This window comes from Lichenostomus cassidix, chromosome 1Aa (genome assembly GCF_008360975.1).
Source record: "Lichenostomus cassidix isolate B80296 chromosome 1Aa, HeHo_3.0, whole genome shotgun sequence".
NCBI lineage: Eukaryota > Metazoa > Chordata > Aves > Passeriformes > Meliphagidae > Lichenostomus > Lichenostomus cassidix.
In genome coordinates this window covers 833,233-1,077,025 of record NC_139480.1, presented here as the reverse complement: position 1 = coordinate 1,077,025, position 243,793 = coordinate 833,233, and the positions used below count along the sequence as shown (strand labels likewise).

At 50.2% G+C, this 243,793-nt stretch overlaps 12 protein-coding genes and 3 long non-coding RNA genes across 28 annotated transcripts in view; 6 read left to right on the top strand and 9 right to left on the bottom strand.

The window, feature by feature from the left end:
• Positions 1 to 1,583: 1,583 nt before the first annotated feature.
• On the bottom strand, positions 1,584 to 61,054 carry NRF1 (nuclear respiratory factor 1). 8 transcript variants are annotated; one of them, XM_085081387.1, is made up of 13 exons: positions 60,884 to 61,052; positions 43,682 to 43,913; positions 41,549 to 41,663; positions 39,547 to 39,673; positions 38,431 to 38,571; positions 34,037 to 34,195; positions 32,910 to 33,104; positions 30,774 to 30,875; positions 28,392 to 28,549; positions 27,550 to 27,674; positions 23,262 to 23,411; positions 13,461 to 13,517; positions 1,584 to 3,459 (listed from the first exon to the last, which is right to left on the bottom strand). In XM_085081387.1, exons 2-13 carry the CDS (start codon positions 43,902 to 43,904, stop codon positions 3,296 to 3,298), a joined length of 1,716 nt encoding a protein of 571 aa, XP_084937513.1. In that variant the 5' UTR covers positions 43,905 to 43,913; positions 60,884 to 61,052; the 3' UTR covers positions 1,584 to 3,295. The 8 variants fall into 8 exon arrangements, with proteins under 8 accessions (XP_084937513.1, XP_084937531.1, XP_084937547.1 ...); XM_085081370.1 differs by lacking the exon at positions 1,584 to 3,459 and adding an exon at positions 12,534 to 13,110 and having other exon boundaries at positions 60,884 to 61,054; XM_085081379.1 differs by lacking the exon at positions 1,584 to 3,459 and adding an exon at positions 12,534 to 13,092 and having other exon boundaries at positions 60,884 to 61,054.
• Positions 61,055 to 61,218: 164 nt separating this feature from the next.
• On the top strand, positions 61,219 to 63,814 carry LOC146443024 (uncharacterized). The gene is made up of 3 exons (XR_014856309.1): positions 61,219 to 61,331; positions 62,287 to 62,517; positions 63,624 to 63,814. It is a non-coding gene; the product is annotated as an uncharacterized LOC146443024 (long non-coding RNA).
• Positions 63,815 to 71,598: 7,784 nt separating this feature from the next.
• On the bottom strand, positions 71,599 to 74,131 carry SMKR1 (small lysine rich protein 1). Its single transcript, XM_085081460.1, has 3 exons — positions 73,976 to 74,131; positions 73,320 to 73,378; positions 71,599 to 71,870 (listed from the first exon to the last, which is right to left on the bottom strand). The coding sequence occupies exons 2-3, from the start codon at positions 73,320 to 73,322 to the stop codon at positions 71,673 to 71,675; spliced, it is 201 nt and encodes a 66-aa protein (XP_084937586.1). The 5' UTR covers positions 73,323 to 73,378; positions 73,976 to 74,131; the 3' UTR covers positions 71,599 to 71,672.
• A 4,024-nt stretch (positions 74,132 to 78,155) lies between these two features.
• On the bottom strand, positions 78,156 to 98,171 carry STRIP2 (striatin interacting protein 2). Of its 2 annotated transcripts, XM_085081348.1 has the most exons (21): positions 97,990 to 98,171; positions 96,454 to 96,523; positions 95,439 to 95,513; positions 95,221 to 95,355; positions 94,851 to 94,971; positions 94,235 to 94,303; positions 94,047 to 94,153; positions 93,803 to 93,930; positions 93,339 to 93,536; positions 91,969 to 92,192; positions 90,626 to 90,691; positions 89,834 to 89,897; positions 89,232 to 89,303; positions 89,046 to 89,120; positions 88,372 to 88,469; positions 87,768 to 87,894; positions 85,897 to 85,997; positions 84,422 to 84,488; positions 81,121 to 81,225; positions 80,230 to 80,434; positions 78,156 to 79,592 (listed from the first exon to the last, which is right to left on the bottom strand). In XM_085081348.1, the coding sequence occupies exons 1-21, from the start codon at positions 98,131 to 98,133 to the stop codon at positions 79,342 to 79,344; spliced, it is 2,502 nt and encodes an 833-aa protein (XP_084937474.1). In that variant the 5' UTR covers positions 98,134 to 98,171; the 3' UTR covers positions 78,156 to 79,341. The 2 variants fall into 2 exon arrangements, with proteins under 2 accessions (XP_084937474.1, XP_084937479.1); XM_085081353.1 differs by lacking the exon at positions 94,851 to 94,971 and having other exon boundaries at positions 97,990 to 98,057.
• A 1,025-nt stretch (positions 98,172 to 99,196) lies between these two features.
• AHCYL2 (adenosylhomocysteinase like 2) lies at positions 99,197 to 169,182 on the bottom strand. Of its 3 annotated transcripts, none has more exons than XM_085081315.1 (17): positions 168,715 to 169,182; positions 124,883 to 124,991; positions 119,426 to 119,569; positions 118,703 to 118,803; positions 117,450 to 117,552; positions 116,369 to 116,463; positions 114,339 to 114,445; positions 113,050 to 113,166; positions 110,335 to 110,398; positions 108,271 to 108,359; positions 106,335 to 106,405; positions 105,461 to 105,555; positions 104,379 to 104,477; positions 103,780 to 103,848; positions 103,621 to 103,699; positions 102,638 to 102,758; positions 99,197 to 101,768 (listed from the first exon to the last, which is right to left on the bottom strand). In XM_085081315.1, exons 1-17 carry the CDS (start codon positions 169,096 to 169,098, stop codon positions 101,762 to 101,764), a joined length of 1,854 nt encoding a protein of 617 aa, XP_084937441.1. In that variant the 5' UTR covers positions 169,099 to 169,182; the 3' UTR covers positions 99,197 to 101,761. The 3 variants fall into 3 exon arrangements, with proteins under 3 accessions (XP_084937441.1, XP_084937460.1, XP_084937451.1); XM_085081334.1 differs by lacking the exon at positions 168,715 to 169,182 and adding an exon at positions 133,963 to 134,019; XM_085081325.1 differs by lacking the exon at positions 168,715 to 169,182 and adding an exon at positions 129,219 to 129,369.
• A 5,902-nt stretch (positions 169,183 to 175,084) lies between these two features.
• Positions 175,085 to 183,426, bottom strand: SMO (smoothened, frizzled class receptor). Its single transcript, XM_085081218.1, has 13 exons — positions 183,039 to 183,426; positions 181,256 to 181,461; positions 180,535 to 180,744; positions 180,288 to 180,460; positions 179,909 to 180,128; positions 179,699 to 179,822; positions 179,530 to 179,622; positions 179,222 to 179,330; positions 178,195 to 178,380; positions 177,638 to 177,786; positions 177,418 to 177,552; positions 176,302 to 176,859; positions 175,085 to 176,256 (listed from the first exon to the last, which is right to left on the bottom strand). Exons 1-12 carry the CDS (start codon positions 183,286 to 183,288, stop codon positions 176,342 to 176,344), a joined length of 2,373 nt encoding a protein of 790 aa, XP_084937344.1. The 5' UTR covers positions 183,289 to 183,426; the 3' UTR covers positions 175,085 to 176,256; positions 176,302 to 176,341.
• Positions 183,427 to 183,777: 351 nt separating this feature from the next.
• LOC146443019 (uncharacterized) lies at positions 183,778 to 184,958 on the top strand. The gene is made up of 2 exons (XR_014856300.1): positions 183,778 to 183,950; positions 184,447 to 184,958. It is a non-coding gene; the product is annotated as an uncharacterized LOC146443019 (long non-coding RNA).
• Positions 184,959 to 186,074: 1,116 nt separating this feature from the next.
• Positions 186,075 to 191,173, bottom strand: TSPAN33 (tetraspanin 33). 2 transcript variants are annotated; one of them, XM_085081242.1, is made up of 9 exons: positions 190,944 to 191,173; positions 189,560 to 189,617; positions 189,336 to 189,463; positions 189,163 to 189,237; positions 188,978 to 189,073; positions 188,502 to 188,630; positions 187,618 to 187,779; positions 186,433 to 187,003; positions 186,075 to 186,272 (listed from the first exon to the last, which is right to left on the bottom strand). In XM_085081242.1, exons 1-8 carry the CDS (start codon positions 191,046 to 191,048, stop codon positions 186,902 to 186,904), a joined length of 855 nt encoding a protein of 284 aa, XP_084937368.1. In that variant the 5' UTR covers positions 191,049 to 191,173; the 3' UTR covers positions 186,075 to 186,272; positions 186,433 to 186,901. The 2 variants fall into 2 exon arrangements, with proteins under 2 accessions (XP_084937368.1, XP_084937357.1); XM_085081231.1 differs by having other exon boundaries at positions 186,075 to 186,187.
• A 108-nt stretch (positions 191,174 to 191,281) lies between these two features.
• LOC146443016 (uncharacterized) lies at positions 191,282 to 197,017 on the top strand. 2 transcript variants are annotated; one of them, XR_014856298.1, is made up of 3 exons: positions 191,282 to 191,427; positions 192,000 to 192,155; positions 196,843 to 197,017. It is a non-coding gene; the product is annotated as an uncharacterized LOC146443016 (long non-coding RNA). The 2 variants fall into 2 exon arrangements; XR_014856299.1 differs by lacking the exon at positions 196,843 to 197,017 and adding an exon at positions 192,351 to 192,409 and having other exon boundaries at positions 192,000 to 192,182.
• On the bottom strand, positions 193,479 to 196,625 carry LOC146443017 (uncharacterized). Its single transcript, XM_085081258.1, has 5 exons — positions 196,592 to 196,625; positions 195,873 to 195,962; positions 195,107 to 195,481; positions 194,462 to 194,587; positions 193,479 to 193,781 (listed from the first exon to the last, which is right to left on the bottom strand). The coding sequence occupies exons 2-5, from the start codon at positions 195,928 to 195,930 to the stop codon at positions 193,693 to 193,695; spliced, it is 648 nt and encodes a 215-aa protein (XP_084937384.1). The 5' UTR covers positions 195,931 to 195,962; positions 196,592 to 196,625; the 3' UTR covers positions 193,479 to 193,692.
• Positions 197,018 to 198,192: 1,175 nt separating the features above from the next.
• Positions 198,193 to 201,206, top strand: LOC146443015 (acrosin-like). Its single transcript, XM_085081139.1, has 5 exons — positions 198,193 to 198,494; positions 198,642 to 198,905; positions 199,140 to 199,405; positions 200,029 to 200,174; positions 200,572 to 201,206. Exons 1-5 carry the CDS (start codon positions 198,424 to 198,426, stop codon positions 200,929 to 200,931), a joined length of 1,107 nt encoding a protein of 368 aa, XP_084937265.1. The 5' UTR covers positions 198,193 to 198,423; the 3' UTR covers positions 200,932 to 201,206.
• A 149-nt stretch (positions 201,207 to 201,355) lies between these two features.
• LOC146443013 (arylsulfatase A-like) lies at positions 201,356 to 212,916 on the bottom strand. Of its 2 annotated transcripts, XR_014856276.1 has the most exons (9): positions 212,617 to 212,916; positions 211,075 to 211,315; positions 210,213 to 210,431; positions 209,135 to 209,304; positions 207,954 to 208,078; positions 207,320 to 207,447; positions 206,373 to 206,475; positions 205,683 to 206,277; positions 201,356 to 201,468 (listed from the first exon to the last, which is right to left on the bottom strand). XR_014856276.1 is itself a non-coding variant. In XM_085081126.1 (8 exons), the coding sequence occupies exons 1-8, from the start codon at positions 212,856 to 212,858 to the stop codon at positions 205,955 to 205,957; spliced, it is 1,551 nt and encodes a 516-aa protein (XP_084937252.1). In that variant the 5' UTR covers positions 212,859 to 212,916; the 3' UTR covers positions 204,852 to 205,954. The 2 variants fall into 2 exon arrangements, 1 of the variants encoding a protein (XP_084937252.1); XM_085081126.1 differs by lacking the exon at positions 201,356 to 201,468 and having other exon boundaries at positions 204,852 to 206,277.
• Positions 201,411 to 204,764, top strand: LOC146443014 (acrosin-like). Its single transcript, XM_085081150.1, has 6 exons — positions 201,411 to 201,766; positions 201,923 to 202,150; positions 202,607 to 202,872; positions 203,508 to 203,653; positions 204,094 to 204,272; positions 204,411 to 204,764. The coding sequence occupies exons 1-6, from the start codon at positions 201,696 to 201,698 to the stop codon at positions 204,574 to 204,576; spliced, it is 1,056 nt and encodes a 351-aa protein (XP_084937276.1). The 5' UTR covers positions 201,411 to 201,695; the 3' UTR covers positions 204,577 to 204,764.
• A 717-nt stretch (positions 212,917 to 213,633) lies between the features above and the next one.
• Positions 213,634 to 217,211, bottom strand: LOC146443012 (acrosin-like). The gene is made up of 5 exons (XM_085081115.1): positions 216,947 to 217,211; positions 216,544 to 216,801; positions 215,437 to 215,702; positions 214,598 to 214,743; positions 213,634 to 214,172 (listed from the first exon to the last, which is right to left on the bottom strand). The coding sequence occupies exons 1-5, from the start codon at positions 217,015 to 217,017 to the stop codon at positions 213,801 to 213,803; spliced, it is 1,113 nt and encodes a 370-aa protein (XP_084937241.1). The 5' UTR covers positions 217,018 to 217,211; the 3' UTR covers positions 213,634 to 213,800.
• An 8,587-nt stretch (positions 217,212 to 225,798) lies between these two features.
• Positions 225,799 to 243,793, top strand: part of LOC146443011 (SH3 and multiple ankyrin repeat domains protein 3-like) — a 43,020-nt gene continuing 25,025 nt past the window's right edge. Inside the window, exons 1-2 of the mRNA XM_085079948.1 lie at positions 225,799 to 226,059; positions 232,769 to 232,817. The gene's annotated coding sequence lies outside the window, so the exon portion shown is untranslated. The remainder of the gene's footprint in view (positions 226,060 to 232,768; positions 232,818 to 243,793) is intronic.

Here is a 243,793-nt window from a genome sequence, read left to right as displayed (position 1 = left end):
CCATCCATCCCCTGCCCCATTCCCGCTCTGTCCATCCCACTCCTTTCTCCAGCTCACCCATGGGCTCTGCCCTGCAGGGGGAGGGGCACTGGGTGTATCAGGGGTGGAGCATCCCCAAGCCACACCCACCAGGCCACACCCCCAGGAGCTCCACCCTCCCCACCAGGCTCCGCCCCCGAAGTGGCTGTGGTGCCACCAGGACCGAGATTCCCGCGGGATCAGCTCCCGATGGGGAGCACCCCAAAACCTTCCCCCCACCCTGCTCCTTCCCAGCCGCAGCAGCCAGGCTCGTCCCGGCCACCCACCTGCGGTTTTGGGGTCAAACCCTGCGATTTGGGGCCACACCTGGCAGTTCAGGGCCCTCCCTGGGCAGAGCTGGGACGGGAGGTGGGGAATAGAGTCCAAAAATCCACACAAAAATCCCCCCAGTGCCTGGGGGACCTCCTGGAGTGCCCAGAGTGGGGGAGAGAGCAGCTCCAGGCCCACCAATCTCTCCCAGTTCAAACTGGAGGTCACTGGTGGAGGGATTGACCAGCTCCAGTCCCCCCAGTCTCTGCCATTTCAAACTGGGAACATCTCCAGCCTCACCAGTCTCTCCCAGCTCAAACTGGAAGCAGCTCCAGCTCCACCAGCCTGTCTCAGTACAAACTGAAAGCAGCTCCAGTCTCTCCCAGTTCAAAATGGAGGCTGCTGGTGCAGGGATTGAGCAGCTCCAGCCTCACCAGTCTCTCTCCCAGTTCAAACTGGGAACATCTCCAGCCCCACCAGTCTCTCCCAGTTCAAACTGGAAGCAGCTCCAGTCTCTCCCAGTTCAAACTGGTGCTCGGGGCTCCAGGAGCTGCCCCAGCAGGAGGCCCCGACCTGCTTATTAAAGGCCGATTAACGAAGATTAAAACCTCCCAGCAGCGTCTGCCAGGCCGAGCTGCCTCCCCCGGCCCTGCTGCCGGATCTGAGGCCCCTTTGGGGCACCCAGCCTGGCCCTGGGATGTCCTGGGATCCCCAGGGGTCCCCAAACCCCCAGGTCACCCTAGCAGCACCTTGGATGGCTGAGGATCTCCTCCAGCTTGGCAGGAACACCCCAGAGCATCCAGGGGGAAAAATCACCCCTATTCCTCCTCTCCTCCCTTCTCTTAGTCCTTCCAGCCTCCCCTGCTCTCCCTCTCCCCCCAGGAGGCACCAGGAGCTCACCGGATTCAGCACCCATCATTGCAATAAAGCTGCTGAAAACCCATCCCTGCGTTTCCTGGCTCATCCTTGGGTTTGCATTCCCCAAAAAAAGGGTGTGAAGGGGCTGAGAATGGAGGAATTCAACCCAAAAGCAGCTCAGCCCCTGGGTGGGGATCCTGGCAGGATGATGCAGCAATCCCAAGGTTTCCATCCTGTCCCAGGTTGATGCTGGGAGAGGGAAATGAGATGAATTGCACAAAAAAGGGATTGAGCCCCAAAACCATCGTGGTGATGCTCAGCTGCTCCTCTCCAGCCCCAGAGGGTGGAACCAAACCCCAAAACACACGAAGGGAGGGATGGGAAACATCCCCAAAATGCCCCCAAATCCCCCAAAACAGGAGAGCTGGACAGGCAGGTAGACACATTTGTAACAATTTATTGAATGAGGCAATAATAGACACTGGGAAAACAAGGGGGGGGTCCATGCTCTGCTATTTTCCTGGTTTTTGTATTTTTTTTTTGGGGGGGGGAAGAACCTCTGGGACTAAAAGAACCTCATTTCATCGCCAAAGAAACACTGACTTGAAAAGCCACCGACATCTTCACAACGACGATAAAAAAATAATCATTAAAAACCAAAAAGAAATTCCGTAAATCGGAGAACCAGGACTGTTTCTATGGAAAGATCTCCCTCCCCTCGGAAAAAAAGGACTGAAGAACTGTATACAAAGAACATTTGATAGGTTTGTTTTTTGTTTTGTTTTGTTCTTTTTTCCCCCCATATAAAACAAGTAAATACAAGAATCTGAAAACTCCCTCGATGTGGAGAACTTGAACAGCCACTTGGAAAAAAATCATAATAAAAAAACCCCCCAAAAAACAAACCCAAAAATGAAATCCCACGGGAAGTGCTTGGGGGGGTTGGTTGGGCACGAGGGTTTGGCCCGTGGGGGTGCTGAGTAAAATCTGTCCCCCAAAAAACCCCCAAATAAAGGCTTTTTTAACCCTCCTGGGAAGGATTTTGGGATTAAAAACCGTGCTGGGAGAAGCACAGGGCAGGACCAGGGGTGGGGTGGAGGGTGAGGATCCCCCAAAGGGAAGAGTCTCGCTCGAATCCCCCATTCCAGCAGAGCTTTTCCTGTGGGGTCAGAGGGGAATTGGGGAGGCACAGGGAGCTGGGTGAGCCCCTTTGGCAAAGGGAAATCCTGGGAATCGGGGAGACACAGCCAGAGCCCCTTTGGAGGAGCTTCCCTCCAGCCTGGAGCCACGAAACCGGGGAAAAAATAATAATAATAACAACAACAACGACAATAATAATAATAATAAAGGAGAAAAAAAAAACCCAAACCCAACAAACCCCAAGGATCCAAAATGGCAGGTAGGTTTCGAGAGCAGAGAAAGAGGAACGAATCTCCAGTGTGCACCAAGGGAGCCGAGCGAGGCGAGCAGATCCCGCGGCTCCTGGAAGAGCATCATCCCTTCGGGAGGGAGAGTGGCCACCCCCCTGCAGTCACACATGCATTTCTATTTTTTTTTTTAATATATTTTTTTGTTTTATTCCCAGGAGAGGAGTCTTTTTTTTGTTTTTTTCCAAACTGGTTTTTTTTTTTTTCTTTCTTTTTCTTGCGGTTTTTTTTTTTGTTTGTTTTTCTTTCCGGGGTGGGTTTTTTCGGAATACAAAAGTCCTTATTAAAATCTTTGATACCTAATTTGCTGCCGAGGGTGTCCGTGGTGCCCCCAGGCCTCCTCCTGCTCGATCCCACGCTGGGGGGGCAAACGGGGCAAGAAAAGGGTTGCTTTATTTTTATTTTCTTTTCAACCTCCTCGGAATCAAAGAGTCCCATCACAATTTGGCTTCTCGGTCCTCCGAGAGCAGAGTGGCGCTAAAAAAATGCACTTTACACATATCCTCCGCTAGGATTTTTGTTTTGTTTCGTTTTTCTATTTTATCCGTTTAAAAAAAAAAAAAAGGAGAAAAAAAATGGAAAAAAAAAATAAAATAAAAAGGTCAACAAAACCTTTCGTTCCCAAAGCTGGGAGACTCAATGCCACCTGATTGCATCTCTGGAGAGGTGTAAAAAAACGAAGTCGCCCGAGATAGACGAGGAGAATGGCCGCGGTGTCGCCGTCACTGATCCAAGGTCACCACCTCCACCGCCTGCCCGTCCATGGTGACCGCCGTGTCCGCTATCCTCGTGGTCACCGGCGCCATCGCCACCTGCACGGGGCCATTGCCTTGGGCCAGGCTGGTCACCACCGTCTGGTACATGCTCACCGGGATCTGCACAAGCCCTGGGGACACAGAGGGACAGCGGTGGCGTTGGCAGGGAAGGATGAGGTTGGATCTCCAGGGGTTTGGGGGTTGTGTTGGTGCTGCTCTGGGGTGGTTGGAGTTCTCCCGCCTGGGGAGTCCTCAGTGCTGTAGGGGTGGGGAGATGTTGGGGTGAAACCAGAGGAGACCCCGGAGCTGCTGCAGGGCTGGAAACACTCTGGAGGCAGGCTGGGAGAGCTGGGAATGTTCCCTGGAGAAGGGAAGGATGCAGGGAGAGCTCAGAGCTCCTGCCAGGGCCTGAAGGAGCTCCAGGAGAGCTGCAGAGGGACTGGGGACAAGGCATGGAGGGACAGGACACAGGGAATGGCTTCCCACTGCCAGAGGGCAGGGATGGATGGGATCTTGGGAATTAGGAATTCCTGGCTGGGATGGAATTCCCAGAGAAGCTGTGGCTGCCCCTGGATCCCTGGGATGGCCAAGGCCAGGCTGGCCATTGGGGCTTGGAGCAGCCTGGGACAGTGGGAGGTGTCCCTGCCATGGCTGGGGTGACACTGGATGGGCTTTAATGTCCCTTCCAACCCAAACCAGTCCACGATTCTATCTGTGGAAAATCAGCAATCAGGAAGGACAGTGCCCCTGGCCTGGCTGTGGCCATGCTGGAATAATCATCCGTGGCTTGGTGGCCTCACTGTGCTGGATGTGACCTCCATGAGCTGATGGGATGGGATGGGATGGGATGGGATAATGGGATGGGATGATCCCATTGCTGTGCATCCATGAGCTGTGGCACAACCATGATCCCACACAATTCCCACCCTCCAGCTCCCTCTCCACCCCAGCCAGGTCCTTCTCCCCTCACCCCCACACATGGAAGGCACAGTGTGGGACCAACACACCCTGGCTGAGCCAAACTCACTCCTGTTTCTCACACTTGTGACATATAAAGCAGAGAAAGGAAAGCAAATCCCCCTCCTCAGCCCTTCCCCAGCCGTGCATGGGTCTGGCAGAGCAGAAGCACCTTTTCCAAGGGTGGCTCAGCTGCAGGAAGGGATCAGATGCCTCCAGGCTGAGGCTGGAGCTGGCAGAGCTTTGAGCTGGGAGGAAAGCTGTGATGACAAACACGGTGAGTCCCGGTGAGCCCAGGAACACAAACCAAGGTGACAACGAAACAATGAGGCCCCTGAGGGTTACTGTGATGGAAATGGTGAAAAGAGGTGGAAAAAACAGCAAGGAGCACTCAACAGTGCTGGGCAGGGGATGGGAATGGCAAATCCTGCAGGCTGGGAAGAGAAACTCCATCATCCTACTGCAGTATTGTCCCTGTGCCCACCTGCACCTGCGGCTTGGCCAAGTGGGATTTGGACAAGTGAGACAATTTAGGCATTTCAGAATCTACCCACACCTCTTTTGGGGAAAAAACCCAGCTTTTTGAGGTCACCAAATCCTTCCAGCAGCAGCATGGGATGGATGGTCAGCCCTGCCATGACACCAGGTTCCCCAGCTGGGCTTTCCCAAAAAAGCAGCGCAATCCCTTGAGGAGCAGGGAGCAGAGCTCTGCCCCGCCAAGGACACTCGTTGGGTAACGCGAGGAAGCTCCGTGTCCTCGCATAACTCCGTGTGCAGACAGGAAAGCTTAGGAGTTAATCGTGCTGACCAGGTGGGTGACCCTGGCATGCTCTGCACTCCCCCTGCATTCCTCCCTTTGGGGTCCCAGGGCTCTCTGTGGGGTGGGAAGTGCCCTGACCCCCCAGCCAGAGGGGTTATGGCCACATTCCCCAAGCCCAGCCATGGAATTGGTTCCCTGGTTGGTTGTTCAGCACTGCCTGCAACGAATGGTGCGGTCAGGAGGAGGTTTTAAGGTTTTCTGGTTGCTGTGGGCAATAATTTCGGAATTTCAGGCAACAAGTTGCTGAAATGAGAGCTCAGGCTCAGCCCTCCTGAGGAAAATCTCCTGCCAGACCCTCAGGAGCACCCAGCACATCCCAGTTTAAGCAGGACCTGGAGATCTGGCCTGGGATGCACCTCAAATCCCTGCTGCAGACCAACAAGCCAACTAAGCCCTTTGGGTTACTTGGGTTGTTAACCCAGAGGAGATCAAAGGACACATGGACAACCCAAGGAGCAGAGTCACCACCACCCCACGGACCTCAGACCACACCACCTTCAACCCACAACCCCTCCACGCTGCCCAAACGTTCCAAACCAGGCGCTGGCGAGCCCTGAACGCCCAGCTGGGATGTTTGGGAAGGATGAATCAATTCCCACAAGGTTTGGCCACCTCTGGGAAGAGCAAGGAAGTGTCCGTGAGAGACGGCGCCGCGCCGATCTCTTTCTGCATGGGATTAACGCAAATCGCCTCAGCAGATGACGTGGCAGCCCTTCCTGCCAGGGGTGGCAACGAACCCGGGCAGGAGAGGGCTGGAAAGTCTGCTGTGCATTAGAGCAGAGCTGATCGCCCTTGGGAGAGAGACGATTAAAGCACTGAGATGCTGTAATCAGGTCTGGGATTGGCCCCGCGCTGCATCTGCTCAGACCTGCGCCCTGATTAGCCCTAATCTAGCTGGCATATGTTAATCTAAAGCATGGATTTCAGACCTTTTCAATTGTATTAGAAACAGGAAATCCATTAGACAAAAAAAAAAAAAAAGAAAAAGAAACCAAACCCAAATGAACTTCTTGAGTCTTTGGGAAATGCATTTCTGTGAAGAAAGTGGAGCCAAGCCAGGGAGTGGTGAGAGGAATGGGGCAGGAGGGGATAGAAATGGGATCCCACTGGATCCTCTGGCTGTTCAGAGCAGCTCCTGCCTGGGGAGGAACAGCAGCAGAGGTGATGGATCATTCACAGAGCAGCACAAACCACAGCCTCAGGCTCCCAGGGAGACACAGCCTCTGCTTGCCCGCCCTGAAGCCACCCAAAAATCCCTTCTGGAAGGAGCAGTGGGGCCTCCTGAGAGTCACCCATTCCTGGCCACCAACGTCACCACCTCCCATCCTCAGGAGGGGTGAGGAACCAGCTCCAGCTCCAGGTCCTGCCTCTCCCTCACCTGCCACATCCTAGAGAATGACCTTTTTTTGGGGAGGATCAGCTGCCTTCGGAAGGAAGGAGGGTCTGGCATGGCTGGTGACAGCCAGGGGGGAATGGGGAGGACACAAGGGTGGTGAAGGGAGGAGAACCCCAGAAGGCTTCTTTTTGTAGCCTTTTTGGAGTCTTCTGGAGAACCCAGAAGACCCAGAAGGGGTCGAGATGGCCACCATGAATCACAGGATTAGAGTCAGTCAACTCCAAAACGGCTGCAGTTGGAGTCCAGTGCTGGGTCAGACAATATCTGCAGCTGGAGTCCAGTGCTGGGTCAGACAATATCTGCAGTTGGAGTCCAGTGCTGGGTCAGACAATATCTGCAGCTGCATTTCAGCTGGGGCCTGTGATGGGCCAGAGGAGATGATGGAACTCCTGCTGCTTCAGCAGGTAGGAGGTTTCAGCTGATGGAAGAACAAGGGCAAAGGTCAGGATTGAGACTGGGCTCATTGATTGAGACCAGAGGGACAAAGGATTCAGAGGCAAAAAGTCACGCGATGTCTGCTAAAATCTCACCTGGCACAGAGTGTAAGAACATAAAAACACCTGTATTGATCCTAAATTGCAGGTGATTCCAAACTGAGAACACCTGTATTGATCCTAAATTGCAGGTGACTCCATTGAATCACCACAAAGGGCTCTAGGGAGGAAGGTTGGGATGATTTGGTGCCCAAATTGGTGTCAAGGATCAGAAGTGTCTCAGACACCCAGGACTGTGGGATGTTCAGGGAACTGGGGTCACCTGTGCCAGTTCCTGCCTTGCTTTAACACCTCCCCAGCCTGGAGATCACAGCAATGGGAATGTCTGGCATGTTCTCCTTAGCAGCAGTGGGAATTTGCAGCTGGTTTTGCAAGCCAGGGGTAGAAAGGTCTTGGCTGACACCAAGACAGAGTTGTCTCAGCAGCCTGGATGGACAATATGGATATTCAGTGTAGCATCCTGAAATACCCATCTTCACATGAAATTCCCAAAGCCACATGGAATGGCTGGGAGGAAGGGAATAGTGTGTGATTTCACTGCCAGTCACTCGTGGAGTGACAGAGGGATGTCCTCTTGGCTCCTCCACTGAACGACTTGGCCTGACCTTCTACATCACAGGAAGGAATGGCAGAACCTCACATGAAACCTTTTCCACTCAGAGCTCAACCAAGAACCCAAAACCAAAGTCCTGGAGGGTGAGAAGGCAGGAATCAGCCCCACTCTTGACCAGACAACAGCAACCACTGCCACCACGCTGGACATCAACACAAGAACTGAAAAGGCATCTTCCTTCAAAAAGGGAAAAATCCTCTTCTTTGGTAGATCAAAGACAACAACTAGGAATGATCAGAGAGCTGATCTGCTGCCAAGGCAGAATCCCATGGGAACATGGAAGGGCTGGGAGTGAGCTAGAGGCAAGTGGAGAAGCATTCCTGGCTCCTGCATCAGGGAGCAACGCTCAGCCTGAGCCAGGATCACCCCAACAGGAGGGGAAGGAGAAATGGTGCAAACCTCAACACAAACCTTCAAACCTTCAATCAAACATTCCCTCGTGTATGAGGAAAGAATCCAAGAGTGGAGCCATTCCCTGAGGGGAGTTTGTGCCTCTCCAGGCTGTGACATCACAAGAAATGCTGCTCTGGCCATGGAGGGGCAGGGACAGATCTGGAGTCGTGAAGCTGAAGGGAATTATTGCTCTGGGGAAGTCTTTTATGGGACAAAATGGAAAACGCACAAGGATTTCAGTGATCACCTCTGAGCCCCTGAGAGAGCACAGGACATTGCCTGGTTTTCGGCAAGGCAACATCTAAAAAGAGTGGAATTTTCCTCTGGACTTCCTTGGCTGTTGACATCCAACTCATTCAGAGGACTTTGTTTCCATCACCTCTGAGGGGAAACCAGAACAAACCATGCTGAGCACCATCCTGCTGGAGATTTTCATGGGAGATACTCCTGCAGCTTCTCCCTCCCCTCCTCCAGAGGCACAGGCTGAGGAATCCAGCTGGAATTTCCGTGCTCAGGAATGCAGCACAGAGCCTTAGCACCCAGGGCAGCAGATACCATCTCATCACTACACTCCTCTCAGAGCCAAGGGCGACTTTTGAGGACGCGATGGAAGAATTCTCATCGATGATTCAAAACGAGCAGATTTTAATGCATGGAAATCGAGCAGGGAAATGAAAAACAAAATAAAAATCAAGCCAGAGGATCTCCAAAAAATGAAATGTTTGCCCGTGGTGAGCAGCACAACGAAAGGGCAACGCCTTGGTCTGCATTCCCAGGTGTGAATACATCAAGGCTGATGCAGGTAAGTTGGGAATAATCATCTTTCCTGGTTGTCTTTTTCCCAGGGGGACACAGTAAGATACAAGCCTGAAGTGCAGCATGGAAACTGCACTAAAGAGGTGGGGAAAAAACCCCAAAAACCAGCTAAACACAAGGTGGGTGAAGCTCTGAAGCAAAGTCTCCATCACTGGAGGTCTTCTGGAGGAGGTGAGACTGAAGCTGTCTTGGCTGGTCCTACAGAAAGGGGGTTGGTCCTACAGAAAGGGAGTTGGTCCTACAGAAAGGGGGTTGGTCCTACAGAAAGGGGTTGGTCCTACAGAATCCTGGAGCAAAGACCATCCCTGTCCACACCAACTGCACTGCTGGAGACCACCTGGAGTGTTCCTGTTGACACTGCTCTGCACAAACATTAAAATGTCCTGCAAAAATTGATTTTTATTAGATTTTCCCTTTGACTGGGAACCTGGTTTGCCAAGATTTTCGGAAAATATCCTCCTGACCACCTCAGGCAATGGGCACAAGGGTGTATTTTCAGGAAGATAAACCAGCTCTCTAACGAGTTCCAATGGCAGCAGCCAAAATGAGAGCTCTCAAAGTCACCTGTCACCCTGAGAAATCCTAAACTCCCAAACCAAACGTGTCCCTCAAGGCTCGAGGTGCTGACATGACACCATGGCAGGGATTTCACCCAAAGCCAGCCTCTGAAAAAAGCATGTCAGGAATCCCTCCACACTCAGCAGTGACAGAGGAGCAGAAGACATCTCTCAACACACAGAATTTCAGATAAGATGAATCTTTGAAAGCTCAGCTCCCCTTCTCACACCTCCTCGACTGCAAGAGCATCAATGATCAACTCAAATTAGACGTTAAAATGGTAATTGGAAGGATTTTTCCCATCAGAAACGGCTCAGTGCCCAATCTCTGGAGTGTCCAAGGCCAGGTTGGATGGGGTTTGAAGCATCCTGGGACAGTGGAAGGTGTGGGTGGAACTAGATGATCTTTGGTCCCTTCCAAGCCAGTCTGGATTCTGTAATTTTGACAACTCACAAAATGCCCACACAGTGATTTAATCTCCAAGAACTTTCCAGGCTCACAGATCCTCTGTGCAAATAAAAAGATTTTTCCCACCAAATATAATTCACAAAAAGCTGCAGTCCTCATTCAAGATCCTCCATCATCTGTCTTTTCAAGAGCTGCTCTGGTCAAAACCCCAGTAAAGAACAATTTTAAAAGGCCCCTGAAGCTTTGAGAGCAAAGTTGAGTCAATCAAGTCACATCACAGCCTTGACTTTTCCTAAGAATGAAAGGGAAATGCAGGAGACAAAACAAGATCCAAGTTCCCATCAACATGGGATGCAGCCCTGGAGTCACTGCCTCCTTCCCTGTGTCCACCACATCTCCAGGTCACATCTCCGTCTCTCAGACTGTCCCTAGGTGTCACCTACCTGCTCAAAATTGTCAGTGACTGGCTCTGTCCTGAGCTTTTCAAGGAATGCCTGGAGGTGGCACTGGGCTGGTGACAAAGTGGGGATTGGGCACAGCCTGGACTCGATGTTCCTGCAGGGCTTTTCCACCCTCACTGATCCAGTGGGTGATGCTTTGGCTCCTCTGGATCTCCTGCAATGAGTTTTCCTGCTCTGCTCCTCCAGGGCAACAGGAGCTGCTGTCTCAGTGGCCCATAAAGCCATGGGATGATCCCAGACCGCCAGCCTGACACCACCAGAACAGGACTGGTCAGGATGCAACACCACATTCACCTGGCTCCTGCTTCCTCCCACTCATTTGGCTTCACCAAGGGCTGCTGGATGTTGGTATTTTGCATCAAGGTATTGTTTTAAACCCCAAATTTGGATGTTTGGGTTTTATTTATCTCCAAATCTCGGCTGGAGACCAACCTTCCTTCCCTAGCTGGGACCACCAGCATTTTTAGGATTTTCCTGTCTTCTTCCTCCCTATGAGGAGAGAAGGGTCACAGCTTGGCCAAGATCTGAAACATCTTCTACTTTATCTCCCTTATTTCTCTCAGATGTTTTGGGGGCTTTGAGTTTTTCGGGATTGTTTTGGATGTTTAGGGATTTTTAGGAGTTCATTGTAAGTCGCCATACTTTGAGACAAAAACCACAGGGGTGAGATTCGTGATCTACAAGAATTATCTCCTCTGGAGTCTCAGCATTTCCACAGAAAGAGGAAGATCCCAGTGAGCCAACCTGATGCCCAGACTCTCCTGGCACAGCAAAGTGGTGACAGACGTGTTCTTCACTGGTGACACCAGTGCCATGGATCTCTGTCTCTGCAGCCCCTTCCTGACACACCACAACTCTTCCACCTGCAGCAAGGAGGTTTTCCCAGGTTTTCTGTTTCATCCTCATTTTGATGGAAAAAACTCCCAAAGAAAGGGTGCTTGGGAAAGAAGCAAAGCAGCAGTTTGGTCTCCTGGGGGTGGATTGGCTCCACACCTTCCACCTTGTCTTACCTGAGGCTGCCTGTCCCTCCCTCTCCCCTCTGTGGGGCGAATTTAGAGCTGGAGAACAGGTCTTGGACATCACCTGAGGAGGAATTAAACTGTGCAGGCCTTGGGGCAGAATTAAGATGTGCCCATATGCAAACTCAGGCCCTGGGCATCACCTGAGGCAGAATTAAACTGCAGCAACTCAAACTCAGGCCCTGGGCATTACCTGAGGAGGAATTAAGCTGTGCCCATATTCAAACTCAGGCCTTGGGCATTACCTGAGGAGGAATTAAGCTGTTACTGCTCAAACTCAGGCCCTGGGCATCACCTGGGGCAGAATTTAGCTGTGCCCATATTCAGACTCAGGCCCTGGGCACCACCTGAGGCAGAATTAAACTGTGTCTGCTCAAACTCAGGCCCTGGGCATCACCTGGGGCAGAATTAAGATGTGTCTGCTCAAACTCAGGCCCTGGGCATCACCTGGGGCAGAATTAAGATGTGCCCATATGCAAACTCAGGCCCTGGGCATCACCTGAGGAGGAATTAAGCTGTTACTGCTCAAACTCAGGCCCTGGGCATTACCTGAGGCAGAATTCAGCTCTGCAGGCCCTGGGCATCACCTGGGGCAGAATTCAGATGTGCCCATATGCAAACTCAGGCCCTGGGCATCACCTGAGGCAGAATTAAACTGTGTCTGCTCTAACTCAGGCCTTGGGCATCACCTGAGGAAGAATTAAGCTGTGTCTGCTCAAACTCAGGCCCTGGGCATCACCAGAGGCACAATTAAGCTGTGCCAGCTCAAGCTCAGTCCTCCCCTAGACCTCTCCACCACTGCTGGGTCTTCAGAGTGTGGCACCTTAAACTGGAGTCGATTTGGCACTCAGGAGAGGTGACAAACACAGGCAATGTGTTCACCTGTGGAAAGGAAGTTTTTTGCTGGACTCCAGGGCTGGAAGCTTAGAGAATAACCTGCCTAAGCCTCTGTGATGAGCTGGCCTTGGCGGGGACACACCTGAGCAGATTAGGAGTCTATCGTGGTCAATCATCTCCACACGAAGCACAGATAAAAATAGAGAAAGTCCTGCAACCCCTAAGGTCTGCTGCAGCTGGGCTTTGCTTTCCCCACGATCTGCTGGGTGTTAACACAAAACTTGGGGTGATCTGTGCCAAGTCCCTGGGAAAGCAGGGACAGGAATCACCTGAGGATGAATGAATCTGTTCCTCTTCTCAGAAATAGATGTTAAACCCATGAATGAGATTCTGAACAATCACCTAAAAACGATTCCTGTTATATTTTGCTGTAAATACTTTGCTGACTGCCCTGTTATGCTTTTAACATCCCCAGAGGAAGAATTGAGACCAATTCTTATCCTTTTTAAACAGCTTTTAGTGTCCTGGATTTTCTACAGGGTTTTATTAAAGGCTACTGTGAGAAGCAAGGCAGGGCACCACCTAGAGTTGCTAAAAAACTTTATTACCTGAATGATAAAAGTCCATTTTAAAATAAAATCATTTGAATTGAACTATTACTATTTATTCAAAGCACTGAAACATCCCATACTCTAACGAGGTAGATAAACACTCGGCAGAGTTTCTGCAGGAACAACACTCTGGACATCACTGCCCATCAGAAACAGTGTGGACAGTGTGGACAGGGGCAGCCAAAGGCAGGTGTGACTGTGGTCCAGGAGCTGGCAGGAGCACCAGAGAATCACAGATACTGGGCTCTACCTCCCCTCCTGTGGTGACCCTCACTGCCCATCCTAGTTCTTCCCTGAGGTTCCTTGTCCAGCTCCTCAGGGCTGCTGCGTGGTCCAAGGGTATTTGTGGGGTTCTCTCTTCTCTGGTTTGCTGCTTTAGCTCTGCAACGGGCGAGTGACCTTGAAAAAGCCAAACTTCACAAATCCAGAAGTCACAGCATCCCCACAACCCCCTCTGTCACCACGGGGCTGCTGCTGAGGGTTGTTAAAATCAAAAAAAAAATCCAAACTTCTGTCCTCACTGATTCTTTACTTAAACCATGATTAGGAGAGAGCTTGGCTTGTGTCAGGCTGAAAGGACAGCACATCCCAAAGGCATTTTACCCCAAATGGTGTCCAGGCACAAAACCCACACAGACACAGCCCCTTTAACCCCGAGAAACACCAAGAGTGACCTAAAGGTACAAACGTGCAAAAAAAGACCAGCTAAATCCCAGCATTCCAAACTACCACCACAAAAATCCACTCACCTGATGAACTCTCTGCCAGGCTCCACTTGCAACCTGAATAGTCTGCTGCTAGGATCCCTGACAATGAAATGCAAGTGTAAAAGGCTGGGGAAAGGGCAAATGCTACAGTTGGGGAGGGGGGGATGGATGTATTCATAGGAAATACATCCTTTGGTTTACTGGGTGAATGCAAACATTCAGTGCCCACATAGGAGGAGGAAATTCAGTGACCACAAACGAGTAGCACCCCGATATGAGGCAGAGAAATTAAATATTTCTAAAATTCCATACAGAACACTGTGTGTGTAAATGGGCACAATGAATTGCTAAGAATTAGAGGGAAGAATAAGACGCTGCCAGATAGTTCACAAATATTCAGATGAATGGCTCAACTGGCCCAGAGAGGCTCAGGAGCAGTGAAATCCATCACGGAGAAGCTCAGCCCACCTCCACTAAAGCTCTCCACAACTCCAGCACAGAGGGATGAGAGGCAAACGGATTTCTCTGCATCCCAAGAGCACTTTGGCTGGGAAGGCCATGAAATCTAGGCACTCCTTGGAGTTCCATGTGTTTTCCAGGCTACAGGGGCTGGCTGAGCCCAGCTGGGTTGGTGCCGATGGATCACATGCAAGCAGAGCCACAGGCACATCCTACAGAGCCTCCAGCACATGGAGACATAAAGCAGCCATTGTGCTGGCAGAAAGGCCAGCTGTAACCAGATAGGCCCTGGCTCCATCTAAAAGCCATTTTCCCAGCATTTTGCTGCCTTTTTCCCCAGGAGCCTCCCTGCTACAACAGGGTGCACATTCACGGCGGGTCCAAGGCATGGCTTCTCCCCCCTGTGCCCCATGGGTGCCTCTTTGCCAGGGAATATTGTGCTCTTAACCCAACTGCAGTGACATGAACACCCCAACGGAGCTTTTGGAAGAGGATAACGCCTTGGGAAGGTGTTTAAAGCTTTGCCTGGATGTGGGAAGCTGCAGCTGGGGCGATGTGCTGGAGCCTCACTTTGCTCTAGGTCCTGTCCAGCTACCAGGAGGTAAGTTTGTCATTTTTCCTTGTGGGGGGAAAAGGGCTGGATATGCACCTAAAGGCTCCTTTTTTCTCTTTTCCTCAAAGCACACTCTCCAAATCCAGCTCTGACAGCATCCCTGCTCCAAACCAGCTCATCCCCTGCTGCAGCAATGCCACGTGTCTCGTGCTTTGGTGTCCCCAGCCTGTCTTTTACAGGACAAGGGACACCTTTGGCACAGCTTCCCCCCAGCTAGGACCCGACCCATCCTCAGCCAGGTAAGCAATAAATCATAGCAATAAATCACAAATAAATCCACGGCTCAGATGTGTTACATTTCATGTGAAGAGCATGTTTTTACAGTCCACATTCCTTTTTTTCCCATACTCTGCTGTCTCCCGCTGCCCCAGCTGCTGGGTTCCCACCTCTCTCTCCCCACAGTACTTATCCTTGGAATGCTGCTGCCTCTGGCAGATTCCTCCCCTTTAAACTCTGCACATGTGGTGCTAAAAACAGAAAGTTTGGACTCTGGCCTGGCGACTGAAGGCACAGAACATTTGTGCCCAAACTGCAGGCTGGAGGGTTGGATGTCCCTTTGCCCACCAAGAGAAGGCAACGATGGGTGCAGGGAGAGGGATGAGTTTGTTTGCCCTAAACAGCTGTTTTCCAGCTGTTTTGTCCCCGTGGGTCTCACCCTGGGTGTGCAAGGTGGAGATTTGTGATGAGAATTGAGAGAATTGAGCCTCTCCTGTCCCTTCCCAGGGCAGGATGGAAGAAACTGGAAAATGGGAAAGCTGTGGTGGTGGCTGGAGAATTCCTGGGAATGGTTCTGGGATGGTTCAGGCCAGAGTCCCGTGGCTCTGGCTCAGACCACAGGACCACAAGTTAGAAAGCACAACTCCAGTTGGAGAAACCCTAAAACCCAGCCAAGTCCAAGTCTTGTTAATTTTTCTCTCAACTTCAAACCTCTTAGTAGGTAATTCCTTTTTGGAAGTGCGACTCAGACATCTTTTTTCGCAAGGAAAATGTACCAGGAACCTCTGAGAAGGACATCATAACTCATCCACGGGTCAGAGCAACAGGAAAAACCAGGGAGCAAACCCACTGGTGGCTGTGATCGACCAGAAACCCCCCTGGCTGCTGATCCCTGCGACTTCAAAGGAGCTCAACATCCCCTATTGACTCCAGCAATAAAACTCCACTTCCATTAGCTCCATGTCCACCACTTAAACGCAGCAGCCCCAATTTACACACCAATTAGAGCCCCCTAATGCTCGGCAGTACAAAGCTTTGGGGTTTTTTTGGTTTTTTTTTCCCCGATTGGAAGAGGTGGAAGGGAAGAGATCAGGCGGCTCAGGGGAACAGCAGAGAGCCTTTCACTGCAGGGCTCGTGTTCAAATCCATCCTAGGCCAGAGGAACAGATGGTCCTTCCCCAGGGCTGGGGCTTACATGGAACAGGGGATTGGCTCAGGCCACTGGTGGACAATTTATTGCAGCCACCAACACCTTGCTGGTGGTTTCTGCTCGATAAACCCACGGCTGTGAAGCCTCCCTGATCCAAGATCCTCATCCCTGGAGGGAGCTGAGGGGAATTGCTGCCTGTGTGGTGCAGGAACTTGGATTTTGGGCTGAACCCACCTGCTTTAGCTGTCATCAGCTCCTCGGACCTGTCAGCACCACAACACACTCACTGAATTTCCTCTGGGAGGTTTAAAATCGTGGGGAAAACCAAGGTGAGGAATTCAGGGATCTGTGGCAACAAGGAGGCAAACCCACAGGGAAAGGGAGTTTGCTGCAATCTGGAAGCTGGAGATGGGAACTATAATAAAAATAATACCATGATTAATTTCAAACCAATTCCAAGCTAGTGCTCCCTCAGTCTTTCAATGTCTTCTCCAGAGAATTTAAGAGGCAAAAAGTCCATCAGGTATCCCAAGAGCAGAAGAGAAGTGTTACCCAGAGAGGAATTTGTACAACTGAGAGGGAATAAATTATGCCAAAAGATACGGAGGGTGGGAAGAAAAAGTCAGATTCAGGCTTAAGAATGGCTTGGAAAAGATTCAGGGGAAACCACTTGAGGAGAAACGGCTTTTTAAAAAAAAATTCTTGGAACCTGTTCTGCAGCTCCAGGAGGAGTCCCAGGAGGAATCCTGGAAGGGTGTGCTGCTGAGCTGGCTTGGCTCCAGAGATATCCAGTGGTGCTGGGCTGGTGCAGCCTGTGCCACCCTGCTGCCTGCTGGGCCAGCCTGGGCAGGGAAAATAGGGCGATTCCCTGGAATCTTCCTGCACAGCTGTCCCCCCTGCGGATTACTGCTGTCACATGAGCTGCTTTACAGCAAAGCCAAGCTGTCTCCATGAGCTGAGAAGGTCACTGGGAGACAGGGCCCTGCAGGGACAGACACATCACCCTCCTGTGCCACTGCCATTGGCTTCTCAAAGGGACACCAGGCAGTGGGAAAAGCATTCCTGATGCTCAGGGGAAAAGGGAAGATGGTTTTACCTTCAAGGCAAAAAAGCTTCCAAAATCTAACAGCTGGATATCAAGGAAGAGGAAAGAGTTTTGCTTGGAAAAGCAAAAATCTGAAAGTGCTTGGAGTCCAGAGCTCACTGGACTCTCCCAGTGCAAGGGACAGGAGGGACATCCCAGTGCCTCGTGCTGGCCATTGGCCAAGCTCCAATCCTAGTGCTGGAAGTCCTTACAGTGACAAATTCCCTTCTCTTCCTCCTGTGCCACCAGTGTTTCGGACAAGGCCACCCAGCTGTCACCAGCCAAGGGATGCCAAGCTGGAGCTGCACCTCCTCAGGCTCTTGTGCAAGCTGCTGATGCCTCAAATAACACCAGTCAATGGCAGAGCAGGAAATGTCCTCTTCAACCCCAAAATCTGACAGCTGGACATCGAGGAAAGAGTTTTGCTTGGAAAAGCAAAAATCTGAAAGTGCACTGCAGCCACTTGGGAAAATTCATTAAAAGCTCCCATTTTCCTCACTCTGCCAGGGCAGGGCTGGTGCACAAGGAAAACCTTTCTGCTCACAGAGGCTGCAGGACAGGGCTCTTTACTATACCCCAGAGGCACAAGACAGATGGGGTTGTGCTTTTAGGCTTTAAAATCAGCCCCTGCTCCGGAGATCCAGTGAAGAGGATAAATCCAGGCATGGAGTGATCCTCTGGAAAAAAGGAACAGAGAAACTCAGGAGCTCAGACCCTGCTGAGGAAGCAGCTGAGGCTCTTTGGAAAGAGGGGCTGAGCACTTTTTAAGGCCAAGAAAACCAACAGCCACCTCGAGTTTGGAGATGTCCATCCAGGAGGTGGGAATGCACATTCCAAAGAGGAGCAGGGAGCGAGGGAGAGCAGAACACACAAGTCGCCTGCAGGGAGGAAACTTTGGTCTCAAACAAAAGACCACCAGCAAACCTTAGAGCACAGAGCAGCCCCGAGCTGCAGGCAGGGCATTTCTCCTTCCCCAGGGCTGCCTGGCAGGGGGGAGAGCTCACAAAGCCCATCTCATTTCCTAAGATGCCTCCCACAGCAGCGACAGCTTGCTGGGATTTCAGCCAGCTTCCCATTTGGATCAGGTTGCACCCTACACCCTCTGACAGCCATTAAGGGCCTGCAGCTCACCAGTGCCCTCGGGTCAGACCAGCCTCCATCCATCCCAAACCCAGGATGTTTTCTGCAGCTCTGCAGGGCGCAGGGAGGCCTGAGCCAGCCCAGCCCAGCCCAGAGCCACCAAGGCACCTGCAGGGAGGGCAGGAGATGTGCCCTGCTGGCATGGAGCAGCAGATTGTGCTGTGGGGCTGCAGGGATTAGGAAGGTCCTCTCCATCTGCCCTGATTCAGGATAATCACAGCCTGCTCCTCCCCCAGCTCCTTGGGCTAGTGGCCCAGCACAGGTGGACACAGCAGTGACATCCCCAGCCTTGCCTGGGCAGGCCATTGTCCCATCCCAACGCCGATGGGGATGAGGGGACACTGCTCCCCTAGGCAGGAGGCCTTGCAAGCCAAAATCTGCACTGGAGGATTCCCCAGCTGCTCCACAGCTGCAGGAACCACTGGCCATCCTCACCCCCAGGCAGCCGGGGGCAGCTGGGATCAGCTGGACAAACTGCCCTGAACTCCACAAACTCTGCTGCGCTCTGGGAAGCAGCTCAGGGGATGGAGAACTGGGACTTTTCCTTTGGGGTTACCTGGGGGACCAGGAATCCTGCCAGGACCTTTTCTTTGGGGTTATCTGGAGGTGCAGGGTGAGCAGAGGTCCTGCCAGGACCTCTCCTTTGGGGTTACCTGAGGGAGCAGGATGAGCAGAGATCCTGCCAGGACCTTTCCTTTGGGGTTACCTGGAGGTGCAGGGTGAGCAGAGATCCTGCCGGGACCTTTCCCTGGAGGAGCAGGGTGAGCAGAGATCCTGCCAGCAGCACAAAGCTGTCCTGGGCTGTCTGGGGTTCAGCTGGAAGGTCATCCACAGGTTGCCTCAAAAAGCTGAGGTGGAGCTGCCAGGCACTCCAGAGAGTTTGGAATAAGTTGTTACCACAGGCAGAATTCCACACGGGAATTTTATCCTGGGAGTGCTGAGAAAGGAGCAGCAAGGCAGAGGTTGGTTTGATTTGGGCTTAATCAGTGTCCACCCAGTTCCACACTTGTGGGTTTGAACCCTCAGCTCCACACCAAGCAGAAATGGAAAAAGGCTGTTTTCCCCAGGCTGGAGTTGCCTGTGGCTCTTCCAGGAGCACCACAACCCTGTCTGGACTCCCTGAAGAAGCTCTGCTGGTCGAGCTCTGCCTGCCAAGCCTCTGATCCAGGTTAGGTTAGGCATAGAGGAGGAGGGCTGGAAAAAGGACTCAGCAGCATCTCTGATGGGTCAGGAGAGATGCAGGACTGGGCAGAGATGGATTTCTGACCCCACCTGGGCCCTTTTCCCTGAGACAAGAGCTGTAAATCAAACAACAGCAGACTGGAGGTGTGCAGTTTGTCAGGAGAGCAATTCCCTATCCCAGCCTGGAGCTGAAACACCAATCCCTGAGGGCAGCAGTAGTGAGATCTGTTTGCAGACATTCCTCATCAACACCTCCATCCTTCCCATCCCAACTCCTGCACTGGAAATGCTGGCAAGCAAGGAATTGTTTGTCTGTCCAGCTCTGCTTCCAGACATATCTAGGAAAAGATGCCAAGTGCTGCCCTTCCTTTCCTGCCTGGATTCCACCACATCTCTTTTAGACAGAAGTTTGTCTGAGGATTAAAATTCCCATCTATTGCAGACACCCCAAAAAACCAGCTGTGACCAGTGAGCCACACACCCTGACACCCCCAGACACCCAGAGGGACAGCAAAGCTCAGGACGTGGCTCTCAAGGCCAAGTTGTTGGGGATTTGATCACCATAAACTGAGAAAAAACAGCTGGAATTAATGTGAATGCTGGTGGTAAAGTCAAATGAAAATTTTGTCTCATTAGATCACAGAACTATGGAATGGTTTGGGTTGGAAGGAACCTTTCAAGGTCATCCAGTGCCACCCCAGCCGTGGCAGGGACACCTTCCACTGTCCCAGTTTGCTCCAAGCCCTGTCCAGCCTGGCCTTGGACATCCCAGGGATCCAGGGGCAGCCACAGCTTCTCTGGGAATTCCATCCCAGCCAGGAATTCCTAATTCCCAAGATCCCATCCATCCCTGCCCTCTGGCAGTGGGAAGCCATTCCCTGTGTCCTGTCCCTCCATGCCTTGTCCCCAGTCCCTCTGCAGCTCTCCTGGAGCTCCTTCAGGCCCTGGCAGGAGCTCTGAGCTCTCCCTGGAGCTTTGATTTCTTGAAGACAGAATAAAGCAAGATGCAGGGAATACAAATACATCACTCCACCTGCCAAAAGGCCTCTTTCCAGCACCCATCCTGCACTGAGCAGTTCCTGCTGAAGCCACCTTGATTACTGAGGGGCAGTGAGATGAAGGTGCAGAAGCTTGGACAAACATCACAGAAATCCACCAAACAAACAGGCTTCAAACCTAACCTAAACTCACACCAAATCCCAGCCCAGCATCACATCCATGCAGAGTTCCCAGCCAGGCTGACTCATTCCTGGTTTGGGATGAAGAGTCACCATATAAATAGTTGTAAAACAACTCGGGTCCCTCAAATAGGAAACTTCCCAACATGACAGCTCAGAAGACAAATCAATCATCAATCAGCAGATCATCTGAATTTTCCAAGGGAAATTCAGGATCAGCAGAAAAAACTTCAGCTTCCTGTTAGGATGGCAAAGATGGGAACTGCTTTAGGTAGTCAGAGCTGCTTTAAATTCTTGCCCCAGCCATCAGGCAGCTCCTCTTTCAAAATTTATGGAGAAAAAGAAATCCTGCCCAGCCTGGAGTCGCTACCAGTGCTGCTCCCTTCCCTCTTCCAGCCCAGAACAAAAGGGAACATATTGCAGCTATGCCGAGAGAGGAGGGCTGCTGTCTACTCCTTTAAATGTAATGTTAATGCCTTGTAATCAGCTTTAATTTTTAAACAGACCCAGCCCTCCTGTCCATTTCCCCTAATTCAGGACACGTGGAAGGTAAATGGCCTGTGCTTAAACCGGGCCAGCCTGGGCTGTGACAGCTGGAGAGCCTGGAAGGCTCAACTGCCTGATCACAGGAATGGATGTCAAAACTCACCAGGGGAGGGGAAACGGGGAGGGCAGGGGAGGTGCTGGAGATGCTGTGAGGTCAGGGAGAAGCCAGCAGATAAGGCCAGACAGGCACAGCTCGTTTGTGGGGTGGAAACTTGCTGGGATCAGCAGGAGAAATGGGAGAAGGGATGGAACTTTCCAAGAAAGCCTGGCAGTGCTCTCTCCCCCAGGGAAGTGGTTCCCTTTTGGGGTGTTGCTGTTATGGACACCCTGAGGAGGAACAGCCAGGGGGTTTTAGGGCCACTCAGCAGGGACTGAGCCACCCCTGGTGCCTCCCCAGGGAATTGCCTCCTCACTCTGTGATCTCAGAGCTCAGGTTTGGAGCTGAAGGGCAGCCTGGAGACTTCCTGGGAGATTTGGGCACAAAACAGAGGCACAAAACCACCCCGGAGGCTCCTTGTGCTCCTCTGGCACTGTTGTATTGAGAAGAGGAGAGAGGTCTGGGGAGCATCTGAGTGCTCAACACATAAAAATATTGTTCCCTGAGAATCACAGAATGGTTTGGGTGGGAAGGGAACTTAAAGATTCAACCTCACTGCCCTGGCAGGGACACCTTCCACTGTCCCAGGCTGCTCCAAGCCCTGTCCAGCCTGGCCTTGGACACTGCCAGGAATCCAGGGGCAGCCACAGCTTCTCTGGGAATTCCATCCCAGCCAGGAATTCCTTCCCAAGATCCCATCCATCCCTGCCCTCTGGCAGTGGGAAGCCATGTAAGCCCCATTCCCATAAATCCCCATTCCACACTGGAAAGTTCCTGTAAGCTCTCCCCAGAGCCTTCTCTTCTGCAGGCTAAATAAAGACGATAAAATAAGGTTTCCCTGCCCCAAAAGCCACACTGTCCCCAGAAATGACCGCTCTGTGTCCCCATCAAGGGACTTATCAAGGAATCCCAAAGGGATTGGGATCCCACACCTGCAGGCTGGGCTGTGCAAGGCTGGTTCCACCCCACAGCTGCCAGGGGACCCAAGGAAGCTCTGCCCATGGCTGTGGGACAAGAGGCACTATTTTTAGCCCCAGTTGGTGGGCAGACAAATCCTAATCATCATCAGCAGCCGCCTCGTCATCAGTGCCAGGCTGTCAGAGCAAAGCCGCCGGTGGCAGTGACAGCCCCGCGTCACCGCCGGGATTAGCGCCGGCAAACTCCACCGGGGTGGCTTTAAAGGGCAGGGCAAGGTGTGCCAGGAGGGCAGGAGTGTCCCTGCTGCCAGGGGTTGATGGAAACAGCAGCACTGAGGGGAACAGGGAGGGTTTGGGATCTTGGAATAGTGGGAGTGAGCTGGCTGCTGGCGCTGGAGTGGGGTTGTGTCACACGGTGCCAGCAGAGCAGTCCTGGTGACACCAGGGGAGGACAGGGAATGGTGTGGCACAGGGATGCAGCCAGGAACCTCTCTTTATGGGAAGTGAGTGTGCTTGGAATCTTGGAATCATCTAGGTTGGAAAACCCTTCCCAGATTGAGTCAAACCATTCCTAGCAGTGCCAAGGCCACCATTGCCCCATGTCCCCAAGTGCCAGAATTATGGAATCATTGAGGTTGGAAAACTCTTCCCAGATTGAGTCCAACCATTCCTAGCAGTGCCAAGGCCACCACTGCCACATGTCCCCAAGTGCTGAAATCATTAAGGTTGAAAAACTCTTCCCAGATTAAGTCACACCATTCCTAGCAGTGCCAAGGCCACCACTGCCCCATGTCCCCAAGTGCCACATCCACAGGGCTCTGATGTCCCTGCAGGGATGGGGACTCCACCCCTGCCCTGCTCCAACACCTGACATTCCTCCTTCCAGTGAGGAATTTTTTCCTAATATCCTAAACCTCCCTGATGCAATTTGAGGTAATTTCCTCTCATCCTATCACTTGTTTCCTGGGAGAACAGACCCAGACTTGACACAGATTTAGCTCCCTTTAACTGAGGCTTATGCCAAGGTTGTTCCACTCTGAGTCCAACAGCTCCATTGCTGGTAATTATTCATTCATACACAGCAATTTGGCCTCTAGGAAACACCTCTCCCTGTTCCTGGAGCTGCTCAGCAAACCCAGGAATTCACTCTCCTGCTCTCCTTGCTGGCTGCCTTTAGCACCTGTTCTACCTCTCCTCTGAAACACACCTGCAAAAATGATTTTCCTCACCTTTCCTCCTTCAGACTGGCATTACATCCTACCTGTTTCAGGGAAAACCTTCATAAAAAAATTCTGCTCCCACCAGGGAGGCCCTACAAAAAGCTTGACTCTTTCCTTCCTGTCCTCCTGGATGCAAACATGCTGATCTGCACTTTGCCAAGCTGCTAGCGACTCATTTGGCTCCATCTTCCCTAAAAAGGAGATCCAACAGGAAAAACATAAAATACTGCTTTTAAAGAGTGACATTTGCAGCCTCTAAGCCTCCCCCTGAAATTTAGAATTGATTTTTCTCCTGTGAAAAAGCCACCAGGTCCCAGTGGCTCGGTGGTGAACCTCCTTATCCCGAGGGATCCCAAACCTGTGCTGGGTTTTCCTGGCATATCCATCCTTGTTTGCACTCTCTGGGAAACACACAGAGGACAGGGAACAGGATCCCACTGCTGCCTTTCCCTCCTGGATGTGTTTCCAACTGCAAGCAGCCCTCAGAGAGGCAGCAGCCATGCATTCCCATCTCCCATCTGTGGGGCCAAGGGAGGGGACAGCTTCCCACCTGTTGGTTTCATGGGGGAAGCTCAGCAGCCTCGCCCAGAACTGAAGCTTTTCCAGCATTTAAACCTCTCCCCACACTGAAATCACCACCTGGAGCAGCAATTCCGTGTGGCACCGTCACCCCAAATGCTGCTGGGGCCTCGTTTATCCTGTGCTAACTCACAGGAGATGCTCCTGCTCTGACGCCTCCTTCCCGGTGCTGGCGAAAGCAGGGAGTCTGCTAATCCCCCCTGCCCACGTCACATCCTAATGCTCTCCCCGGGCTTCCAGCACAAATCCTGGCTCACCCAGCCCTCAGCATGGCCCTCTTGGGCTGGATGGAGAGGTGGGATGGGAGTTTTGGGGGATGGAGAAGGGCAGGACTCGGTGGAGGCTCCTCTCAGTGCCACCTTTGTGCTGCCAGGAGCATCTCCAGCAGGAAAAGGTGCTGTGGGGGCAGGAAAAGGGCAGCCAAGGGGGACAGGCAGGATTCACTGGATCTGTGAAACAAATTCCCTGGCTATGGTTTGATCCCACATCCTCCACTGCCACTTCCTTCCCAGCTCTTGCTGTGCCTCCTGGGTTGAATCCCAGCCGGAGCTTGGAGCGTTCCACTCCTCTCACCTTCCAAACTGCCCTGGGTTTGTGACAGCCCTGGGTTTGTGACAACCCTGATGTCCTTAGCCCTTCCTGGGGTAGGGAGCTGCTCTGCCCTCCCTGGGCAGCTCCACACAGGCAGGAGCCTCATCAATATTTCAGGATGCAGCCGGGAAGCCCTGGCAGCTTGCAGAGCCCCCACGGATCAATGGCAAACAAAAGGATGAGGATTCTCCAGCACTGCTCCTCCCAATGCTCACTGAGTCTCCCTCACTCCAAAGCTCCACTTTTCTCTCACTCCAGAGCTCAGAGCTTCCTTTCCCAGCAATTCCAGGGATTGGTGCTGCCACAATCCCCTCCATATTCATTTAATGCCAACCACTCAGGAACAAAACCATCTGAGCCTCCAGGCGTGGGGTCAGCAGTTCCCACATCCCAGATGCTCCAGAGGGGCAGGAAAACCATAATGCACTTAGGTGGTTTGACACTGCATGGGAGCAGGAGATCTTGTTTCCTTCAGCTGGAAATGTAGCAGATCACAAGATTATCCACAGCCTTTTCGTGGTTCAGCCACGTTCCTGGGCTCCCTGCAAGATATCCAGCCCTAGATTCCTACATATCCATGAGCATGCAGAAGTTTCTTCTTTTTGGACATCTTGGTTATCTTGTATTATTATTATTATTATTACTATTATTATCATCATCATTATTGTTATTATTATTGAGGTAATTCCCGAGAAGTGATGGGAAAAATGCAATAGTGAGATAGAAACAAAAAATAATAATAGAAGAGAGTAATTGCACTTAATGGCTAAAAGCAGGAATAAAACACCTTGCCTGATCTCAAGGAATTTTCAAAGAAATCATGGAGTGGTTTGGGGTTGGAAGTGAGCTAAAGATCATCCCATTCCACCCCAGCAATGGGCAGGAACACCTTCCACAATCCCAGGTTGCCCCAAACCCATCCAGCCTGGCCTTGGACACTCCCAGGGATGGGGAGGTGTCAATCTACTGTCCTTCCACCTATCAATAAGATGGGCATAAATTCCCATCCTTCCCTTCCAAATATGATTTTTCCTCAGAAAAGTCCTGCAGAAAGATAAGAACATTCCCAGAGAGAAGCATTTCTTTGGAATATCAGCAAATTAAGACCTTACATGCAACAGCAAGCAGGGGGAATTTGCTGGTTAAGACCATTCTGGCTCTGACAGTCATTTTCCCCCTGTTCTTCCTGCCCCAAATCCCTCCCAACTCCACCTCCTCCAGACAGAAGGGCACAGAGTGGTTTGTTCCTCTGCATCCCTCAAATGGTGTCCAGGAGGAAACTCCACTCCCACCCCGGGCAGGGAGATAAATCCTGCCGGCAGTGCCAGCGCTGGAAATCCATCTGCTCTCCATCCCCAGACACAGACAGCAGCAATGGATACCAACATCTCCTCCATCCCTCGGGGAGATATATTAGCTGGTTACGTAAGGAAACCAGCAGCACGGAGCTTCCAAGGACTACAAAGCCCTTCCCTCCCCTTAATACCACCGGAGATTAGAGCAAATCGAAGGAGAGTGGAGAGCAGGCGAGGGGCTGTGGGTGAGGTTTTGCTCCCAGGAAAATGCTGCAGTCTCTCCCCTTAATGCACTCTAAATCCCATCTGATTTCCAGCTCGGCTGCTAGGAAAAAAAAAAAGAAAAAAGAAAAAAAAAAAAGAGGAAAAAAATAGCCCAGCCTGCATTAAAATGATATCAGTGCTGGGAGAGCGAGGTGGAGCGACTCGGGGAGGGTGTGGAGAAGCATCCAGAGGAATCCAAACTGTGCAAGCATTTTGGGAGCAGAGCAAGAGGAGCCAGGGGTGCAGATCTGCTTCTCCAAATCTGATTAGTCGCTGGTTTCGAGCATCCAGGGTCAGATCCTGCCTCTGGATCAGATCCTCTGATAAACACGCAGCACTTATCGCCCTCGCGCCAGGCTGCTGCAGAATAAACACAATCCTGCTCTTCCCTCGCTGCCAGCTGCATTCCCAGCCCCGAGCACAGGGATTTCCCTTCATCTCTGCTCCCTCTTCAGGCTGGCTGACTCCACAGCACAGAACCCAACCAGCTCCCAGCCTAATTCCTCTTCCCTCCACTGCAAACTGAACGCTGATGTTCCGAGCAGAGCGCGTTCCTGGCTGGAGGAGGATTTTCATGGATTTTCATGGAAGTCCCACCTGAGCAGGTTTGTGTTTCACGTGCAAAGGGACAGCTCTGCCACCCAACCACACCTGCCTGGCCCCCCTTGGATAACTCATGTCCAAGCAGCCCCACCCTCTGGGTGACGTTTCTTTACAATTTTACCTTTTGCACTCTTTTCTGGCTGATTTGGACACACCTCCTTCCACTCCATCCAGAGAACCACTGGGTTCCTTGGATAAAGCCACAATAACCACTCTGAGCTTGGGAATTATCCCAGAGTCAGCCTGGAGAAGACCTTGAGATCACCAAATCCAACCTGTGACCCAACACCACAGCAGTAAAGGTCACATCCAGGTGTTCCCTGAACACCTCTGGGGGCAGGCAGAAGCACAGAGCAACTGGAGGCAGTGGATGAACCCCAACCAGGCACATTTGCACATTCTGCTCATCTCTTGAACCAATTTCTAGGCATTTACAGTTTTATTTCTGATTTGAAGAGCTGCAAAAGTCACCAGAAGAGACATCACAGGTGTGTTTACAGGGAAACCCTGGAACCAAGGGATTGGCTGTGGTGGGAGGATGGGAAATGAAGCAGGAGGAAAATGACCTGAGGCTGACTCAGGAGCAGCCACCAAACATAGAAAAAAAGCCTTGAGAAGGGGAGGAAATGAGGAATAAAATGCTGGTTAGTTAAGGAGTTTTGGAGATGAGTTTCTCATGGCACCAACTAATTGCATTAATTGATCAAGGCTGTGCTGTGCACTGCATGACACAGTGTGGAGCAGCTTTCCCAAAAAAACTAAGAATAAAGAACCAACTGGCAGAGGAGGGAAAAGCAGAGCCACCAACACCACAGGGAGCAAACAGGACCTTAATGCTCCCAATCCATCCTGAGATCATAACTCACAACTGCTCAGTGACCCCTGAGGTCACCATTCTACCACCAAGACTCTGACATGTCAATAAAAGAGAGGAAAAGGCCATTTTTAAGAGCCTAAACAAAAAAAACCCCAAATAAAAGCTTGGCAGAGGCCTTACCATTGGCATCCTGGACTCCAGTGAGCGCCCCAACTGCTGCTGCAGTCTCCCCAGACAGGACAATTTGGCCTCCTCCTTGCAGGGTGGCCTCGGCCAGCGTGGCTACAGCGTGGGCAGCAGCTTCACTGAGGGAGTGCAGAGGGGAGAGAAGGGTTAGGAACACCAAATAATTCTGTTTTAACCAGGAAATACACATCAAGAGATCAATCCGGAGCAGAGGGATTCGAATTCGGCCTGAATCCATTTAAAATCATATTTATGTGGAGCAGAAAATCCACACTGGAGGAGGAATGGATGGGGAGAAGTTGCTCCCACTGGATTTTTTCAGCTTGCTGATCCCTCAGAACATCCCTGTGTTCTTCCTTTCACTCAGGACTTCACTAAAACTTTGGGATAATTGAAGTATTTGTGTTGCAATGGCAGTGAAAGTTCTAGGGGTGGATTGTGTGCAGTTTGTCCTTTTGTGTTGTGTTGGAATATTTAGCATAGGAAACTTTTTCTTTTGTTTATTAAAGTTGTTTTTGGTCTGTGTTAAGATTGTATGTTGAACGTTGATTTTAGTGATTTTAGTCTTTTGCTTTTGTGTTGATTTTAGTCTTTTGCTACAGAAAGATTGGGGAAAAACATCCAAAACCAGGGGCCTGTGGGGGAGATGCTGATTCTGAAAAGAGCAGCAATCAGGAATTGTCCTGCAGGTTTCTCTGAACAGAGCAGGAATCAGGAATTATCCTGCAGACACAGGAATTCACTAAGGAAAACCTCTCTCAGAGCTGCACAGAGTGAACTCTGCCCCATTAGAAGGAACCCCAGGAAGGAGCTGCCAGGCCCAGCTGTGCCAGTACCTGTTGAGTGCCATGGTGACAGTGGCTCCCTGCTGCATCTCCTGTGACGCTGCCACCGCCGCCTCGGCTAGCGAAGCCACCGCCTGCGTGGCCTCGGAGGCCTGCGTCGTCTGGATGGTCATCTCCCCGCCCTGTAGCGTCGCCCAGTTCTGCTCCACCTGCCAGGGAAACACGGGGAGAGGCTGTGGGATCAGGCAGCATCCCCTCGAGGGGTGGCTGCTTCCCAAAAAGGAGGAGGTGGAGCATTTCGGGAGGTTTTTGCAGAGTTTTGCACTCTGAGAGAGCAGGAGAAGGGAGGGAGGTTGGGATCCACCTGAGGATGTGGTTGGACACTGGAATACTCTATAAGCCATGAGGCTGATGTTCCACAAAGAGCCATTAAAAGTCCTCAAAAATCCAGAGATCCTTGTCCAGCCAGATCCTCAACAAAACAGAGCTGTGTTGTTGTTGTTGTTGCACTTGGATCACTGCCTGCCAGCCTGGGAAGTTCATTAATTAGCTGTGTTTAATGGCATAAATTAAACACAGCAAGCTCTACCTTCCAGGAAAAACTTCCTCCCAGGGAGGCTGGCAGAGCTGCCCAGGGAGGCTGTGGATTCTCCTTGTCTGGAGACATCCTAAAGTTTCCTTCCAACCCTAACCGTTCTGGAATTCTGCAGTGCTGGAGGTCCAGCAAGGATCACATCCCCCAGGGAAATGGGCTGTTTTCCTCACTGTTTCTATTTGCACCTTTGCACTGACATTTTTGGGGATTGGTCCATGATCCCATCCAGGATTTATCTGGACAGCAATCAGATGGGATTGAGCCACATTGCTTTATAAAAGGTGATGGTGGCTGGAGGAGTTAATACATCCAAGGTATTTAAAATTCCCTAACTCCAGACCTTCCCATAGATAATTTTCCTATCACCTAAAGTTCACCCAGTTGCTCATTTTTCCCCATATTTTCATTTGGGATTTCACAGCTCATAAGGTAATGAGTGCATGGCCACAAAATCCACCTGGATGAGAACTAAAAACACACTTTGGGACCAAAAAAAGTGGAGGATCTGCTGGCAAATCCTACTGGCTGCTTCACAAAACGAAGATCTCCCTCCACCCCACATCCCTGTTCTCATCCCATTTCAGGCCACTCAGCAACTTCTGAGAGACACAAACAAAAATGCTGTGAAGGTGATGAAAAAAAATCTCAATTTTTAGGGATGGAGAAGGTTAAAAAGTCCATAAAAGCAGAGTTGGCTCAAGGCAATGGACAAGAAGAGGGTTAATCCCAACACAGGATGGAGAGGGAGGGAAAACTTGTGGTGCTCTCACTGCAACTGTGGATTTCCAGCCTTATTTGTGCCTTTGAAAGGTTTCCTTCAGCTCTCAGGCAATAAAACTGGTTCTTGAAAACCCTCAGAGCAGCTGCAAAGCACCTCAAGGTCACTCCAGGCTGTTTCACTGCAGGCTGAGCTGGGAGCTCTGGTGGCCACCAAAGCTGTTCTGTGCTGCCACCTCTCGCCGTGACACGCCAGCCAGCAAAGGGACAGCAAGGGACCTGCAGCCTCATTTAAACGTGGGGTTGAAGTCGAGAGGGTGAAAAAAAAAATCTTCATAATCTTTAGGGAATGTTTCTTAAGCCCATGGAAAAATTATATTATTTTGTAGCATTGTCTTATATTGTATTGTATTGTATTATATTGTATTATAATGTATATATTGTAATATACTATGTATTGTTTGATTTTAAAAATGCAGGAAAATAAATATTTGCAAGTTTAAACATTCGAATTTAGGAAATGCCAAACACACAAATGGCAAACAAAAATACAAAATAATTATCTATAGGAGATATATCTATCTATCTATCTAGATATAGATATAGATAACATAGATGTAGATAGATACAGATATAGATATAGATATAGATAGATATAGATATAATTTTTAAAAAGTATGAAATTCAGACCTAAGGTTTCCTCTATAATTGTGTCTGTAGAGTCCTGAGTTGAAATAACAGCAGCTCAGCAAGTTTGAGCATTAGGATTTAGGAAATGCCAAACATACAAATGGCAAACAAAAATACAAAATAAATTATCTATAGGAGATATATCTATATATGAAGAGAGAGAGAGATAGAGAGATAGATATAGATAGATAGATACATACTAGATATTTTAAAAAGTATGAAATTCAGACCTAAGGTTTCCCCTATAATTGTGTTTGCAGAGTCCTGAGTTGAAACAACAACAGCTCAGCACTTTCTACATAAAATTATAGCCTCATGCTCTGTGTTACCCCTGAACTCTGCAGGCTGGCTGCTCCCTGGCACCAGTGAGATATTTCTGGAAGCTCAGCCAGCCCATGCAGGTTCCCCACGAAGCTCAGGCAGCTCCTCACCTCTCCATCAGCCACTGCAGAATAATTGACTTGTGCGACGGTGACTGTGGTGGGCAGCTCGGAGGCGTCGGCCAGCGTGGCCACCGTGGCACCTGTACCAACCTGGGGGACAAGGGAACAGCTGTTACTGCAGGGAAACGTCCTCATGGCTCAGGAAAAGAGGGTCTTGTGTGCTTGGAGATAGAAAAGCAAGGGAAAAAGAATAAGGGGTTAAAAAATGCAGGATTTTAGTGAGGGTGGGGAGATGCTGGAATAGGCTGGGCAGAGAGGGTGTGGATGGCTCGTGGCTGGGAGTGTCCAAGGTCAGGGTGGACAGGGCTGGGAGCAGCCTGGGATGGTGTGTGGTGTTAAACAAAGATCTCCACAATGGTGTGGAGAAGACATTTTATTGCAAAAATCCACAGTTCTTAAACTGTGAGTTTGTTATAAGTTTCCATCCTTGTGAGGCACAACAAATGTGCTAAACCAACACCACTGACCACCAAAGGAACAGCATCAGGTGTGACCAACCACGAGCACTTACTGGATCTAATAACCCTTTTGCAATTCTGTAACTTGTTTGTCACCTCTAGTTTAGCTGAGTCACTCCCAGAATGCTTTCCTAGTTAGCCAAACTAACAGAAGTGAGTAAGGACTCTACAAGGGCAGCAAAGCCCTCCCTTTGCAAGGCATTTCTGCTCCACAGCCATGGTGGAAGGTGTCCCTGCCATGGCAGGAGGTGACCTTTAAGGTCCATTCCAAGCCCTCCACATCCCATGGTTCTGTGATTTATTGTCATGGAAAACACAGAGCTGTCTCGAGGGGCTGAGGGAGGAAATCCTGAGCTGGAGCCATGTTTATCCATGGAAGCTTCCAGACTGGGAGCAAGTTTTGCACATCCCTCATGCTGTCTCTGTGTCCCTGAAGTCCTCCCTGTTCTCCCAGCCTGAGGAAGAGCAGCAGTGGGATCAAGGTGGAGCCAACTCCCTTCTCTGACAAGGTGGGAATCACTGAAAATCCACCAGCAGCCCTGGCTCAGAATTCCCTGCACACCTTCCTGGATTTCCATTCCCTGGATCTCATCTCCAGGCACCTGGCAAACATCAGCTCACCTCAATACCCCTTTGGAAATCACCTTTTTCCCCGTTTAACAGCTGGGGAAGGACAAAGGCAGGAGATGGGCAGCTTTGTCTCTAAGGAGAATTAAATATAAATGCCAGGAAGTCAATGGGATCTCAGGTGTCCAGAGCCTGAAAAGACAGCAGTGAAAGGGAAAATGTATGGACAGCTGAGCAAAGAACCAGCCTGGCAAGTCTGCTGGGCCTTGCTGGGGGGACAGAAAGCTGTAGCAAGCACTGAAAAAACTTCTTTTGGGGAAAAAAACCCTAAATCCAAACCAAACTCATACAATACAGTTTTTATCTTCATTTTGACTGAGATTTCACTAAAAATGTGATGCTCAAGAGGGACAAAGTGCTGGGCCTGGTTAGGAATGACCACCAGTGGTAATTTGGAGGCACAAGGGAAACTGAAATTCAAACCCCACTTGCACAAGGAGTTTGTGGGAAATTTCAAGAGAAAACCTAATTTTTTTTTACATCTTGAGCTGCCAGAATCTGCCTTCCCACACAGGGAACACAGGGAAAATAGCAGCAACACCGAGCCAAAAACAGTGTAAGAGGAATTCTTGTTCCATGAGGAGAAATATGTACTTGGTGTTTGTAATAAATACAATACACTTCAGGTGTATAATGATGACCAGGGGCACAGAAATACCTGATCTGTTGATTTAACTCCATTTCATGCCACTGAAGGAAGGCAGTTCCACCACCTCCCCTCCCACTGCCAGCACAGTTGTGTGGTGACACCAGGGACTGGATTTGTTGTTGCAGGTTCATCCAACTCAGGTCAGATCCCTGAATTATTTGACCACATTGCAGAAATCTTTGTACTGGAGAATGAAGGATGGGAGTGGGGAATAGAGAGGATGAGGATGAGGATGAGGATGAGGATGAGGATGGATCTTTGTGTGGGAGAGCTGACCCGACAAAGGCAAAATTCTCGAAGCACAAGTTTAGCTCCCGAAATCAATTTCCTTAAACCACCTCCCTGAGGCAGACTGTGCTGGAAATGGCAAACCCAGAGGGTTCCTCTCACCTGGATGAGGGACACGGTGCCGTCGGGGTTGCTGAAGGTTTGTACCACGGTCTGGGAGGGCACCAGGTGGGCGATGCTGTGCGTGGTCGTGGTCTGCGGGGTCTGCTGGTCCTCGAAGGCGTAGAGCAGATCCTCGCGGCCGTGCTGCTTGTAGCAGTTCTTGACGATGGTCCGCAGGGCCTGGGTCCAGGACACCTTGCAGAGGGAGGGGACAAGGGACAGTCAGCCCAGGGAAGTTTTCTGAGCCAGCACAGCGCTGGGATTTGTGTGTTTATCATTACTGGGGTTTATCAGGGGGTTTGCAACAATTTGCAAATGAACAACTCCTGTTTTTCATCTCCCTCTCGTCATCCCCTCCTTTCCCCAAGGAATTGGCCCTGGAGAGCCACCTGATGCAGTGAAGATGTCTCTGCTCACTGCAGGGACATCTTCAAAAGGCCCTTCCAACCCAAACCATTCTGTGTGCCCAAGGAGACTCACACTGATCATGGTTTGGAGGCACAGGGGAAACTGAAATTCAAATCTCACTTGCACAGTGCTGGGATTTGTGTGTTTATCATTACTGGGGCTTATCGGGGGGGTTTGCAACAATTCACGAATGAATGACCCCAATGTTTAATCTCCCTCTCCTCATCCCCTCTCCTTTCCCCAAGGAAATGACCCTGGAGAGCCACCTGATGCAGTGAAGATGTCCCTGCTCACTGCAGGGGTTGGGTGAGATGACCTTTAAAAGGCCCTTCCAACCCAAATATTCTGTGAGTCCAAGTAGACTCACAGTGATCATGGTTTGGAGGCACAAGGGAAACTGAAATTCAAATCCCACTCGCACAAGGAGTTTGTAGGAAGTTTCAAGAGAAAACCTGATTTTTTTGACATCCTGAGCTGCCAGAATCTGCCTTCCCACACAGGGAACACAGCAGCAGCACCGAGCCGTGGTGAAGTAGATAGTGATTCGGGAAATCACCCAAATTTCCTTCAAGGACAAAGCTCCCTGCTGCTCAGGAGGGGACAGCGACCCTTCCCTCCTTCACAAAGCCACAACACAGACTTTCTTCCATCCCTCAAAGGAAAAAGCACTCCCCACCCCCTGTTTGCTCCATCTGGGGGCAGACAGGGCAGACACTGACCCGCTGCTTCTGCTCCTCCGTGCGGACGTCGCTGCGGACGTTGGCCCACGGAATGTCCTCAGGCCACCAGATGGGCTTGCAGCTCTCCTTGCCCCAGCCTGGCTTCCCACGACCCGTGGAATATTTCAGCATCTCGGGGATGAAGGCTCTCAGCTGTGCCTGGAACAAGCAGAGGGTTGAGAGGTTTTTAGGAATTGAGGTCTCGGGGAGTTTTGAGGTGTTTTGTACAGAATGGTTGTGTTTCAATTCCATCCTGTCGGAGTCAGCAGCTGGAAGAGGCCTGAAGGCACAAGGAATTCTCTGTCTCCACCAGAAATATCTCACTCAGGGTCTGATCTGGAGTTAAACCTTTGGCAAATTCCCCTCTCTGCTCCAATCCACAGCAAGAAACAGAGGAGGGAATGAAGCACAGGACATAAGAAAGGTGTCTACAAATGACCTTCCCAACCTCAGTGCCTAAAGGTCCTGGCAAGGTGTAGAACAAACATTCTCCCTGTTCCCACTTTTTGTGGGAGTTTACAATGGACAGTAGTTTGCCATCCTCTCCAAAAACTCAGCTTGGCAGCACTTGGAAGAGCAGAAAAAGAATGAAATCAGCCCATTACAACACTAAGGCACAAACACAGATTGTATTGACACCTCGTGGTTCAAACACTGCCATGAAGAGAATGAGCCAACCTGAAATGGAAAAACTAACTAAAGAAATCAGAAAAAAACATTAAAAAACCCCACAATGTCCTCACAGTGACAGGAACTCAGGCATGAGGTGATGGAGCTTTTACAGAGATGCTGCAAGGGGATGGAGCTTCAGTCAATGCTAGAATGTGGAAACAACAATGTCCCACTTCTCCAGCCCTGTGCTGCCAAAATAAATACAGAACTCACACAGGGCTTTGTGACAAGATTGGGTTTTGTACCAGGGAATCCTTGGAGCATCAGGAAAGGCTGGTTCAGCTGCAGAACTGCATTTAGGAATAGCTCCCTGCACCCCTTCAGAGCTTTGAGAGGAAATCGTTTCATAAAATCACAGAGTTGTTTTGGTTGGAAAAGACCTTGGAGTCCAACCATTCCCAGCACTGCTAAGGCCACCACTGCCAATGTCCCCAAGTGCCACATCCACAGGGCTTTGAAATCCCAACAGGGATGGGGACTCAATGCCATTCCAGGGCTGGACAGCTTTTTCCAGGAAGGAATTTTCCCAATATCCAAACCAACCATTCCCTGAGGCTGTTCCCTCTCCTGCTGTCCCTGTTCCCTGGAGCACAGCCTGACCCCCCGGCTGTCCCCTCCTGTCAGCAGCTCTGCAGAGCCACAAGGTCCCCCTGATCCTCTTTGCTCCAGGCTCAGCTCCTTTCCCAGCTCCCTCACAAACTCTCCATTCCCTTCTCCTTGTCCTCCAGCTTCCCCAGCTCTGTTCCCTGCTCTGGACACAGTCTGGATGTTGCACTCCAAGCTGTACATCAACCCATTTCAAGCTGCCTTTTCCACATTCCACATGGAATATGCACTAAATCACTTTTTTCCCCAGCTTGTCCACAATCCACCTTCCCCTGCAGGCCCAACATTCCCCTGACACACTCCAGGTTCCCATTTATTCCAACAAACCTGGGAACAGCAGGTTTTTTGAGCTACCCGGTACAAAAACAGTTAAAAGCTCCTTCCCTGAAGTGCCACCAGCAAGGTGCTCCTTGTTTCCAGCTGGATTAATTACTGTTCCATGGCAGTTGAGGGCTCAAGCTACTCAAGGTACTTGTTAAGGAGGGTTTGTGTTTAATCCACAGGGGAGACAATCAGCAGCGCTGGCAGGAGAGAGGACTTGGCTAATTAGTGCCTAACGAGGCTGGGGCTCTGACACAGGTTGTGTCCCCTAAAGTCCCCACATCCCTCAGGGCTCAGGTGGGAACATCCACCTGCAGGAGCCAAGGTTCTGCTGGCACCAGCCAGGAGCCACCCAAAAATCAAACATCTGCTGGCAAAATGCTGTGCCACACTCCAGTCTGTGCCACTGGCAGCCTGGGAAGGGCTCAGGTAACCAACAGGATGGAGGATTTGGGAGAAGCTGTGAGAATTGTTTCTTTGCCACCCTCTTGCACAGGTTTTCAATTTTAACATCAGGTTCAAGGGTTAGCAGCACTGGGCTAATCCCAATCCCAGTGCTAATCCCAATCCCAAAGCACAGCCAGCTGTATTCCAGCTGCTCTCCAGTGCTGGGAACAACAAGGAAAGTGGTTTCTAGAACAGAGCAAAAGCTGTGGCTGGGAATTTTCTCCCCTCCCCACAGCTCAGCCTCAGGATCTCTGGGAAAAGCAAAGTCCAGTCCATGCAGGACCTCAGCTACACCTGGAAGTGGAAGAGGGAAAGACAGAACTGCACAATTCATTCTGAATCCATCCTTGCTGCACTTCCCACTGCTAGGAAACCATAAAACCATGCAGGTTATAGCTCAGCTGCCCAGGAGGTGATTCCAGCAAGGATTCTCCCTCTGCCACAGGCCAAGGAGCAGCTGGGAGAGCAGAAATGCAGCTGTCAGGAGCTGAACAGTGATTTTTGAGAGGTCCAGAATAACTTTTGTTGGCTCCTACAAGCAGATTATAAACCATGGGGGCAATCTGAGGTTTTTAAAAAGTGAGATTAAAGGACAAAGCAGCAGTTCAGAAACCAGTGACCTCAGTGGGAGCTGACTGAAGCACTGAACTCAGCTTGGTTAAACTCAGATTACCCAATTTCACTCCTCAATCACATCAATGAGATACTAAGAACAAGTTTAGGGGCAAACTCAGCTGTCACCAAAACCGAAAAAGCACCAAGATTTCCCTCTGTGAAGGCTGTGGGGTGAAATATCCACTGCAACTCAGGTTTTCCTGCCAGCCCAGGTGGGTGACACCCTCCATTCCCGAGGTCACAGAAACATCTTTGCCCAGGCAACTAAAGGCTTTATTTCCCCCAAGACCACTGGGGAAGCAGAGCAATTAAAAGGAGAGTTATTTTCACCTCCTCGCTGGTGACACCTCCACACCTGCCTGCTGGCACCTGCTGGAAGCAAAGGCCTCATTTTCCCAGTCCCTGCCATCCTAATTATATTTATATTTACTTTTATTTCAGTTTTCTGCAGGGTTTTGTGCAGCTCAGTTGCAAAAAAAGCTCTTTTTTTTTTTTTTTTGCTAGCAAACACAAATAATTATACTGGCAGCTCTGGGAATCAAGATTCCCACAATAAATGATGGAAGCTCTCTGCACAGCTCAGGAGAAACCTTTCCAAAAAGCTCTTTTGAGCCACCTCACTGTGCTGGAAGGATGAGAGCCATTCCTAAAAAGATCCTTGTTTCACCACAAAGCAGCAGGAGAGGATTTGAAATGAGAAGTTCTACATCAGCACTTTGGGCTGGCTGAGCAAAGGCCCTGCAGGACAGGGAGGAGAAAAACATTTCCACTGTTAGTGATACACAACAAAAGCTGCCAGCGAGCAGCTCCTGCAGGTGCCACCTTCCAGAGGAATTTAAAAATCCAAAATTAAGTTTTGCCTGTTTGTCCAGGATTAGGGAAATTATCTGTGCCAGCCAAGGTAAAGTAAACTTAATAAAGTTTTATTATTAGTGTGAGTTTGTCTGATTCCCCTTGGAATGGAAATGGTGTTTTTGAGCAGGGTGTGAGCTCTGCAGAGCACAGAGAAATCTGCACATCTCTGCCCTGCTCCAACAGCTCTGTGTGCTGCCCTTTCCATCTCACTACTCCCTCAGAAAAAATTGCCTTTGATCATTTGAAATTCGTTGTGGTGCATCAGGCTTGGTGCATCCAGAGCCACTCCTGGTGAATTCAGGCTCTGCATCCCTGGGGAAGGAGATTTCCCTACAGATGGAGCTTCCCTGGGGAATCCTCTCCCCTTTCTCCTGGCAGTGAGGTCAGCAAGGGGCTGACAAGGAGAGAAAGGGAATCTCCCACATGCCCAGGGCAGCTGATTCTCTGTCTCCACCAGAAATACCTCACTCAGGGTCTGATCTGGAGTTAAACCCTTGGCAAACTCCTCCCTGCTCCAATCCACAGCAAGAAACAGAGGAGGGAATGAAGCACAGGACACAAGGAAGGTGGCCACGAGTGACCTTCCCACCCTCAGTGCCCAAAGATGGTGGCAAGGTGTGGAACAACCACTTTCCCTGTTCCCACTTTGAGGGAGGTGACAAAACCAGCTCTCAGGGGAATTCTCCCAGCAGCCTGAGCTCTCCTGACCAACATTTCCACTGCTTCACAGAGGAAATGAGATAACAAAGCTCCACACCCAACCATGAGCTGAGCTGTCACAGGGGACAGAGGAGCTCAGAGCATCCCCTGGAGATGCAGCCACACAAAAACAACAGGATGGCACTGTGACACCCCTCTGGTTCCCTGCTGCTGCTCACCTGGGTCATCTTGTCCACGGAGACGGGGATGCCATCGATGGTGAGGGGTGGCAGCTCCGAGTTGACCTCCTGAGGGGCCGGAGCGTGCTCGGCCAGCGCCGACTCCAGGTCCTCCAGGATGGTGCTCTTGTACTTGCGCACCTGTGGGGAGTTGTTAGGCTCAGGTAAACAAGGTGAGGAGCAGCAGGAGAGGAGCAGGGGGCAGGGACAGCCACCTTCCCCCAGGGGCTGCAGAGCAGGAGGAGCAAACAGGGGCACAGCTGGCTGGGAATACCCAGAGGTGCTGAGGGCTTGGCGGGAGGAAGAGGTGCTGATGAAATTTGGAGTAATGCTGGCAAGGGAGGGATTTGGGGGGTGGAAGGAAAAGTTGTTTTCAGGGGGAGGGTCTGGAAGAACTGAGAGCAGAGCTGAGCTCAAATGTGTCATTGTTTGGGGTTGTCAGGCTGGAGCAAAGGGGATCAGGGGCTTGTGGCTCTGCACAGCTGCTGACAGGAGGGGACAGCTAGGGGGTCAGGCTGTGCTCCAGGGAACAGGGACAGCAGGAGAGGGAACAGCCTCAGGCTGGGCAGGGGAGGGGCAGGGTGGATATTGAGGAAATTCCTTCATGGAATGGTGGTCAGGCATTGGCAGGAGCTGCCCAGGGAGGTTTGGAGTCCTCATCCCTGGAGGTATCCAGGGAATTCCTGGATGTGGCACTCAGTGCTCTGGGCTGGGGACAAGGTGGGCATTGGGCACAGCTTGGACTGGATGGTTCTGGAGGTCTTTTCCAACCTCAGGGATCCTGGGATTCTGTGATCACTGCCTGCTCCCTCTGATTTTTACTCCAGGATATTCACCCCTGGTGAGATGTGCCAGGCAGCCATCCTTGCAGAGAAGAGAGGACCCCAGTGCCACCCTCACATCATGGAATCACAGAAACACCAAGGGTGGAAAAGACCTCTTGAAATCACTGACTCCAACCAGGCCCAGCACCCTAATCCATAAAACAAACTCTGATCTCCAGGGTTTAAACCACAACCTCCAAACCCCTGTCAAGCTTCCAAAACTGCCTTGAACAGAATGAATTCTGCAGAGAAGGTGAGGAATTCCTTACCTAACCCTCCTAGGGACACCTACCACGTTCTCCAAGGGTGCAGCACCGAAGACTTTGAAGACAGGGTTGGGTTTGGAGGGTGAGATGCACAGCACGATGGCCTGCTGCCCCACCCGGGTGGTGTACTCATCCAGCGTGGCCCGGAGCTTCCTGCAACAGGGCAAACAGGGAATCAGCTGAAAGCCCTGCAGAAACACAACCCCTGCCATTGGCAGCTCCCTTGCTCAGAGCACAAAGCAGGTGAGAAATGGAGCCCCAGCTGCTCAGCTGGGCCACAGATTGAGTTTATTCCTCCGCTCTGCAGGCCTGCTGTGCTCCCTGCGGTCACCCAGCGGCTCAAATGTCAATTATTCTCCTCTCTCTCCTTTTTCCCTTGATGTAAAAAGAGAAATCAGCAGAGCAGCGAAGCTGGGGCAGCAAGAGTCTGCACATGCACTGTGTGCTAGCAACACAAAACTCGTGTTTTGTTGGAGCACTTGAATGATTCATCAAAAGAGGTCTGCAGACAGAGGTTATTTCACATCCAGATCATGGCAGTGCAGTTCTCCAGCACCAAAGTCCCACTCAGAGCAGATCTGTAGGAATTCAAGCTACAGGATAGGCAAGAACTGGAAATATTGCAGCAGCTCAGCACAGGAAACTCAGGTATCCCAACACCTCCCTTTGGAAGGATCTCTCTGTGGGATGAAAATGTTCCATTGGATATTTTCTGCCTCTTGCTCACTTCTGAGCAGTGCAAGAGTCAGAAATGGTGGCAGAAAAAGCAAGAGAGAAGCAGCATTTCCCTCAGAAAAGCTGAGCACACCATGAGGTGACAGCTCAGTCCCTGTCCTGGTCATCTCAGAACCTGCTGTTGCCAGAAAGCACCACTAGCTATGCAAAAATCCCAGAATCAGGACTCTGAACTTCCCACCCGATTCCCAGTGGTGTGAAAATCAAACACAAACATGTGTTCAACTGATTGGAATGGAAAAAAAAAAGTATTGTCATTATCTTAATGTAGTAAAATGAAATAGTTGTGTGAAGGGAGAAGAAATAATTCCTTCACTGAGAGGTTTCTTTAAAAATATATTGTTATATATAAATAATATATAAATATTATTATTCAATATATATTTATGTATATATTGAAGGGAGAAAAGAATTTGCTCTTCAGAAATGTAACAAACACAGCTGAGCCAGCAGAGCTGGGGGAAGGAGGGAAACCCAGAATGGAGAATTTTACTCCCTGTAAAAGGCAGGGAGTTCACTCCCAAGGAATATCATTTAACAATAACTCTGCCCAATAATTTAACATTAGCTGCCCAGCGAAATCCCAAACAGCACCAAAAGCAAAACCTGCTTTGTTCCAAACCCTAGTGAACAGAAAGCCAATATTTAAGGCAATATTTCTAACGTTTCCAGAGCATGGAACTGCAGGATGTCCCCAGGCTGTGTGTCCCTTTGCAGTGCTGCTCGGAGGCCATCAGGTGGGCAAACAGCCTCAGAGCACCTGGAATGCAACACCTGCAGGGCTCTGCAGCTCTGCTGCCTCCACAGGGACTTTCCAAAGCCAGGAGAAGTGTTTCAACTCAGACAGGAACCTCCACCTTAATTATTCTTCCTAAACCTGTGCTCTGAAGGCTGGGTCAGTCTGCAGCGTGGAGCCTGTCTGCTGGCAAAGGAAATTTGGATATGCACACACTGAATTTATGCCCAGAACTGTTTGATCATGGAGAAAAGATGTTTTTTCAGGAGGGAAATAAATCCTTTGCAGAGGTGGGATATGGATGGAGCCCCAGATTCCATTAAATATCCTGCTAGTGACCAGCTGGGGTTAAAAGAGAGCAGCAGATCCACCAGAACGTCACTGCTGGTGATCACAAAATCACCTCAAAGATGAGCAGAACTCCAATTCAACCCTTTTACACAAACTAAAACCCAACTCTCGGGTTCCAGGAAAACTCCCAAAAACTCCCTGAGCTGGGCAGCACTCGGTGTGACCACAGGTGGCACCTGAGGTGACAAGGACAGGTGAGTGCTCACCTGAGCAAACGTGTCTGCTGCCTCTTGCGGATGGACGGGTTGGACTCAAAAACGTGGGGTCGCTTCCTTTTCTTCCCTGTCGCCACAGCAGCAGCTGCTGCCATCCCCACAGGGCCTGGAAATCAAAGCACAGAGGGTCAGCAGGTGGCCAGGAAGGATGTGGTCATGGTGTCCCCCCCCCAGGCAGGGCTGGGTGACAAGGGTGTCCCCAGGTGACACAAATTCCTCCCTGAGCTCTGCTTGCCAGCACTGGGGGTGTAGTGAAAAGCTCCATCCCCCAAACTGGTAAATTCCAGCTCAGTCCCAGGTGGAAATTACATATTTCAGCCTAAAGTTTTCCTTACGATCACTGAATTCTGTATTTTATCTTCCAAACACACTGGAAAACTCCAAAAAAAGCCAAGACTTCCAATAAGTGCCTGAGCTGAGGAGATGCTGAGGGCTGGGAAATCAGGGACAGCAGCAGAAATCCTGCTTGGACAACTCAGCATCAGGAGTCTGAGGCTTTCCCGAGGGATTAAAGAGCTGTTCTGATGGGAAAGACATGGAAAATCCAGAGCTCCCAGCACTGTCCTACCAGAGCTTTCTGGAGACCACCCAGGTCTGAAAATCCTGTGTGCTAGAAGGGAAGGGGAAAGAAAAAATCCTGCAGGATGGGAGGATGGAAAATTCAGGAGCAAAGGATGCTCAGGGGTGGTGGAGTTTCACAGGTTTGGTCCATCAAACACTTCACTCATCTGGTAAAGTCTGATCTGGAATCGAATTACTCCTCCCAGTGCTTATTTATTACTCCATTTTTTTATCAGTGTAGACCCACTACAGGGCAAATCTGGAGGAGGATTCACTGGGAGGAATCTGTGATTCTGAAATACTTTTCCAGGCCGGATATGTCAGGATCTTTTGCAGATCTCCCTGGGAAAGGCCTGACACGTGAGCTCTCCCTGACTCAGCAGGGCCATGCCACACTCCTGGGTTATTTTTGCTGTTGTCTCTCACAGAATTACAGAATCACAGAATTACAGAATTACAGAATCACAGAATTACAGAATCACAGGGCTGGAAAAAACCTCCAAGATCACCAAGTCCAACCCATGCCCTAACACCATCTCAACTAAACCATGGCACTGAGTGCCACATCCAATCATTTTTTAAACACATGCAGGGATGGTGACTCCACCACCTCCCCAGGCAGAAAAATCCAAAACTTTATCACTCTTCCAGTAAAAAACCTTTTCCTAGTATCCATGTGGGGCCCGAAATAATTTTGCTCTTTGACATATTGGGTATTTTAATTTCATTATTTGAGGCATATTCCATTTCCATTTATCAAACCAGATCCTGCACCTAAAAAAAAGTCCTTTTCTGATTTCCCTTCTGCAATTAGTCTGAAGAAAGAGGTCAGGGCCTTAACAATTATTTGAGTGGTAATAAATGTATATGTGGAAAACAAACCACCCTTTAACACAAAAATGCCAGAAGGCTTTTTTAGCATTCCCAGCTTTGCTTTGGGGTTTTGGGCAGTGCAAAGCAAGAGCTTGTTGGTTGATTTGAGTTGAGTGGGAGGCCTTTCCTCATAGCTTGCCAATGAGGTGTATTTGTACAAAGCAGCAATTCCCACAGAAATTTCCACAGAAATGATGTGGGATTTGAGTGTCTGGCAGAGCTCATGGAGAGGAATTTGGGGATGGGATGAGATAATGGAATGGGATGGGATGGGTACTGGTGATGCAGAGGTGACCCATGATGACAGGGAGTGCTGGTCATGGGGATGGAATGGGATTGGATTGGCTGGAATGGAATGGGATGGGATGGGATATGGGATGGGATATGGGATGGGATGATGGGATGGGATGGGATAAAGGGATGGGATAATGGGATGGGATGGGATAATGGGATGGGATAATGGGATGGGATGGGATGGGATAAAGGGATGATGGGATGGGATGATGGCATGGCATGGCATGGCATGTCATAATGGGATGGGATAAAGGGATGACATGGCATGGCATGGCATGTCATAATGGGATGGGATAAAGGGATGGCATGGCATGGCATGGCATGGCATGGCATGGCATGGCATGGCATGGCATGGCATGGAGCAGGAGGAGTGGAGCAGCCCCGGAGTGGCTTTACCTGCAGCTGCCAGGTGAGCAGTGACCTCATCAGCAGCCGTGGAGTTGAGGATGTCAGAGTCATCGTAAGAAGTGTCCTCAGGGGAGGAGGGAGAGTCCTCATCAGCACTCAGCATGCTGTGCTCTGTGTAGGTGGCCACGTGGACCTGCTGCACCTGCTGGGCCACGGCGTGGGCCTCGATGGTAGCCATGTGCTCTGCCTGGCTCACTCCGTGTTCTTCCATCAAGAGTCACTGCACAGGGGATAAAAACAGCCTGTGAGGGAGAGGGACAGAGATCACCTCCCCTGGGGACAGGGGATGGCTGTGATGGGGAAATGACAACTCCAGCAGGAGAAAGGAGTTATTGAACGTGAAGTTGAGCAGTTTGGAAAAGGCTGTATTCACACAGCACCCAGACACTGTTATCTGTGCTGGAGGAACAGTCCCTGAGGATCACACAACCCTGAGATCACCCTCATGTGTGTCCCTCATCTGTGAACTCAAAGCAAGTCACTGGGAATTGTTTCTGCAGCTTCAAGATCCAGGTTTAAGGGAAGAGGCCTGAGGGTGACACAACATCTCTGACCTCAGTAGCTCAGGACAAGGGAGGATGTCAGTAAAGGATCCCTGAGGTTGGAAAAGTCCTCCAAGACCACCCAAGCTGTGCCCAGTGTCCACCTTGTCCCCAGCCCAGAGCACTGAGTGGAATTCCAGGAATTCCCTGGACACCTCCAGGGATGAGGACTCCAAACCTCCCTGGGTATTTCCAAGGCCTGACCTCCATGTCCAGGAAGGAATTCCTAATTATCCACCCCAAACCTCCCCTGCCCAGCCTGAGGCTGTTCCCTCTCCTGCTGTCCCTGTTCCCTGGAGCACAGCCTGACCCCCTGGCTGTCCCCTCCTGTCACAGCTCTGCAGAGCCACAAGGTCCCCCTGATCCCCTTTGCTCCAGGCTCAGCTCCTTTCCCAGCTCCCTCTGGAGTTTTCCATTCCCTTCCCAGCTCCATTCCCTTCCCTGGACACTCTCCAGGGCTCTCCTGTCAGGAGGAGCCCAGAACTGGACTCAGAGCCCAGAAATAGGCAAAACCATTGCAAGCCAAGCGCAAACATCACCGAAAGCTGATTTATTAAAGGCATCCAGTGGTAAAGCACTGAGCAAAGCAGCAGCTTACAGAGTCAGCAGGGGCCTGAACCACACACTGAGAACACAAATCTGTGCAGAAGGACCAGCACGGGAGGTACAGGGATATTTTCAGTCTCTTGCCTGCCCTACGTTTGTGGAACAGAAACAGCACATCCCTGAGATATTTTCAAGTATCTCAGAAAAAAATCTCAAAAATCATCTCAAAAAAATATCTCAAAAATCAGAACCTCAGCCCTCAAAAAGAGATTCCCCAAAGGGAATCTGTTCCTGCTCTGGGCAAACAGGAGGAGCAGCAAGAGGTGAGCAGCTGCAGGGAACAAGAAAATAAACAAAAAACAATCCTGACCTTGTAAGTACAGCCATGGAATTCCAGCAGATCATGGAATGCCATGGAGGGGCCAGTGAGACACAGGAACCCAAACCACCTGGGCAAGAGGGTTATTCTGACCAAACAAAAAGGAGGATTTTTGGGTAGGGGTTGCTCTCTTCTCCCAAGCCACAGGACAGGAGGAAATGAGGTCAAGGTGTGCCAGGGAGGTTTAGATGGGATATTGGGGAACATTTCTCCTCCAAAAGGATTGTCAGAGGACCAGGCTGCCCGGGGAAGTGCTGGAGTCACCATCCCTGGAGGGATTTCACAGACCTTGGGGCCATAGTTCAGTGGTGAGATTGGAATATCCTATCCAGGAATATTCTATCTGGAGGGACTCAAGCCTGAGGGACAGTTTGTGACACTGTCACAACCTGCTGAGGCTACAGCTAAAGCCAAACCAGCTGCAGACTCCCAGGGCTCCCTAAAAGGCTGCTGGAGCCCGAGGTTGCTGCTGTCCAGCCCTGTTTACAACTTGGGTTGTAATATTAGAAGCACCCAAAAATAGCAGGAGTTCAGACAGTGCCAGGGAGGAAGGGACTGAGAGGTGATTGAAGCAAACTAAAAATTTCTGGTGGAGGAACCATCAGCCCTAACCTCCTTCCAAGAAACTTATTTTGCCATCACCAGAGAAAAATGGGTGGAAAAAAAACATTTCAAGCAAATCCTTCATGGACCAGCTTAACAGATTTCCTAAGCCACCATGCTTTTCCTGAAAGGGAAAAGTGCTTTTCTCAGTGGAGCAATGCAGCTTTAGGTATTTCTATTAAAATCTAAAAATCCATGGAAAAACGTGATCAGAATGTAAGATGAACTTTAAAGTCCACCAGGAGACAAGAGCCAAGACAACAGATATTTCCAATGCCATTCCCTCTGGAAGGAATCATTCCACTCAAAGGCAGTCAACACCTAATGCCACCAACGCTGAAACCTTGGGAAGTCATTCCCACATTCAAATTATTCCTAAAGGATTCCTGACACAAGCCAGGCTGGCAGCTGAAGGTGTCACCAGGTTGGTGCCCCAGTGATGCATCCCAAGGGTGGGACTTGCATTGAGCAGGGATCCAGGCACAGGGGGTGAAAGGAAAGCTCTTCCAGCTTTAGAGATAAGCACTCATCACTCCAGAAAAGGAGTGTTGATTCCTGTTTTTTTTCCAAAACCAGACCAGTTTCAGGAGCAGGGAAAGCCTAATGGTGCAACATCAGCAAAGACATTTCCTGGGAGTCATGGCTTAGTCCATGTCTGGATGACAACCAGAAATATTTTTAAAATCAATTAAAATGCTTATTAAAAATAAGAACATAAAGTCCCTCTCATCACACCGTGCAGTTGCTTCATGAGTGTGTCAGGATTCCTCTGATGTCCTGTCAGCTCTGCTGACACCAAATACAGGAGGAAATGGCAGAGCTGCACCACTCAAACCACCAGAAAACAACAGGAATTGGTCTTAAATTGGTCCTAAATAAACCCCTAAATTCTGCACTGAATTTAAACCCACGTGGGCTGAAAGGAAGGTCTCTGTGGTGTGAATGGAACAAGTCATAACTCAAGCCATAAAAAATCCATGAGGATCATCCCACCACAGGCACCATTGCTTTGAATGGGTGCTTAAAACTGAGCCCAAAATTAAATGTCCACACTGGAAAAAAACTCATGAGGAACAGCAGCATGATGTAAAAACTCCCTTACACAGACAGGCCTGGAATTATTTCAAACCTTTAGGCCACTGAAGAGTTTTTGCTTCAGATACTGCAGGAGACACAACTCTGAGACAGACTGAACCTGGAGATGAGCATTTATCCTCTGGAATTGTAAATCATGAGGCCATTTTTACCAACTCAGCCAACACCTCATTAATTTGAAACCCTGTTCAGATCAGCAATAAATAAAGGAATGGCTGAGTCTTGCTTCTTTGGTGGTTTAAATAATTTTAAAAAGAAGCAAAGTATGAATTCTATGGGATTTTGAGAGAGCTGCTTGCTCTGTCCTCTCCTGAGCTTGCACAGCTCACTCCAGCCATGTGTGGTTGGATCCCTCCTAGGATCCAACCATGAAAAGGACCTTGAGGAATGCAGGGGCAAAGTTTTGTGTGAAAGAGGGAAGATTTAGGTCAGACATAAGGAAGAAATTCTTCCCTGTTGCCCAGAGAAGCTGTGGCTGCCCCTGGATCCTTGGCAGTGTCCAAGGCCAGGTTGGACAGAGCTTGGAGCAGCCTGGGACAGTGGAATTTGTCCCTGGATGGACTTTGAGGTCACTTCCCACCCAAACCATTCCATCATTCCATGATTCCACCCTTCTGGAATGGGGTGGAAACAATTAACAACATCCAAAACACCAAATACAAGGATCTCATGTTCAAATCGATCAATCAAGTTGATTTTCTCACTACACTTGTTTCTTTGTTAATCATCCTGATTGTCAGAATTCTCCCTTCAGATTTTCATATCAAGAGTGACTTATTAAGGGTGGAAAACCATACAGGAAAAGTTCAATATTCTGTATAGAATCAATTTGAAAATGCCATACTTGTTTCCATCAACGTGGAAACAAGTACAACATTTTTAAATTAAAATGCAAGAATTAGCAAATCCCCAATGGCAAAAGGAGAGATCAGCTCTCACACAGCCTGCTCAGGGTGCACAACCTTTCCTGACCAAAGGTTTTGGGAAGAAGGCAATCCCATCCCAGCAGTGAAGCTGACTTTACGGATGCCCCAAGCTCAAGCAGCAGCTCTGTTGGGAGTTGGGAATCCCACAGGAGTGAAAGAAAGGACTAAGGAAAACAGAAAACTTCCTCAGAATTCTCTTTACAAGTGATCAGTGTCCCCAATCAGTTTAACAGACTCACTAATGAGGTCAGGGGACTGTCCCTGTTCTCACCTCAGGCTGGTCAGACATGGACCTTCTCCTCTTCCCAAGGATGAGACTCAGGAGAAAAGCTGCCACACTCCAAAGGCTTTAAACCACTGAAAAGATGGAGCAGCTGAGGTTGGAAAAGCTCTCTAGGATCATCCAGTCCAATTGTTGTCCCCTGCACTGCCAAGGTCACCACTGAAGCCACCACCTGGTGATGGAGCCACCAAAGCACACAGAGCAGGACACAGGTGGAACCTCACAGCCTGCAACACTCTCTGGAAGATTAAGGCTTCTCCCACCATTTTCCCCAAAATCATGGTTTGTACTCGGCAAAAAAAACCCCCCAAAACTTCACACTTCTTCAAAAAGTGTGAAGAAAGGGAGAGATAAGTTGTGGTTGCTCAGTTGGCTCAGGGGATATCAGATGCTCCCAGGATTTAAATTTACTTTGGTTTAATTCACTTTGTTTTTTTTTAAATTAAGTAATTCAAAGGACTTCTTTGAGAGGTCAATCCTACCCACCGACTCTCAGGAATAATCCCTCTGGTTTGTTTCCTCATTTCTTTCAGAGGAAATGAAAACACTGCTGGTTTTTCCAGCCATTTTCTGTTTGATCTCTGTGCTGCAGTGAGTACCAATTCCTTACTGACAGCCCTGCTCCACACAGGAACTCAGCACGGAGCACTCTGGCTGGCAATCTCAGAGAAGAAAAAGAAAATCTGGTTCATTATTCAGGCTCTTTCCCCTCCTCACAGCTTCACTTCAAGGAAATCCTGCTCTGAGCGTTTTCCAGAAAACCTGCAACACCTCCTGCCTTTCTCCCACTCTCGTGAAGCTGACAGCATCTGGAGTTTAATATTCCCTTAATGGATCCAAGCCTCTGCCAGAAAGAAATCGTTTGTTTTGCATTAAACAACATCACACCAACACTTCTCCAGAGCACCAACACTGCTCCAGGAGGTGCTGCAGAGTTCATCTCCTTCCCCACCAGCAGCTCCATGGTGTTCACCTCTCCATGGTGTCCAACAGGAAATCATCCTCTAAATCAGGTTTTGGTCATTGTTTGCCTTTCTCTCTCCCCTCATTTTGGGGGAAGCTGTGGGGATTCCTCACTAAATGCTGGTTTTTCCTGCTCCCCTCATTTTGGGGAAGCTGTGGGGATTCCTCAGTGAATGCTGCTTTTTCCTGCTCCACTCATTTTGGGGAAGCTGTGGGGATTCCTCACTAAATGCTGGTTTTTCCCTTTCCCCTCATTTTGGGAAGCTGTGGGGATTCCTCACCAAATGCTGTTTTTTCCTGCTCCCCTCATTTAGGGGAAGCTGTGGGGTTTCCTCACTAAATGCTGTTTTTTCCCTTTCCCCTCATTTTGGGGAAGCTGTGGGGATTCCTCACTAAATGCTATTTTTCCCTTTCCCCTCATTTTGGGGGAAGCTGTGGGGATTCCTCACCAAATGCAGCTTCATCTGCACCCCTCGGCCACAGAGCAAGGCTGGAGGAGCTTCCTGGTTTCCCAGCTCACCAAGATGCTGCTGGTGGCACCCAGGACTTCAAACACCATCCCACTGAGCTCCTTCCACACTCCCAGGAGGGTAAGGAAGACCACATTTCCCCAGTTAATTTTCAAAACTCCCATTTGCAACAACTCATCCTCACCCCTGCCGCAGCACCGCTGGCATCTCGTGATGGGGAGGAACCAAAAACCCCTTTGATGATCTGGGCTGTCATGATGGGAAGGAGATTTTGCACTCAACTGGGTCACACTTCATGGATTGAATCAGATTAAAAAGCACTTCCTCTGCACTTAGCGCTCAGGAATGTGTTATTTAAAAAGCTGCTCCAAACTTCCGGCTGCGCCTCTCGATAAATTCCGATTTCCCTGCAGAGACAGCCTGGGATAATTGGTAAGTGAAAACTGATCTTAGCAAGAAATCAATCATTGGCCATTTCCTAACGAAATCAAACCCTGTCGGAGTGGAATTATACCTCTGGAATTGTCCAGTCCTGCTTCTTGTGTTCTGGCACAAGACCTTCTGCGCAGTTTATCACCTGCAGTTTATCACCCTGATTTATCAGCAGCAGATTTCTGGTGCAGCAGATTTTGATGGTTACAACACCCATGAAGAGCCAACCATATTTGGGAACAATGGAAATGCAAATCCAGGGATGGCATTCCAGGATTTTCACCATGATTTCTCACTGAAACCACTGGTCCTCCCCAGTAGGTGATTCCAGATTCCCAACCACAGAGATGGAGCTCTTTCCGTGATTTCCACACTGCACTGGCATCACTCACTGGGTAAATATTACTCATTAATTTGTATTTAGGGTGAATTTGATACCTCTCCTGTATAAAACTGTGCCTGGAGGGAATTACCAGTGCAGGTTTGATAAGCAAACAACACCATTCACCAGGATAAGCTCGATTATTATCTCAGTTACTACCACAACTCATTCAAAATGCACATTTAAGTCCCCAAAAATCCTATTTTCCACAGAAAAAAAAATCCTCCCTTATTCATAAAGAGAATTTTGAGGCCCATATCTCAACCTGATAAAAAAACAGCTTTTTTTTTCCAGTGAAACACCTGCCCTCTGGAAGCTGTGCAAGGTTTTGGATGGGAATGACTTTTCCAGGACTGGAGCCATCAGCACAACTGATATCAGGAACAAAGTGAGATAAGACACTCCTCTGCTATCAGGATGGAAGTTAAAATCTCATTTTGCCCGAGAGGAACAACAGCAGCCAGCTCTCGTTCCACAGCGTCCTCCTGTGGCATAACATTAGTGAAATGATCCTTTTAATTAGGATGGGGAAAAAAACCAAACCCCAACTCTCCCGGTGTCAACGTGAAAAGCCAAAAAAATCAAATGGATTCTAACAAACAAAACCAAAATTCTTCCTATGAACGCGCTCTCTTTGTCACAATCTCACATCAAAGAGCAAAGAAATCCCCCTGCGGGAAAAAAACTCACATGTGGCAGGTCTGGAAAAGAAACAAATGGGATTTCACAGGTATTTATTAGAATAAAACCTCCTATTTGCTGCTGAGAGCTGCCGCAGGGTGATGTGAGAGGACACATCACGGACAATGGGATTTGCAACGGGTCCTTTTCACAGCTTAATTTCACATTTTTAGCACCAAATACCAGCAGGAAGGCACGGGGTGAACACAAGGATGAGGTGGATTCTTGAGTCCTGTTGAAGACTCTCCTCAAACTCTGGCACCAAAAAAAAATATCCCAGTGGAATCAATAATATCCCAGTGGAACCAATAATATCCTGGGGGAACCAATAATATCCAAGTGGCATCAATAATATCCCAGAGGAATCAATAATATCCCAATGGAATAAATAATATCCCAGTGGAATCAATAATATCCCAGTGGAATCAATAATATCCCAGTGGAATCAATAATATCCCAGTGGAATCAATAATATCCAAGTGGAATCAATAATATCCCAGTGGAATCAATAATATCCCAGTGGAACCAATAATATCCTGGGGGAACCAATAATATCCAAGTGGAACCAATAATATCCCAGTGGAATCAATAATATCCCAGTGGGATCAATAATATCCCAGTGGAATCAATAATATCCCAATGAAATAAATAATATCCCAGTGGAATCAATAATATCCCAGTGGAATCACTAATATCCAAGTGGAATAAATAATATCCCAGTGGAATCAATAATATCCCAATGGAATAAATAATATCCCAGTGGAACCAATAATATCCAAGTGGGATCAATAATATCCCAGTGGGATCAATAATATCCCAGTGGGATCAATAATATCCCAGTGGGATCAATAATATTCAAGTGTATTCCCAGTGGAATCAATAATATCCCAATGAAATAAATAATATCCCAGTGGAATCAATAATATCCCAGTGGAATCAATAATATCCCAGTGGAATCACTAATATTCAAGTGGAATCACTAATATCCAAGTGGAATCAATAATATCCCAGTGGAATCTTCCCCAGGAAGACCCCAAGGAACAAAGGGCACATTTAGATTCTGACACCCACGGGAAGGACAAGCAGAACATCAGCTGAGTGTAACCCAAAGCTGGCAGTGAAACCTCAGCCCAGAACCCAAACCACGGGATGGAATTCTCATTTAGCATTCCCGTGTTTCCCTCGGGCTCTGCAGGTTCCACAGGAAGCATTTGGGGTGATTCTCCCCTGCCAGTATCCACCAGTAACACCCAGGCCAGAATTCTAAAATTCTGTCTAGAATTCTAAAGTTCTTTCTAGAATTCTTCTCTAAAATTGCTTTGCAGGATGTGTTTAGGATACAGAGCACATGATAAATGCATTCTCCGAGGTAACTCTCTGTCACCTTACACATTCTTGCATTTTATTGAAAGAACCACACAGGAATCCCAATTTTAACCTATTTTCCTCAGACCTGCAGAACCCAGGAGTCATTTTAACAGCGCAGAGCGAGTTACTCATCATTAGTCAATTCAGCTTTTTTAATTAACAGGCAGAAGAGGTCTTTTAAGAATTCCTAACTAACCCAATGAGCAGAACTGCTGCTGGCTGACAGCACGCCTGGCCTGGTGGGATTACTGCTGGAAAAGACGGAGCACAACCCTCCCTGGCTGCTTGAAGGTGCAAATGTTCCCAGTTTTAATCCTCTTTTCTGGAGGGAGAGGATTAGTGGTTCTGCTGGACAGAACGGGAAAGGAGAATGGGAGTTGCACAGAAAGGTTTCAGGGTGATGGGAGACGCTGTGGCTTCGTCCCCACGAGGCTCTGGGTATGAATTGTCACCACATGTCCTGCATGGATGAGCTCTGCCCAGGCTCAGCTACATCATGGAATATCCTCAATTGGAAAGGATCCACAGGGATCATGGATCCAGCTCTGGCCAGGCACAGACATCCCAAATCCCACAGGGATCATGGATCCACCTCTGGCCATGCACAGACACCCCAAATCCCACAGGGATCATGGATCCAGCTCTAGCCCTGCACAGACACCCCAAATCCCACAGGGATCATGGATCTACCTCTGGTCCTGCACAGACATCCCAAATCCCACAGGGATCATGGATCCACCTCTGGCCAGGCACAGACATCCCAAATCCCACAGGGATCATGGATCTACCTCTGGTCCTGCACAGACATCCCAAATCCCACAGGGATCATGGATCTACCTCTGGTCCTGCACAGACATCCCAAATCCCACAGGGATCATGGATCCACCTCTGGCCAGGCACAGACATCCCAAATCCCACCCTGTGCACCCCTGGCAGTGCTGTCCAAACTCTCCTGGAGCTCTGGAGCTGTGCCCATTGCCTGGGGAGCCTGGGCAGTGGCTGACACCCTCTGGGGGAAGAACCTTTCCCTGATATCCAATCTGGCCCTCCCTGACACACTTTCACACCATTCCCTCGGATCTCCCTGCTCACACCGAGCAGAGATCAGAGCTGATTCCCTCCTCAGGAAGCTGCAGCCCTCACTGACTCTCCCCTCAATCTCCTCCAGGATAAAAAACCCAAAGCCCCTCATCTGCTCCTCCTGTGGTCCTCCAGCCCTCTCCTCATCCCTGTGACACTCCTTTGGACACTCTCTAACAGCTTTGCACCTTTTTTTGTATTGTGGTGCCCAAAATCATGATGGATCACCTCAAGGACTTGGTCCTCACATGGCATTAACTCGACAAGATCAGCACATGATAAAAACACACAATGCAGTCCTAACCACACCTAATTATCAAACTTCCACCCAAAACGGCAGTCTAGCCACCCCTTCTTGATGCTCAAGTGGTTCAAGAATGCATCTGCTGGACTGCCCTGCAAAGATGCACTTGAGGAGGAAAAATTCCCAAGAAAAATCCACTGGGAGCTAATGAGCATAAAGATATGGAGCTGCTGGAGAGAGGAAGCCTCAGAGCTGCTGCAGGGCTGGAGCTGCTCTGGAGCCAGGCTGGGAGAGCTGGGAATGTTGCCCTGGAGAAGGGAAGGATGCAGGGAGAGCTCAGAGCTCCTGCCAGGCCTGAAGGAGCTCCAGGAGAGCTGCAGAGGGACTGGGGACAAGGCATGGAGGGACAGGACACAGGGAATGGCTTCCCACTGCCAGAGGGCAGGGATGGATGGGATCTTGGGAATTAGGAATTCCTGGCTGGGATGGAATTCCCAGAGAAGCTGTGGCTGCCCCTGGATCCCTGGGATGGCCAAGGCCAGGCTGGACAGGGCTTGGAGCAGCCTGGGATAGAGAAGGTGTTCCTGCTCATGGCATGAGATGAGCTTTAAGGTCCTGCCAACCCAAAGCATTCCACAATTCCATGCTGATTCGATGGGAATCATCAAGGGAAACTGTCACCTGTGCAATTGAAATTGTCACCTGTGCAAACAGCACACCAGGCACGTGAGGAAATCCAGTGTCACACTCTCAGCTACACATTCCACACCACAAAAATTTGCATTTTCTGGAGGAAAATAAAGTGCATTTCCAGCCAAGCTACACCAAAGAGATCTGCCTGCGAGTCTTGCAGGTCTAAAGCACCTCCAGGCTGGGTTTAAATGCAGCTTCCCACATTTCCCTCTCCACACTGACCCAGCCTGTTGAGCAGGGTGCTCTCCGTGTCCCTCCCTGTCCCCAACTGCCTCCCACACGGGCAGAGTGGACACTGCAAACTCACTGAACCCAAAACTGAGCCCTCCTGGAATTCCTGGGAATTCCAGCCCTGACCCACCTGGGCTCGAGTGGGGCTTTTCCTGCTCCCAGCATGGCATGCAAATCCTGCGGGAATTCCAGGTTTTTCCAGCTCCTGCAACAGCCCCGCCCTTGAAACGCTGAGAACGGACTGTGAATTTTTATTTGCTGCTACATTTTGTACTTCAGATGTCTTTCACATCTCTCCACCACCACCTCCATCTACACATGCTTCTGATTAGCAGGGCTGAAATATTCCAACCATTCCCAGGGAAATTCACCGTTCCCTTCTGGAGCAAGAGACCAAATTTACTGATTTACCTCCAAATCACTGGGAATGCTCATGATGCAGAATTGATAACCTGAAAATAATAACCCAACTTTCAACCCAAATGCACAATTGATAACCTGAAAATCACCCAACTTTCAACCCAAATGCAGAATTGATAACCTGAAAAGAATAGCCCAACTTTCAACCCAAATGCAGCATTGGTAAGTCTGAAAATAATAACCCAACTTTCAACCCAAATGCAGCATTGGTAAGTCTGAAAATAATAACCCAACTTTCAACCCAAATGCAGAATTGATAAGCCTGAAAACAACCCAACTTTCAACCCAAATGCAGAATTGATAACCTGAAAAGAATAGCCCAACTTTCAACCCAAATGCAGAATTGATAAGCCTGAAAATAACACAACTTTCAACCAAAATGCAGAATTTGTAAGCCTGAAAATAACACAACTTTCAACCCAAATACAGAATTTGTAAGCCTGAAAATAACCCAACTTTCAACCCAAATACAGAATTGATAAGCCCAAAAATAACCCAACTTTCAACCCAAAGCAGCCACGAGAAGAGCTTTGAATTCCTCAGCTCCTTCTAGAGAAGGAAGGGAGCAGCACAATTTAAATCCCTTCTCCTTCCCAAGGGAAATGGGGAGTTAAAGGATTTTCCTGGTGCCCAAGGAAGAGGCTGCAGGAGCAGCAGGAGGCTCGAATGGCTGCCACCAAAAATAAACTTCTTCATTTACACAGCATTTCTCAGCATGAATAAAACATGGCCACTCTGGGCTGTGGTCTTGCAAGTATTTTTTGACTTCCCCAGACTACGGGGAAGTTTTTCAAGGCTGGAAGTCATCCCTGTTTGATTCCTTTAATTAGATGGTTATGTAATAAACAGGGGGAGGGACTTGGTTACTTCTGGCTTACTTGGTCACACTCACTACAAGCAAACGTGGTCTGATAGTGAAAATATCCTTCCATGGGTTTTTTCCTCGTGGATTTGAGGTCAGATGAATTCTGTAGGGCTGAAAAAGTTGGGTTTGCCTTTGAGTTGCTGCCAGTCTGTAGGATCTGAGCAAGCCATTCATTATTGATAGGCAGCACAGGTAAAATAATTCACACATCTGCCCTGCAGGGGCTGAGAGTTGCCAACATCCAACAAAAACAGTGCTCTAGAGCAAGGAGACACCTGCTGCCATCCTCCAGCACAAAACCAGGCTCTGCTCCCCAGCAAAAGCAGCACAGTCCCTGAGAAAAGGTGGGAAAAAAGGAATGAAAAGAGGCAATGGACTTCCAAATCCTACTGAGATGGAAAACACCTTCCATCTTCAGCAAACTAAGGGGTTTTGTGCAGCTACATCTTTTTTCCAGAAAAAAAAAACCAAAATGGAATTTCACTGAACACACCTTCCATCCTCAGCATCCTAAAGGTTTTTGTGCAGCTAAATCTTTTTTCCAGGAGGAAAAAAAGCCAAGATGGAATTTCACTGAACACACCTTCTATTCTCAGCATCCTAAAGATTTTTGTACATCTACATCGTTTTTCCAGGAGTCAAAAAACAAGATGGAATTTCATTGAACACACCTTCCATCCTCAGCATCCTAGAGGGTTTTTGTGCAGCTACATCTTTTTTCCAGGAGGAAAAAAAACCAAGATGGAATCTCATTGAACACACCTTCCATCCTAAGGGTTTTTGTGCAACATCTTTTTTCCAGGAAAAAAACCAAGATGGAATTTCATTGAACACACCTCCCATCCTCAGCATCCTAAAGGTTTTTGTGCATCTAAATCTTTTTTCCAAGATGAAAAAAAACCAAGATGGAATTTCATTGACACCAAAATGTCACCGTACATCAGGATGAGCTGTGAGCTCCACCAAACACAGCCTGCAGCTCCCTGGGATCCATCTGGCAAGGGAAGGGATTCCCTCTTGGACTTCTCCTCAGAGTCTGGCAAGGAACTCATCCACAACAAACCCAGAGCGGCCTCAGAGTGCTCCCCATGAAACTGGAACACAGCCTGAGCTCCAAAAAAAGCAGGAGCACAGCCTTGATTCCTCAGGCAGCCTCTCAGTGCCTCTCAGCTCCTCAAACCCACTGGTTTCTGGGAAAAATGAAAAGCAACAGGACCAAAATTGGGGAAAGCACAAATATTGAACCCCATTGCAATTGCAGTGGATACAGAATGAAGCTGAATTTCCCCTGATGGGAAAAGTCCTGGATGGTTCAGGTTTAGCCTGGACAGGTAAAAGGTTCCTCCACCCCTGATACAAAGCCCTGCACAACCCTTAAAACCTTTCCCACACTCCATTACAGCCTTTAGGAAGTGGTGAGAATTTCTGGTGAAGGCTTCATTTTCAGGAGATAAAAGACACCAGGGATGTTCAGAGTTTTTAATCTGAAATAGCTGGAAACCAGAGGGGGTTTGCCAGCATTTATCTACCTGGTTTGGATTCGAGGGCAAAGCGAGCTGATGAAGAGATTCACAAGAGCAGACAAATTCATTCACTAAAATAAGTGATAAATGGATTGGGGCAGTGCAAGTAAAATCCCCACTGTGCAGCAGAAGTTCTTTTAAACCCCCCCAAAAAAAGCAGTTTGAAATGATTTTATTAAATATCTCAAGCACTGGGTGATGGGTAACACAAAATATCTGAGCTGTGTTGGTTTTGTGTTTTTTTCCCATGGATCAACTTCAGAAGTGGCACAAGGAAGATAAAGTCCAAGGCTGAATTTCACAGAACTGCCTGCACTGAAAATCATCAACACAACCCCACCATTCCTACTGACAGCACAAAGTGTTCCTCTGTGGGGAAGTCTGGATTAAATTCCCTTGGTAAAAGGGATACAGGAGCACGGCAGAGCTCCCTGTGCCCTGCTGCCCTCCTGGAGGACACTTTCCTAGATCAGAGGAGGGCAATGCGTAAAAAATAGTGAATTCCCAAAGCCTTCCAGAGACAGAGACTGAGTGGAAATCTCCCTCCTTTGGAAAAGCAATGGAAATATTCCCAGAGCTTGTGCATGAGGCAGATGACCAGTTTAGAAGGGAGATGGACACAAACACTCCCAGTGCTCCCAGTCTGGGCTCCTGCAATCTCCTGGGGTTCCTTGCTTTCCCTTCCAAGGTTGAAATATTAATAATTCCAGTCCTGAGCTTGCCAGCAGTGAAACTGCCCGTTTTAAGGCTGAGGAAAGGTGATTCAGGCTCCTGAGTCACACAGAAGTTGTGAAATCCCAACATGTGAAGAATTCCTCAGGCCAGAACACCTGTGGACATCAGAGCAGCTGGCCAGGGAATTCCAGACAACTGACAGGAAAAACCCCACCGTGGTCAGCCTCTCTCAGGAGCAAAGTGGCTCTTGCTCATGGAATCATTGAATTAAAGTTGGAAAGAAAACCCCCAAGACCATCGAGTTCAACCATCAGCTCAGCACCACTCATTCACAGCCTCAAGTGCCACAGCCAGAAACTTTGAGAAATTTTGAGAAATTCCAGGGATGGGAACTCAGCCACTTCCCTGGGGAGTCTCCAGAGATGAATCCCACAAGTTTTCCCGTGTGTTTTCCTGATGGAGCCACACAGAGGAGCAACCTCCAGCCCTCACCAAGAATTCTCACTGGCAGAGCTGGGTTTTCCAGGATGGTTTAATTTATCTCTGGAATGGGATGTTTGCTGTCCTGGCCAAGCTACCTCCATCACATCACACACTTTCTAAATCCTAAAGATCTCCAAGAGCTCAACAAAACCCACAGGAGATGAAGCTGAGAGCTCCCAGCTCGCTGTTTTTATGGCTTGTGAACAAGAGGTCATGGCAAAACCTCACAAAAATGATGTGAGGCTGCTGGAAAACAACTGGGATGCAATAAAACGCCAAGAAAACCACCTGAGATACTCCAAAAAAACCCCCAAACACATGCAGAAAGTACAGAGGAATATGAGAGGATTTGACTGAACACCACACTGTAACACTTCATGGAGTCATGGAATGGTTTGGGTTGGAAGGGACTTTAAATCCCATTCCATTCCCACCCCCTGGGAACATCTCCCACTATCCCAGGCTGCCCCAAGCCCTGTCCATCCTGGCCTTGGACACTTCCAGGGATGGATTTGAAAGATTAAAACCCTGTGGCTACAATCCTCAGCCTTCCACAGGTGCCATCACCATCCACTTCCTCTTTCAACCTCAACGAGAAAAAAAACAATTTAAAAAAAAAAATCACCGCTTCCAGTTTTACCACCAGCACGAAAATTTCAGTTAAGATGAACAATTCTATCATCTATTTCCACAATATTTGGGCACTACAAGTTCAGTGTGAGAGGGTTTTAAAAGGAGCAACTGTGGTGTGGATGAAGCAGAGAATGAAGCAAAGTGAGGATGAACACGAGTTCACACTGGGAATCCTCTCAGGATGTGGGAAGAGGATCTAAAACTGTGCCTGGAGAGCAGCAAGGCTTAGAGACAAAACCACAACAGCCAGGCCCTGCCTAAGGTAAAAATCCCAAATTCTGCAAGTAACAGTTGAGTGGAGAAAAAAAAAAAATTAAAAGTACAAAGCAGAGTTCCCAAAGTTGAGAGAAAACATCTCCCCACGCCATGAAAATCATCTGCAGCTGGAGACTCAGCAACCTCAAATGTAGGAAGAGTCTTGAGGTGAATTATTTCTGTCCCTTAATTATTATTTACACTCAAAAGGTCCTGAGCACCTCAGTCACAGCGAGGTCTGTCCCCAGCAAGATGTTTTAAAACCCTTTTTAGGTATATTAATATATACCCAACTACACCCCTTTTAATAGGCAATTTACACCCTTTTTTTGGGTATATTAATGGGGGGAGGTGAGTGATTAACACGTTTCAACTCAATCCCCACCTCCTGTACACTGGGAGGAAATAGATATGTGCAAATTGTGAGGAAAAATAAAGAGGAGGAGGAAAGGGGGATAGAAATGGGTGATGAAGGGGAAAAAAGGGGGGAAAATTGAGAATGAAGGGGAAAAAAAGGGGGAAAAAGGAGAATGAAGGGGAGCTTCAGAGGGCTTTTTCAACCTAATCTGTTCTGTGATTCTGAGGGAAAAAGGATGTGAAGGGGAAAAAAGGGGGGAAAATTGAGAATGAAGATGAGCTTCATTAACGGTCTCAGAGATCTTTTTCAACCTAATGTGTTCTGTGATTCTGGGGAAAAAAGAGTGATGTGAGGGGAAAAAAACAGGGGGTGAAGGAAAAAAAAACCCACCAGGGATAAAGTGGGAATGTAGAGGAACTTCATAAAGGGTGGGCTCAGTTATCTCTGAGGCCTTCTCCAACCTAATTGATTTTGGGTGGGTGGGAAGGGGGGTGAAGGGAAAAAAAATGGGGGTGAAAGGAAAAAAAAGAGAGGGTGAAGGGGGAAAAAAAGAGGGAGTGAAGAGGAAAAAAATGAGGGTGAAGGCAAAAAAGAGGGGGTGAGGGGGGAAGAGAAAGGAGGTGAAGCAAAAAAAGGGGGTGAGGGAAAAAAAGGGGGGTGAGGGGAAAAAAAAGGGGGGTGAAGGGAAAAAAAAAAAGGAAGGCTAAAGGAGAAAAAACAAGGCGGTGTGAGGGCTAAAAGCACGAAAGCAGGGACCCGAGAAGAGCAGGAAAAGGCGAAGCGCGAAGCCCCGCCGCTGCCCGCGGCCCAAGTTCCCGGGGCCGGGCCGGGCCGGGCCGAGCTCCGCCGCTGCCGGGCCGCCCCGCTCCCGCCGCCCCGAGCCGTGCCCCGGCCCGCTGCCCCCCGGCCCCGCCGCGCCCCCGGGCCGCCCTGCCCCGCGCTGCCCGCGCTCCGAGCGGCCGGGCGGTCGGGCCGCCGGGGGAGCGGGTGCGGGCGGCGGGGGCCCCGCGTTGGTGCGGCTGCGCCGGGGCTGGAGGAGATTGCGCGGTAGGACGCTCACCTCAGAGCGGCTGCGCTGCGGCGGGCCCGCGCCGCGGGGCCGCGGCGGGCGGAGGGCGGGCGGCGGGCGGGGGGAGAGCGGGGCGGCGGCGCGGGTCGCCCTCGGCCGCCGCGGTGGCGAGCGCGGGAGGCGGGGACCGGCGGCGGCGGCGGCGGCGGAGGAGGCCGGGGACAGCGAGAGGGGGGGAGCGGGACGTATGGCGTCATAGCGCCGCGCCGCCGCCATCTTGGGGAGGGCGAGGGAGGCGGCGGCGGCCATGTTGGGGAGGGCGCGGGGGGCGCGCGGAGGGGGCTGAGGGGCGGCGCCATGTTGGGACGGTCGTGACCTTTCCCGCCTCAGGCAGCTGAGGGGCGGCGCCATGTTGGGAAGGTCGCGGCTGTTCCCTGAGGGCTGAGGGGCCTCGAGCATCGCAAAAACACGATTTGAGGGGGAAATCGAGGGAAAAGAGGTGTAAAATAGATTTTTGGGACTGTTTTTTGGTAGGAAAAGCCAGTTTAAAATGGAACTTGCGGGAAATCGGTTTACAACGGGAATTGCGGAAAAATCGGTTTAAAATAGATTTTTTTGGCCATTTTTTGGTGGGAGAATCCAGTTTAAAATGGAAGTTGCGGGAAATCGGTTGGAAACGGGAATTGCGGAAAAATCGGTTTAAAATAGATTTTATTTTTGTTGGGAAAATCCAGTTTGCAATGGAAATTCAGGGGAAATGCATGTTTAATAGAAATGTTGAAAAAATCTGTTTAAAATAGACCTTTTATATTTTTGCCAATTTTTGTGGGGGAAAACTAGTTTAAAATATATTTTTCTCTTTTTTTTCTTTTTTTTTTTGGCAGAAAAAAATCAATTTTAAAATTGAAATAGTGGGGAAAATCCAGTCCAAAATGGAAATGTTTACTTTTTAAAAATCCAGTTTAAAATATAAATATTTTCCTTTCCCCCCCCCCATTTTTGCGAGAAAATAAAATTTTTACCTTTTTGTGTCCATAAAATCTAGTTTGAAATTAATTTTTTTCCTGTGTTGTTGTGAAAAAAAAATCCAGTTTAAATCATGTTATTCCCCATTTTTTGGGGGGGAAATCCAGTTAAAAAATGGAATTTTTTTCCCCATTTTTTATGGTAAAATCCAGTTAAAAATGAAGTTGTTTCCATTTTATGTGTAATTCACAGTTCACCCCTTACTGTCCCAGGGTGGTCAGTGGGACTTTATGATATTAAAGCTCTTTTCCAATGCAAACAATTGCATGCTTTAGGGAGCTGAAAAATAAAGGAGAACGATTTAAAACACAGAGGGGGAAAGAGGAAAGGGAACTAACCAAAATGGGTGTAAATCTGTGGGGTTTTTCAGTCTTGAGGTGGAACTTGATGTCTTATGCACTGAACCTGTTGGATTTGTTTTTCCTTAGGAATAACATGGGAAACAAAACAGGAACAGGCATGAGAAGAATTCCCAGAAGCTGGAGAAGAACAGCCAGAAAAGCAAAATATTTTCAGGGATCTCCCTTCATGGAGAGACCATTTGTATTTATTCCATGCTCTGAGCTGGATGTTTGGCAGGTCAAAAATTCTTTAAATCAACCACCTGGCATATCCTGGCATCTCCACAGGAGGAAGGTCCTGGAGAAAGGTGGATTGAGGTGAGAGAAATCCCCCAGGGGGAGGATGTGACAGTTCTGGAAGGGCCTTGTGACACTGGGGTTGGAGGTTTGGAGAGCAGGTTGGACCAAGCAGGGCTCAGGAATGCTGCAGGTGGAGCTGCTCCTGCCCTGGGGAGCAGGATGGGTGTTGGGATGTCCTGCAGTCCCATCCAGCTGCAGATTTCCAGGGCCACATGATGGGTTTGGGATGGGCTGATCCAACCATGGGATTGTCAAAGTGCCCAGCATCCCTTGGTCAGTGGCTGTTGAGTGCTGGCACATGTGGATTTTTGGGTTTTTCCCCTCCTCTGTGAAGAGCAGAGGGCACCCAGCAGCAAAGAACAGCGTGAAAATTCATTTGGGATGGACTGGAAAAGATCCAGAGAGGCATCACTTCCCAGTGGGAGCAAAATAACCCTTTCTCTTTGGAAAACTGAGCACCAGCATGCAATCCCTGGGTTCTCCTGGAGATCCTGGGCCATAATCCTATGTGAAAAGGTTGGGAAAACACCCATTGGGAGTGAAAATGTGCAGAAGGAATGTGCAAATGTGGCCAGCAGAAGCAAAGGAGGAAACCCTGCAAACCCATGGGAATGCTGTGGTCAGGAAATGCCCAGTTCAGTGTCCAGGGAAAGACAGGGGGGGAGCAATGATGCACTGAAGGGAAAGGTTTAAATGTCCACATCCTGGGGTCAGGGAAGGGAAAATCACAGACAAATTACACAATCATGGAATGGGTTTGCTTGGAGAGGAATTTAAGGATTATGTAGTTCCAAATGTCTACCACAGGCAGGGACACCTTCCACTACCTCAGGGTGCTCCAAGCCCCATCCAGCCTGGCCTTGGACACTTCCAGGAATCCAAGGGCTGCTCTGGGAATTCTATCCTGGGGCTTCCCCACCCTCCCAGCCAGGAATTCCTTCCCAGAATCCCATCTATCCCTGTCCTCTGGCAGTGGGAAGCCATTCCCTATGTCCTGGCACTCCAAGCCCTAATCGAAAATCCCCCTCTTGCAGACCCCATAAAATTACAGTTCTACAAACTTCTCCTTACTCAATATATTTGGGTTGTTTCCCTGATTGTCAGAACCTTTGTCTCTGTTTCAGGTTCAGTGTCATCTCTGAACAAGAGTTCCCAGTGTGGCTTCTCTGGGTTAGGATGTCATAACTCCAACAGCAGAGTTTACCCTTTTTGATTATTCTTTGACCTCACCCCCAGAACCAGCTCACACTTGAGTCTGCACCAGTTAAAACCCCAACTAAGGAAGCAATCAGGTAGTGAACAGTTAATTTTAATTCATATCTGTTTTCTTGGGCTGTAATACATGATTTTAGGGCTTTGCTGCCTGTGTTGAAGCTCTGGTCTGGATGCTCCAAGGCTGTCCCAAAAGCCCCTTGTTTGGTGTGTGATTTTACAGCAAAATGAAGTCAGAATGTGCAGCAACACATTCAGTGATGTGACTTGGGGACAGGAACTTGGAGTTCCCATTCTGCAGCACCAATGACCAAGAGCACTGTGGGTTTTGGGTTTGCCTTTCCCTAACAAGTCATTAATTATTTCTGTTCTGCCAGTTCCCAGAGTATCTGGAAATTACAGACAGCAGTGCTGGACTCAACATTCCCTGCAGCTAAGCATGCAAAAAGCAGCGGATTTTATGGCAAAGGCAATTAATGGGGAGACAAAGATCAGACTAAGGAAGGGAGAAGTGAGGTGGGAGCTTGCTGGCAAGGAAGGCTGTCCCCTCCCATCCCCACATGTCACCTGGAGCTTGTTTTCACATCGGGGAGGACTTTTCCAGTCGGTTTTTAGGACAGGGGTTGCCTGACTCAGTGGTGCAGGAACACCTGATAATCCCTGTCCCCAAGTGTGGGACAGAGCTGGCAGGGCTCTGCCCAGCCTGGGAGCCCCAGGGTGACACCTCCTCACACCAGCCGAGTTTGAAATGTCATCCTCACACAGCTGCAGCACACGGAGCTCCCAAACACCATGCTGCTGCAGTGACTTCCACACGGGGCTACAATTCCACTCTCTGGGAGATACAGCTTCGTGTCCAGCCCGCTTTTCTTAGGGAAACAAACGCCCTGAGCAGGTGCTGAGCACTGATTACCCCGAGCTGGATGTCTGGGATGTGTTGTCCCCGCGATGTTGCCGCGGCCGGGGGAGTGTCTGCTCTCCTTGACCGTGGTTATTGTCAGCAGGAGCAGGGCTGAGCTCCCCCTGGGCGGGAGTGATAAGCCCGAGGCGACAGCGCTTCCTCCCCGCGGAGCCCTGCGGCTCTGCTCCACTCCCCCGCCTCGGAGACACCGCCGGGCTGCGGGCAGGAGGTGTTTCTGGGCTCTGAGGTGCCCCAGAGGCACAGGCAATGTGGTTTCCCTTCAGACACAGAGAATATCCCACGCAGTTTTACCCTTGCCGTCCAATGCACCAAAGTCACAGTTTTTGCAGTTTTTCTCACATGCCGTTCTGTGGCCTTTAGCCCAAATTCCTGAAGACTAAGCCGTGGCCATGCTGGTTTCCCACGTGAAGAACTTACATTTCTGTAGCCATGCTAAATTTTAATTTGTTTTCTCAGCAAAATCTTCTGTATCAGAGAGCGGGATTGATCTCACTGGTGTTCCTGTACCTAAACAAGACACCCAGGGCTGCTCTAAGCCCCTGCACACATTTAATCAGAGGAAACCCATAGGAATTCACATTTAATCAGAGGAATTCCCATCCCATATCTAGGAATCTAGATAACTAGTCCAGGCATTGATGCAGGCATTTAGATTTAGGGAAGATCAACCCCGTGAGTCCCGGTTTAGCAACATGTGAGGAGGAAAACTGCAGGTTGGAGGTGTTAATTGTCACCTTGTGCTGGTGAAACAGGAGGAGTGGGGAGAAGGGAGGAAAGCAACAAGAATAACAGGTTTAAAATATGTGACAATGTTAAAGGGTGTAAGGAATGCACTTTTTACCCTAAAGAGCTGAAAGGAAGGGATTTTAGGGGAACAGGGAGATAAGAAGCCTCACTTTATGGCAGATCAGTGAAAGGCAGCAGTGAGCTGTGGGTTCAGGTGAGCTCAGGGCCAGCACAGCTCCACCATGTGCAGGTATGGGGACAGTCCTGGAGCCACCTGAGGGCTGAAGGACCCTGGGACACTCCAGGGGACACTGGGGAGCTACCAGCCTGAAATCCCACAAACAACTCCTTCCATCTCCTCTCCTGAGGAAACTTGCAGTGCCAGGTTGGGCAGAACTTTTAAGACTTGCTGAAGCATTCCGTGAGACCTCAGCTGTGGTTCTAGGGGAGAAAAGCAAAATACCAGCTGCCAGTAGAAGAGTTTGAAATGTTTCCTACTCTGCTGTCTGCTTTTCTGGTGATGGCAACAGAAATTGTGCAAAGCACGTGAGTAAGACAGTGGAAAAGGATGAGGGATTGATGAAAGTGGTTGGATTTCTAAGAAAACAGAGCTACTCCTGGGAGAGTCCCCAAAGGACAGGCTATAATTATCAGGTATTTCCCCAAATATTGTATCAATTTTCAGGAAGTCCTTCCTGGATAAAATATCTCAGGAGGCAAAACAACAGGTGGCAGAAGCTTCCAAGGCCCCATCTCGGGCTGTGTCATTTGAGAGGAGTGTGACACCATGCCAAGCCCGATGGGTACAAATGGAACAAGACCAAGAGCTTGGTGCTTAGAAAGCTCCAGGACATCCCACCAGAAGACACCTGTTTCTCTGGGTCTTCACTGTCCTAGTGGCTGGATAAAATCTGCAGACAACCCAATCAAACCCTGCAGACAGGAAATCATTATCCTCAGCAGGCCACTCCCCCTCTCTGGTGAAAATAATTCCATTTTATGCATGCAAAGCACTCCCAGTTACTCCTCCCCAACCATCTCCAGTGAGGGATCCCTTAAAGCCAGGATGGGAGACTCCCAGCACCATCAGCAGTGCAAGGCAGGGTGAGATAATCCACATTTAAAGCCTCTTTCAGGTGTGTTGACCATATCAGCACTGGGAAAACTCTGGGAAACCCCAACTACAATAATTACTGTCACTTAATTGCTTCACTGATAGAACTTTACCTCGAACATTGGTGTTGTAAGTTCTGACTTTGCATCACACAGAAAACTCTTATTTCAAGCTGATTATCTCCATACTTCCCAGATCAGGCACTTCCTGTTAAATGATGTGGGAAAAGCACCCCCAAGAGTTGTATGACCTACTTGAATCACCCTGAGAGAGGAAAAAAATAACAACTCTGAAGTAAAATGCAATTTTCAGCTTGTACTAAACAGCTCTAAGTATTTTTGCTTTCTTCAATAATCCATGTGCTCCTGTCTCCCTGCTAACATTTCCTTTAGGACTGCAGGAGCACTTGGCCTATCCTTGCCATATCAGCTATTCCAACAACATTCCAACATTCAGCAGTAAATGCAGGTGAACTTTTAAATATTTAGGTCAAGAATTTCCACCAAAGAGCAAAATGCTCCCTTCGTGGCACATGACTGTGGCCATTCCTAGGAATCCACTGCAGACATGTGTTGCATTAAATGTTTTCCTCATTTTTCTTACACATTTCTCTCTTTTAGCACCATTTACAGCTAGAAGACAAATCCTGACACTAAGCCAGGCTTTTGCATAAAGAAGATTTCACACTTGGTTTACTTTAGCTTAGTTGTGAGCATATCAGAATTTAACAGTAAATTCAAAAACTCCTTTTTGTTGTTTCTCCTGAAATCATGTGGCAATAACCTAGAAGGAGCACAGTAATTTTAAAGGCCTCTATTTCATTTTAAAATAATTAAATTATACAGTGGATACCACACCAGGATATAACAAACACCCCAGGATTTAACCTGGGAGACATTGGTACCTGCAGGTCTCCTGGTATCTGCATAGCAACTCTTAGGTTCTAAGATTTCATTCCTTCTGCTCCTTTGTATGACAATTACAAAAGCAAAAGAGAGAAAAAAATATATTGAAAGCTTGGAAGAAAGAGCCTTATAAAAAGACAGTAAAATTGGGGTTTTTCTGTTCAGCAGCAGGACAGTGAAAAATGAGCAAAGGAGAGAGGAGTTAACCCACTGAAAACTATTTTATTTCCTTCTGCTGCCACTATTTAGTGCCAACATTTAAAAAGCTTCTTGCAAGGAAGTTTTTCTTTAAAATTTCTCTATAGGAAGCCTCTTTGTTATGGAGATACCATTTCTGAGGAAAAGAGTCCTCAGCTATCCTGGAGCTGGGAAGTAACAGCCAGGGCAGCTCTTCACAGGAAAACTGCGACAAAAGGATCCTTTTTTGAGCCTTTGCTCCTCCTCGAGCCTTTCTGACACATCCAGAGATCTACTGTGCTTTTCCTTAGCTGAAATAACATGGAAGGAGAAGCCAGGAGATCCAGAAACACTGGCTGAAGGGAAGGGAAAAAACAAGAAGCTGCTCACAGACAGCTTGGAACACCCTAATTCCAAATGTGGTGAATAATATCTTTTATTAAACCTCACGTATTTATATATATCTGCACCACTCACATCACACCAGAGTCCTGTGACTCTCCCCACCCACAAACACACACATCAACATCTCCTGTATTTTTAACAGCAGGGCTTTGGCACACAGCTTCCTGCAGGAAATGTTAACCAACAGTTGCAGCAGAGCACAGGAAACCCCAACAGCACGAAAATTTAACTCCCTGCAAGACCTGACACATATAACACCACGAAGTTCCCTGTGCCAGAAAAAAGGGCATCTCCAGCTTGCAGCTTCCCCTCACGAAATTCTTTGTGCATTTGGGCAGAGCAGGATTTATTCATCAGAAGCTCAGTTTAAATCCTGCACCCCCAGCAGGCAGAAAAGCCCATCAGAGAATGAAAGTCTTGCAGGTTGGGAGAAAGCAGAAATAGCTGCAGCTGTCACCCTGTAAAGGGACTCGCTGTAAAGTCACATCCACGGGAGCCACAGGCTGTCCCTCACAAGTCATGGCACAGCCTGCAGCACTTTTGAGCAAATGGAGCCATTTGAAGCCCAAACTTTCCTTTAGAGATGTCTCTTAGTCTTTATTAACCACCAGGAAGCCAGAATGACATGCAAAATTCAGCTGAGAGGTAAAAAAGAAAAAAGGGGGAAAAAAAAAAAGTGTTTCATTTTTCAGTTTGGGATGTTGGGAGGGTTTTTTTCATCTGGTGTCAAAAAAATGAATGGCAACTTTTCAGATCCATCAGAAAGCCTCTGCTTTGTCCTTTGCACTTCACTGGTCACCATCTGCTGTGTTCAGTTGCATCACGCTGAAATCAGATTTTTTCGTTAAAGGGAGAACATATAATAATATTTCACTCTTTATTCCAGCAGTTTTTGGATACTGGAGCTTTGTAGTCTTGAAAGCTGCAATTTACCACAGATGTAAAAACGGCCTTGCTCACTTTAACCATCCCTAACCACATCAAGCAGTTCCTACTTCAGTGCTCAGAAACATCTGTCCCTAAACGCTCTGTCTAGTAAATATATCACACAAAAATCTAATCGTTTGGGGGTTTAATTAATCTTTTTAGCTCGAGATGCTCAATGCAGAGGTTGCAAGATCTCTCTTGCTTCAGAAGGCTGATCCTTGGGGGAAATAGCTGCGAGTTGCTGTGACCAGAGACTTCCTGGTGGGTGGTGGGGAAGAGAGAAGGCGAGCGAGCAGCGAGGAGGAGACGAGGAGATGTAGATGCACAACTCAGAACGAGCTGGTGCTGCAAACCGCAGCCCTGAGTCATCAGAGTGTGCCAAGTGCAGGCTAATTAGCAGGGAAACAGGAAATTCGCCCTAGGTGGCCATCCTGAGGAGATGGGTTAGTGGTGAACCTGGTGCTGGGTTGCTGGTGGGACTTGGTGATCTTTTCCAAATGGGAGCTTTTCCACCCTCAACGATTCTGGGATTATTTTCTTGGCATGTTGTGTGAGACTGAAATGGTTCATGCCTTAGATATTGCTAAAACCATCAAAGGGCTTCTGCCCACTGTTGCAAACTGCAAAGGATCTGCTGTCCATCTGTGACCACCAGAGCCCAGCCCTCCCCAAACAGCCACACTAACTGGAATTTTGAACCTGGGATAAGATAAAGGGGATATATTTGTCCAATTATCCCAGGTGTGGGGAGAAGAATGGATCCGCAGGGGTATTGGGGTGCTGATGGCTCAAACATTGAGGGGAAGCTGCCGATGTGTGAAGTACCTGCCCAGCTGGGGAGGGCGAGCACAGCCCAGCTTTGGCTACAGGCTGATAAGGGATCCCTCATCAGGTCTGAATAGGGTACTGTCGCTTTGTCCTTGCTCAAGGGAGCTGAGCTGGGATAATTCGGGAATATCGGGACATTCACACCTGGCCTGAGGGTGTTCACCTGTGCCATAATGGGCTGTGATGGACCTAACTGTGCTGACATAAAAATCAGCTGCAACATCTTAGAAAGTGTTAAAAGAGTCCCAAAGTGTCCCCTGACTCACAACATTCCATCATCCAGGGTGATACTCCCTGCTCCAGGGGAGGAAAACCTGGGCATTCCCACCTGAACCTGAGTGAATATAATCTATAATATATAGTATATTAATATTATATTATAAATATATAATAGTGTCATATAATAACGTTAATATTATATCATATATCATATATATATAATAAACCCAAGACATTTTGTGTTCCATGCATTTCCCCTGCCCCTTCTTTGGGATTTGCCCTCATCACTTGATAGATCCCCCCTGTGACTGTCACTTCGACCAACAGACACTGAGATTGCAACAACCAGGTCTCATCACGAGAGAGATGAGTGGTGAGATCTTTCTCCTCATATTCTTTCCCTCTTTTTTCCCTCACACATTTTCTTAAGTAATATTTTTATGCTTATATATTGTCACATTACTATAGAAAATAACAGCTAGAATGGCTATATAGCTGTTTTCCCCTGCAACCAAATTGCTCTAAAATAAACTCTACATATTTTAAAATTTTCAAACACCAGTTACACCTGGGGCCTTCTAGAAGGGGTTATACCACAAAGAGATGAAACAAATCCAGTGGAATTTGCACAGTAGGGTACATAGTGACAGCAGCTGGCTGACAAGCAATGCCATCAGTTATGATTTTCCCTGGTTAAAACCTCCTCATAGAGGGAAAGTTTGAGGCTGGAGAAACAGCACGAGGCTTTACAGGCCTTTATCAGATTGGGTTGATCATGCTGTAATTAACTCTTACCTGTAACATAAAGATACCTGGGAGTTGGAGGGGTGGAAGGACCTGGGAGAGATGCACAGATGGTCCTTCATGATTTACCCATGGCTCTGTCAAACACCCGTGCAGGAAGCAAAAGGGCTCTGAACTGTGACACTGAGCTTGTGGGCTCCAGCCAGGATGTCCAAGCTGAGAATGATCCCAGAAAGTGACAGCCTGGGGGTGGAGGTTCAGCATCACCTCTGCTGGGTGTCACAGAATCACTGACAAGACTTCAGTCAGATTCCCAGAACCATCAGGGATGGAAAAACCCTCCGAGATCATCCAGTCCAAGCTGTGCCCAATGCCCACCTTGTCCCCTTGAGTGGAATTCCAGGACTTCCCTGGACACCTGCAGGGATGAGGACTCCAAACCTCCCTGGGCAGCTCCAAGGCCTTGACCACCTTTTCCATGAGGAAATTCCTGCTGCTGTCCACCCTGCCCCTCCCCTGGCCAGCCTGAGGCTGTTCCCTCTCCTGCTGTCCCTGTTCCCTGGAGCACAGCCTGACCCCCCGGCTGTCCCCTCCTGGCAGCAGCTGTGCAGAGCCACAAGGTCCCTCTGATCCCCTTTGCTCCAGGCTCAGCTCCTTTCCAGCTCCCTCAGCCTCTCCTCATGACTGACTGTCACTCTGGCCATGGGTTCCACTTGCTGAGCTCAAGGAGGTTTCAGGGACTCATCCCATCCATAAGAATGGCAGTGATGGGAGTAAATCCAAGCCCAGCACAGCCCTCCCAAGGCACAACACTCACAGCACACAGACCCAGCTGAAATGACAATGGCACAGTGTCCCCTGCATTTGTCACTCTGAGCTCGAGCTGGAATAAAAGTGTCTTTGTTCGGACACAGCAGTGATTAAGGAAAATATTTGAGCTGAGCACAGCAGAGCTCAGAGCAAGTTTAATCACAGAAGAGCCTTCACCAGGAAGTTAGGTTTTCCCTTTTTTCCCCTTCTTTTTGAGAGAGCCAGGCCAGGGATAACCCCGGAATTCCAGGAAGGCAGCGGCGTTGTGAGAGATGTAGTAAGCACTGAGCATGACAGCTGGGTCGAAGAGATCCACTTTGGCTTTCTTCTTTCCACGCTTTTTGGAGCCTTTGCCGCCCTTGGGTTTGGTTTCTTTGTCTGCCTGCAGAGAGAAAATGACCACAAACCCACTCAGTTTTGGGCCTTTATGCTCTCACTTCCGGGTAGAGGATCCCAGGCTGAGAGACTGAGAGCTGGGAATGTTGCCCTGGAGAAGGGAAGGATGCAGGGAGAGCTCAGAGCTCCTGCCAGGGCCTGAAGGAGCTCCAGGAGAGCTGCAGAGGGACTGGGGACAAGGCATGGAGGGACAGGACACAGGGAATGGCTTCCCACTGCCAGAGGGCAGGGATGGATGGGATCTTGGGAATTAGGAATTGCTGGCTGGGATGGAATTCCCAGAGAAGCTGTGGCTGCCCCTGGATCCCTGGGATGGCCAAGGCCAGGCTGGACAGGGCTTGGAGCAACCCGGGATAGTGGGAGGTGTCCCTGCCATGGCAGGGGTGGCACTGGATGGGATTTAAGGTCCTTCCAGCCCAAACCATTCCAGGATTCCATGATCCCAAGACATCCCAGAGCAGTTGTTCTGTTCCATCTTTGTCCTGGCTCACAGCATTAGCTCAGAGCCTCTCACCCAGACCCCAGGATTTGGGTGATTTTATGAAAGACTCACAAGAATTAACACACTTTCACCAAATCTCTGTGTCCTCTGGAGAATCTTTAAAGCCATCAGACTGAGCTAATGTGTCTCCCTATGATTCTATCTGGCTAAAAAAGGTTTGTGCACAATGGAAGTCAAACATTCTTTTCCATTGATTTTTTTTTTAATGAATGCATTAGGATGCAATCCTGAAGTAACTTGGGCTGTGTTCATTTGCACTCAGTGCAAAAGACACAAACATTTGTGCTCTGAGGTGGGAGAACAGAGTAAAGGGCACAATCCTCAGAATCAGCCAGGACCATGGTGTGAGAGAATATCAACAGGTAAAGAAATATTTTTAAAAAATCAAATTATCTACACAAAACACACAGACCCTCTAATAGAAGGAAAAAAGAAGAATGTAAGCTGCAGTTGATGGCAGAGTTTTTGCAGACTGAAACCACTTGACCTCAGACAGAGGTTGGAGATGTTGACAAACATCTTTCACAGACCTTAATTGGACAGAATTTGTGGAATATTTCACATATGCCCACTCCTCAGGGAAATGCTTATGTCAGATTTTGCAGCCAGTCACCTGAGTCCCATTCCTTGTTTGCTCAGGGTCTCTGGTGGATTTTGTAAGCACCTGTAGGTTCCTGGTCAGAATTCAGCCTGTAGCTGATCTTTCAAAATATAAAAGATGCTCAGAGGCTTTATATGCGATGTACAAAATTTTACAGCCTGCAGCCAAGAACAAAAAAGGCTAAAAATCAGAATTAGGTTTATACTTGCACACAAAATTAATTTGGGCAGGTCAGTTTTGTCCTGCAGCTGTGGGAAGGAACCTTTCAGATATGAACTCATTTTCCTTAAAAAAGTGGTATCAACATTTCTGAAGGATTAAAGGTGTTTTACCATTGCTGAGTGTTTTTGCTGAGCATCTGGGACTCCACATTAAGCCCTGGAGACTGACCCTGCAAGAGAAAATCCCATGGTGAGTTACACAGAGTAAAGCACCTGTTTTATTCCCACTAAAGTTTATTTAAAAAATAGTTAGCCCTTTGCAAAAACAGGTCGAGGTGGGCAATTCCCAAAAGCTGACAGTCACCTGTGAAATCATCTGCTAATTGTCAAGTTGCAGGACTCACAGCTTTTCAGCAAAGCCGTTGAGATTCACAATCACAGAATCGTGGAAAAGACCTCCAAGACCAAGTCCAACTGTTCCCCAGCACTGCCAAGGCCACCCCTGTCCCATGTCCCCAAGTGCCACATCCACAGGGCTCTGAAATCCCTGCAGGGATGGGGACTCCACCCCTGCCCTGGGCAGCTGTGCCAGGGCTGGACAACCCTTTTGTGGAAGGAATTTGCTCGATGTGCAGTCTGAACCTCTGGCACAAGCTGAGCCTGTTTCCTCCTGTTCTGTCCCTTGTTCCCTGTGAGCAAAGCCCGAGCCCCACTTGGCTGCACGCTCCTGTCAGGGAATTATGGTGAACAAGATCCTTCCTGAGCCTCTCTTTCTCCCCCGGCTGCCCCAGGCCCACCCGCCCCGTGTAGGAATGGCAGAATCTCACCTTCCTGTCCTCACATCAAGGCGACTCTGAAGCAGCACCGGCCCCGCTTCCCCCGCAGGGCCGCCATGGCCTTCCCCTCAGCGTCGTGTTGTCATAGCAACATATTGGAGCGTGGCCTAATGCTGACTGACAGCTCCACAACCAATCAGCTGCTGATCTACCCGCCCATCGCCCAATCATCTGCTGGGGGCGGGGTCCGGGCGCTCTTCCCGCCGCTGATGTTGTCACGGGGAAAAGGGCGGGAAAAGCTGTGAGGGGAGTGAGTGAGGGGAGTGGTGAGGGGAGTGAGTGAGTGAGTGAGTGAGTGAGTGAGTGAGTGAGTGAGTGAGTGAGTGAGTGAGTGAGTGAGTGAGTGAGTGAGTGAGTGAGTGAGTGAGTGGAGCGGGTGAGGGGAGTGGGTGAGAGGAGTGAGGGGAGTGAGGAGAGTGAGGGGAGTGGTGAGGGGAGAGTGAAGGGAGGGAGGGAGTGAGGGGAGGAGTGAGGGGAGTAGTGAGGGGAGTGAGTGAGGGGAGTGTGAGGGGAGTAGTGAGGGGAGTGAGGAGAGTGAGTGGGGGGAGTAGTGAGGGGAGTGAGTGAGGGGAGGAGTGAGGGGAGCTGCCGCCGCCATCCCCGACCTTGCACCACCCACAGCCAAAATTCCCAGGGAAATGCCACAAGGAAGCGAAAAAAACCCCCACCACGACAATTTCAAGGGGAGCAAGAGGGGAGGAAGTCATGCTTTCCAAAGGTCTTGGAAAGATTGGCGTTTGGTGGACTATTACTGGAATATTACTGGAATATACGTAATATTCACTGGAATATTATTGCTGCATGACACGGGGGAGTCTCTGTTTAAACACCTGGTTCAGCCTCCTTCACCACAGAAATATTTAAAAAACAATCTCTGCTTTGCCTTCTTTGAGAGCCACAGCTCCGGACAGCAGACACTGAAAATTATGTGTAATGGAGGTTGGGTATTTCCAATAAATCCCCATAAACTGAGGTCTGATACAGGAAAGCGATGGAGGCAGAGGGCTCTGAGGGAGGGACAGGGAACTGAAGAGTTTATTTTTTTCCCTGCACCTTGTTTAGACACAACAGTTTTATCCAGAGGTAGTCATGCTTCTAAAGGCTGGGAGATTTTTAATATTGGGAGAAAATACAGGAGAGGTGTCTCTCCTGCATCCCTCAGCAGCAGATTTTCACTTGTGAAGAGCTAATTAAAAAAAAAAATATATATATATATATATATAAAGGCACAAGTGAAAAATGTCAGTAGGAGCTGAATTCCCTCATAGAAAGAAAAAATACTTCGTAATTGTAGTATTGCCAAACTCCAACAAGCACATCAGTGAGTCTGGGAAGATCATGGGTTTATTTTTGCCTTGAACATTAACCTCTCTAAATGTGGTCTCTGGTGCATGAACCCATAGGATACATTTAGTCACGTTTTAAATCATAGAAACCCAAAATTTAGGTTGTAAATATCCTTAAATATGCCACACTGTGCCATGGTGCTCCAAGCCTTGTCCAGCCTGGCCTTGGGCACTGCCAGGGATGGCAACCTGTGCTTCCCCATCTTCACCATAAATAATTCCTCAACAAACTTATTTTCTTCTTCCCAAACAGGGAGAGACTTGGTAGTGTAGCTCAGGAAGAAGGTCTGCGATTTTGGGGTAAAATTCTCTGAACGAGCCTTGGATAATGAAAGAAAAAAAGGAAAAAAATTGATTTTTTACTGTGTTCAGGGGAATTTTGTGTCACTTGTATTAGCGAACAACATGGCATAAAAGAAACAATCATAATTACACTAATTTATTGTTAGTGTATTACATTAGTGTATTTTATATTAATGTAATTATTAGTGTAACTATTACATTACATATATAACAATGTATAAATTATATATAAATATTATTATAATATATATTATATAGTATATAGTATATAGTATATAGTATATATATATATTATATAGTATATAGTATATAGTATGTATATAGTATATATATTTACATTTATATTTTTATTTATATTTTATATAAATTATTTATATATAATATATTTATATTTTTATGTATTTGTTTATATTTTATATATAATTATATATAAATAGATATAATATATAAATTATATATATATAAATATATATTATATTTATATTTTAGAATATATGAATATATATATATAATTAGTGTAACTATTATATCAGTGTAATTTATTATTAGGAGTTTATTATCTCCTTCTAGCAAAAACAACTGTTAGCAGACTGCATTATAATCACTGAGGCACAAAGGGAAGCACAGCAGTGAGGAGCACTGAAACACCCAATCAAGGAGACAAAAACCAGCCTGTGCAGTCAAGTGTTGTGTTTTGTGATGTGTTTGGACCTGGCTGCAGAACAAGCTGCTGTTTACACATGCCAGGCTTTGATAAATAATTAAGGGAAGTTTCTCAAACTCCAGACTGTAACAAGCCTGACCTCATCCCGTCACTGCTGTAGGCACAAGGGGATAAATACAGAGCCAGCCAGGACTGTGTTGTTATTTTTATGGAAATATTCACAGAAGAAAAAGGAGGTATATATCTATATTTAACACTTCCAAACTGAATGGATAAAGGCTAAATCCTTCTTTTTTTTTTTTTTGTGCTTCAGCTGTGGTGTCCATAGAATCACTCTCTCCTTTCACATCTCTGGAAGGAGCTTTGTATCTTTGTAGCCTTTTATCCTTCACTGAAATTTGCATTAAATTCACACTACAAAAGCACAAAAGTTGCTTAGAGAACACTGAGAAATTAATAACTCAATTTTATGCGATTAATATCCCTCAAAACCAGGAGGAAGCGACAAGAAAACAAGAATTTGTGCTGAGGTTCTGAAGAAATTGACTTCTCCCCAGCAAAACTTTCAGCAACCACCTGTAGGGCAAAAAAAAAAGTTCTTTATGCACCCATGACAACAGGAACTGGAGACACTGGAGGGTTCCTGGAACCAACAGTCCTGTTGGGGTGAGATAACAGATGTTCCTCCAGCTGTGCAGGAACCACCCAAAATTTTGTTCTGAAACTGCCTTGCTAAACATATAAAATGATTATTTCCTTAGTTGCTGTCTCCCAGCTCCTTTGAGAATTTTTTAAGGAGGACAAGATCCTCATTGTGAAGCAAAGAAGTTTGAAACTGCTGCTTGCTTGCCCTGATGGGACATCAATATTTCAGTTAAAAGGTGTAGCCTTTCCCTAAGTCACTCTTTTATGCAGAGGTTCAGGTTTTCTGGGGAGATCTCTCCCTAGGAAGCACAAAATCTGGTGGTGGTGTGAATAAATTATATTTTAAAGTAAGTTCATACCATATTCCACCACACAGACATCCAGGTAAGATTTTGTGTATTTAATCTCTTTCAGTGAAAATAAGAAGCAATGAAAAGCCATAGAAACCTTATACAAAGCACAATTTAAATATAAAATGTAGAAGAATGGACATTGGGTATGTTCTGGTTATTTTTTTTCCCAATACATTGTGGGGGAAAAAAGACACTTTGGGGGAAAAATATTTGAGCCAAGTTTCAGATTTTTTAGTAATTAATTCAATTTTTGCCTTGAAGGTTCAACACCTTCAGGACCTTAGTTTATTAAACCCAAAAGGTGGGAATTTGGTAGGAAAATATGATCAGAGAGAAAATCCTTGAGTTTCCAGCTACTCCTGGGCTCTGGACACCAGCATGTGCTGAAAATAATTTTATTTACACTGTGTTTCTACTACTAAAATATTTAACAGACCCTTTGTCATCTGTTGTCTTTAGCTGGGGTTTATTATTTCATTTGTGTTTATTTAATCTGTAGTTTAATTGCTCCCAGGAGGCTGTAGGGAATGTATTTTAGAAAGGGAATTAAATGAGGAGCTGTGGAGCTGTCCCAGGTCTGGAATCTCTAAAAGTTTGGATTTCGTGCCTTACTGCTTGGAAAGCCCTTATTTATTTTTAAATAACTTTTTCCTTTTTAACAAGTACAGACAGCCCATAATTCTGATTTTTTAAAAGTTTTTTTAAAGTATTTTTTATTTTTTAAAATTTCTATGGATTCATAGGAATGGAACATCCAAAATGGGTCAGGCTGAGAGAGAATGGAGATAGGCAGGTGTGTTTTTGTCCTTAAAAAATAATTGAAAAAGCAGCATTTAAATTAAGACACGGGAAGAAAAAGCTTAAATAAAGAGATGGTTTATTTTGAACAAAAGCGTATTTTAAAAAGGGTTTGAAGGGTTTAATGCCATTTCCATGAACAAGGCCTTGGACAAACCCCATGAAGGAAATTCCCAGGTGGATGAATTCTTTAAGCAATAAGCACAAATCCTGCCATAACAAACACTTGTGGATATTTAGGGCTCCCCCTAAATATCAATATATTAACACACAATGCTTTGACAAATGCCATCCTCATGCAATGCAGCTTTACCCAAGTGTAGTGTTTATTGTTAAATTTAAATATTAATTTAAGTTAATAAATTTATAGAAAGTTTACAGCTCAATATCCTGTTCATTCTGAAAGTTCTGCACCACAGAATTCACTCTTTCCCTCATGAATTGTCAACCAAAGCACCTTCCCTCCCCACTCCAAGACCTGGCACAAACATTCCCCTAGACAGCCAAAAATCTGGGTAAAAATTAGGTTATTTAACGTGGTGTTTGCTGTCTCCTCAGGGCTGGAAGGGCTAAGGAGGATCTGGTATCCTGATGACACTCAGGGGGAGAGAAATGGAGAAATGGTGGAGAAATGGAGAAGTGGTGGAGAAAACCTCCACATCTCTAAACACTGCACAGCACAGGGATGGATTTACTCCACTAAAGGTGGTGAGCAAAGCTGGAGGAAAGCAGAGGTGAGAAGGTAAGGGATTGGTGTCCAGGGGAACATGGAAAACCTGTCACTGGTGCCACCGAGGCTCTGTGAGCCCTGAGGTGACAGCAGCAGCAGTGCCAACCCAGGGACAGCAGGGAATGATGTCTCCAGCCCATGTGTACTCCTGGTGGGCAGCTGGGCATGGCAGGGTGGTGTTTGAAGCACATCTGTGCCAGAGCTGAACATATCCAACCAATTCAGCACTGGGGAGGGATGGAATTCCAGCTGGGAATTCCAGAGAATTCACACCTGTGAGCCAAGCTGAGAGACAGACCTCTGAGCTCTGAAATCTGCTCCATGGCCTCTGCTGATACTTCATGGCCTCCAAGAAGTCACAGGAAAGGGATGACCTCCAAAAAGAGGTGTCTGGTAGGCACAGAGAGACTCGCTCTCTTTGGAAAGATTTAATTTTTTTTCCCCAGCTGTGCTTAAAACCCCCCAGCTCCAAACCCAACCTGCTCTCCCCAGCAGCGGGGCAGGTGGAGGTGTGGCCATCACTGGCAGTGCAGCAGCTCCTCCCAACGAATGGGCTGCGAGAACACCTCCCGCTCCAGCCAGAGCTCGTAGGAGTAGTGGAAGTCCTCGGGGAGCTCCAGGCGCTGCCCCAGCACGCTCTGCAGGCAGTTGTCCACCGGGGCGAACTCCGAGTCCTGCGGCTTGTCGTACCTGCGGCTGTTGAAAGCCTCGATGTTTGCCCTCAGGGTGCATTCCTCAGCCTGGAAATCCCACGGCCTCGCGTCGATATCTGCAGCAAAGGGAAAACAACATCATGATACTATGGAAAACATAACTCTGGAGAGGTTGGAGCAAAAGAATTAACCAGAATGAACTACCCAGAGTCACTCCTAATTATTATTATTCCTAACCAAATCCCATTATGTATGAATTCATTTTAATTTAAGATGCTCTACTGAAATGCAGTTATTCCTGCTTTAAGGACTCTTTAGCCCCTACTTTTTTCACAAAGACCCCACCACCTTTACTGAAAATCTCCATTGGTGACTGAAGTAGAGATTGAGATTTAAAATATTTAAAACCTGGTGGTGTTTTCACGAGCTCCTAACCCAAAAAATTTTAAAATTTGGACAAATATACTTATGAAGAATATTGAAAAGCTGCACTAGCCACTGTATTTTAAGCATGTGGTATCACATGAAAAAAATCCCAATATTTTCAAAGTTGGCCTCCATGACCTCTAAATCTGATAGCGCAGAACGGTGCCTTAAAACTTCTGAAAAAATCCCCAACGGTGACAACAATTTCAGAAGTCTCAGGACAAAGACCTCTAAACAAACCAATATATTTAGACCTAGCTAAAGCCCTCCAAATAAACTCAGCCCAGCTGGTTGTGATGGCAGAGGGGAGATGCCAGCAGGACTCACCGTTGCCGTAAGCCCAGTCGTCGTTCATGCGGTGCCGCACCTTCTGGTAGATGGCAGACATGGTCTTCATGTTGCTCTTCCTCCACTGGCGCCCCAGGTACTTGGTCTGGATCTTCAGCAGCTTGAGCACGTAGAGCTGCATCATGGCCTGCTTCACCTTCAGGGCTCTCTTCAGGATCGGGGCTGATTTGAACACGACCAGCATCTGCCGGGAAAGCAGCAGCAATTCATGCAGAGGGTGTAGGGAAGCCACACAAACATTGTCTGTGCTGCTCTGGGCACCAAAGCCTGGGCCATGGCACACCAAAATCCCCCAGGAGCTTCAGGTAGGGGAGGGTCTTCCCATCAGGTTTATGGAGAACAGGCTGAACAGACTTTAATACACCTTTTAAGGGGTGGATTGAGTCCTTTGCAGACCCCTCTGCAGTGACAGGAGAGGGGAGATGGGGACTGGGGAGGATTTGAAAAGCCTTTCCCACAAGAGGATGGGTGAATCCTCCACCCCACTGCCCCACCCACTCCTGATTTACACCAGGTGGGGACAGCAGTGACCCCACAAGTCCCTCCTGGGGGGACAGCAGTGCTGCACTCATCCTGATCTCCTTTGAATAACCCAAGGAGGTACACTATGAGTGTTCAACAAAACCAACACCTGCTGCATGGGGCTTGAGGGTGATAGAAATTGTGGTATTTGCAGGGGGAAAAGCATTTCTGCATTTTAGGCTCAGTCCATGACAGAAAAAGGAAGATGATGAAGAGCAGAAGCTCTGACACAGCCACAGGAAAGCCTCAGCACGAGGCTGGGCTGAAGCTGTTGTGCAGAGCAAGGGACATCTCCAGGTGCAGTGCTGGCAGCCCGTGGTGGTGCCAGGAGGAGGGGACATCCCTTACCATTGTCCTCGAGTGTTTCCACTTGGTCAGCTTGTTGAGGATCCTCAGCAAGTTAATGCAGGAGAACAAATTCCTCCAGCAGAACTGGTTGTTGTCTCCAGCTTCCTGCAGGTGGAGAAGGAGAAGTGTAACCCTGACCACAGCATTCAACAGCATCCCACAAAGATGTCCTTGGGCAGAAATCTTTATTTTTATTGTCTGCACAAGTCTTGTTTCTGAGGGAGGGTGAGCAGCAGAGCTGCCTCCTCGCTTTGGTTATCATCACGGGATTCTGGGGAAAGCCATTCTGAAACACTCAGATTTCAATTTGCATTTAGGTTTAGAGTAAGAGCTAATAATGTGAGAAATCGTCATGGGAAATATATTTTGTGGTAGATTTGTATTCCTTGTTTTACAGCCAGAGAGTGAATTGCAGCCTGGTGATCACCACTGCTCAGAGAACAAGGTTTGTCAAATATAAAAATTAATTCATGCTTAGAGCACATTTAACAGACCAGGACAAGGAAATCACACATCAACATCAAACAGCAACATTTGCATCAAGATTTGTATTTTCTGTAACAAAAATTCCCTCCAGCTTCAGTGCTGCTGAGACCTTGTTTTAAATGTTAGGTAACTGTAAAAACCCCCAGCGCCAGCTTGTGTAAATATTGCTTGTGGCACATCTGAGCAGCAATTCCACCTCCACAGTGACTTGCTCCATGTTTGAACAACTCCAAGCACAGGAGAAATGTCCCACAAAAAAACTGTTTGGGGATTAGTGCCAAACAAGAGCTGCTGAACTTATAAACCATTCACAAACAGCCACAGCCTTCAAAACTTGGGGCAAAAAATGGACCCACGTGCACAATCCAGGCTCTGGATATCCCCAGGAGAAGTTTGGGGGAGTCCCTTCTATCAGAGGGGCTTTTTTATCAGCTTTGAAAGCAGATTTACCCACAAAATTCTCACCAGCACACTCCCTTTGCTTTTAAAAGCGAGTGCCAAACAGAATCAAGGAATCACTGAGGTTGGAAAAGACCTTCAAGACCATCAAGTCCAAGCTGATCCTCACCTTGTCCCCAGCCCAGAGCCCTGAGTGCCACATCCAGGAATTCCCTGGACACCTCCAGGGATGGGAACTCCAAACCTCCCTGGGCAGCTCCTGCCAGGGCCTGAGAGGCATCCAGAGCATGGATGTCATCAGAATGTCACCAGAATGTCACTAAAGTGTTTGTGGATGCTGCCTGGTGCTTTGGGGTCCCAAACTGCAGTGCCCCTGCAGTGTCACATCATGCCCAGACCTAACCTGCAAATAACCAAATTATTAACCAAATAATTTTCCCAAAAGATCCCAGTGGAATTAATAACCATTTTTTAGGCTGATGGATTTATTTGTCACCAATCTGATGGTGTCTCTACAGCTTCAGGCAGGGGAGGGTCTTTCCATCAGATTTATGGAGAACAGGTTAGACAGACTTTGAGGGGTGGATTAAACCCTCTGCAGACCCCTCTGCAGTGACAGGAGAGGGGAGATGGGGATTGGGGAGGATTTGAAGAGCCTTTCCCACAGCAGGATGGCTGAATCCCCCACCCCACTCCTGATTTACACCAGGTGGGGACAGCAGTGACCCCACAAGTCCCTCTTTGGGAGAGAGCAGTACTGCACTCATCCTGATCTCCTTGGAATAACCCAAACACACATCACTGTGCTCAACCCACTGAGAGCAGAATCATCTGTTACATCCTCCAAGAAATGTGTTACTCTGGGCTGTTAAAATCACTCATCAGAGTGGCAAAAAAAAGCTAAAACAACCCATGAAATGCTGGCTGAAGAAATATAAATACCTCTTTTTATGGGTATTTATGCACAAACAGACACCTCAAGTACCAGAGTGTGTCTAATTCCTGTTAAATCCTTAATTCCACAGGTATCCTGCCAAAATTGAACCCTTGTGGTAAAATTCAAGTTGCTTTCTGTATTTTTCAATTAAATTCCTCTCCTGTGAGGATAATATCCGTGTCTGCTGGAGGAGAGCCAAAGGTGCTGTCAGTGAATGTGACAGCTCTCAAACTGGGGACCTGAGCCTACTGGGAATATTTTCTCTAAAAAAGTCCAGTTTTCTCCTACAGCCTGAAAGCTTATTGTGAGCATTAGCAGGAGCCACGGAGCCCTCAGTGATGTGTCACTAGATGTCCCCATCGGTCCAGGATAGATGGAGCAGGCAGGGCTGGCCGGGGACACCCAGCCTTCGGCAGCCCACGGACCTGGGGAAAGAAAACCTTTCTCTTCGATGATTTTCACCTTCCACACCTAAGGAAAACGACACAGGGCTAAGATTGCAGCAGGCAGGCACCATGAGATCCTCCCTGCCCAGAGCAGGCTTGCTCAGGCTCCTTCTTAATGATTTAGGGTTTCCATTCCCTGTCCATTATGCCTTACTAATCCCAAAGCTTTTCCCTGTCCAAGTCCAACTTACTCTGCACTTAATTATTGCAGTTCTGAACGTGCCAGCATTAATATCTCATCTGCAGTCTGTGTATTTACCCAGCCCATCCTGCTGGCTGGACTCTGGAATACTTAAGGCTCCTCTCTGTAGGGATTTTGGTTCATTCCTTAATCTCTGGTATCTCATAAAACAGGAGTGCTCAGAGCAGTTCAGACCTGGGAGGCAGCAGCCTCTGGGCAAATCCTCTTTCAAAGCAGGAGAGTTTTGTCTTGATAGAACAAGAGGGAACAGCCTCAGGCTGTGCCAGGGGAGGCTCAGGGTGGATATCAGCAGGAATTTCCTCCTGGAAAGGGTGGTCAGGCCTTGGAACTGCCCAGGGAGGTTTGGAGTTCCCACCCCTGGAGGTGTCCAAGGAATTCCTGGATGTGGCACTCTGGGCTGGGGACAAAGCAGTGTTTGATCAAAGGCTGGACTTGATGATCCTGGAGGTCTTTTCCAACCTCAGTGATCCTGGGATTCTGTGATTCTGTTTTCTGACAGGAAAAACCCTAAACCCAACTATTTTTATGGGATGCCCAATGCCAGCAGTGCCTCTTCCCCACAGTTGACAGTGACTCTATTCTCTGAAAGGAGAAACCCTAAACCCAACGATTTTTTTGGGATGCTCAATGCCAGCAGTGCCTCTTCCCCACAGCTGAAAGTGACTCAGAACAGTGATGGGAGGAACTTGCAAGTCTGGAGGGGAAAAAAGGTCTAATTTTGGAATGGTTTGGGGCACAGAAAGAGAAGACAGAGAAAAGAAAACCCCAATCCTTCCTCAGCCTGTCCCTTAGAGCCATACTGGCCACAAGGAGCCTCGGTGTGCTGCTTACCAGGCTTTCTGCTGTGAGCTCAGGCAGATCACAGACTGTGCAATGTGGATAATCCAGGACAGAGATGCTGCAGAAAACAGGAAAGAAGAGACTCCTTAGGAACCCATTAACCCCAGAGCAATTTTCTAAGATGATCTATGTGATTACGCCCAGAAATCTGCAATTTTTTTTCCTTCCCTGTGCCTGGGAATTGCAACAAGTAATTTGTGGGGAGCAATGCCATCTCCAGCACGTGAAGCAGCAGCGCCAGCGGGTCTCCCTCTGGCATTTCTGACAGCACAGACAGCATCCAAATGGGATCCCAGCCTCAGCCCTGCCTCATTTAATGGAGCTCATCGATGCCTCTCGGCTCCAAAGCTCAACCCTGAGTGCATCAGTAAGGACTCGAAGGGTTTGGATCCATTAAGACAGGAGAGATGAGTTATTCATATGCATATTTAAAAAGGGGGGGGAAGTAAACAAAATAGATCTGAGGTTAAAGTGGAGGCATCTGATGGCCAGCAAGGAAATTCATAGTGAGTGAAAATTCAGAGTATCAGGTCTTTTGAAGGCCTCCAGGCCTATGGACTTTGTAAAAGTAGTCAATTAAAAATACTCAAAATAGGAATTTATAACTCCTTGGATAGAGCATCCAGCTGCACATCCCACCTCACCCACAGGTGCATATCCTGCCTGTGACACCTCCATCCCAGAGCAGAGGAGGGAGCTGAGTGCTCCTGGGATACATTTCCTCCTCACTTAAAGCACAGGACAGCAAATGGAAATATTTATAGCAAGAAAACCAACATATTACTTCCTATTTTTCCATGTGTGCCTCCTCACACAGACACAGCCATACCGTGCAGGAGACAGACCAGCCTACACACACAGCTGAGGAGCAACAAAAAGAGCATCAAAAAGGAAAAAAAAAAAGGGATCCTTTTAGCATTCCAACATCCCTGTGGAGCTCCTCTCCAAACAGGGGAATCCTGCCCTGGTGAGCTGTGAAAACCTTGTGCTCTCTCAGTTCTTGATCCTTGGTGGCCCAGCCTACTCAAAACAGGACTGGTGCCATTCTCAAATCAGCAGTAAAGGCAAGGAAAACTATGGAAAACCTAAATAAGTCAGGAAAGCTGAGTTATAGCTGTAAAAATGTGGGAAAGACCTGGACAATCCTATCCACCTGGCCTTGTTGAAGCTGTGGCTCTCAAGTGCTCAGGGTCACTAGATTGCTCTCCAGGAGTCCATGTAAAGATGAAAACTATTTTATTTTAAAGATGAAGCCTGTTTCATTTTAGTAGCATTTCAGTAGAAATGGTGGAAACCCACCATTCAGTCATCCTCATCATGCCAGAGGGATTTTCTCCCTCCAGCACATTCCTGTAGTGGAGAGAACACCCCAAAGCCATGTGAGGGACTGGGGGTCACTGATCCCACCCAGGACACCAGGGTTCCTCCCTGCCCCATCACCTCTCTGCCCCCACAGGTGGCTTTACCTGTTTTTGGCAGTGATGTACGACATGATGTTCTGGTTGAAGAACTTGAGGATCAGTGGGATGCAGTTGGCAAACACCAAGTGCTGGGAAACGTACTCAAACTGGGGGAGAGAAGAGAAATGGGTCAGCATTGGTTGGGACAACTAGGAGCTTTGAGAAACCTTCTCCAGCCTAAAGAAAAACCCTCCTCATGGGTTGCTCCAGACACCTCACAGACCATTTTCTCCCTGCAGAAGGAAATTATTTCTCCCTCCTTTGCTGGGTGAGGTCTGTGTTGTGCACAGCAGATGGAAAATTCCATTTGCCATGGAGAGGACACACAACTTTATGGCAGTACTTCAGGAATAACTGCACCTTATGGCCACAGTGTGGCTTTTCAAAATTCAATCTGTGGCAAAACAGTGGATGGGGAAGAGGGAAGAAGAAGTTGTAGATGGTAGATGAGAAAATGCAATAATTCCTATTGCTCTCACACACTAATCCCACCTCCCCTTGAAATTTTGACTGAAATAATATCCTTATTTTTGACTGAAATAATATCCTTATTTTCCTACTTGCTTTTAATTTCTCTCTCCCTCAAAGCATTACATGGTCTTCAGGGTCCTTTCCAACCCAAACCATTCTGTCATCCAATAACACACCAAACCCCTCCTGCCCTCTAAAGATAAAAACAGCAGCAAAACCCTCTCCTACCCCATCCTGCCCTTCCTAACCTAGGATAAATATACATCAACACCTCCAGTCTGAGAGGGAAGGAACAGCTTGTCCTCATCTCAGCCTGGTGCCAGCTGGTGACATTGGCACACCATGGATGGCACAACACCACGGATGACACAGCACCGCCGGGATGTGCCGCTGAGCAATCGACCCTTCCATCCCAAACCAGCCTGTGACTCAGTGATTCCCTCATTTCTGACCTGATGGAGTTTTCGTGGTGCTCCCCGAGACCATCTTTGTCACCCAAAATAAAAAAATCACCCAAATCAGACAGGAAAAAGCAGAATCAGGGCGGTGAAACCCCAGAGCTTTCTCCAGGCTTAGTGCCAACGCCCCTTCTTGGGGGAAGAAAGGAGAGGAGCCACTTTGAAGTGAGAAAAACTAGCAAAGGGACGTGGTGGGGAACCCAGAACAAATGTAGGATTGTAAAAATGTGGGAGTTGGTTTCATTTTATCCAATCCAACACGTGGATTTATATTTATCCTCAGTTAAATATCAGTGGATTTGGTAGCACAGAGGGATTTGTAGTGCGTTGAAAGCTTTAGCAGAAAAAATTAGAAACTGCTAATTGTTTGACTTGCAGAATGGGTAGAGAACTGGGCCACAGCTCATATTAGTCCTTTTTTTTAACCAAGGAAAGCCCTGGAGTGGGTGAAGTTTGATTAGTGCCGTGCAGATGGAACAAAAATCACATTGGGAACAAAAATTAGATTGCTTCTATGACCCAGATCTCCTGCCTCTGTTGAAACTGGAGCCCCAAGAACCTCATCCTGCCAAAACCAGATGAGGTGACCTCGTGAGGTCCTTCCCAGCTCTATTTTGGCTCCTTGGAGGTGACAGAGAGCACAGGAGAGTCTTGCCTAACCCCCTTCCTCTTGCCCCTTCTGCCAGGGAGGCTCCTGCTGTCTCCTGAATTTATTTCCACAAGTCTGAAAGCTCCTTCCATGTGATTAGAAATGATGTTGTCCAAGCACAGCAGGGTTATCCCAACCTGAGTGACACTGTCCAAATCCTGGAGCTATGGAAAGATAATCCAGATCTCCTCATGGAAACCCTTCCTGGAAGTATTTTAGAACAGGGTTTATCAGGACACAGCACCTTCAAACCCCTTGGCAATGGGATTCTTCCCAATCCTCCCCTCCTCTAGGCTCACCTGGTAGATGTGGTTCAGTTTGAAGTGCTTGAGGAGCAGCAGCAGCAGGGCTGAGATGCTCTTCACGATGATCTCCTTGTGTCTGTTCACGTCGATCCCCAGCTTCATGCTCTGCAGGACAGTGACTCTGGCATGGAGGGAAAAACAGCCTCGTGGGGCTAACAGTCCCTTAGGGAGGCCTAGGGGACTGTGGAGCTCATGATCATCTGGATGAGCTTCACGAAATCAAGGACTTTTGCTTCCCCCTGCCACTCCCATTTCCATCCTGGTGATGCCAAAATGTGTTAAAAAAGGAGAAAAAAATGCAGATTGCACTCCACCAGGAATCCTGATGGAGCAGTAGGAAGGACACCTCCTATGTGCTGACATATCTTTATTATTTGGGACAATTAGCAGGATTTTATCATTGGTGTCACTTAGCTCGGAGTGGCTGCTGACTGTACTCAAATCATCGCAATCCTGAAAAAGTGACTTCCTTGGCTTTGACAGCTCTGCCCTGGTGGCAACAGTCATTTATCCAAACAGATACCCCAAATCTGGAGCCCCCCAAACCTGTCAGCTCTCCTGCTTGGCCCAAGGCTTGGCCACCTGGTGAGGGACTTACGGCATCTCTTCGGGCAACACATCCGCCAGGATGTTGATGGAGTCGGTCTTGGCCTTGGAGGTGGGAGCAGCAGCTAGGAGGATCTTCAGCAAAGCGATCTGCAGGAGAGGGCAGGTGTGGGGGAAATGATCCCAGAAAAGGAAATTCCTTCCTTCTCCTTTGTTTGCTGAAACTGGACAACTCCAAGCCAACTCTGCAGGGTTTCACCAGACCACACTCAACCTCTCCTTTTGCCCCTGGACAGACAGGACAGGTGTGGGGAGCTCAGCAGCTCTGTTTGATCCTTCAGGCATCACATGTGCCTGAGCTCTGCTAGTGTGGATAAAATAACACAAGGAACACCTGGAGTTTAAATCTCTGTTTCTCTCTGCCTACAGAGTCCATGTGAGTTTTGAGCTGCCACCAATGGGAATGACTTTGCTCCTTGCTCCCAATCCTCTGCACACATCCTCCTTTCCATCCCATAACCTGTCTCCAACCATTTGGCCACATTCCTGGGTATCCCTTGCTCCTCAAATCCCTCCTCTTGGACTGTACCTTCCCCCTAACTCTACTCTGGCTTCTCACCATTCGAGTCCTGAGCACACCTCAGCCATCCTGAGCTCTGCAGCTCCCAGACTGGCACCATTCCCTACTCAAAAGCTCTTCCTCCCTTTTAGGAGAAATGATTTTACCATGTACTGGGGGAGGTTGTACAGCATTGCTCGATACAACACCTCACAAGGGGTTTCTTGGACCTCCTCTTCCCCCTAGAGCAGAGAAACATTAGAAATAAGGGAAAACAAAGTAAAGAATGCATGGATTTACCTGACACCTTGGAAACCTCTCTGTCTGATGGGGCACAGCCACTTCCCTCTTACCAGAGACATGGGGCACTTCTCCAGCTCCTCCTCGTTCTTGATCTGGACGTCTGAGATGGAAACATACTTGTGCTGCCAAAACACAGACAGAGCAGAGCAATGTCACAGCTGAGGGAGGAAACAGAGCCACTGATGGTCACAGTCACTGACTGCAGCAATATTTGAGTGAGGGGTGCAGGTCACAGCAGATACCAGGAGAACTCATCCTTCTGGGACATCCCTCTGTCCCTGACGTCCCTCACACCTCCTGCCTTCCATTGCTTCCACCTACTCCTTCTAGGAGCTCTCTGTGAGTCACCAGAGAGGGACAATCACCTCCAAACCCAACTCTCAAAACCTTCAAAACATGTGCCAAACCCTCACCAGGAAGCAGGAATGCTATATCTTGGGTAAAAGGAAAGTAAAAATGCTGGAGAGCCTAGTTGAGGTTTTTAATTTTTGGCCCCAATTCCTACGGGAAGCTCCAAAAGCTTTTCCAACTAACAACTAACAACTTCTAACTAACAACCAGCTAACTAACTAACCAACTAACTTCTCACTCCCTCCAGTAACAGTGAGGTTGGCCATGAGGGTCCACGTGGTGGATATCCCCACCATCTCACCTGCTTCAGGGTCTTCACACTCTCATGGATTGGCCGTGGGAGTCCTATCAGGGTCTCGGTGTCCCTGGGGAGGAGGGAAGCAGGTAAGTACAAGGCTGGGGGGGAGATCTGTGTTCAAGCAGGGAAAAGAGGGAGCTTGGAGTCTGCTGGATGCATCCCAGATGGGTCAGGAATTGGGAGAGGTGCTGGTGTGAGCTGCTGCCCTCCCACCTCCTCCCCATAGTGCCTGCATGGGAGAGGAGAGATATGGGGGTGAGGAGTTGGGTTGAAATCAGATTGAATCAGAACTGGGATAAAAGAGTTGGGGTGAAATCAGATGGATCAGAACTGGGATAAAAGAGTTGGGGTGAAATCAGATTGGATCAGAACTGGGGTGAAATTAGATGAAACAATAATTGGGCCAGTCAGAGCCCAGCATTGTACCTAAAAATGAGTGTACCCCACTGGGACTGTCCCAGGATGACTCTGCACCCACAGCTTGATTTATTCTCCAGCTGGGTAATTTGCTGTGGATACCAAACTGTCTCAGCTCCTCTCACATTAAACCAGTTCCTGGCTTGGGCCAAGGGTCACTTATTCTGGGCTAGGTCTGATTTTTAATAGAAAGAGGTCCTTGGGGACCAGTGTCTCCAGGAACGGGTTTTTCTAGCAGTGCTTTCGTTGCTGCAGCCCCAGAGAACCCAGCACTGCATCATCCTGAGCATGGGAAAACCTGAGCTTCATGGACACCTCCCACCACTCAAACCCCACTGGTGGAAGCCACAGGGCAGATTTTGTGGATAAAACACTCACTGGCCCAGCGTGAATCCGATGAATTTGTTCCTGCTCGCCTCCAGGAAATGCTCGATGTCTTTCTGTCTGATGGAGCAGCAGAGAGACAAAAACGAGGAGAAGGTTGGAAAACAGCCACATTCAAGATCTCAGACTGATTTCTAGAGATCTCAACAGCAGTGGGCAAAAGCCACCTTTGCCCTCACTGGCTGGGAGCAAAGTGAACCAAAACCATTTGTATTTGCTGCGCGATTCCATGGGAACTCCACGGGAGAGGAGTTTTCTACAAGCAGCACCTTTTTCTCCACCTCCTGTGCTCCTCTCACGCATCTCCAAGGAGCATCTGCTCACTCTGAGAGAACAAATGTCATCTCCACAGTCTGTCAGAGCACACGCTGCTCCGAGAGCAAGCTGACGTCTTGTCCACCTTGGGCATCTTTTGTGGGAACTGCTCAGGATCTCTGCACCACAAGCAGGACATAATCCACGAGCCAAGGCTCTCAGGGACAGAAAGAAATCCAGCTGGATTTCCAGCCAGCAGCCAAGGAAAACAACAGCCATTGGATTTCAAAGCTGAGGGCATTAAGTGAGCACCACACGTGGAGATCCACGTGGGAAAGCAATTCCTGCTGTGTCCCTGTGAGGAATGCTCTGGGCAGACACTTAACCCTGTCACTGCTCCTACCCCAAAAAAATCTATTTGCTCCTGTGTTTTAAAGATACTGGATTCAATGCAGGCTTGGGATAAACAGCAAAAAACCTCACATGGATCAGAGGGAAAGGGGCAGAGGTTTTCATCCTCTTTTCCTCGCATTCCCTCATTCCATGTGCAGATAACTGGTTTTAGGAAGGAAAGGCACCAACTCCTTCCTGCTTAGATGTTTTTCTCCACCACTCAAGAAGGCTTCACCTGGCCACACAGGGGTTCTGCTCACCAAACAATGTGACATTAACCAGTTCCCAGGATGATTAGCCAAGGACTTTGTGCTGCCCAGATCCATTGGGATCTAGTTGGGAAAGCTGACCCTGTGCCCACAGAGCTCCAGCACAGCCTCCTTCCCAGTACAATTGGGATGTCCAAAACTGGACTTATTGGAAATTCCAAAACTGGAATTTACTTATTGGCCAGTAAATTGGATTGCCAGCTTACTGGCTTGGACTGGGTTTAGCTGAGCTCCTCCCCAGGATTTACAAACCAAATGTGGCCAATCCAGAAACGACCAACTCTGACAGAAGGAGAAGTGGAGTCACTTCAGTTCAACTTGCCAGAGGCCAAAAAACTTCTCAGTACTTCCCAAAAAACTGCAATGAACTCCAGGACAGGTGGGGCTGGGGAGGATGGCAGTGACAGCAGGTGGCTTTACCTGACTTTGGGGGCCCAGGGGAGCCCCTTGGGGAAGGACACCCTCTCGATGGGCAGGCGCTGAGCTGGCATGGCAGGGATGATGGTGTCCCTCTCCATCAGGTCCAGCTCCCCCTCGATCCCACTGTCCACCTCATCGTTCTCCTCTTCATCCACTCCTCCTTCATCATTCTTGAAGGGATCTCTCTCGTTGTAGATGTCCAAGCTGTCTTGCTTCATCAGGGGCTGCAGCACAAGGGGATGGAAAAATTCGAGTCACTTGAAGGATTTGATTTCCCTCCCAGATCTCTCCATCCCGAAAGGATCAAGCTCCCAGGTGCTCCTCAGGTAAGGATTTCCCTCCTAGCTGTTTTCACCACAGCCTAGACAAGGAATAACTCCTCCTGTACCTCTAACCTCACTGCTCTAGGAGGTGTGACCTCATTTTCCAGCTTAACTTTTGGAGTTTCCATCCAACATCCCCTCCTTAGCAAAAGGCATTTTCATCCTCAGACTAACGCAGCAGCTCCAAGAGAGGAGCTAAAAAAAGCATTTGTTGTGGGCAGTTTGCTGCCTGGTGCTTATCAGCCCTTTGCCATAAGGTCAGGATGTCCTCTGGCTTCCTCTGGATCAAACACGGGGCTGAGCTGCTGCAGCTGAAATTGGTGGATGAAAAACTGGATGTGCTCTGACCTTGTGTGCTGAGAGCCCTGAAACCCCTCAAGTCCTGGGCTGATCCCCCAGTGTGGGCAGCAGGGGAGGGGGAATTCTGTCCCCCTTAGGTGAGTCCCAACTGCAGAGCTGCCCCAGCCCTGGGGAACAACAGCAGCAGCACCTGGAGCTGCTGGAGTAAATTCAGAGGAATCCATGGAACCCCTCTGGAGGCAGGATGGGAGAGCTGGGAATGTTCCCCTGGAGAAGGGAAGGATGCAGGGAGAGCTCAGAGCTCCTGCCAGGGCCTAAAGGAGCTCCAGGAGAGCTGCAGAGGGACTGGGGACAAGGCATGGAGGGACAGGACACAGGGAATGGCTTCCCACTGCCAGAGGGCAGGGATGGATGGGATCTTGGGAAGGAATTCCTGGCTGGGCTGGAATTCCCAGAGCAGCTGTGGATCCCTGGCAGTGTCCCAAGCCAGGCTGGACAGGGCTTGGAGCACCCTGGGACAATGAAAGGTGTCATTTGGAACTGAATGTTCTTTAAGGTCCCTTCCAACCCAAATCATTCTGAGTGTAAAACTGCACAACACAGGAGCACTTTGGGGTGAGGGGGAAAGGGAACCACAACTATGAGCACTCCTGGCTCTTTGTGCTGCTGCCTGCTGGAAAACCACCCTGGCCTGGGAGGACTGGGCTGGAAAACCAGCCTGGCCTGGGAGGATGCTTTCACTCTCACCCTGCGGCTGCGGTGGCCTCGCTTCTGCTGCTGCTGCTGCTGCTGCTGCTCCACGAGCTCGATGGCGTAGGTGGGCGGCGAGGCTGCGCGCATCCCCCGCACCACCTGGATGCTGTCCTCGGGCAGAGGGGGCAGCCCCAGCTCCTCCCGCCGCCGCACCTTCAGGGCCTGCAGCGCCTCGAAGCCACCCAGCGTGAACTGGGGACACACAGAGAGGGGACACGGCATGGAGAACACAGCCAGCAAATGGAGAGCTGAGGGTGAAGGCACCACGGCGCTGGTTCCTCCTCCAGATTTCTCCCCAATCCCACCCTCATCCCTGAAAAAACCGTTTGCCTTGTGTCAGCTCTGGTGTTGTCCTAAATAACCCCATTAGGCTTGGGCTGAATGGTGGGGAATATCCAGGCTGCAGCAGCACCATCCCGGAATAAAGGGTTCTGGAGAAAGGAAGGGCTTGCACTCACCAGGAGCACCTTCCAGAGCAGGAGCAGCACCTTCTTCATGGGGAAGTGTGGAGCGTGGCCGCTGCAGAACTTGGTCACCATGGTGAAGAGCAGCAGAGCAAAGGGCTCCTCGGAGTGCACAGGGAAACCTGGCAGGGAAGGGACCAGGAGTGGGGTCAGAGCTGATCCCCCAACCCTGAGGTGTCCCTGCTGCTCCAGCGTGACAAAGGGACCTGGAGAGGGCACTATGAACTCTGAGGCTCACTCAGCTCCATCCTGAAGGTCTCCCGGCAGGTTCTCCACTCGGGGGGATCTGTCTCCTGCTCCACACGGATGTTCTCCACCATCAGGTACATGACACTGAGCAGGACCCTGCCGGGACAGCGGGGTGGGCAGTGAGGTCACTCTGTCCCCAGAGGTCACCCCACACCCTCTGCCAGCACCGAGGGCTACCTGAGCTCCGTGCTGTCGGCCAGGGAGATGGCTGGCTTCCTCAGGGCGCTGCTGCAGGCCTGGCTGTTCCTGCAGGGAAGGGCAGGAGCTCAGTGCCAGGACCCTCAGACCCACCCCGGCGCACCAGGGGATGGATGGGGCCTGGCTGAGGATGAGGAGAGAGAAGATGAAGAGGAGAAGGAGGAGGATGAGGAGAAAGAAAATGAAGATGAGATGGAGGAGGAGACAAAGAGAAAGAAGATGAAGAGGAGAAAGATGAGGAGAAAGAAGATGAAGGGCAGGAGGGTGATAAAGATGAGAAAGAAGATCAAGAGGAGGAGTATGAGGAGAAAGAAGATTAAGAGGACAAGAGTGAGAGGATGAGGATAAAGAGGAGGTAGAAGAGAAAGGGGAGGAGGATGGAAGAAGAGGGTGAGGAAAGTGGGGAGGAAGAAGAGGAGAGTGAGTAGAATGGAAGAAGAAGGGGAGAAAGCAGATCACAGAATCACAGAATTCAAGATTTTGGAGAAGATCTCCAAAATCATCGAGCCCAAGAAGAGGAGGGGGGAGAAGAAAGAATGAGGTGACAAGGAGGACAAGGCAGGTGAGGTGAGTGAGAGCAGTGTGTTCCTCTCACTCAATCTCCATGTTGAGGAGCTCCAGGAAGGCAGAGAAGGTTCCCAGCTGGTACAGCAGGAAGCTGTTGTGCCGAGCCCAGTGCAGGACATCACCTTCGTTATCACAGTCCCCAAAGACACCTGGAGAGACCCCAGAGAGAAACACTGGTGAGGAAAGTTCTGCCTTGAACCCCTGGAGTCCACAGAACCATCCTGGAGAGACCCCAGAGAGAAACACTGGTGAGGGAAGATCTGCTTTGAACCCCTGGAGTCCATGAGACCATCCCAAGAAGGACCTTCACTGCACCAACCCAGCCCAACCCCAGAAGGTTTCTCCCAAGCCCCCATGGCAGCAGATCCACAGCTGGACACGAGGGACGTGATCCTTACCCTGTGCCAGGTAGAGGATGGCCCGAGCCACTCGGAGCCTCTTGTCCCTGTTGACCACCTCCAGCCCATCCAGCAGGCGCATCACGTAGGCTTTCTGCTGAGCCACGTCCAGCTCCAGCCACCTCCTGCCCGGCACTGCAAAAGGGACACAACCCCCAGCTGGTGCTTCCTGGAGCTCCTGCTCTTGTCCCGAGCCCAGGGTATCCCAGAGCTGCTACCTTGAGTGTGAAAATCCTCCTCGAAGCATCTCCTGTTGTGGCTCAGCTCGTGCTCCTCGGTGTAGCTGTAGAGCTCTGATGGAGACAGGGATCAGTGGGACATGGAGGGGCTTCACCCTCCTCCTCAGTCCCAAATTCCTTGGGGAGCATCCCTGTGTGCCCAGGGAGATATGGGGCAGAACTAAAGTGATCCCTGAGATCTTCTGCAGTTCTGAGGGCATCTTGGGGCCTCTCAAAGCCACCAAATTCATCATCTTCATTCCCCTGTCCTGGCTGGGCTGTTCCCACACTCCTGCTCGAGCTGCATTTGCAATTCCATTGGGGTTTTTTTAGGGGGTCATTTTAAATCTCACTTAAAGCAGATTGGGAATGCAGGAACATGCAGGCAAGACCTACACTGATCCTCCACCCAACAGCTCAGACATTTTGAGTCCTAATAGAAGCTGGACTTGGAGGGAAACTGTTGCACCTAAGGATTCTGTTCCCATGGAATCCCTACATGTCCCCATAGAATTCCTACAGTGCTGAGCAGCACCACGGAGAGCTGAGATGATCCTGCAGGGAAGGAGGAAAGATCCCTTGCAGAGGAAATGTGCTTTTGCCAGGCCAGCTCGTGCAGCTGAGCCACCGAGCTAAAAATAATCCCTTTTTCTCCGGACAGGGAGGTTACGGGGCAGAGGCAGCCGGAGCCGCTGCACAGCGGGAAGATAGGGGACAAGGACATAACATACCCGCGGTGATAAAGGGTGACACTTCCAGCCTGGGCCGTGTCACCGGACACTCCGCCCTCCTCCCACCGCCGGCACGGTGCCCGCGGTAATTGGGAGCGCGGGGTAATCCCCGTGTCCCCACGCGTCCCTTCGGCTCGTCCCCAGGGCGTGAGTGGCTCTCTAATAATAAACCCCGCTCGCTCCATTGCCGCAGGGATGACACCACTCCATATCCATCCCCCATCCCGCCGGGATTTTAATTTTCCACCTACGAACAGCAGCCCAGAGCCCCAAAACTGCCTCACCTGCCAGCTCAGCGCCGTGCCCGTCGGCATCCCCGTACTCAAACTCCAGGCTGGGGCAATCCACGGAGCCCTGCGGAGAGCGGGATGGGCTCAGGAGGGGGCCGGCAAGCCCCGGGGATATTTCGGGATGCGGGATGGCTGCCAGCGCTCGCAGCCTTTGCGCCAAAGCTCCTCCAGCCGCCGGAGCAGCGACTGGCGCTGGAGCGGGGAGTCCGTGCGAGGCCACTTAAAATACACTGGAAATGCGGGAGCAGCGCGTAAAAATAGCATTTCTCAAATCCCAGGGAAAGCAGAGGCAGCACGCAAAACGCCGGTGAATATTTGAGGCGTTTCACGCCCTAAAAACCAACCCCGGGGCCGGATCAAAGGGAGAGTCCCCCGGAGGATGCTGCAGCTCCGAGCTGAGCATCGCGGATCTGACAGCTCCCGGGGCCGAGCTTTGCCTTTCTGAAGGCCGCCGTGTGCATCTCCCCCTCCTCCCCTGCGGATGAGGAACTGGAGCATGAAACTTCGCCGGAGGATTCCGGCGGGGCGGCGGGCGGGCAGCCGCAGCCAGACGACCCAAAGGCCGGCCCCGCGCCGCCCTGCCCCGGGAAAGGGAACACACGAATGGCTAATCAACTCAATTAACATAATTTCCCATCCCGAGGCTCGGCATCCCTCCTCGGCAGCCGGGCTGGAAGCGAGGAGCATCTTCGCGATTAATATTGATGACCCGGGAGGATCGCGGCTCCGGGCTGAGCCCGACTTTCCGAAACGCTGGTTTCTCACCCAATTTCTGCAGCCCGGCCGGCGGGGCTGCTCGGCGAGCTAAAGCCGGGGAGGAATTCGGCGGAGCGCGTGCAGCCCTAATCCTCTTTGAGAGGCCGAACAGGGGAGCAAAGCCAACCCCAAATTCATGAGGTGGGGGCACGACTCGGAAACTACCCCCAGGGGTAGTTTTTTGGGGTCAGGAAGCTCTCAACCCGCAGCTTCCTGGTGGGAAATTGAAGCCTTCCCGTCCTTTCCTAACGGGGTGCCGCGGTGGCTTTGCGGTGTTTGGGGACATCGGATCCCGCTGGGATCCTGGTGACCTGATCCCTGTCCTGCTTTCCCAGCCCGGCACTGGGGGATTCGGTGTTCCCTCGTGTCCCGCGTTAACTGGGGCAGGAGGGGACTGCGGCACCGCACCTGGTGAGGGGGGTGGCTGAGCGGGACCCTGCAGAATGTGGGGGAGCCCAGGACCCTGGTGAGTCCCCAAAACGCTGCTGGGGGCTCTGGGATTGGGGTCGGGAGGTACCAGTGCCGGGTTTAGCCAGGACCCCAAAACTCCGCCGCGGGATCTGTGAGTGGAGCAGGGACATTCCAGTGCCTGGGGGAGCCCCCTGGGGACTCCCCCTTCCTGGGCACCCCGCAGCACCCTGGGGTGGGAAGCGCCCCGAGACCGGCAGCTCCCCCAGCTCCGGATAAGGTTGTTCCGCAGGAACACCAACCCGGGACAGGGACCCCCCACCCATAGAGGTCCCGTCAGGGTGCCGCCACCGCTCTCTGCCTTACCTCGGACTCCTTCCGCTGGCTCCTGAAGAGCTCCCGGCCCTTGGGCTGTGTCTGTGGCTGTGTCTGTGGCTGTGGCTGTCCCTGTCCCTGTCCCGGCCGGGCCCTGCCCGGGGCCGAAGCTCCGCCGCCTCCCGCCGCCTCCATCCCGCGCCGCGCCGCGCCGAGCACGTGGGAACCGAGACTCGCCCCGCCCCCGACCCGCCCCCTGAGCTCCCATTGGCTCGCTGAGCAGCGGGGCGTGGCCCCGTGACACACCCCCGCATCGCCATTGGTCCGAGGCGGGGAGGGGCGGGGCCAGGGGTAACGGGGGAGGCCGGGGGTCCCTCGGGATGGGGATTGGGAACGGGGACACGGGGAGGGGATGGGATTGAGGGGGTTATGGGGTGTCCTGGGGTGCTGGGAGTGCGGGATGGCGGGATGGGGGAATAAGGGGTGTCCTGGGGCGCTGGGAACAGGGAATGGCGGGATGAGGGTTATGGGGTGTCCCTGGGGTGATGGGAACAGGGAACGCTGGGGTGTCATGGGGTGCTGGGAACAGGGAACGCTGGGGTGTCCTGGCGCTGCCACCATCAGCAGTGTCCCCGGAGCGCTGAGCGCGGGCAGCAGGGCAGGCGCTGGTGCTGCCAGAGGTGCCCATGGGGTGACATGGAGGTGGCCATGGAGGGGCCAGGGGACGCCTGGGGGGCTGCAGGTCCCCAGAATGCCCCGCTGAGTGGAGCTGCCCAAACCCCGTTGTCCCCATTTTGGTCCCGAGCAGCTCCCAGACACCTGTACAGCAGTGGGAGGAGCAGATTCCCATTCCCCCTCCCAACATGGGGGAGCAGCTGTTTTGGGGTGGGACATCCCGGCTGCTCCATCCCGGTGCCACTCGTGTCCCTCACCCCTTCACAGCCACCGGGAAACCGGAAACCCCAAGGGCTGCGGTCGGAATTCCTCCCGGCAGCGAGAGGAGATAACGGGATCGCTCCGGCAAAGCTTCCCCAAGGGCACCGCGGGAGCCAAAACAGCTCCGGCTGCCCCAGGGACACAGCCTGGCTCGATAATTCCCCGCTGGGACTATGGGGACACGAGGGGAGCTCGAGGCCACCGCTTTGGGGACAATGCTCCCACCCCATCCCCATCCCAGAGCCCTCCTTGTCCCCAAATCCTTGTCCCCAAATCCTCGTCCCCAAATCCCCGCCTGACCCCAAGGACGCTCAGGAGAAGCTGAGTTTTCCAATGTTTTATTCGTGTTTTGAGATTACAGAGTCTTTATTGCTGATCTAATACAATCACTCAGACATTAATATTTAAAACATCCTTTTGAAATGTTACGGTTGCGACGTTTTCGTTTCCTCGCTGCTGATGGGTTTTGTCTCATTATCTCTAAAGTTCAGAGCAGAATTCATTTCCTTTATACGATTTTGCTGGTGTTACCTAAAATCTCCTTTTTCCTAAGTCTTGAAAAATGTGTTACATTAAAGAAAAAAACCAAAAAAAAAAAGATAAAAGAAACCAAACCCCATTACACGTTTAATTTAGAGATGATCATAAGATATGATTCCAGGTTGATTAGGGAAAAAAAGCCAAGCGAGCCAAAAAGCTTTTACAGGAGAAGCAGAACATGGAGAAGAGCTTTAAAAATCGAGGTGGGGAAAGCCAGTTGGGATTTTAGTATTAATATATATATTTTTTTTCCCCTCCTATCTACCTGGAAGTTAAAAAGGGTTTAAAAGTGGGCAGGGAGGGACCCAGGGCTGAGCAGAGCAGCACAAGCGATGGCTTTGGGGCAGAAGGGCTTTCCCAGGGGGGAAGTGGCTGCAGTGGGGTTGGGATTGCTGCTCTTCCCAAAGCTGCTCTGCCCCACAAAGCTGCATCCCACCCGGGCCAGGAGCAGATCCTGTGCTTGGCTCTCTGGAGAGCAGCAGGAACTCGGGGAGAAACACCTGGGTGGGATGTTGCAAACAGCTCAGGGCACTCTTCCCATAAAATCTCAGGCTGTGGGTAAAATTAAGGAGCAGAGATCATTTCGAGTCTGCGGTTGGCGATCAGTTGGCAGGGAAGCTTCTCAAGGCCTGAAGGGCTCCTCAGAGCCTTCTCCAAGCCCTGACACCTTCCCAAGGCTTCCTCAAGGTCTCCTCAAGGTTTTCCTTCCAGGTTTTGAGAGATTTCAAAGACAAACTCGGAACAAACTGGCACATGGGAACATTTTCTCCGAAGGCGAGCGGCTCGTGGTTGACCTGACTGGGAATCCCTCGAGAGCCGTGGGAAGGACTCAGCCACTGAGGCTGCAATTCCATTTCCCTTCCTTGTGCGTGAATGAGCTGCCAAAGAGTTCTGGGTGATGGCAGAGGAGCCCAGGAGGGCAGAACACAGATCTGCAGCCCACGGGAGGCTCGGGAAGCGAAGCAGGAGCACAACAAAGGTGTTCCTGCTGTGCTCAGGGGCTGGGCAGGTTCATTTTAGAAGGATCACGTTCTCCACGTGAGGATGAAAGCGACTCCGGTGAGACACCAAGACTTGGGGATTCACCTTGGTCAGGGTCACGCTGTCCTGTGCCCAGCTGGGACATCCTGGGATCAAACTCGGGCAGATTTATTCTCCATCACCTCTGACACATCGAGATCCGAGGTGACCGCAGGGTTTTAGTGACACTGAGCTCCTCCCTCACACAGAATCCGTGGGGTCGCTCCTCGTACATTCCACAGGGGGATTTCTGGATTCACCCACATCTGACCAGAAAACAAAACTCCAAACGTTTCCAGTGAGGACCGAAATTCAGCTGGAGAAGGACCTGGGTCCTCCCAGCCGGGATGGCCGGCGAGCTCCGCTTGGCTTGGGAAGAGCTGCCGGCGCGTGAGCAGCATGGGCGGCGAGGCCCTTGGGAACATGGCTTTGGTTCATCCATGGAGGTTGGTTGGCACTCGGAACAAAAGCAGCAGGAAAACACCGCGGGACTGCGGCCGAGGTGGTGGCGCTGGGCTGAGGCTCCTCGGGGCTGTGGTTGAGGCTCCTGGGGCTCTGCTCCCCAGGGCTCCACGGGGCTCAGCTCCATGGGGCTCAGCTCCACGGGGCTCTGCTCCACAGGGCTCTGCTCCTTGGAGCTCTGCTCCACGGGGCTCTGCTCCACGGGGCTCAGCTCCTCGGGGCTTGGCTCCTCGGGGCTCCTCAGAGCTCAGCTCCTCAGGGCTCTGCTCCTCAGAGCTCTCCCTCGGAGCTCTCCCTTGGAGCTCTCCCAGCAGCTCCTGGCAGGGCTAAGGCGAGGCTCCCAGCTGGGCACTTCTGCAGCACACAGAGAGTGTGGAATCTTCTCCAGCCAGATTCCCCAGGGGCTCCCGGCTGGGTTGCCACATCGAGGTTTTTGGCTTCGCTGTCCAACAGCTGGAGAGGTTTCCCGGCTGCCAGGAAATCACAGAGGAACCCAAAAGCGACTCCCGGGGTGATCAGGGATAAGGGATATTCCACAGCTCGATTCCAGCAGCTTCCTCCTTCCAGCCTTCCCCGTCCTCCCAGCCCCGCGAAAGAACGAACCCAGAGAGAGAAATGAAAGGAACGGAAAGAGAAAAATCCACCGTCTCCCAGTCCCGCGGCAGGACGAACACCAGTGGCGGAGGCCACATGAACAGTATTCTAATTTAATAAATAAATAACCTAAAAACACACGGTCGACTATGGCAGCAAGCCCGGCTCTAGCGTGGGAAGCTTGCGCGGTTTCATCCTGTACAGTAGTTGAGAAAAGACTCGGGTGGTTGTTGCTGTTCCTCGCGAGTTCTCAGGACGCAGCGGCAGGAACTCAGTATCTGGAAAAGAGGGGAAGGTGGGATTGGTGAGAGGGGAAGCTGTCCTTCCCTGAGAGGGGATTTTGGGAGGGGGAACTGAGGAAGGGATATGGTCCTCGCTGCCTCCGAGGTGACCACAGGAGGTTTGAGGGTTGTGGCTCCTCCTCAGTGCAGGGAATTCCTGTGACCCTCAGTGGATCCCAAACTCTCCAAACCTCGCTCCCCACACAGCTGGGCAGCACCAGACACTGAAATCAGGCTAGAGAGCTGAGCCAGAGGGAATTCCTGCACAGCCATGGGGAAACACCAGGAGTTTGCAGGGGAAAAAAAAAGCTCAGGATGTGGGAAAACCCAGTAATCCCCAAAGTGGGAGTGCTGTGGTGCAGCACTGCTCTCTGCCTGCCAAGAAAATCCCTTTTCCTCCACAAAAAGGATCTGGGGAAACCCTCCCAACACACTGATCCACATTTGTGCAAAGCCATCTCATTTCCATGGTGGAAATCCATGGCAGTGCTGGCTGAGAAATGTGGGAAGGGAAGGGATCCAAGGGGTCCTACTGAAAATCATTATTATTTTGGGGGATCTGCCCAGCCCGTGCTCAGGAAGGAGCTGTGAGAGCAGCCCAGGGCTGAGGCTGCTCTGTGCCACCTCATCCTCTGTCAAACTTTAAAAATAAAGCCACCACCGAGCTGGTGGCACCGCTGTGGCATCTGCCATGTCTGGGTGACAGCTGCTGCCACACACCGAGGGCTCCTGTCCTGCCAAACGCTGCTGTCACAGCTCCAACCACGCCGAACCCTCCTGCTCTGCAGTGGGAACTGCAGAATGTTCCCTGTGGGGTCAAACCCTGTCCCCTGTGTCCCCTGTGTCCCCTGTGTCCCCAGGGGCACCTGTAGTAGTTGGGTTTGAAGGGTCCATTCTTGTTGAGCCCCAGGTACTTGGCCTGCTCGTCCGTCAGCTCCGTCAGGTGTGCGTCGAAGGTGGGCAGGTGCAGGCTGGCCACGTACTCGTCTGGGGGACAGGAGGACAGGGCTCCTTAGGACAGCCAGGATGGCAGAACGAGTCCCCAAGGGCTGGGCCAGGAGCCACCCGACAGCTCCGGCAGGTGACACCTCACGCCGAGGGGTGACAAGCCACCCCTGCCTCAAAAACCCCAATTCCCACCCAAAAACCCGTTCTGCGGCCTAAGGGTGGTTGGTGTGGCTGTGTTGTGTCCCCAGGGTGGAGCTCTGCTGGGTGGGATGGAGCTGCTGTGTCCCCAGGGTGGAGCTCTGCTGGGTGGGATAGAGCTGCTGTGTCCCCATGGTGGAGCTCTGCTGGGTGGGATAGAGCTGCTGTGTCCCCAGGGTGGAGCTCTGCTGGGTGGGATGGAGCAGCTGTGTCCCCAGGGTGGAGCTCTGCTGGGTGGGATGGAGCAGCTCCACTGCAGAATTCCCGGGGGACAATCCCTGCACTGGGATGTGTCCCAGAGCCAGGGAAGGAGCTGCTGGGGGACCCTGAGCCTGGCCTGGTGTCACCTCCCGGCTGTGAAAGTGCCACTTCCCGGCTGTGACAGTGCCCCCTCCCGGCTGTGACAGTGACATAGTCTGGTCCACTGTCACCTCCTGGCTGTGACAGTGCCACCTCCAGGCTGTGAAAGTGCCACAGCCCAGCCCAGTGCCACCTTCCGGCTGTGAAAGTGACATAGTCTGGCCCAGTGTCACCCCCCAGCTGTGACAGTGCCACAGCCCTGCCCTGTCGCCCCTCCCAGCAGTGACAGGGACACAGCCCAGCTGTGACAGTGCCCCCTCCCGGCTGTGCCAGTGCCACAGCCCGGTGTCCCCTCCCGGCTGTCCCCTCCCAAGCCCCAGGGAAGGCAGCTGCAGGCTGTTACCCATTTTTTTCGGCAGCAAATACACGTCCTGCTTGTAGCGTCCCTCGGGAGCGTTGTAGAGCTCGATCAGAGCCAGCGCCTGCGGGGACACTCGGGTCAGTCTGTCCCCGCTGTCCCCCGGAGCACAGCCTGCCCTCCTCCAGCCCCAGCCCTGCTCACCTGCGTGGTGGCAGTGATGGACAGGACGAAGGTGGGGACAGTGGAGCAGCTCAGGTTCAGCAGGCGGCCCTGGGAAGCAAAATGTGGTGTTTGTGACCCTGCAGGAGGCACAGGAACCAGAAGGTGTCCCAGCTGAGGTGACACATTCTTTGTCACCTGCACTGACCCCAGGGTGCTGGCTGCCCTGAGGAAGTGAAAATCTCCCTGTGGGAAATGCCCCGCAGTGGGATAAATTAAAATATGGGAGCTTTTCTTCATCCCAGGATCTCAGGGGGACCTTGTGGCTCTGCACAGGGAGGGGACAGGAGGGGACAGCCAGGGGGTCAGGCTGTGCTCCAGGGAACAGGGACAGGAGAAGAGGGAACAGCCTCAGGCTGGATTTTGGGAAATTCCTTCATGGAAAAGGTGGTCAGGCACTGGCAGTGTTGGAATTCCCATCCTTATTGGGATTTCACAGTCCTGTGGATGTGGCACTTGGGGACATTGGCAGTGGTGGGAATGGCTGGGCTTTTCCACCTGAAATCATTCCATGATTCCATGATTCCATGATTCCATGGCCCATTCCATGATTCCATGGCACAATTCCATGATTCCCTCACCTCTGCCAGCAGCACAATCCTCTTCCCGTCCGGCCAGATGACATGATCCACCTGGGATCTCACCCTCTCCCACGTCAGCTCGGGTGTGCGCAGGCTGGCCTGGGAACGGGATAAAATGGGATAAAACAGGATCAAAATGGGATAAAAATGAGATAAAAATGGGATAAAACACCATCACCCCAAACACCATCACCTCAAACACTGTCACCCCTAAACATCATTATCCCAAACATCATCACCGTAAAACATCATCCTCCCAAACACTGTCACCCCAAAACTCCATCACCCTAAAACATCATCCCAAACACCATCACCCCAAACAGCATCACCCCTAAACACCATCACCCCAAAACTCCATCACCCCAAAACACCATCACCCCAAACCATCATCACCCTAAAACATCATCAACCCAAACACCATCATCCCAAAACATCAACCCAAACACCATCACCCCAAACCATCATCACCCCAATCACCTCACAGCATCATCACCTCAAAATGCCATAACACCATTATCCCAAAGCACCATCACCCCAAAAGATCATTGCCATAAAACACCATCACCCTAAAACACCATCGCTCCAAATACCAGCACCCTAAAATATCATCACCATAAAAAACCATACTGCAAAACACCATCACCCCAAACATGTCACCCCAAACACCACCACCCTAAAACACCATCACCCCAAATACTGTCACCCCAAACACATCACCCCAAACACCATCACCCTAAAACACCATCACCCCAAATACTGTCACCCTAAAACATCATCACCCCAAACACCACTGCCATAAAACACCCTTACTGCAAAACACCACCACCCCAAACCATCACCCTAAACCATCATCACCCCAAAACACCATGACCATAAAACATCATCACCCCAAACCATCATCCCCGTGAAAAATCAGTACCACAAAGCACCATCACCCCAAACATGTCACCCTAAATATCATCACCCCAAAAGGCCAACATTGTAAAACATAATCACCCTAAATATCATCACCCCAAACCAATCACCCCAAACCCCATCACCCCAAACCAATCACCCCAAATCCCGTCCCCAGCCCCGCTCACCACGTCGATCTCGGTGTTGGAGTGTCCCATGTTGCAGACGATGCAGCTGTTCTTCATCCTGTCCAGATGTTCCCTGGTCACCACGTTCTTGTTCCCTGCAGGGAAAAATCCCATAAATCCCAAATCCCCCATAGATCCCAAATCCCTCATGAACCCCATAAATCCCCAAATTCCCATAAACCCCAAACCCCCCATAAACCCCAAATCCCCCATTAACCTCAAACCTCCCATTAACCCCAAATCCCCCATAAACCCCAAACCCTCCAAAACCCCAAATCCCCCATAGATCCCAAATCCCCCATAGACCCCAAATCCCCACAAGCCCCAACTCCCCATTAACCCCAAATCCCTCATAAACCCCAAATCCCCATAAATCCCATTAACCCCAAACCCCCACTGACCCCAAATCCCCCATAGATCCCAAATCCCCATTAACCCCAACCCCCATAAATCCCCATAAACCCCAAATCCCCATAAATCTCCCATAAACCCCAAATCCCCCATAGACCCCAAACCCCCATAAGCCTAAATCCCATTAACCCCAAATCCCCCATAAGTCCCCATTAACCCCAAATCCCCCATAGATCCCAAATCCCCATTAACCCCAAATCCCCATAAATCCCAAACCTCCCATTAACCCCAAATCCCTTATAAACCCCAAATCCCCTATTAACCCCAAAGCCCCATTAACCCCAAATCCCTTATAAACCCCAAATCCCCTATTAACTCCAAAGCCCCATTAACCCCAAATCCCTTATAAACCCCAAATCCCCCATAGATCCCCCATAAATCCCAAATCCCCCACAGACCCCAAATCCCCCACCAAGGGGCTGATTTGGGGCAGATTTTGGGGTGAATCCCTCCTGCCCCATACCTGTGCAGGTGATCACAATGTCCACCTGCCTGATGACCTCGTTGAGCTTCACCAGCCGAAATCCATCCATGCTGAGAGGGAAAACAGGGAAAAGTCACCCCAAAATCCCAACCTGAACTCCCCAAACCCCAAAAATCAGGACACTGGGAAATTCTGGAGGATTTGGGATGATTGGGAGGAGAAGTGAGAAGAGATTTTGGGGTTTTTATCTGCAAACCCCAATTCTCCACCCGATTTTTGGGTTTTTTTTTCAAGCTGTTCCTCCTGCCAGGAACATCCAGGAGTTGTGGATTCACCTGTGGGATTTGGATCACCCCAAAAAAACACCCCAAAAACCCCACTGATCCCAAAATCCACATTTCCCCAGCCAGGTGAGCTCAGGGATAACCAGGACAGAAGTTTTTTTGGGATTTGTCACCAATCCTCCCCAGAATTCCTTCCTGTGTTTCTCCCAAGCTGCAAAATCCTCGTTACTATAAAAAAAAATCCTTTTTTTTTTCTGCTGAATGTCCCAATTTCCTGATTTTTTCCCCCAATTCTCCTGAGAGGAGCCACGTGCAGCAGCTGCCTCGTGCAGAGCTGGGAAAAGGATAAAATTCCTAAAATTCCCAGGGAAAAACCCAAACCCCCTGGTTTTCCTGGGAAAAAAAATCCCAAATTCCTTGGTTTCCCCAGGGAAAAAACCCAAATCCTGTCGTTTTTCCCAGGAAAAAATCCTAAATCCCGTGATTTTCCCAGAAAAAACCCCCAAATCCTGTGATTTTCCCAGAAAAAAACCTAAGTCCCTCAGTTTTTCTGGGAAAAAACCCAAATCCTGTCATTTTCCCAGGAAAAAATCCTAAATCCCGTGGTTTTCCCAGGAAAAAAAACCCCAAATCCCCTGGTTTTCTCAGGAAAAAACCCAAACCCCTTTTTTTCCCAGGAAAAAATCCCAAATCCCCTGGTTTTCCCAGGAAGGAAAGATCACCACTGAGGGGTTCTGGCTGTGGTTTTCCTGGGAAAAATCCCAAATCCCTCTGTTTTCCTGGGAAAAAACCCAAACCCCCTTTTTTTCCCAGGAAAAAACCACAATTCCCCTGTTTTTCCCAGGAAAAAACCCCAAATTTATCCGGTTTCCTCAGGAAAAAACCCCATTTCCCTGATTTACTCATGAAAAAACCCCAAATCCCATGGTATTCCTGGAAAAAAACCCCCAATTTCCCTGGTTTTTCCCAGGAAAAAACCCCAAATTTGCCCGGTTTTCTCAGGAAAAAAATCCAAATCCCATGGTTTTCCCAGGAAAAAATCCAAATTTCCCCAGTTTTCGCAGGAACAAAAACCCATTTCCCTGGTTTTCCCAGGAAGAAACCCCAAATCCACTGGTTTTCCCAGGGAAGAAACCCAAATCCTGTGGTTTCCCAGGAAAAAAACCCAAATTCCCTGGTTTTCCTGGGGAAAAAACCCCAAATCTTGTGGTTTTCCTGGGAAAAAACCTGAATTCCCTGCTTTTCCCAGGAAAAAACACCCCAAAACCCCTGCTTTTCCCAGAAACAACCCTCAGTTTCCCCAGTTTTCCCAGGAACAAAAACCAATTTGCCTGGTTTTCTCAGGAAAAACCCCCAAATTTCCCTGATTTTCTCAGGAAAAACCCCCGAATTTCCCTGATTTTCTCAGGAAAAAAACCCAATTTCCCCATTTTTTTCAGGAAAAAACCCCAAATCCCATGTTTTTCCCATAAAAACCCCAATTTCCCTGGTTTTTCTCAGGAAAAAACCCCAAATTTCCCTGATTTTCTCAGGAAAAAACCCCAATTTCCCCGTTTTTTTCAGGAAAAAAACCCCAAATCCCATGTTTTTTCCCATAAAAAACCCCCAAATCCCATGTTTTTCCCACAAAAAACCCCAAATCCCATGTTTTTCCCACAAAAAACCCCAAATTCCCTGGCTGCTGAGCTCACCAGGCCTGCAGGGCGCAGATGGGGTCGATCTCAGTGACATACACGATGGAGCCCATGGCCTTGAGAGCAGCACAGCAGCCTTTGCCCACCTGGGAAAATTGGGAATTGCAGTGGGAATTTGGGAATGGAGAGGCAGAGTTTGGGATGGGAGTTTGGGGTGGAAGGAATTGGAGGGCTGGAGGGTGGGATTCCTGGGATTGGAGTGAAAATTGCATTCCTGGAGCTCAGAATTCCCAGATTTGGAGCAGAAATTCCATTCCTGGAGCACAGAATTCCTGGGATTGGAGCAACCTGAGACTTGGATCAGAGAGACACTAAAATCCCCAAAATTTGGACATGGATTAAATGGGTAAAATTCCACTCCTGGAGTATGGAATTCCCAGGTTTGGAGCAACTTGAGGCACTAAAAACCCCAAAGTTTGGACATGGATTAAACGGAATAAATTGCATTCCTGGAATATGGAATTCCTGGGATTGGAGCAACTTGAGGCACTAAAATCCCCAAAATTTGGATGTGGATTAAATGGGTTAAATTCCATTCCTGGAGTATGGAATTCCCAGGTTTGGAGCAACCTGAGGCACTAAAACCACCAAAATTTGGACATGGAATAAATGGGTTAAATTACATTCCTGCAGCATGGAATTCCCAGGTTTGGAGCAAAAATTCCATTCCTGGAGCACAAAATTCCCAGGTTTGGAGCAAGCTGAGACTTGGATCAGAGAGACACTAAACCACTAAAATTTGGACATGGATTAAATGGAATAAATTCCATTCCTGGAGCTCAGAATTCCCAGATTTGGAGCAAAAATTCCATTCCTGGAATATGGAATTCCCACATTTGGAGCAACCTGAGGCATTAAAAACCCCAAAGTTTGGACATAGATTTCATGGATTAAATTCCCTTTCTGCAATATGGAATTCCTGGGATTGGAGCAATATGAGACACTAAAAACCCCAAAATTTGGACATGGATTAAATGGGTTAAATTCCACTCCTGGAGTATGGAATTCCCAGGTTTGGAGCAACCTGAGGCACTAAAAACACCAAAATTTGGACATGGAATAAATGGATTAAATTCCATTCCTGCAGCATGGAATTCCCAGATTTGGAGCAAAAAATTCCATTCCTGAAGCACAAAATTCCCAGGTTTGGAGCAACCTGAGACTTGGATCAGAGAGACACTAAAAACCCCAAAATTTGGACATGGAATAAATGGATTAAATTCCATTCCTGGAGCACAGAATTCCCAGGTTTGGAGCAAAAATTCCATTCCTGGAGTATGGAATTCCCAGATTTGGAGCAACCTGAGGCACTAAAATCCCCAAGGTTTGGGATTAAATGGATTATATGGGTTAAATTCCATTCCTGGAGTATGGAATTCCCAGGTTTGGACATGGATTAAAGGGAATAAATTCCATTCCTGGAGCTCAGAATTCCCAGGTTTGGAGCAACCTGAGACTTGGATCAGAGAGACACTAAAAATCCCAACATTTGGACATGGAATAAATGGATTAAATTCCATTCCTGGAGCACAAAATTCCCAGATTTGGAGAAGAAATTCCATTCCTGGAATATGGAATTCCCAAATTTGGAGCAACCTGAGGCACTAAAACCACCAAAATTTGGACATGGAATAAATGGGTTAAATTGCATTCCTGGAGCTCAGAATTCCCAGGTTTGGATATGGATTAAATGGAATAAATTCCATTCCTGGAGTAAAATTCCAGGATTGGAGCAAAAATTCCATCCCTGGAGTATGGAATTCTCAGGTTATTGGATAAAATATTAAATTAAAGATCATAATAAAGATAACAATAAATTATAAATTACAATAAATTATTATAAATTTACAATAATTTATAGATAATAAAGATAATGACAAATCAATATCTGGAGATGTCAATATTCAGGTATTTAAGATATTCTGAATATTTGATTTTTTAAATTTTTTTTTTTTTAGGATTCATCTTTGGCATCTCTTTTACCACAAAGAGGAGAATAAATTGATTTAATAATAAAGTGGAATTCCCAGTGGGAAAAATGGGGAAATTCTTCCTCCTTACCTCCCCATAGCCACAAACCACCACCTGCTTCCCTCCAAACATCATGTCTGTTGTCCTCTTCAGGCTGAAGAAAAATGGGGAAAAAATCACAATTAAAGATCAGAATTAACTCCTGGATTAATTAATTAATTAATGATCCTGCTCCCCTGACACCCACGGGAATTCCAAAGGCAGGGAAGACCCAAAAAATGCCTAAAATCTGATTTTTTTTTCCTTTTTTAAGGATGGAGGTGATTTTGTTAATTAATTTAGTTATTAATTAATTAATGATTCTGCACCCCTGACCACCCACAGAAATTCCAGGGGCAGGAAAGACCCAAAAACCACCTAAAATCTGATTTTTTTTTTCCTTTTTTAAGGATGGAGGTTATTTCCTTCTTCCAGCAAAGAGGAATTTGTTTTGGGAGTCTTTTTAAATTCAATTTTAATTCATTTATTTTGGGTTTGAGACTCCAAAAACACTAAAAATCCTCTCCAAGTCTATTTTTTTTCCTGATTTTTTTGCTGCCAACTCCAAACTCCCCCCAGAGAGACCCCAGGAGCAGCAGGGAATTGGGAATTCCTTGCCAAACCCCACAAATTCAGCTCCCCCTGGATCCCTCCTCCTTTCTCCTGTCCTACATTCCAGGTTATTTTTAGCTCTGCAATAAATAGGTTAGCAGTGCAGGGAAGGTGAAATTCCCTGTTTTCCCAAGGAATTCATCTCAAACAGCTCTGCCTGCATCTCCCTCAGTTCTGCCTGCAATTCCTGGCATTAGCCAATCCTGGTTTTTTCCGTGGAATCCCAGGGTGGTTTGGGTTGGGAAGGACCTTCAATCCCTTTTTATCCCATCTTATCCCATTTTATCCCATTTTATCCCATTTTATCCCATTATTCCATGGGACTAATGGAATTGGGTTTCTCCCATTCAGGGACAATTCCATTTTATCCCATATCCCATATCCCATATCCCACATCCCAATTCCCACATCCCACATCCCACATCCCAATTCTCAATTCCCAATTCCCATATCCCATATCCCATATCCCAATTCCCATATCCTAATTCCCACATCCCACATCCCATATCCTTTCCCACAAGGCTTTGGTCACTTCCAGGGATGGATCAGCCTCGGTTTCTTTGGGAATTCTGTTCCCATGTTTCACCCCCTTGCTTTTCCCATCATTTTCCCCTCTGCACATCCCAAATCCCACATTCCCTGTGGGAATTCCCTCTCCCCATTCCCTATGGAAATTCCCTGTTCCCTGTGGGAATTCCCTCTTCCCATTCCCTATGGGAATTTCTCCCCCATTCCCTGTGGGAATTCCTCTCCACCATTCCCAGGGTGAATTCCCTGCCCCATCTTAGTGGGAATTCCTCCTCCATTCCTGTGGGAATTCTTTCCCACCATTCCTTGTGGAAATTCCCTCTCCCCATTTCTATGGGAATTTCTCCCCAATCATTCCCTATGGGAATTCCTTCCTCATTCCCAGTGGGAATTCCTCCTCCCATTCCTGTGGGAATTCTCTGCCCCATTCCTGTGGGAATTCCTCCCCCATTCCCTGTCAGAATTCCCTCTCCCCTTTCCCTATGGAAATTCTTCCACCATTCCCTGTGGGAATTCTCTGCCCCATTCCTGTGGGAATTCCATTCCCAGTGAAAATTCTCTCACCCATTCTTGTGGGAATTCCCTCTCCCCATTCCCTACGGAAATTCCCTCTCCCCATTCCTATGGAATTCCTCCCCTGCTTTCCCTATGGGAATTCCCTCTCCATGTTCCCTGTGGGAATTCCTCCCCCATTCTGTATGGTAATTCCTTCCACCATTCCCTGTGGGAATTCCTCCTGCATTTCTATGGGAATTCCTCCCCCCATTCCCTATGGGAATTCCCTCCCCACTTTCCCTATGGGAATTCTCCCTCCACCATTCCCAGTGGGAATTCCTCCACCATTTCTATGGGAATTCCTCCCCCATTCACTGTGGAAATTCCCTTTCCCCATCCCTGTGAGAATTCTCCCACCAGTCCTTGTGGAAATTCCCTCTCCCCATTTCTATGGGAATTCCTCCCCATCATTCCCTACGTGAATTCCTTCCTCATTCCCTGTGGGAATTCTCTGCCTCATTCCCTGTGGGAATTCCTCCTCCCATTCCTGTGGGAATTCCCTCTCCTCTTCCCTATGGAAATTCCTCCCCCATTTCCTACGAAAATTCCCTCTCCCCCATTCCCTGTGGGAATTCCTCCCCATCTTTCCCTATGGAAATTCCCTCTCCCCATTCCAAACCCCCCTGTGGGAATTCCTCCCCATCATTCCCTATGGAAATTCCCTCTCCCCATTCCTATGGAATTCCTCCCCTGCGTTCCCCATGGGAATTCCCTCTCCATGTTCCCTATGGGAATTCCTCCCTCATTCCCTATGGGAATTCCCTTTCCATGCTCCCTGTGGGAATTCCCCCCCTGCTTTCCCTATGGGAATTCCCTCTCCATGTTCCCTGTGAGAATTCTTCTCCCATTCCCTGTGGGAATTCCCCCCCTTCTTTCCCTGTGGGAATTCCATCTCCACCATTCCCTATGGGAATTCCTCCCCCATCATTCCCTGTAGGAATTCATCTCCCCTTCCCTGTGGGGATTTCTCCCCCATTCCTATAGAAATTCCTCCCCCATTCCCTATGGGAATTCCCTCCCCCCATTCCCATGGGAATTCCTTCTCCATATTCCCGTGGAATTCCCACTCACCCATCCAGGATGGACTCCCGGCAGCAGTAGAGGTTGTCAAACTTCTGTTTGGTGACAGAGTCGTTGACGTTCATGGCAGGAACACAGAGCTTGCCAGCCTTGGAGAGCTGGTACAGCCTGGGGGAATGGGGATGGGTTAGCCATGGGAATGGGATTATCCATGGGAATGGGATTATCCATGGGAAATCATTCCCTAGGATTGGGAATCATCAGGATGGGGCTGGGAAGGGCTGGGAAAATCCCATTCCATGGGCAGCAACACTTCCCATTATCCTGGGATGCTCCAAACCCCATCCAAGGACACTCCAGGGATCCAGGGGCAGCCACAGCTTCTCTGGGAATTCCATCCCAGCCAGGAATTCCTAATTCCCAAGATCCCATCCATCCCTGCCCTCTGGCACTGGGAAGCCATTCCCTGTGTCCTGTCCCTCCATGCCTTGTCCCCAGTCCCTCTGCAGCTCTCCTGGAGCTCCTTCAGGCCCTGGCAGGAGCTCTGAGCTCTCCCTGGGTATTTCTCCTCTCCCTGCTCTGTGGCTCCAGGGCACTAGAAATTCATTTAAACTCACTGGAATTTGAAATCACTAAACTCACTGAAATTTAAACTCACTAAAATTTAAAACCACTAAAATCACTAAAATTTAAAATCACTAAACTCATTAGAATTTAAAAATCACTAAAATTTAAAATCACTAAAATCACTGAAGTTTAAAATCATTAAAAGTCAAAATCACTAAAATCACTAAAACTTAAACTCACTAGAATCACTGAAATTTAAACTTGCTAACATTTAAAATCACTAGACTCAGTGAAACTGAAAATCACTAAAATTGAAAATCACTAAAATTTAAAATTGAAAATCACTAAAATTCAAAATCACTAAAATAACTAAAATTCAAAATCACTAAAATAACTAAAATTTAAAATCACTAAAATCACTAAAATTTAAAATCACTAAAATTTAAAATCACTAAACTCACTAAAATCACTAAACTCACTAAAATTGAAAATCACTAAACTCACTGAAATTTAAAATCACTAAAATCACCAAAATTTAAACTCACTAAAAATTTAAACTCACTAAAATTTAAAACCACTACAAATCCATTTCAACACCTCACTGTGGCTGCAAAGAGAATCTGAAAATCCCATTTTTTGCCGCAATTCTCAGGAAAAAGCAGAGCTCAGGCGTTGGAGGTTCAACCTTGAGCCTCCCGAATTTTTATCCCAAATTTTTATCCCAAATTTTTGTCCCGAATTTCTCCATTCCAGGCTGGCTAAGATCCCATTACCTGTGCACTCCAGTCACGCTCTCCTCCACGATCCCCTTGATCTTCTTGAACATGTTGGGATATTTCTTGTAGATCCAGTGGGTGAGATCTCCTCCGTCATCCAAAATCTGCAATGAAAACAGCCACAGGGTCACTGCTGGAATAAAAATGTTGGAGGTGGGAGAGGAGAGAAACTGGCTGGAAAATTGTCCTGGGAATCGCAGAATTCCTGGGAAAAGAGATGTTCAGGAGGTTGTCTGGTTTTGAGTGGATGGAAAGTTCTGGAATGGCAGCCAAGGAAGGGGCTGAGCTCAGAGGGATGTGCAGGATGGATGATGGATGGATGGATGGATGATGGATGATGGATGGATGGATGGATGATGGATGGATGGATGGATGGATGGATGGATGATGATGGATGGATGATGGATGGATGGATGATGGATGGATGGATGGATGGATGGATGGATGATGGATGGATGATGGATGGATGATGGATGGATGGATGGATGGATGGATGGATGATGATGGATGGATGATGGATGGATGGATGGATGGATGATGGATGGATGATGGATGGATGGATGGATGATGATGGATGATGGATGGATGGATGGATGATGATGGATGATGGATGGATGATGGATGGATGGATGATGGATGGATGATGGATGGATGGATGGATGATGGATGGATGATGGATGGATGGATGGATGATGATGGATGATGGATGGATGATGGATGATGGATGGATGATGGATGGATGATGGATGGATGATGGATGATGGATGGATGGAGGATGAGGATGATGTGGATATGGATGATGGATATGGAAATATGATTGATGGATGGATGATGGATGATGATGATGATGGATGGATGGATGGATGATGATGATGGATGGATGATGATGGATGATGGATGGATGGAGGATGGATGGATGGATGATGAATGGATGGATGATGGATGGATGATGGATGATGGATGATGATGGATGATGATGGATGATGGATGATGATGGATGATGGATGGATGATGGATGGATGGATGGATGATGATGGATGGATGGATGATATGATGGATGATGGATGGATGATGGATGATGGATGGATGATGATGGATGATGATGATGGAGATGGATGGATGATGAGGATGGATATGGATGGATGATGGATGGATGGATGGATGATGGATGGATGGATGGATGATGGATGATGGATGATGGATGGATGATGGATGATGGATGATGGATGGAGATGGATGGATGATGGATGGATGATGGATGATGGATGGATGGATGGATGATGGATGGATGGATGATGGATGGATGATGGATGATGGATGATGGATGGATGATGGATGGATGGATGATGGATGGATGGATGATGGATGGATGATGGATGGATGGATGATGATGGATGGATGATGGATGATGGATGGATGGATGATGGATGGATGGATGATGGATGATGGATGGATGATAGATGGATGATGGATGATGGATGGATGGATGGATGGATGATGGATGATGGATGGATGGATGGATGGATGGATGATGGATGGATGGATGATGGATGGATGATGGATGATGGATGATGAATGGATGATGGATGGATGGATGGATGATGGATGGATGATGGATGGATGATGGATGATGGATGATGGATGGATGGATGATGGATGATGGATGGATGATGGATGGATGGATGGATGGATGGATGATGGATGGATGATAGATGGATGGATGATGGATGGATGATGGATGATGGATGGTGGATGATGGATGATGGATGATGGATGGATGGATGGATGATGGATGGATGATGGATGGATGGATGGTGGATGATGGATGATGGATGGATTTGGGAAATCAGGAAAAATCCCTTTTCCAGCACTTTGGCACTGAGTTTTCACTGCTAAGCCAGGCTTAAGGAATGAGAAAAATCCCCAGCAGCACTAAACCTCCTCCTCCTCCTCTTTTCCAGGTGTTTTCCAGCTGTTTCCAGGTGTTTCCAGGTGTTTTCCAGCTGTTTTCCAGCTGTTTCACTCACCATGTTGGGCTGCCAGCCCTCCACGTTGACGCAGCGATCGATGCACCACCAGAAATCATCCTCGGATTCTCCTTTCCAGGCAAACACTGGGAATCCTGGAGAGACAGGGAGAGGGAAATTCATCCTTGGGATTAAAAAAATCCCTTGGGATCAGGTTTGGGATGGAATTTTTGGGATGTATCTCCAAAAAAAAATTGGGAGAATCTTGAAGAAAATAAGCATCTAAATTGGTTTTATCTTCCCTCATTTCTTCCTCTCGCCCAGGAAAAGAGTTTAAGAGATTGCTGTGGCTCTCAATAATCAGATTTATTTGGAGAAATCCAGATTTCCCTGTGGATTGGATGTCCTACTTGCCTGTCAGGCAGTTTGGAGTCTAATTTATTAATTAGTGGGTTAATTTATTTAATGTATTCTGATTGGGAGGAATTATTGCTCTGCTTCAGTGAGCAACACCTGGAGGGTTCAGCTTGGTTTGGGTTTCCCAGAGTTTGGGGACAAAGCTGTGGCTTCAGCCAGGTGAATTCCCAGATTTAATCAGGTGAAATCCCTGGATTTATCCAGGTAAAATCCCTGGATTTATCCAGGTGAAATCTTGGCATTAGCCAGGTAAAATCCTTGGCTTTACTCAAGAAAATCCCTTGGTATCACCCTGGTAAAATCCCTGGATTTATCCCCATAAAATCCCTAAAAAAATGGCAATAAAACCCCATAAAATCCCTAAAAGTAACAAAAAAAATTCAAAATATCCCTAAAAATCCCAATAAAATAAAAAAAATATCCCAATAAAATCCCTTAAAATCCCAATAACATCCCTTAAAAATCCCAATAAAATTCCTTAAAAATCCCAATAAAATAAAAAAAATCCCAACAAAATCCCTAAAAAATCCCAATAAAATCCCTAAGAAATCCCAATTAAAAAAAAAAAAAATCCCAATAAAACCCCCCAAAAAATCTCTAAAAAAATCCCTAAAAAATCCCTTAAAAATCCCAAAAAATCCCAAAAAATCCCAATAAAATCCCAAAAAAATCCCCAAAAATCCCCATAAAATCCAGGAGGGAAGCAGAGGCAGAATTCCCCTACCACTCTCCGCCAGGGCAGCAGCAACCTCGTTGAGGGTGGAGTAGATGTTGCAGGCAGCCCAGCGGCACTGAGCGCCCAGCGCGCCCAGCGTCTCCATCAGCACCTGGGTGGGACAAAAACGGGGAAAAATCAACCCAGAGCAATGCAAAAATTGGGGTTTATTGGGGGTTTTGGGGGAGAAAGGGTTTGGGGTGTCTGCAGCTGGGTTTGAGCTTTTGGTGGGAATCCAAAATTGGGTTTAAGCTTCTGGAAGGTCTCTGAAGTTGGGTTTAAGTGGGAAATGAGCAGTGGGAATTCCCTGTTTTAGGGGAATAAACAGTGGGAATTGCCTGTTTTAGGGGATCAGCAGCAGGAATTCCCTGAGGTTATGATCAATGAGAATTCCCTGTTTTATGGGATCAGCAGTGGGAATTCCCTGTTTTATGGGATCAGCAATGAGAATTCTCTGTTTCATGGGATCACTAACGGGAATTCCCTGTTTTAGGGGATGAGCAGTGGGAATTGCCTGTTTTAGGGGATCACTAATGGGAATTCTCTGTTTTGGGGACCAGCAATGGGAATTCCCTGTTTTAGGGGAATAAACAGTGGGAATTCCCTGTTTTAGGGGAATAAACAGTGGGAATTCCCTGTTTTAGGGATCAGCAATGGGAATTCCCTGTTTTAGAGGTTATGATCAATGAGAATTCCCTGTTTTAGGGGATCAGCAGTGGGAATTCCCTGTTTTATGGGATCAGCAGTGGGAATTGCCTGCTTTAGGGGATCAGTAATGAGAATTCCCTGTTTCATGGGATCACTAACAGGAATTCCCTGTTTTAGGGGATCAGCAGTGGGAATTCCCTGTTTTAGGGGATCAGCAGTGGGAATTCCCTGTTTTAGGGGAATAAACAGTGGGAATTCCCTGTTTTATGGGATCAGCAATGAGAATTCCCTGTTTTAGGGGAATAAACAGTGGGAATTCCCTGTTTTATGGAGAATAAACAGTGGGAATTCCCTGTTTTATGGGATGAACAGTGGGAATTCCCTGTTTTAGGGAATCAGCAATGAGAATTCCCTGTTTTATGGGATCAGCAGTGGGAATTCTCTGTTTTAGGGATCACCAGTGGGAATTCCCTGTTCTATGGGATCACCAGTGGAAATTCCCTGTTTTAGGGGAATAAACAGTGGGAATTCCCTGTTTTATGGGATCAACAGTGGGAATTCCCTGTTTTAGGGGATCAGCAGTGGGAATTTGGGATTTGGGATCACCCTCTTACAGCAGTCTGGGCTGTGATGTGTGTGCAGCCCACGATTTTGGCTCCAGCCAGAGGTTTCTCTCCCTGAGCTCTCTTCCTCAAAGCCATCAGCGCCGGCATTTCTGTGGGAAAAATGGGAAAAAATGGGAAAAAAAGTCAAAAGGACCCAAAATCCCTCTGGATTTTTCCCTATTTTGGTTAAATTTCTACCTCCAGGTGATGCTGGAGGGAAATCTAATTCAGGGTGAGGGTTTGGGATTTGCTGTTCTGCTTCACCTCTTTAATTTCCCTCCAACACCTAAACCCTGCCTGGCCTTTGCTGGGGGTTTTTGGAGATAATAAAACAAAACCAAAATTGTCAGATTTGTGTTTAATAAATTTGGTCTTATCCAGGTAAAATCCCTAGTTTTACCCAAGTAAAATCCTTGTCCTTATTTAGGTAAAATCCCTGGTTTTCCCCAGGTGAAATCCCTGGACTTACTCAGGTAAAATCCTTGGCCATAAGGATTTTAAATGATAAAAAAAAAGATAAAAACCCCATAAGATAAAAACCCTAAAATGGATTTTACCTTTCCTACTGACTCAGCCCAACAATTCTGACTGCAGAGCACTTCTAACCCCACAAAATCCCACCCAAACTCCCCCACCCTACAGAAAAGGCTGTCAGCAAACCCCAAGCCTCAGCAGAGCAGGATTTGGGATAACCAAACCCCCCCAGAACCAGGATAAGTTTCCCACACCGACCTTGCTCGGCGATCTCGATCTCACGGCGCCCAAACTCAGCCTGTTTGATGTTCTTCACGCAGAAATCGCTGCTGCCCTTGGAGTTCTTCTGCTGCTTGTCCCGCGGGGAAGTCTCATCGTCCGAGCTGTCCGTGTAGGAGGCAGCTGGGGGGAGAGGGAAACATGGGGGGAATGATCCCTAAAGGGATTTAGGATGGGGGGAATGGGGTGATCCATGGGGATATCCCATATCCGTCCAGCCTCAGCTGGGATTTCTCCTCCTTCTCCTTCTCCTTCTCCTTCTCCTTCTCCTTCTCCTTCTCCTTCTCCTTCTCCTTCTCCTTCTCCTCCCTCTCCCTCTCCTTCTCCTCTCCAGCTGGATTCATTTTGGGATGGTGTGGCATCCCAAAATCCCCAAATTCCCGGAGACAGGAGGTCAGGATGGGGTGAAATATTCCCAAAAATAATTTAGGATCCTTCCCCTTCTCCTTCCCCTTCTCCTTCTCCTCCTCCTCTTTCTCCTTCTCCTCATGGTTTTCCCAGCTGGATTCATTTTGGGATGGTGTGGCATCCCAAAATCCCCAAATTCCCAGGGACAGGAGGTCAGGGATGGGGGAAAATATTCCCCAAAATAATTTAGGATGGGAGGAGTGTGGTGTTCCCCGGGAATGTCTCAGCTCCTTCCAGCCTCAGCTGGGATTTGTCCTTCTCCTCGTGGTTTTCCCAGCTGGATTCATTTTGGGATGGTGTGGCATCCCAAACTCCCCAAATTCCCCAACTTGCCTGTGACATGAGGTCAGGGATGGGGGAAAATATTCCCCAAAATAATTTAGGATAGGAGGAATGTGGTGATCCATGGGAACATCTCAGCTCCTTCCAGCCTCAGCTGGGATTTCTCCTTCTCCTCGTGGTTTTCCCAGCTGGATTCATTTTGGGATGGTGTGGCATCCCAAATTCCCCAAATTCCCCACCCTTCTCTCTCTCTCTCTCTCTGCTTGGTTGCAAAAGAAGATTAACTCCAGCTGGGTTGGCAGCCTGGCTGAGGTTACCTGTTGGCACCCAAAAGTCTAAAACCATAAACCATAATTCATGTTGTGGAATGAAGATGATGAGAATGAGGCAGCAGGAAGGCTGGGAGGTTCCTACCTAGCTCATCCATCCTCACCAGCACTCCCAGAGAGCTGCAGCTTTCCAGAGCCTCGAGTGAGGATGGATTCCAACTTCTCCTTCATTTATTCCAAGTCAATTAACCCCTCTCTGCCCTGAAGAGCTCTGGTGACATTTCCACCCCAAAAACCCCAAAAAAACGAGTTAAACCTCCACCCCAGCCCAGCCACAGCTTTGTGTTCCCACAGGACCCAACAGCTCCACATTTCCCTGCTGACTGGAGGGATTTCAGTGATTCCAAGGAGAAAAGCTCAGCCTGGATGCCGTGGGGTGCCAGGCTGGCCTGATCTGCTTAGGCAGTAGGGAATTAGCATTGCTGGAATTTTTCTCTGTGCCCAGCTGGGTGAGAGAAGAGAGGAGAGGGAAGTTTCAGGGAAGTTTCAGGGAAGTTTCCTATAAAACCTTCCCAAACAGCACCAGGATGAAGGCTGTGAATCCCAGATATTCCAGATATTCCTGTCCTAATCCCACCCAGAATGTGCCTGGGGTGGGTAATGCACAAGTCATCCAGGCTGGAATGACCTGAAAAGTGGTGTAGAAACAATGGATTTCCCCAGGGAGGAAAAATATGTGATTTTAAATGAAGTGGAACAACTCCACTCGTGGCAAATCTGGGCAAGAGACTCGGAATTCTGGTTTGAAGAGAGGGATCAGCATGGCTGGTGTTGTCATTCCTTGGATTTTTTGGCAAGAGAGCCAAAAGTTTTCAGGTTCCACAGTCTCTGCTGGTTTGTCATGGAATGGTTTGGATTGAAAAGGACCTCAGAGCTCATCCAGTGCCATGGCAGGGACACCTCCCACTGTCCCAGGCTGCTCCAAGCCCTGTCCAGCCTGGCCTTGGCCATTCCAGGGATGCAGGGGCAGCCACAGCTTCTCTGGGAATTCCAGCCCAGCCCTTCCCCACCCTCATTTTTCTGTAATTCCTTCCAGTGTCTTGGAAGATGCTGCTCCACATCACAGCTTCACTGATGCACCAAACCCTGGGATCTGCTGTCATCTATCATGGATCATCCATCCATCACCTATCCATCATCCATCATCATCCATCCATCATCCATCCATCCATCATCCATCCATCATCCATCCATCCATCCATCCATCCATCCATCATCCATCACCCATCCATCATCCATCATCCATCCATCATCCATCATCCATCCATCCATCCATCCATCCATCCATCCATCCATCATCCATCACCCATCCATCATCCATCATCCATCCATCATCCATCCATCATCCATCATCATCCATCCATCCATCATCCATCATCCATCATCCATCATCCATCCATCATCCATCCAACATCCATCCATCATCCATCCAACATCCATCCATCATCCATCCATCATCCATCCATCCATCATCCATCATCCATCATCCATCATCCATCATCCATCATCCATCCAACATCCATCCATCATCCATCATCCATCCATCATCCATCATCCATCCATCATCCATCATCCATCATCCATCATCCATCCATCATCCATCATCCATCATCCATCCATCATCCATCCATCATCCATCATCCATCATCAATCATCCATCCATCATCCATCCATCATCCATCCATCATCCATCCATCCATCATCCATCATCCATCCATCCATCCATCATCCATCATCCATCCATCATCCATCCATCATCCATCATCCATCCATCATCCATCATCCATCCATCCATCATCCATCCATCCATCATCCATCCATCATCCATCATCCATCATCCATCCATCATCCATCCATCCATCATCCATCCATCCATCATCCATCCATCCATCATCCATCCATCCATCCATCCATCATCCATCATCCATCCATCATCCATCCATCCATCATCCATCCATCCATCATCCATCCATCCATCCATCATCCATCATCCATCCATCATCCATCCATCCATCATCCATCCATCATCCATCATCCATCCATCATCCATCATCCATCATCCATCTGTTGTTTGTCCTGCAGCTGTTGGGGGAACTGAACTCTTCCACCAGCACTGCCAGCCCGGCACCATCCATTAACAGGGATATAACCATTCTACAATTAATTGCAGAATTAATAATTAATTGCAATTTCTGATGCTTTAGCAGGAGATGTTAAGTGGAAGCAGAGGAGGAGAATTCCTCGAAGTTGCTCCAAGTCCTTCCAGCTGTCACTCGGGAGCGAACACGGTGACATCAGCCAGGCTCAGCAGACTCAGAGTCTGCCAGAACTGTCACAAAATGTCCCCAGGTGCTCAGGGATCGGATGGAATTGTGGATTCCAAACTGCGCCCAGGCCGACATCCCTCTGGAGAGAACATGGCATGAGCATTCCTCAGTTTCTCCTGACATCCCTCTGGAGAGAACACGGCATGAGCATTCCTCAATTTCTCCTGATGTCCTTCTGGAGAGAACATGGCATGAGCATTCCTCAATTTCTCCTGACATCCCTCTGCAGAGAACATGGCATGAGCATTCCTCAATTTCTCCCAAACACCTTTTCCATGGGAATGCAGTCAGAGCCAGCAGGATGGGTCACCCAGGTTGTCCCCAACCTTTGCGGGGTTCCTTCCCCTCTGGAAGAGGCTTTGGAGGTTCTGAAGGAAGCAGCAAACCAGGAGCAGGGAGTGGAGATGAGGAACAGTCGGATTTTCCATGAAAACCAGGATGAGACCACGGGATTGGGAGTGTCCAGGATTGGATCAGAACCTCCAGAGTGACCAGAGTGACCAGACAAACACAGCTCAGCCACCTCTGCTTCTCCAAACCTGCTGGAAAAGGGGAAAGGCTCCTCACAGCCTGCTCCTGTCCAGCTCATCCCTGACATCCTCGGAATCGCGGGAATGGAGGAGAAACACCAAGGAGGGTTCCCAGTGAGGAGCATTTCTGGCTATTTTCCATCTCCAGCTCCTCCTGATGGCTCATGGCTGATGGAGCTTCCCGAGGTTCTCCACACTGGACAGAGCTGGGTGAGGCTTGGAGCTCCATGGACTCATGGAGGTGTCCTTGACTACGGCAGGGTTGGAATGAGATGAGCTTCAAGGTCCCTGAAACCACCTGGATTCTCCTCAAACACACCCTGATCTGCCCAAATATCAAAAAAACACATCCAGAGGGATTCCAGCAGGACAAACCATTCCAAGGATCAACCATTCCAAGGATAAACTCTTCCAAGAGATTCCAGCAGGACAAACCTTTCCAAGGATAAACCATTCCAAGGACAAACCATCCCAAGGAATCCCCTTTCCAAGAGATTCCAGCAGGACAAACCATTCCAAGGATAAACCCTTCCAGAAGATTCCAGCAGGACAAACCATCCAAAGAGATTCCAGCAGGACAAACCATTCCAAGGATAAACCATTCCAGAAGATTCCAGCAGGGCAAACCATTCCAAGGACAAACCATCCCAAGAGATTCCAGCAGGACAAACCCTTCCAAGAGCCCTTCAAGGCTCCAATCTCACCTGCAAAGAACCTCCAGTGGATCCACATGGATTTGTGCAGAACAGGAGGGAAGATGATGCTCAAATAAATGATGAATAAAACATGGAAACACCATTTTTCCTGAGCTTGGTGATGCCTAGGATTTCAGTTTCTGTATTTTTCATGTTTCTGTAGTTTTAGTGTGTGATTTGGATTCCACATAAAGTGCTAAAACTTCTGCCCCCAGCATTTTTAGACAAAACAATTCCTCTAAGTTGGAATCCAAGGAAACTTTGTTGCCTCAGAGCCCCAAAATATGAAAACAGTGAACTGAGGTGAGCAAACTTGGAGTAATTAACATCATCAGCTGAAGGTGTAATTGGAGGATTAAACCTCGATATGTTAATGGACAGAATTTATAAAATATGAAAAACTCGTGACTTGTTGTCCATTTTGGGTGAAGCCTCTTGAGGGGGCTCTGTCTGCCCTGAATGCACCACTAATTAATTCAATTAATTTAGCTGCTTTTTATTCTCCTAATTTTGTCTAACCTCTGTTTTAGGTTATCCTGTTCGGGCATCACTGGGAGGAAAAGGAAGGTGAAGAAGCAAAGGAAGGAAAGGTTGTAAGGAAGGAATCAGAAGTGTGAAAAACACCAGAATAATTTAATTTTCCATCCAACCTAGATGTACCTGAATGCCTTCAATTAATTTAACTTTTTATTCTCCTAACTTTGTCTAACCTCTGTTTTAGGTTATCCTGTTCAGGCATCACTGGGAGGAAAAGGAAGAGAAGAAGAAAAGGTTGTAAGGAGGATCAGAAGTGTGAAAAACACCGGAATAATTTAATTTTCCATCCAACCACACACGACAACGAGGAACAAAACCACCAACCCACCTGAGCTGTAGCTGTCGGTGGAGGACTGCGAGATGGAGCGCGACAGCGAGCGCCGGCCGATCTTGGTGGGGCGTTTGTTGAACTCCTGCTTCTGGTCGGCAAACTGGATCTGTGGGAGGAAATCAGGGATTCAGAAAGGTGTAGAAAACCCAAAGGATTCACCCCAAACCCAAAGCCTCGAGCAGAGACTGTCACCATCCTGGTTGTGGTTATCCAGACCAAAATTCCTGGATGTATTATTTTACCGTTATGTTAAATTTTGTTGAATTTCAGTCCTTCCAGCAAAGATTAGAGATGTCACTAGGATTTTGGGATGCTTGGAGAACACAAGATTTTAAAAGCACACAAATCCCAAAATGAAGGATAAGCCATTAACCCGAAGCGATTAATCCCAGTGGGATTTCCCAGTAACTTCCCAGTATTTTGTAACACCAATATTATGTAACACCAATATTTTGTAACACCAATATTTTTTAACACCAATATTTTGGGGTGTTTTGCTCCATGGAGAACCCCAATCCCATTTCCATGCAGATTCCAGACTCCAGGAAGGAGTCCTGAGCAGCACAAGACTCAGCCCTGACTGAAATATTTCAGTCAGCAGAGCTGATCTGCTCGTAAGGATGCAAAGACAGAAGAAATAAGCAAATTTTCGCAGTTTTAACAGGAAAATGACATTGAAGGTTGGTATTTAAGGAGGAATCTCTAAGGTTTGTTGGATCCTTTTGGTTGACAACAGTAAGAGGGACAAATAATGAGGATTTCCTTACTCCCTAAATCCGAATTTTGGTTTCACCAAAACCCATTCCAACCCATCCATGGCAGGGACATCTTTTCCTATCCCAGGGTTCTCCAGCCTGGCCTTGGACATCCCAGGGATCCAGGGGCAGCCACAGCTTCTCTGGGAATTCCAGCCCAGCCAGGAATTCATCCCCAAGATCCAACCTAAACCCACTTACAATTTCCTTTATGTGGCTATTGGGCCACAATTGAGAATTCAGGAGAACAGATTTAAAGGTTTTAGGTAATATTTCATTCGTGAGCCAACCCTTGACATTCCTGCTATTCCTGTGAAATCTCAGGGGAATTGGAATCACAAATTGCTGGGACTTGGAGCATTACTTGACTCCCTCTGGTGCAACAGGGTTAAATATTGACATCTCCAGACCACTCAGAGCCATTAATTGAGGCTGTTAACGAACCCCTGCGGGTATCTCAGACGTTCTGTGTTTTTCCAAGAAGCCTTTTAACCAGGAAGGGTTGGATCGAGTTCTGGGAGCTCCAATTGGAGCTCAGGGGTTAAAGGGGTGATGGTACAGAGATGGAGCCCTGGATTTTGGGGCAGGAAGTGAAGGAAAAGGGATAATTTGGAGTTTTCTGTGACCCCAGTCTGTGCTGAGAATGGGAATGAGCAGGTCATGGGCCTGGGAGGAGCTGGGAGAGGAGGGAAGGAAGTGGGAGAGAAGGGAAGGAAATGGGAAATATCTGGGAGAGGAAGGAAGAAGTGGGAGAGGAGGGAAAGATCTGCAAGTGGAGGGAAGGAACTGGGAGAGGAGTGAAAGATCTGGGAAAGTGAAGGAATTGGGAGAGGGAAGGATCTGGGAAGAAGAAGGAAGGATTGGGGAGAAGAGGGAAGGAACTGGGAGAGGAGGGGAAGGATCTGGGAGAGGACAGAAGGATCTGGGAGGGAAGGAAGGAGGGAAAGAGAGATGAGGGAAGAATCTCAGAGGGAAGGATCTGGGAGAGGAGGGAACAAATTGTGAGAGGAGGGAAGGAACTGGGAGGGAGGGAAGGAGGGAAGAACTGGGAGAGGAGGGAAAGATCTCAGAGAGGGAAAGATCTGGGAAAGGAGGAAAGGATCTGGGAAAGAAAAAACTGGGAGAGGAGGGAAGAACTGGGAAAGGAGGGAAGGATCTGGGAGAGGGAAAGATCTGGGAGAGGAGGGAAGGAATTGGGAGAGGAAAGAAGGATCTGGGAGAGAAATATTTGGGAAAGATCTGGGAGAGGAGAGAAAGATCTGGGAAAGGAGGGAAGGATGTGGGAAAGAAAAAACTGGGAGAGGAGGGAAGGATCTGGGAAAGAAGGGAAGGAACTGGGAAATATCTGGGAGAGGAGAGAAAGATCTGGGAGAGGAGGGAAGAACTGGGAAAGGAGAGAAGTATCTGGGAAAGATCTAGGAGAGGTGGAAAGGAACTGGGAGAGGAGGGAAGGAACTGGGAAAGATCTGGGAGAGGAGGAAAAGATCTGGGAGAGTAGGGAAGGAACTGGGAGAGGAAAAGATTTGGGAGAGGAGAGAAGGAACTGGGAAAGATCTGGGAGGGAAAGATCTGGGAGAAGAGGAAAGGAACTGGGAGAGGAGGGAAGGAACTGGGAGGGAGGGAAGGAAGGAAGAACTGGGAGAGGAGGGAAAGATCTGGGAAAGATGTGGGAGAGGAGGGAAAGATCTGAGAGTTCAGGGAAGGGCCCAGGAGAGGATTTTCAGCAGCACCTGGGAGGTTTTTTCCCCACTAATCTCAACCCAAACAACAGAACAGCAGATCAGGAACTCTCCTGGGAGAGGAAAATCCACACCAACCAAGCTGCTGTTCTACCCAAAGCCGGGCTGGATTAACGCCCTGATCCCGGCGGGAAGGAGCTTTGCACACACCAGGGTTTCTATTCTCCCCTAAGAAGCTGCTGGCCTGAAATAACTTCATTTTTTCTCCCTTTTTTCTTCATTTAATTCAAAACAAATCCCTTCACGGCTGAGCAGCTCCGTGAAAGGAGCAGTTCTCGGTGTGAGGCGGCGCTGGAGTGGCAGGAATTCCAACACAGGGGGAATAATTTGGGTTAAATTTCCATTTTCCTTTCCCACATCATCTCCTCAAGGACGTGGAGCACAAAGAATTTCACAGGACGCAGTGATATTGATAATTCTGAGCTCTCAGGGCATTTCCACATCCAAAACCAAGAACAAAGAAGTCCTGAACTAAATCAGAATTAGAACCAGACTTTAAATAAACCCTAGAAGGTTTAAACCCTTTAAACATCACCACGAGTTGGGTTCACTGCTGGTTGGTGTTGACCAAAGTCCTTTGGCTCAATCCTTTGAGGAACACAGAGAGTGGAGAAAAAGGGAATTTCACAGAACCCAGGAATGGTTTGGGATGGAAGGGAAAAACCCAAAACCCATCCCATCCCAAACCCCAAATTCCCCCAATCCCTGCCTGACCCACACCAGCAGCATTCCAGCTGTAGGAAAGATGGGAATGTTGAGGATGGGGATGGAAAGAGAGGTTTGGCTCCTTCAGCTCCCACCAAAACACCTCTGGAATCCACAGCCAGCCCTGCCCAGCCCCAAGGAGAGGCTGGGAAACCTCAGAAAGCTGCATTTCCTTGGATTTAGGAGCTCAGTTCCCGGCGGGAACAAATTATTCCGGCTGGAAAACTTCACCTGCAGGGCACAAGGGGTTAATGAGAGCTAAATGCAAGTGTGTGCTAATTACATGGCTAATGAGCCACGGCTCATTCCAACCTGGGGCTTCTATCACAAAGAGCCACCCTAACCTACTTCTCCATGGAAAAAAGTCTCTTTATCCATGTTTTTTTCCTGGAAAACTTCCCTGAGCCAACACCACAAACTCCTCTGTCGCTGTGCTGCAAAGAACAATTCCAGAGAGATTTTCTTTCCAGAGAAATTTGTGTTTGCCTCGACATTTCATCATTCCCAACCTGCTCCCGAGAGAAGGAAGAGAAGGTCTCCAGAAATTGGGATTTTTCACAATCCAGGAATTACTGATTGGGTGGAAACAGCAAGGAAAGGAGGAAGAAAAAAGTGGGAAGAGAGAAACGAACATGTTTTTGAGTAGAAAATCCACAATGAGGGTCCTAAAGAGTGATCTATCACAAAGAGCCACCCTAACCTACTTCTCCATGGGAAAAAAGTCTCCAAGTTATCCAAGGTTTTTTCCCGGAAAACTTCCCTGAGCCAACACCACCAACTCCTCTGTCACTGTGCTGTGAAGAACAATTCCAGAGAGATTTTTTTTTCCAGAGAAATTTGTGTTTGCCTCGACATTTCATCATTCACAACCTGCTCCCGAGAGAAGGAAGAGAAACTCTCCAGAAATTGGGATTTTTCACAATCCAGGAATTGCTGACTGGGTGGAAACAGCAAGGAACAGAGGAAGAAAAAAGAGGGAAGAGAGAAACAAAGTTGTTTTCGGGATTTTTCACAATCCAGGGATAAGTGATTGGGTGGAAACAGCAAGGAAAGGAGGAATAAAAAAGAGAAGAGAGGAAAGAACACTTTTTTGAGTAGAAAACCCACGATTTGGGTCCTAAGGAACGCCCTCACCTGGGCTTTCACCCCCGAGTCGCCGTTGACGTTGTACTTCTTCTTGTTGGGCATGGTGGGCACGGCTGGTGCCTCTGGAGCTGGGAATGTCCCCAGAGCTGGGAATGTCCCAGGAGATGGGAATGTCCCAGGAGCAGGGAATGTCCCCAGAGCTGGGAATGTCCCCAGAGCTGGGAATGTCCCCGGAGCTGGGAATGTCCCCGGAGCCGGGAATGTCCCAGGAGATGGGAATGTCCCCAGAGCTGGGAATGTCCCAGGAGATGGGAATGCCTCTGGAGCTGGGAATGTCCCCAGAGCTGGGAATGTCCCCAGAGCAGGGAATGTCCCCAGAGCCGGGAATGTCCCCAGAGCCAGGAATGCCACCCCATTTATACGGAGCTGCCAGCCCCATCCCGCTCTGCCCGCTCTGGTTTCACCGGAGGCGGAGAAAGCGAGAGAGAGAGGGAGGGAGGGAGAGAACCAGTTGGGTTTCCAGCCTCCTGTTTCATTATTTATTTTGTTTTGCTGGTTTTTGGCAGGGCAGCAGGCCGGGGTTTAATGAGGCGTCCCGGCAAACAAGCCGTGCCTGTGTTCTGTGTGGAATTCCGTGTGGAATTCCGTGTGGAATTCCGGAGCTCTCCGCGGCAGTTTTGAACGTGGCCCGGCTGGTGTGTGCATAACAATGGCAGGTTTATGTAACCACAACATCTCCCTGCTCGCTGTAATTAACTTGCTAATTAAGCTCTTTTAACTCGGGTTCCCCTCCCCACCCCTGCTCTCTCTTTTCCCCCAATGTCAGATGATTGAGGCTCATTAGAAGGAAATTAACTAATGAGCGACTCAAACAAGGGAGGTGTTTGTTGGATGGCGGAGCGGGGTTTAATTATCGCAGGTTTGGGTTTGTCCTTGGAAAAGTCCAATGCTCATCCCGCTGATCCTGGGTCAGAACAATCCTTTAGGAATTACGGAATGGTTTGGGTGGAAAATCTTAAATCCCATTGATTTCCATCTCCATGGGACACTTTCCACTGTCCCAGGTTTGGGTTTGTCCTTGGAAAAGCCCAATGCTCATCCCACTGATCCTGGGTCAGAACAATTCTTTGGGAATTCTGGAATGGTTTGGGTCGGAAAACCCACAAATCCCATCAATTTCCATCTCCATGGGACACTTTCCACTGTCCCACGTTTGGGTTTGTCCTTGGAAAGATCCAACGCTCGTCCCATCGATCCTGAGTCAGACCAATTCTTCAGGAATTATGGAATGGTTTGGGTCAGAATAACCACAAATCCCATCCAGTCCCATCCCCATGGGATACCTTCTGCTATCCCAGGTTTGGGTTTGTCCTTGGAAGGATCCAACACTCATCACACTGATCCTGGGTCAGAACAATTCTTTGGGAATTCTGGAATGGTTTGGGTGGAAAGACCTCAAATCCCATCCAGTTCCACCTCTACTGGATATCTTCCAATATCCCAGGTTTGGGTTTGTCCTTGGAAACGTTCAACTCTCATCCCACAAATCCTGCATCACATCAAACCTTTGGGAATTATGGAATGGTTTGGGTCGGAATGACCTCAAATCCCATCCATTCCCATTCCCATCGGATACCTTCCACCATCCCAGGTTTGGGTTTGTCCTTGGAAGGATCCAACACTCATCACACTGATCCTGGGTCAGAACAATTCTTTGGGAATTATGGAATGGTTTGGGTCGGAATGACCTCAAATCCCATCCAGTTCCACCTCCACTCCACTGTCCCAGGTTGCTCCAAACTGACCTCAGACACTTCCAGGGATGGAGCAGCCACAGCTGCTCTGGGCAGGATGTTGAGGGGTTTTTATGGGAATTCTCAGATAAAATTCCCCAGATAACAACTCCAGCCGCTAAATGAGAATTACGATTGTCCCTTCTTGCTCCACAGCCCTTTTCCCACTACAGTAGGTGGGAAGAGATGATTTGAGGAAGAAATAATGGGAAAAATGAGGGTGGAGAGGCACTGGCAGAGATTTCCACAGTCTTTAAGGTCTCTTGCAACCCATTTTTGGAATTTTCTGTGATTCCAAAGAAAAGGGAGCTGGGAAGCTACAGAGCACCACTGATTGATCCCAACATAATTCCTGACTAAATATTGAATAAAAAGCTTCCCCAGTCCTGATTCCCATCAGAAATTCCCTGATTTATGATGGATTTAGCCTGGATCTGATCTGATCCAATCCTCAACAGTTGTCCCAAGGATAGAAAACACTGCCAGGGAAAATTGATTCCAAGGAATCCACCAAAAGAGCAAAAATTCCTGAGCTATACGAAAGCAATTCCTGGAGGAATGGAAAAAAAAAAAGAAAAAAAAAGAAAAAAACCAAAAAAAAAAAAAAGGGAAAATCGCCAGGAATTCCTGAGTTGTCGAATGACTGAAAATGGAAATATGAAGTATTTCCAATGTGGAAATATCTCATCCTTTTCCAGCAGGTTGTCACACCAAGATCCTTCAATCCAAAGGCTTTTCCTGGGGATAAAAAAAGCTTTTTTTGAACTCAGGGAAGTCTGAGTCTGACACAGAGAACCAATATTGGATTAAAATGCTAAAATTAAAGTTTTTGCTTCATCTCCACCCCAGAGATCAGAACTCTTCTGTAAATCTTGCATCAATTTGGGTCAATCAAATAAAAGCAGGAAGGAATGTGTTTGATGCCAGTAAATTGTTTTGTACTGTGAACGTCTTTAATTGATTCTTGGCCACTGATATTTATTTTTTTTAGGGAACAAAGGCAGAAAACAAGAATTTTCTGTGGGATTAACTGGCGCCAGCTGTCCAGCATTGCTAAAGCCTTCCAATTCCACCTGAAAAAATAACTTGGGCATTTGAGATTCTGCACGGAACAAACTAAAATCCATTTATTTGTGGATGGAACATCCAATTCCACTTAAATTCCATCACTACTGAGGGTGTTCAGGAGGTCTAGGTTGGATTTTAGGGGAAATTCCTCATGGAAAAGTTGTCCAGCCCCATTCCTGTTGGGATTTCAAAGCCACCTGGATGTGGCACTTGGGGACACCGGCAGTGCTGGCCTTGGTTGGACTCCGTGGATTTTCCATCCTCAGGAATTCTGTGATTCCATCAGAGTCCCAGAATTTGGCAGAATTCACATTTTAACAGCTTTTCCAAGTAGCAATGTGAAGGGATTATTAATTATTATTATTATTTTATAATTATTTTATAATTATTTTATAATTATTTTATAATGATTCGTCGATGTTATAATTTCTCACTATTTGGTTAATAACAAGAGGTGGTCTGAGGTAAAAGCAGCGACTTAGCAAGAACATTCAGACCCAAAAGACTGTTTGGAATAATGACCTTAAAGATAATGAGCAATTAAAGCTCGGGCTAATTATTTCTCAAAATGTGGTTGTTCCACTCCCACGCTGACCCGAGGAACCAAATGAAATGCAAATGAGTTCAAATCCTAATTAAAAACGTCGCCGCAGGACATGACCCCGAGCCCTTTGGAGATGGATTTGATGCTTTAAACCATCCATAAAAATCATAAAACCATCCATAAAAATCATAAAACCATCCATAAAAATCGTAAAACCACGCTGGAAAAGGAAATTACCGAGGCGATAAGAATTGAAAAAAAAGTCTATTTAAATAAAAGTTTTTGTCATCTGATCCCCTGAGGCGCTGAATCCATAATGGGAAAAAATTAGGGGTTTTGTTTTAAAGGAGAATTCCACACTTTTGCAGGGAAAATCCACATTAGGGGCAATAAATGTGGATGATGAAAAGTTTGTCACTGAGAAGCCTGAAGTGCAAAATCAATTTCCTCATCATTGACATAAATATGATATAATTTGGGGGAAGACTGAAAGAATTTTTCTGTAAAAAAAAAAGAGCGAGAGGCAAAATAAACTGAAATTTTACAGTGAAATCCATGAAATTAAGGAAGGCATAGCAGGGAACACAAAGATGGATATTAAATAATTATATCTGAATTAAATTCACCGACATTATTTGCAAATAAATCCCAAATCCCTTTGCAGGAGCAGCAGAATTCCAACTTTTTATTGCATTGATCCAAGTATTTTTAAAAGAACTACCAGGCAGGACAACTCCAGATGCAGAAATTGGAGATGTGAGCAGAAATAGAGGAAGAAATAACAAATCTTGGTCCATTTTTGGCCCAGGTGACACCAACAAACCCCTGGGGACACAGAGCCAATCCCAGACACTGCCTGGTTTTTGGAGCAATGTCATTTTATTTTCAGCTGCTTTGGGAATTCTTCCCACCAGAGAAGCAAGGGAAAGTGTATTTTAATATTTGGTGTCAATGCTAAACTCTTTAAGCACCCAAAATGAGGAGAATTAGTCACCCTGGAGGGAATTCCGGAGTTTTAGAGGTTTTATGGAATAAAACAGAATACAACAGAATGCAAATTGATGATAAAAACGAAGCTGAAAAGATGAATCTGAGATGAAATTCCAAGTTTCTGTGGATTCTCCCATTCCTCCTCCCTGCCAGTCCCGAATTCCCACAAAAATTAGTTAAATATGATGGATTTGGGGGATCATCCCCAGTCATTTGGTAATTTTTAACGAGGCAAGAACGACGCTCATTAATCTCCCTCCTCAACGACCCTCATTCCAGCTAAACACCTCGATATCCTAAAAGGATCTTTAGGATATTCCTCCTGGATCAGGATATTCCTCCCGAATTCCCTGCAGGAATTCAGCTGCTGGTTAAAAGGAGCAGCTCAGGAACTCACCATCCACTCGGGCAGCTGGAAGGCGCCGCCACTGTCCCACATTTCCGCGGATAATCCTTCCAAACTCACATCTGGGAATTCGGGATGTGACAGCAAACCCCACAGATCTCCCAGAAGTATCCCTCAAGATTCAGCAGTGAAGGATTCCTCAGGGCAGCGATGGATTCCTCATTCCTGCTCCAAATCCCACACCAGGGAAAGGCTCAGATCCTGTTTTTCTGAGCCGAGCTCAGTCAGGAATATCCATCCATCCTCGGCTGATGATCCCAAACCTGTGTTCCCAAAGCTCTGATATCCCTCAGGATCCGGCAGTGATGGATTCCTCAGGGCAGCGATGGATTCCTCATTCCTGCTCCAAATCCCACACCAGAGAAAGGCTCAGTTCCCGTTTTTCCAGCTGAGCTCAGTCAGGAACATCCATCCATCCATTCATCCCTGGCTGATGATCCCAAACCTGTGTTCCCAAAGTTCTGATATCCCTCAGGATCCGGCAGTGAAGGATTCCTCAGGGCAGCGATGGATTCCTCATTCCTGTTTTTCTAGCCGAGCTCAGTCAGGAATATCCATCCATCCATCCATCACTGGCTGATGATCCCAAACCTGCATTCCCAAAGCTCTGATATCCCTCAGGATCCAGCAGTGATGGATTCCTCAGGGCAGCGATGGATCCCTCATTCCTGCTCCAAATCCCAAATCAAGGAAAGGCTCGGATCCCATTTTTCCAGCCCTGGTTTCCCCCGGAGCTCAGTAGAGAACATCCATCCATCCCAAACCTGTGTTCCCAAAGTTCTGATATCCCTCAGGATCCAGCACAGATGATTCCTCAGGGCAGTGATGGATTCCTCATTCCTGCTCCAAATCCCACACCAGAGAAAGGCTCAGTTCCCATTTTTCCAGCCGAGCTCAGTCAGGAACATCCATCCATCCCAAACCTGAGTTCCCAAAGTTCTGATATCCCTCAGGATCCAGCACAGATGATTCCTCAGGGCAGCGATGGATTCCTCATTCCTGTTTTTCCAGCTGAGCTCAGTCAGGAATATCCATCCATCTATCCATCCCTCACTGGCTGATGATCCCAAAATTCCGGCATCCCGCTGGATCCGGCAGTGATGTCCCACCTGGATTTCAATCCGCAGGTTTCCAGCAATGAGGATTTCCCTCAGCACCGGGAAATTTCCTGCAACCCAACCCAAGCAGGCAGGGATGCCTCAAATCCTGCCTGGAGTTCAGCTGCGGCTCGACCCAGCTGGGAATGGAATTCACATTCCGAGGTGGATGATTTAAAGGATCGGCGCTGAGCTGATCCCGGGAAAAGCGGGATGGAAAAGCGGGATGGAAAAGCGGGATGGAAAAGCGGGATGGAAAAGCGGGATGGAAAAGCGGGATGGAGCGGCGGGAAGGACTGCAGCTCCCTCTGCTGAGCAGAGACGGCAGGAGGAATTCCCTGCTGGAAGGGATTTCCTGCTGCTGCAGCACAATTCCACATCCAGGCTGCGATACAAATCCTGACACTTTGCCGGGATGAAGACTGGAATTGAGGCTTCATTTTAACTGGGATTCTCTGCTCCATGCAAAATTCCACATCCAGACTGGGATATAAACCCAATCCTGACACTTTGCTGAGATGAAGAGCTGAGTTGAGGCTCCTTCCTCCTCCTTCCTCTTCCTCCTTCACCTCCTGCTCCACTGTGGGGTCTTTGCTATGGGGTCAGAGATCCAGGAACTGCTCCAGTGTCCTTTCTATGGGGTCAGTGCTCCAGGAACTGCTCCAGTGTCTTTCCCATGAGCTGCTGTTCTTCAGGAGCTGCTCCAGCATTTATCCCATTTTCCATGGGCTCAGTCCTTCAGGAGCTGCTCCAGAGTAAATCCCATTTTCCATGGGCTCAGTCCTGCAGGATCTGCTCCAGCACAAATCCCATTTTCCATGGGCTCAGTCCTTCAGGAACTGCTCCAGCATTTATCCCATTTTCCATAGGATTAATCCTTCAGGATCTGCTCCAGCATTTATCCCATTTTCCATGGGATTAATCCTCCAGAAACTCATCCAGCATTTATCCCATTTTCCATGGGCTCAGTCCTGCAGGATCTGCTCCAGAGTAAATCCCATTTTCCATGGGCTCAGTCAGAACTGCTCCAGCACAAATCCCATTTCCCATGGGCTCAGGGGATTCCATGGGATCACAGCTCCCTCAGGCATCCCCTGCTTTTCCCAGGATGGAGTTTCCCCAGCCTCACCTTCCCAGGAAAACAGGGAATTTTCCGTGGCGCAAACTTTCCTGGGAATTCTGATCCAGCTCCACTCACTAACAACATCCCAACACATCAAACCCCGAGTTGTTCCCATTTTTCTCTGCAAACCTTTCAAGTTTGGGATAATCTCTCGGATCAGGAATTTCAGCACAAGTGGTGTGTTCACATCACTTCTCATCCAGACCCTACAACTTTATTTTAGGGGAAAAAACCCTAAAAAAGTGGGTAATGAATATTTAAGATTATATATGAATATTTAAGTTTATGATAAGCAATATTTGAAAGTTTTAGAGATGAAGCTTTAGGCCAGAACGAAGAAATCAGGATTTGTTTTCTCCTTCCAACATCCCTGACTCGAATCAAGGTTTAGGATTAAAAATAAAGGAATTATCAGCAGTGATTTGCTGGGAAATCTTCTCCAAACCTCAGCTCCAGGAAAAGGGATAACAATCAGGAAAAGCTTTTAAACCCAATTTGACAAAGTAATAAATCACTTAGGGCTGAATTTCAGAGCAAAGAGCAGTTCAAACCTCAGTAAATACAAATTTTCCACTAGCCAGAGGCTGGATGGGATCAAGGCTCTGAGCAGAGAACAAGAATTAGGAATTATTGCCTAAATATTTAAAAATACAGGGATTTCCATTCCTGCTGAAAACCTGGGCACAAGTCAGTGGCAGAAGGATGGATCAAAGCTGAGCTGCTGGAAAATCGAGGGAATTGGGATGAATTCCAGCTTTCCAGAGGCTGCAGGAGCCCTGAGGAGACACGAGGGGGAGAGAGAATCCCACGGGAAAATCCCAACGTTTCCATCGATGGAGGAAAAGGGAAAAACCAGAGAGGATTTGGGGAACTTCCAGCTCCACCATCAGGCGTTTGCAGGGATTTTTTCCAGCTGAAGAAATCTGGGGAATTAAAACGGGTTGGGAGGAGAGGCAGAGCCTTTCCCGGGATGGGAAATGAGGGATTTTATCCCTGCTGCTCACCTGGGAGCTCTCCAGGAAGAGGAAGAATGAGAAATAAAAACTGGAATTAAATTATAAATCGAGAGTTAAGCGTCCCTTGGAGCTTGGAGCTATCAGTGACAATTTCCACGGAAAAGCCCCCCTGGATCCCAAATTATTGGCGACAATTCTCATGGAAAAGCTTCCCTGGATCCCAAATTATTGGCGACAATTCTCATGGAAAAGCTTCCCTGGATCCCGAGCTCAGAGCTATCAGTGAGAATTCTCATGGAAAAGCTTCCTTGGATCCTGAGCTTGGAGCTATCAGTGACAATTCTCATGGAAAACTTTCCCTGGATCCTGAGCTATTGGTGACAATTTCCATGGAAAAGCCTCTCTGGATCCCAAACTATCCCTGACAATTCTCAGGAAAAGCTTCCCTGGATCATGGAAAGCTCAGAGCTTTCCATGACAATTCCCAGGAATTCCCGTTCCCAAGTGTCACAAGGGAACACAAAACCTCTCCCGAGTCACTCGGTGTCCCCACAGCCACATGGAGGGGGGAGTGGCTCCAGCTGCCAGCATTCCCAGAAATCCCAGGGCTGGGAATTTCCAGCATTCCCAGGAATTCCTGCTCTTCCCAGGGCTGGGAAATTCCAGCATTCCCAGCAAATCCTGCTCTTCCCAGGGTGGGAACTTCCAGCATTCCCAGGAATCCCACTGTTCCCAGTATTCCCAGGGCTGGCAACTTCCAGTATTCCCTAGAATTCCCACTCTTCCCAGCATTCCCAGGGCTGGGAAACTCCAGCATTCCCAGCAATTCCCACTCTTCCCAGGCCTGGGAATTTCCAGCATTCCCAGGAATCCCACTGTTTCCAGCATTCCCAGGGCTGGGAAATTAAAGCATTCCCAGCAATTCCCACTTTTCCCAGCAATCCCATGGCTGGGAAATTCCACTCTTCCCAACAATCACACTCTTCCCAGCACTCCCAGGGCTGGGAAATTCCAGCATTCCCAACAATCTCACTGTTCCCAGCAATCCCAGGGCTGGGAAATTCCACTGTTCCCAGCAATCCCAGGGTGGGATTTTCCAGCATTCCCTGGAATTCCCACTCTCCCCAGCATTCCCAGGGCTGGGAACTTCCAGCATTCCCAGGAATCCCATTGTCCCCAGAAATCCCAGGGCTGGCAACTTCCAGCATTCCCTGGAATTCCCACTCTTCCCAGCAATCCCAGGGCTGGGAAACTCCAGCATTCCTGAGCATTCCCACTCTTTCTAGCATTCCCAGGGCTGGGAATTTCCAGCATTCCCAGCAATTCCCACTCTTCCCAGTATTCCCAGGGCTGGGACTTTCCAGCATTCCTGAAATTCCCACTGTTCCCAGCAATCCCAGGCCTGGAAAATTCCACTTTTCCCACCAATCCCACTCTCCGCAGCACTCCCAGGGCTGGGAACGTCACTCCAGCCATCAGCAGGGCAGAGAAAATTAAATTAACGAGCAAAGCTTTAATCAGCAGCGCCGGGTGAAATGAGAAATCCCTCTGGGATTGGGAATGACAGCCCAGGGATGCTTTTCCCATGGGAATGGAGTTTTGGGGTGTCAGAGGGGAGAGAAAATCCCTTTAAATCCGGGATTAGGGATTGGGGATGGAAATCCAGCTTTTCCCCGGGTTTGTCACCACGGGAGATCCCAGAGGAGGATGGGAATGGCTGGAATGTGGAGCAGAAACTCGTTAAATTTGGTCATAAATTAGTGTAAAATCCAAAATTAAACTTCATTAAACCAGGTTTGATTGCAGAGTGTGGTGGATAAAAACAAATCCCCACAGAATTCCCTGGATTTATCCCATCAGGAGTTCTCAGAGCACATTTTCCAGGCAAATCCTGGAAAAATTCCTCAAAAATTCTACCCTTAAAGGAATGTCCATTCCCCAGCCCAGCTCCAGAGCTTCCCAAAATCCTCAAGGAATTCCCAAATTCCTTGAAGATTTCCATGGATTTTTGGCCCCCTGGGTTTGTCACCACAGGAGATCCCAGAGGAGGATGGGAATAGTTGGAATGTGGAGCAGAAACTCGTTAAATTTGGACATAAATTAGTGTAAAATCAAAAATTAAACTTTGTTAAACCAGGTTTGATTGCAGAGTGTGGTGGATAAAAACAAATCCCCACAAAATTCCCTGGATTTATCCCATCAGGAGTTCTCAGAGCAGGTTTTCCAAGCAAATCCTGGAAAAATTCCTCACCAATTCCACCCCGCTGAATGTCCATTTCAATATAAATTTTCCAGTAGCCAGAGGCTGAGAGCTCCAGAGCTTCCCAAAATCCTAAAGGAATTCCCAAATCCCTGCAGGATTTCCATGGATTTTTGTTCCCCTGGGTTTGTCACCACAGGAGATCCCAGAGGAGGATGGGAATGGTTGGAATGTGGAGCAGAAACTCGTTAAATTTGGTCATAAATTAGTGTAAAATCAAAAATTAAACTTCGTTAAGGCAGGTTTGATTGCAGAGTGGTGGTGGGTAAAAACAAATCCACACAGAATTCCCTGGATTTATCCCATCAGGAGTTCTCAGAGCAGGTTTTCCAAGCAAATCCTGGAAAAATTCCTCACCAATTCCACCCCACTGAATGTCCATTTTAATATAAATTTTCCAGTAGCCAAAGGCTGAAAGCTCCAGAGCTTCCCAAAATCCTCAAGGAATTCCCAAATCCCTCGAGGATTTCCATGGATTTTTGGCCCCTCGGGTTTGTCACCACAGGAGATCCCAGAGGAGGATGGGAATGGTTGGAATGTGGAGCAGAAACTCGTTAAATTTGGACATAAATTCGTGTAAAATCCAAAATTAAACTTCGTTAAGGCAGGTTTGATTGCAGAGTGTGGTGGGTAAAAACAAATCCCCACAAAATTCCCTGGATTTATCCCATCAGGAGTTCTCAGAGCACATTTTCCAGGCAAATCCTGGAAAAATTCCTCAAAAATTCTACCCTTAAAGGAATGTCCATTCCCCAATCCAGCTCCAGAGCTTCCCAAAATCTTCAAGGAATTCCCAAATCCCTCCAGGATTTCCATGGATTTTTGTCCCCCTGGGTTTGTCACCACAGGAGATTCCAGAGGATGGGAATGGTTGGAATATGGAGCAGAAATTAACTCCCTAGTTAAATTTGGACATAAATTAGTGTAAAATCAAAAATTAAATTTCGTTAAACCAGGTTTGATTGCAGAGTGTGGTGGGTAAAAACAAATCCCCACAAAATTCCTGATGTTTATCCCATTCAACTCCAGATCCAGGAGTTCTCAGAGCAGGTTTTCCAAGAAAATCCTGGAAAAATTCCTCACCAATTCCACCCCACTGAATGTCCATTTCAATAAAAATTTTCCAGTAGCCAAAGGCTGAAAGCTCCAGAGCTTCCCAAAATCCTAAAGGAATTCCCAAATTCCTTGAAGATTTCCATGGATTTTTGTCCCCTCGGGTTTGTCACCACAGGAGATCCCAGAGGAGGATGGGAATGGTTGGAATATGGAGCAGAAATTAACTCCCTAGTTAAATTTGGACATAAATTAGTGTAAAATCCAAAATTAAACTTCGTTAAGGCAGGTTTGATTGCAGAGTGTGGTGGGTAAAAACAAATCCCCACAAAATTCCCTGGATTTATCCCATCAGGAGTTCTCAGAGCAGGTTTTCCAGGCAAATCCTGGAAAAATTCCTCACAAATTCTACCCTTAAAGGAATGTCCATTCCCCAGCCCAGCTCCAGAGCTTCCCAAAATCTTCAAGGAATTCCCAAATCCCTCCAGGATTTCCATGGATTTTTGTCCCCTCGGGTTTGTCACCACAGGAGATCCCAGAGGAGGATGGGAATGGCTGGAATCCTAACCAGCATTGCTAATTAGGATTGCTAATTAGGATTGCTAACCAGCATTGCTAATTAGGGTTGCTAACGAGCATTGCTAATTAGGATTGCTAACCAGCATTGCTAACGAGGATTGTTAATTAGGATTCGCTAACCAGCATTGCTAATTAGGGTTGCTAACGAGCACTGCTAATTACGATTGCTAACGAGCATTGCTAACCAGGATTAGCTAACGAGGATTGCTAACAAGGATTGCTAATGAACATTGCTAATTACGATTGCTAACCAGCATTGCTAACCAGCATTGCTAACGAGGATTGTTAATTAGGATTCGCTAACCAGCATTGCTAACCAAGATTGCTAATTAGGATTGCTAATTACGATTGCTAATTAGGATTTCTAACCAGGATTGCTAACGAACATTGCTAACCAGGATTGCTAATTAGGATTGCTAACAAGGGTTGCTAACGAGCATTGCTAATTACGATTGCTAATTATGATTGCTAACGAGCATTGCTAACGAGCATTGCTAATTAGGACTGCTAACCAGCGTTGCTAACGAGGATTGCTAATTACGATTGCTAACCAGCATTGCTAACCAGGATTGGTAATTAGCATTGCTAACGAGCATTGCTAACGAGGATTGCTAATTACGATTGCTAATTACGATTGCTAACCAGCATTGCTAACCAGGACTGTCAATCAGGATCGCTAATTCCCATGGCTAATTAGCACAGCTAACCAGGATCGCTAATTAATTAGCACAGCTAACGAGCACTGCTAACCAGGATTGCTAACCAGGATTGCTAGTTAATTAGCACAGCTAATTAGCACTGCTAACCAGGATCGCTAATTAATTAGCACAGCTAACGAGCACTGCTAACCAGGATCGCTAATTAATTAGCACAGCTAATTAGCACTGCTAACCAGGATGGCTAATTAGCACAGCTAACGAGCACTGCTAACCAGGATTGCTAATTAGCACAGCTAATTAGCACTGCTAACCAGGATTGCTAATTAATTAGCACAGCTAACGAGCACTGCTAACCAGGATTGCTAATTAGCACTGCTAACCAGGATTGCTAATTAATTAACACAGCTAATTAGCACAGCTGGCAGCTCCTCCCTGCCTCTCCCAGTTGGATTTTCTCTCCCACTCTGAGTGGAAAACGAGGAAAGTGAAAATCCCAAAGGAATTCCATCCAAGGGGAAAATAAAATAATGTTTTTGTGGCTGTTTGGAGCAGAAATGGGTTTTTATGTGGGTTTTGGTTGGCAGAGCTGTGGGATGGTTTGGGTGGAGTGGAGCTTGAGGGTTATCCCAGAGAGTAGAATAAAATAATAGAATATATTAGAATAGAATAGAAGGAAATAAAATAAAATAATCAGAAAGACTTGGGATGGAATGGAATGGATCTTGAAGATTATCCCACAGAATAAAATAAAATAAAATAAAATAAAATAAAATAATTAATCAGAATGGTTTGGGATGGAATGGAATGGGCCTGGAAGATTATCCCATAAAATAAAGTAAAATAAAATAATTAATCAGACAGACTTGGGATGGAATGGACCTTGAAGATCATCCATAGAATAGAATAGAATAGAATAGAATAGAATAGAATAAAATAAAATAAAATAAAATAAAATAAAATATTGTTGTTAATCAGAAAGGTTTGGGATGGAATGGAACTTGAAGATCACCCATAGAATAAAATGAAATAATATTATTAATCAGAAAATTTCGGGATGCAATGGAGCTTGAGGATCATCCATAGGATAAAATAAAATAAAATAAAATAAAATAAAATAAAATAATTAATCAGAAAGACTTGGGATGGAATGGAACTTGAAGATCACCCTATAGAATAGAGTAGAAAAATAATATTATTAATCAGAAAAGTTTGGGATGGAATGGAATGGAATGAGCCTGGAAGATTATCCCATAAAATAAAATAAAATAAAATAAAGTAAAGTAAAATAAAATAATTAATCAGAAAGGTTTGGGATGGAATGGAACTTGAAGATCACCCCATAGAATCAAATAAAATAATATTATTAATCACAAAAGTTTGGGATGGAATGGAGCTTGAAGATCACCCATAGAATAAAATAAAATAAAATAAAATAAAATAAAATAAAATAAAAATCAGAAAGGTTTGGGATGGGATGGAACGGATATGAAGATCATCCATAGAATAAAATAAAATAAAATAATAAAATAAAATAAAATAAAATAACATATTATTAACCAGAAAGGTTTGGGATGCTAAAACAGCAGAGCCAAATCATGTGGAATTATTATTTCCAGCAGAACTATTGAATTATTGGGTTATTATTGAATTATTTGGTTATTATTGAATTATTGGGTTATTATTGAATTATTGAATTATCACTGAATTATTGGGTTATTTTGCTGCTCAGTGGCAAACAGCAATTCCAGGGATAAATCCCAATTTCTGTTCTGTTCCCAGCAGCTCTCAGTCCTTCCCCAGCTCCTGGTTCCTCCCTCTGCTCCATCTGCTAATTAATTAGCGATAATTAGGGACAAAAGTCACCCTGAGATCCCAGCAGGTGATTTGCTCAACTCCACACTCAGTTCTGAACCAGGAAATTCTCTGCTCAGAGCAAAATTCACTCATTTTTTCACTGAATTTGTCACTAAATTCAACCAGAATTTAGATTTAAATTAAATAAAAAAAATTAAATTAAATTGAATTAAAATTAAATGAAATTGAAATTAAATTAAAATTAAATTAAATTGAAATGGAAATAAATTAAATTTAAATTACTAATGATTTCCTCGGATTTATGGAAAAGATGCTAAAATCCCCAATTTTGGGAGCTGAAGTCACCCTTTTTTCAGTAAAGTTTTCACTCAATTCAACCAGAATTGAAATTAAAATTAAATTGAATTGTAAAAATGTAATTTAAATTAAATTGAAATTAAATGAAATTTAAAAAAAGTTAAATTAAATTACAATTAAATTAAATTTAAATTACACACTATTTCCTCGGATTTGTGGAAAAGACGCTAAAATCTCCAATTCTGGGATGCAAAATCTCCAATTTTGGGAGCTGAATTCACACTTTTTTCACTGAAGTTTTCACTCAATTCAACCAGAATTTAGATTTAAATTAAATTGAATTGTAAAAATTTAAATTAAATGAAATTGAAATTAAATTAAATTAAAATTAAATTAAATTGAAATTATGAATTATTTCCTCGGATTTATGGAAAAGATGTTAAAATCTCCAATTTTGGGTGCTGAATTCACCAATTCTAACCACCCAAAGGGAAACTGCAGGGAAATTTCAGTTTTCCTCCCATTGCTCTCCATCCCCATCCTGATATTTTTGATATAATTTGGGATAATTAGGGACAGAAATCACTCTGAGATCCCAGCAGGTGATTTGCTCAACTCCACACTCAGTTCTGAACCAGAAAATTCACTGCTCAGAGCAAAATTCACCCTTTTTTCAATCAATTTTTTAATAAAATTCAACCAGAATTTAGATTTAAATTAAATTTTTAAGATTTAAATTAAATTAAATTGAAATTAAATGAAAATTTTAAAATTTTAATGAAATTGAATTTAAATTATATTTAAATATATTATATATTTATATATATTATTATATATATTTATATATATATTTATTATATTATATATATTATATATATTATATATATATTGTATTTATTATATTATATATATTTATATTATATATATTTATATATATTATTATATATATTTATATGAAATTATTTTCATTTTAAGGTGGATTATTACTGACCAGGGAGGAATTTTTGGGTGAATCTGATTTATCCCAAATGAACTAAATTTATTTTGAATTAATTTTTTATTTATGGGTTATTAACTCTGAGCAGGGAGGAATTTTTGGGTGAATCTGATTGAACCAAAATTAACATAATTTTATTATTTTATTATTTTATTATTTTATTATTTTATTATTTTATTTTAGTTATAATTATAATTATTTTAGTTCTAAGGTGGATTATTACTGACCAGAGAGGAATTTTTGGGTGAATCTGATTTAGCCAAAATTAACATTATTGTATTATTATTTTATTATTTTATTATTTCATTATTTTATTATTTTATTTTAGCTATAATTATAATTATTTTCATTTTAAGGTGGATTATTGCTGAGCAGGGAGGAATTTTTGGGTTATTAATAAATTAACATTATTTTATTATTTTATTATTTCATTATTTTATTATTTTATTATTTTATTTTAGCTATAATTATAATTATTTTAGTTTTAGGGTGGATTATTACTGACCAGAGAGGAATTTCTGGGTGAATCTGATTTAGCCCAAATTAACATTATTTTATTATTTTATTATTCTATTATTTCATTATTTTATTATTTTATTTTAGCTATAATAATAATAATTATTTTTATTTTAGTTTTAAGGTAGATTATTCCTGACCAGGGAGGAATTTTTGGGTTATTCATTTTGGAATGAACTAAAATTATTTTGAATTAATTCTTTATTTCTGGGTTATTATCTCTAACCAGGGAGGAAATTTTTGGGTGAATCTGATTGAACCAAAATAAACTAAATTTATTTAAAATTCTTTATTTCTGGGTTATTAACTCTAACCAAGCTGCTCCTGAATTGTGCAGAATTTTTGAGCTCTTTGAGAAATTTTGGGAGAAAATCTCCTCTCCCTGTTGGGATCTGCAGGATTGACAAAAATCAGGATTTGGGATCAGAGATAATTAATTAACAACCACTAACGAGGCTTCATTAGGCACAACCTGCTGCAGAAAAAGCTAATAAATCAGAATATTTTGGGGAAAAAAATCCCCAATTTGGGGAAAAAATCTCCCCCAGCTGCTGTTTTATCAGGCTGGGGATTATCTGGGTGATTAAATCCAAAAATAAAGTGATTTATGGGTTGGCAGCTCTGTGAAATATTCACCATTTTCTGAAATATTCATGATTTGAAGGTTTTCAGGAGGAGATTTGTCATCTCAGAAATGGGTGAGTCAGGATGAGTTAATTCAGAGAAAATGGGGGGAAATTGGGAGAAAAAATGGGAGAAAAATTGGGAGAAAAATGGGAGAAAAATGGGAAAAAATGGGAGAAAAATGGGAGAAAAAGGGGAGAAAAAAATGGGAGAAAATGGGAGAAAAAAGGGAGAAAAATGGGAGAAAAAATGGGAGAAAAATGGGAGAAAAATGGGAGAAAAAGGGGAGAAAAAATGGGAGAAAAATGGGAGAAAAATGGGAGAAAAATGGGAGAAAAATGGGAGAAAAAATGATAGAAAAATTGGGAGAAAAATGGGAGAAAAATGGGAGAAAAATGGGAGAAAATTGGGAGAAAAATGGGAGAAAATTGGGAGAAAAAATGGGAGAAAAATGGGAGAAAAATTGGGAGAAAAATGAGAGAAAATTGGGAGAGAAATGGGAGAAAAATGGGAGAAAAATTGGAGAAAATTGGGAGAAAAATGGGAGAAAAATGAGAGAAAAATGAGAGAATAATGGGAGAAAAAATGGGAGAAAAATGGGAGAAAAATTGGGAGAAAAATGGGAGAAAAATGGGGAGAAAAATTGGGAGAAAAATGGGAGAAAAATGGGAGAAAAATGGGAGAAAAATTGGGAGAAAAATGAGAGAAAAATTGGGAGAAAATGGGAGAAAAAATGATAGAAAAATTGGGAGAAAAATTGGGAGAAAAATTGGGAGAAAAATGGGATTTTTGCCAGAGGGATTTGTCAGGGAATGGGATGGGAAGGATTTTAAGGATAATTCAGTGACAATTCCACAAACAGATTCCCAATTTTCCACAGACACATTCCCAAATTTTCCCAAACTTGGACAATTCCACAAACACATTCCCAGCTCTCCCATCCTGAGACAATTCCACAAATTGGGACAATTCCCAATTAAAAAATAAAAACGTAAATAAATCCCAATTTTCCCAGCCTGAGACAATTCCATTAATTCCATTAATCCCAATTATCCCATTAATTGGGATAATTCCCAATAAATAAATAAAAATCTAAATAAATCCCAATTTTCCCAGCCTGAGACAATTCCACAAACACATTCCCAAATTTTCCCAAACTTGGACAATTCCATAAACAAATCCCAATTTTTCCAGCCTGAGACAATTCCACCAATTGGGATAATTCCCAATTAATAAATAGAAGTTTAAATAAATCCCAATTTTCCCAGCTTTGGACAATTCCACAAACACATTCCCAATTATTTTCCCCAAACACATTCCCAATTTTCCATAAACAAATTCCCAAATTTTCCCAGCCTGAGACAATTCCACCAATTGGGATAATTTCCAATAAATAAATAAAAACTTAAATAAATCCCAATTTTGCCAGCCTTGGATAATTCCACACATTCCCAGTTTTCCACAAACACATTCCCAATTTTCCACAAACACATTCCCAAATTTCCCAGCCTTGGAAAATTCCATAAACAAATTCCCAATTTTCCCAAACTTGGACAATTCCATTAATTCCATTAATCCCAATTATCCCATTAATTGGGATAATTCCCAATTAATAAATTAAAATTTAAATAAATCCCAATTCCACAAACACATTCCCAATTTTCCCAGCCTGAGACAATTCCATAAACACATTCCCAAATTTTCCCAAACTTGGACAATTCCACAATCAAATTCCCAATTTTCCACAAACACATTCCTAATTTTCCCAGCCTGAGACAATTCCATTAATTCCATTAATCCCAATTATCCCATTAATTGGGATAATTCCCAATGAATAAATAAAAATTTAAATAAATCCCAATTTTCCCAGCCTGAGACAATTCCATAAACACATTCCCAATTTTGCAGCTCTCAGGTCTGAACACACCTATTCACTTCTTGAGTAACCCAAAAATCACTCCAAAATCTCATCCCAAAATCATTTGGTGAATCAGAAAGAACAAAATTCCAGCTCTGAGGAAGCTTTTTGTTGGATTTCTCATGGGATTGATCAGAAATCTCAGGTGGTTTGGGGTAATCACAGCTCCCAGGTCTGAGCACACCAACTCAGTTCTCAATTAACCCAAAAATCACTCCAAAATCTCATCCCAAAAATTACTGGGTGAGTCAGAAAGAACAAAACTGCAGCTCTGAGGAACTTTTTGCTTGATTTTTCACTGGATTGACCAGCAATCCCTGGTGGTTTGGGATAATCACAGCTCCATGGTGTGAACAAACCTACTCACTTCTTGAGTAACCCAGGCTAAAAATCACTCCAAAATCTCATCCCAAAATCACTCTGAATCAGAAAGAACAAAATTCCAGCTCTAAAGAAGATTTTTGTTGGATTTCTCACGGGATTGAGCAGCAATCTCTGGTAGTTTGGGATAATCACAGCTCCCAGGTCTGAACACACCTATTCACTTCTCAATTAACCCAAAAATCACTCCAAAATCCCATCCCAAAAATCATTCTGAATCAGAAAGAACAAAATTCCAGCTCTGAGGAAGCTTTTGTTGGATTTCTCACTGGACTGATCAGCAATCTCTCGTGGTTTGGGATAATCACAGCTCCATGGTGTGAACAAACCTACTCACTTCTCAATTAACCCAAAAATCACTCCAAAATCTCATCCCAAAATCACTCTGTGAATCAGAAAGAACAAAATTCCAGTTCCAATGAAGATTTTTTGTTGGATTTCTCACAGGACTGACCAGGAATCTCTCATGGTTTGGGATAATTGCAGCTCCCAGGTCTGAACAAACCTACTCACTTCTCAATTAACCCAGAAATCACTCCAAAATCTCATCCCAAAAATTACTGGGTGAGTCAGAAAGAACAAAACTGCAGCTCTGAGGAACTTTTTGCTTGATTTTTCACTGGATTGACCAGCAATCCCTGGTGGTTTGGAATAATTGCAGCTCCATGGTGTGAACAAACCTACTCACTTCTCGAGTAACCCAGGCTAAAAATCACCCCAAAATCTCATCCTAAAATCACTCTGAATCAGAAAGAACAACATTCCAGCTCTAATGAAGATTTTTTGTTGGATTTCTCACGGGACTGACCAGCAATCTCTCATGGTTTGGGATAATCACAGCTCTCAGGTCTGAACAAACCTACTCACTTCTCAATTAACCCAAAAATCACTCCAAAATCTCATCCCAAAATCACTCTGTGAATCAGAAAGAACAAAATTCCAGCCTAAAGAAGATTTTTGTTGGATTTCTCACTGGACTGACCAGAAATCTCAGGTGGTTTGGAATAATTGCAGCTCCCAGGTGTGAACACCAACTCACTTCTCAATTAACCCAAAAATCACTCCAAAATCTCATCCCAAAATCACTGGGTGAATCAGAAAGAACAAAATTCCAGCTCTGAGGAAGCTTTTTGTTGGATTTCTCACGGGACTGAGCAGCAATCCCTGGTGGTTTGGGATAATCTCATTTCTCCTGTCTCCAGAGGCAGGTGAGACACCCAAAAATCCAGGGTGGAAATCGCAGCACCAAGAGAATTCTCAGCACTGGGAAGGTTTGACATGTTCAGGCAGCCCCGTGACTCATCTGTGGTCATCCTGCTTGCCAGAGGGAGGAGAAAATGTTTCCAGATTATTTCTATTAAAATTAAAAAAAAAAAATTAAAAAGGAAAGCGAAGTACAGAAAGTTCTTGGCACTGAGTTCCCCAAATCCAACCTGCTGTGGGGGAGAAAACAACCCTAAAGCTACTTCCCTGCAATCATCCCAGGGCAGGAAAATGAAAATAATTCCTCAGGCAGCGCTGCAGAGCGGAGCTGAGGCTCTGCCCTGCCTCCAGAACCTGACTGCACTTGAAGAGACTCCCACAAAAATGACATTTATTGCAGAACTTCAGAGCTGGAGAACTCTGCCAGACGCTTTTATGGGGGTTTGAGTCATCAGCGATTTGATTGGAGTTAAAAAAAACCCACAGAAAAGGTTTAGAACTAACTAAAAACCCTTTTTTTTTTCCATCTGGGGGCTGAAAAGACATCCTGGAGCAGCTCTGAGCACAGCTGGGATTCAGGCAAATCCTCCTTCCTACCCTGCCAGGATCCAGATGTGCAGAAATGAATCCTTAGGGTCTCCCAGGGATTTTGGGGAATGTTGGGGTGTGGGAAGGGCTGGCAGGGGAAGCAGGAAACAGCCCGGAGAAGGGGAGAATCCAGCAGGGATGAGGATAATCCAGCAGGGAGGGAGGAGGGAGATGGCAGACAGACCCAGAGCTGTGCTGGAGCTCGGAGGGATGTGATTTCATCTCTGCTGATTGTAAAACTTCAAAGGGTTTGGCACAGGCTGGGGTGAGAGGGAAGGACAGGGCTGGAGGGGTTGGGTGCCCCAGGGAGCTCAGAGCCACACCCAGGGCTGCATCTCCTCTCGTCTCACTTCCCTGATCCTTAATGCCTCTTTTTGTCCCGTAGAACAACAGATCTTTGGGTTGAAAGGATCTTAAATCCATCTAGGGACACCTGCAGGAGTTGATTTCTTCCTCACTTCCCTGTTTCTCAACATCTTTTCACCCCACAGATGAACATTTCCTCGGGTTGGAAAGGATCTCAAACCCATCCAGGGACACTTTCTGTAAGATTTTCTCTTCTTCTCCTCCTCACTTCCCTGTTTCTCAGCACCTTTTTTCACCCCACAGAATAACAGATCTTTGTGTTGGAAGGGATCTCAAACCCATCCAGGGACACTTTCTGCAGGATTTGATTTCCTCTCCTCCTCACTTCCCTGTTTCTCAACACCTTTTTACCCCCTGATGAACAAATCCTCGTGTTGGAAAGGATCTTAAAATGCATCCAGGGAACTTTCTGCAGCATTTTATTTCCTCTTCTCATCACTTCCCTGTTTCTCAAAGCCTCTTTTCACCCCTTGGGGTTGGAAAGGATCTCAAAGCCATCCAGGGACACCTTTAGCAGCATTTTACTTCCTCCTCACTTCCCTGTTTCTCAACACCTTTTCTTACCCCATAGAATAACAGATCTTTGTGTTGAAAGGACCTCAAAGCCCATCCAGGGACACCTGCAGGATTTGATTTCCTCCTCACTTCCCTGTTTCTCAGTGCCTTTTTTCACCCCACAGAATAACAGAGCTTTGTGTTGGAAAGGATCTCAAACCCATCCAAGGACACTTTTGCAGCATTTTATTTCCTCTCCTCACTTCCCTGTCTCTCAGTATCTCTTTTTACCCCACAGATGAACAGATCCTGGTATTGGAAAGGATCTCAAACCCATCCAGGGACAAAGGATTTCAAAACCCATCCAGGGACACTTTCTGCAAGATTTTCTCTTCCTCTCCTCCTCACTTCCCTGTTTCTCAACACGTTTTTACCCTCTGATGAACAGATCCTTGGGTTGGAAAGGATCTCAAAGCCATCCAGGGACACCTGTAGGATTCTATTTCCTCTCCTCCTCACTTCCCTGTTTCCCAATATCTCTTTTCACCCCATGGATGAACATTTCCTGGTGTTGGAAATGATCTCAAAGCCCACCCAGGACACCTCCTGCTGTCCCCAGGCTGCTCCCACTGTCCAGCCTGGCCTCGGGCACTGCCAGGGATAGAGAATCCTGAATCTCTCAGACCAACCCACCCTGAGGGAGTTTCCCACCCTGAGCAGTGAATTCCTGATCCCTCCTGAGCAATGGGAATTAGGAATGAATTCCTGATCCCTGATCCCTCCTGAGCAATGGGAGTTAGGAATGAATTCCAGATCCCTGATCCCTCCTGAGCAATGGGAGTTAGGAATGAATTCCTGATCCCTGATCCCTCCTGAGCAATGGGAGTTAGGAATGAATTCCAGATCCCTCCTGAGCAATGGGAGTTAGGAATGAATTCCTGATCCCTCCTGAGCAATGGGAGTTAGGAATGAATTCCTGATCCCTCCTGAGCAGTGGGAGTTAGGAATGAATTCCACATCCCTCCTGAGCAATGGGAGTTAGGAATGAATTCCAGATCCCTCCTGAGCAGTGGGAGTTAGGAATGAATTCCTGATCCCTGATCCCTCCTGAGCAATGGGAGTTAGGAATGAATTCCACATCCCTCCTGAGCAGTGGGAGTTAGGAATGAATTCCAGATCCCTCCTGAGCAATGGGAGTTAGTTAGGAATGAATTCCACATCCCTCCTGAGCAATGGGAATTAGGAATGAATTCCAGATCCCTCCTGAGCAGTGGGAGTTAGGAATGAATTCCAGATCCCTCCTGAGCAATGGGAGTTAGGAATGAATTCCTGATCCCTCCTGAGCAGTGGGAGTTAGGAATGAATTCCACATCCCTCCTGAGCAATGGGAATTAGGAAGGAATTCCTGATCCCTCCTGAGCAGTGGGAGTTAGGAATGAATTCCTGATCCCTCCTGAGCAATGGGAATTAATTAGGAATGAATTCCTGATCCCTCCTGAGCAATGGGAGTTAGGAATGAATTCCAAATCCCTCCTGAGCAATGGGAGTTAGGAATGAATTCCAGATCCCTCCTGAGCAGTGGGAGTTAGGAATGAATTCCAGATCCCTCCTGAGCAGTGGGAATTAGGAATGAATTCCTGATCCCTCCTGAGCAGTGGGAATTGATCTCCTGGGTTTTCCCTCTGCTGTTCAGGTGATTTCTGGAGCAGCTCCAGCTTTCCATGAACCCACAGCAACAAAACCCTCCAGCCTGCATTTCAGGCTCCACAACGAGCCAGGAAAACACAAAATTAAGCATTTTTCTCCCCCTGCCAGCTGACATTTCAGCCCTTCTGATGAACAACCAGCCATCCCAAGGCAAGCAGCTCCTTTTCCTTTTCCCCTCTCCCTGGGCTCAGCACCCAGCTGCAGCTCCCAGCCCATGCTACCTGCCAGCTGGCAGCACCTGCAGCTCCCCAAACCCTCTGCAAGCCCCAATCTGCCCTTTCCCAGCCCCCAAAAATCCCCCCCGGGTTCCCTCCTGCCCTGCCCGTGTCTGCTGCTGCTGTTGGTAACCACAGAAACAGCTCGGAGCTCACTCTCACAGCCTCCAGCTCGGCGCTGTCTGCGTTCCCAAAGGGATTTTTGGCAGCAGTGGGTGCTGCAGGTGAGGAGGAGTTCAGCTCTGCACGTTCTCCTGCTGGGTTGCTTGCCAGCTCTGCTCAGCATTCCTCAGCCTCCTGGGGGTGATTTGTGGCCCAGAGGTCACTCAGGTCACCCAGGTGTCACCAGAGCAAAGGTGGGACAGGAAGGTTGCAGAATCTCCCGTGGGAAATGGAAGGAATGATTTAATTGAGAATTCTGCTCTGATTTCAGCCCAGAAATGGAGCTCTCCTGGCACCCCTGACATGGCAGAGGTGACAAAGCCTGGCACTGTGGTGACATTAGTGGAATTAGAGATCTTTAAGGTCTCTTCCTGCCCCTTATTGGTGTCACTCAGACACAACCTGATGATGTTTTTTAGCCCAGAGGTCACCCAGGTGTCACCAAAGCAAAGGTGGGACAGGAAGGTTGTGGAACCAACAGTGGGAGATGCAAGGAATGAATTAATGGAGAATTCTGCTCTGCCATGGAGCTCTCCTGGCACCCCTGAGATGGCAGAGGTGACAAAGCCTGGCACTGTGGTGACATTAGTAGAAATTAGTGGAATTAGAGATCTTAAGGTCCCTTCCTGCCCCTCACTGGTGCTGTTTTGTGGCCCAGAGGTCACTCAGGTGTCACCAGAGCAAAGGTGGGACAGGAAGGTTGCAGAACCTCACATGGGAAACAACAGGAATGATTTAATAGAGAATTCTGCTCTGATTTCAGCCCAGAAATGGAGCTCTCCTGGCACCCCTGACATGGCAATGGTGACAAAGCCTGGCACTGTGGTGACATTAGTGGAATTAGTGGAATTAGAGATCTTAAGGTCCCTTTCCTGCCCCTCACTGGTGTCACTCAGACACAACTCGATGATGTTTTATAGCCCAGAGGTCACTCAGGTCACCCAGGTGTCACCAGAGCAAAGGTGGGACAGGAAAGTTTTGGAAATGACAGGAATGATTTAATAGAGATTTAATCTGCTCTGATTTCAGCTCTGCCATGGAGCTCTCCTGGCACCCCTGAGGTGACAGAGGTGACAAAGCCTGGCACTGCGGGTGACATCAATGGAATTAGAGATCTTTAAGGTCCCTTCCTGCCCCTCACTGGTGTCACTCAGACACAACCTGATGATGATTTTAGCCCAGAGGTCACCCAGGTGTCACCAAAGCAAAGGTGGGACAGGAAGGTTGTGGAATTTCCCGTGGGAAATTCAAGGAATGATTTAATGGAGATTTAATCTGCTCTGCCATGGAGCTCTCCTGGCACCCCTGAGGTGACAGAGGTGACAAAGCCTGGCACTGCGGGTGACATCAATGGAATTAGAGATCTTTAAGGTCCCTTCCTGCCCCTCACTGGTGTCACCCAGACACAACCTGATGATGATTTTTAGTCCAGAGGTCACCCAGGTGTCACCAAAGCAAAGGTGGCACAGGAAAGTTTTGGAAATGACAGGAATGATTTCATGGAGAGTTCTGCTCTGGCATGGAGCTCTCCTGGCACCCCTGATGTGACAGAGGTGACAAAGCCTGGCACTGTGGTTGACATTAGTAGAAATTAGTGGAATTAGAGATCTTTAAGGTCCCCTCCTGCCCCTTGCTGGTGTCACTCAGACACAACCTGATGTTATTTTTTTAGCCCAGAGGTCACTGAGGTCACCCAGGTGTCACCAAAGCAAAGGTGGGACAAAAAGGCACTGAGGTGACATCAGTGGAATTAGAGATCCCTAAGGTCCCTTCCTGCCCCTTTCCCTGTCTTGTAAGGGAAAAATGATATAAAAATGAGAATATAAAACAATAAAATAATATAAAAATGTGATTTCATGTCGAGTCGAAGGCGCTGGGAGAACAAAACCTGGAAATTTGCTTTGGGAGGAAGAAATTTCCCAAGTTTCTTCTCTGCCCACAGTGTGGATGTGAAATGGTTTGGAAAATATTCCTGAAATTTCCATTCCTGAAATTCCTGAAATTCCTGAAATTCCTGAAATTCCTGCAATGAGCAGAGCTGAGCTCAGCCAAGGCAAAAACTCCAAAACTCCCTGATATTTATTCCAGGATTTTTTGGGGTTGGAAAATGAGATTTTTTTTCCCCAAACTGAATTCAGAATTCTGAATTTTGGAAGCAAAACTCCTCGAGAGCAAAGTTTTCCAAAGCTGTGGAAATTCCCAGGAGAGCAAAACCAAATTTCATTTTCCTCCCCATTAAAATATAAATTATTTTATGTATTTCTTTATATATTTATATTTATATATTTATTTAATATATTTTATATATTTATATATTATTATATTACAATTATATTATATTATGTTATATTATGTTATATATTATATAATATATATTATATAATATATATTATATATTATATATTATATATTATATATTATATATTATATTATTTTATATATTTTTATGTATTTATTTATTTTATATATATATTTTTTTATTTCCTTCCTGCCCTCTGCTCTCTGGAATTTCTCCTGGATTTACATTTTTTATTCTCCTGTGGAGAATTTCCTCTGAGGTGGAATTCCATTGCTAACTCTGGGAAAGCAGCAGAGATTTGATATTTAAAAAAGAAATCAATAAAAGTATATAAAGAAATAAAAACATAGAAACAAAAATCTATTCATAAATAAAAATAGATATTCATAAACAAAAATATATTCATAAATAAAAATAGATATTCATAAACAAAAATATATTAATAAAAATATATATTAATAAATAAAAATTATATTAATAAACAAAAATACATTCATAAATAAAAATTTATATTAATAAACAAAAATATATTAATAAATAAAAATATATTAATAAATAGATATGAGACAATATATGACTAATAATACAATATATAATAAATAATATAAATAAAAATATAAACTAATAACTAAATATTTGCAGAAATCAATGAATAATGAGAGGAGCTGAGGTTTGTCCTTCTGCAAATCCCTGCAAAATGTCATTTATTTCAGTTCTCTCAGCCCAGAATGTTCTAGAAAATCCCATGGAAACTCAGCTCTGCTCACCACCTGTCTGAGGTTTGGTAAAAATAAAACAGAAGAGATTTCAATATTTCCAATTCCCAGAGTCACACCAATCCATCTCCCAGCAAGGAAATCAATAAAAAATAAATCAATAAAAATTCTCTCTGCAGCACAAAGTGTTCCAAAGCTGAGCTGGAGGGAGAAAAGCTGCCAAAAATGACAATTTAATTAATTTAATCACTTTTAATCCCACTGGTTTGAGGGATGACTGATGGAATTTGGATTTAATGTGAATTTTGGATAAAAATCTGATTTCCTGTGGAGCAGCCTGGGAGGTGTGGAGGCTCTGAGTGACATCTAAGGGCATTTCCACCCAAATTATTGCATTATTTTATTCGTTTCTTTATTATTATTATTATTTTTTATATTAGAATTATGATATTATAATATATAATATATAGTATATTATTATACTATTATTTTATTATACTATATTATATTATCATTTTGTTATTATATTGATATATTATATTTTATTAGTATTTTATTATTTTATTATATTATCATCATTTTATTATTACATTATATATATTCTATTATTCTATTATTTTATTATTTTATATTTTCATTTTATTATTATATTATATATTATATATATTATATTTTATTATTTTATTATTTTATATAATCATTTTATTATTATATATATTATATATTATATTATACTTTTATTATTTGATCACCTTATTATATTATATTATATTATGTATATTATAATTTTATTTTTTATTTTATCATCATTTTATTATTATATTATGTATATTATATTATATTATTATTTTATCATTATATTATCATTATTTGATTATCATTCAGCATTCTGTGAATGGATTTTGGAGCTGCACTGATGGCAGGAAATAGTGGAAATTCAGGAATTAGGAAATATTGGAAATTTAGGAATTAGAAATATTGGAAATTTAGGAATTAGAAATATTGGAAATTTAGGAATTAGAAATATTGGAAATTCAGGAATTAGAAATATTGGAAATTCAGGAATTAGGAATATTGGAAATATTGGAAATTCAGGAATTAGAAATATTGGAAATTCAGGAATTAGGAATATTGGAAATTCGGGAATTAGAAATATTGGAAATTTAGGAATTAGAAATATTGGAAATTTAGGAATTAGAAATATTGGAAATTCAGGAATTAGGAATATTGGAAATTCAGGAATTAGAAATATTGGAAATTCGGGAATTAGAAATATTGGAAATTTAGGAATTAGAAATATTGGAAATATTGGAAATATTGGAAATTCAGGAATTAGGAATATTGGAAATTCAGGAATTAGAAATATTGGAAATTCAGGAATCAGGAAATATTGGAAATTTGGGATTTTCCTTAGGAAAACCAATGATGAATTCCTGCTCTGGGAAAAACTGGAGAATTTCTGGGTGTGAAAAATGCCAGGAAAACATATTTGGATAACATTTCCCTTCCCAAAAAGAATTGGAAATGGAAAAAAATCAACAAAAAATCACATTTTGATAGGTTTTGAGCTCTGCTGGAAGGCCTCGGGCAGATGAGATCTCCAAAAAAAACTTAAATTTTTTAATATTTGACCTCAAAGCTCTGAGTTCCTTAGGTTTATCTTGTCATTTACGGATTTTTCCCAGAATCATAATTTATTTTGTAATTTATTATTTTTCCCCACTGCAGATTTGGGATTAATTCCAGATTTGGGATGAATCCAAAAGGGAATTTTGGGTCCCAAAATCATCATTTCTTTTGTAATTTATTAATTTTTCCCACTGCAGGTTTGGAATCAATTCCAGAATAAATTTTGGTTAATCCAATATCCATAGTGAATTTTGGGTCCCAGAATCACCATTTCTTTTGTAATTTATTTCCAACTTATTCCCAATTCATTCCCAGTTTATTCCCAGTTTATTCCCAATTTATTCCCAACTTATTTCCAGTTTATTCCCAATTTATTCACAAGTTATTCCAGATTTATTTCCAAGTTATTCCAGATTTATTCCCAACTTATTTCCAATTTATTCCCAGTTTATTTCCAATTTATTCCCAATTTATTCCCAATTTGTTCCAAATTTATTCCCAATTTATTTCCAGTTTATTCCCAAATAATTCCCAACTTATTTCCAATTTATTCCCAATTTATTTCCAGTTTATACCCAATTTATTCCCAACTTATTTCCAATTTATTTCCAATTTATTTCCAATTTATTTCCAATTTGTTCCAAATTTATTCCCAATTTATTTCCAATTTATTCCCAGTTTATTCCCAATTTATTCCCAACTTATTTCCAATTTATTCCCAATTTATTTCCAGTTTATTCCCAGTTTATTCCAAATTTATTTCCAATTTGTTCCAAATTTATTCCCAACTTATTTCCAGTTTATACCCAATTTATTCCCAGTTTATTCCCAATTTATTCCAAACTTATTTCCAATTTATTCCCAATTGATTCTCAATTTATTCCCAACTGATTCCCAGTTTATTCCCAATTTATTCCCAGTTTATTTCCAATTTATTCCCAATTTATTCCCCTCTCCCCCAAGCTCTTTCATCTTCCCTCTCCTCAGCCCCAAGGCTGATGTATTGCTCTGTGCACTCAGCTCCTGCTAAAATTACCCAAAATTCCAATTATTTGGTGATTCGCATAGCAAATACAAGGATTTGGCTTCTCACTTGCTGAGATTTTCCTAACGAGAATTCCAACCAGCAGCACTTGGGAATTCAGCCCTGGATTGATCACCTGGCAGGATCAATCTATCATTTATTGGAAATATTGATCATCTGGCAGGACAAATTTATCATTTATTGGTGATAAATGGTGATTGATCACCTGGCAGGATCAATTTGTCATTTATTGGAAGCATTGGGCACCTGGCAGAATAAATTTATCATTTATTTGAAATATTGATCACCTGGCAGGAGAAACTTCTCATTGATTGGTGATAAATGGTGATTGATCACCTGGCAGGATCAATTTATTATTTATTGGTTAGCATTGATCACCTGGCAGGAGAAATCTATCATTTATTGGAAGTATTGATCACCTGGCAGGAGAAATTTATCATTTCTTTGGAAGAATTTCTCACCTGGCAGGATCAATTTATTATTTATTGGAAGTATTGATCACCTGGCAGGAGAAATTTATCATTTAATTGAAGCATTGATCACCTGGCAGGATACATTTATCATTTATTGGAAACATTGATCACCTGGCAGGAGAAATTTCTCATTTATTGGAAGAATTTCTCACCTGGCAGGATAGGTTTATAATTTATTGGTGATAAATGGTGATTGATCACCTGGCAGGATCAATTTATCATTTATTGGAAGCATTGATCACCTGGCAGGAGAAATTTCTCATTGATTGGAAGCATTTCTCACCTGGCAGGATCAATTTCTCATTTATTTCAAACATTGATCACCTGGCAGGATCAATTTCTCATTTATTTCAAACATTGATCACCTGGCAGGAGATATTTATCATTTCTTGGTGATAAATGGTGATTAATTTATCATTTCTTGGAAACATTTCTCACCTGGCAGGACAAATTTGTCATTTATTTGAAACATTTCTCACCTGGCAGGAGAAATTTATCATTCATTTGAAATATTGATCACCTGGCAGGAGTGACTGCTGGGGGTTAGAAGGGAAAATCAGAGCAGAGACAGCAAAAGGATGTGAGAAATCCTCAAAACCCCCAGAAGCAGTGGGAATTTCCGTGGGAAAAGGAGGATTTCAGGGCAGGCAGGGAAAGCTGCTTGGCTAACAAGGTCAAATTAGCCAGATTTGGCACACGAGAGGTTTGCAGGGTGAGCAGAACAGAACCTGCCTGGTCAGTCAGGTGATGTGCTGTGCTGTGCTGTGCCAGCCCAGCGAGCAGCGGGAATGTCACACCGGGGAGGTGACAGCGGCAATGTGACACCGCTGGGGTGGCACATCGAGAGGGGACATCCCATAGGGACACCTCGGAGAGGGGACATCCCACAGGGACATCACCCCACAGGTGGAACTGGATGGGTTTTAAGGTTCTTTTCTTGAGGAAGGAGGTGGAACTCAATGGGTTTTAAGGTCCTTTTCAACCCAACTGCTCAGGGGTACACAATCATTGAGTCAAGAATAAAATCTGTTTAAATCTAAGTTTTTCTTGTGGCAGGAGGTGGAACTGGACGTGTTTTAAGGACCTTTTCAGCCCAAGCCAGCCTGAGATTCTGTGATTCTCCTCTCAGCTGAACTCAATGAGTTTTAAGGTCCTTTTCAACCCAACTGCCCAGAACTGGAGAATCATTGAGTCAAGAATAAAATCTGCTTAAATCTAAGTTTTTCTTGTGGCAGGAGGTGGAACTGGATGGGTTTTAAGGTCCTTTTCAACCCAACTGCCCAGGGGTACAGAATCACTGAGTCAAGAATAAAATCTGCTTAAATCCAAGTTTTTCTTGTGGCAGGAGGTGGAACTAGATGGATTTAAAGTCCTTTTCAACCTGAGATTGTGATTCTCCTCTCAGCTGAACTCAATGGGTTTTAAAGTCCTTTACAACCCAACAGCCCAGAGCTGGAGAATCATTGAGTCAAGAATAAAATCTGTTTAAATTTAAGTTTTTCTTGTGGCAGGAGGTGGAACTGGATGGTTTTAAGCTCCTTTCCAACCTGAATTCTGTGATTCTGCTCTCAGCTGAAGGCACAGAGGTTCAGCAGTCCTGACAAAGCTGAAATCACCCTGTGGATCAATTTGGGAGCTTTAATTCCAGCTCAGCACTGACAGATTCCCAGCAGTTCTGTGCCTCTCAGGGATCTGGGAATGCTCTGAGAATTCACATCCCACGAGCACCCCAGAGCTGCTGAGTGATCATTTTATCACCAAAACACCATTAAACCCCAAATCCAACTCCTACAGATGACCCAGAGCTGCTGAGTGACCATTTTATCACCAAAACCCCACTTAAACCCCAAATGAAAGCCCTGCAGGTGACTCAGAGCTGCTCAGTGATCATTTTATCACCAAAACACCATTTAAACCCCAAATCCAACTCCTGCAGGTGACCCAAGGCTGCTCAGTGATCATTTTATCACCAAAACACCACTTAGACCCCAAATTGAGCTCCTGCAGGTGACCCCAAGCTGCTGAGTGATCATTTTATCATCATTTAAACCCCAAACTGAACTCCTGCAGGTGACCCAGAGCTGCTGAGAGATCATTTTATCATCAAAACAACACTTAAACCCCAAACTGAACTCCTGCAGGTGACCCAGAGCTGCTCAGTGACCATTTTATCACCATTTAAAGCCCAAATTGAGCTCCTGCAGGTGACTCAGAGCTGCTGAGTGACCATTTTATCACCATTTAAACCCCAAATGAAAGCCCTGCAGGTGATCATTTTCTCACCAAAACCCCATGAAACCCCAAATGAAAGCCCTGCAGGTGACACAGAGCTGCTGAGTGACCATTTTCTCACCAAAACCCCATGAAACCCCAAACTGAAGCCCTGCAGGTGACCCAGAGCTGCTGAGTGACCATTTTCTCACCAAAACCCCATGAAACCCCAAATTGAAGCCTTGCAGGTGACCCAGAGCTGCTGAGTGATCATTTTATCACCATTTAAACCCCAAACTGAACTCCTACCAGTGACCCAGAGCTGCTCAGTGATCATTTTATCACCAAAACACCACTTAAACCCCAAATTGAAGCCCTGCAGGTGACCCAGAGCTGCTGAGTGATCATTTTATCATCAAAACACCATTTAAACCCCAAACTGAACTCCTGCAGGTGACCCAAAGCTGCTCAGTGATCATTTTATCACCATTTAAACCCCAAATCCAACTCCTGCAGGCGACCCAGAGCTGCTGAGTGATCATTTTATCACCAAAACACAATTAAACCCCAAATGAAAGCCCTGCAGGTGACTCAGAGCTGCTGAGTGATCATTTTATCATCATTTAAACCCCAAACTGAACTCCTGCAGGTGACCCAAAGCTGCTGAGAGATCATTTTATCACCATTTAAACCCCAAATGAAAGCCCTGCAGGTGACCCAGAGCTGCTGAGTGATCATTTTCTCACCAAAACCCCATCTAAACCCCAAAGTGAAGCCCTGCAGGTGACTCAGAGCTCGTGCAGTGACTCACAGGCACGGGTGAGTTGAGCCCAGGACACCTGCAGGTGTTGCTAAAATCCCCACTCAGCCCTGAGTCACCCCAAAATCCACCCCAAAAGGGAGCCAGGCCAGCAGCCAGCTGCTCCCTGGAGAGGTTTTTCCACCTCCCACTCCATTCCCAGCCTTTCCTCGACCCCAGGTGGTGGAAAATTCAGCAGAAAATTCCCTCAGCCTGAAGTTAAGGGATTTTATCTGGTTTGGAGGCACGGGAGAAGCTGGGAGATCCCATAAAAAGATCCCAGGTTGGTTTGGACAAGGCAGAACAAGGCAAAATCCTGACCCCGAGTCCCTTTTTTGCTGAGAAAAGCACTTGGAGATGGAGAAATCCTCTGAATTTTTCATCTCCCAGTGCCACAGATCCCACAGATCCCACAAAAAGATCTCAGGTTGGTTTCACAGACTTAATCAAGGCAAAATCCTGAGCCTGAGTTACTTTTTCTGCTGAGAAAAGGACCTGGAGATGGAGAAATCCTCTAAATTCATAATGTCCTGGTGCCACAGATCCCACAAAACAATCTCAAGTTATTTTCACAGCCTTGACCAAAACAAAATCCTGATCCTGAGTCCTTTTTCTGCTGAGGAGAGAACCTGGAGATAGCGAAAACCTCTGAATTTATCATCTCCCAGTGCCACAGATCCCACAGAAAGATCCCAGGTTGGTTTCACAGCCTTAATCAAGGCAAAATCCTGACCCTAAGTCCTTTTCTGCTGAGGAGAGAACCTGGAGATGGAGAAATCCTCCTGGATTTATCATTTCCTGGTGCCACTGATCCACAGATCCCACAGAAAGATCTCAAGTTATTTTACACAGCCTTGACCAAAGCAAAATCTTGACCCTGAGTTCCTTTTCTGCTGAGAAAAGGACCTGGAGATGGAGAAATCCTCCTGGATTGATCACTTCCCAATGCCACAGATCCCACAGAAAGATCCCAGGTTGGTTTGCACAGCCCTGATCAAGACAACATCTTGACTCTGGGTCCTTTTATGCTGAGGAGAGAACCTGGAGATGGAGAAATCCTCCTGAATTTATCATTTCCTGGTACCACAGATCCCACAAAAAGATCTCAAGTTATTTTGCACACCCTTGATCAAGGCAAAATCCTGACTATGAGTCCTTTTCTGCTGGGAAAAGGACCTGGAGATGGAGAAATCCTCCTGGATTTATCATCTCCCAGTGCCACAGATCCCACAGAAAGATCCCAGGAGAAGGTCTGCAGTCACTGTCACACCTCAGGCAGCTAAACAATCCCAGTGTCACCTCAGGCATGAGGAATTCCAGCCATTCCTGGAGCACAGGGAGAATCCAGAGGGAAAAACGAGGAGATTCCAGGGATTTTCCCCAAAATTGGATGTCTGCAGGTGGCAGAGAAAAGCCCCAGCATGATCTATAATCTATATATAATCATGTAAAAAAATATATAAAAATATATAAACAAATAAATATATATAAATATAAAAATATCTTAAAATATAATATAAATATATAAATATCTATATAAATATATATTTATATATAAATATATATTTAATGTATATATTATATAAATATTAAATATACTTATATATTTATATATTAAATAAATATAAATATATAGTAAATATTTATAAATATATATTTATATATTTAATATATATTAATAGATATAATTATAATATTAACTATATTAATATATATTAATATATTTAATATATATTAATATATTTAATATGTATAAATATATATTTATAGATATTTAATATATACAAATATATATAAATATATTTAATATGTATATAAATCTATATTTATATAGATTATAGATTATATATAAATATAATCTACCACCTATTATCCATCTACTACTTCCTGTTTTACTCCCAAATTGGAAAGCAGACAGAGAAATAAAACACCAAACTGACAGAAAAGAAGATTTCAAACCAGAGTGGAGTGAGAGGAAAAGTCACTGCAGTTTTCTGGGAATTCTGGTTTTGCCTCAGAAGTACCAAAATCACGATTTGGGATTCAGGATTTCAAGGATGGGTGTTCAAATTTCAAGAAAAGGCAAAAAAATATATATTTATATCAGAATAATGTATAAGAAAAATATATTATTATTATTATATATATTATATATATAATATATATAATATATATAATTTATATAATTATATATTATTATTATTTATTATATATTATATATAATATTATATATTATATATAATATTATATATATTATAACTATATATAATATATATATAATATATAATATATAATATATAATATATAATATATAAATTATATTATATATGTTATATATTATATATAATATAATAATAATATATAATATATTATATATATTATATATTATATATTTATGTATTATTAAATAATATATATAATTTATACATAATTTATACATAATTTATAGATAATTTATAGATAATTTATAAATATATAATACATAATTATACATTATAGATAATTTATACACAATATTATATATAATTTATATAATATATATTATATACATTATATAATATATATTATAATTATAAAAATTTATTATTATTATTATTATTATTATTATTATCAACATAAAACCACCAAGATTATTTCTCCCAAACACTGCTAAGAACTCCACTTTCCCTACAAATTTCACATTTTTCACCAGCTCTTCACCCCTATTTCAGCAAACATCTATCAGATTGGAGCAAAAAAAAAAAAATCTAATTTTTATCCTGAACTTCAGCTTTACAACCAAAACAAAAATCAGATTTTATTTCAAAAACACGAGTTTCTAAGGAGGGAAGCAGTTGAGATTTGTGGCTGCAGAGAAGGAAATGCTGGTTTGGGCAGCTGGGCAAGGACAGGACAGTTTGTACTGCCAGCCATCTGCAGACATTGGAGCTCCTGAAAAACTCACGTGGAATAACAGATTTTTTGGGATCTTCTGGTGAAAAACTCACTGCTGGGGGTGGGAAATGCAGGGGGGATGGAGGTTTGGAGGTGGTGTGGGGATAATTGGATCTGAGCGTTTTCTACCGGGGAAAAATGGGAAAAATGGGAAAAAATGGGAAAAAAAAGAAGGGAAAAGAAGGGAAAAGAAGGGAAAAGAAGGGAAAAGAAGGGAAAAGAAGGGAAAAGAAGGGAAAAGAAGGGAAAAGAAGGGAAAAGAAGGGAAAAGAAGGGAAAAGAAGGGAAAAGAAGGGAAAAGAAGGGAAAAGAAGGGAAAAGATGGGGAAAAATGGGGAAAAGAGGAAAGAAGGGAAAAGAAGGGAAAAGAAGGAAAGAAGGAAAAGAAGGGAAAAGAAGGGAAAAGAGGAAAATGGGGAAAAAATGGGGAAAAAATGGGGAAAAAATGGGGAAAAAATGGGGAAAAAATGGAAAACAAAAAAAATGAAAAAACAATGAAAAAACAATGAAAAAACAATGAAAAAAAACAATGGAAAAAACAATGAAAAAAACCAATGGAAAAAACAATGGAAAAACAATGGAAAAACAATGAAAAAAATCCCATTTTTTGCCATGGAATTCAGGAGGGGAGTGGGAGGGGATTGGGGAAATCCAGGGGTGATGCAGGTTTGGAGGTGTTGTAGGGATAATTCCATCCCAGCCTTTTCTCCCGGGGAAAAATGGGAAAAAATGGGAAAAAATGGGAAAAAATGGGAAAAAAATGGGAAAAAATTCACCAAAATGGGGAAAAATGGGGAAAAAAATGGGGAAAAAAGGGGGAAAAAAGGGGGAAAAAAGGGGGGAAAAATGGGGGAAAAATGGGGGAAAAATGGGGGAAAAATGGGGGAAAAATGGGGAAAAATGGGGGAAAAAAGGGAAAAAAGAAAAAAGGGGGAAAAAGGGGAAAAAAGGGGAAAAAGGGGGAAAAAGGGGGAAAAAGGGGAAAAAGGGGAAAAAGGAAAAAAGGGGAAAAAAGGGAAAAAGGGAAAAAGGGAAAAAGGGGAAAATGAAAAAAATGAAAAAAATGAAAAAAATGAAAAAAATGAAAAAATGAAAAAAGGAAAAAAATGAAAAAAATTAAAAGAAAAAATGAAAAAAAAAATTAAAAAAAATGAAAAAAAGAAAAAAATTTTAAAAATGAAAAAAAGAGAAAAAAATGAAAAAAAAAGAGAAAAAAATGAAAAAAAATCCCATTTTTTGCCGTGGGATTCAGGAGGGGAGCGCGAGAGAAAAATCCCTTTTTGTGGTTTGACGTGGGAAATAATGGAGAAAATGGAATAAAGGGTTTGGAAGTGCTGAGAATATTTGAGGAGAAATTTGGATGCCCTGAGGGTGTCTAAAAATAGAGATTTCAAAGATATTAAATGGAGATAAAGATATTAAATGGAGATAAAGATATTAAATCCAGACACTGAGGATGTGATGTTGGAGGGGAAAAAGTGTTTTATTGGGGAGCTGAGCTCCCCAGCAGGGATTTTTAGGTGAAAAAAAACCCTTTAATTCAGACTTTCCTCGTGGGTTTCCCCAGCAGGGATTTGTTCTTTCCAAACTCCAATTCCAGGGAAGCCAAAGGGAGAGGAAATTCCTCTCCAGAGGGAATTTTAAATCAGAGGGAATTATTTCAAATCAGAGCAAAATTCAAATCAGAGCAAAATTCAAATCAGAGCAAAATTCAAATCAGAGCAAAATTCAAATCAGAGCAAAATTCAAATCAGAGCAAAATTCAAATCAGAGGAAATTTCAAATCAGAGGAAATTTCAAATCAGAGGGAATTTCAAATCAGAGGAAATTTCAAATCAGAGGGAATTTCAAATCAGAGGAAAATTCAAATCAGAGGAAAATTCAAATCAGAGGAAAATTCAAATCAGAGGAAAATTCAAATCAGAGGAAAATTCAAATCAGAGGAAAATTCAAATCAGAGCAAAATTCAAATCAGAGCAAAATTCAAATCAGAGCAAAATTCAGAGCAATCCCAAAAAGGGTGGAAGTTCATTAATAGGGAGGTGAAGCCTTCACCCCAAGGGAAGGGACAGGGACATTTGGACATTTTTTTCCCTAAATCCCAAAAAAGGTTCAGGGGGATAACTCCTTCTGTTGGGATTTCTAACAGGAAAGATGGCAGGTGCTGAAAAATGGGAAAAATTCACATTTCCCTACAGCCACCCATGGGAAATGGGATTGATGCAGCAGGACTGAGCTGCAGGGAAGGTCACAGGCAGGGGGGACACCCCAAAAGTCACTCTGTCACACCCTAAAAGGCACCCTGGGACACCCCAGGCACAGGGACACCCCAAAAGGCACCCTGGGACACCCCAAAAGCCACCATGTCACATCCCAAAAGCCACTCTGTCACACCCCAAAGGCCACTATGTCACACCCATGGCACAGGGACACCCCAAAATGCACCCTGTCACACCCCAAAAGCCACCCTGTCACACCCCAAAAGCCACTCTGTCACACCCCAAAAGCCACATGTCCCCATGGCACAGGGACAACCCAAAAGCCAGCCTGTCACACCCCAAAAGCCAGCCTGTCACACCCATGGCACAGGGACACTCAGGCAGCGACACACCTGGCTGTGCCACACCTGCCAGTGTCACCAGCAGCTCAGGAGCAGTTTGTGTTTGCTGCTTATCCGAGTTTTCCAGATCACCTGGGAATGTGGGAATGTGACCTGCTGTGACCCCAAACACAGCCTGCAGAGCACCGAGTGTGCTTCCTGCAGGTGCCCGGTGTCACCTGGGGGGTGACAGTGCGGGGTGAGAGCAGCCAGGGTCACCTGGGGGGTGACAGTGCGGGGTGAGAGCAAACAGTGTCACCTGGAGGGACAGGAAGGGGCTGTGAGAGCACCCAGTGTCACCTGGGGGTGTGAGAATGGGGTGTGAGAGCAGCCAGTGTCACCTGAGCACAGCCAGTGTCACCTGGGGGAGTGACAATGGGGTGTAAACACACCTACTATCACCTGGGGGTGAGTGAATAGGGTGTACCCAGTGTCACCCCACACGCACCCAGTGTCACCTGGGGGTGTGAGAATGGGGTGTAATCATACCTAGTGTCACCTGAGGGTGTGACAATGGGGTGTGAGTGCACCCAGTGTCCCCCGGGGGTACAAGAATGGGGTATAAACACACCCAGTGTCACCTGAGGGGATGACAGTGGGGTGTGAGAGCACCCAGTGTCACCTGGGGTGTGAGAATGGGGTGTAATCATACCCAGTGTCACCTGTGGTTCAGCGAATAGGGTACACCCAGTGTCACCCCACATGTCCCCAGTGTCACCTCACACATCCCCACAGCACACACACGGCGGGTACAAGGCGCAGCCAGGAGCACCCCAAACCACGGCAAAACGTGTCCCCAAACCGCAGAGAGTGTCCCCAAACCGCAGAGAGTGTCCCCAAACCGCAGAGAGTGTCCCCAGAGCGCAGCCCAGCCGCTCGGCACAGCTCGGCCCGGCTCAGCTCGGCTCCCCGCTCTCCCCCAGGCCGTTCCCGTTCCCGTTTCCCGTTTCCCGGCACAGCTCGGCTCGGCTCTGCTCCCCGCTCTCCCCGGCCGTTCCCCGCCCGCCGCCGTTTCTCTCCCCGTTACCTTCTTGACGGTGCGCGGCGCCTCGCTGACGGTGCCGTCGGGGCTCACGAGCGCCTCGGCCGCGGTGCCGCCGCTGTCGCTGCTGTCGCGGTGCCGGTGCTGCGGGTGCAGCGGGTCGCTCCGCTTCATGGCCGAAGCCTGCGGCGCCTTGGCGGCGGCCGAGGAGAGCCCGGGGCAGCCCGCCGGGGCCGGGGCCGGGGCCGGGGCCGGGGCCGGGGCCGCCTCCCGCTCGGCGCCGGGCAGCGGGCAGCCCGCCGCCGCCATGCCGTGCCCCGCCGCCGGAGCGCCCGCAGCCTCGCACGGCGGCCCGGCCGGCTTGTCCACGGGGCCGCCGAGCTCCTTCAGCTCCACGGCGGGCGCGGCCACCGCCACCTGCACGGACATCGCGGCCGCGGGCTCCTCACCGGGCTGCTCACCGGGCTGCTCACCGGGCTGCTCACCGGGCTGCTGCTGCTCCTCAGGCTGCTCCCCGGGCTCCCTCAGGCCGCCCGGCCCCGCCCCGCCGCGCCCCGCCCCGCCGCCCCTGCCGCGGCCCCGGCCCCTGCCGCGCTGCATGCCGGGACTCGCAGTCCCGCCGCCCGCGCTCCGCCCCGCCGCGACTGCGGCTCCCGGCGTGCCCCGCGGCGTGTCGCCAGGCAACGCCTCCTCGCGGGGCCGCGCGGGGGGTGGTGGGAGGTGTAGTCGGCGCGGGGGGTGGTGGGAGGTGTAGTCCGCGCGGGGGGTGATGGGAGGTGTAGTCGGCGCGGGGGGTGATGGGAGTTGTAGTCAGCGCGGGGGGTGATGGGAGGTGTAGTCGGCGCTGCAGGCTGATAGGTTTTCTTCTCCCGGACAAACTTGAGGTTCTTTTGTAGGGTTTTGGGGAATTTTCAGTGTTTCAGCCGCCGGGCGCTGAGTTTCGGAGTGACTGAGGTAGGAAATGACCCCCAGGACCATCCAGCCCAAGGTGTCCCCAATGGCCACCTTGTCCCCAGCCCAGAGCTCTGAATGCAGAATTCCCTGGACACCTGCAGGGATGAGGACTCCAAACCTCCCCGGGCAGTTCCAAGGCCTGACCTCCCTTTCCAGGAGGAAATTCCTGCTGATGTCCACCCTGAGGCTGTTCCCTCTCCTGCTGTCCCTGTTCCCTGGAGCACAGCCTGACCCCCCGGCTGTCCCCTCCTGTCTCAGCTCTGCAGAGCCACAAGGTCCCCCTGATCCCCTTTGCTCCAGGCTCAGCTCCTTTCCAGCTCCCTCAGGAATTCTCCAGACCCTTCCGTGCCCCCAGTCCCTCAGGAGCCGTGCTGTCCCTGGTGTCCCCAGAGTGCCACAGCCTGCTGTGCCAGGAGAACCACGGCACTGAGGAGCCACACCATCCTGGCGCGGGAAATGTGTCACCAAAGCTGGGACTTGCTGTCCTGCCAGCCGCAGAGCTCTGCCTGCACCACGAGCCAGTAACGATCCTAAACCCATGGATCGGAACTTCCAAAAGCAGCCTTTCCGGAGGGCAAACCCATCCTTATCGCTGTTATTGATGGAGATAAACAGCCTGGAGAAGGATTTGGGGCTGTCGGTGGATGAGAGGGTGGATTGTCCCCATCCCAGAGCCCCCCAGGGCCGGGCTGACCCCCAGGAAAAGGGGGAAGGCGGCAGAAACCTCCCCAAAAATCGGGATGGAAGGAGCGGAGCGGCCAAAAACCTGCGGGGCTGGAGGATTTCAGGGGAGAAAAAAAGGTTGGAAAAGCATTTAATGGGCTGCGAGTCACGGCGGGGAGGAGGAGGAATTCCAGAGGGGGAGGAATTCCAGAGGGGGAGGAATTCCAGCGGGGGATTGGAATTAAAGGAAAATCAGCGCATTTACTCCGTGCAGGAACGGGATGAGGACAATTCCTGACCTCGCTGAGCTAAAGCTGCTCTGAACTGAAGCAAAATGAGGATCGGAGCGCTCAGCACATCCCTCCTGTTCTGTGGGATCAGGGAACTCCCTGTCGGGGCGGATTTGGGCTCAGGAGGAGCCTTTGGAAGGGAAAACTCTCTGAAAGGAGCTGTGGGAGGGATTTGGAGCGGAGCAGGGAGATGTTCCTCCCCTCCGATGGACGCTGGGAGGGCAGGGAAGGAGCAGCTCCTGCAGCGCCGCGAGTCTGCCGGGAGAGGAGCTTGTGGGGAGCTGGAGAGGGAGAAATCCTGCTGGATTCGTCACTTCCCGGAGCCACTGATCCCACAGAAAGAGCTCAAGTTATTTTGCACAAGGCAAAATCCTGACCTTGAGTCTTTTTCTGCTGAAGAGAGGAGCTTGTGGGGAGCTGGAGATGGAGAAATCCTGCTGGATTCGTCACTTCCCGGAGCCACTGATCTCACTGATCCCATAAAAAGATCCCAGGTTGTTTTGCACAAGGCAAAACAAGACAAAATCCTGACCCTGAGTCTTCTTCTGCTGAGGAAAGGAGCTGGAGATAGAGAAATCCTCCTGAATTTTTAATCTCCCAGTGCCACAGATCCCACAAAAAGATCCCACAGAAACATCCCAGGTTGTTTTGCACAAGGCAAAATGAAGGCAAAATCCTGACCCTGAGTCTTCTTCTGCTGAGGAGAGAACCTGGAGATGGAGAAATCATCCTGGATTTATCACCTCCCAGTGCCACTGATCCCACAGAAAGATCCCAGGTTGGTTTGCACAAGGCAAAACAAGACAAAATTCTGACCCTGAGTCGTCTTCTGCTGAGAAAAGGACCTGGAGATGGAGAAATCCTCTGAATTCTTCATCTCCTGATGCCACAGAAAGATCCCAGGTTGTTTTGTACAAGGCAAAATCAAGGCAAAATCCTGACCCTGAGTCCTTTTCTCCTGAGGAAAGGACCTAGAGATGGAGAAATCCTCTGAATTCATAATGTCCTGGTGCCACAGATCCCACAAAAAGATCCCAGGTTGTTTTGCACAGCCTTGATCAAAGCAAACTTCTGATCCTGAGTCTTCTTCTGCTGAGGAGAGAACCTGGAGATGGAGAAATCATCCTGGATTTATCACCTCCCAGTGCCACTGATTCCAAAAAAAGATCCCAGGTTGTTTTGCACACCCTTGATCAAGGTAAAATTCTGACCCTGAGTCCTTTTCTGCTGAGGCAAGGAGCTGGAGATGGAGAAATCCTTCTGAATTTTTAATCTCCCGATGCCACAGATCCCACAGATCCCACAAAAAGATGTCAAGTTGTTTTGCACACCCTCAATCAAGGCAAAATCCTCGAATTTGGTCCTTTGAGCCCACCTGGCTCAGCGTGGGATTTTCCTCCCCTTTTAAAGGAATTCCTGCAATCGGGAGCCTGGCAGGGATGGCATTTTCCTGGGAAAACCGCCCTGTGTTGATCTCAGCACCCCCAAATCTCCCGGAGCTGAGCAGATCGTGGCACAGGGAGGTTATCCCAAATCCCAGGCTGGGCTGTGCCTGCTGATTTTCCTGGGAAAACAAGGATATCAGGAGGGAAGGGAGAGGCTGTTTGGGGAGGGAGGATCGAGGAAAGCTCAGACAATCGTGGCTCTGTGAGAGAGAGGTCGGGGTTGGCTCCTTCCCTCGCTCCCTGACACGAGGCTGGGGGGATTTTTCCTGGAAGTTTGGGAGAAAGCAGCCTTGGAAAAGCAGAATTTGTCTCCTTGAGAGGCGTGGCTGGGTGGAGATCCACAGCAGGGTTTGGTTTTCTCCCACTGATCATAACCACGAGGAAAAGTGAGGCAGAAAAGGAGTAAAAACCTTTTTTGGAGTAAAAAAACAGGGAGGTTTGGAGTAAAAAACCAGGGAGGTTTGGAGTAAAAAACCAGGGAGGTTTGGAGTAAAAAACCAGGGAGGTTTGGAGTAAAAAACCAGGGAGGTTTGGAGTGAAAAACCAGGGAGGTTTGGAGTAAAAAACCAGGGAGGTTTGGAGTTGCCATCCCTGGAGGTGTCCAGGGAATTCCTGGAGGTGGCACTCAGGGCTCGGGGTTGGGGACAAGGTGGGGATCAGGCACAGCTGGGACTCAGTGACCTTGGAGGGATTTTCCAACCTCAGCCATGCCAGGATTCTGGGATTCCCTGGCATGTGAGAAGCAGAGGTGGGAGGAGGGATGGAATCCCAGATGGAAGGAGAGATGGAAATTCCAGGTGGAAGGAGAGATGGAATCCCAGGATGGAATTCCAGATGGAAGGAGGAGGGATGGAATTCCAGGTGGAAGGAAGAGGGAAATCCCAGGTGGGAGAAAAGATGGAATTCCAGGTGGGAAGAGGAAGGAAATTCCAGATGGTAGGAGGGGTGGAATCCCAGGTAGGAGAAAAGGAATTCCAGGTAGGAGGGAGGAAATCCCAGGTGGAAGGAGAGATGGAATTCCAGATGGAAAGAGGGATGGAATTCCAGGTAGGAGGAATGGAATTCCAGGTGGAAGAAGGAAATCCCAGATAGGAGGAGGGATGGAATTCCAGGTGGAAGGAGAGATAAAATTCCAGGTGGAAGGAAGAAGGAAATCCCAGGTGGAAGGAAAGATGGAATTCCAGATGGAAGGAGGAAGGAAATCTCAAGTGGAAGGAGAGATGGAATCCCAGGTGGAAGGAAGGATGGAATTCCAGGTACAAGGAAGAAGGAAATTCCAGGTGGAATGAGTGATGGAATCATAGGTGGGAGGAAGAAGGAAATCCCAGGTGGGAGTAAAGATGGAATTCCCGATGGAAGGAGGGATGGAATCCCAGGTAGAAGGAGAGATGAAATCCCAGGATGGAATTCCAGGTGGAAGAAGGAAATCCCAGATGGAAGGAGGGATGGAATTCCAGGATGGAATTCCAGGTGGAAGGAGGAAGGAAATTCCAGGAGGAAGGAAGGATGGAATTCCAGGTACAAGGAGGAAGAAAATCCCAGGTAGAAGCAGAGATGGAATTCCAGGTGGAATGAGTGATGGAATCATAGGTGGGAGGAAGAAGGAAATTCCAGGTGGGAGTAAAGATGGAATTCCGGATGGAAGGAGATGGAATCCCAGGTAGAAGGAGAGATGGAATTCCAGGTGGAAGGAAGAAGGAAATTCCCGATGGAAGTAGGGATGTAATCCCACGTAGAAGGAGGGATGGAATTCCAGGATGGAATTCCAGGTAGGAGGGAAATTCCTGCAGTCCTGCTTTCAGCATTCCCTGAAATCCTCCATCCAGCTCCACCCTGACCACCTTCCCAGCCTGCTTTTCATTTCCACCCCGCAGGAAACCAACAGAAAATTGTCATTTTTCCAGGATATAAAATCCCAAACCAGAAATCAACACCACCCAACATCATCCCTTCTAATTGCTCCCATTAATATAATTTTTGGCTGATTTTTTGGCCATTTGGTCCCAGAAATCCCATTTTTCCACAGCCATCAATTCCTCCTGGCACCATCCCTGTGACCAGCCTGCCCCATCCAGAGATTTTGGCAAATTTTGGATTTTTTTAAAAGATTTTGGTAAAATTTGGATGTTTTTTTGTTTAAAAATTTTGTCCCCACGTGCCAAATCAAGGTGGGGTTTGGGGAGGGGGAATGTGATTGGTCAGGAGAACTCCTGCTGCTTCCAAAATTAAAATATTTTAGGCTTTTTTTTTTTGTTTCAAAATGGCAAATCGTTCAGGGATGGTTTTGTCCGAACTGGTTTTTAACTCAGAAAGCCACAAAATAAAATATATAGAAAGAGAGCAAAAAAAAAAATTAAAAAAGGCCCAAAGAAATGGAGATAAAGAGAAATATTTTGTTTCACCCCGGGCAACCCAGCTGTGACTCTGGAGCAGGGTCAGCCAAAAAAAAACTCAGAAAAATGCAATTTTCCCTGACCAATTCCACCCAAATTTCAGGGTCTGGTTTGCAGGGCAACCAAGCCGTGCAGCTGTGTTGCTCCCAAGCAAAATAAAAAAGGGATTATTATCCAAAAGCAGCATTTTTCCCCAAAAAATGGAAACGTTGGATGCCTGGGTGGGACCCCACCCTGCAGCCCCCCAAAAATTTGGGGTTTTGGGGATGTTTTTGGGATATTTTTGGGATGTTTTAGCCCGTGGTGCCACCTGCTGGCAAAGGGCCACCCGGTGCTCCCGGTTTGCAGCCGGTTGTCCCCAAAATTGTCCCCAAAATTGTCCCCAAAACTGTCCCCAGGGCATTGCCAGCCCCTCACTGCTGCATTCCACGGGTGGAAAAGTGGGGTGAAAACACTTTAAAGCGGTTTTTAAGGTGCTTTCGAGCAGTTTGAAACACTTTAAAGTGGTTTTTAAAGCAATTTTCAGTAGTTTTTAAGGCAGTTTTCAATAGTTTTTAAAGCAGTTTGAAGCAATTTTTAAAGAAAGAAGGTTTTTAGGAGAAAGGATCAAACCCCCCAAGATGTTTTCCCACACTGATCCCTCCCCAAAAAAAAAGCCCAGAGAAGCCACTGGGAATGAAAACTTGGTAAATTTAATACTGATACAGGAGGGTTTTCCTTTACACAGCAAAAAAATGAAACCGTGGAGGTCACTGGGATAGCAAAAATAAAAAAACAAAAGAAAAGCCAGGAGTCTACCAGGACTGAATAAAAACAGGGAAAATGGGAATATCCAAACCCCTCCTGCCTCAGGGCTCGGCTGGGTTTGCTGAAACTTGATTTTTTAAAAAATTTTCCCTAAAAAAATAACAAGCTTTGCTCTGGGGGTTGCTGACCCTGATTCACCTGGAGCACCCCGAGGGTTTTTGGGGTTTTTTTTGGCTCAGGGAGCAGCCCAAGGTGCTTCCCTTCCCACGTGCCACCCCAGAAATGCTGGTTTGGGGTTTGCTCAGCTCTCTGGGGAGCTGGAGGCACTTTGGGGTGTCTGGAGGGATTGGGGTGAGCCCAGAGAAAGGGGTGAACCCAGGAATGGTGCTGTGCTGCCCCTGAGCAGAGGCCATGCCTGGCATCACGTCCCCATCGTGGGGCAAAGAGTAAAAAAATCAGAAATTTGTATAAAATCCTTATTGGCACCAAGTGTCTGTGAGCTCTACGGACCTCTAGGAGTTGTGGGGCAGAGCCAGGGCTGGCTGCACCCCGAGCTGTGGGACAAAGCTCCCCAAAACCTGCACCCAGAGTGGCCTGAAATCCCCCATGACAGCTGGATTCTCCCAGTGGTGCTGCAGGGAATCCCAAAATTCCCAAAATCTTGCCAGGCTGGGAGTCTGTGGGTGATGCTGAGAGAAATGTCCTCCAAGGGGGGAAATCATCCTCCAAAAGGGGGAAATCATCCTCCAAGGGGGGAAATCATCCTCCAAGGGGGGAAATCATCCTCCAAGGGGGGAAATCAATCAGCCTCCAAGGGGGGAAATCATCCTCCAAGGGGGGAAAAATCTACCTCCAAGAGGGGAAATCATCCTCCAAATGGGGGAAATCATCCTCCAAGGGGGGAAATCATCCTCCAAGGGGGGAAATCATCCTCCAAGGGGGGAAATCATCCTCCATGGGGGGGAAATAAATCATCCTCCAAGGGGGGAAATCAGCCAGGCCAGGCTGGTGGGATATTTGGGATGGATCCCGTGGGATGAGGTGGGTTCTGGTGTCCCTGCTAAAAACCCCAAAGGCAGTGCCTCTGGATGTCACCTCGGCCGTTGTCACCTCAGCCATTGTCCCCTCAGCAGCTGTCACCTCAGCCATTGTCCCCTCGGCTGTCCCCATCCCAGCAGGATCAGAAATCCGAGTCAGGCTCCAGCAGCTCGGCGTCCACCAGGTTGGTCCTGGAGTGGATTGGGGCCAGCCCTGCCCGGCGGCCCTGAGTCCTGGGGAGCCCGGGGTGGGCCAGGGGGCTTGGGGACCACAGGGGACCCCCATTGTGCTGCCAGCGCTGGCCGCTGGGCCCGGGGCTCTCCTCGTCCTGGGCGGAGCCCTCGGGGCAGAAGGGGTTGCTGATGAGGTGCAGCACGTTGGCTCTGCGGCGGCCGTCCCATTGTCCCCCGGGCAAGGTGACATCGGGCTGCAGCGCCGGCAGGACGTCGGGGGTGAAAGCCACCAGGCAGGGCTGGGCGGGCAGGCGGGGCAGGCGGGGGACAGAGCTGGTGGCAGAGCCAGGCAGGCAGCGCTCGGGGTCAGGGATCACCTCCTTCTTCTTCTTCTTCCTGCGCTTCTTCCTGCGGCCGCTGCGCTGCTGCAGCTCCGGGGACACGTCGGCCTCCACCAGCCACAGGTTGGCCCTGTCCTCTGGTGGCACTGGGGGACGTGGGGGGAGGTGGCTGTGAGTGGCCATGTGCTGGCTGTGTCACCCTGCACAGCCCCAGCAGCCTCAGCCTGGCTCGTCCCCCTGAAATTCCTGAAATCTCCAGGGATTTGCCACTTCCAACACCCTCAGCCTGGTTTGTCCCCCTAGAAATTCCCCAAATCCCCAAGGATTTGCCACACCCTCAGCTCAGCTGATCCCCCAGAAATTCCCCAGATCTCCAAGGATTTGCCACTTCCCAACACCCTCAGCCCAGCTTGTCCCCCCAGAAATTCCCCAAATCCCCAAGGACTTGCCAGGTATTGCCACCTCCAACACCCTCAGCTCAGTTCATCCTCCGGAAATTCTCCAAATCCCCAAGGATTTGCCAACCCCAACACCCTCAGCCCAACTCATCCCCCAGAAATTCCCCAAATCCCCAAGGACTTGCCATCCCCATCCCAATTGCCCACCCTCAGCCCGGCTTGTCCCCCCAAAAATTCCCCAAATCCCCAACACCCTCAGCCTAGCTCATCCCCCAGAAATCCCCCATGCTGTCCCCAAGGACTTGCCAGGCGTCGCCACAGGTGTCACCGAGACGTCCTGGGGCAGGATGGCCCCTCTCCTGGCCACCATCTTGGTGACATGCTGTGCCCACGCCGAGGACACGTCAGCCGACGGCTCGTTGATGTCGAACGCCAAACCGGCTGTGGTGACAGGGGAATCTGGTCAGGGGGGGACTCTGGGGACCCTGGGGTGTCGCTGGGGATGTCCCCTGCCATGGGCACGTACCCACGGGGCCGTCATGGGACACGGTGTGCATGCTGAAGGACAGCTCCTGGCCCGGGTCGCGCAGCAGCTCCTTGCGCTTGGAGAAGGCCTTGGCGATCATCTTGCTCTTCTTGATCCTCTTGGGTTGGTCATCGCTCTGTCCTGTCAGCCTGGGGACACCGAGGGGACATGGGGGGCATGGGTGACATGGCTGGGGGCACAGGGACCTGCCCATCTCCTCTCCCTTTCAGGATGGGGACACCAGGCTGGAGAATGGAGGTGTCCCACAAATGCCACCCCCCTGCCCGTCAGCCTGGGGACACCGAGGGGCACAGAGGGGACACAGGTGACATGGCTGGGGGCACAGGGACCTCCCCATCTCCTCTCCCATTCTGGATGGGGACACCAGGCTGGAGAATGGAGGTGTCCCACAAATGCCACCCTATTCCCAAGCTGCTGTGAACCCACAGCTCATCAGGCTGAGGGACAAACACCCTCCAACATCCCAGTGGATGGGGTGGGAAGGACTCCAGGGAGCTGGGGTGACACCCTCGGGTGACAAGCTCGGTGACACCCACCTGCACCAGGTGCGCTTCCAGATGAGCAGGGTGGCCTTGGTCCAGACCCAGGTGCTCATGGAGACACCAGTGCCAAACATGGCGAAGAGGTTGATCTTCTCCACCAGCAGGCTCGGCCGGTTCTTGATCTCGCAGTCTGGGATGGGCTTGTTGGTCTGCGTGGCGATGGTCACGTTGGCCTCACACCTGGGGACACACGGGGACAGTGGCTGGAAGGACAGGGGACACCACACAGATCTGTGGTGGCATTGGCAGTGAGGGACATGGGGCTGACACCACACAGACCTGTGGTGGCACTGGTGGTGGGGGACGTGGGGCTGACACACCATACATCTGTGGTGGCACCAGTGGTGAGTGACACAGGGCTGACATCCCACAGATCTGTGGTGGCACTGGCAGTGAGGGACACGGGGATGACACCGCACAGCTCTGTGGTGGCACTGGTGGTGATGAGGGACATGGGGCTGACACCCCACAGCTCTGGGGTGGCACTGGCAGTGAGGGACATGGGGCTGACACCACACAGCTCTGTGGTGGCACCAGTGATGAGGGACATGGGGCTGACACCGCACAGTTCTGTGGTGGCACCAGTGGTGAGGGACATGGGGCTGACACCCCACAGATCTGTGGTGGCACTGGCAGTGAGGGACACGGGGCTGACACCCCACAGCTCTGTGGTGGCACTGGTGGTGATGAGGGACATGGGGCTGACACCCCATACATCTGTGGTGGCACTGGCAGTGAGGGACACAGGGCTGACACTGCACAGATCTGTGGTGGCACTGGCAGTGGGGGACACAGGGCTGACACCCCATAAATCTGTGGTGGCACTGGCAGTGGGGGATGCAGGGGTGACACCCCACAGCTCTGTGGTGGCACCGGTGGTGATGAGGGACACAGGGCTGACACCCCATACATCTGTGGTGGCACCGGTGGTGAGGGACACAGGGCTGTCTGCTCCGCAGGGTGAGGTGCTGGGGTGCCACCAGTGTCCCTGCCACCCTCCCTGCCACCCTGTCCCACTCACAGGACATATTCCCGGAAGCTGCGCTCCCACTCGGCCTGGTTGAAGAAGTCGTAGAAGTGGCAGCCGAAAGTGATGAAGACAAAACCAAAGGCCAAGAAGCCGAAGATGCCTGGAAGACACGTGGGACATCCCTGGTTCAGCCAAACCCCAGTGACACCGAGACAAAGCCACTTCACTGGGGCCATGCCACCAACACCACAGCTTTGTCCCCTGCTGCTGCCACCCCGTGTGACTTCAGGGGACACAAAGTCCCCATTCCCACTCCAATTCCCTGGGGAACAGCGCCAGGGCAGCACAGTCTGTCTCACCCAGGCGCAGCATGGTCTCGTTGATCTTGCTGGCTGCCTTCTCGCTCAGCAGCCCGGGGTGGTTGCTCTTGATGGAGAAGAGCGTCATGACCCCTGCGGGGGACAATGAGGGGGTCAGGCTGTGGGGACAGCCATGGTGACCCTGTCCCCTCCCAGAGCCCACACGTACCCCGGATGAGGAAATAGCCCCCCACGATGAGGACCAGCCCGATGGGCGCCAGCACGAAGCCGGCTCGGTAGCGATAGTTCTTGTAGCCCACGAAGCAGATGCCACTGACGGAGTCACCATCCACCTGGTGGGGACAGGGACAGCGACAGGAGGGTCAGCTGGCTGCGGGTGTCACCCTGAGCCATCATCCCGTGACGGTGGCCCTGTTACCTGCGCCACGGCCAGGATGGCCACGGTGAGCACGAAGGGGATGGACCAGGTGATGAGGTGGAAGTAGGAGGTCTTGCCCAGCAGCGGCTGGTAGGTGGTGCCCAGGGCCTTGAAGGACGTGTGCCAGGCGTAGGTGAGCATGACAAACCAGATGACACCCGACATCAGCGAGTAGTACACGATGACAAAGATGATGACGCAGGACAGCGTCTCGTTGGAGCTGCAGAGAGGCGAGACAAGGGTGTCACCAACCTCCCCGAGGGGACATGCAGGATGGAGTCTCACCCTCCATGCTCCTAAGAGACCAGCCAACCCCAAGAGCCCTCCGTGGTGCTGGGGACAGCTCTGATGGCAGGCTGGGGACGAAGGTGACACCTACGTGGGCTCCCCCAGCCGCATGGTGCCGTCAGCCCGGCACACGATCTCATCACGGGCGCCATCCATGAACTGCGCCAGCCAGCCGATGCTGCCCACGAAGAAGCAGGCGTTGACATAGAACAGGATGACAGCAGGGTAGCGGTTGGAGTTCCTCCAGTCAGCAACAAACGTGGCCTGCGGGGTGGAGAAAGCGACAGCTCGGTGCCAGGTCCCCTTTTGGTGTCACCACCCTGAGAGTGGCACCTCACCAGGGTGAAGAAGGTGCAGAAGATGGTGACGGAGCTGAAGGCGGCGATGTAGACGTGCATCTCGCGGTGCTCCTTCTCGGTGAAGAGCGGGTTCTGGCACTGGATGCCGCAGCCCTCCACGTCCTCGTACCAGCTCTTGGGGTTGTCTGTCCTCACCAGCGGCGCCTCGCACTGCCCCGAGCTGTTGAACTTGATGTTCTGGACCTCGTTCTGCCAGAGGGGACATGGGGACATGAGGAGGAGGAGGAGAAGGAGGAGGAAGAGACAACCCCATGGTCAAGATGGACATCAGTCCCCTGTGGAGGGCAGGGGACAGCTGGGTGTTATAGAATCATGGTGGAATGGTTTGTGGAAAGGACCATCCAGTGCCACTCCTGCCATGGCAGGGACACCTCCCACTGTCCCAGGCTGCTCCAAGCCCCAATGTCCAGCCTGGCCTTGGACATCCCAGGGATCCAGGGGCAGCCACAGTTTCTCTCGGAATTCCAGCCCAGCCAGGAATTCCTAATTCCCAAGCTCCCATCCATCCCTGCCCTCTGGCAGTGGGAAGCCATTCCCTGTGTCCTGTCCCTCCATGCCTTGTCCCCAGTCCCTCTCCAGCTCTCCTGGAGCCCCTTTAGACCCTGGAACGTGCTCCAAGATCTCCCTGGAGCCTTCCCTTCTCCAGGCAAACCAACGCCAACCCTTTTCTCCCCCAGGAAGCAGCTTTCCCTCCCCGTACCGGGCAGCCCTCGGGGAAGCGGTCGGTGGTGCACTTGAGGAAGTCAGGCCAGCCGCGCTCGCGCTCCACGATGGTGCAGGGAGCCCGGGTGGCCTGGCACAGGGTCTGGCTGGGCAGCTCCACCTGCCCATCCTCACACTTGGGCATGTAGACGGCGCACAGCAGGGGCTGGATGACGTCCCAGCAGCGCGGGGCATTGCGCAGGCCTGCGGGGAGGGGATGGCACTGTCACCCCTGGCATGGCCACCACCTGCAGTGTCCACACAGCACCCACACACAGCACAGTCACCACCTGCAGTGTCCCCACAGCACCCATCCCTGACACTGCCACCACCTGCAGTGTCCCCACAGCACCCACACACAGCACAGTCACCACCTGCAGTGTCCCCACAGCACCCATCCCTGGCACTGCCACCACCTGCAGTGTCCCCACAGCACCCACACACAGCACAGTCACCACCTGCAGTGTCCCCACAGCACCCACCCCTGGCACTGCCACCACCTGCAGTGTCCCCACAGCACCCACACACAGCACAGTCACCACCTGCAGTGTCCCCACAGCACCCATCCCTGGCATGGCCACCACCTGCAGTGTCCCCACAGCACCCACCCCTGGCATGGCCACCACCTGTAGTGTCCCCACAGCACCCACCCCTGGCACTGCCACCATCTGCAGTGTCCCCACAGCACCCACCCCTGGCACTTGCTGTGTCCCCACAGCACCCACCCCTGGCACAGTCATCACCTGCAGTGTCCCCACAGCACCCACACACAGCACTGGCACCCCTCTGTAGGGTTCCTGGGGCACTGTGCCTGTCACCAGGGCTGTGCTGATCCTGTGCCATATAGGGCTCAGTGCTGGTCCTGGCTGTACTGCTCCCCTCTATACTGTACCCCCTACACTGCTCTTCTCCACACTGCACCCATCCCCAGCCCCTGACAGACCCTTTTCTGTATGTACCCAGCCCCTGATAAACCATTTTCTATATGTACCAATCCCCAGCCCCTGATAAACCATTTTCTATATGAACCCATCTCCAGCCTCTGATAAACCATTTTCTATATGTACCCATCCCCATTCCCCTGCTATAGTTTTCTATAATTTACCCATCCCCACTCCCCTGCTATATTGTTTTCCATACTGTACCCATCCCCAACCTTTGCTATACAGTTTTCTATCCTGTACCCATCCCCAGCCCTTTGCTATACAGTTTTCTATACTGTACCCATCCCCATTCCACTGTTATACACTTTTCCATACTGTACCCATCCCCACTGCCCTTGCTATACAGTTTTCTATACTGTACCCATCCCCAGCCCTCTGCTATACACTTTTCCATACTGTACCCATCCTCAGCCCCCTGCTACAGAGTTTTCTATCCTGTACTCATCCCCAGGCTCCCTCTACACAGTTTTCTATACTGTACCCATCCCCAGCCCCCTGCTATACACTTTTCCATACTGTACACATTCCCACTCCCCTTCTATACACTTTTCTACACTGTACTCATCCCCACTCCCCTTCTATACACTTTTCCATACTGTACCCATCCCCAGGCCCCTGCTATACACTTTTCCATACTGTACCCCACCCCGCTCCCCCTCTATACACTTTTCCATACCGAACCCCTCCCCAGCCCCCCAATATCCCACCCCCTCCCCATTACACCCACACTCCCCTCCAAACCCCCCCATCCCCACCCCTGGCCCCCTTCCCCGCTCCCCATCCCCCTCCCGCCCCATCCCGGGCCTCTCCCGCACTCTCCCCGCTCCGCCGCCGTACCGGACCAGAGCAGCAGCTTCCCGTGCGCCTCCTCCTGCGAGGCGGAGTCGGCGGCCAGCAGCGTGGAGGTGGCGGCGTAGGGCAGCGCGGAGCCCAGGCAGGCTCCGAAGCGGAGCCGCTCGCAGGGCGCGGGGCGGCGGCAGCGCGGCGGCCCGGCCGAGGCGTTGGGGGCGGCGGGGCAGCGGCCGCCCAGAGCCAGCGCCAGAGCCAGCGCCAGCGCCCAGCGCCGCCCGCCGCGGCCCGGCCACATCGCGGCGGAGCTCGGCGGGCTTAGGGCGGCTCGGAGCGGGGCGAGGGGCCCGCCATGGCCCCGCCGCCTTTGTTGGGCTCGCCGGGAGCGAGCGGAGCGGAGCGGGCCCGCTGCTGCTCCTCCTCCGCCTCCTCCTCCTCCTCCTGGGCCGCCCGGGGCCGGGCCGGCCCGCGCCCCCCGCCGGGCGGGCTGAGGGAGGGAGGGAGGGCGGAGGGCTGAGGGAGGGAGCGGCGCGGCGGAGGGTAAGAGACGCGGGGAGAGGGAAAGGCGCTTTGCGTGAGGGGAAAGGCGCTGGGAAGTGAGGGAAAAAGAGGTTTTTTGGGAGGAAGGAGTGACCTTCGTGAGGGAAAAGTTGCTTTTCGTGAGGAAAAAGTTCCTTTCGTGAGGGAAAGGCGCCTTTCGTGAGGGGAAAAGGCACTGGAAAGGGAAAGAAAGTGGTTTTTTGTGAGGGAAAAGTTGCTTTTTGTGAGGAAAGAGTCTCCTTTGTGAGGAAAAAGTTCCTTTCGTGAGGAAAAAAGTTGCTTTTTGTGAGGAAAGAGTCTCCTCTGTGAGGGGAAAGGCGCTTTTCGTGAGGGAAAAGTTGCTTTTTGTGAGGGAAAAGTTGCTTTTTGTGAGGGGAAAGTTGCTTTTCGTGAGGAAAGAGTCTCCTTTGTGAGGAAAAAGTTCCTTTCGTGAGGGAAAAGTTCTTTTTGTGAGGGGAAAGACACTGGGAAGTGAGGGAAAAGTGTTTTTTTGGGAGGAAAGAGTGGCCTTCGTGAGGGAAATGTTGCTTTTCGTGAGGAAAGAGTCTCCTTTGTGAAGAAAAGAGTTGCTTTTTGTGAGGGAAAAGTTACTTTTGTGAAGAAAAAAGTTGCTTTTCGTGAGGAAAGAGTCCCTTTGTGAGGAAAAAAGTTGCTTTTCATGAGGGAAAGTCACTTTTTGTGAGGAAAAAGTTGCTTTTCATGAGGGAAAGTCACTTTTTGTGAGGAAAAAGTTGCTTTTCGTGAGGAAAGAGTCTCCTTTGTGAGGAAAAAAGTTGCTTTTCGTGAGGGAAAAGTTCTTTTTGTGAGGGGAAAGGCGCTTTTCGAGAGGGGAAATCCACTTGTGAGGAACGAAGTAAGTTTTTGTGAGGAAAAAGTTCACTTTTTGGAAGGAAAAGTTGCTTTTCGTGAGGAAAAGGTCCCTTTTGTGAGGAAAAAAGTTGCTTTTTGTGAGGAAAAAGTTGCTTTTCGTGAGGAAAAATTTGCTTTTTGTGAGGGAAAAGTTGTTTTACGTGAGGGAAAAGTTGCTTTTGTGAGGGGAAGTCACTTTTTCTGAGGAAAAGGTTCATTTTTTTGAGGAAAAATTCACTTGTGAGGAACCAAGTAACTTTTTATGAGGAAAAAGTTCATTTTTTGGAAGGAAAAGTTCCTTTTTTGAAGAAAAAGTTCCTTTCTGTGAGGAAATATTCACTCGTGGGAGAAAAAGCCACTTTTTCTGAGGGAAAAGTTCCTTTTTGTGATGAAAAGTTCACACATGAGGAAAAAAAGTTACTTTTAGTGACAAAAAAGTTCCTTTTTTTGAAGAAAAGGTCACTCATGTCAGGAAAACCTCATTTATTATGAGGAAAACACCAGTTTTGTGAGGGAAAATCCATTTTTTGTGAGAAAAATGTCCCTTTTCTGTGCAATAAAATGTCTTTGTGATGAAAAGGCCTTTGTGAGTAAAAAGTTACTTTCTGGAGGTGAAAAGTTGTCTTTGGGGCAAAAAAAAACACTTCTGGGAGGAGAAAAGTTGGTTTTGGGGGAACAAAAGTCATTTTTAGGGGACAAAAAGCACTTGATTGGGAGAGAAAAATTTCCATTTGGGGGCAAAACTTATTTTGGGGGAAGAGAAGTCACTTTTTGGGGACAAGAGACACTTTTGGGGGGAGAAAAGTCAGTTTTTAAAGGGAAATATAACTTTTTTTGGGGGGGAAAGTCACTTTTCAGAGGCAAGAATGTGCTTTTTCAGGTTAAAAGTTACTTTTTTTGAGGGAAGAGTACTTTTTGGGGGAAAAATCAATTTTAGGATAGAAAATAACCTTTGTGGAGAGAGAAGTTGATTTTTGTGGAGGAAAATTCCTTTTTTTAAGGGCAAGTTACTTTCTTTGAGGGAAAATCAGTTTGTGGGGTACAAAAGAGAGTTTTTTGGGGGAGAAAAATTGCTTTTTGGGGAGAAAAAATGGGGTTTCGGAGGGAAAAAACACCTTTTTGGAGAGCAGCTTTGTAGATTAAACTTTTTGGAGAAGTTTTAGGCAGAGGAAAAATCCCTTTTTTTGTGGGGAAGTGTCACTCTTCAGTGAAGCAATCCCTTTTGAGGGTGAAAAAATCACTTTTTTGGGGAACAAGCCTCATTTCGGAGGTGGATGAGGTGGATTTTGAGGGGGAAAAAAAGCCAAAAAGGAGGTTTTTTGGGGGAGAGGAGCCTCCCGGCCGCACACAAAGAGCCGCATCCCGGCTGCCTCCGCGGGAAGGACCACCCAGCCTGAGCAGAAGGGAAAATTAAAAAGAAAAAAAGAAAAAAAAAAAAAACCAACCTAAAAACTCCACCCACGGGTTTGCGACAGCTCCGAGCGGCGGCGGCCAGGCCCGGTGTGTGGGGTTGTGCTTCATCCCCTTTTCTGCCCTCATTTTGGGGTGTCACACCGGCATGGCAGCACAGGGATGGGGCACAGGGTGGCCTCTCCCTGTCCCCAGAGCCACCGCGGTGTCCCCGCACAGCCAGGGTGGGGGTGACCTCTCCTTGTCCCCAGAGCCACCGCGGTGTCCCCACACAGCCTGGCAGTGTCCAGCCTGCTCTCTTTATTGTCCATGAAAGCCACGGGAAGCAAAACTGACCAGTCGGTGAGGGGCTCAGCACCCCCGGCTGTCCCCTCAGCCCTCCCGTGCCCTCGGCTGGCCTTGTCCCCGCAGGACACGGTGACAGTGGCACCGGCGGTGCAGGGAATGTCCCTGGCTGTGCAGCCCTCCGTGCCCTCGGCTGGCCTCGTCCCTGCGGCACACGGTGATAGTGGCACCGGTGGTGCAGGGAATGTCCCCGGTTGTGCAGCCCTCCATGCCCACGGCTGGTCTTGTCCCCGCAGAACACGGTGACAGTGGCACTGGCGATGAGGGGAATGTGCAGCCCTCCATGCCCTCGACTGGCCTTGTCCCCGCGGGGCTGGTGGCACCGGCGGTGCAGGGAATGTCCCCGTCGTGCAGCCCACCCGTGCCCTTGGCTGGCCTTGTCCCCACAGGACACGGTGACAGTGGCACCGGCGGTGCTAGAATGTCCCCGGTTGTGCAGCCCACCCTGGGCGAAGGCAGCTCGGTGCACGGACACGCAGACAGACAGACAGACAGACATCCTCCTCCAGCACGCGTGGAGAGGGGAAGCACACGGGAGTGCAAAGCGTTGTGCACGGTCTGTGCAGCAGCAGGACGGACAGACAGACAGACAGACAGCGATTCCCCGCGGCTGACCGAGCTCAGCACATCAGCCGAAGGCACAGAGTCCCCGCGCTCCCTGCGCCGCCCTCTCGCAGCACGGCGGCACCGCGGGTCCGCGTTCCCCGCGCTCCGGCAGAGCCCCGCCGGCTCCTCCCGCCGGTCCGGGGCTGGCACTGCGGCCGGGATCAGTACCAGGGGTCTGCCCGGTGCTGCTGGTTGTAGAGCTGCAGCTTGATCTGGTCGCGGATCTGGTTGATGAGGAGCTGAGCCAGCGCAATGCCCACCAGCTGGAGGGGAGAGACAGAGAGAGGGGAAGTTTCAGGGAAGTTTTGGGAAGGGAAGTTTCAGGGAAGTTTCAGGGAAGTTTCGGGAAGGGAAGGGAAGGGGAAAGAGAGAGGGAGTGGGAAAAGGAGAGGAAAGGGAGGGGGAGAGGAAAGGGAAGGTAAGAGGAAGGGGAGATAGATAGGGAGAGGGAAGGGATGGAAAGAGGAAAAGGGGAAGATAAAGGGAAGAGGAGAGAGAGAAGGGAAAGGAGAAGTGGGGAGGAAAAGGGAGAGGGAAGGGGGAAAGGAGAGAGGGAAGGGGAAGAGGAAGCAGAAGGGAAGAGGAAGGGGAGAGAGATAAGGAAAGGGAGGGAAGGGGAAGAGTGAGAGGAAGAGGAAAGAGAGAAAGGGAGAGAAAGAGCAAGAGGGAGTGCAGAGAGAGAGAGAGAGGGAGAGAGAGGTGCTGAGGGACACCAGGCAGTGTCACCCATACCCCCCATGCCTGACATCTCCACCACTCCACCCCAAACCCCAGCCCAACTCCCCCATCTTGCAATCAGCCACGCCATGAAGACAACTCCCAGTAAAGCCCACAAGGAGGAGCTTTGGGACGGACCCTTCTCCCCGCAGTGCCGTACCTGGGGCAGGGCCAGCCCCAGGGTGATGCCCCCCAGCAGGAACAGGTTGCTGTGGATCCAGTTGACCAGCTTGTCGATGCAGCCGTTGGTGTGGATGACGGCACTGGCCTCCAGGTAGCCCCTGGCCTGCATGCCGTGGCCACACATGGTGTTGATGACGGCCTGGAGAGGGGACAGAGCACAGAGGGGCTGGGGACAGAACACACCGGGTCCCTGCTCTTGGGGGGTGGTGTCCCCTTCCTCGGGTGTCCCCACCCCAGCCCTCCAGAGCCACCTGACCCCAAAGAGACAACCCCAGTGAGGGAGAACTCATCCCACCTCCCCACAGCATCCCCACCTGGGAGTCCCCAAACCCAGAGGGTGGGATGGGGACACAAACCCAGAGGGGCAAGATGGGGACACAAACCCAGAGGGTGGGATGGGGACACAAACCCAGAGGGTGGGATGGGGACACAAACCCAGAGGGTGGGATGGGGACAGAAACCCAGAGGGTGAATTTGGGGACACAAACCCAGAGGGCGAGATGGGGACACAAATCCAGAGGATGGGATGGGGACAGAAACCCAGAGGGTGGAACTGGAAACCTAAACCCAGAGGGTGGAATGGATGTCCCAAATCCAGAGGACAGGATGGGGACACAAACCTAGAGGGTGGGATGGGGACTCAAACCCAGAGGATAGAACTGGAAACCCAAACTGAGAAGGTGGCATGGGGACACAAAGCCGGAGGGTGAATTTGGGGCCCCAAACCCAGAGGATGGGATGGAGTCCATCCATTGCCATCAGTTGCCCCCTGTCCTTGGGAAGGACTCTGGGCTCAGCACAGCCCCAAGGGCTGGAGAACAGGCCCAGGGCAGTGTCCCCTGGGGGTCCCCGAGGGCTCACCTGGCCACTGTCGTGCAGGCAGCAGGAGAAGGGGACAGAGCAGCGCTCCCGGCTGGGGTTGGTGGCAGTGCAGTTGAAGTACATGTTCTGGGACCAGTCCTTGTAGGAGACACCCCCACAGCAGCTGAACTGCGGGCAGGGCAGGGGGCTCGGTGGGGAGGGGGACAGCAGGGACAGCACACCCGGGGGGGGCTGCTTGTTCCCCCCACCCACTTTCCCTGCAGCTCTCCCCAGCCAGGACATCACCATGAACATCTTGGAAGAGCCATCCAGCGTCCCCAACCTGTGGCACCCCACAGATTCAAGCCTGACCCAAGAGTGGGGACAATCCTTGTCCTTGGACATCATCATGAACATCTTGGAGAGCCATCGAGCGTCCCCAGCCTGTGGCACCCCACAGATTCAAGCCTGACCCAAGAGTGGGGACAATCCTTGTCCTTTTGGGGGAACCCCACCCTCCAGACCCCCCAGGTCACCTCCTTCTGCCCAAAATCGATGAGGTTCTGCAGGTCCAGGTCATCCCGGTAGTGCACGATGGCCCCGTTGATGATCTCGCTGACCTTCCCGCGTGCCTGGGGGACAGATGGGGGGACAGCAGCGAGGTTGTCACCCAGCAGGACAGGTCTGGGGTCACTCATCATCCTCCCAGCCCCCCCAGTACCTTATCAGAGAAGACAAAGCCCAGCATGCCGGCCGCCAGCTGCAGGAGGAAGATGATGGTCAGGCAGACAGAGAACTGTGGGACAAGGAGTGTGACAGTGAGGGGACCACGGGGGTGACACCGAGATGCCACCAGGGTCCCCATGAGGGACCCCCAGCCTCCCTGGGGCTCACCATCTGCAGCAGGCAGATGTTCTCCCGCAAGGAGCCGACGCAGCCGCAGAAGGTGATGAGGAAGGTGAGGATGCCCACCATGATGAGCAGGATGGCAGGGTCCACTGCCAGGCATGCCATCGCCGCCTCTGTCACAACGAGGTGTCACCAGCGCTGTCACCAGCGCCCCCAGATCCCCCCGGATCCCCCATTCCAGCCCAAATCATGGCTGGATGGGAACTCACCTGCGTGCTTCAGCAGCCGGGCGTACACCCCCACGGCCACCATCACCATGGAGATCACCTGCAGGGAGGGACAGGGACTGTCACCCCCCAGGTGTCACCACCACCATCCCGCACCCTGCAGCCCTCCCAGAGGCACAGCTGCCTCAGTTTCCCCTTGTGGCCATCATGTCCCCACCTCTTGGGAGGTCACTTCTGTCCCCACCTCTTGGGAGGTCACTTCTGTCCCCACCTCTCGGGAGGTCACTTCTGTCCCCACCTCTTGGGAGGTCACTTCTGTCCCCACCTCTCGGGAGGTCACTTCTGTCCCCACCTACTGGGAGGTCACCTCTGTCCCCACCTCCTGGGAGGCCACCCTGGCTCTCTACGGGTGGCTGGACACAGGGACGTGGTTTATCAGAAACGAGAAACTTCCTCAAAATTAGGATTGCAAACACGGAAATAACCCACAAAAAATCCCCACGAAAGCATTAAAAACCCCCAAAACGTTTTAAAAAAGCCATCCAAGCAGTTCAAAAGTCTCCAAAACATTTTAAAAAATTCTTAAAACATTACAAAATGCTCAAAACATAAACTCCCTCAAAAACATAAAAAAACTCCCGAAAACCCACAAACAAATAAACAAAAAATCCCCCAGTTAAAAAGCAAAAACCTCAAAAAGGCCCCAAAACTGTGGGGCTTCCATGTGTGAGATATCCATGGGGTGGGCTTGGGACAAGAGGGGTCTCTGTCCCCCCTCCCTGTCACCTGGGTGGGGCCAGGAGGGTCCTGGTGAGTGTCCCAAAGGGTCCCAAAGGGACCCAAAGGACCCCAAAACCCCTCGGGGAACGGGGAAACCCATTCTGTCCATTCTGGAGTGGGGGATCCCGGCGGGGTCCAGGGATGGAGAGGGATTTAGGAATGAGGGATCCCAGTGGGTTGCTGGGGATGGGACGATCCGGGGACACCGAGGACAGTGGGGTCCAGTGGGGTCCAGGGGCGGCGGCAGCCCCAAAGGGAAGGGGATCCCCCTTAGTGATGTCCTGAGGATGGAGGTGGGGTTGGGGACCCCGGGAATGCAGGGAATGGGGGATCCCAGTGGGGTGAAGGGGACATTCCAAGGGCTGGGGGTCCCGCAGGGGATGGGGTGACCCCAATGGGGTGCAGGGATGGGGACATTCCCAAGGACTGGGGGTCCCGCAGGGGATGGGGTGACCCCAGCGGGGTGCAGGGATGGGGACAGCCGCAGGGTCCCGCAGATGGGGTGACCCCAGCGGGGTGCAGGGATGGGGACACTCCCAAGGGCTGGGGGTCCCGCAGGGGATGGGGTGACCCCAGCGGGGAGCAGGGACGGGGACAGCCGCAGGGTCCCCCGGCAGTGGGGTGTCCCGGTGCCCGCCGCACTCACCCAGAAGAGCAGGTTGAAGAAGAAGAGCACGTACTTCGCCACCGGGCTCACGAACGAGAAATCGTCCCCGAGGGGCGCGGCGGGGACCGCCACCCGCCGCCCCATGGCCGAAGGGGACCGAGCGGGGCCGAACGGGGCCGAGCGGAGCCGAAGGGAGCCGAACGGAGCCGAACGGAACAGAACGGGAGCGATCCCCGCTTCGCCCCGCAGCGAGAGCAGCCGAGCCAAGCCACGCCTCCCCACCCCTTCCCGCCAGCTCATTGGCTGGCTCCGCCACACTCTGCCATCCCATTGGTCAATCTCCCCGTCACTCAACCACCACCCGCCCGCACCTGTCTTAAAGGGCCAGCGCACGCCGTTCCCATCCCGTGCGGAGGCAGCGATCGGCCCGAATCCATCCCGAATCCCGCCGGGATGATCCCGCTGTCCCCACCCTGCCCGAACCGCGCGCTCCCCGCCCCACAGAACCCCGCACCTCCGAGGGGTTGGTGGATTTTATAACGATGGCTGTCATTAATAATTGATTTCTGCCCCCGGTGACAGTCCTTGAAGGGACACGAGGGACAGCAGGGACGCGGGAGAGTCCTCATCCATGAAACTCGGCCCGCTGGGGTGATTCGGGGCTTTCCTGGAAGGACGTGGCTGAGTCTGTGACCAGAATTTGCTGAAATCAGCCCAAAAAGGTCCAGTGCTGACGCTGCGCCCTCGGTGACCTCTCCAACTGCGAGCCCAAACCTCATCCATCCCCCTCTGCTGCCGGAGCTGGGAAGCTTGGGCCAATTCTGGCACACTGGGAAAAGCAACAGGTCTTTTTTCTGAACAGGATTCGACCCCCAAATCGTACTCTATGGGTGAATTTTGCCCTATTTTTTTGCATCACATTTCAGTTATTTGGCTGGCGTGGGCAGAGACGACAGCTGTCACCTTGTCCCGTCACACTGTCACCTTGTCCCTTCACCCTTTGCTTGGAGGGAGCACCAGCTCATAGTTACTATTTAATTAATTATTATTATTCCATTTTTTATTATTTATTTGCTGTGCCCGGGCTCGGCAGAGCTGGAAATCCCCGGGAGCAGAGGGAGGAAGGAGGAACGGTGGTTCCCGGAGGAAGATGTGAGATTCAGACAGAGGAACCGATCCCAAAAAGCCCCTTGGTGCTTTAGTGACTCACTAGCGTCTGTCCATCGTGCTGCAGCCCAAATCCACAGCGGGGTGAGGGACAGGGTGACAGGGGACAAGGTGTTTGGGGACAAGGACGATGGGATGTGGATGGGACAGGTTGTGGGGACAGGGTGTTTGGGGACAAGGATAGGATGTGGATGGGACAGGGATGGCCAGGCTGTGGGGACAGGGTGTTTGGGGACAAGGACGATGGGATGTGGATGGGACAGGGTGTTTGGGGACAAGGATGGGATGTGGGTGGGACATTGTGGGGACAGGGTGTTTGGGGCCAAGGACGGGGTGTGGATGGGACAGGGTGTTTGGGGACAAGGATGGGATGTGGGTGGGACATTGTGGGGACAGGGTGTTTGGGGACAAGGACGATGGGATGTGGATGGGACAGGGTGTTTAGGGACAAGGACGATGGGATGTGGATGGGACAGGGTGTTTGGGGACAAGGACGGGGTGTGGATGGGACAGGGATGGTCAGGCTGTGGGGACAAGGTGTTTGGGGACAAGGACGATGGGATGTGGCTGGCACAGGGGTGCACAGAGGGCGCAGGGAAGGAGAAGGGACGCTCTGGTGGCTCCGCTGAGCTGCAGTGACCGCGGCGGGAGGAGGAGGAGAAGGAGAGAGGGGGGAGAAGCAGCCCGAGGAGCCCCCGGGGTGCTGCGGGATCCCAAAGATCCCAAAGATCCCAAATTTCCCTCTGCGCCTTTGGGCTATGGGCGGGACAAGGGGGCGTGGCCACGTCAGAGGGGGCGTGGTTTTTGTACGGGGTATTACCATATATGGAGTGATGGGCGTGTCTGTGGGCGGGGCAATCCGCCCACCCCCGGCAGCGCCGCCCAGCGGCCGTGGGGGAGCGAGCGTGGGTGGGGAGAGCCAAATGGGGACAACCCCGGGACCCCCTCAGGTCACCCCTAAATGGGGACATCCCTTACACCCCCTCAGGTCACCCCTAAATGGGGACAGCCCCGGGACCCCCACAGCTTGTCCCTAAACGGGGAAAACCCCCGGGACCCCCACGACCCAGCCCTAAATGGGGACACCCCCTACACCCCCACAGGTCACCTCTAAATGGGGACACCCCGGGACCCCCACAGCCTAACCCTAAATGGGGACACCCCCGGGACACCCACAGCCTAACCCTAAATGGGGATCCCGTCCACGTCCCATCATCCCTGCCTGTAATTCCACTCCAGCACCCTCCCACCCTGTCCCAGCAAGGGGACACAGCCCTGTGTGGCACCCCATGTCCCACCTTGTCCCCGCACCCCCACACCCCACCCTTGCCCAGGACCCCCATCCCTGCCCGAACCCCACATCCCATCCCCCTGCCCCTCGCGGGGCGGAAGGAGGGCTCACCCCACTCCGGAGCCACGTGCTTTATTTGGGGTCTGAGGGATTGTCCCCTCCAGGCTTTGGGGTCACCCCTGCCCTGCCCCAAGCCATCCTGCAGCCCCTCAGCCATCCTGTCCCTCCCTGTCCCACAGCATCGCCCCAGCCCTGTCCCCCCCAGTTCGGGGCAATCAGGGCCACCTCCTGGGCCGGTGTCACACGTGGGCCTGTCCAGCTGGGGTGACCTCAGGTGTTGAGACTCTTCATGTCACTCAAGGCCACCTCCCCTTCTTCCCCTCCAGCCACGGCTCCAGGCTCCTGAGCTGGACCCTGAGCTGAGGGTGACAGAGGGTGACAGAGGGTGACAGAGGGTGACAGAGAGTGACAGGGCACCCGTGTGGCACCCGTGGCACACCCAGCAGGGTGAGGAGTGGCACCTGGTGTCCCCGTAGAGCTGCTGCTGTCCCCATCCCTGCCCCTGTCCTGATCCCCACCTTCATCCCAACCTCATCCCATCCCTTCTGCATCCCTTCTCCATTCCATTCCATTCCATTCCATCCCATCCCATCCCATCCCATCCCATCCCATCCCATCCCATTATCCCATCCCATCCCTTTATCCCATCCCTTTATCCCATCCCATTACTCCATCCTATTATTGCATCCCATGCCATCATCATCATCATCTTCATCCCATCCCATCCCATCCCATCCCATCCCATTATCCCATCCCATCCCATCCCATTATCCCATCCCATCCCATCCCATCCCATCCCATCCCATCCCATCCCATCCCATCCCTTTATCTCCACAAAGGAGTTGGAAAACTTCTCCCCACCCAGAATAATCCCATCCCTGCTTGGACCAGGGGATCTCCAACTGTCCCCAATCCCACAGCAGCTACATCCCACCCCCACACCTCCCATGCCCCCCAGCACCCACCCGTTCCCCCCAGGACCCCCCGTGCCCCCCCAGCACCCCCTGTGCCCCCCACACCCCCGTGTCCCCACACCCACCTGTCCGTCCCCAGCAGTGTCCCCCCCAGCGGTTGCACATGACCACCCCGATGGCCACGGCGGTGAAAGCGGCCGTGAGGACACAAATCACCATGATCATGTCCGGCTCCGCCGCCTTCGGGACCTCTGTGGGGTGACATTGGCACTTGGGGACACGGCCCGGACCGACCCTGCCATGCTCCCTGTCCCGTGCCAGACTGGGAATCCCCAAACTGCGCCGGGGTGCAGAGAGGGGGGCGCTGGGTGCCAGCCGGGTGGGACAAGGGACAGACACATGTGGGGACACCAAATGTGCCAGGGGGACAGAGCAGGGACACCTGGCACTACCCAGATGGGGACAGGGATGGAGCAGGGGACAGAGCAGGTGACAGGCACACCAGCGAATGGGGACAGCCCCAATTCAGAGCAGGGGACACCGGGCACCACTCAGATGGGGACAGGGACAGTGCAGGTGACAGACACACCAGGGAATGGGGACACCCCAAATTCAGAGCAGGGGACACCGGGCACCACCCAGATGGGGACAGGGATGGAGCAGGGGACAGACACACCAGGGAATGGGGACACCCCCAAATTCCGGCACCACGCAGCTGGGGACAGGGCTGGACACACCCCGACGGGGACAGTGTCACCCCGCGCTCTCACCTGTCACCGCGGGCTGCAGCACCAGCGAGCAGAGCAGCTGCGGGGCGGCGGCGCGGGAGGCGTAGCAGGAATAATTCCCGAAATCGGGGTCGCTGAGGTTCCTCAGCAGCAGGGACACCCCGGCGTCCCCTGTCCCCGCGGCGCAGAAGGCCACCCTGTCCCTAAAGCGGCTGTCGGGCTGCAGCGGCGGGTGCCAGCCCGGCTCGGTGGGCGGAGGGTGCCAGCCCAGGCGGTGGCTGAGCACGGGGACCTGGTGGCCGCCAGCCTGCTGGGTGCAGCTGAGGGTGACACCGCGCAGGGCACCCCAGGGCTCCGTGCCGCACGGCAGGCACGCGTCCTCGCCGATGGCCGCTGTGACAGTGACGGGCGGCGGGTCTGCCGTGGGGACAGCGCGGTCACCCCACAGTGACCCCAGGGATGGCATACAGGGGGACACCGGGGGGACACCGCCGGGAGGAGGGGGCTCTGTTGGGGGACAGGGGGTGGCAGCGGGGACACCGGGGGGTGGCAGGGGGACACCGGGGGGTGGCAGCGGGACACCGGGGGGTGGCAGCGGGCACACCGGGGGTGGCACGGGGCCGAGTAGCGGTTCGTGCCCGGCCCGAGGGCTCGCCGGTGCCAAGCCCCGTGAGTCACCGCCCTGCCGGGAATGTCCCCCCCGCCCCGCCCGCCGCCTCGCCCCGCGCCCTCGGGGACAGCGGGTTCCCAAGGGGTCCCCGGGGAGCGGGGGGTCTGCTCGGACCCCTCACCCACCGCCGGTGGCTACCTGCCCGGGCGAGGAGGGGTGACAGAGCCCAGAGCGCCACGACGGGGAGCAGCGCCATGCCGAGGTCCGGACCCGCCTGCCGGGCAGCTCCTGGGGGACGCGGAGCGACACGCTCAGCAGCGAGCACCCCGAAACCCTGCGGTCACCCCAGAACCCCGGCGTCACCCCGAAACCCTGCAGTCACCACAGAACCCCGGCGTCACCCCAAAACCCTGCAGTCACCCCGGCGGGGCGCCCCAAACCCAGCCCCCCGTGGCGAGGGAGGGACCCCGGGGACATCCGAGCGCCCCACGCGGTGTGAGAAGGGGACAATGGGAAGGGGCGGGGGGATTATGGGGCTGGGGGCTGGGCAGCTATAGGGCTGGGGGGCTATGGGGCGGGGGGATTGGGGCATCTCTAGGGTAGAGAGCTGGGGGAGGTATAGGGCAGGGGCGGGAGGGTTAGGGGGTTGGGGGCTGGGTGGCTCTAGGGCAGGGGCGGGGTGGCTCTAGGGCAGCGCGGTAAGCTGCAGCCCCCGCCCCCCGGATGCTCGGAGCCCCCGGCCCCGGATGCTCGGAGACCGGGGAGAGGGGACATCCCCGAGCCCGCCATTCCCGGGGAGCGGGGACACCCCCGGCCCCGCCCGGGCAGAGGGGACACCCCCGGCCCAGCCCGGGCACAGGGGACACCCCCGGCCCCGCCACCCCCGGGAGAGGGGACACCCAGCCCGCGCCCCTCACCGTGGTCCGGCTGTCTCCAGCCCGCCCGAGCCGCGCTCAGCCCAGCCCCGCCCAGCCCAGCCCCGCCCTGCGCCACCGCCCCGCCCCGCCAGATGTGCCTCCCTGCCCAGCCAGATGTGCCCCCGGCCCTGCCCGCTGCCCCCAGGCCCGGCGGTGCCCCTGCGAGCTGCGGCTCGCCCTGCTGGGTCGCGGCCAGCTGTGACTCAGTGGTGTCCCTGCCAGCTGTGACTCACCTGCTCGCGCCCTGCCAGATGTGCGCTGCCCGCCTGGGCCCCAGCCAGATGTTCCTCCATCCATCCATCCATCCATCCATCCACCCATCCATCCTCCTGCCCCGTCCAGCTGTTTCCCTTACCCATCCAGATGTGCCCATCCCCACCCACCACGGCAAATACAGGAAAAGGTCTGAAACCATTTTTATAAATATATTCTCTATATATTTATATTCTCTATATATTTATATACATTATATATATTTTTATATATATATTCTCTCTATATTTTTATATATATATTAAAATATATTTATAAAATATATTTTTATAAATATATTCTCTATCTAGATGGTATTTATCTATATTAGATAAATACAATCTGTCATAAGTTTGTATTTTAATGCGTTAAAAGCATGTGTGATATTTTATATCGTATGCAAATGATTTTATGTTATGCGAAGGATGTACTAAAATTATACATTTTGTATTATAGGCCATTTATATGATATGGAAAATGGATCTTAACGTGGTATGATAGAATAATAGATAATAAAATAATATAATGTAAATAGTACATAAATATATTGGACTTAAAATAAAATATAGCATAATAAATTTATTACACTAAAGCACATAATGTAACATAATATAATACAATATAATATAAATAATATAATATAATATATAATACATAACGGAATTAAGAGAGAAAAAACACTATCAAAATCTCTTTCCATCTACCACAAGGTTTGGCACCTTTGTTTCCATAAAATTATTAAAATGACCATAAATTATTCTTATTATTAACAACTATTATTGCCCAATATCACCGTAATATAAAACACAATCAGTATTAGTAATAATAATAACATTAGTGGTATTATCACATAATCAATGTATTAGCAAAAATACAGATTATTAGTATTAATATTGCTATTAATCACAGTGTAGTATTAAGAGTGGTAATTAAAAGAGTGATATTAGTGGTAATACACAGGCTAATAATAAGAATACTAATTAATATTAAGAATACAGATTACTAATTTACTAATATAAGTAGTAATTAAAATAAAAATATCAGTGGTAATGCAAACAAATAGTAACAATATATAGTGAGCAATAGGACTATAGTAACATAATAATGCAAATTATTAGCAATGATACAGATTAATATTAATAAATCAGAAACACATGTTATTTCACACATTACCAAAGTGTTGCAGTGATATTAGTTATTAAATTAAATTAAATTATTAGATATTTAATATTGCAATGCTAGTGTGAGGTTACCAGCAAGGCAAAGAGATAGTGAATATCCTTAGTTATTATAAATAATAACTAATCATTAGTTATAATTTATAATATATTAGCAAGAGTGCTAATGATGAATTATTCTACGGATGCAGCTCTGTCTGAGTTTATCCCTGAGGTGCCACCAGCTTGGAGCAGCGTGTGACAGCAGGAGGTGACACTGGGATCACTCATGTCCCTCTGTCACCCCAAAGCATTCCACGGTTCCCCTGTCCCTGCCCTCTGTGACATCACCCCGGGCTGGTGGCACCGTGGCTGCCGCAGGTGCCACCTGGCTGCTGGCCCTGCCACCTGCTGTGCTCCCCGATGGCTCTGCTGGGGCTGCTCGTGCTGCTGGCCCTGGCCAGCCCCGCCTGGGCCACCTGGGACACCTGCAGGTCAGTGACCCGGGGCTGCCAGGGGCTCGGGGGACACTCGGGGGGTCCCTGGCAGCAGAACCAGGGACAGCCGTGTCCCTCGGGGCCCTGCTGGCCCTGCTGTCCCTGCTGTCCCCAAGCAGGACAGTGACACCTTTGTGCTTCCAGGGGCACCTGTGGCCTCCAGCCCATGGCCTTCGACCACAGCTCTCTGGTTACTGGCTACGACCCCACGGATGGGGACTACAGAACTTTGGCTTCTTCTGGTGTCACTTCCCTCGTCACGGGTGGCCCTGGTGTCCCCTCGGGGACCTGGCCTGGCATCGTCAGCATCCAGGCCACCCTGGAGAATGGCACGTGGCACATGTGTGCTGGAGCTCTGATCCACCCCCAGTGGGTCCTCACGGTGGCACATTGCTTCTTTGGGGCCAGGTGAGGAGGAGGAGGGACTGGGATGTCCCCAAGGCTGGGACAGGGATGTCCTCAGAGCAGGGACAGGGAAGTACCCAGAGCACAGGGACAGGGATGTCCTCAGAGAAGGGACAGGGATGTCCCCAAGGTTAGGATAGGGATGTCCCCAAGGCTAGGACAGGGATGTCCCCACAGCACGAGCAGCTGCTGGGCTGCCCCATTTGGTGGCTCAGCTCCCTGTCACCGCTCTCTCAGGGACTTCTCCGTGTGGGAAGTGGTGATCGGTGCCACCGACCTGACCCGGCCAGGCCACCAGACGGAGCTGCGCCACATCCAGAGGCTGCTGGTGCACCAGGAGTACGTGGCTGCCACGGCCAGGAACAACATCGCCCTGCTGGAGCTGGAGCAGCCTGTGGAGTGCAGCGACTACATCCAGCTGGCCTGTGTGCCTGACAGCTCCCTGGCAGTGCCCGAGCTCAGAACCTGCTACATCGCGGGCTGGAGAGCCACCCCGGACAGTGGTGAGGGACACAGGGGACAGGGGGCAGTGCCACCCCGGACAGTGGTGAGGGACACAGGGGACAGGGGGCAGTGCCACCCCGGACAGTGGTGAGGGACACAGGGGACAGGGGGAAAGGGGAGGTGGGGACTAAAGGACATGGCTGGGCTGGACAGAGTTGAGCTAGGGCTGGGCATGGAGCCTCTGGTGGGGACATCAGGGGACAGGGACAGAGCAGGACAAGGGCTATGTGCAGACACAGCGGGACAAGGGCTCTGCAGGACAGGGGCACAGGGACACAGTGGGACAGGGGTTCTGCAGGGACAGGGACACAGCAAGGAGACAGCAGGACAGGGGCACAGCAGGGCACAGTGGGACAGGGACTCTGCAGGACAGGGACACAGTGGGACATTGGGACAGGGCCTCAGCAAGGCACAGTGGGACAGGGACACATTGGGACAGAGGCTCAGCCCAGCCCTGGACAAGGTGCTCAGCCCCACAGACCCCACAGGCTCTCAGTGCCCCACAGGCTCTCAGTGCCCCACAAGCTCTCAGTGCCCCACAAGCTCTCAGTGCCCCACAGGCTCTCAGTGCCCCACAAGCTCTCAGTGCCCCACAGGCTCTCAGTGCCCGCTGTGCCCACAGCCCCGAGCCCACGGCTGGTGCTGCAGGAGGCCAAGGTGCGGCTGATCGATGTCCAGCTGTGCAACAGCAGCCGCTGGTACGGGGGGGCTGTGCACCCCCAGGAGCTGTGCGCGGGGTACCCGCGGGGCGGCATCGACACCTGCCAGGTGACAATGGGGACAGCGACCTCCCAGCCCCGGGGCCTCACCGCTGACAGGGCTGCCTTCCCTTCCCTTCCCTTCCCTTCCCTTCCCTTCCCTTCCCTTCCCTTCCCTTCCCTTCCCTTCCCTTCCCTTCCCTTCCCTTCCCTTCCCTTCCCTTCCCTTCCCTAAACTTCCCTAAACTTCCCTAAACTTCCCTAAACTTCCCTAAACTTCCCTAAACTTCCCTAAACTTCCCTTCCCTAAACTTCCCTTCCCAAAACTTCCCTTCCCTTCCCAAAACTTCCCTTCCCTTCCCTGAAACTTCCCTGAAACTTCCCCATCTGTTCATTCCCACACGATGTCCCCATGTCCCCAAGGCCAGCAGCAGCCCTGACACCCCTGACCCCTCTCTCCTGCCCAGGGGGACAGCGGAGGTCCCCTGGTCTGCAAGGACAGCGTCGGTGACTACTTCTGGCTGGTGGGACTGGCCAGCTGGGGCCGAGGCTGTGCCGGGGAGAAGCGGCCAGGGGTGTTCACCTCCACACAGCACTTCCGAGGCTGGATCCAGCTCCAGATGGGATTGTCCCCAGAAGAAGAAGCTCCTCCACCACCAGAGCCAACCCTGACCCCAATCCCAACCGTTTTCATGGAGCCACCAGTAACAGAACCAGAGCCGAGACCAGAGGAGTTTATAACGATTTCATTCCCAAAAGACATCCTGCTGAGATTCTTTGCGAACCTGAAGGAGATCGTGGAGTTCCTGAGGGATAAACTGGGTTGAGCAGGAGGAGAGCAGATCAGTTGTGGATGCAGTGGATGTCCAGAAGGCCCAGCTGGGGCTGTGGCTGTGGTGCCAACGTGGTGCCCAGGGCTGCTGTGTCCTGCCCACACTGCTCCCCTGAGCCCTCCCTGGGGAAATCCAGTTTGTTCTGAAATAGAGTTGTTCCTGTTCCCCATCAGCCACGCTGTCAGTCCAGTTCAGTCTCCTGGGTGAATCAAGGATGGGACAATCTGGGATCCATGGGATAACGAGTGGGGTTGGGTCTGATTTGGGGGAGCCAGGGAGGAGTGGAGGGAGGGGAAGGAGGATAGAGAGAGAGAGGGAGAGAGGGAGAAACTCCTCCAGCTTTCCCCAGCAGAGCCTCAGGGGGACAATTCCTGGGAAAAGCAATTTAAAACTTCAGCAGAACAGGAATGTGTTCTGATACTCAAGCTGGGAATTCTGGAGTCCTGAGGGTTGTGGAGGTGCTGGATGGAGGTGCTCACCCCGAGCTGCTGGTGCCACCCAGGGCTGTCCCCTCTGTCACCCAGGTCACCTCTGAGCTGTCCCCGCTGTGCCCTCAGTGCTGGAGCTGCAGCCCAGCTGGGATCCCTGGATCCAGAACATTCCCTCTGCTCCACGGGATCACTCATGTCCCTCTGTCACCCCAAAGCATTCCACGGTTCCCCTGTCCCTGCCCTCTGTGACATCACCCCGGGCTGGTGGCACCGTGGCTGCCGCAGGTGCCACCTGGCTGCTGGCCCTGCCACCTGCTGTGCTCCCCGATGGCTCTGCTGGGGCTGCTCGTGCTGCTGGCCCTGGCCAGCCCCGCCTGGGCCACCTGGGACACCTGCAGGTCAGTGCCCCGGGGCTGCCAGGGGCTCGGGGGACACTCGGGGGGTCCCTGGCAGCAGAACCAGGGACAGCTGTGTCCCTCGGGGCCCTGCTGGCCCTGCTGGCCCTGCTGGCCCTGCTGTCCCTGAGCAGGACAGTGACACCTTTGTGCTTCCAGGGGCACCTGTGGCCTCAGGCCCATGCATTTGGATGAAAGCTCCACAGTTCCTGAGCACAGATCTCTGGGTTCTGCCAACGCCACTGTCCTCGCTGTCCATCCCGGGGCCTGGCCTGGCATCGTCAGCATCCAGGCCACCTGGGACAATGGCACGTGGCACATGTGCTCGGGGGCACTCATCCACCCCCTGTGGGTCCTCACGGTCGCCAGCTGCTTCGTCAGGACTGGGTAAGGACAAGGGACAGGGATGTCCCCAGAGCATGGACAGGGACGTCCTCAGAGCAGAGATAGTGGTGTCACCAGAGCATGGACAGGGATGTCCCCAGGGCAGGGACACGGGAGGCCTCAGAGCAGGGACAGGGATGTCACCAAGGCAGGGACAGGGATGTCCCCAGGGCAGGAACAGGGATGTCTCCAGAGCAGGTAGGGGGAAGGCCCTGGAGGACAGGCATGTCCAAAAAAGCAGGGACAGGGAAGGCTCCAGAGCAGGGACAGACATGTCCCCAGAGGAGGGACAACAGAGGCCTCAGAGCATGGACAGGGATGTCCCCAGAGGAGGGACAGGCGAGGTCTCAGAGCAGGGACAGGGATGTCCCCAGAGCAGTGAAAAGGGCACAGTCTGCACCACCCTGTCCCGCCCCAGCCCCTGGCTCTGCCCCCTGTCACCCTCCCTGTCCCTGCCAGGAGTGTCCTCGGGTGGCACGTGGTGATGGGAGCCACCGACCTGAGCCGGCCAGGCCACCAGGCTGGCATGTTCGGGATCAAGAGGCTGCTGGTGCACCAGGAGTACGTGGCTGCCACGGCCAGGAACAACATCGCCCTGCTGGAGCTGGAGCAGCCTGTGGAGTGCAGCGACTACATCCAGCTGGCCTGTGTGCCTGACAGCTCCCTGGCAGTGCCCGAGCTCAGAACCTGCTACATCGCGGGCTGGAGAGCCACCCCGGACAGTGGTGAGGGACACAGGGGACAGGGGGCAGTGCCACCCCGGACAGTGGTGAGGGACACAGGGGACAGGGGGCAGTGCCACCCCGGACAGTGGTGAGGGACACAGGGGACAGGGGGCAGTGCCACCCCGGACAGTGGTGAGGGACACAGGGGACAGGGGGCAGTGCCACCCCGGACAGTGAGCAGTGCCCAGAGTAGGCACAGCACTGAGGATGAGTTGGGGACAGCAGGACATGGCTGGGCTGGACAGAGCTGAGCTAGGCCTGGGCATGGACTCCTGGTGGGGACAGAGGGGGCCAGGGACACTGCACGACAGGAGCACAGAGACACACTGGGGCAGGGCCTGAGCAAGGCACAGTGGGACAGAGGCTCTGTGGGACAGGGACAGAGGGGGAGAAGGGCTCTGCAGAGCCAGGGACACAGCTGGACAGGGACTCTGTGGGGCACAGTGAGACAGTGGCTCTGCAGGGACACAGTGGGACAGGGACTCAGCAAGACACAGCAGGACAGGGGCTCCATGGGGCACAGCCCAGCCCTGGACAAGGTGCTCAGCCCCACAGGCTCTCAGTGCCCCACAGGCTCTCAGTGCCCCACAGACTCTCAGTGCCCCACAGGCTCTCAGTGCCCGCTGTGCCCACAGCCCCGAGCCCACGGCTGGTGCTGCAGGAGGCCAAGGTGCGGCTGATCGATGTCCAGCTGTGCAACAGCAGCCGCTGGTACGGGGGGGCTGTGCACCCCCAGGAGCTGTGCGCGGGGTACCCGCGGGGCGGCATCGACACCTGCCAGGTGACAATGGGGACAGCGACCTCCCAGCCCCGGGGCCTCACCGCTGACAGGGCAACCTTGCCTTGCCTTCCCTTGCCTTCCCTGAAACTTCCCTTCCCTGAAACTTCCCTCCCCATCCCCATGTCCCTATCCCTGTCCCCTGGCTCCCATCCCCATCCCCTCTCCCTGCCCGCTGTCCCCATGTCCCCAAGGCCTGCCCTCTGCCCACACAGTCCCCCAGTGCTCCCAGCAGCCCCAGGCTGTGCATTTCCTGCAATATCCATTCTCTGCTCTTTCCTGCTCGCTGGGCACAGCTCAGGCAAAGCCCACCCTTGCCAAACCCCAAACCCACTCCCAGCCCAGCCTCTGGAGGCTCCAGCAGGACCTTTCCATGGGAATTTCCATGGGAACAGCCAGGAGTGCAGCTCTGGCAGCACCCCTGACCCCTCTCTCCTGCACAGGGGGACAGCGGAGGTCCCCTGGTCTGCAAGGACAGCGCTGGGGATGACTTCTGGCTGGTTGGAGTGGCCAGCTGGGGCCGAGGCTGTGCCGGGGCCAAACGACCTGGGATTTACACCTCCACCCAGCACTTCCGCGAGTGGATCTGCAGCCTGACCGGCCTGAGCCTGGCAGAGCCCACCTCTGCCACCCCACAGCCCACCCCTGCCACCAGAGCCACCCCTGCCACCCCACAGCCCACCTCTGCCACCCCACAGCCCACCCCTGCCACCAGAGCCACCTCTGCCACCCCACAGCCCACCCCTGCCACCAGAGCCACCCCTGCCACCCCACAGCCCACCCTGCCCCCCACGCCAGAGCCACCAGAGCCACCAGAACCAGAGCCTGGCACCGTCATGGACACTTCCTTCCCAGATCAAACCCTGCTGATGTTCCTCCAGAAGCTGCAGGAGATCCTGGCGTACCTCAGGGGCAGAACGGGGTGAGCAGGAGAGCAGAGCAGGTGTGGCTGCAGTGGATGTCCAGCTTGCCCAGTTGGGGCTCTGGCTGAGTGGCCAAAGTGGCACCCAGGGCTGCTCTGTCCTGCCCAAGCTGCTGCCCTGAGCCCAGCATGCTCCAGCTGGTTTAATCCTTGGAATAAAGTTGTTTGTGTTCCCCTTGTTGGGGTTTAGGGATGGAATTCCCCAGTTTAGTGCTCCTGCCAAAATCACAATGCTGCTCCCTCCCCTTCCTGCTCCAGCTGGAAGCACAAAGGCAGAGATCAGGGGTTAAAAATTGGAATTTACTGGGAACAGCAGTGGGATAAGAAATCAAACAATTATTTGCTACAATCTTAGTGCACAAAGGCAAAGATCAGGGGTTAAAAATTGGAATTTATTTGGAACAGCAATGGGATAAGAAACCAAACAATTATTTGCTACAATCTTAGTGCTCAAAGGCAAAGATCAGGGGTTAAAAATTGGAATTTACTGGCAACAGCAATGGGATAAGAAATCAAACAATTATTTGCTACAATCTTAGTAACCAAAGCTGTAAGCCAAAGCAATGATTCCCATGGAAAGCCTGGGATGCCACCAAGCTCTTCCACACCACATTTGATCCCGACTGGAAGTAATGCCCTTTTCCTTGGGAGTGAGGATCCCTTTCCCTCTCCCTGGCAATGACATCTGGGTCCTCCCCACTCCCAGCTGCTGGAAAGAATAATTTATCTTTGTGGCCAAAATCACGACACTCATTAGGCAGATTTTCAGCCCAATTCAGCCTCCTGTGCAAATCAAGGATGGGAAAATCTGGGATTCATGGAATAACGAGCAGGGTTGGGTTTGATTTGGGGAGAGACCAGGGAGGAGTGGAGGGAGGGGAAGGAGGATGGAGAGGGAGAGGGAGAGAAACTTCTCCAGCCCAGCTTTCCCCAGCAGAGCCTCAGTGGGGCAATTCCTGGGAAAAGCAATTTAAACCTTGAGCAGAACAGGAATGGGAAGAGCTGAGCTGGGAATTCTGGAGTCCTGAGGGATGATGAGGTGCTGGATGGAGGTGCTCACCCTGAGCTGCTGGTGCCACCCAGGGCTGTCCCCTCTGTCACCCAGGTCACCTGAGAGCTGGATCTCACACCCAGCTGGGATCCCTAAATCCAGAACATTCCCTCTGCTCCCCCAGCATCACTGCTCCACAGAGCTCTGGAGAACCTGCTGGAGATTCCACGATCCCTCCCAGAACAAACCCACATTTATCCAAGGCCTCACCTGGAATGTTCCCCACGGAGCACAGGGTTTGGGATCCCCCTGACCCCACCTGCTACCCCCACCATTCCGAGGTGTCCCCAAGCCCCTGTCACTCGGGACGGGGACAGGACCGCCGGGGGTGTCACTGCGGGGTGGCAGCAGCCTGGGGACAGCGGCAGCACGCCGGTTTGGGGCTGCAGTTGGGGACACAGCAGGGCTGCAGCGCTGCATCCCTCCCCTTGGCGACCTGGCTCTCCCCGAACTCCAGGCGCTGCTCCAGCAGCACCTTCTGCAGGGTGATGTCCCTGAGCACCTGCAGCACCTCCGGCCCCGCCTTGCCCTGCAGCAGGTCGTAGTTCTCCGCAGGATCTGACTCCAGGTCGAAGAGCAGCGGGGGAAGGTGTGGGGTGAGCGGGGTCAGCCCGTGGCACGCCTGGTCCGGGGTGGTGCCGCTGTGGAAAGAACCTAAAAACACCCCCTGGCTGAGCTCAGCTCCTCCTGCCGCGGCTGGAGTCACCCCCAGAGTCCCCAAATGCCCCAGGGTGACGCCGAGCACTGACCTTGGGTGAAGAAGTGGGCTTTGTACTTGCCCAGGCGGACGGCGAAGGGGCCGTGCAGGGGGTCGGGGGATGGAGGGTAGAAGAACATGGCCTGCCGAGGGCTCTGGGGGCAGCAGGGCTGGGGTCAGCCTGCAGCCCCCCGGGGAGGGGAGAATGCAGGAGCTGAGCCTGCAGCGGGGATGGGGCTGGGCAGGGCTGAGGGATGGCAGTGTCCCCATCCTGCTGGTTCTGACCCAGTCCCAGCTGGTTTTGCCCCAACCCCTGTTCTGCCCCAATCCCAGCTGGTTCTGCCCCAATCCTGGCTGGTTTTACCCCAGTCCTGGTTCTGCCCCAATCCTGGTTCTGCCCCAAAACCGGTTCTGCCCCAGACCCAATTCTGCCCCAAATCCCAGCTGGTTCTGCCCCAATCCCATCCCAGTTCCACCCCAATCCCAGTTCCACCCCAATCCCAGCTCCATCCCAATCCCAGTTCTGCCCTAATCCCAGCTACTTCTGCCCCAATCCCAGTTCCATCCCAATCCCAGTTATTTCTGCCCCAATCTCAATTCTGCCCCAATCCCAGCTGGTTCTGCCCCAATCCCAGTTATTTCTGCCCCAGTCCCAGTTCTGCCCTAATCGTGGTTCTGCCCCAGTCCTGGCTGGTTTTACCCCAGTCCTGGTTCTGCCCCAATCCCAGTACCACCCCAATCCCAGTTCTGCCCCAATCCCAGTTATTTCTCCCCCAATCCCAATTCTGCCCCAATCCCAGTTCTGTCCCAAAACCGGTTCTGCCCCAATCCTGGTTCTGCCCCAATCCCAGTTCCATCCCAATCCCAATTCTGCCCCAACCCCAGTTATTTCTGCCCCAATCCCAGTTCTGCCCCAATCCCAGTTCCACCCCAATCCTGGCTGGTTTTACCCCAATCCCAGTTCCACCCCAATCCCAACCCCTGCCCAGCGCTTGTCACCTTCCCCGAGCCGAAGAGCAGCGGGCTCAGATCGAAGCCATCGAGTGCCACCTTGGGCAGAGCGGCTCCGGCCAGGGCGCTCAGGGTGGGCAGGATGTCCAGGGTGCTGGCCAGCTCGTGGGTCACTCCTGCCACCGGGAGGAGCCCGAGGAGGTGACCGCAGTGCCACCGCTGTCCCCGGTTTGTCCCCGGCTGTGCCACCCCAGTTTGTCCCCAGCTGTGCCACCCCTGTCCCCCATTTGTCACTGGCTGTTCCACCCCTGTCCCCAGTTTGTCCCTGGCTGTGCCAAACCCCTGGTTTGTCCCCAGCAGTGTCACCCCTGTCACTGGTTTGTCAGTGGCTGTGCCAGCCCTGGTTTGTCCCTGGCTGTACCACCCCTGTCCCCCATTTGTCACTGGCTGTTCCACCGCTGTCCCCGGTTTGTCCCCAGCTGTGCCACCCCTGTCCCTGGTTTGACCCCAGCAGTACCACCCCTGGTTTGTCCTCAGTTTGTCCCCAGCTGTGCCACCCCCGGTTTGTCCCCAGCTGTGCCATCCCTGGTTTGTCCCCAGCAGTAGCACCCCTGGTTTGTCCCTGGCTGTTCCACCCCTGTCCCCAGTTTGTCCCGGGCTGTGCCACCTCTGCCCAGCTCACCTGGAGCGATCCTGCCAGGCCAGTAAGCCACGGCTGGCTCCCTCATGCCACCCTCGTAGGTGGTGCCCTTGCCACACTTGAGGTGACCCGCGCTGCCACCGCGTGCCATGCGCAGGGTGGAGGGGCTGGGGACAAGGACACGCTGCCATCAGGTGCCAGGGCCATGCCAGCCCTGCCCAGGTGACAGAGGTGCAGAGGGAGGTGGCTCTGTCACCCTGCAGTGAGAGACACCTGAGCAGGGAACCCCAGACTGATGTCACCCACCCGGAGGGACCCGGGGGACATTGAGGTGTCACCCTCCTGGCCAAACCCTGGGAGGTTTCTGCACAGCTGGGTGACAGAACATGGAGGGATCACACCCTGGGTGACCTCGAGAGCAGTGCCACCTCGTGCCTCACGGGGTCACTGGGGTTAGGGATGGCAATTGCCACAGTGGACTGCCCAGTGCCAGTCCATGCCAGTCCATTCCATTCCATTCCATTCCATCCCATGGATCCCACCCCATCCAATCCCATCTCCATCCCTTCCCAGTTCATCCCATCTCTATCCCATCCTCATCCCATCCCATAGATCTCATAGATCCCATAGATCCCATCCCATCCCATTATCCCATTGCATCCCATCCCATCCCATAATCCCATCCCATAATCCCATCCCATCCCATAATCCCATCCCATCCTATCCCATCCCATCCCACGGATGTCATCTCATCTCATCTCATCTCATCTCATCTCATCTCATCTCATCTCATCTCATCTCATGCCATGCCATCCCATAGGTCCCATAGATTCCATAGATCCCATACCATCCCATCCCATGGATCCTATCCCAGTTCCCCATCCCATCCCAGTTCCCCATGCCATCCATCCCATCCCATTCCATAGATCCCATCCCATCCCAGTTCCCCACCCCATCCCATTATCCCTTTATCTCATCCCATTATCCCATTATCCCTTTATACCATCCCATCCATCCCACTCCAGTTCCCTATCCCATCCCAATATCCCATCCTATTGTCCCATTATCCCATTATCCCATTATCCCATCCCAACCCATAGATCCCATCCCATCCCATCCCATCCCATCCCAGTTCCCCATCTCCATCCCATTATCCCATAATCTCACCCCATCCCATTATCCCATTATCCCATAATCCCACCCCACAGATCCCAGCCCCTGACCCGTTGTCGGAGGTGAAGAACACCAGGCTGTTGTTCTCCAGGCCGCTGTCCCGCAGCGCCTGCAGGATCTGTCCCACGGAGCCATCGAACTCGGCCAGGGCGTCCCCAAAGGCTCCTCGCCTCGTCCGCCCCGCGAACGCCCGGCTGGCAAACTGCGGGTAGTGCGTGTGCTGGGGAAGGGGCACAGCACTGGGGTCAACCCCCTGCTCGGCCAGGGACAGCCAGCCTGGGGACACGGGTGACAGAAGCCACGAGCCTCGTCCCCCAGGCTCAGCAATCCAGGAGAAGGTGGGGAGCTGCAGAGTGGGAGGTTTTCCCTCGGGATGGTGCAGAGAAGAGGGGGAAGCTCCAGGAGGAAGCAGCCTGAAAGCATCATCCCAGTGGTGCTGCCTAAAATCTGATTTTGTGTGGGAATTGCAACCCCAGGGCGTCCAGGAGCAGATTTTGGGGTGGCAGGAGGGGAGATGCTTCCCTGCTCTCCCTGTGGGGCTCAGGCTGCCTTCTCTTCCTTTCCCTTCTCCCTTTCTTGCCTTTTCCCTTTCATTTTCCCTTCCCCCTTCCCTTCCCCATTCTCCTCTCTTCTCCCTTCCAACTTCCCCTTCTACCTTCCAACTTCCCCTTCCCTTTTCCCTTTCCTTCCGTTTTCCCTTTCCCCTTGCCTTCTCCCTTCCCTTCCCTTCCCTTCCCTTCCCTTCCCTTCCCTTCCCTTCCCTTCCCTTCCCTTCCCTGAAACTTCCCTGAAACTTCCCTGAAACTTCCCTGAAACTTCCCTGAAACTTCCCTTCCCTGAAACTTCCCTGAAACTTCCCTCAAACTTCCCTCAAACTTCCCTTCCCTGAAACTTCCCTGAAACTTCCCTGAAACTTCCCTTCCCTCAAACTTCCCTTCCCTCAAACTTCCCTGAAACTTCCCTCAAACTTCCCTTCCCTCAAACTTCCCTTCCCTCAAACTTCCCTGAAACTTCCCTCAAACTTCCCTTCCCTGAAACTTCCCTTCTCCCTTCCCACTTCCCCCTTCCCATTTCCCACTTCCCCTTCCCATTTCCCATTTCCCATCCCCTCCCATCCCCTCTCCCTACGTGGGAAGCATAGTAGAGCAGGAAGGGCACTCCTTTCCGGGCGCAGTCGGCGATGAAATCGCGGGAGAACTTGTCGTAGAGCGGCACGAGGTCGGGGAAGGAGACGGGCTGCTGCACGATGGTTCTGTTCCAGAGCAGCGGCACAGGCACCACGCCCTGGTCACACGTCCCAAAACACTTGGTGTCGGGCGGGAAGCACGTCAGGTTCTGGCAGGGACCCTGGAAAACACGGAATATTTGGGATTCGAGGTGTAGTGAGGGATAAAGAGGGGAAGGAATGGGGTGAAGCCTCTTGGTGTTCCTCCCCACCACAAATCTCAATGAGAGCCAACAATCTGACATTAATGTGCTCTTTGTGATCTTTTGGCACAATTTTTAGAGTAGTTGGTTCGACCTTTTTGGTGTTTCATCGCAGTTCTCTGGGATTGAAAAATAACAAATGATGTTTTGTGACAAGAAAATCCCTCCGTGATTCTTTGGGAGAATGTATCTCCTGCTCTTTTTCCCCCTTCCTCAGCTGTTCTTTGCATAACTTTTTCACACTCTTAACAAAAGTAAAATGACCTTTTTCAGACTGTAGAAAATAAATATTTTCCACTCCTGGAGGAAAAACTCCACAGCAGTGCATCTATGGCAGAGAAATACAGGCTGGATATGACGAAGTACTTAATGATTTAATTTAGAAATTTGACATCTTTGAAATATTTTTATGTTTTCTACAGAAAATCCCAAGCGTGTAACTGTGTAAAATAAACTTAACAGATCAAAAGTCCCAAAAAGACCCTAAAACTGCCCCTTCCAACCCTCAAACTGCCTCACCCCACCCTCCCCACCCAGGCCAAACACACCTGGAGCCTCTCACCTGGTCATGGGAATAAGGCACTCCCAGGAAATGATCGAAGCCCTGGTGGATGGGCAGGAAGGAGCCGTTGTGGCCAAAGCCCAGGTGCCACTTGCCAACCATGGCGGTGGCGTAGCCCTGGGCTTTCAGCAGCTCGGCCACGGTGAGCTCGGCGAGCGGCAGCCCTCCCCGCGAGCCCGGGTCGAACACGCCGGGATAAACCCCGGAGCGCATCTGGAAACGGCCCGTCAGCAGCGCGGCGCTGCGGAGAGGGAGGGAACGGGTCAGGGGACAGCCGGGGACAGTCCGGGACAGCGGGGGCTAGCTGTGTCCCGTCTGGCCCGGGACACGGTGGGGTTATCCTCCCGTTTGTCCCGGGACAAGGTGGGGTTAGCTGCATCCCAGGACACCGCGGGGTTAGCTGCGTCCCGGGACAAGGTGGGGTTATCCTCCCGTCTGTCCCGGGACAAGGTGGGGTATCTGTGTCCCATCTGTCCCGGGACAAGGTGGGGTTATCTGTGTCCCGTCTGGCCCGGGACAAGGTGGGGTATCTGTGTCCCGTTTGTCCCGAGACAAGGTGGGGTTATCCTCCCGTCTGTCCCGGGACAAGGTGGGGTATCTGTGTCCCATCTGGCCCGGGACAAGGTGGGGTTATCTGTGTCCCGTCTGTCCCGGGACAACGTGGGGTTATCTGTGTCCCGTCTGGCCCGGGACAAGGTGGGGTTATCCACCCATCTTTCCCAGGACACGGCAGGTTTATCCCCCCGTGTCTCCCAGGACACAGCAGGTTTATCCACCCATCTTTCCCAGGACATGGAGGGTTTATCCACCCGTCTTTCCCAGGACTCGGCAGGTTTATCCTCTGCCCATCGCTCCCGGTTCCCCTCAGCTCCATCCCCTCCATCTCTCCCGGTTCACCTCAGCTCCATCCCCGCCCATCCCTCCCAGTTCACCTCCATCCATCCCTCCCGGTACCCCTCAGCCCCATCCCCTCCATCCATCTCTCCCGGTTCCCCTCAGCTCCATCCATCCATCCCGGTTCCCCTCAGCTCCATCCCTCCCGGTTCCCCTCAGCTCCATCCCTCCATCCTTCCCGGTTCACCTCCATCCATCCCTCCCGGTACCCCTCAGCCCCATCCCTCCATCCCTCCCGGTTCCCCTCAGCCCCATCCCCTCCATCCATCTCTCCCGGTTCCCCTCAGCTCCATGCCCTCCCGGTTCACCTCCATCCATCCCTCCCGGTTCCCCTGAGTTCCATCCCCTCCATCCCTCCGGGGACACCTCAGCTCCATCCCTCCCGGTTCCCCTCAGCTCCATCCCCTCCATCCATCCCTCCCGGTTCACCCCCATCCCATCCCATCCCACCCCACCCCACCCCACCCCACCCCACCCCACCCCATCCCACCCCACCCCACCCCATCCCATCCCATCCCATCCCATCCCATCCCATCCCATCCCATCCCATCCCATCCCATCCCATCCCATCCCATCCCATCCCATCCCATCCCATCCCATCCCATCCCATCCCCTCCACCCCTCCCGGTTCCCCGCGCCGCCCCGCACCGGGACGGGCTGCAGACGGCGGCGCTGCTGTAGAAGTCGGTGAAGCGCAGCCCGCGGGAAGCCATCCAGTCCAGGTGCGGCGTGGCGGACGAAGGGTGTCCGTAGCTGCCCAGGTCGCCGAAGCCCAGATCGTCCGCCAGCACCAGCACGAAGTTGGGACGGGCGCTGGCCGCGGCGCGCACGGGCGGCAGCAGCAGCAGCAGCAGCAGCAGCCAGGGGTGCTCCGGGCCCTGCAGCCCCATGGCGCTGCCCGCAGGTGTCCCGGAGGTGTCCCGGGCTGTCCCGGTGCTGTCCCCGCTGTCCCCGCTGTCCCCGCCGCTCCGGGGCGATCCCGGCAGTGGCTGAGTCAATCACGTGATCTAAATGGCGGTCATGTGGCCGCGGGGGATGCTGGGAGTTGTAGTTCTTCTCAGAGCCTGTTCAGGCACAGGATCCCCGGATGGGGGAAGTGGGAAGGGAATTCCAGGAGGAGCATCCCAGAGCGCTGGATTGCCTCTGGACAGCTCTGGGATATCCCTGATGAGGAGAATCCACCCCTCTCTGCTCTGTCCAGGGCTGGGCACTGCCCAGGGAAGGAGTTCTGCCTCCTGTCCAGGTGGAATTCCCTGGGATCGCTGCCCGTTCCCAAAGCAGGAGCAGTGCGATGTGTTCCGGCAGCCCAGAGGTGACCTGGGTGACAGAGGGGACAGCCCTGGGTGGCAGCAGCAGCTCAGGGTGAGCACCTCCATCCAGCACCTCCAAAACCCTCAGGACTCCAGAATTCCCAGCTTGAGAATCAGAACACATTCCTGTTCTGCTCAAGTTTTAAATTGCTTTTCCCAGGAATTGCCCCCTGAGGCTCTGCTGGGGAAAGCTGGGCTGGAGAAGTTTCTCTCTCTCTCTCTCCCTCCTCCTTCCCCTCCCTCCACTCCTCCCTGGCTCCCCCAAATCAAACCCAACCCCACTCGTTATCCCATGGATCCCAGATTGTCCCATCCTTGATTCACCCAGGAGACTGAACTGGACTGACAGCGTGGCTGATGGGGAACAGGAACAACTCTATTTCAGAACAAACTGGATTTCCCCAGGGTGGGCTCAGGGGAGCAGTGTGGGCAGGACACAGCAGCCCTGGGCACCACGTTGGCACCACAGCCACGGCCCCAGCAGGGAATGGTTGCAAAAACTGGATCAGCTCATCCCGCTGCTCAGGCTTTCTTTCCCTTCAGGAACTGCAGGAGCTCCAGCAGCAGGTTCAGGAATTTCCCCAGGATCTGCTGTTGGAATGTAATCACGCTGGAATCCCCTGTATCCTCTGGGGCTAGCAGGTTGCTGAAGTCTGAGTCTTGATCCTCTGTCTCTGGCTCCAGAGAGGGTGGAAAACCCTCGAGTGGAGGAATATCTGCATCTGGCGGCAGCAACCCCATCTGCACCTGGATCCAGGTGTGGTAGTGCTGGGTGGAGGTGTAAATCCCAGGTCGTTTGGCCCCAGCACAGCCTCGGCCCCAGCTGGCCAGTCCCACCAGCCAGAAGTAGTCACCGACGCTGTCCTTGCAGACCAGGGGACCTCCGCTGTCCCCCTGTGCAGGAGAGAGGGGTCAGGGGTGCTGCCAGAGCTGCACTCCTGGCTGTTCCCATGGAAATTCCCATGGAAAGGTCCTGCTGGAGCCTCCAGAGGCTGGGCTGGGAGTGGGTTTGGGGTTTGGCAAGGGTGGGCTTTGCCTGAGCTGTGCCCAGCGAGCAGGAAAGAGCAGAGAATGGATATTGCAGGAAATGCACAGCTTGGGGCTGCTGGGAGCACTGGGGGGCTGTGTGGGCAGAGTGGCAGGCCCTGGGGACATGGGGACAGCGGGCAGGGACAGGGGATGGGGATGGGAGCCAGGGGACAGGGATAGGGACATGGGGATGGGAAGGGAAGTTTGAGGGAAGTTTGAGGGAAGGCAAGGGAAGGCAGCCCTGTCAGCGGTGAGGCCAGGGGCTGGGAGGTCGCTGTCCCCATTGTCACCTGGCAGGTGTCGATGCCGCCCCGCGGGTACCCCGCGCACAGCTCCTGGGGGTGCACAGCCCCCCCGTACCAGCGGCTGCTGTTGCACAGCTGGACATCGATCAGCCGCACCTTGGCCTCCTGCAGCACCAGCCGTGGGCTCGGGGCTGTGGGCACAGCGGGCACTGAGAGCCTGTGGGGCACTGAGAGCTTGTGGGGCACTGAGAGCCTGTGGGGCACTGAGAGCCTGTGGGGCACTGAGAGCTTGTGGGGCACTGAGAGCCTGTGGGGCACTGAGAGCCTGTGGGGCACTGAGTGCCTTGTCCAGGGCTGGGCTGTGCCCCACAGAGCCTCTGTCCTGCTGTGTCTCACTGAGTCCCTGTCCTACTGTATGCCTGCAGAGCCACTGTCTCACTGTGCCCCACAGAGTGCCTGTCCAGCTGTGTCCCTGGCTCTGCAGAGCCCTTGTCCCCCTCTGTCCCTGTCCCACAGAGCCTCTGTCCCACTGTGCCTTGCTCAGGCCCTGCCCCACTGTGTCCCTGTGTTCCTGTCGTTCCAATCGTGTCCCTGTCCCACTGTGCCCCACAGAGCCCCTGTCCTGCTGTGCTCCTCTCCCCCTCTGTCCCCACCAGGAGTCCATGCCCAGGCCTAGCTCAGCTCTGTCCAGCCCAGCCATGTCCTGTTGTCCCCAACTCATCCTCAGTGCTGTGCCTACTCTGGGCACTGCTCACTGTCTGGGGTGGCACTGCCCCCTGTCCCCTGTGTCCCTCACCACTGTCCGGGGTGGCACTGCCCCCTGTCCCCTGTGTCCCTCACCACTGTCCGGGGTGGCACTGCCCCCTGTCCCCTGTGTCCCTCACCACTGTCCGGGGTGGCTCTCCAGCCCGCGATGTAGCAGGTTCTGAGCTCGGGCACTGCCAGGGAGCTGTCAGGCACACAGGCCAGCTGGATGTAGTCGCTGCACTCCACAGGCTGCTCCAGCTCCAGCAGGGCGATGTTGTGGGTGGCTCGGGCAGCCATGTAGCTCTGGTGCACCAGCAGCCTCTGGATGTGGCGCAGCTCAGCCTCAGGGCCTGGCTGGCTCAGGTCGGTGGCACCGATCACCACTTCCCACCTGGAGATGTCCCTGAGGGGCAGATGGAGCGAGGGGTGATGGAGCAGAGCCAGGGAATGTGGCAGCTCAGTGACCTTCCTGCTCTGGGGCCCTGTGTTGCTGTGGGGCCTTCCCTGTCCCTGCTGTGGGGACATCCCTGTTCCTGCTCTGGAGACATCCCTGACCCTGCCTTGCTGATATCCCTGTCCCTGCTCTGAGGACATCCTTGTCACTACTCTGAGGCCTTCCCTGTCCTTCCTCTGAGGCCTTCCCTGTCCCTGCTGTGGGGATATCCCTATTCCTGCTCTGGGGACATCCTGTCATTGCTCTCAGGCCATCCCTGTCCCTGTTCTGAGGCTATCCCTGTTCCTGCTCTGGGACCATTTCTGTCACTGCTCTGGGGACATCCCTCTTCCTGCTCTGAGGCCATTTCTATCCCTCCTCTGCAGCCATCCCTGCTCATGCTCTGAGGCCTCCCCTGTCCTTGCTGTGGGGACATCCTTGTCGCTGCTCTGGGGACATTTCTGCCACTACTCTGAGGCCATCATTGTCCCTGCTCTGAGGCCTTTCCTGTCCCTGCTCTGGGGACATCCCTGTCCATGATATGGGGACATCTCTGTCCCTGCTCTGGGACCTTCCCTCTCCCTGCTCTGAGGACATTTCTGTCCCTCCTCTGCAGCCATCCCTGTCCCTGCTCTGAGGCCTCCCCTGTCCCTGCTCTGAGGCCTGCCCTGTCACTGCTCTGGGGACACCCCTGTCACTGCTCTGGGGACATCCGTGTCCCTCTGTCCCTGCTCTGAGGCCTTCCCCATCCCTGCCTTGGGGACATCCCTGTCCATGCTCTGGGGACATCCCTGTCCCTTCTCGTCCTTACCCAGCCCCAACGAAGCAGTGTGCCACCGTGAGGACCCACTGGGGGTGGATGAGTGCCCCCGAGCACATGTGCCACGTGCCATTGTCCAGGGTGGCCTGGATGCTGATGACACCAGGCCAGGCCCCGGGATGGACATCAGTGCCACCCACGACTGCTGCGGTGTCATCGTCCGAGGGGTCATAGTCCTCATCCGGGGAATCTGACTCGGGAACCACGGAGCTGTGGTCGAAAGCCATGGGCCTGAGGCCACAGGTGCCCCTGGAAGCACAAAGGTGTCACTGTCCTGCTCGGGGACAGCAGGGACAGCAGGGCCAGGGGCCCCGAGGGACACGGCTGTCCCTGGTTCTGCTGCCAGGGACCCCCCGAGTGTCCCCCGAGCCCCTGGCAGCCCCGGGGCACTGACCTGCAGGTGTCCCAGGTGGCCCAGGCGGGGCTGGCCAGGGCCAGCAGCACGAGCAGCCCCAGCAGAGCCATCGGGGAGCACAGCAGGTGGCAGGGCCAGCAGCCAGGTGGCACCTGCGGCAGCCACGGTGCCACCAGCCCGGGGTGATGTCACAGAGGGCAGGGACAGGGGCAGCGCACAGCGGGGGAACCATGGAATGCTTTGGGGTGGGAGGGACATCAGCCATCCCAGTGCCACCCCTGCCGTGGGCAGAGCCACCTCCTGCTGTCACAGCTCCAAGGTGGCCTCGGGCACTGCCAGGGACAGCACAGCTCCCCTGGGCTTGGCGGTTTCCTGCAGGAGGGAGGGATTGGATCAGGGAGCAGCAGCCATGGGGGGACATTCGTGTCCCTTCTGGAGCTGATCTAGTGTCACCACTGCTCCCTGATCCCAAAGCCGATCTCAAACACCATCCCAAAGCCGATCCCAAAGCAAGGGACATTTGTGTCCCTTCAGGAGCAGATCCAACGTCCCTGCCACTCCGTGATCCCAAAGCCGATCTCAATCCCAATCCCAAAGCTCTGAACATTTGTGTCCTTTCGGGAGCAGATCCAGTGTCACCGCCACTTCCTGATCCTAAACCCAATCCCAATGCCGGTCCCAAATCCCAAACCCGATCCCAGCCCCAATACCAAATCCCAAATCCGACCCCAAATCCGATCCCAAATCCCATAACTGATCCCAAATCCAATCCCAAATCCCATAGCTGATCCAACCCTATCCCAAAGCCGATCCCAGCCCTTTGATCCCAAATCCCAATGCCGATCCCAAATCCCAATGCCGACCCCAAATCCGATCCCAATCCTGATCCCAGCCCCGATACCAAATCCCAAATCCCAAAGCCGACCCCAAATCCGATCCCAAATCCCATAGCCGATCCCAAATCCCAAAGCCGATCCCAAAGCCGTCGCTGCCCCCGCCGGGCTGTTCCCCGCTGCTCGCTCCCGTGCCGGGGGTGGTTCCGGGCGGGCATCCCGCCGCGCAGGTGGCACAGATGGCTCCGGGATGTCCCCGTGCCGCCGCTGCCACCCCGCCCGCGCCAGCTGGAGCGTTCCCGAGCCTGTTCCCGGCACGATTTCCACGAGTTCCCACAGCCAGCGTCTGCCGCGCTCCATCTGCGGCTCGGGCTGCTGCCAGGGGGCGGCGGGAGGAGGGGGAGAGCCCGGGAGACACCGGGAGTGCCGGGGAGACCGGCGGGGATTGTCACAGGGCCACCGCTGGAGGTCACCCGGGCTGATTCCAGGGGTGGCTCGGCCTGGGGAGCTACCAGGGTTTGGAATGTTCCCAAGGATTTTGGATATTCCCAAGGATTTTGGGTATTCCCAGGGATTTTGAATATCCCACAATTTCCCCGTGTTTCTGCTGATGACTAAAGTGTTTCCTTGTGCTCCTGGTGGCATTTTAGGGAGGTTTTTTTAATTTTTTTTTTTTTTAATTCGAGATTTTTAAACGAATCTCTCACCCCTCACCAGATCCTGATGAAATCCCCCAGAGCCTTCCCTCCTCCAGGCCAACCATTCCCAACCATTCCCAACTATTCCCAACCATTCCCAACCATTCCCAACTCTTCCCAGGAGGAATTCTCCCATTTTTAAACCACCAGCCTGGCCTTTGCTGGACTCTCCCCAGCATTCCCATATTTTCCCTTTCCCAGGGAAGCCTGGAAAGCTCGCAGCATTCCCGGTGTGACCCCAACGCAGAGGATCACCGGTTGTCACCGCCTCTGGTTTGTGCCAGGAGTTTGGGGACAGGCGGAATTCCCAGATCCCCGCGGGAAGAGCCACATTCCTGCCGGACAATTCCCGGAGCTTCCCGCCGTGGCTGTAGGTGGCAGCAGATCCATGGCCGGCCGGCTCCCGGTTCCGTTCGGAGGGAGAATCCCGGGAAAACTGAGAATCCCGGGAATACTGAGGATCCCGAGAGGAGCAGAATCCAACTCCCGGCCCTGCCCTGAAGTGCCACCCTGTCGCTGTCACCTGCTGGAGTGCTGGCAGCCTTGGGAATGTCGCCATGCCACTGTTCAGTGCCCGACAGCTTCTGGGGGGAAATCTTTTTCCTAAAATCTAACCTAAATCGGTCTGGTACAGATCCCAACCCTGATCCCAGCTCTGATCCCAATTCTTATCCCAGTCCTGATCCCAAAACTGATCCCAGCTCTGATCCCAATTCTTATCCCAGTCCTGATCCCAGTCCTGATCCCATCTCTGATCCCAACTCTGATCCCAACCCTGATCCCAGCTCTGATCCCAACTCTGATCCCAACCCTGATCCCAGCTCTGATCCCAACTCTGATCCTGGTTCTGATCCCAGCCCAAATCCCAAAACTGATCCCAGCCTTGATCCCAACCCTGATCCCAGCTCTGATCCTGGTTCTGATCCCATTTCTGATCCCAACCCTAATTCCAACCCTGATCCCTGCTCTGATCCCAGCCCTGATCCCAGCTCTGATCCCAGCCCCAATCCCATTTCTGATCCCAGGTCTGATCCCAACTCTAACCCCAGCCCTGATCCCATTTCTGATCCCAGCTCCAATCCCAGCTCTGATCCCAATTCCATTTCCCACTCGGCTGCTCCCATCAGGATCTCAGGAACTCATGGAAAAATGGGAAATCTCTTCCCTGTTCCCTCCCGGCTGGAAGGCAGGGCTTCTGCCCTCCTGACCCCACTGACTCCAATCCCTCACCCTTTCCCTGATTCCTTCCCTCCACCGGGAGGATCCAGGTGTTGTTTTTCCCAGCAGGAATTCCAAGGGCTCGGAGCCCATCCCATCCCATCCCATCCCATCCCATCCCATCCCATCCCATCCCATCCCACCCCATCCCATCCCACCCCATCCCATCCCATCCCATCCCATCCCATCCCATCCCATCCCATCCCATCCCATCCCATCCCATCATTTCCCAGCCCGACCTTTGGCCATTCCCGTGATCCCAGCGGGTTTCCTTCCTGCGTAGCTGGGATTTGTTCCCAAAGCTGGAATCGGCAGCTCCGAGCTGCTCCGGGAGAGCTCCGGGAATCCTGGAATGTGGGGAACAGGAGAAAACAGGGCGGGCTTGGCTCCCGGAGGAAATCCGGGAAGATTTCCCTGCAGGAGCTAAGAAATCCCCGAAAAATCCCAGTGGGATATCGCCGGATCTGAACCAGGCCAAAGGGGACACCGAGGGGGACAGGGACACACATGGGGGGGACAGGGACACCCATGGGGACATGGGGGTGACAGGGACACCCATGGGGACATGGAGGGGACAGGGACACACGCAGGGGGCAGGAAAAGAGGGAATGGGGACATCCACGGGACAGGTGAAGAGGCGTGGCAGGGTGACCGTGCTGTCCCCTTGTGCCGTGACTGGCACGAGCTGTGCCCTTGTCCCCTGCCCGGCAGGAGCTGTGACCTTGTCCCCTGCCTGGCACAAGTTGTCACCTTGTCCTGTGCCTGGCACGAGCTGTCACCTCGTGTCCCCTGCCCGCTGCCGGCTCAGGCCAGCGCCCTGCCCTGGCAGCTCTGGCACTGCCCGAGTGTGTCCCGCCCACGCCACGGCCAGGGCACCGCCTGTCCCTTTGTCCCAGTGTCCCTCTGTCCCTTTGTCACGCTGTCCCCTGTCGGTGCGGCGCTGCCGCGGCGGTGTCGCCGCCCGGGGCTCCCGCAGGAAGGGACAATCCCTGCCCCGCCAAGGTGTTTCCTGAGCTCCCGGATGGGCCTGGAGCCGCGGCCGGAGCTGGGCGGGCAGCGGGCAGCGAGCTGGGCACTGACCCCGGGGTGGCACTGACCTCGGGGGTGGGCACTGACCTCAGAGATGGGCACTGACCCCAGGATGGGCACTGACCCAGAGAAGGGCACTGACCCCGGGGTGGCACTGACCTCGGGGGTGGGCACTGACCTCAGGGATGGGCACTGACCTCGGGGGTGGGCACTGACCCCAGAGATGGGCACTGACCCTGGGGTGGCACTGACCCCAGAGATGGGCACTGACCCCAGGATGGGCACTGACCCCACAGACCCCACAAACTCCCCAGACTCACAGTCCCCACAAACCCCACTGACCCCACAGATCTCACAAACCCCACAAACCCCCCAGACCCCATAAACCCCACTGACCCCACAAACCCCCCAGACTCCACAGACCCCACAGACCCCACTGACCCCACAAACCCCACAAACCCCCCAGACCCCATAAACCCCACTGACCCCCCAGACCCCACAAACCCTGAAGCTCCACACACCACATCCCCCTATAACCCACAACCCTGTGTCCCCCGCAATGCCCCCGTGACCCACTTTCTGTCCCACCCCCGGGCTGTCCCCTGGCTGTCCCCTGGCCGGACAGGACGCGGGCGGGGGCGATGTCCCGGCGGGCTGAGTGTCCCTTCCTGGCAGGAAAGGGGCTGAGCTGCCGGAGCCGCGAGTTTCCTGCGGGCTCCGCGAGTTTCCTGCGGGCTCTGCCCGGAGCGGCACCGGCCGAGCGGCGGCCCCGAGCCAGGTAACGGCACCGGCACCGCTCCGGGGCTCCCCGAGCGCCGCGTTGGGGTTTCTCGGGCGCTTCTCGACACCGCGATTACCGGGGCAGCACCGCCCGGTGTCCCCGCGGGGTGGGGCCGTGCCGGTGTCGCCTCCCGGGGTCACCGGGCGGGTTGGCCGCGGTGGGCTCGGGGGGCACCGGGGAGGGACCGGAGCGATGCGGTTCCTCCCGGGATGGAGCGAACCCCCTCGGGCGGGCCGGGCGGAGAGCGCCGGGGGACACCGAGGAGCGGGGGGCGCCGGGCGGGGCGGAGAAGCGGCGGCCAGCGCGGCTCGGGGGGTTCCGGGACCCCCGGGGCGGCGGCGGGGCTGAAGTTTGCCGTGCGCCCGCCCCTTCCGCGCGCACCGGGCTGGCCGTTGCCATGACAACTCCTAAAACGAAGCCCCGCTGCCGGCGGCGGGGGCCGAGCTCGCGGGGGATCCGCCGTGCGCGCCGCTCCCGCCCGGCCCCGCACCGCCCCCGCCCCGCTCCCGCCGCTCCCGCGCCGCTCCCGCCCCGCTCCCGCCGCCGGCGGCCGCCGCGGCGATGGTGGCTCGGGCCGCGCCGCCCGCAGCCCCGCAGGTAACCGGAGGCACCGGGGACGCGCCGCCGAGGGGGTCGCGCCGAGTCCGGGGGGCTCCGTGGGGCTCCGAGGGGCTCCGGTGGGCTCCGGTGGGCCGGCAAGGCGCGGGGGACGCGGCGGGGGTGTCACGGCGTGGGGACAGCGCGGGGGCGGCCGTGGGGTGCCGGGGAGGCGGGGGCGGCGCGGGGGCGGCGCGGCGCGGGGGTCGCTCCGGGGGTGTCCCGGGAGCGCTCCGGGGGTGTCCCGGCTGGGTGGGCAGCCCGGGATGGGCAGGGGGGTGGCGGCGGGCTGGAGGCCAAAGCTCGGCGTTCCCGGCTGGAGCTGCGTGGGCAGCCGCGGGGGATCGGGGATGGGATTCGCGGGGAGCGGGATGCGCTCGGGAATTGCGGAGTGGGGATTTTGGGAGGGGGATCAGCCCGGGAACGGGATGGGCAGCAGGATGAGGGTGCGCTGGAAGCGGCGGGGGGGTTTCCAGCCGAGGCCTGGCGCGGTTTTGGGGGTTTTTGGGGGTTTTTGGGGTTCTCCCGGCTGCGGATCTCCCCTCGGGGTTCAGCTCCGAGCCTCGGTTGGCTGGGTGAGGAGCTCGAGTTGTGCGGGGAGTTCTCTCCAGCCAGGCTGGGTGGATCGAGAGCTGTTCCTGCACTCGGGAGGTGCCGGACAGCCCTGAGTGAATCATTTATGGGATTTATTTATGGCATTTATGGGGTCGTATTCCTCTACCGGGCCTCGGTTGGTAAATTTATCCCCCCGATGTGCTCAACAACTGCTGGAAAAGTGAATTTCCCCCTCTCTCCCTTTCCCAAACTGTTTTCCCCGGATAAACTTCCCCCCAAAAAAAAACTTCTGTCCTCCCGATTCTGGGCTGAAATCCCCATCATTTCTCTCCAGAGCTGCTCTTACATAATTTAGAATCCCCGTGCACGAGGAGCCCTGGATGGGCTGCGCTGCCTCTGCCACGGCTGGGAGATCAAAGGGGCAAAAAAAAAAAAAAAAAGGCACAGAGGAGGAGCTTTTTATTCCCCTGGATAATAATCCTGGGAAGGATTTTCAAGCTCATCCCGATCCACGGGATCAGGGACACTTTGCACCGTGCCGGGTTGCTCCAGGGATGAGGCAACGCCGATATTTTGGGGGTTTTTTTTTGCGGCCGAACAGCCTGCAACCCCTAAATATCCCCACAAACGGGTAATTCCCGAATATCCTTCAAATCGTGGGAATCCTGGTGGGAATAATTCCCAGCCGAGCCTCCCTGCTCACTCGCACACCGGGACGCTCCGGGGCTGCAAAAAACCCCACAAAACCCCCCAAAAAAACCCTCTCACAACCTCTCCCGAGCAGGAGCAGCAGCAGCTCTCTCTCTCCACTACGGAAGATTCCGCCGAGCATTTCCAGCCCCTAAAAATTGCCAGCGCTGCCTCCCCCGCGCCGCACCACGTGCTGCCGAGAGGCACGTGTGGTGTGCCAGTGGGGTGCGGGGTGGGCACGGCTGGGGGGCACGGGGGTCCTGTCCTGCTCCCCGGGCTCCGGGGGGGGCGGTCTGGGATCCTTTTCCCCTTTCTTAGCATCCCAGGGAAGCAGCCTGGGATCCTTTTCCCATTTTTCAGTGTTCCAGGGAAGCAACCTGGGCTCTCTCAGTGTTCCAGGCAAGCATCTTGGGCTCCTTTTCCCATTTTTTAGCATTCCAGGGAAGTAGTCTGGGATCCTTTTCCCATTTTTAGTGTTCTAGGGAAGCAGCCTGGGCTCTTCCAATTTTCCAGGGAGCAGCCTGGGCTCCCCCATTTCTCCCAGTGCTCCAGAAAAGCAGCCTGGGATCCTTTTCCCATTTTTTGGCATTCCAGGGAAGCAGTCTGGGATCCTTTTCCCATTTTTTAACGTCCCAGGGAAGAAACCTGGGATCCTTCTCCCATTTTTCAGTGTTCCAGGGAAGCAGCCTGGGATCCTTTTCCATCTCCCAGTTTTCCAGGGCTCCTTTTCCTTCTTCCCGTGTTTCAGGGAAGCATCCTGGGCTCCTTTCCCCATTTTCTTTAGTGTTCCAGGGAAGCAACCTGGGCTCCTTTCCCATCTTTCAGGATTCTAGGGAAGCAAACTGGGATCCTTTTCCATCTCCTGGTTTTCCAGGAAAGCAGCCTGAGCTCCTTTTCCCATCTTTCAGTGTTCCAGGGAAGCAGCCTGGGATCCTTTTCCCATTTTTTAGCGTTCTAGGGAAGCAGCCTGGGCTCTCCCAGTGTTTCAGGGAAGCATCCTGGGATCCTTTTCCCATCTTTCAGGATTCCAGGGAAGCAGCCCGGCCTCCTTTTCCTTCTCCCAGTATTTCGGGAAAGCAGCCTGGGCTCTCCCAGTTCTCCCAGTGTTCCAAGGAAGCATCCTGAGCTCCTTTTCCCTTCTCCTAGTTTTCCAGGAAAGCATCCTGGGCCCTTTTTCCTTCTCCCAGTGTTTCAGGAAAGCAGCCTGAGCTCCCCCAGTTTTCCAGGGAAGCATCCTGGGCTCCTTTTCCCATCTCCCAGTGCTCCAGGGAAGCAGCCTGGGCTGCTTTTCCTTCTCTCCCTGTTCCAGAGAAGCAGCCTGAGCTCCTTTTCCCATTTCTCAGCATTTCAGGGAATCAGCCTGGGCTCCTTTTCCCATCTTTCAGCATTTCAGGGAATCAGCCTGTGCTCCTTTTCCCATCTTTCAGTGCTCCAGGGAAGCAGCCTGGGCTCTCCCAGTTTTCCAGGATTGCAGCCTGAGCTCTCCTTCCCTTCTCTCCTGCATTCCAGGTTGGAAGCTTCGTGCTTCCCTTCCTCTCCCTCGCTGTTCCAGGGGGAAAATTTGGGCTCCTTTTTCCATCTCCCAGTGTTCCAGGCTCCTCTTCCCTTCTCTCCTGGATTCCATGGATTCATCCTGGACTCCTTTTCCCTTCCTTCCTGGATTCCAGGGATTCATCCTGAGCTCCTTCTGCCCTGAATTCCAGGGATTCATCCTGGGCTCCTTCTCTCCTGGATTCCAGGGATTTATCCTGGACTCCTTTTCCCTTCCCTCCTGGATTCCAGGGATTTATCCTGAGCTCCTTCTCTCCTGGATTCCAGGGATTTATCCTGGTCTCCTTTTCCCTTCTCTCCTGGATTCCAGGGAATCATCCTGGGCTCCTTTTCCCTTCCCTCCTGGATTCCAGGGATTCATCCTGGGCTCTCCCTCTCCCAGTTTTTCCTGTGGCTCCGGGACCACGAGGAGTTATGGGGTGGAACAGGGGCTTGTGGGGTGGAACTTCCTGAATCCCCTGAATCCCCTGACATCCCTGAATCCCCCAAATCCCCTGGATCCCCTGAGTACCCTGAATCCCCTGAATTCCCTGAATCCCCTGAATCTCCTGAATCCCATGGATCCCCCAAATCCCTTGAAGTGCCTGAATCCCCCAAATCCCCTGGATCTCCTGAATCCCCTGAATCCCCCGAATCCTCTGAACTCCCCGAATCCCCTGAATCCCTCAAATTCCCTAAATCCCCGAATCACCTGAATTGTCTGAATCCCCTGAATTCCCCGAATCCCCTGGATCTCCTGAATTCCCCGAATCCCCTGGATTTCCTGAATCCCCCGAATCCTCTGAACTCCCCGAATCCCCTGAATCCCCCAAATACATGAATCCCCCGAACCCCCCAAATCCCTGAACCCCCCGAATCCCCTGAATTCCCTGAAACCCCTGAACCCCCCGAATCCCCTGCATCCTCTGAATCCCCCAAATGTATGAATCCCCCGAACCCCCAAACCCCCCGAGCCCCCCGGTTCCCGGCGGTGGCGCAGGGGAGGCCGCGCAGCTAAAAGGAGCACAAAGAGTAAATTGCCACCATCCCACTCCCGGAGGCAGCTGAGCTCCGTCACTGTGACAACGCCACCGGCTCGGGGCCCGCGGGGGAAGGGAGGCGGGTCGGGCTTTGTGGAAGTCCCCAAGCCTCGGGGGACAGCGCTGGTGGCACCGCTGGTGGCACCGGTGGAGGTGGCCAGGCTGGCCAGCTGGCGCTGGGGTAACCTGAGGAGGAGGAGGAGGGAGAGCGGCAGATTGTGGTGGCATTAAATATTGAGAGCCCCGCGCCGGCGACAGCGGCTCGGTGACACCGGTGACACTGGGGGGTGGCTGTGCAGTGGGACAGGGACTCGGTGACACCAGGGTTGGCTCTGCAGTGGACAGCGGCTCGGTGACACCGGGGGGTGGCTGTGCAGTGGGACAGTGGCTCGGTGACACTGAGGGGTGGCTGTGCAGTGGGACAGTGGCTCGGTGACACCGGTGACACCGGGGGGTGGCTGTGCAGTGGGACAGTGGCTCGGTGACACCGGTGACACCGGGGGGTGGCTGTGCAGTGGGACAGCGGCTCAGTGACACCAGGGGGTGGCTCTGCAGTGGGCCAGCGGCTCGGTGACAGCTGGGGACACTGGGGGGTGGCTGTGCAGTGGGACAGCGGCTTGGTGACACCGGTGACACCGGGGGGTGGCTGTGCAGTGGGACAGGGACTCGGTGACACCGGGGGGTGGCTCTGGAGCAGGATTTGGGGACAAACAGGGAAGGGACGAATCAGGGGTGGCCCTGGTGGGGGGACAGTAATTCGGTGGCACTGGGGATGGTCCTGGAGTGGCACTTGGGGACAAACGGGGCCGGGCAGAGCTGGGGGGAATCCAGAATCCCAGAATCCTGGAATCCCCAAATCCCAGAACTCCAGGATCACAGAATCCAGAATCCCAGAATCCCCAAACCCCATAATCCCTGAACCCCATAACCCCAGAATCCAGAATCCCCAAACCCCATAACCCCATAATCCCTGAACCCCTGAACCCCATAACCCCAGAATCCAGAATCCCCAAACCCCAGAACCCCAAAACTCCACAACCCCAGAATCCTGGAATCCAGAATCCCCAAACCCCAGAACCCCAGAACCCCAAAACTCCACAACCCCATAATTCTGGAATCCAGAATCCCCAAACCCCATAACCCCAGAATCCCAAAACTCCACAACCCCATAACCCCAGAATCCCACAATCCCAGCACTCCCTCCCAGTCAGGGCCAGCTCCACCCCAAAACGATCCTCCAGCCGTCCCATAACGGACCAGAAAACCCCACAAACTCCCCCCCAAGCCCCACAAGCCTCATCCCAAATTCCCAACCCCTTTTCCAAGCCGGGGAACATTCCGAGGCGGCGGCTGTGGGGTCGGGAAGGCTTTTGGGAAGTGCTGGTTTCCTCCGGCAGGGAACAATGGGGTTTCCGGCCATTCTTCCCTCTCCCCGGAGGATTTCCAGAAAAAGCAGAGGAATTTAGGGCTGGAAGTTGAAATCATTCCCGAAGGAAGGTGGGAATGCCCGTTATCCCCAGGGATGCAGCTCAGGCCCCAAAAAGAGCTTTTGGGGTTTTTTTGGGGGTTCAGCGCTGAACCCAAACCCACTGAGGTGGAAATCCTGCAGGAAAATCCCGTTGGTATGGGAATGGGATTGCAGGGAAGTGTTGGAATTCCCGTTCCTGGAGGTGTTTAGGGAATTTCTGGAGGTGGCACTCGGGGATCTGGGTTGGGGACAAGGTGGGGATTGGGGACAGGTGGGGTTTGGGGACCTTGGGGGGATTTGACAACTGAAATGTTTCTGGGATTCTGGAGTTTGGGATTCTGGGGTTTGGGGATTCTGGGGTTATGGGATTCTAAGGTTTGGGGATCTTGGGGTTATGGGGTTTTGGGATTCTGAGGTTTGGGGATTCTGGGGTTATGGGGTTTTGGGATTCTGAGGTTTGGGGATTCTGGGGTTATGGGGTTTTGGGATTCTGAGGTTTTGGGATTTTGGTGTTATGGGGTTTTGGGATTCTGACGTTTGGGGTTTCTGGGATTTTTGTGGGGTTTGGGGATTTTGGATTCCAGGATTTTTGACCATGGGATTCTGGATTCTGGAATTCAGGGCTTCGGGGTTTCTGCTTTCCGGGGTTATGGGGTTTTGGGATTCTGAGGTTTGGAGATTCTGGGGTTATGGGGTTTTGGGATTCTGGATTACAGGATTCTTGACCCTGGGATTCTGGGATTCTGGGGTTCTGGGATTATGGGTTTCTGCTTTCTGGGGTTCTGAGGTTTGGGGTTTCTGGGGTTATGGGGTTTGGGCATTCTGGATTCCAGGATTCTGGACCCTGTGATTCTGGGGTTATGGGGTTCTGGAGTTCTGGGATTCTGAGGTTTGGGGATTCTGGGATTATGGGGTTCTGGGATTCTGGGGTTCTGCTTCCTGGGGTTATGGGGTTCTGGAGTTTTGGGATTCTGGGATTTGGGGTTTCTGGAGTTATGGGGTTTGGGTATTCTGGATTTTGGGATTCTGGACCCTGGGATTCTGGAGTTATGGGATTCTGGGATTATAGGGTTTTGCGATTCTGGGGTTCTGCTTTCTGGGGTTCTGGGGTTCTGGTGTTTAGGGATTCTGAGGCTTGGGGTTTCTGGATTAATGGGGTTTGGGGATTCTGGATTCCAGGATTCTGGGGTTATGGGGTTCTGGGGTTATGGGTTTCTGCTTTCTGGGGTTATGGAGTTTTGGGATTCTGGGATTTGGGGTTTCTGGAGTTATGGGGTTTGGGGATTCTGAACCCTGGGGTTCTGGGATTCTGCATTCTGGGATTGTGGGATTCTTGATTCTGGGATTCTAGGGTTCTGCATTCTGGGATTCTGGGATTCTAGCATTCTGGGGTTTCACATTTGGGAATTTTCGGATTCCAAATTCCCCTGCCTGGACCCCGGTGCCAAATCCGGGATCATCCCGCTGATCTCTCTGCTCACTCCCAACATTCCCGAGGTTCCTCCAGCTGCTTCCCGGCTTTTCCTGGGAACACGAAGTCATCCTTCCGGATCAGTCATGTTCCGGAGCAGCTGCTGCTTCCCGCGGGGCTGCGATGGGAAGGAGCTGCGGGAAAAACAGGGAATTTCGGGGAGAGGGAATGGGATGAGGCAAAAGCAGGAAAACCGGGAATTCCAACCTCCCCGGAGCTGCTCCTGGTGGGATGAGGGAGGAGGCTGTGGGTTGACAGACTGCAGGATCTTCTGGGGATGTGGGGATTGGGATCCAAATAAGGATCCACAGAGAGTGGGATCCTCTGGGAATGTGAGGATTTGGGATCCAAAAAGGCTCCACAGACTGTAGGATCTTCTGGGAATGTGGGAATTGGGACTGGGATCCAAATAAGGATCCATGGACTGCAGGATCCTCTGGGAATTGGGATTGGGATCCAAATAAGGATCCATGGACAGCGGGATTCTCTGGGAATGTGGGAATTGGGATTGGGATTGGATCCCAACAAGGATCCACAGACAGCAGGATCCTCTGGGAATTTGAGGATTGGGATTTGGATCAAAAAAACTCCCCAGACAGCAGGATTCTTAGGGAATGTGGGAATTGGGATCCAAACAAGGCTCCACAGCAGGATCCTCTGGGAATGTGGGGATTGGGATTGGGATCCAAAACGACTCCCCAGACAGCAGAATCCTCAGGGAATTTGAGGCTTGGGATTGGGATTTGGATCCAAAAAACTCCACAGACAGCAGGATCCTTAGGGAATGTGAGGATTTGGGTTGGGATTGGATCCAAACAAGGATCCACAGAGAGAAGGAGTTTTAGGGAATGGGAATTCCCTAAATGTGAGAAATTTGGATTGAAATTGGGATTGGGATCCAAAAAGGCTCCACAGACTGCAGGATCTTCTGGGAATGTGGGGATTGGGATTGGGATCCAAATAAGGATCCACAGAGAGTGGGATCTGTAGGGAATGTGGGGATTGGGATTGGGATTGGGATTGGGACTGGGACAAAGTTCCACACACAGCAGGACCCTCCGGGAATTTGAGGATTGGGATTGGGATCCAAACAAGTCTCCAAAGCAGGATCCTTGGGGAATGTGGGAATTGGGATTGAGATCCAAATAAGGATCCACAGACTGCAGGATCATCTGGGAATTTGAGGATTGGGATTGGGATTTGGATCCAAAAAACTCCACAGACTGCAGGATCCTCAGGGAATTTGAGGATTGGGATTGGGATCCAAAAAGGCTCCAGACTGCAGGATCCTTAGGGAATTTGGGGATTGGGATCCTGCTGGATCCTAAATCCATCCCGATCCTAACTCCATCCCAGATCCTAAATCCCTCCCGGATCCTCTGCATGATTCATTCTGCCGAGCAGAGAGAGTTCCCTTTATCGAGGTCAATCACAAACCCTGAGCTGCTTCCCAGGCCTCTGGAATTGCTGGAATTCCAGGGAATTGCTGGATTCCCAGGGAATGCTGGAATTCCCTGGATATTCCCCTGATATTCCTGGGATATTCTCTGGATATTCTTTATATATTCCCTGGATATTCCTTAGATATTCCCATTATATTCCCTGGATATTCCCCAGGATATTCCCAGGATATTCTCTGGATTTTCCCTGGATATTCCCCTGGATGTTCCCAGGCTATTTCCAGGATATTCCTCATATATCCCCTGGATATTCCTTAGATATTCCCGAGATATTCCCATTATATTCTCTGGATATTCCCTGGATATTCCCTAGATATTCCCAGGATTTTCCCTGAATATTCCCAGGATATTCCTTATATATTCCCAGGATTTTCCCTGAATATTCCCTGGATATTCCTTAGATATTCCCTGGATATTCCTTAGATATTTCCATGATATTCCCAGGATATTCCCAAAAAGGCCCAGCAGGGACACTTCCTGTAGGTCCTACACAAACCTTCCCAAGTTCTCCTGGGCGCTTCCAGGACTTTTTTTGGGACACAAATCCCATTTTTTCCCCTCCCTTTCCCCCCTCCCTGCTCCCGGCAGCTGCGGCGCTCCGAGAATTCCCAATCCATGCATTTTTAATTCCCTCCGAGCCAGCGGCCATTGCGGCGCTCGGGTCAGCGCTCGGAGAAACCGCCGAGGAGCCTTTCCCGAATTCCCTGGATTCCCGAATTCCCTGGATTCCTGAATTCCCTGGATTCCCTTAGCCATCCCCGAATTCCCGGGATTCCCGAATTCCCTGGATTCCCGAATTCCCTGGATTCCCTCAGCCATCCCCGAATTCCCTGGATTCCCTCAGCCATTCCCAAATTCCCTGGATTCCCTCAGCAATCCCCGAATTCCCGGGATTCCCTCAGCCCTTCCCGAATTCCCTGGATTCCCAAATTCCCTGGATTCCCGAATTCCCTGGATTCCCTCAGCCATCCCCAAATTCCCTGGATTCCCTTAGCCATCCCGAATTCCTGGGATTACCTTGTCCATTCCCGAATTCCCTGGATTCCCTCAGCCATCCCCGAATTCCCTGGATTCCCGAATTCCCTGGATTCTCTCAGCCCTCCCCGAATTCCCGGGATTCAGGCCGGGCTGGAGGTGGGATTTGATTCCCGGCAGGAAGGGAGGGAAGGGATGAGGGGGAGTGACTTTTGGGGAGCTGGGAATGAACTGGGAATGGACTGGGAATGAATTGGGAATGAACTGGGAATGGGTTGGGAATGAACTGGGAATGAACTGGGAGTGAATGGGAATGGACTGGGAATGAACTGGGAATGTTGGGAATGAATGGGAATGGACTGGGAATGAGCTGGGAATGGACTGGGAATGAATGAACTGGGAATTCTCGGGACAAGGATGTGCTCCAGTGGCAGGAATTCTTGGAATAAGGATGGGTTTGTGTGGTGGGAATATTTGGAATAAAGATCTGCTCCTGTGGTGGGAATTCCCAGGATAAGGATGGGTTTGTGTGGAAGGAATTCTTGGGATAAGGATGATCTCCTGTGGCAGGAATTCTTGGGATGAGGATGGATCTCTGTGATGGGAATATTCGGAATAAAGATCTGCTCCAGTGGCAGGAATTCTCGGGATGAGGATGATCTCCTGTGGCAGGAATTCTTGGAATAAGGATGGATTTGTGTGATGGGAATTCTTGGGATAAAGATCTGCTCCAGTGGCAGGAATTCCCGGGATAAGGATGGATCTGTGAGATGGGAATTCTTGGGATAAGGATGAGTTCCTGTGGCAGGAATTCTCGGGATGAGGATGGATTTCTGTGATGGGAATTCTCAGGATGAAGATCTGCTCCAGTGGTGGGAATTTTCGGGATAAAGATGGATTTCTGTGGTGGGAATTCTTGGGATAAGGATGGATTTGTGGGATGGGAATTCTCAGGATAAGGATGAGCGCCTGTGGTGGGAATTCCTGGGATGAAGATGGATTTATGTGGCAGAAATATTCGGGATAAGAATGGATTTTTATGGGCAGGAATTCTTGGGATAAAGGTCTGCTCTGGTGGCAGGAATTCCCGGGATAAGGATGTGCACTTGTGGCACGAATTCTTGGGATGAGGATGGATTTGTGTGGTGGAAATTCTTGGGATAAGGATGGATTTATATGGGCAGGAATTCTCGGGGTAAAGATCTGCTCCAGTGGCAGGAATTCCCGGGATAAGGATGGATCTGTGAGATGGGAATTCCCGGGATAAGGATGGATCTGTGGGATGGGAATTGTCGGGATAAGGATGGATCTGTGGGATGGGAATTCCCGGAGCACAGAATTTCCCTTTCCACACAAATCCATAAACAACTCTCCTTATCCCTGCTGACCTTTTTCTGGGAATTCTCCCATCCCCATTCCCATCCCCATTCCCATCCCATCCCATCCCATTCCCATTCCCATTCCCGTTCCCATTCCCGGTTTCCCGAGCTGCTCTGACATTCCCTGTCCTTCCCAGGTGGATGCCGAGGGAGCGCTGTGACCTCTGCCCGTGACTGCCGATCCAGGTGAGCTCCTTCCCGATGGAAAACTGGGAATTCGGGATGGGAATGGGATGGGAGAGCCTTCCTGTGGAGAGACGGGGCTGGGAAAACTGGGAAAGGCTGGGAGAAATTGGGAAAGGCTGGGAAAAGCTGGGAAAAATGGGAAAAATTGGGAAAAACTGGGAAAGCTGGGAAAAACTGGGAAAAGCTGAGAAAGGCTGGGAAAAACTGGGAAAAGCTGAGAAAAATGGGAGAAATTGGGAAAGGCTGGGAAAAACTGGGAAAGCTGGGAAAAACTGGAAAAGGCTGGGGAAAGCTGGGAAAGACTGGGAGAAACTGGGAAAGGCTGGGAAAAACTGGGAAAAGCTGAGAAAGGCTGGGAAAAACTGGGAAAGGCTGGGAGAAACTGGGAAAAACTGGGAAAGGCTGGGAAAAATGGGAAAATTTGGGAAAGGCTGGGAAAGGCTAGAAAAAACTGGGAAAAGCTGGGAAAAGCTGAGAAAAATGGGAAAATTTTGGAAAGGCTAGAAAAAACTGGGAAAGGCTGGAAAAAACTGGGAAAAATTGGGAAAGGCTGAGAAAAATGGGAAAATTCAGGAAAGGCTGGGAAAGGCTAGAAAAAACTGGGAAAGGCTGGGAGAAACTGGGAAAAACTGGGAAAAACAAAACTGGGAAAGGCTCAGAGCAATCCCTGCTCAGGTGTGGAGAGATGAGGCTGGGAAAGGCTGGGAAAAATTGGGGAAAATTAGAAAAAGCTGGGAAAGTCTGGGGAAAATTGGGAAAAACCTGGGAAAAGCTGGGAAAAACTGGGAAAAACTGGGAAAATTAGGAAAAGCTGGGAAAGTCTGGGGAAAACCGGGAAGAACTGGGAAAGGCTGGGAAAAGCTGGGAAAAACTGGGAAAGGCTTGGAAAAACTGAAAAAAGCTGGGAAAGGCTGGGAAAGGCAAGGAAAAGCTGGGAAAAGCTGGGAAAAGCTGGGAAAAGCTGGAAGGGCTCAAACCAATTCCTGCTCAGGTGTGGAGAGCTGAGGGAAGGAATGGAAATGGGAAAAGCTGGAAAAAACTGGGAAAAGTTGGGAAAAGCTGGGAAAGTCTCAGAGCAGGTGTGGGGAGCTGAAGGATGGAATGGAAAAAACTGGGAAAGGCAGGAATGGGAATGGAAGAAGCTGGAAAAGGCTGGGATAAACTGGAAAAAGCTGGAAAAAAACCTGGGAAAACCTGGGAAAGGCTCCGAGCAATCCCTGCCGTGAGCGATGAGGGAGCAGCTGCCACTCAGGGTGACGTCATCGCTCCGGGATGTGACGTCAGCAGGGGGAAAATCCCATGGGAATTCCCTCAGGGATATCCCGGGAGATCCCGGAATTCCCTCCAAGAAGAGATCCCGAAATTCCCTCAGGGACATGCAGGAGATCCCGAAATTCCCTCAGGGATATCCCAGGAGATCTCAGAATTCCCTCAGGGATATCCCGGGAGATCCCGGAATTCCCTCCGAGAAGAGATCCCGGAATTCCCTCAGGGATATCCCGAAATTCCCTCAGGGATATCCCGGGAGATCCCGGAATTCCCTCAGGGACACACTTTCCCGACATTCCCGAGGTTGGGAATGCGGCAGGAGCTGGGAAATCCCGGGTTTGGTTAGAAATTGGGGATTTTTCCCTAATCCCGAGAGCAAGGATGGGGAGCTCTGCGGGATTTCTGCCCGAATCCCGGGATTTATCCCTCATTTCCCGGGATTTCTGCCCAATTCCCGGGATTTATCCCTCATTTCCCGGGATTTCTGCCCGATTCCCGGGATTTATCCATGATTTCCCGGGATTTCTCCGCGATTCCTTCAATTTCTCCCCAGTCCCCGGGATTCCTCCCCGATTCCTGGAATCTATCCCCGATCCCAGGAATTTCTCCCTAATTCCCAGAATTTCTCCCTGATTCCTGGGATTTCTCCCCGATTCCTTCAATTTCTCTCCAGGATTCCTGCAATTTCTCCCCAATTCCTGTTATTCCTTCCCGATTCCCGGAATCCCCCCATTTCCCTGAATCCCCCCTATTCCCGGGATTCCCCCAATTCCCAGGATTTCTCCCCAATTCCCGTGATTCTCCCCAATTCCTGTGATTCTCCCCAATTCCCTGAATTCCCCCAATTCCCGTGATTCTCCCGAATTCCCAGAATTTCCCCCAATTCCCTGAATTCTCCCCAAATCCCTGAATCCCCCCAATTCCCGGAATTCCCCCACCCTCGAATTCCCCCAATCCCTGAATCTCCCCCACCCCGGAATCCCCCAGTTCCCTGAATTCCCCCAATTCCCGATCTCCCCCAATTCCCCTGAAATCCCCCAATTCCCTGAAATCCCCACCTCAGAATCCCAATTCGCTGAATTCCAATTTTCTGAATTCCCAATTCCAGGAGACCCCCCAATTCCCTGAATTCCCCCACCTCTGGGATTTCCCAATTCCCTGAATCCCCCCAATTCCCGACCCCCAATTCCCCGAATCTCCCACCCCGGAATCCCCCAATTCCCAGAATCCCCCAATTCCCGAATCCCCCCCAATTCCCAGGATTCCCCCACCCGCTGAATTCCAATTTCCTGAATTCCTCCTGAATCCTGATCTCTCCCCACCCCTGAATCCCCCCAATTCCTGAATCTCTCTCCCCAATTCCGGATTTCCCCAATTCCCTGAATCCCCAATCCCCAGAATCCCCCAATTCCCTGAAATCCCCCAATTCCCAGAACTCCCCCACTCGATCCCCACCCCCAGAATCCCCCAATTCCCCGAAATCCCCCAATTCCCTGAAATCCCCCCAATTCCCAGAATCCCCCCAATTCCCGGATCCCCATTCCCGCGGCGGGGGCGGGGAGGTGACACGCCAGCCGCGATTAGCGACAATCGCAGACGGGCAGATGGAGCTGCCCTGATCCTATTAGCGCCCCGAGCCGGGCGGGGAGCCCAGCGGGTCAGCTCCGGGATGGTTTCCCTGGCTGGAAAACACTCGGGATAGCGCGGAATTCCCGGGAAAAGGTGAGATCCGACAGCCGGGATGAGCTTTGGGATGAGCTTTGGGATGAGCTTTGGGATGAGTTTTGGGATGAGCCGAGAGGGAATGAGGAGATTCATGGGATAAAGGTGGGAAAATCCAGCTTGGGGTTTGTTTGTCCCACATTCCCTTTGTGTGTGTTCCTGCTGGGAATGTGGGATTTGTGGGATCTTTGGGATCCTGGAAGGTTTGATTCCCTGCTTCAGGGATGTGGGATTTGTGGGATCTTTGGGATCCTGGAAGGTTTGATTCCCTGCTGGAAATGTGGGATTTGTGGGATCTTTGGGATCCTGGAAGGTTTGATTTCCTGCTCCAGGAAATGTGGGATTTGTGGGATCTTTGGGATCCTGGAAGGTTTGATTCCTTGTTCCAGGGAATGTGGGATTTGTGGGATCTTTGGGGTCCTGGAATGCTTTGGGATCCTCCCTGTCAGGACTTCCCCACTGTCCCCTGTGTCCCCATGCAGGGAATGTGAGATTTGTGGGATCTTTGGGATCCTGGAAGGTTGGATTTCCTGCTGGGAATGTGGGATTTGTAGGATCTTAGGGATCTTGGAAGGTTTGATTCCTTGTTCCAGGGAATGTGTGGTTTGTGGGATTTTAGGGATCTTGGAAGGTTTTGGGATCCTCCCTGTCAGGACTTCCCAACACCTGTCCCTGTCCCTCATCCCGGGAATGTGGGATTTGTGGGATCCTTGGGATCCCAGAATGCTTTGGGATCCTTGCCGTCAGGATTTTCCCAGTGCCCCCTTTGTCCCCAGTGTCCCCTGTGTCTCTCATCCAGGGAATGTGCACTTTATGGGATTTTTGGGATCTCAGAATGCTTTGGGATCCTCCCCAGCAGGGATTTCCTGCTGTCCCCTCTGTCCCCTCTGTCCCTCATACAGGAATGAGTGATCTGTGGGATCTTTGGGATCCCAGAAGGGTTTGACTCCCTGCTCCGGGGAATGTGGGATTTGTGGGATCCTGGAAGGCTTGGAATCCCTGGCAGGGATTTCCGGTTGTCCTGGATAAGGACAGCTCTGTCCCTGTCCCTCATCCCGGGAATGTGGGATTTGTGGGATCTTTGGGATCCTGGATGGTTTGAGTCCTTGCTCCAGGAAATTTGTGATTTGTAGGATCTTTGGGATCTTGGAAGGATTTGGACTTCCTGCTTCAGGAATGTGGGATTTGTGGGATCTTTGGGATCCTGGAAGGTTTGACTCCCTGGCAGGGATTTCCTGCTCTCCTGGTCGGGGCCACCTCTGTCCCTGTCCCCTGTGTCCCTCATCCAGGGAATGTGTGATCCATGGGATCCTGGAATGCTTTGGGATCCTCGCAGTCAGGGCTTTCCTGGTGTCCCCTGTGTCCCCCGTGTCCCCCCAGTGCCCCATACAGGAAATGTGGGATCTGTGGGATCTTTGGGAAGATCCTGGAAGGTTTGACTCCCACTCAGGGATTTCCCTCTGTCCCCACTGTCCCCTCTGTCCCCACTGTCCCCTCTGTCCCCCATCCAGGGAATGTGGGATTTGTGGGATCTTTGGGATCCTCCCGCTGTCCTGCTCGGGGCCACCTGTGTCCCCTCTGTCCCCCTTGTCCCCCGTGCAGGGAATGTGCGCTCTATGGGATCTTTGGGATCCTGGCGGTCAGGGCTTCCCCGCTGTCCCCGCTGTCCCCAAGGCTCGATCCCCGCTGTCCCCGCTGTCCCCGCTGGTGTCCCCGCTGTCCCCAAGGCTCGATCCCCGCTGTCCCCGCTGCTGTCCCCGCTGTCCCCGCGGCTCGCTCCCGGTCGCACACCCGCACGTGTCCCGCAGCTCGCGGTTGCCAAGGTGACACGCCGAGGGATGTTGCCATGGAAACGAACAGCTCCGGCTGGGCTGGGATGAGGGAGGAACACCCGAGCTGTCCCTGTCCCCAAACCCCTGTCCTGTCCCCAAATCCCTGCCCTGTCCCCAAACCCGAGTCCTGTCCCCAAACCTGTGCTCTGTCCCCAAATCCCTGTCCTGTCCCCAAACTCCTGTGCTGTCCCCAAACCCGAGTCCTGTCCCCAAACCCGAGTCCTGTCCCCAAACCCATGTTCTGTCCCCAAATCCCTGTCCTGTCCCTAAATTTGTGTTCTTTCCCCAAATACCTGTCCTGTCCCCAAACTCCTATGCTGTCCCCAACCCCCTGTCCAGTCTCCAAATCTCTGTCCCCAAATCCTTCTCCCATCCCCAAACCCCTGTCCAGTCCCTAAACCTGTGTTCTGTCCCCAAATTCCTCTTCTGTCCCCAAATCCCTGTCCTGTCCCCAAATCTCTGTCCCCAAATCCGTGTTTTGTCCCCAATCTCTGTCCTGTTCCCAAACCCCAGTCCTGTCCCCAAATCCTTCCCCTGTCCCCAAACCTCTGTCCCCAAATGCTTGTCCTGTCCCCAAACCCGAGTCCTGTCCCCAATCTCTCTCCTGTCCCCAAACTCCTGTTCTGTCCCCAAATCCCTGTCTTGTCCCTAAATCTGTGCTCTGTCCCCAAACCCCTGTCCTATCCCCAAACTCCTATGCTGTCCCCAATCTCTGTCCTGTCCCCAATCCCAGTCCTGTCCCCAAACCCTCCCCTGTCCCCAGAGGTGGCTCCAGCTGTGACAGAGCTGGAAATGTCCCCAAATCCCTTTTTTCCCCCCCAAACAGAGCTACTCCCGGGGTTGGGAATTTGGGAATTTGGGAATTTTGTGTCTCCAAACTCTGGGATCATCTCAGACCTGCCAGGCAGGGATGGAGCTGGAAGGGAAAACCGGGAAAATAGGGAATGTTGAGCCTGGAAAGAAAAACGGGGAAAATTGGGAATTTTCAGCCTGGAAAGAAAAACTGGGAAAATTGGGAATATTCAACCTGGAAAGAAAAACTGGGAAAATCCGGAATGTTGAGCCTGGAAAGAAAAACAGGGAAAATTGGGAATATTCAGCCTAGAAAGAAAAGCCAGGAAAATCAGGAACGTTCAGCCTGGAAAGAAAAAATTGGGAAAATCGGGAATGTTGAGCCTGGAAGGAAAAACTGGGAAAATCAGGAATGTTGAGCCTGGAAAGAAAAGCCAGGAGAATCAGGAATTTTCAGCCTGGAAAGAAAAACTGGGAAAATCGGGAATATTCAACCTGGAAAGCAGGAAGAGCTCCAGCCTGACCTAATTTTGGCTCCTCAGCGCCTGAAGAGCTGCGGGAAAGAGGGAGAGGGGAAAATTCCATGGGATGGAGGGAAAGGAGCCTGGGAATGACTTCCCGCTGGGAATTTGGGGAATTCCTGGCTGGGATGGAATTCCCAAATTCCTGTGGCTGCCCCTGGATCCCTGGAAGTGTTGGAGTTGTCCCTAAGGGATTTTTAATGTCCTTCCTCAAACCATCCCATAATTCCCAATGGAATAGGATAATTCCCATAAAATTCCCAATAAAATAGAATAATTCCCATAATTCACAATAGAATAGAATAATTCCCAATAGAATAGAATAATTCCCATAATTCCCAATGGAACAGAATAATTCCCATAAAATTCCCAATAGAATAGAATAATTTCCCTAATTCCCAATGGAACATAATAATTCCCATAAAATTCCCAGTGGAATAGAATAATTCCCATAAAATTCCCAGTGGAATAGAATAATTTCCATAATTCCCAATAGAATAGAATAATTCCCATAAAATTCCCCATAGAATAGAGTAATTCCCATAATTCCCACAATTCCCACAATTCCCAATGGAACAGAATAATTCCCATAAAATTCCCAATAGAACAGACTAATTCCCATGAAATTCCCAATAGAATAAAATAATTCCCATAAAATTCCCAACGGAATAGAATGACTCCCATAATTCCCAATAGAATAGAATAATTCCCATAAAATTCCCAATAAAATAGAATAATTCCCATAAAATTCCCAATGGTATAGAACAATTCTCATAAAATTCTCAATGGAATAGAATAATTCCCATAATTCCCCAATAGAATAAAATAATTCCCATAAAATTCCCAATGGAACAGAATAATTCCCATAAAATTCCCAATGGAATAGAATAATTCCCACAATTCCCAATGGAACAGAATAATTCCCACAAAATTCCCAATAGATTAATTCCCATAATTCCCAATAGAATAGAACAATTCCCATAAATCCCAATGGAATAGAACAATTCCCATAAAATTCCCAATGGAACAGAATAATTCCCATAAATCCCAATGGGATTAATTTCCCATTAAATCCCATTAAATTCCCATTTAATCCCATAAAATTCCCAACAGATTAATTCCCACAATTCCCAATAGAATCAACTAGAATATTCAGGAATTCAATTCCCTAAATCTGAAAAATCCCGAAAAATCCTCTCCGAGCTCTTCCCACAGAATCCCCTGGAATGCCAATCCCAGCGCCTGCCGGGGGGGACAGCGGTCCTGTGGGGGACATTTGGGGACATTTAGGGACACCGCGGCTCCCCGGGGTGTCACCGGCTGTCCCCAGGTCGCCAAAGGGAGGGTGACAGTCGCCCTCCCACCCTGCGCGGTGTCCCCTGGAAAAGCGGGAGAGGGAAAATCGATGGAATTACCCGGCAGGCGCTGGGGACACTGCGGGGACACTGCGGGGACACTGCGGGGACACTGCGGGGACACTGCGGGGATCGATGGGGCCCGAGCTGTCCCCGTGCTGCCCTGGTCCCTGTGCCTTCCTGCTTTTCCTGTCCCTGTCCCTGTCCCTTCTCCTGTCCCTGTCCCTTTCCATGTCCCTATCCCTGTCCCTCTCCCTTTCTTGTCCCTCCTGTCCCTGTCCCTACTCTTGTCCCTGCTCCTCTTCCTGTCCCTTCTCCCTTTTCCTGTCCCTGTCCCTCTTCTTGTCCCTTTTCCTGCCCCTTTTCCTGCTCCTGTCCCTCCTGTCCCTCTACCTGTCCCTATCCCTTTCCATGTCCCTTTCTTGTCCTCCGTTTCCATGTCCCTGCTCTTGTCCTTGTCCCTGCCCCTTCTCCTGTCCCTCTTCCTGTCCCTTTTCCTGTCCTTGCTCCTGTTCCTGTCCCTTCTCCTGTCCCTGTCCCTCTTCCTGTCCCTCTTGTCCCTTTTCCTGCTCCTGTCCCTCCTGTCCCTTCCCTCTTTTCCTGTCCCTTTCCATGTCCCTCCCCCTTTTCCTGTTCCTGTCCCTTCTCGTGCTCTTGTCCCTGTCCCTTTTCCTGTCCCTTCCCCCTTCTCCTGTCCCTCCTTCTGTCCCTTCTCCTCCTGTCCCTCTTCCTACCCCTTTTCCTGTCCCTGTCCCTGCTCCTGTCCCTCCCGTCCCTGTCCCTTCCCCCTTTTCCTGTCCCTGTCCCTGTCCCCATCCCTGTCCCTGTCGCTGTCCCTGTCCCTATCCCGGGTCACAGCCGCAGTGCCCAAGGCCAGCCCAGGCCGCTCTGTGCTGCTCTGTCACGTGGGGTGGGGACAGGCGGCGGTGACCTCCGTGTGCCCGGATAAGCCTGGGGACAGCCTGGAATGGGGACAGAACGGGGACAGCCTGGAATGGGGACAGAACGGGGACAGCCTGGAATGGGGACAGAACAGGGACAGCCTGGAATGGGGACAGAACGGGGGACAGGCTGGCATTGCTGGCATGGGGATAGCCCGGCATGGGGACAGGCTGGCATGGGGACAGACCGGCATGGGGACAGAACGGGGACAGGCTGGCATGGGGACAGAATGGGGACAGCCCGGCATAGGGACAGCCTGGCATTGCTGGCACGGGCACAGCCCAGCATGGGGACAGCCTGGCATAGCAGACACGGGGACAGTACGGGGACAGCCTGGCACGGGGACAGCATGGCATGGCTGGCACGGACACAGCCCAGCATGGGGACAGTATGGGGACAGCCTGGCATGGGGACAGCGTGGCATTGCCGGCACAGGGACAGCCTGGCACGGGGACAGCGTAGGGTGGGGACAGTATGGGGACAGCCTGGCACTGCTGGCACACACACAGCCTGGGGACAGCCTGGGGACAGCCTGGCACTGCTGGCACTGCTGGCACGGGGACAGCACGGGGACAGGCTGGCACTGGTGGCACACAGCTGGCACCGCCCCGTCTCCCGGCCCTGCTGGCCCGGCGGTGGCACCTCGGGGACAGCCAGGACAGGACAGGACAATCCCAATCCCAAACTCTCCCATCTCCCATTCCCGCCGTTTCCAGCGGCTCTGGAATTTCCGACATTCCCGAAATTCCCGAGGCTGCGCTGGTCGATCAGTAACGGCGGCGGGGGGAGAGCGGCGGCGACATTCCCGGGATTTCCGGGCGGGAATCGGATCCCTGGGAATTCCTGAGAATTCCAGGAGGGAATCGGATCCCTGGGAATTCCAGCAGGGAATTGGATCCCTGAGAATTCCCGGGATTTTCCGGGCAGGAATTGGATCCCTGAGCATTCCAGGTTTTCTGATCCAGGTGAGGCTTTGACTTCCTGATTTTTCCAGGATCCCTGATTTTTCCAGGATCCCTGACCTCTCCAAATGAGGCTTTGGATCTCTGATCCTTCCAAATTCCATGATTTTTCCAGGATCCTTGATTTTTCCAGGCTCTCTGATCTTCCCAGCGCAGAGTTTGGATCTCTGATCCTTCCAGATTCCCTAATTTTTCCAGGTGAGGGTTTTTGGCTTCCTGATTTTTCCAAGATCCTGATTTTTCCAGGTTTCCTGATTTTTCCAGGTTTCCTGATTTTTCCAAGATCCTGATTTTCCCAGGATCCCTGATTTTTCCAAGATCCTGCTTTTTCCAGGTTTCCTGATTTTTCCAGGCTCCCCGATCTTTCCAAATGAGGCTTTGGCTCTCTGACCCTTCCAATTTCCATGATTTTTCCAGGTGAGGATTTCTCTCCCTGATTTTTCCATGGATTTAGCTCCATTAACCCTTCCAGGTTTGCCCTCCTTGGTTTTTTCCACATTCCCTGATCCAAGTGAAGATTTCTGCCTTCCCGATTTTTCCAGGTGAAGTTTTGTCCCCCCTGGATCCCTCCAGGTTTGGATCCCAGATTTTTCCAGGTGGGGATTTGTCTCCCTGATTTTTCCAGGTTTCCTGATCCAGGTGTCATTCCAGGCTGGTTTTTCCCAGGAAAAGCTCGGGAATTTTTCCTCCCCGTGTCCCACCTGGGGACATTGAGCTTCCCGGAAATCCTGTTCCCAAAGTTTCCAGGTTATCCTGGAGCCGGGATGGGGAGTGTGGAGGAGGAATGGGAATGGAATTCCTGGGAAAGTTGGGAAAGGGAGGGAATTCAACCTTGATTCTGCCAGGGAAAAGCAGCAATCCCTGGAAAAATGCCAATCCCAGGGGAAAATGCTAATTCCAGTGAAAAATTCTAATTCCAGGGAAAATGGCAATTCCAGGGAAAAGCAGCAGTTCCAGGGAAAAATTCTAATTCCAGGGAAAAATTCCAGTCCCAAGGAAAAGCAGCAATTCCAGGGAAAAACGCCGATCATGGGGAAATGCAGGAATTCCAGGGAAAATGTCAATCTCAGGGAAAAATAGCAATTCCAGGGGAAAATTCCAATCCTAGGGAAAAATTCCAATCTCAGGGAAAAATTCCAATTCCAGGGGAAAATGGCAATTCCAGAGAAAATAGGCAATTCCAGGTGAAAATTCCAATCCCAAGGAAAAGCAGCATTCTTAGGGGAAAATGCCAATCCTGGGGAAATGTGGCAATTCCAGGGAAAAATGCCAATCCCAGGGAAAAATGCCAATCCCAGGGAAAAGCAGCAGTTCCAGGGGAAAATTCTAATTCCAGGGAAAGTGGCAGTTACAGGGAAAAATGCCAATCGTGGGGAAGTGCAGGAATTCCAGGAAAAATGGCAATCTCAGGGAAAAATGGCAATTCCAGGGGAAAATTCCAATCCCAGGGAAAAATTCCAATCCCAGGGAAAAATTCCAATCCCAGGGAAAAGTGGCGATTCCAGGGAAAATTCCCATCCCAGGATTTTCTGGGCCAAACTGGAGCTGCTGGGAAGTTTCTGCTCCCTGGGGGTCAAAGAT

Excerpts from the sequence above, each read along its gene's own strand:
- NRF1 (XM_085081370.1), bottom strand. The coding sequence starts at position 43,904 with ATGGAAGAACACGGAGTGAGCCAGGCAGAGCACATGGCTACCATCGAG. Across the intron at positions 33,105-34,036 it reads CGGAGGAGCAGAAGCAGCGG|GTGTCCTGGACCCAGGCCCT; the intron begins GTCAGTGTCTGC and ends TCCCTCTGCAAG. Across the intron at positions 27,675-28,391 it reads GTCACCATGGCACTCAACAG|TGAAGCTGCTGCCCACGCTG; the intron begins GTACTGGCACAG and ends GCACTCCCTCAG.
- STRIP2 (XM_085081348.1), bottom strand. The coding sequence starts at position 98,133 with ATGGAGGCGGCGGGAGGCGGCGGAGCTTCGGCCCCGGGCAGGGCCCGG. Across the intron at positions 89,898-90,625 it reads ATCGGATTCACGCTGGGCCA|GGACACCGAGACCCTGATAG; the intron begins GTGAGTGTTTTA and ends CCTCCTCCCCAG. Across the intron at positions 84,489-85,896 it reads TACATCACTGCCAAAAACAG|CATCTCTGTCCTGGATTATC; the intron begins GTAAAGCCACCT and ends TGTTTTCTGCAG.
- AHCYL2 (XM_085081315.1), bottom strand. The coding sequence starts at position 169,098 with ATGTCCGTGCAGGTGGCGGTGGCCGCGCCCGCCGTGGAGCTGAAGGAG. Across the intron at positions 117,553-118,702 it reads ACATCACAGCCCAGACTGCT|GTGCTGATGGAGACGCTGGG; the intron begins GTAAGAGGGTGA and ends TGTCCCACCCAG. Across the intron at positions 106,406-108,270 it reads ATCTGCGCCCTGCAGGCCTG|CATGGATGGATTTCGGCTGG; the intron begins GTGAGCTCAGCA and ends TTTCCCTCTCAG.
- SMO (XM_085081218.1), bottom strand. The coding sequence starts at position 183,288 with ATGTGGCCGGGCCGCGGCGGGCGGCGCTGGGCGCTGGCGCTGGCTCTG. Across the intron at positions 180,745-181,255 it reads GCTTCCCCGAGGGCTGCCCG|AACGAGGTCCAGAACATCAA; the intron begins GTACGGGGAGGG and ends CCCCTCTGGCAG. Across the intron at positions 179,623-179,698 it reads GGGCTATTTCCTCATCCGGG|GGGTCATGACGCTCTTCTCC; the intron begins GTACGTGTGGGC and ends TGTCCCCCGCAG.
- TSPAN33 (XM_085081242.1), bottom strand. The coding sequence starts at position 191,048 with ATGGGGCGGCGGGTGGCGGTCCCCGCCGCGCCCCTCGGGGACGATTTC. Across the intron at positions 189,618-190,943 it reads TCTTCAACCTGCTCTTCTGG|GTGATCTCCATGGTGATGGT; the intron begins GTGAGTGCGGCG and ends CCCTCCCTGCAG. Across the intron at positions 189,464-189,559 it reads CCGGCTGCTGAAGCACGCAG|AGGCGGCGATGGCATGCCTG; the intron begins GTGAGTTCCCAT and ends TCGTTGTGACAG.
- LOC146443017 (XM_085081258.1), bottom strand. The coding sequence starts at position 195,930 with ATGGCGCTGCTCCCCGTCGTGGCGCTCTGGGCTCTGTCACCCCTCCTC. Across the intron at positions 195,482-195,872 it reads ACCCCTCCTCGCCCGGGCAG|ACCCGCCGCCCGTCACTGTC; the intron begins GTAGCCACCGGC and ends TCCCCACGGCAG. Across the intron at positions 193,782-194,461 it reads ACACTGCTGGGGACGGACAG|CTCAGGGTCCAGCTCAGGAG; the intron begins GTGGGTGTGGGG and ends TGTCACCCTCAG.
- LOC146443015 (XM_085081139.1), top strand. The coding sequence starts at position 198,424 with ATGGCTCTGCTGGGGCTGCTCGTGCTGCTGGCCCTGGCCAGCCCCGCC. Across the intron at positions 198,495-198,641 it reads GCCACCTGGGACACCTGCAG|GGGCACCTGTGGCCTCCAGC; the intron begins GTCAGTGACCCG and ends TTGTGCTTCCAG. Across the intron at positions 200,175-200,571 it reads GCGGCATCGACACCTGCCAG|GGGGACAGCGGAGGTCCCCT; the intron begins GTGACAATGGGG and ends TCTCCTGCCCAG.
- LOC146443014 (XM_085081150.1), top strand. The coding sequence starts at position 201,696 with ATGGCTCTGCTGGGGCTGCTCGTGCTGCTGGCCCTGGCCAGCCCCGCC. Across the intron at positions 201,767-201,922 it reads GCCACCTGGGACACCTGCAG|GGGCACCTGTGGCCTCAGGC; the intron begins GTCAGTGCCCCG and ends TTGTGCTTCCAG. Across the intron at positions 202,151-202,606 it reads AGCTGCTTCGTCAGGACTGG|GAGTGTCCTCGGGTGGCACG; the intron begins GTAAGGACAAGG and ends TGTCCCTGCCAG.
- LOC146443013 (XM_085081126.1), bottom strand. The coding sequence starts at position 212,858 with ATGGGGCTGCAGGGCCCGGAGCACCCCTGGCTGCTGCTGCTGCTGCTG. Across the intron at positions 207,448-207,953 it reads GCCTGGCAGGATCGCTCCAG|GAGTGACCCACGAGCTGGCC; the intron begins GTGAGCTGGGCA and ends TCCCGGTGGCAG. Across the intron at positions 206,476-207,319 it reads TGCTCTTCGGCTCGGGGAAG|AGCCCTCGGCAGGCCATGTT; the intron begins GTGACAAGCGCT and ends TGCTGCCCCCAG.
- LOC146443012 (XM_085081115.1), bottom strand. The coding sequence starts at position 217,017 with ATGGCTCTGCTGGGGCTGCTCGTGCTGCTGGCCCTGGCCAGCCCCGCC. Across the intron at positions 215,703-216,543 it reads CACTGCTTCGTTGGGGCTGG|GGACATCTCCAGGTGGGAAG; the intron begins GTAAGGACGAGA and ends TCTGCCCCTCAG. Across the intron at positions 214,744-215,436 it reads GAGAGCCACCCCGGACAGTG|CCCCGAGCCCACGGCTGGTG; the intron begins GTGAGGGACACA and ends CTGTGCCCACAG.